This window comes from Pteronotus mesoamericanus, unplaced genomic scaffold (assembly GCF_021234165.1).
Source record: "Pteronotus mesoamericanus isolate MK-2021 breed Mesoamerican mustached bat unplaced genomic scaffold, CSHL_Meso_final contig_50, whole genome shotgun sequence".
NCBI classification, from domain to species: domain Eukaryota; kingdom Metazoa; phylum Chordata; class Mammalia; order Chiroptera; family Mormoopidae; genus Pteronotus; species Pteronotus mesoamericanus.
In genome coordinates, this window is record NW_026555186.1 from 13612108 (window position 1) to 13900465 (window position 288358).

The 288358-nt window shown below is 38.3% G+C and overlaps 1 protein-coding gene across 1 annotated transcript; it reads left to right on the forward strand.

The window, feature by feature from the left end:
- Positions 1-284542: 284542 nt before the first annotated feature.
- On the forward strand, positions 284543-284824 carry LOC129074723 (cytochrome c oxidase subunit 6B1-like). The gene is given in 1 exon segment (XM_054578644.1): positions 284543-284824. A coding segment is annotated over 1 exon segment (282 nt).
- The last annotated feature ends 3534 nt before the right edge of the window (positions 284825-288358 follow it).

A 288358-nucleotide genomic window follows, 5' to 3' on the forward strand; every position in this document is an offset into this window, starting at 1 on the left:
GTCCGTCAGGGACCCTGGCTGAGTCAGGATACCCATGCCAGCTTATTCATAAGGTAGGGGTAAAGAGGAGGACGTTTCACATGTTACTTCCTTTTTTTCTGTCCAAAAGGAGAAACAACAAAAATGAATGGGACAATTTAGTTTTTCTTTATGTTTCCAAATGGCATTTCTATGTGTCTCTGTATTGGGACTAGGCTCAAAAAGGCCTCCCTCTGCTCACATGGGGCCCATGGAGGAAAAAGATGCTCCCGCTCTCACTCCGCACCCATCTACCTTGCTCAGCACTAAGTCAGGCTGACAACATAAGCTTTGACTTTGGGTTTAGGAGCTGAGATATACATTTTATGTTTTTAACAGCCTTTCTATATACACAACCTCCTTTTCAGTGGGAAGGTGGGAAGCACAGTCAGGTCCTGAACAAAAGAGAAACTGAATCCAGCTCTGTCCGACTGCCAGTGACTTCTCCATTCCTCAACTACCCTTTCCTCTGAAATGTAGAAAAAGTCACAACTGCAGCCTCATGCTGAAAGAGGAGATTTTTCATGGGAACACCATGTATAATCCCCTCCTTGGCCTGTGCTCATTTCTCAGGAGGGTCCAACTGCTCCGAGGCAGAAGGTCCTCCAAGCCTGGGTGGGTCAGGCCGCAGAGGCTAGAGCACAGGAGGGAAGTAAGTGATTTTCCCCTTCCTATATCAGAGACTTTGGGGCCTTCACAAATAAAACTCTAAAATTCACTAACACATCATTATAAGGAAATCAGTCAATAACCTAGTTGTGAAGTAGTTACTAAAAAAAAAAAAAATCAGCCTGTGTGGTGAATCTACAGCATCTGGACTGTAGGGGGTGCAAGAGCTCCACTTCCTCTCCCGCTGCATTGAGTGTCTCCCGGTCAGACCCCACATTGAATAGGCCTTTATCACCACAACAGAGCCAGTTTTTCTATGAATCCAGCCCTATGAGAAAGAGGATCAAATCAGCATGCGTTTTTGACAGTGTAAGCTGCAATCTTAAACTCAAAGCTGTGAGTGAGAGCTCCGAAGAGGAGCGAGCTTGTATTCATCCTGCAAATTGTCCACGAGAACCTCCTGTGCCAAATCTGTGGGATCAGTTCAGTTGATTACAAGAAGACTTTCTTACCCTAGACACGAATGCACAAACTGACTGCTTTTGTGGAAACCAGTGTCACAGAAAACACAGAAGAGAGGCCTGTCTTTGCCAAGGAGAAAGATGATCAAAGGGTCCTGAAAAAAGATAAGTGGGTAAATGGATAAATGGATAAGTGGACGGTCCTAATTAGATGTGAGAGAGGAACTGAATTTTCTGGGCTCTTATTTAAAATTGTTATGCTCATTTCAAATGTATAATACAAGTACCATGCGATATGAGGTACCCCCAAATAAAATTCACAGAAGTACTTACATTGATTTTGGAAGTCTGTAGGGTCCATGACTAATTCTCCAATTGAACTCAGCACTGCTTGCACCTCTACTCAGCACAATGCCACTCTGGTTCTAGAGTCCAGTCCTCAACATGATGGGCCAGACTCAGAGTCAATGCACAAAAGAGTCTGGTGAGGCTAGGGAGGAATGGCTGAAGGAAGTCAGAGTCACCCAGCTAATCGTGGTTCCAGGCTAGCAGAGTGTCTTTGTAAACAATTTTACTTTGCATGCTATGGTCTTGTCCATCTACTTGGTGACATGACTGAAAAGTAGTAATTTTGAACATATTTAAGGGTCCCTGCCCCTCCCGAATTAGGGTTATAGGAAATATTTGTGATCAGATTGCTTCAGTGTCTTCTGTGTATGTCACACACAAGCCAGTTTTAGTCATTCTTAAATGGAGCAAAAGATACTTTTATTGTAGGATGGGTTTCTAAAGGCAGATAAAAAACACTTCTTTTTCAGTGTTTTTACAAAAGATAATTATACTCTCTGGGACTAGGGTGTGAAGGTGGGGGGGCAGGCTGGAGATTTATGGGACCCTAGACAAGCAATCCAGAACTCACGGTAACCACTCAAGCCTTGGCCTTTGTGACAAAGATTTTCTGTTCCACTAGAAGGGTGAGGACATTCATCTACTAGACCAGCTGAGATAAAGTTAGAGAATGAGCTCCATAAACTCCATATCTATCACTGCTTGTGTCCCTGTGCCCCTGAGCTTTGCCCCACCTTGGCTAACCCCACAGCCTGCCTCTTCCCTGTGTGCAGACCTCAGGCTGTCAACAATAAGAACCTACTGGAAGGTCCACCCTCAGCCTCTATTCTCTCACACCACCTGGAGCCCTGGAGTGCCATTCCCAGGCTGTGTCCTTGCTTCCCAAGAAGTCTCTAAAAACAAGTGGCCCGAATGGAATAATGGGAAGGAAGAGTCTGAGCCATTGATTTTATCTATACCTCAAATAAAGCTGTGAGGGGCTCCCATCAGTAGCTTCCACCCGAAAGTGATGGTGGGTAGAGATTGCCTGCAGGACAGCGACCTCTGGAGAGAACCTGTTAGTTCCCGCTGGATCCCTCCCTTCAGAGATGGCCACTCAGCACATTTGAAGAGCATAGGCTCATGTAAGTGCTTAAGTCCTCAGAGCACTTAAGGAAATGAAGGAAGGCTTGATCCGCTCTTCAGTCTGAAATAATGAGTCAGAGGGGATTATAGTCAAAAAAGAACAAAAGTGGTAAATTTGTTTGTAGTGACAGAAATAAGACTTAAGCAAAGACACTTATGCATGTATCCGATCCCCAGACTAAATGTGTTGTTTAAAAAAATAGAAAAGAAAGAAAGAAAAGAAAACCATTCAGGAACTGTCTTTCCACATAGAATAATGGGGGGATAGGGTGCCAACAACTGAGGAAGCGGATGTAAATCACTGATTAATGTTCAGGGAGCAGGGAGGTGGCAGCGATATTCTTGACACCAGAGTTGGGGTGCGAGGCTGTTTGGGGAGTGGGGCACTTATCCATGGAAGGCTGTGTCAGGAACCAGGAATTTCTATTCTCACAGATTTTTACAAGTAATATTGATGGCAGACCCATAAAACTATAATTAATCTTGTAACTTGGTTTATAAGGAAAGTAAATAATAAGCATATCTTTACCTACTTTGTCTTACTAGCTCTCTTCCATATGCCCTTGACTATACACTAAAAAAGAGTAAAGGCAGAAATGTTGAAAATGTTGGAAGTTTTCCTTTTTAGGTCATCTAGTTACATATATTTTTTTCTTCCTGTTAGTATAGTAGAATCAATAACTCTAAGCCAGAGTGAATTGAGGGAAGGGCAACCCCTGCCATGCCCTGTGCACAAGCAACCTTGTGGGCAAATACCTGCATTCTTGGGTTCACAGCTGTAGGTTCGAAGGGCTCTCATAGGCAGATAGAGGATTTTCTGCCCTGTGGCCAAGCTCCGTCACAGAAAGTGACCCCTTTCCTGTGTCTAATCGACAAATTGACACTTAGAACAAAATGCCAGCACCTGGGAAACTCTCTATACTTTTCATAATCTACAGAATCATCGATTGTAGGGAGACTCTCTACATCATACTGACATTCTTTTCTCAACCTAATGGTTTGTTTTATTATCTGGGAGGTTCTCAATTGAACGCTGTTCTGTTAACCCTCTGCGACCACTGAGCCCATTGCTGAGTTACAGGCTTTGCTCTGCTCACGGATCACCCAGCAGGATGGGATCTGGGCAACAGAGGCAGTGGCGCTGCTCTGGCACTCGCAGTGCTGGGGTCAAGAACTGGAGCACACTTTGCTCTGGAAAAGAAGAAAACAGCTTGTCTTCCTCCGCCAGGCCATTTTAGTGATTCCAGTCATGTTTCATCCCAGGATTTAAATGTGTTTCTGTCTCTTTCTGAGCACCTAAGCCAGGCTGACTTCCATGACATTGTGTAGAAAGAGCTGCAAGGGGTGATTTTGAAATCAGTTTTATATATTTTAAACATAGACAAGCAATGGAATTCATTTTTATTCCTAGGAAACTTTTGATACCTTAGGAAACCTGAAGATACAAATGGTCCATTAATATTTCAGAATGTATATGTGGACCCTATATGGTGATATAATTGTGCTTTGTTGTCTAAATTTTCTTTTGAATATGAATTACTTTAAAGCTCTATTTGGTATTGTAACCAGTCTCAAAGTAAGAGTGCTATTTATGTCAACAGTAAGGGAACATTTTGGTAAAGCATTAATAGGAAAGAATCTAATTTTATGGAAATTCACATGCTGCTAGACATGACAGGGGAGATAAGATAGTGCATATTTATAACATATTACCAATTATTACATAATCCACTGGACAAGCCAATTAAAAAATTTAAATTTCATAGGGATTCTTAAAGGGTAGGTATAACTATGTTCCTTCAAAAGCAGTTAATACAAATTTGCGAATATTTTGCCACTACATTGCTCATATTTCACAGATTGTTTGCAAAAAGAGTTTGCAAATATTTCAAAATACAAAAGAGGAGGAGGAAAAATATGGATAAAGCAGGAGGCAAAAGAGGAGCAAGATAGTGAATATGACTGGGGCAGAATGGAGATGATGGGAACAAAAAAATGAATGCAACTCAAGAACAGAGTGAAATGGAAGATGGAGGGAAAGCAATGATACATTGCAAACATTCTCCTCCAGACTGTTGTTAACTTGAATATTATAGAATATTGAATATAATGCTATAGTTTTAATGTGAAAAGGGGTAGGCATTTCACCACTTGAAATGAGAAAATACAAACAAACAGAAAACAATGTATTGGCAGAGGTGTGTGCATGATGGAAATAAGCAGAAATTAGTCAGCATGTCATGAGGGGCTGGAGTGGCTAAGACATTAATCTGTGACAATTGGTGGAATTGTTCAGGCATCTCAAATGTGCTGGCCTAGACATTAACAGAGGTGACACGCCTAGATGGTTGCCATCACTAGACCAAGGCAGAGTGGACATGCATCTGTGTACATCAGCCATATCAGATTTTTAACAAGGTCCCACACACTAAATAAACCAATATGGGACTCAGAGGGCAGAGGTCTGAATGCTCACTTTTTCAGGTTTTGTTTCTTTTAATGATGCCCAGGCTACTATTCTGTCCTCGATGAACCACTAGCTTGCTTGGGTCCTGAATTAAAGCCTTGGAATACCGTTAACAAAGGACCACAAATTGGATGGTTTTAAATAAAGGAAATTTATGCTTTCACAGCATGGAAGCCAGAAGCCCCATGTCAGGGTTTCAGTAGAGCCATGATCCCTCTGAAGGCTTTAGGAGAGATTGTTCTATGCATTTCTCTTAGCTTCCGTGGCTGCTATCAATCCTTGATGTTTCTTGGCTTGTAGACACATCATTCCAGTCTCTGCTTTCACATGTTTGTTTTCACATGACATTGTATATCTGTGTCTGTGTATCTTCTTTTCTTATAGGGACACCAGTCATATGGAATTTAGGCCCACCCTCATGACATAATCTTAACTTAATTATGTCTGCAAAGATCCTGTTTGCAAAAACAGTCACATTCACAGTTACAAGGAATTAGCCACTCAGCATGTCTTTTGGGGTGACAAAATTCAACCCAGATGAGCACTCACTGACTTTAGAAGTGAACATGGCTGCTGCATCATGACCTCATCGATCATCTTCAGGTAGCTGTGTAAGGCATTCTCAAGGACAGTACTCTCACCATAGCCCCCCCAGCCTATCCACTAACATGCTCCCTGGCCTGCACTGCAGCTCATAGAAGCATTGGACCAGCCCAAGGAGAGACCCCCAAATCATTAGAAGTTTTAAGTGAAGAAGAAGAGTGATTACTGTGTTTCTGAAAATGTAGACTCAAATTGTTTTGTTTTTTTCCCCCACTGTAGCTTCTAGTGCAAATAAAATTCAACTGAATCCTAAGGCATTTAAAATCTATCATTGAGTCAAATTCTTTATCTAAATGTAACACCCTCTTTTCAATTATCTTGCTAAGAGAAAATAACTGTTTCTACCAAAAAGAAAAAAAATCTAATAATTAGTAACTATTCCTAAAGAGTGTGGGCTTCTAGAAATGTATATTGGCTAAATATGAAATATAAAAAGCAATACATTTTCAAAGTTAATCAAAGATTATTACTTATTACAAAACATTAAACAACACCCATATTCAATATTAAAGGGATGGTAATTTACTTCAATACATTTTTGGAGGGAGGTTTATTCAGCCAGTAAATGACACTCTTAAAATGTATTTTTGCATACAGAAAAAGCTTCACAGTACTGGTTAAAAAGATTTTCAAACACACTTATTCAGAAACTAGCCATTGCTTCAAAAGTAACTGTAAGCATTTTTGATTGTGTGATTATAGTTGATTTTCACTTTCTTCTCTCTCTCTATTTTTCTTGTTCTCTAGGTACTTCATAAAGAAAATACATTGCATTTACATTGAGAACAGAAATAGTCAGGATGAGATGGTGAATGGCAGGAGACCTGCCCACTTCCCAGAGATGGGGAGAAATCAATGAGTGATGTTGAGAACTTGATAGTGAAGGCAATGGAGACCATGCTCTGATGCTACATCTGGAGCAGAGGTGTCCCTGCCAAGTTTTGCAGACTTTGTTTTGCTCTCGATTTTCAGTGAGAAGTGGAGGTAATTTTCCTGCTAGAAGATTTGAAAGAAAAACTTTGGCAAGGTGGAAATAAATGTTTTAACCATAACATTGAATTACAGAGAAGACTAAAACACACAAAAAACTTAAGTGTCATGACTGCAATATAAAAGAATAATTAACAATCAAAGAGGAAACTTCCATCTTAGTCTCTGATGATGCAAAAAGGAACTGAAAGAATTGCTTAACCAACTGTTAAATCAACCCAAATTGTTTTTAATTATAGACCTCATCTCATGACAACTTCCTAACTTTTTATTTTCAGTGTACCATAAGGAGAAGATAAAGATGCTTCTTTCCATCTGTTTTCATGCTATCAAACAACACACTTAATGGAAATTACCTTAAAGATTCCAATTGAATATTCTTCTTTTTGAGTTGAGCTCTGAAATCATCCGTGAATTTCCAAGGAACATTTGAGTTAAATTTAAATAGAAACAGAATAGCCTCACACTGGGAATGAAGGAGAGAAGTGATATAAAACATCTATGTGGCAATAATTCTCTTCGTGAGGCATTTTCAATTCTGCATCCTTAGTCTGACAACCACATGCCCCAATCTCTTTGTGATGATAGGATGGTGCAGAAGCATCAAGACTCATCCATTCACTCAGCACACATTACTCAGTCCCTGTTGGGTGCCAGACACAGCTTTATATGTTGGGGATTTTTCACGATAAAATAGACAGAAGTCCCTGCCCTTAAGAAGAGTAAGTTCTGGTCAAGACCAAGAAAGCAGATATTAATACATTCATTTAAGGGGATGTTTTCCCATTCCTTTACATCACATGTTTAAATATTCCTAGCCTCCATTTTGCACAGCATCCTGTATTATAAACAGTGGGGAACAGAGAGCCCAGAGCTAAGCAAAAGAGTGAAACCAACTGGCCCAGTAAGTAAACATTGATGTTGCCTTCCAGTGGTTGAAGATCATGGAAAAGAATAGAAATTAATAAGATGCAACATCCGAATATTTGACAAAGTTAGCTATGAGGGTGAAAGTAACAGACTATATTATATTTATATAAAGATTTTGAGCAGACACAATGTGCTTTCTCAAAGCAGAAGCCTTAAGCCTCACTACAAACACATAACTTTGACATTTTTTTTTAAGTTAAAAGACATTGTAAAAAAAGGAAGGAAAGAAAGGGTTAGAGAGAGAGAGAGAGGGTAGAAAACTTAAATACATAGCAATGAGAAAGAAATAAAGTCACAGGGTTTCTGGGCTCTAAAAAGAGAAATAAGAAAAGTGATAAACAATTTAATTGTATGAAAAAGAGAGATTTACCATAAACAGCGTCTTTAAAAATCTGAAAATCTCCAGGGCTATGGTTAACATGAATAGATCGTCTGCCAAGGCAAGAAAAATAAGAACACTAGAACTCAGAAACCAGGCCAAGCCATGGGCTGGCTCAAACAAGAAACTTGCGGATCTTTGGGATCTTTGAAGAAAGGGTCTAAAGCTACCAACTTAAGACAGGTTCTGAAATGAGTAAAAAAAAGCCCTTGTTCCTTGTGAATTGTCACAACACATTTCAATACACATAAAAAAAAAATGAAAGGCTAAGAGTATGCACACAAAACAAACAAAACTTGTAAAATGAGAGAAATATATCATAAGAAAATAGAAATGACAGAATAGTCTAGAAATTATATTAATAGACTATGTCTAAATTATTCAAGAAACAAACAAATGAATGGATAAGTAACATCCATAAAATAATAAAAATGACAGGATTGAAAAATAAATTTGATATGAAAAGAAGTCAATTAAAACTCCTAAACATAAGATATAGGAAACAAATTAAAAAATTCAATAAAAACATCTGAAAAGAGCATTAATGAATATAAAGTCAGTGGTAGAAGAAAAAAGGTTAAAAAAGTTTAAAAAATTAAACGAAAGAAATGATGGAGTGACAATATTTTAAGTAATAATAGTCATTCAGTTTTTTTTTCATGGCTCACAGACATTCAGCAGATGTTCATTGTTGATAAGAATAAATAAAATAAGTCCATATTAAACATATTTAAGTAAAATCACATAAAATTAGAAATAGAAAAGGATCAGACATTTAACAGAACAAACTGATAATTATCAATGTAAATAACCACATTAACAGTAAGAATTTCTTCTGCAACAACAAAAGCTGGAAAACATAAAAAATATATGTTTTCAAAGTGCCAGGGAAAAATAATAGTAGACACAGTTTTTAATTGTTAAAAATTATTAAAAATGATTTATTGTTAAAGTGTGAAGGCAAAATAAGGACATTCCCAAGCATGCAAAGAAGTAAGAGTTTACCACTCATGCACTTTTCCCTAAAGAATGAAGAGTTACTGAATCAAGTAATTCATTAAGAAAAGATTTCAAAAGGAAAAAATGGAGTGAAAGTAAATAGGAGTAAACAAAGAAACTGATAAATTACGTTAATGATGGATTTAATTATTGATTATAAAAACATCATTTGTGTTTTATTAAAAATAAGACTAAAAAGTAGCAATAACAATATGCACAATAGAAGAGATGGATTTGGAACCAAATTAAACCATGCCTTATTCTGAATAAGAGCAGAAACAGTTAATAAACTTAGATAATTGACAAATATATTTTGATATTAAAAATGCATTAAATATTTAGATGATAGAGGGATGGAGAGATAAATAGATGGTATATGGAAAATGATGACAACTAGATAGATAGGTAGATAATAGAGAGATAGATAAATGGCACATATATATTTATTTGTGGTAATGCTTAACTAATTAATAAGAAAAAATGTCCACAATGTTCTTGATTTTAAAGTAGGAATATAAACTGTACTAGAAAGGAAAGCAAAGAAAAACAATCTAATCAACATCTCATTTAAGTTTAGTACTACTTTAAGTTTTAAAAAGAATCTGAAGAGAATAAGACAAAATATTGCCACTTGATTATTCTGGGCATTTGCTTTATTATTAGGGCTCTGTGTTTGTTTTGTTTTGTTTTATAATATCGAAATGAAAGATTTTAAGTTCATGAATAACAAAGGTACTTACTAACACTTGTTCAAGGCTAACCTGTGCCAAACACTAGTCTGAGCACCTTACATGTATTGCATTAATCCATTAAGCATCATGACTTTCCCAAGAGGTGGGTGGTATGGTTCCCATAAGACAAGCCTGGAAACTAAATCACCAAAAGTCCAAGTGATTCCCCTGAGGCCACACAGTTAAGTGAGGGTTCAGGGTTTCAAATCACTGGTCCTGGCTTCTGACTCTATATTATTTACTATCTCAGGGTTCCTCAACTCAGCACTATTGTCATTTTGGACAGACTATTCTTTGTTTTGAGGGGTAATTCTGTGCATTGTAAGAAGTTTAACAACTCCCCTGGACTCTACTCAAGAGATGGTCAGTAACAAACACTAATCCCATCATGACAATCAAAAATGTCTCCAGATGTTGCTAATGTTCCCAGGATGTGGGGAGAGAACAAAGTTGCTCTAGGCTTAGATTAACTACATTACACAATGTTGTCCCAGTACTTATCAGCATTGCAAATATACCTTCACTGTACTAAATAATATGAAAAGAAATGTAACTGCTTATTGTAACCTATAGATAAACACCTGATGATTGGTGGATTTCCTTTCAGTCAATTTTTATGCATATAATGTACAAAATAAAATACTGCATGGACATAATTTTCACTCAGTATTCTATAATGGATAATTTCCATACCAATTAAATATTTTTTGAAAACACAATATCTTATTGATTCTTTAGCCTTTCATTTTATGACTATTAATTTAATTAAAACATTACCATTATTGAAATTTAGGTTATCTCCAATGTTCATTATTACATATTACATTGAATTAATAATATATTTATTCGCCTATATTTTTGTCTTTATTTGCTTAGGAAAAAATATCTTAGAAAAATTATTTCTGGCTTAAAAGATATTCTTATTTTTAAATTTAATTTTATATTTTGAAAAATCACATTCCTGGAATTTTATGCCTGATTAATAATCCCAACAGAAATGAAATACATGCCAATTTTACTAAACCTGTGACAATGTGGCCTAATACGTGGTCTGTATATAAATTATCCAGTGTAGTATATAACACAGGGAAGCTTATTTTAGGGCCTAAAAGTATGGTCCCATGGTCATTTTAGATTTTACACACCCAGAGTAAAGAATATTAAAGGGGCTCCTATCATCAACAGCTCTTATTTCAAGAAATGTTCATGGCTCAACCTCAGTCCATAGTTCAATGGAAAGAAGGAAAAATATTTTCCAGCAAGGAGAAAAATAAATAAATATGGAGAGAAGGAGAATTGAATACCATATATTAAATACGCTAACTAAAAACAATAATAATAACAATGGGAAGAATAAGCTGAGTACAAGCAAGGACCTACCTTATAGTTTGGAAAAGTCTGAATGATTTTTTATTCATATATTTGCATGATGTATTGATTTGATTAATTAAAGTACAATATATGAGTATATGTAAGTGTGCGAGTATGAAAGTGCATGCTGTGTTTAGAAATTTTGTATGGCTTGCTGAATTGAATCTTTATTTAAAAAAAAAAAAAACACACCTTGAGTCATACAAAGTCATCTTAGAAAAGATCTACCTTAGCTTTGCCAAGACATTTCTAAAAATGCAGAAATTATTGTCAGTCACCATGAGTGGATTGGGTTGCTTCAGACCCTTGTCTATTGTAGAACAGGAGTCTGGGCACCAACAGTAGACTCTACTCAGGTAAGGAAGTATGCAGCGGATCCCAGGTTGATGCTCTGGCTGCATGCTCACAAAGCAGGTCTGGTTTCTGCAGTGTGTGGTTTAAGGCTGGAATACCCTCTGACACAATCACCTTGATGTGTCAGTTATGCCTTGGGAAGTCTGGGCATCACAAGCTGAAGGAAGTCACCCTTGTGTCCACAGCATAGAGGCCCTCAGAGGCCAGTGCAAGTGACATAACCTTCAATAAGCAAATTAACACCATGATGGGCAAAGATCTGTCAGGTGAGAATAGATGCAAAGATGACTCCAAACTAAAAGTTCTCTGGTCAACTCTTGACATTCTGCTTTCTTTCTCTGCTGTCATTGAAATCAGAAAAGTACAGTCCAACACCAGAGTTCTGAGAAAAGTTGCAGAGCATGGCATTCTCAAGAAGGAGATGCTGAACTTCTTGATAGTTGGCAAGAAGGATTCTAAACTTGATGGAAGAAATTTACACCTGTTTTCAAGAAGGCAGAAGGCATACCTTTTCACCCTCAAGTGTGTATGTGTATAAATGGACATTGGATAGGTAAACTATTGCCATATGGTTAAGAAGCATGGAAGAAAGAGAAATGAAGTAATCCAGTCAGATAAATGCTGACCACAATTTCACTGTGAAATACAGATGAAGTTATCTACTAAGATAACATATCAGCCTTTGGCTGAAACAATATTGCTGTTCTGATCTACTGTTACTGAAGGGGAGAAAGTTATAGACTTATTAAACTGTTGAGTCTCTGCTTGATTAAGAGCCTGGTGCAAAGCTTATTTTCTGCCTCTCTGCATTCACAGTCCATCAACCACCATAGCCAATCACTGGAACAGATTTTGTGCTTCGTTGAGCCACAGTGATCTATGGTGCCTATGGTAGGGAAGCTGTTTCTGAGTTCACAGAAATTCCGAGGTGGATAAGAAAACCATTAGGATTGGACCTGACCACACCGTCACACCTTAAGGTGCAGAGTATGAAGATTTCACTGATTGATCCTAGTTCTTACCTGGGGAGCTTATGCAATCCCTTTCAGTGAGGCAGCCCTTGAAACAGTGAAGGGAATAACTGTGGTCCCCAGACTCTCCTATTTATTGTATTAAACAGAACAAGTTTCTTTACCATATATGTAAAATACATACAGATACATTTATATAGATAAAATAAACTGAGAAAAAACTTAGGGCAAGGAATGTATGTTTACTGTGGGTCTGTATTTCACAATTCCCCTTCTCCCAGTAGCAGTGAGAGGCAGTCATTGTTACCTTCTTGGAGAAGCCCACGCTTGGTGAGGTTCACACAACTAACCTGTGAGCTTCAGGATGAACTCAGAATTGGGTGTTTCATTATCCAAGGGCTGAATAAGTGTGAATCTTTTTTCCACATGCCAGAGTCCACTATACCTTTCTTTAGTAATGTCTCTCAATTAACCTTTTCAAAATGTACTGTTAAAATGATGTGTGTGGTTGTGTTAAAGAAAAGGTGGGGGAACTTTTCCCATGACTTATTGTAGATATTTTTATTGTAGCTTAATGTCCAGGATGGCTGGACCATCGTGGAATTGACACTTTTCTCCTGCCAAATTGACAGTGACTTCAGATTGACTTTTATGTAGGGATCACCCTGTGGCTGTCCCTTGTTGTACAAACCTCCCTGTATATGGTCTTGAGGCTGACTGAACGTTTTCTGCCTGCTTTGGTCTAAATGTCCAATGGTGCTAGACAGATAACATTTATCTGTGTAGCTCTACTGGTTTAAGAAAGAATTCACTGTGAGAGACTGATTGATGCATCAGGATGAACTCTTATGCTTATTAAAAGTTTAAAAAAGTAAGTAAATAATAAAAAAACTTTGACAAGAGAATGATTTTTTTTTTGCTTATTTAACATTTAACACAAAGTTATAACAACATTCCTCCTAAACTGATATTAGAATTGTGTATTTATTTGAGGTGTTTGATTTTATTTTATACACACACACACACATAAAATAGATATATATGTATGTGTATGTGTATATGTGTGTGTGTGTGTGTGTGTGTGTGTGTGTGTATAGCCTGTCTGAAAAAAGTCCAGTCATTGTTAATATAATGAGAATGGTTTGTGCAACATAAATGTAACCTGGCAGCCAAGAAGAGTAGACTGGAATGCACTTGCATGAATAATCATGACTTCATTGTACTAGCTAGTGGGGTAGTAGACACCATTGAGTGAGCATGTGTACTGTGTGACCGTCGCATTTAAATGACCAAGGGAGTAGAGCAACGAATCTGCATCAAATTTTGCATGAAGCTTGAACATTCCTCTGCAGGCACTATTCAGATATTTCAAAAGGCCACAGCTGGCGATTGGCAATTGGCAGCTTCATCACAACAACATACCCACTCATGGATCACGTGTCATGCAGAGTTTTTTATCAAAAAATCAAATCACCCAGGTGACTCAGCCCCCCTGTAGCCCAAATATTACACTTTGTGACTTCTGGTTCTCCCCAAAACTAAACTCACCTTTGAAAGGGAAGAGGTTTCAGTCTGTCTGTGAGATTCAGGAAAATATGATAGGGAGCTGATAGCAATTGGGAGAAGTGTGTGAGGTCTCAAGATTCCTGCTTTGAAGGGGACTGAGACATCATTGTTCTTTGTACATGTTTCTTGTTTCTTGTGACTTCTTCAATGTCTCTTTTTCATAATATATGGCTGGATTCCTTCTGGACAGAACTTGTATATTAATCGTTCTCAGTTTAGGGTGATTCTATCCCCTTGGTAATGTTTGGTGATGACTGGTAACATTTTTTATTATCATGACTGGAATGAGGGATTCTACTAGCAGCACTTATCTAGTGGGTAGAGTCCAGAGATACTGCTAAACTTTCTACAATGCGCAGAACAGCTTTAGCCATAAAGGACTATCCGGCCCAAAATGTCAGTAGTGTCAAAAGCTGAGATAATGAATCTATTTAGGTACTCACATGGACAGTAACTTTGGCTTTTGACATTATCAGAAAACATACCCACTTTGGTTTTCATCTTACATTATGATGACAGACCAGTATAATTGTGAACAAAATGTTAATTTTTTTCTTGTGTGGTAACAAAGAGAAGTTGCTGTTAATTTTACTCTCCTCTGTAGGTTATTACATGTTTCTTGATTGAACTTTAGTAGAAAATAACTGTTTTCCTCTATGAACATTCAAATATTTGAATGTTGTGTGTCATATATGGAAAAATATTTAAATATTGAATTTTTGCGTTGTTTTAATTTGGGACCTTGGACTTACTACACAAAGGTCTGTGAAATTAGAAAACATAAAGGTCAAAGAAATTCACATGGACCAAAAAGTGTGAGAAGTTATCAAATCAGTTGCATTGTTTAAGAATATAATAACATATAGTACAGAACATTCATTATTGCAACCAAGAAAACATCCATGGCAAGAAAAAGACAAATTAGAAGTGCTTAGAAAGATTGAAATTTATGGTAAAAGTGAAATATTTTGGAAATAAAATGCATTTTTCAGCCATTCCAAGAAGCTCAACAGATAACTTTATGTAAAGAGTTGGAACACAGGCTTCCTCTTTCTTCTTACTCAGAGACTTCCACTGATGGGACAGGAACCAAAGTATATTCCACACACATATAGAAAATGGGGAAGGGAAGGAGAGGGAGGGAGAGATAAAAAGAAGAAAAGAAACAAGAGGAAAAGAAGATAAAAGGAGGGAGACGGGGCAGGAAGGAGATTTGGGACACAATAAAATGTTGATGTTAACATTCCAATTCATAACTTTTGTAGGATTATGTTGCTGAAGCAAATTAGCAAATCCTGTCAACAATTTGTCTCATTAGCACATGGGTTAGAATATGACATGAGGAGAAACTGTCAATCAAACAAACCAATAATGAAAAGCTCCATATTTAGCACTGCATTCAAGTGTTTACTGAGCTCTTCTGTGTTCAGGCCCCATGCTAGGAACATCACAAACACAGAGATGACCTCAGACCCTGTCCCTTCATTCAGATTATTTGAAACATGATAGACTTCCACTCACTATTTAACAGATAACTGTCCCATCAATTTTGTTGCATCATAGTTTTATTTCTGAAATAGAAAATTAAAAAAGAATTTTATTAGTTATTCCAAAAAGGGAACCTCAAACATCGATGATACCATTTTAAAGAAATAAACTATATGTTTACAGCTTTCATTTAGAGAACTAAAGCAGACAATTTTGTCTAATTACAACATTTGCTTAAAGTGCTTCAATTATAAGAAACAGAGTGGGTAACATTAAGAGAGTCACTATACATGGGGTCAAAATGATTGTCCTGAAACTAACTTTTTCTCCCAAATGTGGGGCCTTGGGGGTACTGTGCTTTTCGCATTCTCCTCTCTGCAAACCTGACTATGTAGCTGCATGACACCCTGAACAACCCCTGACAATTTGGTGCATGTATTTTTTCTAATTTCTCTCCCAACTACTTGGGCCTCCTCTTAGAAGCCAGAGTTAGCTGTCAGCCCTCCAAATGTTGGTGACAGTAGGGTTCTCTGATGGGATTCTGTCCCAAATCAGGAAACCATCCTAATGCATAGAAATGCCACACAGAACTGACAATTTCTGAAATGTGTTGTCATAATTACCAGAGCATCTGGAAACACGCTGGGTAGTGATTCTGCTTTATTTAAAAGAAAAAAAAAACCCTTTATTTTAGTATTCTTTGGATAATGAGTGTATATCACTGTGGGTCAACCTAGGGGCCTTCGCTATGATGAGCGAGAAGTTTTGGGGAGGTGATTTGAACTATGCAGTTGATTGTGGACTTAACTGCAGGTCATCACAAACAATGTTAGCATAACATAATTATGTTGCTCCACGTAGAAGAGGCCAATGGGAACCCAAAGATGCAGTGTTCTGAGACCCTGGCTATGCCTGGTCCACACTCTGTAGAGCTGCCTCCTGTCTTCACATACCAGAGAACAGACACAGGCCTGAATAGCTTCTTCCTGCTTTAGAGAGAAAGAAATAAAAGAGGCTTTTAAGGCCCCATCCATATGATCCTGGTGATTACAACTTTTTGATCTCTCCACTCCACTTGCTTGGCTTGGTGCAAGCAGTTCAGAAAATCTGAGCCCATCCTCTTTAGGAGAGAGGCTATTAAGATACACCTGAAGTTTTATTTAGACCAGTTTGACTGTAATTTTGTAGAATAATGTTTAAGTCATGATTGTCAGATCCAAGAAATAGTATTATAGTTCAAAAGAGCTCCCCAAATATTTGTATAAAGTAATGTTCAAAGTGTTCCATACATTTTCCTTATGATTTACTATTTCTCTGTTATATAATATCCATTAAAGCAATTTAGTAGTCCATGTCCTCAAGAAATACCTTGAGAGTTTTATCATTTAAAGAATATTTAAACAAAGAACAAATGTAAGTGTTAATGCAACGACCCAGCTTAATGTTTTAATTAAAATAAACTTAGAACCAGTGATTGGATCTATTAAGTTAGACATTGATCGATGGGCACAGCTGAACCTTACAGTTTGGAAAGGTTAATATAATAAAGATCAATGTCTTATCAAGGTTTTAAAAATACCTTTATTTTTTTTTTGGTAATATATACTCCAAAATAATTTTAAACTAAGTAAAATAGTAAAAATAAAAATATTTGGAATAAAGATAAGAAAAACAGAATCTGCTATGAGAATGACTTCATCTAGTAGTGGGAAAGTTTTAGATAACTAAATTCAGCAAAATGTAGCCTAAATCTTAGCAAAGCAAAATGGTAACATATACATATTTTGCCATAAATTAAATACTTATACTAATTTCTTATATTTTTAATGAATTACTGAATTTATGATTCACTTTATCAAAATTAATCTGTCTTCATGCATCCCAGAGCCCAAGGATGAAATTTTAGTACACATCTCAGCAACTTCTCTTTGTTACCACACAAGAAACAAATAGAAAACAGGAACATACGTGAAACCCTAAGTGATCTGACCATGTCAGTCTACTTACGCAGTCTCAGCCTCTCTATAAGGTGGGAAGAAAATTAAAGATGTTCTATTTTTGTTGCTGAAAAATAATGACAAGCCAAATAAGAAGACGTACTTCAGCAACCTAAGAACTTAAAAAAGACCTGTGGTCACTCTGCAATCTTAGAGTCTCATGTAAGAAGGGCTGTCTCTTTTTTAATCCTTAAGATAATTTTTCTTTTTGACAGACCAAAAACTATTTGCCTTGGTTAACTGAAGAACAGGATTAAGCAGAGAGTACTCTATGGTGAGTAAAATTGTCCGAAGACAGAGCTAGAAGTCCAGGAAGAGCAAAGTGGGTCGTTTGCAGGGCAGACTAATGGAGCTGGGAGAGAGAACACCGCCTAGAGAAAGCACTCTGGGATGCGTGGCAGTCTCACCTGAGTGCTCAGCAGAGTTTATCAGTACGTTTGTGCAAGGAAATTAAAGAAGGGAAATAAATGCCCAAAAGGAAATAAGAAAATAGAACCCAGCCTTCACAAGAATCTAGGAACTGTGCTTGATTCTGCCAGAGTGGAAAACTTCATTATTCCTGGGATACTGAGGGAGCACTCAGAAAATGGGGAATCATAAGCCATAAGGGGAAAAAAATGTCTTGGACCCACCAAGTAAAGTGTAATAGCAAGATCCAAAGAGATAAAATGTTTCCAGGCTTTAACTGCATCCCAGAATGAAGCTTAATAATACAGAAGTAATAAATAATCCATCAAGGTCAAGTTCCTAGTGATGGCATATAAAAATATTTATCAAGCATTCAAAGAGTGGGGAAATTTGAACTATAATGAGAACGATTAGTGTGTAGTAACCCAGAACTGACCCTCATGTGGAAATTAGCAAAAACAAACAAACAAAAAAAACCCCAAACCCCCAAAACCCATAACTCTCATTAAAACAATTATTATGATGGTATTTTATATGCCCCAAGTGTTAAGTGGAGGCTCAGAAAACATTGGGGGAAAAAAGCACTGAAATTGAACATTAGGGACAAAACAAAAACTGCAGCGTCTGAGATAAGAAGGATCCTGGATGCAATTAGTGGCACACTAGACATTGCAAAAGAAACTACCCTTGAACTTCAAGATATAATTCTAGGAAATATTTAAAATAAGATACCAGTGCGCCGTGGGGGGTGAAAACAGCATTTTAAAAAGTGACTAGAACATCATTTATCAGTCAAATAAAAAAACATATATATTTAATTGGAATTTTTAAGGGGGGCAGTGCAGGAAAAAATATATGAAGAATATTGGCCATGCACTGTGAAAACATAATAAAAAATATAAACCACAAATGTGTAATTTGATAAAAGCTATAAATCCACAGACGTTTAATGAATCCCAAGTATGAGAAACATATATAAAATCACCTCAAGTCTCTTCCTAATCAAATTGCTCAAAACCTGTATTAGTTACTTAAGCTGTGTAACAATATACACTTAGTGACTTCAACCACTTATTATCATCTCAAATTACTGAGGGTCAAGATGCTAGGTAAGGCTTAGCTGACTTCCCATTCTCTAAGAAGGCTGTAATTGTGGGTGTTGACCAGGACTGCAATAACATCAAAGATGCATTGGAGAAGCATTTGTTTCCAAACTCATTCATGCAGTGGTTGTTGGCAGACTTCAGATCCTTAATAACATCACTGGCTTGTCACTTTGGCTCTTCCTGAGATGGCTCATAATACATAGCTGACTTCCATCAGAGTAAGAAAGAGACACACAAAACAAAAGCCACAGCATTTTTAAATGTAATCTCTGAAATGATATAAGCTAGGGTCTAAACATCCATAATGTATTAGAGTCCTAATGTCCAATGTGTTGCTATTAGGAGGTGGAGTCTTTGGAAGGCCCCTAGATCATAAGGGTAGAGCCTTCGTAAAAGGGATTAATTCTCTTATATTGATAGAAGAGACCTAAAATTGATCTCTTGCCCCTTCCACCATGTAAAGATAAAACAAGAAGACTATAACATTTTGACCAGCCATGTGATTATCTATGGCCCCCACTGCTCAAATACAAGAAACAGAAACAATGCCATCTTAAAAGTCTAATGACCTAAATGTAAACCTGAGCCCAAACGAGGAATGATTGATTGTTTATTCTTGGTTTTATCCAATTACACCTAATATGATTTTCCATGAAGATAAAGAAAAATTTATTTCTCATTATAATCCTCAGCACATGCGGGAATCACTGAGTGGTTCATGGGAAAGAAAATATCAGCGTTGAGGCAATTTACACATATGATAATTTGCTGGGTGCCACAAAACAGTGTGAAATTAACTGTTTGTGGCAATCTCTGTGCCAGCCTTAATTAAAAACAAAGCAAAACATTAATATTATTTTTCAGAAGCAAAGCAACCTTCTGGGTTTGATAAATTGGACACACCAGTTAATAATTTAAACAAAAAGCTGTGATTGCGGTGTTTTCTCAGAGGGGTAAATTTAAATTGCTACAAGCACTGACAAGGGGCCCTACTTTGTGTTTCTCAGGTACTGCCAGGCTTCCTTCCACAGGGTGACAAAAGTGCACAGCCAGGGAGTACAAGTGGGCAGCTTTGCCGTTCTCGAAAAATCTAGAGCACTGGCTTTCACACTCAGCAAGGGCACTATTTTTGTCAGCTCAAGTTGCCATAACAAATACTATGGACTGGGTGGCTTAAACAACAAGTATTTATTTTTTGGTTCTGGAGGCTGGAAGTCTAAGATCAGGGCACCAGAATGGTGGGGTTGTGGTCAGAGCCCTCTTCCTGGCTTGCAGAGGACCAACTTCTCACTTGCATTGTGTGTTGAAGAAAGGGAGATCTCTCTCTAGTCCTCTTCTCATAAAACCACAGCCCTTTCAAGTTAGGGTCCCAACCTTATGACCTTATTTAATTGATTACATCCTAAAGACCCTGTGTCCACATGCAGTCACGGCAGAGGGCTTCAATGTACGAATTTGGGGAGACACATCTGTCTATAGCAGATGCTGTAAGACATATTTGTATCTCTATCCCCAGAACTAAATAATGCTTGCTGAACCAAGTGATGAGAGTGGTTGATTTTTATGTTGTTTAATAGCTCTGCTCAGTTGCCTATCTCTAGCATGTCTTTTCAAACATTTTGGATAAGCATCTCTACCTTGTACCAGTGTTTATGTTAGATAGCTCTAGTTGTTTCATTCATCTTTAAGATTAAAGATTATTTCAAATTAACATGGCATTGAAAATGTTTGAACTTAGTCATATTTTATATTATCTTTAAAAATCTATATTAAATGGATGCATACCTTATTAAAATAAACCAGGCAATTACTTTAAAAGTTGTTGTAAAGGGACATTTTCATTTTGTAAAGCAAAGGAATAATCATTTTCTCATTTTTGAAAAATTTTCAGAGAACGTTGATAAATTTGCATAGAACAAAATACAAATCTACACTTGGATATTGAGATTCGGGCAGTACTTCTCTGCAAATAACCAGAAAATGGTCTGGAACATTCAGAAGTCAATCTGGGTTGAGATTTTATGAAACTCCTAAACTTAATGATTGGCTGAAACTGCTGAAATCCAGGTCGTGCAGAACTCACGGTTTTCAGTGAGTTGATTTCTAAGTTATCTAGCCAACTATAATAAAAATTACAATTATATATTTAAATACTAAAGATAGATCTGAAAACTACAACTCAGTCCTTGGTGTGTAAGGTCTTAAACAAAATCATCAGCCTCAAGCACACCATATTCTTTTACTCTTCTTTGTGTCTTCCCTGGCCCTTTTGGGCGTGCTATCTTCATCTTCTCTGTCATAGAGATTAAGTGATTTCTTTCCAATCTCTGTGACCTGACCAACCAGGCTGAAGCCATGTGGGAGCTCTGACTCAGCTGCTTGCCTTCTCTGCTCAGCTCTGACTACAGATCACCCTTGAGCTCCACCTTGATCCTTGGGACCAGGCTTTGGTGGTGCCTGCCTTTGGGATGCAACCTCCTCAGCTTCCATGCTGCCTGAGAATTCATGCTGGTCATTGGGCAGGTACTCACCAGGGCAGGGGAAACAACGACTCCAAGAGAACAGATAGATATCCTGGGCAATGGAATAAAAAGCAGAGATTGAAATAAATAGTAGCTGAGCACTAGGCCCATGTAAAATGTTCTTCCAGGCAACCTACACAAGGATTCCTGAGACTCAGTGTCTCTATATGTAAAATGGGTCTGATGTGCACTCCACAGGGGGTTTATTTGGTCAAATGTCTTATTATATATGAACTACTAACTATATTGCCAGCACAGTCAGTTGCTCCCTGGGATGTATGACTCAGGTTCTGTGAAGATACATGTTCTGAACTTACGGCCAAAAATATTAAAGATAGGTTTATTTATCACCTGTCAAATACCATTTGAATAGTTAAGGTAAGAGCAATGATAGGAAAAAAATGGTAAGGACCTATAAATATTCTGTAATCACTGGTCATTTAATTCTAATTCCTTTAAAAAACCCAACAGCTTAATCTGATGAGGAATGAAATAATTTCAGGTTTAAACAGATCTTGGGTGATCTCATCAGTGAAGGAAAATGACAGAGGTTTTTGGACATTCTAATCACCTAACATTTATTGAGGATTCCATGACTCAGCAACAATTATTTAGGTATTATAAATGACAATTTAGAGGATACCTGTGGCATAATCTTCCTGGGGCCCTGTCTCCTCCAAGGCCGGGAGCTCCCAGACCTTCACCCCTGAGCTTCACCCCTTGCCTATAAGGAAGTGGCCTAAGTGTGGAACTTACCTGGGCCGCGCCAGTCATAATTCTCAAGCCACTCTGGGAAACTGGAGTCCTCTCTCAGGATTCCCAAATGAGTATTGAGTAAAGCTTAGTCTTCTCCAGGGGAACCAGATGTTGGGTCTGGGCAGATGTGTTTTCAAATGTGTAAGAAGCTGGTCCGCCTGAGAAAGAACCCAGCCGTATGCTGAGGACAGCGGAGGCAAGAGGGCCTTCCCAGAGATGCCCCACAACCTGCTGCCGGTGCCCTGATCCCATCACAAGTGTGACCTCTTTCTCACACTTCAGTCTACTCCTTCTGCCCATGGTAACTGGAGTGGGGCTCTCCATTCAGCACCCACAGTCCCATGTAACGTGCTTACCCGCAAATCCTAAAATGCGGTTATGATATTCTCTGTTATTTGTTGGAAGCATTCTCTGAGGTCTTTGAATACTGTGACTTCTTTGTCTATGAATGGAAAAACATTTGTTTACACTATCTTTATGTCCAAACTTATTTTCAATTATACATCAAGCCAGAGTAAACGTTGTGAAGGGTTCAACATACCGCTGATGGTAGAACACAGCCATGCTTGTTGGGTCCACCTGCAGTGCCATGAAGGCTGAGGTACAAGCAGCAAGGTAGGGCTCTGTCCCTGTGGCCCTCCATATGAGTCCCTGCAGCAAGTTACCTGTGCTTGGTCAGCACCTGACACTGAAGGGCATAGATGGTCCACATTCCTTTGGAAGCTGCAGAGAGAACTCTTTCCAAATATACTTTGCATTGATCAGAAAGAAGGAAGTTTGCATCTGAAAAACATGCAGACACCAATTATAGGATTAAGAATAACCTTGTATCACTGAGAGTCCTTTGAGAACTGTGCCTACTTTCCTAACCAGCCTCAAAGCTAATTCAGGAGTGATAAAGGTATGATTAGTTCTGCTTTTTTGTGTTTTTTCTACATTTTTGTTAGGTATGAAATAAGAAACTTCACATAAAATTAAAGATAGCATAAAATCAACTGAGATTGTGACTGGAAATAACAAAATAAATAATAGACACATTCTGGCAGGGAGAATATTTGCAGTGTCTGACGGATGATTTGATAGTGACAGAAAGAGCCAGGAATGCCTTCACAGTGAAGGGGTCCCCCGGGGCTGAGATGACCCCCAGGAAGGCATGGACTCCAACCTATGACAGGAATGTAGAGTTAGGGCAGCATCCCCAGGAGGACTTAAGTTTGGGATGAAGTAATGGATGTGTATCCATGATGGATGGCAGGTTATACAGAAGTTACGAGGTCATTGACTATTTTCATAGGCAATTTTTTAATCCCAAAAACCACTATTGTCACCCTGGCCAGTGTGGCTCAGTTGGTTGGAGCATCATGCCATAACAAAAAGGTTGCAGGTTCGAGTCCCCATCAGAACACACCTGGGTTAGGGGTTTAATCCCTGGTCAGGGTGTGCAAGATTCCTGGTCTGGGCACATAGAGAGGAAACAAATCGATGCTTCTCTCTTGCATCAATGTTTCTCTCTCTCCCTTCTTCTCTCTCTGAAAACAATGAAAAAGTGGCCTCGAGTGTAGATAAAAATAAATGAATATTGAAAATAAGTAACTAACTAAATAAATAAAGCCAATATTCTCAAGCATCAGAGTAAATAAAAATTATCTAAGAGAGCTAATTAAAAATAGAGACTTCCAACTTCTGGTCCCCAAGGACTCTGATTCAATAGGGTAGGGTGAGGTTAACCAGTTATATTTCAACCAGCACCCCTTTACCCTCCAAGGGGTAGATGCCAGCTGTATAGGAAATGCAAACAAAACTAAGGAAATCGCTGAAACAATGATATCATAGCTTTTATAATGCCTGCATAGTTAGGATAGCATATAAAATATGATTTTAACAATTTATTTACATAGATCTATGTTCAAATATCACTACTTTGCAATAGTTATTGGTATATTTACTTCATAGGAAAAATTACTTTAAAAATGTTTATTACAATAATAAAAGGCACTCATCCATTTAACCATTACCCACATACCAATATTTACGTCTCATATAAATTTCCAAACCACTTTGAGAACCTGTAAATAAATCTCCCCTGTGCCTGCAGAACAGTTTATATATTTGCTGAAATACACAAAGCTATGCCCACAGGACAGCTTTCACATACTGTGGAGGTGACAAAATGTAGATTTGGGAACTTGATTACTGAAAAGATCCTCAAAATCCATCTGGACTGATATAAAAGGAACTGAGTGAAGTGAGAACTGAGTCCTTTTCTGCACTTGAATGCAGATTTCCATGTTTGCTACTTGAGTTTTGTACAAATAAGTTGACACATGAAGCTGGTGTCACTGGGAAACTTCTAAATAAAACTTAAAAATAAAAAGGCCGTTCAAAGTGAGATCTTAGTTGAGATCAATAAGAGTGACATTTTGGGCATCATTCATTCAAGCAGAAGCCCACATAATGTTTTGATTAGGAAACAAAAGCAAGGGATATTTATGTGAAAGGGAAAGGGAACAATGGCATCAATAGAAGAAAGTCATTTCTATTTATGCCGATAACATAACATAGTGACAATAATTCTACATGGTTTTCATTTTTATCCAATAACCACCAATCAGCCCAGTAGTCATATCTGCTTTCTTGTTACCTTTGCAAACAGTTCTTTGGGGCACCAGGTTGCTTAGGCCAAGTCCTAAGGTTATTTTTCCCTGTTTTAACTTTCCAAAGATTTGAGGCATGAGATGTTCAAGGCAACTCCTCTGTGATGGCAGCTCTGGCTTCCTTTTAAAGTGGCTCCATTTATATCATTGTTTATAGTCAGAAGTTCTTAGTGTTTTTGGAGCATTAATTTTGGATCCTCGTCTTTCTTCCATGTCTGTTGATTCAGCCTTTGGGCTAACTTCTCTCTCTCTGCTTTCAGTTCACTTCTCCAGGTTGCGTGCAGTCCCTTAGTCAACCTCCCAGTCTCATCTCTGATCAACTGTCTCTGTGTGTTGAATCTACATCTTCTTCTGGAACCCAAGGCCAACAAACTGAGCTCTTCCCAGTCCCTCCATTTTCCTTCTCTATTTTTTTCTTTTTCATGTTTCTAATCTCATGGTTCTACCATTTCCTAAGTTTCACACTTGAAGCCCCCAAGCCCCTCCTATTGAACTTTCCCTTCTGTGAATCACATCTGGTCCTCTTTCTGATTTGTCTCAATTGGGGCTTTAATCTTGGTGGGCAACCTGCCTTGAGTCGTACAACTTTGAAGCTAACTCTATTGCTGCAGGAGAGTTTTTAATGCAAATGTAAGCATTTATACCCCTGTCAATATCTACCACATTACCCTAATAGGATAGTGTGAAGGCTTTCATGTGTTGCGTCAAAAGACAAGGCTCTTGACGCTTTTACCTCCCTGACAGTTCATCTTACAGTAAACACTCTCTTATGTAGCCATGTGAGTTAGCTAGAGCTGCTATAACAAAGTAGCACAGACTGGGTGGCTTAAACAATAGAAACTTATTCTCTCGCAGTTCTGGAGCCTACAAGTCTGAGATCCAGATGTGGGCAGGGTTGGTTCTTTCTGAGGGTCATTAGGGAAGGAACTCGTCCAGGCCTCTCCTCGGCTTGTATGTGGCCATAGTCTCCTTATGACTCTTCATGTGGTCTTCCCTCTGCATGTGTCCAAATTTTCATTTCTTATGAGGACACCAGTCAAATTGGATGAAGGCCAACCTAATGAGCTCATTTTAACTTAATCATCTCCAAAATTCAGCACATAAATTTTGGGGAGACAGAATTCAGCCCAGAACAGTGTTGTCCCACAGCTGCTGCAGGAGATCACACAGAGTTTTCTCTCCATGAAAAGCCACCTTCCATTGTCTTCTTCTCACCTCTCTCTGTAAGGGAGAGGATACACACATAGCTGCACACACACTCACATACTTACTCACACACACAGTCGCCATAGGACCTATGCCTTGTCATACTCCCGTGCCCCTTGGGCAATAGACCTGTGACTTAGGACCCCAGTATATTTCCTTCTTAAAATTATAATTCTGCAAGCTGTGTGTAAAAATAAAGTTATGAACATTGTAAGAGTGTTCCTAGAGATTTTAGAAGGAAAAAAATGATAGAATAAATTATAAAAATACCTTTCTAGAAAATCTAAGGAATCAATGATGTTAAGAATAATGGAATATTTTGTGATACACACAAAATAAACATTCAGGGAGTTATTCTTAAAGTAGATAACTGGAAATTTACCATGGAATGTAACTTTCTCAAAGAATATATTTTTCTGATTTATTCTGGCAACTCTAGTTATGAAATTTCTATATACAATTTCTGACAGTAGATCGTGTCCTGGTATTAACTTCAAAATCATTCACAGAGGTTTAGCAGTTAAAGAAAATGCTATCTAATTTCTCTGCTCTCAATAATATGGATTTCTAAATGGGAATGTGTGCAGACCCTTTGGTCAGTCAGGACACTGAAAGTGAGCTCTCAGTAGGCTATTCTGTGACAAGCACAGGAAATCACAATTTCTGACATCATTTAATGTTTTCCCTTCCATAATTGAAGACAATAAGCATTTAGCAGATAGCTTTTGGAATATTATTGAGCCTGTTAATTATTTCTAATTTAATAGAGACAATGATCTAAAGTTGCTACATTTACAATTTGTGATAACAAATCGACATTCACAAAATGTAAAATGCAAAGTAACTGGTTGACAAGGACAACAACAAAAATGAAGTGATTTGAACATGTGTGGATGAGCTTTCCCGTGGTCATGGGTGAGCATCTGCTGGTGCCACATCTTGGGGTGAGCCGCCTTCACCCATCCCCTACCCAGCCACCATCCTCTAGCCCCTCTGAGGAGGGCAGGTTGCAATGAGAGGAGGCAATGAGAAGAGGCCTTGATATTTTGGTGCAAGAAGTTTCTATTCTCAGGCCAAACTCCATTTTCAAATAGCTGTCTTGTAGCAACTCAGTGAAGGCAGAAGGCATTTTTCTCAGAATCTTAGTCATCACCAGGCGAAAAAAAGTTCTGGAAGTCAGGGAGGGCTGAAGACATAAGACTAAAATGGAGATGAATGGTTTGAAATTTTAATTCCCCACTGCTGGCTCTTTATACTGTGAATCTGTGAGTCCCCCTCAGGATGCCGTGGGAAGAACATGAACCCTTTTGTTCACGGAAGTGCAAAGGAACCATTTGATAAGTGAGCACTCCCACTGAACCCAGACACCCTGGACTTGAGTCTTGTAAACCTGAGACTCCACTGTTTCTTACTGGGGCCAACTTTCAACTTATCCTTCTAGTGATCTGCATTTGAAAGAGGAACTAATAATAACATCAAGACTGAAAATTGGTCAAAGTCATCAGGCTAATTCTACCAGAGATCTGCAGCATAATTGCACTGCTCTGAAAACTGATGGACACTTGGCAGGGATGGCTCAGTGGATGGAGTGCCAGTCTGCAAACCAAAGGGTTAAGCATTCAATTCCCAACCAAGGCACATGCCTGGGTTTTGGGCCAGGCCCCCAGTGGGGGGATGCAAGGGGGTAAACACACAGTGATGTTTCTCTCCCTGTCTTTCTTCCTCCCTTCCTTTCTCTCTAAAAACAAACAAACAAACAAACAAATAAATAAATAATCTAGAAAAAATCCTGATGGACAAATTAAATGTCGAATGGATGCCCTCATTTTAAATATGACACTTCTGGAAAACATGGGTTTTGCCCAATTTTGTCCTGATCTTCACAAAGTGACTGAGAAACTGAAATCAGACATTTTATACCCATTTTCATGAATCCCTTCCTACTTCATTCCAACTTCATGGACCAACCGTGAGCCCTACATCAAACTCATTCTGGTCTTAGGATCCCACTAATTTTCATTAAAATCAGAGTGTATGGATCAGGGCTTATTTCCTTCTAAAAATTTCAAAAAAATATGACTGGCCACTTCAAAGACAAAAGTGCGTTTTGATTCTTTCTGTAAAGGGGTTTATTGAGCAGGAAGAGGTATCAAAAGGCAGAGAAAAAGGAGACGCAGATTAAACTCTGCCAGTGACCCTTGAACATCCCAGAGGGAGGAGAGGAGCAGATCTGGGCCTGACGTTACCTGCCTCCTCCAGGCTTTGTGACTGACTAGACTCTGTATTCTTTCCTCTTTTTAATTTTTTTTCTTATATCTCCTGAGAAAGCCTTTCTGTCACTGAGCTAAATTCAGCCCACATAAAGGCATTCTGATAATGAATCGCACATAGACATTAGAAAAAAAATTCTCACAGATTTTATTTCTTTAAATCTGTTTTATTATAAAATAAGTAATGAAATTAGATCAAATCTACTTAAGAGCCATTATTCCAGAATGCTAGAACTTATTTGCCACTTACTGATTTTGTGCAGTTTTTGGCAGGTTAAATATTTATATTTCAATGGAGGCAAATCGAACATTATAATGTGCCATCCTATAAAAGTTACTCAAAATAATTAATATGTTATAACTTCTTATCAACCGATTATGCACCCCTTTTCCTGATTGGTCTCTTAAATTGATAAGTGAAATTCTATTTTGATCTTATATGAGACTCAGAGGGTCTGAGTCCAAATTCTCCTCCACTCCTCACTAACTGTGTTAATCTGTACTTCAATTTCCTCATTGCTGACGATTGAATAAGCATTCAGGAAGGAGACTGACATAGTGATATCTTTTGTTATTACCATTGTTTTTTGGTTTTGCCATTATCAGCACCTAACAAATCTTATGTAGTCAGTTCTTCATGTTGCCATGAGGGGTAGACATTGCTACATCCATTTGTTCATTTGACAAATGGCCTCTGAACCTTTGCTGTCTTCCAGGGATGAAGAGATGAGTACACAGCAGTCCTGCCCTGAGTAAGTTCAGGAATGAAGGGCACATGGAAGGTATGTGCCCTCATTGCCAGGACTGTGGGGAACCTGTGACTAGTGCAAAGAAGGCTTGCAGTGGAGGGAACTCCAATGTGGGAGAGACCCAAGACCAATGTGGGAGAGAGAAAGGCCATGAAGACATAAGTTCACTGTATGACTTTTCTCCTCTGCAGAGTAGGTGGCAGGTAACAATGGGAGGGAACCTCTGTACTTCAGGCTTCTGGACAAGGACAGGTTGCCATGGCTGAGTCTAAAGGAACCCCAGATGAATCTACCCAGATAATGTCTCTAATAATCAATTCATTTGGCCCAGAAACAGTTCAACAATGTGAGTATGAGTGGTTCCAGGAGGCTGCAGAGGTCGAATGAGTAACACAACCATGGATGGCTGAGGCCATGTAGGTGGTGAACCTGGAAGGAATATTGGGTATCCCAGGGAAGCACTGGGGTTGATGCAGCTCCTACTGGGGGCGAGGAAAGCACAGGTAGGAGAGATAGACATGAAGGCCATGAAAGGAGGAGCTGACCACCCTGGTGTGGTCATTGCATTGGATACAGAAGACCAGGCCAGCTGGCTGAGTGTGGAGGGGTCTCAATAGGGATATGAAGAAAACTACATGAACTTTACTCTAGGCAATGGGCACATATTGAGTGCTCTCCTGCAGAGTTCTATATGGCCAGATGCATGCTTTTGAAAGAGACATGGTGGGAGTGAGTGAAGGGTGTGTTTTGCTCATCAAGATTTTTCCTTGAAGACTGATTGACTCTTACCTTTATCTGGAATATATGCACAGACTTTCATATTAAAAAGCAAATGTCACACTTTTGCTGAATCCCATTAACTCCAACTCTTTCCACTGTCAAATTTCTCCAAACCAGTTGACCATATTTTCTGGTTTCTGCTCCCATTGCTTTACTAAAAATACTATCTGTAGTTGTTAACATAATAGTAAGCTGAACCAACCACACACTGACAGTACTAGCTGTCTGCAGTTATCAACAGTCTTTTTCATTGAGCTCTCTCATCACAGAATTATTTCAGAACTCATGGAGTTACCATATTCTCACTCATTTGTCTTGTGCCCCTTACCTTGGGTGCATAATCTGTGAAAATTAAACCAGAAAGGAAAGCTTTTAGACACTCTTTGAATTTGGTTTAACATACATCCTATGAGATCAGGAGGTAGTCCTTTCTTATCTCAGTGATGGATGAACATCAAGGAATCCAAGCAAGTGTAACCACTCCAGAAAAAACTGGTTGTGCCTTACATGGTACATGTTTTGTTGTTACTATTGTTATTTTAAAACTCAAGTAGATAGGTGAGATGATGAAAGCATAATTTAGCCATGTATAAATACTAAATGTTTAAGGAATTATATTTGTGGTTAAAAAGGGGATTGGTAAACTATCACCAGATGATTTTAACACACATGCACCCAAACACACATACAACTTTCTACTGGCAGAATACAGTGAAATCCATGCTGACTCCCATCTGCCATTGTTTGTAGTTTCTATGAACCACACGAGGATGGGGCAGGCTATGAAGAACTTAAAGCTCAAATGGTTGATACAACATATTTCATAAGCATGATGAAGTCCCAGCTTTTTACTTTTTGAAGTTTTCTGACCAATTCTTGCACAAAAAGTTTACTCATGTTAGACCTCATGGTTGATGTAGCTATATTCTGGAAGCAATTTTCTATTATTTTTAGAATTGGCACAAAACAGTAAAAAGTATTTGGTCTAATATTGGGATATAGTATTTTTAGGGATCAAGCTTTGGACACTATACATACACATATATATATATATATATATATATGTGTGTGTGTGTGTGTGTGAGCTGCGGAATTTTCATTCCCTCTCTGTGAAAGGGTGGGGCATGCCCCCCAAAGATTTTTAGTTTGCATGCTTGAATAACATTAATTTTATTAATGTACACTTGAAGTATTTGTTGTTCTAGGTGTTATGCAGTTGGATAGCAGTGTTTGTACAAAATAACTCAATGAAGTTTTTCATATTTTTGACCTGGCTATGTTGCATTAATGGGAAGAGAGGAGGTAGAAGATGACCAGAGAGAGGAAGATAATGCTGCAGAAAGGAGTTAAATAAGACAACTATTGCTGACAACCTATTGAGAAACCTATCAAAGGAAGAATTAAAATGTGAGTAGCTTGTGGGATGCTAAAACCATAGGACAGGCTTAGTGGTGATTTTTCAAAAGAAACAGTTCTAATGAGAGCCTATTATCGACATTAATTATGCTGATTAACATGACCCAAGTTTCCAAATAAAATGCCATCTCAGATGTTTAGAACTTAAATAGAAACATCTGGTGTTGGTAAGGGAAACATCTTCCTTGACAGCAGTGACCTCTGGAGTGTAGTCTTTCTGGTTATGATGCTCTCTCAGCAAACAGCCCTGTATGTGTAGAGTCAAGATTTAGAGAACTAACTTTCCCTACAGTTCAGCTTATGGGAACTAACACACATAGTTCACACTCTATACCCAGCCTTATAGAGCAAGTTACTGGGATTATAGGTGGATTCTTCACTGTATGCGAGTATATGCAAGGTATTAATTAAAAATCTGGATTGAGCTGCTGAGTGTAGATTTTAAGAGTGGCATTGAGTTATTAGCGACCTTTCTCTATGTGCAGACTTTATAAGAAAGTTGAAACTCACCCAGCAGTGTTGGCACAATGCCTAGATTCCAGGTCTTAACTATTTTGACCAGAATCTTAAACTAAATGAGAAGCTAATATTATTCCTTTATGTGAGCCACTCCTGACCTCCAAACAAATGTCATAGCAAAGATGATGACGACAGATTACTACTTACTGTGCACTTTAAAATCTCTGGTTAAAATCTGTCTACTTATGTTTATTTTCAGTTTTTCAAACTGAAGTCTGTGCTCACATTAGTGCATATAAATTATTCTAGTCTTGATATATATTTACCAGGAGATCAAATTAAGTCAGCAAATATTCATAGCATACCCAGTAAGTAAAAGGCAGCACTTTCCGTGTGGTATGAGAGTACATAGGTTATTTTCTGGTAATTTGGTCGTGCAGGCACCTAGAGAAATGTGGCTTGAATAATATTCCCATCTACTGACCTGGATAAAACAATAGTGTTTTCCTTAATTGGATACTGGAATTAACTAGCTTGGGTAAGAATTGATTTGGAATTACTAAGATGTTTTACTACACATGTAGGGTTTGAAAACTGTTTGCCGGATATCTGCTGTGAATTATAGAGGAAGTAGGGACCTTTTTACTGTTCACCAAGAACCCAGAACCCAGTTGAGAAATAGGACAGGCAGAAAATACCCAAACACAAAGCAGTTCACAAAACAAAAGTCATAGAGTTGGATACAGTCTTTTTAGGGATCAAGCTTTGGATACTATATGTATGGGTGTTAGCTATGAGATTTTTACTCCTGGTTCATGAAAGTGTGGGACATGCCCCACTCTCCCCGCCCCCTGCCCCAAGGATTTTAGTTCACATTCTTGAATAATACAGACACAGGCACCACTGAAGCAGCCTAGTCAGAAGCACACAATGTCATCACTGCATTGCTTGGGAATGGGCCATGTATTTTCTTTGGGAATGGATATTGAAACACGTGCACAGTGACCAGAGGGGGGAGGGGAAGGGGATAATTGAGGAAAGAAGTAGAAGGGACGAGTTAAAGAGCATGTATGAATGACCCATGGACATGGACAACAGGGTGGGAATTGAGTGTGGGAGTAGTGGTTGGGATGGGCAGAGGAGGGCAAAGTGGGAAAAATTGGGACAACTGTAACAGGATAACAATTTTTAAAATCTTAAAAAAAGAAAACAGAAGACTGTTTGAAATATCATTTTTATTCCTTTGTGAAGGAATTTTGTAACCCCTTTGTTTGAGGGTCATGATCCGTGTGGTTCTGCTGTGATGTCCTCTCAGGTGAAGAAATACTGGTGCCCAGAAGCTGCTGACGAGATACCCCAGACCACTGACAGACTGAAGAGTTTCCTAATTAAAAATAGTTTGCTGTAACATGAAGTGAATAAAAGTCATATTGTCAAACCTGTAAGGATTATAAAAATATATTCTACTGCAGTTAAATATTTAAATTCATGTTTCAAATTATAGAAAATAAGAGTTTCTAAAGTAAACAAAATTAGGTGTTTATAAACAATCAAAAGTTTTATTTTTCAAATATATGACAACTGTATAAAGTCCCATTAAGTTTACTTTCTATTTTGAGATGTTAATTATTCTCTAATCTATTAATATATTTTATCACTTCTTTATTCAAAGATAGAAAAGGTCACTTCCCACTCTTTTTAAAATTTTTGTAGCCAAAATACACTCTGTATCCAATGTGGCACAAGAAAACCATTTAGATTACGTATCTGCCCTAAGCATTCAAATGCTAAGGTAGTGTAAATCAGATTTAGTACCCGGTTCCAAAGCTTTACTACCTTCTCTGAATAATACTTGTCACCTCCTGTTGCTATGTTACCTATTCAGTGTAGAAAGTCAGGTCTACTTTTGTCCTCCTTGACCTAACTAGGTTTCCCAAAGTTCTGTACTCAAGCCCACCTTTTCACACAGCTCTGTTTATTCATCAGATGTCCTTAGATGTGTGAAGGAGGCCTGCCTTGTAAAAAATGGGGCTTCAGAGAGAGTTTGGGGTGAAGATTCTAGGAATGTATCATCTCTGCTTCTTGACATGGTGGAAATTTTTTTGCACCCTCATAAAATATTAGATTTCTTAAAGACATAATAAAAATCATTTAATATAGTTTTTACATCACAACAGGAATTTAAGAAGTTGTGCTTTTTGCCTTATACTAACTACTGATGCACACTCAAGCATGACACTTAGCATCAGATTTCAATTGATCACAGTGAGGGGTGAGATGCTTATGAATCTCTGCCTACCTTGCCCTCTTATGAGATGTGGGGTCATATCCCATTAACTACATGGTCATCTTTCTGTTGATCTGAGGGATACCTGAAATGGGGTCTAACATGTCTGAATCTCTGTATTATAAGCCATAATTATAATTATGTAGTTATAATAATGTTTTGATGTAAGAAAGCAACCAACATTTATTTGAGTACTTACTATATGCATGTTTCTATGATAGATGTTCTGTTCAAGTTATTGAATCTTATAAAAAAGAATTTAGTAATGTATTCTTCATATTGCATATGAATAAAGTCAAGCTCAAAGCACATTCTATAACTGGCTGAAGGCCACATAGCTGGGATATAGGCAGTCTGATTCTTGAGCTTAGACCTGGTTCCAAAATTGTAGTTTTCAACTGTAAGGCACAACTTCCTGAAAACTAACATTAAAATGATAGTTCTCATCCAAATAACATAAAGACTGCATTACATAGTGGTTTTAGGTTTTCAAAACGGTCTTCATTCACTCTGAAACTTACTATTTTTACACCAATCCTCAGATTGTCCTTGTCCATTTTATTAATCCTAGACCCTTTAAAGAAGTCAGTCTTTATAGGCCAGTCAATATTTTTCCCTTAAAGTGTATTAGTTTCTAAACTTCAGGATATGTAGACAAACATAATCTTTAGAAAACCTAAAGAGTTGACATAATTGTTTAAAAATAATAAACATACAGAGTTATGTGAGAAGTTACAATTTTTCTGTCTATATCCATGGATAGAGAAATAACACCATTCTTTAATTGTTGGTCCTTTTACTAAGCAACTGGCTTCATGAAGCGATGATTGTAACTTTGTGAAGAAATGAAAAAATTACATACTCTGCTCTTTATTCCTCACATACATCTCCTCCCTTTAATGCGGAAGAGAATCCTGTGCACTAACTTGTCTTCAACATCACTTTTCTAAATGAGTCACATGTTTAATAGGGGAAATACTCAGAGTAATATTCTCATGTCAATTCAGTCTGAAAGACATAGCAGGACACTATTAGTGACTATATTATTTTCATGTAAAAGAGGGTTAAATTATCTTCTTTAATATAAACACGAGTCGAAAATCATTATACTTTATTGGTAGATATTTTTAGTGAGTTAAAATTTTATAAAAATAGAAACAAGTCTCAATTCAGCTATTAAAATTATCATTTTTTGTTCAGTTTTGTATTTTATAAAAGTGACTCCTTTTGTTACCACTCACATATGAACGCTATTCGTATTTTTGGCCATATGATTCTTCTTGGGAGTTTCTGTCCTGTATGTTGTAAGGTGTTTAGCAGTATCCTTGTCTTCTGTTCACTAGGCATCAGTAGTACTGTCATTCCAGTTGTGACAATCAAAATTGTCTCCAGATATTGCCATGTCCCCTTAAGCTGAAAGTAGTGCCCTCTCTCCAGAGTTAAGAACCACTGTGTTAGGGTCATAATAGCATATAATATTGAACATTCACTCTATGCCAGACAGTATTCTATACAGTTTAAAAAATTAACTCAATAATCAAACAACCTCATGAGATTGGTACTATTGTCACCCCATTTTATAGAGAAGAAAACTGAGGTGCAAAGAGATTTGGAATCACAGCTTATAAATGGCAAAGCAGGGCTCCATCTGTCTGTCTTACTCTAGGGTCCTAACTCTTAAACACGAACTTTTCCACTCTGACATTTACAACATAAAAATCAGAATACAAAAACTGAGTGTAGTCTAGAGATTGAAAACAATTGTAGAAGATAGGGAAATGTAGTATATGCACGTCTTTGCATGAAGAAGCATTGGAATGATAACCAGGAGTGAGACAACAAGGCTGGAATCTGCTGATACGTACTTGGGGTTTCTCTGAGAATTCTCCTTCATACAGCTTTGTTATTTACATCATGCAAATGTATGACCTTAGGCAATTAAAGTAAAAAGAGAAAAAATTAATACCTAAAAGTAAAACACACTAAGACATACAAACCCAATAACTTGTCAGAATGATGTAACCCCCCAGAGAAAAGAAGAGTTACACATGCCATTTGAACACCTTGTCATCTTCAGTGGAACAGATTCTAAGGACAACAAAGGAATTAAAAATATGTTAAACCTCACTCATTGGTTTTATTGAATATATTAACAATGGTATATGGGGTTTCAAATCATTTCATATATTGGATAAAGCAAATATACTAATATTAGAAACCAGTTTGATGGAAAAGAGATGCATACAAATACAAAATTAAAATATTGTCAATTTAAATAAAAGGTTAAAATATTACTATATTTCCATGATTTTATTTGCCTATTTACCATTTTTGTATAATGAAGGGTAGAAGCCACGATACCTAGCAGCCATTGAGCACACTTTGTACCCATATATTTGATTCTAAATACAATCCCCACTAAATGGATCCAATGTTTCTTGCAGAAATGGAAGATTATAGGTGTGAAGTATGTAATATACAAAATGAACCTGTATTTCTTGTTGTGCCAGAAAGACTAATCTCAGCATATCAAAACGACACTAAAACTAGATTGATCTGATGCTCAACAGCAAAATTAGATTGATTTGGCAAGAAAATGTATAATAAATACAAGTAATTGTTGAAAAAAAAGCATTTGAGGCCGTGTTATATAAGGAAAGTGAAAAGAGGTGAGGGACCTCATTTACCCAAATTGGAGTTTAGACCCAAATCTTGTTGTAAATGTCAATGATTAAAGTTAGAGAATTAAGCATGGATCTTGACAGGTTTCTTTTCTTCTTTCTCCTGAAAGGAACAATAGATCATCCCCAGTTACTGAAGGAAAATTCTTTATAAAAGAATGTTATCAAATAAACAAAATAATGGTAGTATTAGAATATCACTATTCGGTAACACCCAGAAAAGCAATTGATGCTGGCAAAGTTTGTCAGTGGATACCAAAACCATTACTTGTGAGTTGCTAATGAAAAAATGCATTTACCATGGAAAGGCCTGTCTGTTATGACCTTCAAGATTGGTGTCACTAATGATGAAACCACCTGGCATTATGTGTCCCATGTAGTTCAATAAGAAGCACACAGCTGGCAAAAAGTTCTTAACAAAAGTATCTAACCTGCCCTAATTAGCCATTGGCCATAGCTTCCAGATTATTTTAGGAAATACAGGTGATGGAGGCACAAGTTAAATGACACTGTGTGGAAACAAACAAGACAGGACACCGGGTGCTCCACAGCTGGTTGATTCATTAGAAATATCAGTGTTATTGAGAGAAAATAAGTAACTATTCTAGATCAAGTGGGATTAAAGGGCAGCATGATGGATTAATCTTGATTGCATCTTTGTTGGAAAAATTAAGTGTCAGAAAATTGAGTAATGATTTAAAAAGTCTGGGGATTGATTGAGAGTAGGCAGTAAGAAGTTATTAGTAATTTACTCAAATGCAATAATGAACACTGGTATAACAAATGCAATAGCTAGTAAAATGTAATAATTATAAAAGTTAATATTTTACTCAAACATGTTTTGTATATGCACACACAGTTAATATTTTTCCACGTTTGCTTTAATAATTAAATATAGGTAGTGTATGGTAGGGGTTAGAGGTGATTGTACTAGTCTTTTAACTTTTATCTATATTAGACTATTTTAATTAAATCTTATAATGTTAAGATAAATTAAACTACTCATCATTTTGGGAAGAGAAGACTCTGATACCCAAATCCTATATTTAATTAGACAATTTTCTTACCTCTGAGAGTCAAGGAAAAGAAGCTTTCTCCTAGTTCCTCAACAAAATGAAGTGACTGTGGATGTCCCTACATTCTTCATTATACAGGCTATCATCTGTCCTGTGCTTTTAGCACCTCTAAGCTAGTCTCTATTCTCTATTTCCTTGACCATTTTTGGGGGACCAAGCTCAAGTCAGAGACTTTTGTACACAATCCAGTAAGTGTATTAGTTCAGCAGAGGAAATAAAGCGATACACTAAAGGTATCTTTGCAATGGTATGTAGCCAAGTCACTCTGGGTATATGATGGGTGAAATGGAGCAGTGGAAAAGGTAACAGAATATTCACCCAGTGGCCATCTTAGAGGAAGGTACCTGTGAATGTTGCCATGCATACAGGACATAAAGAGTAGCACTAAAGAAATTCCATTTTCTTCCATTGTAATAGGACAGGCTTTCTAGACAGTGATTTATATTTTTTTGTCTAATAAATAACAAAGTTAATTTGGGGTAGAAGTTCAACATCCAAGGCATGTAAACTGATGGAATTCAGATTAAGTGATAAGGGGTTTTGCAAATTGGGGATGTTATGGAGGGTTAACATGGTGTGAGAGTAAAAGGGCCTGCTGAGAAGAAAATTAGGAGCAAGTCTGCTTGAATCCTATTCAGAGGAAATGTCATCCAAAGTTGATCCCACAGAAGACAAGCAAAGCTGACATGCCTAGAGAATCCAGGGATACCAGAGAGAGTGTGATGTTTCATCACTGTCCTGGGAGTGTGGACACTTTTTTCTCTCAACCATCATAAAGTAATCAATAAAGTTTTAATTACTCATCCAGGGTTCTAAATGTGCAGATTCTTTCGGGAGCCCAAAACAGAGAACAGAAGTCAGATGACAGATGGTAGGAAAACAACTCACTCTAAGTACATGACTTATGGTTGTGCCTCTCTCTTATGTCCGTGTTGAAAGGAACAGGCTTTAGTGGGTTCTATATCCTCCTTGGCCAGAATAATGCTTGGAGCACATTCAGCTCTAAACAAAGGCTTGATGAGTAAATAGGACATTTTTCTTCATGAAGGTGAAAACTCACGAGACAGATAATGCAAGTGGGGCAGAAGGGAGGAAGAGGGAAGCAGAGAGTGAGCTTCAATGTATTTAACTGCCCTGGATGTCTTCCACAGGCACACTTGACTCTGTTAGCCAAGCTGTACTGGGCAGGGTTTGTCCTATCTGTGGCGAGAGAGAAAAGAGAAGGTGGAAGCAGGGAGATAGGAGGGAGAAAAGGGGATAATAAAGGAAACAGAATGAATGAAAAAGAAGAAAGAGTAGGAAAAAGGGGGTAAAAAGAAAAGAAATGTTTGTGTTTTTAATGAGCCTTAATTTTCATGTGCCATGCCCATAATTCAAATTTAACAATGAGGAAGAGAAAAAATGAAGATCCCAAAAACCCAGAATTCATTTATAAAATTTGTGCATTGGTTTTACATGTTTAAATTTCAGTCACCTTTAAAGTACTCTGCATTTGATGCAGTACACCTATTGAGACTTTTTTTCCACTGCTCAAAATAGTTTTTGAATTTGTTGATTTTTATGCCTTTTAGTACTACTGCCGTATTCTGTTTCACCTCTTCCCCATGAGTAAAACATTTCCCTTTGAGGACTTTTTTCATTGGTGAAACAAACAAAAGTCACATGGAGGGGTGAGATTGTGTGAAGAGGGAGGGTAGGGGACAGAAGTTTCTGGTTACTATTTTTGGTCAAGAACTGCTGAACACTCAGTGAGATGTGGGCAGGTACGCTCATAAATCACCCATCATGAAATGGGCAGATGTGTTGAGTCTTCCAAAAAAGTTCACTGAAGCCGAGCACAGCCTCTCACAACACCACCATCTGGTACCCTGATACAGATGGGCTCCTGGAACACTCACCTACCAGAGGAAACCTGTCGTAAAGGGTCTCACTCCCCAGAAGATAATTCCATTTTTTGTCCCCCCATATAGTTTAAATAACTTTCCTGATTTATGATGACTTTATTTTAGGTAACAAGTATATTAGGCAGAAAAAAAGTTCAAACTAAAATTGCTCTAAAAATAGTCTTAAAAAAAAACCTGTCCTCTCTAATATTTCTAAACTGTACTTCCTTATTAAGAAAATATAGACATTATTTTTCAGCCTAAAATTTAGAAAGCTCACAAAGTAAAAATTTCAAAATCTTTCTGTGTTGTCTATATGAAGAAATTATTTAACAGCTTAAAAAATAATCATTAGAAGTTTTAGTCCCTAATAATTTGACTGAGATAAAGCTATACTGCAGTAAATTAGTATCTTATGTAAAGAAAATAGCCAAGAACTTCGCACATGAGACAATTTTTGTTTGCTTTGTTTTAAACAGTCTCTCTCCATCATCCTCTCCTTTGCCTATACAACTTTCAGAGGTAAAACTGTGGCGTGGATTGACACTAAAAATGTGTAACTGGAAACAGCCCACTCTCTGACTGCATTGCATTGTCTGTAGGACCTATTTCCAAAACCTGTTTTGAGTGTTTAAGATTGCTTTGTAAACATCTGGTTTTGCAAAAACAGTGTTTGAATATAGGAAACACTGCCAAGCCCCACCAGCTGAGAATAACTTGCCCCCCTGGAGATTACATCTTATTTCTAAAAGCCCCCCTTTCTCTCATTCTTCACATGCATTAAGGCATAAAGTTGGAAAGGGGACGGATGTGGGAGTGCTTGGAAGTATATTGAGCTGCACTTGGGCACACGCATGTGTGCACTCACATACATAACTGGAAGCCAAAAGGGCTCTCAGCAAGTGAACAGGGAGCTGAAGTGAAGGACGATTTCCATCCCTACGTTTCCCATTTTGATACGGCCCTGGTTTTATTTCTGCATATTGACTCGGCCTTTGTAAACATGATAGAGCTCCGATTGTGCTCTATCCAATTAGCCCGACCTGGGCCTTGGTCATAAAACTTTATGCAAACTACTGCTCACAGGCTTTGCAGTCTAGGGAAACAATGATAGGCTTATAACTCTTGAAGATTTTTTTGGCAAATTGCTAATAAGAGCTTTTTTTTTTCCACAAGACCTTCAGCTGATGGAAAAGTAACAGAAATAAACAAGGACTGTAGTCTTATACAGGCAGTGATGATGACAGCCCCATTAATAACACGGATCATTAAAATTTATAAAAAGCTATTCTTAATATAGGATATAAATACATTTCTCAGGCAGAGCTATGAAATTTATAACCTTTTTATTGTCACCAGAGGACCTTCCTACCGCTCTAGCCCTGCCACTGTCTGCCCTCTGTCATAAATCACTGTGTGGTTAATAACCTAGATTACAACTACCAGTTGCATTTACAGAATTAAATATTGACTATGTGAAAATGTTATTACATTTTTACTGATCGGAAGACCACAGAACAGCCCTGCAGGACATGTAGCTAGACAAAAATATCTGTGTAATCTTTGTTGGAAATACAGTTATGGGACACTCAGTAACAACTGACACAGTTTGGAACAATGAAGAAGGAAGGGAGAAAGTGTTCACATCTTAATTTTACATCAGAAGGAGGCCATGCTATTGAAATATGACACCTTATTTTCAATTAAGGAGGCTCCAGACCAAATGCATGATATAATTTCAAAACTCAAATGTCTGAAAAGCTATAGTATTCACACAGTAAGCTTATTAAAAATACTGGTAGAATTCATAAAGAGGAGAAAAAAATGAGGCAACTGTAATAGTATAATCAATAAAATATACTTAAAAATACTGGTAGAATTCAAACAAGAATCAGATATTGTACATTAGTAAAGTGGACACATCCCAACTTCTGCTGATTTAAAGAGAACAACTGATTCCCAAAACTCAAAACATTTGAGTTATTTGCCATTCACTTGGGAAACAATCAGAATAAAAACTTTTATCTATAAAGAATTTGTTCCTATAATTAGATATATGAGTGGTTAGACTATCCTAATGATCAGGAGATGACTGGATACCCCATGAATGTTTGGCAAACCCAGATTGAGCAGCTCAGTCTAGTGATGGACATGGTTTTAAGACTGATTATAATTTGGCCAAGTTAATCAAAAGAGTTCAGAACACACACACACACACACACACACACACACACACACCACTGAAAAATGATAAATGGATGAGCAATTAGATATACTTAAGACAAAGAATGGAAATCCCATTGAGTCATCCAAGAATTTGAGTTTTATTTGGCCTCTTTTCTTAAATCCAAGGATGATAATTCACCTACAAAAAATGTAACAGCAAGGCTTAATTGCATTCTCTGGGGACCGTATATGTTATCTAGCATTTTTCTACACTTTTTCAATAACTGTCATTTTATTTTATTGAAAATACTAAGATTAAGTACTCATTCTGAAAAGACCCTTTAAATTGTCACTATGAATAACATACTTCAATAAATATATAGACCTAGAAGGTTTATGTATTAATTTATGAAGTTTTCAAATTTACAACTTTGAAAGGAAGCATTAACACATATTATTAAATTAAAGGAAATCGAATGCACCCTACCAAGAATTAGACAATAACCACCTCATAAAATGTAACATTCCAAGTATTTTATAATTAAATACAAAAGAAATTAATAACCCTCACTATATGACAAGTTGGTTACATAATCACACAGAAAAAAATCATTTCAATTGCCTTAGAGTTGACAAATAAATTGACTTATTTTAATGACAATATTTTAACTACACTTGTTTACTAGAATATTTCATAAGAAGAAGTGGAAGGGAAAATGAAACAGACAACTTAATATATTTATTTTTAGTGGTAATATTGGCATTTCTTGAAAAGTTTGAAGCTGCGTGTGCGTGCATGCTGTGGAGCAGAATAAATAATAATATTAATAATGTAGAAACTTTTTTTAGTAAAGAGAAAAAGAACAGAATTATAAAATCAGAAGTTAAGTCAAATAATAAATTCTGAATTAGAAATGTTCTCATGAACTCACATTTTTTCATTTTAGGAAATATATATCTCTTGGCTCTCTTTCCTAAGAAGACCTAGAATTAACACAAACATGGCAGCCATACAAAGATGTAGCCATGGCTGTGATCTCATAATGCTACCCCCAGTAAATGAGCAAGGAGTCTTGGAAAAATGGCTGATTCCAGGTGTGGGGGAACTACTTTGAAAGACGTAACTGGGATACCCTTTGTGCTGAAAACAAGGAGGCTTTCAAAGACTGTTTGAGTTCTCTCTGAATGAGAGAAGAGTAATAGGAAAGATTTCTTTTTGCTTAAAGATAGGACAATTTAAACTCCTAGAGCGAAGACCTACTCATTTTTTCTCAGTTTTCTAGAAGATTCTCAGAAAGGTTTAGGCCTCTGAAGACATAAATGAACCAAAAACTATATTCGACTTTCGCTTCTTGTTATTTTACCACACAAGCATATTCTTTGTGCATTTGCTGAACACAGATGGCATTTTTAGAGGAAGGTCTACAGGATGTAGAAGCTCAAGGCAATGGAAGGGGTATCTGAGAAATTCTATTTTCCTTATAGTTGAGAGTAAAATTCCAACTCTGCCTGGCAGAAGAGAGAAAAAGGGTAACAACTTATTAATTCTTGAACAGTGGGTGAGGCCTTGTCTTGGTTTCTCACAGGCTCCAGTCATCCTCTTCCTTATTTTCAGCTCTTCCTCCCTGATAGTGAGCTCACATCTAGCCCCAGGAGCCCACAAGGTGCCCGTTGCAGCCAGGGCTATCCTCCTGTTGGCCCCACAGTCTCTCACACCTCACAATGTAGTTGTGTCTTCTAGAGCCTGGCCTAAATGCACTGGGGATAGATTGGGAAGCACTGACTGGGAGTGAAGCCCAGAGTCAAAAGTAGGACTCCCCAACCTCAGCTCCTCTTCTGCCACAATGCTTACAGTTGCAGGGGATGGTTCCCAGAAGTATAGAGCAGGGCCACCAGTAGGGAAGGGACAAAGTGTGCATGTAAACCATACTACTAGAGGAGTCAGCACTGATCATACAGGGCAAATGGAAATATCAAAGCCCGCTCTGCAGATTGCTTCTAAGTTCCTGTTCTAGTCCTGTGTTCTCTGATTGGAAAACAGACTGAGTATCATTTGGACATTAAATTGAGGTCTTTGGAAATTTCATCTCTACAAATTAAGAAACCTCACAAATTTTGGAAACCAAAAAAAAAAAAAAAAAATCACAAACACTCCCAAGATTCGAGGTCTTTTTAACAAGCTGTACCAATGGCGACTCAAAAATGTAATGCCATAGGCAAGAAGGAAGAATTTATGAAAAGTGTTCATTCAATGAGTTAGTTATATTCTGTTTGATTTGCTTCTAACAATTATAACCTCTCACAATAATTTTGATGAATAATTGGGTTTTTATCTTTTTTTAAAATCAGTAAAAGTTAAATTGTTAAATTTAAGTAAAATCCAAAGGAAAAATCTTGAGTGGAGTGACAACGAAGAAAGTAAGCTAATAAATCAGAACCTCTCTGTCTCTCTTTGTTCTCTGTCTTTCCTAAATAAAATGTGTCTACTTTCCATCCACCTCCATTAGTACTAATAAAAAAAAGAGATAACTCCTAACTCCACAGGTCAGTACCACTATTGACTTTAGGAAGCCAACAGTGTGTTGTCCCTCTGGATTGGTTCTCTTTTATTCTGGATCCAACAAGAAAATTAAAGACCAATCTTAAGTGAGGAAAAATGTGTTGTATGTATGTGTATCTGTATATATGTATGTATATCCAAGAACCAGTTATTTTCTTTTGAAATCAAATTACCTACTGTCATGTCAAAAAGTCCATTTTTCAGAAGTGACAACATTCTTACACCTGGATTAGCACAGAAATATTATTTTGATTATTTCAAATGATTTATATAATATTTTGATTATATAGGATATAGTTTTCAATTCAGAAATAATGACTCAATTAATTTCTTTTATAAAAGATTAGAATGTATTTCATACCACAACTCTTTCCATCTCTCACCCTATTCTTTTCCTAATACATACTTCCAATATCACTCTACTGTAAATTTTTATTAAATAATCATTTGGTGATTATCTTTTTATGCATTTTATTACCATCTGAATTTCAGAATATCATATGGTTATATTGACTTTCTTATACAACTTTTGTACTCTCACTTGAATTAACAGGTTTTTAATACTTTATTTGTTATGTATCAGTTTATCAAGATTTGTCAAACTTGTCTCAAAGTGGATTTTTAAAAAAAGATTATCCAACTCTTTTTCTCCTTAGTGACTTCCTTCGGGAACCCTCTGTCTCTTTGTTGCAGTCTAGATGCTTACTCTTTTGTCCCATTCCATGTGTCAACCTGGAACATCGCATTGTCTACACTTCCCTTCCACACGGGACTCCATTTCTAAAGTTGCTTTATCATTTTCTTAATTTTCGTTTTTTTTTTTTTTTTTTTTGTAGAGCATGTCTCCATGTAGCCTTGACTGTGGTCCATGTGGAGACATTTGTTGAGATCTCCATGTGTCAATGTGCCATTAGTTATTCTTTACACCTGATGACTAGTAGAGCTGGGTTTAGAATTCTAGAGAATAAAGAGTTTCACTCAGAGTCTTGCTTGTACTCATTTTTTATCCACTAGGATCATTTGAGACTATTTCTCCTACCCCATGTTATTTTAGAATCTTCTCTTCATTCCTAGAGTTCTGAAGTTTTATAAAATTGAGTGTGCTTAAAAGTGTTATTTTTTTAATCATTTATTATGCTGTGTGGTGGATGGAATCTTCATGTGGAATCTGATCTAGCCCTGTGATTTCTTTAATTTTCTTATTTTCTATATTCTATTTACGTTTGTCTTTTATTTGTCAGATAGTGAAACTCATAGATTAATCCTCTAATTTTATCTTCTTTTTTTCTCCCCTTTTCCATCTCTTTGTCTTTTGGTTTACCACATGAAAGATTTCCTCAGTTATCATTCTCATTTAGTTGTTTACTTCAAACTTACATATGCATATATATATATAAATATTAAATAAAAACACATTTGTAGATTATATATAATTTACATATAAACATATTTATACATAACATATTAATTTCACAGAGTATTTTCTTTTTTCTTAAGTGTTTAGTTTTAGAACATCTGGTTCTTAGTTTATGGATAAAAGTCTTTGAGTTGTCTTCTACTCTCTGCTCTGTCACTATTTACTGTATTCTTTTTACCTGTTTACTCTGGTATTTGGCTTTCTTTAAATGTCTGGTGCTTCTTGGCTCTCTATTCACATATAGGAACTTGGCATGGAAAAGTCTTTCTAGGCTCTGGATGAAGGGTAAAGTCTCTGGCTGGTGGTTTTATTTTGAGGTGATGGAGGATAGATGGGTCTGTTTAGGAATATCCAGATGTCAGAATCTTTATGTCTTTTCTTCAATTTCAACCTGTTACCACAGAGAGGAATCATCAATAACTTCTAGGAAAGAAAAATCTGAATTGGGGGAGCTAATGAAAAGGACACCACGAATTTTCATATTTTGGAATGTAAACTTTCACTTAGTTACCAGTTTGGGTACAGTTAGTACTGTTATTGACCTCTCATCTCCTAGAGAATGATAACCAGTGTCATTCCATTCAGTGATCCCAGAAAGCCTCCTCCTCCATGCACCCTAAGTGGAAAAGAGCAGTCCCTGCTTGCACATGGATGGGCAGGAATCTGGGAGTGCAGATGCTCCTTATAAAGTTTGATCCACTTTTCAGGACCTTGTATACTCAGGCCTATAGCAGCATCTGGCACATTATTGCTTGCACCCAAGATGCTTTGAAGCAAGAACAACTAACATCTTTACAGAATTTTCTCTCTACTCTGAGCAGTTAGTTTTCAGCCTTCTTTGGTGAGCTACATTCGTCACCATTTGTGACAGATGATATTTTTTAAAGATGACCACAACAATATCTCTCATTCCACATGCTTTTCTAGAACTTGACCATTCTTTGATACTAGGTGGATTCTAATTCCACCCCCCACTCCTTGAATCTGAACCTATGAATTACTTCTAGAACATAACAGAAGTGATTTTTGCATGAGCTTTAGGTCTAGGGCAAAAAAGTTAGTATATATTTGATGCATAAAAAGTTATTTGTTCAAGGGAGGAAAGTAGAAAAAATTGCCCACAATGGTCATTAAATTAAAATCTTCAATCCAAAGTATATCTTATATAAAATGATAAAAATTGTTTTTTTTAAAATCAGTGAGTAGTTTACTGAGGTTGAATCCACCCCCTCCTCCTTCATTATTAGTAAAGCTTTTAGGAAAACTTTACAAATTTATCCATGCCTCTGAATTCTATTATCTGACCTAAGATGAGTAGAAACACAAGACAACTGTTCCCTTTAGGTCCCCCAATGGTTGTTCTCAACAGCAAAGAAGCACAGCCAGGATCCCAAGCATGGAACTCCCATGAGCCGCCTTGACTGATGAGGTAGGGTGACTGACTGACGTGGTTGAGCCATCTGTATTAATTGTAAACACTGACAGCAGGGAACGGTATGGACTGCGTTTGCTGTTCTGTGATCTGTTTTACAGAGTATGCACAGACATGACCTTATACCCAAGAATTAACCTACATGCTGGGAGAATGTGGCCCATGTTGAATTCTGTCAAGTGTTTGATTCCAGTAATACATTGTGAGGGATTTACACCCTTTCCAAGAAAGCACGGCAAGCAGCATCTTTTCTCTGTTTCATAAAGTTTCTTCCTAATCTTACATTTAATGAAATAGAAAAAAATAATGCAGGTTTCCAGCAATGCCACATGTATATGATAAACTAAATAAAGATAAATAGGTGAGCATACAAACCAGAGAAGGTTTAAAAAGAAAGTCCATGTATTTAGCATTTTAATTAAATATGATTTGATCTACATGTATAAACTATGTATATAACCATTCTAATAAAGTTTAGAATTCTATCTTTGCGGTACATTTTTTTCTGATAACCTAGATTTTATGTATAAAGTCCTTGTTACGGTTACTTTTACACTTTTAACTTGCAAAATAAATTTGAACTGGTGGGAAAAGAATGTTGTCTTCCCATGTATAATATTAATGCTTTTCTTGCATAACCTAAAACAGATTGTGTTTTTTAATTTTTTTCCTAATTTTTACTTTTGGCAAGGAGAGTACTGAGAATGCTAGTAAATGATCAATGCATTTTCTAAAATAAACTCCTCCATCTTGTTCAAATCCCAAAAGTTAAGTCTTTAAAAATTTGAGCTCAAATAAATCGTATTTCTATATTAAAAAGGAATGTAAATTTGGCTATGAGAATTTGCCAGGAAAATATTTTTGCACATACACTCATTTAACAATGTTTTACTTAATCCTTTCCTTCCCAGAAGCCCTCAGATGTTAGCCTACTTAAAAATACCCCAAGACATAAAATATTGGGCCAGTCATGAATTTATCAGTTTCTGGCTTTAGAGACACTGCTAGTGTGGTTTCATCAAAGAAGTAGGCAAACCAGTGGCAGAATCCAAGCAAAGACCCTTTCAAGCAGGACGCCTTACTACAAATCAAGAAATATATGAACGTTCAGTAGTAGGGCTCCTCATCTCTCCCTTCTCTCCAAATCAAGGGAGTTCCAATTATCTTTGAAGTCTCTTGATGACTGGAGGGAAAAGATGCAAATCTTTCTAGCTTTTAGGAAGAAGCATATTTGCCGACCTAAAAGAGAGAACATAATATGACTTGAAATGAGGCTTTCAAGTCTGACAATTTATGTACAGTCCTAAATCTCCCTGACCACTTGTTCAACCTCTGATGCGGTATTTAAGTCTCCTCGCAGCTGAAAATACAACATGAAAAAATCCCAGAACAGAACACCAGTCCAAGGCTCCCCCATGCTCCTTGGCGATTTCCTTGGCAGTTTATGAAACTGTGAGTTCTAGGAGTATTTCACAGGAGGAACAGAGAGAGTGTGTATGGGAAGAGAGACAAAGTCTTGGGACAAAAGTAACTGAATGTCTTCTCCCATGCAGGGGAACATCTGAGCCCTACAAATAGGGTCGCATTTCCCCTGGGACGTGTTTGTGTGTATTTGGGAAATTTGGTAGTCCGAGAAATGTTTTAGTGTAATGAAAGAACCAAATGAATAAACTTCTGTGTTTTGCTCTATCCTTCTGCGGGAACGGCCCGCTGGAGCCATCTGCCCTCACCAGTGACAACATGCTGTGTATTCAAACGGGGCCGCTGAACACAAAGGTGGCTTTAGTGGGCCCTGCAGCTTGTCTCCTCAGCAGGAGCCCCCACTTTGTTTAAGCTTTTAAACTCTCTCTCAGGGGCAGGAGAGAGTTGATATTTGGAGCACAAAAGGGACACAGTGTAGTCTAATGTATGCGTCTTTCCTTGGAATCCTTAATGGTGCTGTGCTGGGGAGAACTTACACAAACCTTATAGGAATTAAAAAGAGACATTTATTTCATTCAAAGAATGCAGTGACTTCCACTTCTTGTGCTGCTCGGAACCTCGGCTTTGAAAGGGCCTTTCATGGTGCAGGAAGAAAGCGTGGGTCTGGGGCCGAGGGGACATTTCGGGGGCCAGCCGGGCCTGCCTAGCAACTTGGACTGGTGAGTTCCCCGTTTCTCCTGAATAGATAGGGTTAATATAACCCCACATGCCAGTGTTTGTGTGGCCCCCATAATGAGGCTGTTGTGGGCTTCCTCAGCTCTTGTGTCCCCATTTAGGAATGTGTCATTCCCAGCAGTTCAAAGTGTGAGTAAGTGAAAAGATCCACAGTCACTTCATTAATGGTTTGTAAACAGAATCTTCAGAGCTGCCACCACCTGTGACAGCCCTGGGCTGGAGGGGCTTTACTGGCTGTCCTGCCCAGGATCTGGGCACAAGAGATGCTGCAGAGTCAGAAAATGTCTGTGGACACTTTACACTCTTCCTAATGGTTTCACAGCCGGGAACTGGTGTCTTTTACTTTTGAGAGGCATTTCAAGAGGGACATGAGAGAGGAGAGGGTTTTTTTTAATGAAAATAAAAGTCAACCTTATAATCATGCCAAAAGTTCACATTTTGAAAGGCAAGTGGTAAAATGCCGATAAAAGAGTGTATACAGAATGGAGTATGCTGGACATTTCCAAACAGCAGCAGGCACAGCTGCAAGTTTGCTTTGCCATGGCTGCGCCTCATCGACGAGCTCTTTACTCTCCACTCTGTACCCCTCTGTGTCACCATGGCCCCCCAGAGCTGTAGGCTGCTAAGGCCTTGGGCTCACTCTCTTCTGCATGGGAAGAGAGGCCTGTCCTGGTATGAGGAGGATTCTAGAAGATATAAACTGCATGCAAGCATTTTTCTGACCGTGGTTGATGTGCCACTTTTTTTTTTTTTTAAACAATGGTCTTTCAGATGTTGCTTCTATAATTTAATTATCAGATTATAGTTGAACTTTGATTTTCATTTATTGGAGAAATGTGGTCCCATGCATTTGTCATTTCAGGGTCCTGAGGGTGGAGGAGAGTGCAATCCTGGCTGGTTTCTGGCAGCCCTGTATGTTCAAGGGGGAGAATGGCAAAAACACTCTGGGAGCAGGTTGTCCCCACAAAGGAGAACATGCTCACCCACATTTCCTGAGTTGTTGGCTTTGGGTGAAAAGAGGGAGAGGGAAAGACAAAGTAGGAGGCACTGGAGAGAAAGACTGGAGAAGCGGTCAAGATGGTGCTGAGAGGAGGCGATGCAGCAGACAGAGCCTCAAGTGGACAGTGAGATTCCAAAAGAGTGCCAGTGAGTTTGCCCTCTGGTGATGTCCCCATTCCTGCCCAGGTGGCCACATGTGCCCCTAGGGACAGGCCACAGGGAAGGAATCCTCTGTCTCCTTCACTCAATACCTCAGTCATCTTGCATCATGAAGGGCCGACCAGGAGGTATGGCTAATCCTTTCTGTCCTTCCTTCTGTTCCTGCGTGCCCTCCTCAGCCCCAGCTCTGGCACCTGACTGCAGCAGCCAGCCCAGCTGCCCAGGATTTAACCTTGTGAAAGGACCGGGAAGTGCTGTCTGACACGTGAGGTCCGTGTGTGCTCCCTCTGTCCTGCATTATCATGTCCATTCAAGTATCCTGGGTCCCCAGCTGTGGATGGCTGCCCATGGATGAGGATGTCTCTGATGGCTGGAGGCCTGTTGCTTCCTTGCCCAATACACTGCTAGCTCAGGGGATAAGGGACAGGGTCTAGCTGTTCTAGGGTTCTGCTTGCCTGTAGCCTTTTGAAGCATTCAGGACAGACTCTCACCTCAACTTTTGTTATTCTTCCAACAGTTGTCTTTTCTCCAGGACTAGCAATTCCTGGCTGATATCATAAGAAGAGCCTATTTCTTGCCCTGGTTTCTGTGGCTTAGTGGATTGGACACTGGCCTGCGAACCAAAGGGTAGCTGGGTCGATTCCCAGTCAAGGCACGTACCTGGGTTGCAGGCCAAATTCTCCAGTAAGAGGGGTTCAAGAGGTAACCACACATTGCTGTTTCTCTCCCCCTCTTTATCCCTCCCTTCCCCTCTCTAACTAATAAATACAATTTTAGAAAAAATAATAGCCTATTTCTTAAAAGAGGTAGTTGCTGCCATAATTTGTTCTGTGCTGTATGGCCACAGGATACTACACTGAGGCTTATTTTCAAGGCATGTTAATTTGTGCATGATTCATCCATTTGTACTGTTGTATGCACCTGTGTGTGCCTGTCCATGTATGTGTATGTGTGCTTGTATATCTGTGTCTGTGTGTGTAGGGGGTTAACTTCTAATAATGTTGGGGATGTACTTAGAATTGTTTCTTTGGAAGTTATATAAAAACATTATGTGTGCCAATAGTGTGAGTTTAATACAGATATCATCTTAATAAGTTAGATATCTAAAATTAACTCCAAATTACTGTTCTCTCGTTGAATTTTCCTCTCCTGAAGCAACTGAAGATAAATTGTTCAGCATGCACCTGACATTTGGGATCTGCTTTATCATGTGACAAAACATCTGACATTTATTGAACTCTCATCATGCATCAGACACCCTGCTAAGTACCTCCCCATGAGCTCATTCTTCCCAAACCATGAGTGACTATGTGCTGCTTGGCAAGTTAGAGTGAATTCTGAGGTTGAACTCATAGGAAGTCATCCTGGAGAATGCCAGGAATGCCAAGGCAGCCTCTTAGCCATGGAGCAGGATGGAAGTGGTTGTCCTTCATATGGTTCCTGGGTGGACTGTTGTGCAATGTGCCATCACTTTCAGAGACTATACTTTCAACAGTTCGCAGCAGGCTGGGGTGTGAAGGGTCTGCAGCTGCACCCACAAGCCACAAAAGATGTGGGATCCCAAGCTGAGTTACTTCCATGCAGTGAAGGCTAATGGGGAGAGCACAGAAATTAGCAAGTTCTAAAGGGCTCATACAAACTGCATCTCTAGAATATTTCCCATTTGGTCATTCATGCATTGATTTATTCATTTGTTGTTCTACTGGACACAGAGCTCTGAGCCAGGCATCTCAGATGTAAAATCTATTTAGTCAAATATCTACCTTGTGAGGACACACAGTTTGGTCATATGCTGGAGGTGTCTTCTCAAGGTTATGAAGCTGTACTAATCTGGGGATTAAGGGCTTGTTATCTCTTGCGTTTCTGCTGTTGCACTTCTAGGGTTTTGCCAATACATGGCAGGAGGTTTTATGCAGGTGAAGTCAGAAAACACATTTCCTTTGTGACTTGGAAGTAGCCCCAGCTTGACAAACAAGGAGCCAGTGGTGTTACCCATATCATTTGCTGCCATCAAAGAAAGAGCAGAGCAGCCATGAAAATAGCTCTAGAAACAGTTGATCCTTCTGAACTGTGATCTACTCTTGACTGAATTGGACCTAGAAACAAAACAGGGGCCACTTCCCACCACATAAAGCTCCCCAGACTGTTTCCGATCACACAGTGCCACAGCCCTAAAAATTTGAGGGTTTTTCCTTAATAGATCATGACATTAAGCATATGACCTTTTCCCTTATCCTATCAATGACTGTCTTCCAATGTGTGTGCCATAAAACGCAAGTCATCCAGCTCATCCCAGCCATGTGGAAATGGAAACATGATGAGGACACATGCCTTTCACTGACTCTTCGCTTGTCTCACTCAGTAAACACACTTGTCCCCCATCCTCCATCCCTCCTTCTCAGCTCTCCCTCATGTCATCCTCCGTTCCTTTCCTGTCAGGGAGCAGTCTCAGCCATCGTCGAAACACACATCCTACCCCATTGATTGCATGCTTAGAGTGAGCACTTGGGCATAGGTGATGTCTTTTGAAGTGTTAGCAGTAGTTTTCTTCTGTTTTAAGGTTTCTGGAAATGGAACATGATAGTATATGCTTTAAACAGTAATCATTACAGAGTGTGGCTTAGTTGCCTGCGCCTCCGTAGTCACATCCTATAAAAGCAAGCTAGTGAGGCACTGCCACACATAGCTCTTTTGGAGGCTTGTTCCCTCCCACTTCTCCAGTGTCAAGTGTATGTGTGTGTATTTGTATCTGTGTGCATGGTTGAATATTTATATGTGATTGTATGTTCACATGTATGCTTACATGTTTATATGTTGGGACCTGTGTGTTTATGTGTATTTTTATGTGTGTTTGTATGTAAATGTGTATGCATGCTTGTGTATGTGTGTGTGTTTGTGCATATATGTGTGCATGTGCCTGTAGGGGGACTGGATATAAGGGATTGCTCATTGTTTTCTGAAATACTTTTCTAAAGGTTTCCACCTTTAGAAGACTAAATGAAGAGGGAGGGGAAAGAATCTTTGGATAAATGAAATAAGAACACAAAAGACAAATAGACAAAGATGCCTATAGGAAAAACATACAGTATATTCTTATAGTTTTTTAGTGCATTTTATTTGGTCTCAACCTTAGCTCAGCGATCTGATCTACATGTATGGATCTGAATAGCCTGGGACCAGTGCTGGCTGTCTCTGTGCCAGGAAAAACGATGAAATGCATTTTCTGCTCAAACTTTATAAGTGTCTGGGTTCTTAAACCCTATAATTTTGCGGGAAAGCCCAGCTGCCCCTTTTCTTCTTCTGTCTGGAGTAAGAGATGGTGATATTTAGGACAGGAGACAGAGTTGGAGGTCACTGAATCCAGGTCTCAGAAGCAGGGTAGATTTAGGCATGAGGATGAGATAAAAGTTTAGCGTCTTCTCAGTTCATATAATCAGATGTCATTTCATTCAGAATGTGACATTTGACCTGGGAATATATCATAGAATACATGAAACTTTCTAGTTCTGTGAAAATACTAGGACCTCAAGTTCTTTTTTGCTCTAGAATTCTGATTCATTTTGCATTGGTAGTCTGTTGTCTCTTGGGAGGGGAGATGTTCTGGTAGAAAGAGCAATGGGGTCAGACATGAAGGGCTGTCATCCGTGCCTGCCTCCTCCATGGAAACATCATGTGGAGTAGACATCAAGTGTTTGGTTGGTGACCCCATAGGCCTTTCTTGAAGAAGCTGCCCTTCCCTGTCCCCTATGGCTGAATGAGTCTGTCAGTCATGAGGCTCTGCCTCCTTACCTCTTGCAAAGGATGGGTGACATGACCCAGACGTAGACATGACAATGCTCCATTACTCTGGCAATAATGCTTGAGCCAAGTGTTGCAATTGACCCAGCAGGGCCCATCTGAGGCTATCGCTAAGATTGACAGAGGGAGGCTCAAATGTAGAGCTCCCCTCCCCATGAGGTGGGTAAGCAGGGTAGACATTCCTTTCTGGATTCACTGAACAAGCAATTTGTGCTACAAAATGATGAGACCGATACACATAGGTGAGAAATGGAGAAATAAGTGAAAAGAGGAAAAAAAGAGGAGTTCGGATAAGTATCATTTTGGCTTCTGGGTCCAGTCCTAAATTAGTTTCCATCCCCAAATGTGGACCAAATGTGGAAACCAAATGTGTTTCAATCCCCAAATGTGGACCAATACATGTGTTAATAAGACTGAAAAACTCCACACCTTACTTAGCGTCTCGAGGCATGAATTACAGCATCTCTCACTTTTTGAGAGAATAAACTAGAGTACCTCAAATTCTTGTCCAACTCTATACTTTTATAAAATAAATTCTTAGAGGTGAAAATGGTAAAGAAAAAAAATCAAAATGAGATTTAAAAATAACTGGTTCTAATCTTCTATTTAAACATAATAATGGACTGTGAAAGTATGAGATTAAAGTATTATATAATTACTAATTGTACTATTAATGTTTGTATTTATTAAATGTCTCTTCCCTAAGCAAGAAATTAACTTCTGCAATACTGTATTAACAAATTACTTTTGTCAATTACCATAGTCTCTCTTTCTTTATAGCTATTTATGCACATATATAACTTTTCTCCTTGGCAACTTTATGGAGGACAGAAACTACACTCTAATCACCTTTGTATCACCTAGCATTTAGCCTTGTGCAATCCTGCTTCAATTCGACACATCTTCATTGAGTCTCCCTAGCTCCTGGTACGGTACTGGAGGTAACATAGGCTTCTACCCATCAGGAGTCTGTGCTTTCCCCCTCACTGTTGCCAATTTCAATTGCAGAATAGATCCTCGTTTGGATATTATTGGATGAGAAGGCACATACTCATCTAGGACTCCAAAAGCATCTAATATTAGGGCATTTTCCCCAGAATTATTCTTTCTCTCAAGGCAGCTCATGAATTGTTTTAATTGAGTGTGCCATTTCCTTCAGGCTTCTATATTTTGTTACCTTGGATATTGCAGATTTACTTTAAATAGTTTAGTGATATTGAAGGTCCTGGCCATCTGCACCGAAAAATTTTGAAGTTCTCTTCACCACAAGCCTTGAATTTCAGCGAGTCCCTATTAAAATGGCATCACAAGAATTATCTTCGAAGTTAGCGCCTCAAAGATTTGCAAATAGAAGTGGTGCCCTTAGTTTTAATTCATGTTTTAAACCAGACCTTATGTTATACTCCATTATATCTTAAGGACTTATTCGCCAAAGTATTTAGAGCCCAAGGGCTTTCTCTTCTTGAATATAAAGGATTTGATGTCTATAGTTCTTAATAAAGTGGGTAGCAATTATTAATATAGTAATACTTTATTAGTCTAACTGAAACCAGAGATATAAATGTTTCAAGATTTAGACTTATAACATTAAAACCAAATTAAAATAAGTCCAAGAAAAAGTCTGTGAAGTTAATTTGTTGAATTCTACATTTTTAAAGGAGAACTAGTGATTATTGTTACTCCCGGTGGTTAAAAATAAAAAGAACAGTGCTTAAATTTGAATTTCTGGAATTATTAGTCTTTCATTAAATCAGAATACCAAAGCCAGCAAAAATTGTTTTGAGTACAAAATAGAGCTTTGTGCCAGTGTTACATGCCACCACGAGGGCCAACCCCCATGCCTGGACCTTGCCAAGCCGGCAGTTCCCCAGTGGATGACGAGAAACCGTAATTATGGGATTTCAAATTACAGTGAAAGGAAATTGCACGCTCACCCTTCCTTATGTGTAGGCAATTAGCAAACCATATAAATTTTACTTGGAAGTAAAGGACTCTAAGTCTTTGAAAAACAAAACAGCTCTTGACCGTGTAGTCACCGAGCCTAGAAAAAGGGATTGTGCAAGCTGCTTTATCACTTCGTTGGGCCCAGGTGACAATGTTGCAGGGAAAAGTTCCTCCTTACATTCAATTGTTAAGTTCACATATGGATTCTAGGCAGAAATGCCTTAGGAAAAAGTCAACAAAAATTCCTAAAAAATAAATAAATACATAAATAAAACCAATAATAAATGTCTCCATTTTTAACATCCGTCCAAGACGTGAACTAAAATTCTTTGCAGATGGATTAGTATCTAGTACATTATTTGAGGTAAACAGAAAATTACAGATTTTTCCAGCTGAAATGGGCACTGTGGGATTGTTTTTGATGGTTGTGCAAAATCTCCACAAGGTTCTCCACTCAATCAGCACCTTCCTAAGGGCCTTTTAAAATCACAGACACAATCAAGGACGTACCTGGCAAGGTGAGGAGGTGACTGCAATCCCTTCCTGGTCATTCCTTAGCCTTCAGTGCGATGTCTTCTAGTAGATAATGTTTATTCCAATAACTTTATCTATGACCTTCCTCATCTCTGGGAGATGTCTCCTCTCTATTTAAACAAAAGTTTTGCCACTATCGTGAGTTCAGCATCAACCTCTCAGAACGTCTTATAAATCTGGTATTATAATGCATTAAACATTAGAAGACTAAAACCACATTTTGAGTGACCAAGGTAAGATTTTAATATACAAATATATTTGACTTGTGAAAATATCTATATCATAAATATTTTTGATTTCTCAAAATAACTATAGCATGACGTTGTATACATTCAGGAAAAATAATGTGTGTGTGTATATTTGCAGGAACTGAAACACATTTGTCAGAAGGTAGCCTAACTTTGCCTCTCTCTGCTCTCTGACTAACGAAAGATGCTGTTGCTACTAGACTAAGAACTGCCAGACCCAAACAAATGTCTTAGGAACAGAAGAGAGTAACTGCCTGGCCTGTGGTCTGAGCACCCAGCCTCAGTCTCTGAGAGGAGCTTATGCAGCTGAGGCGAAGATGAGTGCCCAGGCAGCTGGGGGAGCTCACTGCACAGATAGCTCACTCCAGAGGCAGGGAAATTGCTAACTTCATGGAAACCACTATGGAATCTCCCAGGAATGTGCCTCAGTGCGCAGAATTGCACCTGGTCTCCTAGACAGTAGCTTCCAGCACACTTCACCGTGGACGTTAACCCTGCACCTTACCGCTCCCTGACTCTCTTCCTCTTCTAGGCCTGGTGGAGGACTGGGGTCCAGCTGGCAGTGACCCATGAGATGAAAAGTTAAGATCTGTCCACATTGGCCTGTAAAATAGGATTAATGATCCCCAGTCCACACACTGTCTTCAGGCTACCAGCCTGGGTCTGGGACGGTGAAGACTAGAGGTGGTTTTCTAGTGAACAGTGGCCTGCACAGGGCCCACGAATACCACGCCTTCAGCTGGATCTTGTTTTTCATCTGCCTGTGCCCAGAACTGGTCCCCTTGCTTTTTATAAACCTTTTCTCACAATTTCTTTACTGGTGTTTCCTCAAGCAACGTGTTTCAGGGTAGTGTTACTCTTTCTTATTTAGTTCTATTTTGGAAATCAACTAAATTCCTTTGGAGAAGGTATTGTGTGAATAAGCCCTGGTTTAGGTGCAGTTATGGTGCCCTGCAGGCCAAATTAACATGTAAACTTCAGTCTAGCTGCATCTGCAAGTGGCCAAGCTCTGAGCAGCTGACTGCAGGAGCAGCATCTCTGAGATCCCCCATGGATCCAAGGTCTCCCCAGATGGATCCAAGGTCTCCCCAGATGGATCCAAGGTCTCTCCCCAGATAGATCCAAGGGACTGACAATGTGACCCGGAGCACGAACGTGCCTCACTCCTGTGTTGCTTCCTCCTTCTCAGAGCTGGTCTCCCCCCTCTCCCAGCTGTGTTCATGTGAATTCTCTCAAATTAATTTTACTCCCATAGATTTGCATTTTGCAGGTCAGTTCTAGGTAGCTGATCTCCTTGTCTGCAATCTTGCTGTCAAAAAGGTTACACAGAAGAGGGTTCCTTCCAAAATCAAACAAACAAACAAACAAACAAACAAGAAAAAGCACAACAATTCTGGAGGCTCACAGAAGAGCTTTAGTGAGACCGTAGCACAGCCCTGGCCATGAGGGTGGATGGCTCCCTGCTAACAACAGGCTACTTCTGTTTTGAAACCGAAAGTTCTCTCTCATGAAAATTTATGGTAAATTTTCCAGCAGTGTAAACGAGCACCCTTAAAAACCCTTCCAGACAGACTAATAAAATGGGAGCTCATTCAAAAAAAGCTCTCTGCTTTCATGAAAAATGATCCACCATTAAAGTTGCTGAGATCCTCTGAAAAAGATGAAGAAAAGAGGCTAATAAATTCTGGGGAAGAACTAGGTGTCAGACATGTTGGAACTGAATGAAATGGACAACTGAACACTGAACACGTGTGCAAAGCAAGAGCTCCCAGGAGGAGAGAGGGGTGTGTGTGTCAGAAGCCACGCCCAGCATGGGGGTGGGGTGATCGCACACAGGCAGCGTATTGATCATTCTCAGTGTAGTAGGAAAAGGAGCTGTACTGAATCGACATTAATAAGGGTTTAATGAGAATTGTCACATAGTGTTTTAAGCTGAATAAAATCAACCTACACACTCTTATCCTAATTAATTACTAAAGAACACATCTTCTATCCCTCTACAGTGAAAAAGGGAAAGGAGGCATAAAACAGTTTAAATAAAAGATCTCTTTCAGGAGAGATGACAGAGACTCATCTGAGGCAAAAATCTAATTAAGCATACAAAATATGTATAAATAGATGTGCATAATATGCCATCATAAACACAACTTTAAACTCATGTACACATTGGACTCACAGGTAACATTTTGTCAGATTGGATACCTATGAGTTATTTGATGTTGTGATAAAACAAATAACAGTGTGACAAATAGCAAAGCAAAACAAATGTAAATTGTAATACTTTGGTATTGGGAGATAGATGAAATAGTCCCTATAACATATAGATTATCATGCCAAATTTGCTACAAGTTTAATGTGTTTTATTTTAACTTAAGGGAAGCAATTTCCCTTTGAAATCCTGCATAGTCTTGAGGAAATTATTTGCAGATGAGAAATGTATATAAAGGGGCAATCGTGTAGCTATTGTTAACTGATCCTCTGGACAGAGATGTTTCTGCTCTGTTTTCTAGTGGGTGGGGCCAGAGATAATGCACAGGTTACAAGTAGTGGACTGCTGGTTAATTAGGAGCAATCAGTAAGTACAGATATATTTTTGTCTGTACCATGTTTATGTCATACTTCAAGTTGATACTCATTGGCATTGGTGACAGTCATTGGCATTCACTCACTGCTGCACTTTCTTGAGGTCATAGGGACATTGCCCTCAGAGCACCACATGTATGCACAATCACCAATAAATACTGGGGCACAGGAATGTTTTGTGCAGCCAGGAATAAAGGTGGTATTTTTATTTAATGCTCAAAGCATTTGTTTTTGTTAATTTTGTGTCCTGCTTAACCGGCTTGGACTACAAGAGTGTTATAAAATGCAGCCTTCTTTTCCTCAATACTTCTCTGCCTGGCCTCTTTCCTCCACAGAGTGGTTTCTCCTGGGGGCATAGGACAAAGTCAACTCACTTATTTTGAGTCTTCTCTCTGCTTCGTGTGCAGCTGCCTGAAGCTCCAGGGGAGAAGAGGCTCTCACAGCAAGGCTCCGGCCCCATCGACTTTAACATGAATAGGGCAGGCACTGCTGCACCCTCTTTCCTCCCTTTTTTCTCTTTCCTCCTCTTCCCTTTTTCCTCCCAGCCCACCGTGCAAGCACAGGTAATGTGTTTCCTTAATTCCATATGTCACAGTCCAGTCAACATCTGGCTACTTGTTCTAGCAAGGCTTTCTACAAAAATAATTTCTACTCAAAACTGGGAAAGGTGAGAAAAGGGGTACCAGATGTGGTCATTGGGGAGGAGGCTACCCACCAAAACTATGGCTCAAGATAGAGTGATACAAACGCAATGTCGTGGAACTGAGACCAATGAGCTGCTTCCACAGGCTCGATATAGGTTTCTAAGAGTCTTGCAGGGTAGTGCAGGACAAAGGTCTTAGCATAATGTTTGAAAGATCTGGTTCCAGCTCCAGGATCTGCTGCTGGCTGGATGACCTTAGCTTACCTAACCATCCTGAGCTCATCCGTAAACTAACGACAACATTTCCTAGTGTAAGTACATTGGTACAGTATCTAGCTGCTGGCTTGACAGTTAAGAGAAGCTCAATACACATAATTTATCATTTTCTTTCCATTGTCAGTTTTTAAAAAACCCATTAGTTTGCAGAATGGCTGAATTTAAAGGATTGCCATTAGCAAATATGGATGATGTGAAGCTACTCTGATCTCTCCTAAAGCTGGTGAAGTTTTGGCTACCGCAATCACCTTGGAAAACTCTTGTATAGCCCCCTACCAAATAAAAAAGATTTTGGAAGCCAGCAATTTCACTCCAAATGATATACCTGTGGTGGATTAAAATATGTTCACAATTCTTCAATACACCTCTTTAATAAGTAGAGGTTCATTTCTAACCCCTTGAGAATGGACTAGACTTAGTGATTCACTTTTAGTTAATGAAGTGTCACTTCTGAGGTTTAAAAACTATGGCTTCCACCTTGCTGTTTCTGTTTCCCTGTGTCTCTGTTTCTTGCTCTCTCAAAGCACTGGCTTTGGAAGAAGTCATAAGGGTACTCAGGCAGCTTAGAGTGAGGTCAATGTGGTCAGAAGCTCAAGTTCTGAGAAAGAGCCTGAAAGACCTGACTGAGGTCTGTGAACAGCCCTGTGCCTGAGATTGAAAAGGGACACTTCCCCAATTCAGATGAGGTTGCAGCCTCAACGGACCATCAAAAGCTTTATGGCAACCTTATGACAGACCTTGTGCCAGAGTCATCCAGCTAAATCTGCCCCAGATTGCTGAACCACAGAAATGGTAAGAGAGTTAATAGTTGTTTTGAGTTGGAAAGTCTAGGGGTATTTTGTTATGCAGCTATGGCTAACTAATACAATGTGTGCAGATGTACACTTTAGGGCCTGTACAAAGATGTTCATTGTATCACCATTTGTAATGTCCCAAACTATAAATGGCCCATGTTCATAAATAGTAGGATAAACAAACAGGCTGGGGTGTACCCATTCATGCATTCCATACACCAGCAAAGATGAGCTGAGTGCAGCTGTGCCCACCATCATGGATAAATCTCACAATGTAAGACTGAGTAAAGGTGTCAGAACAAATAAACCTCTGCTGCCTATGTTATTCATGTAAAGCGCCCTCCCAAAAAGAAAAGTTTACCTGTGCTACCAGAAGGTGAGAATAAAATTAGTTAACAACTCCAGACCTAAACTGTGCAAATTGTGAATACGTAGGTTTGATTTGATCCTACCTAAAGCTTCTTCTGTGAAGGGCTAGAGTGTCATTATTTTAGGTTTTGTTGGGCCTGTGGTATCCGTCACAACTATTCAACTCTGACATCCTTCTAACACAAAAGCAGCCTCAGGAAATACATAATAGATGGGTCTGATTGTGTCCCAGAAAAACTTTGTTTACAAAACAGGTTGCAGACCAGACCTGGCCCAAGGGCCAGAGTTTGCTAACACCTGCACTATGAATAACAATTCTAAGTAGTGTGACTATTTAAAAGTGCAATAACATATTAGAGATTTCAGAGTGATGTCAGAATGAAAATAAAACAATATTTTAGCTTTATATTTTCCATATTTAATAAAATGAGAGAGAGACAAAAAGAGAGATATCTTTCCAAATACTTATGAAGTCTTTCTAACTCAGGTTCATCGAAAGTCAGCTCAGCTGAAAGGCACCCTTGGGCTGCTGCTTACTATTTTTATTTCTGGATCATAGCGCCAGCTTCTCAATCCAAAGTCACCATATAATAGAGCCACAACAAAACTACAAATGTCTTCTTTTCATCTTGAAATAAATCTGAAATTTCAAAAATAGAGTTCATAAAACCTTCACACACTCATATTGTAGAGCAATTATGACAGAGATAATTATCACAGTATCAATGGACAGATAATCTATCACAATTGCAAACGTACATATGACTTGTAAAACTCTAAGGGAAAATAAAACAGGCAAAACAAATTTAAAAAAAATCCTCTGTCTTCATTTCTTAACTAAACAAAATAAAACAAGCAACATCTAGAAAATACTCTGCGCTTAAGCACCTCCTCGCCTCTTCTTCCCATTGGGGAAGGTGTGCAGTGACTGAGCTCATCTGGAAAAGGGCTGGTCAGGCCTTGTCTAGTGGTGGAGGAGCCGAGGGTTGGGGAATTCTCTCTCTGCCAGCGACAGCAGTATACATACGCTCACTTGTTCCATGTTTTCTGAACATAAATTTCATTTGATAAAAATATCCATGCTCTCTGGAGCCACGAAACTGTCTCTGTGTCTACACACCCAGAGATTTTTAATGGTACTGGTTCCTGAATAAAGTCTGCAATAGGCAAATTCCATGAAAACCAAGATTGGGCCATAAGTGTTGCCCAATCGCAGATAAAAGGAACAAGGCATCATAGTCGCCAACACAATCTAAGTGTGATTTACCTTAGTTTGAGAAGAATGGCTGTAAACAGTCATTTGCACATCTGGCAGAATGTGTCCAAAGACAGACTGTCATTGTCACACACCCTGATGGCGGGGCTATGGCTGTGGGTATCTGTCAAAAGAAACAAAAAACCCCACAATTTAACAATCTAGTAACCACGCTGAGTGACATTAACTTTGCAATAATTTGATGTCTGCATCACAATATGAGATTTTAAAATTTAAGATTTAAAATTTAAGATAAATGTAAAATTTAAAGTCCGTGTCCCAAGAAAATGGCCACTTAAAGAAATAAATTAAATACCTGCTAGGCCTTGGGCACTAGGCAAAGAAATAGTAGTGGCTTTGGCCACTGGTCATTGGCTGCTCAAGTGTGAATTGAACTGTACCTCACTGTCTCCTCTGGGGATGTATGTGTACTAGGTAGGATGCTAAAGTAAAGGTTAACTTAATTTTTCTTCCATTGTCACCAAGTGACTTTAGAAAAGTCACAGTATGATTAAGCACAGTACCAAATACTTTGAACACAAAAAGACTGTTTATTTCACAGTAGGTCAAGGAATTAAAGACAGAAGAAATAGCCAGTTTCTTTGGTTAAACCACAGATTGTCCATGGCTTCAAAGCTCTCCGTCTAATTCACGTGCTGTGAAGACTACTAATCAGAAACCAAACATTCCTCTATCTAAGCTTTCAGCTGATTTTCAAAAGAAACTTTCTCTTTAAGTTAGTAATTTAGTTAAAGGGAAATGGGCAAATGAAAAACACAGGCAAAAATTTGGTATTCTTCAACGTGTCTCCAACTCAAACTATTAGGTAATCAGGATGGCAAGTGTAGTTGGGAAAACTTGCTTGATCATGACATGTGATGAACATGAACCACTGGCCTAAAGGGAGTCTGAATTATCATTAGGTTCTGACAGCAATTACGTTTATATGTCAAGTGGGGTTTTGATGCTGAAGAATAACCTGTGTTAATATACTCAGATGTGATGTCCCATTAGCCCAGCGAGGAATTTGTAGGTACTCTCTATGGAAATACCAACTCGGGTGCCTTCCTGGCTCCTGGAAGTTCAGGATCCTGCTTGCCCATATGCCCCATGTTTTATAGGGAAGGCAGTGATTTTACTGAGAGGAAGAATGGAAAAGATCTAGAACATCACTCCTTTTCAAACATATTTTATTTACGTGTGACAACCTTATCAGGATGTATTTCACATAGCAACCTGGGTGCTTCAGATTGGTGGAAAATATATTTAACTTCCGACATTTCCATAGAGTGTCTGCAAGTGCGCACATGTGTATGATGTAACGTTAGGCTATATTAAAAACATTTCTCAGATCATATTTGAAAACTCTCAGCTAGAGGTAATTGAGACAAAAGTATATTTGATTGTCAAATGCAATGTAATGTATAAATTAGTTTACGTGGATTTCAATTTAGTGATCAATAAAAAGAAGAATTGTAAGAGCTAGTTTACTAGTGGATGATAGGGGATCTTATACTCTTCTGGTGAAAAAGGAAATAGAATAATGGTTTTCCTCACCATTTGGTCCTTTTGTTCTCTTTTCTTGTGGTTTTACTGTGAAAATGGAAGGAGTGAAGGCAAATCTTGAAAGAATGTCTTATTAAATCCTCTAAAGGGGAACATATGTTAATCTAATTCAGGAGAGAGGTGTCCAATTGTAGATCTGTGTCTGTGCCTCTTTGAATGTTGCTGTCAAATATGTTTAACATGTAATATTATTTAATTGATATTTGTCCCCTATTTTACAAAGCTCACTTTGGAAGAGAGGGATGGTTAAGTGAAAGTTTAACATGTAACCTTGGAGTTTTCAACAACTATCATTATAATCACATAGTCAAACAATTCCAGCTTTCAAATCAAACTTCTCAACAATAATAGCTACTAAGTTTTACTCACTGAGTAGATCTGATTCAGGAACTCCCTTTCTACAGAGGGGATCTCTTAACCCTCATCTCCCCTGTGTTACAGAGAACCCTGGATTAGCCTCCTCCTCTCAATCCCCACCAGAGGCTCATTCCTGTTTCCTTCACTAGACCTTGAGATCCTGGGGTAGGAATGGTGTTTTTTTATCTCTAGGCCCTATTTCCTGACTGGATTGTGAGAGGTTCTCTATAATGTTTGTTGGGGTAAGTAACGTATGGAATTAATTATTTATTGGAGGAAATTAATTATATTTAGACTTTAAAAGTTCAGACTATCAAATGACAGCTTAACACTAATCTTCCTCACCTAGCACAGGTAATGGAGATGATGAAAAGGGATTCCACTGCGAGGGAAAGGGGAGAAACATGCAGAGAAAGTGAGAATGACTAATGATGATGTCCACATTATGTGGGTGATGATTCAACCCACCAAAAACAGTATAAGTATTCACATGGCTGAGTTTGTACCTCAACATGGCTGAGCTGTGATTAGTCAAATTAGGTAAAATAAAGATAGTCTTGTACGGCTGAATACAGGCTGACAAGAAAAAAAATTCAAGTGAGAAAAATAATAAATTTATCAAATAAAATAAATTAATAAAGAAAAGGAAGGAAGGAGAAAGGGAGAGTGGGAGAGAGGGAGGAAGGAGGAAAAAAAGAAGGAAGGAAAGGGAAAAAATAAAAATACAAAAATGTAAGGAAAGATTGAAAACAAAAGACATGACCATGCTGACTACCTTTTTAACAAAAGTCCTGGGCCACAATGGAGAACACTTCTCAGAGAGGAGTAGAGGGGATGTGGACAGTGGAGCATGTTATCAGGAATGGGATCCATTCTTGTTTCTGGGAAGAATTTTTTCCAGGAGCAGTGGAGCATATTGTCCTGTCATTTCCTTTTCTGCTGCAGAGATTATTCTTGTTGGTATGATATTCTCAGTCTGCTTGCTTCAAAAGGCAGAATTATCTATCAAATTAAATGAAGTAGCAATAGGGCAATGTTAGTTACTGATGCTACTCAGCAGCATCTAGTAGTGTTAGCGCCTGATGAAAGACTACACTGGACCCTAAAAGTATCATAGATGTCTATGGGGTCTCAGGGTGGAGGCTATATGTAGCAGACCTAATCTTGGGAGTCTCAAAGGACCACATGCACTTAGGCAATTTGCCCAAGGATTGCCTACTTAGTACTAATGAATGATGTGGAATAAAATATTTACTTCGTGCAAACTGCCCAGTACCATGTATCACATGTATTACAAAGTGGCTCAGGCATTGCATATCAGTATTGAATCTGTGAATTGTACGATGCCTATCAGCCCAGGAGAGAGACTGGCAGTTGTCTATAAATACAGGGAACAATATTTGACTGTGCAGTTTTGAGTGTAGACACAACTTCTGAGTATGAGGTAAATGCTTTTGTTTCTGACTTTATGTGTGCAGGAATGTTTTGCAGGACAGCTCTGGGCACATACCCAGTGTACTGACACCGTTGCTCTGCCCTTGTTCCCGCCTGGCATCAGGAGCAGCCTTTGAGTCTCATCCCCCATCAACTGCATGGGCACAGGGCAGAATGTATCTGAAGGATAGCACATCAGTTTAAATTCAAGTTGGACTTAAGAGAAGCCTCCACACTGTTTGATCTTGGCACTTGCTTATATAGCAAATGCACAGTCAACTTGTGGGGCTCTGCTATAAGGAAAGGGGTGCAGGAGGGGTGGACGGTGGGGACAAAGCCCTAAAGTCACTGCCTGAGCAGTGTGACACATTTTTTTCAGCAGTTACTTGCATGCTGTGTGAAATATCACCTTACTTTCAAGGATATTGGTGCATTCATAAATATTTAAATGCAAGTCATTGTCATCTTGTTAGACCAATGACCTTTCAAACTCAGCATGATTTATTGACATGTTTAGTGTTTTCATTCTGTTGGTACAACTTATTTCTTAAAAACAAAATAGAACACCATTTCCTTCTCTCCTCTTTCTTCTTCCCACAGAGGCTCCCTTCCAAAAATAAAGAGTCCAAAAATTGGATTTGCAGTGTCAGAGAGATAAATCTAGGAAGTATTTCTTTGTATAAAAGCTTTGTGCTACCTCTGTGGAACCCCAGAGGAGTCACCTGCGGGGGGGCGGGGAGGAACAACACAAAATGCCATTTCTTCATTTAACAAAGACAAAAGGTGTGCCTAAGAAGGTTCACATCAAAAGGCATTGGATTACTAATCAGGCTAAAGATCTGATAGTCAAATCCCTAAATCTGAAGTCACCACGGAGTTCCCACCCTGGACCACTTATTGAAGTCCTTTTGGCCTTTGGCTATTGAAATCAAGCTCTCCACAAGGTACCCACAAGAAATGCCCCAAGAAAGAGGTATTTGTTATTCTATTTTGTTCAAAGACTGTTCCTGAAAAGCTTCCTGGCTTTAGTTACTCCTTTTCTACTTTAAAAAAAAAAAAAAAAAGCTAGGCTGAGTTAAATGGATTAATCACCTTTCAGTATAAAGGGCGGCAACTGGTGAGAAGAAAGTCAGAGTGGGGTCTTTATCCCTCTCCCTGAGTGGTTGGGCTGCAGCTTTTCAGATGCGCATATCTCTTTAATGACTTAATCACCTAATTAGCAGACTTGCAGAAGCAATTGACGAAGGCCTGCTGGGCTGGCCTCTACTTCCACTTACCTTCAAGTAATTAAGCAAGGATTCTAGAGAGAGGAGTGTCCCTTGGACTGTAAGACTGGGGTATAAAACACTGGGGGGAAAAATAAACCCATCGGGCAGGAAATGTGAAGTGACTTTTATTTTAAATCCTCTCTGAAACCTTAAGCTGACAAGGAGGCACATGTGTCCACAGACTGTCTCCCCAGCTATGGACTTTCATTGTTCCACTGCAATCAGTTCTATTTCTTTGATAGTTTGTTTTTATATTAAAGATTTTATATATTTTTTATACTCCCCCAAATAAACCTCTCTCCACACGTGTTATAAAAAGCGAGACTGTCATGGTAAGGGCTGTGAAGTAACAAAATGGTAATTCCTGTGCTGAGGACTTGAAGATTCTAAATATAAAAACTGCCCTAGATGAAACTCTGGATTCCCCATCTTTCCACACTGAGCACTGCAGAGGAAAAATTCACATGAAATTGGGATGAAGAGAACCCCCGAGGTGAAGTCTACCATGCTATCCAGATAGGGACTCTTCTGTAGAAAGTCATCTCCAGAGAGTGATAAAGAGTTAAACCATGAATGGATTGAAAAAGGAGGAATAAAGTAAAGTCCCCCAGAACGTTGTACCCCCAGGCTCCTCTCCGGCACAGACCTACACTCATTGGGTGTCTCCATGCAACTTAGAGATAATCCCTGGCTCCCTCTGTCCTGATCACCATGGAGAGAGAAAGGCAGGGAACTGTGAGAGAGGAAGCTGAGCACAGGTATGTATGGGCCTTCCTTTGTTCATGGCCATGAACAGAGGAAGAGAATACCACATAGATCTAAGTTCCTTTATTATCCCAGTGAATGCCCAAGGGTATTCGGTCCATTGGACAGTAACGGTCATTTTCTACTCACTTAAGACAAGCAGTGTCCCAAACTTCCAAGATTATATAAAAATTGTGTTGTGGCCAGCTTCTGTATTGCTGCTCCCACACTTTGTATTTCAAAAGATCATCCTTATATAGAAACATACAGGGACTCCAAGTCACAGCTATTCAAAAGTCCCAGTGGGGAACGGAGAGAGGCCACAAAGGCCATGATGTCCCCACCCCTTTCCCTTTCAGCTGCTATCAGAAACATGTGCCCTGGGAGTCCAGGCTCAGGAGAATAGGGTCTACAAAGATTCTGAGCTCCAGACACCCTGAAAATGAATCTGATGGTGACACTGGGCTCCGCACAGGCTGGCAGTTGCCTATAGATGCAGAGAAAGACACTAAAAGGAACAGTCATTAAAGAAGAGCAACCCCCTCTACACATGAAAAAGAGACCTCAGTCTCCATCTGGTTACAGGGCCAGTTGGGCAGATAGTTCAATGACTGGATAAACAAACATGTCCACTTACTGGTCAAGAGAACCATTTCAACTATGAAACCAAGCATTCCACAGGGGCCCTACTGGGAAGGGCATACTAAGAATATTCATGTGACTTTAGAAATGTCACTGATTCTTTTACTCAAGTGAGTATTGAAAAGAAAGTCAAAATCATCAAGTCCTGAGCAAAAATTATTAGATCAAACCAATCTTAAAAGCAAAACATAATTGAATGAACTTTCCAAAGTGTTTTGGAATGAACTTTGGTGTTTTCCAAAGACCAGTTATCACCAATAACTCAAATACAGCTGAAGTGCAATTTAGTGGCTATACAGACATATTCTGTGTGCACATATTAATATATCTATAAAACACAGGACCTAAGACATTTGACTATATATCCTCTCAGATGTTTCAACCACAGGTAAGAAATAAAACAATTATTGCAAAAAATAACCCTTTTCTCCCAATTATGTCCTAGAACAATTCTAGCTTGTGAAAGACATATGGAAAATGTGCTATTGCCTATTTCATTTTTCAGGAAGAACAACAGGGAATCATATTTTTTGTTACCAACACATACAAACATCACAACTGTTTTTCTTTTCTGAAATTATTGAGGTTCCCAGGGACATAAGTAAAACCATGGCATCACTTGGCAAAACAGAAAACTCAGCCCCATATTCAGCTGATAGAGTATTGCCAGTCTCACAACTTCCCCAGCCTCTAGATTGGTCTCCACTTCTACAGCCTTCCTTGCTGATGAGCTTGCCTTTAACTGAAAAATAAGCTCCTTTTCTCTTCTTAAATACTCTCCCATAAAGAACAGAAAAATCTGTACAGAAGAATTCCCAATATTTTGTGTAGATGCAGTGGCTACAAGTGGTTGTGCTATAACTCCCACCTTCTGATAGTGGACTCTCCAGAGTGACTTTCTTCCAAAAAGAATAGTAGGGAAAATGGGAGGAGTACTCTACAGTGGAGAAGGCTGACAAACATGACCTCAGCCAGATGATCAAGGTCAACACTGACAGTGAAGTCATGTTGATAGGACAGCCCCTTGATATGATGTGATAAAACTGTCACTTTAACTCTGTAGTCTCCCTGTTAAGAACCCATAACTCCAGTCATGGAAGATCATGAACAAAACAGTAGACAAATGTCAACTGAGAGACACTTTATAGAATACTTGACCAGAAGTCCTCAAAACTGCCAAACCAAGTAGGGTCTGATAAACTGTCATAGCCAAGAGGAACTTTTGAATAACATAGCCAAGAAGAATAACAGTGGTATTCTGGATAGCATTCTGGGATAGAAAAGGACATCATGAAAAACGAAAGAAGTCCAGATAAAGTGTGGGTCTTGGGGATTAATAACACCCATGCCGGTTAATTCATTAGAACAAATGCACCATAGTAATGTTAGCAATAAGAAATACTGGGTGTGGAGCATACAGAACTTCTGTAGTATTCTTGCAACTTTTCTATAAATCTAAAACTATTCTAACTATTTTTAAATAGTAAATGTTTAAAAATCACTCTACTCTGGACAAAATTAAACTCTCATGTCAAAGACTGGAGGCTCTAGTTGCATCTATATACCACCCCTTCACTGGTGCCACAAGACCCTCTGTTTTCACTGGACAATTCCAATTTGCCTGTGCCTCTGCTTCAGTATTGTCACTAAACAATGTATGAGTGTGTGTTGTCTCTGACCAGCACTGCTAATTTCTCAGCACCCCTTCCAAGCACATCTCGCACAGAGCTGTTCCTCTCTCGTGCTCCTAAACACATTCCACTCAGGCTCCACCCACACGGACTTTGTCGAGGTCATGCTGACCAGGCTAAAGGGGAATACATCTCTGTCCATGTGACCATGTAAAGTCCACTATTTCTAAAAAATAAAAAAATAAAGAAAGAGAGAGAAAGGAAAAAAAGAAAAAGAAAGTAAGAAAGCCCAGTATACACTTGTGGGCTGTACTATCTTCCATCAGGACTCTGCATGGACTCCCGCCTGGATTCCCAGCTTCCATGTTTGCCTGGCTCCCCCCAGACACCGCCAAAATTGATTCTTCCCTAAGCAGCTGACAGTTATTTTATATACACAGGTGATAGCACATTTTTTCACCTCCCAATACATTCTTATGTTTCCTGCTGCTGTTAAGCTTAACTCAAGAGTCTCAGACCCTTTGTGACCTATCTCCAAATCCAGGTCCCAGGGGAGACCCTCACTCACCATTCTAGAGGCCCTGGCCACATTAGTATTTAGCCTTTGGCCTTGTGTTTCTTTTTCTTCAGTTGTAAGTGCCCTTTTCCTGTCATTCCCTGCAAGATGAAAACTTATTATTATAGTTCTCAGCTCAAATATCACCCCCTTCTCTGATGTACCCTTGGCCATACCATCTAATGTGACTCACCAGTTACTCTCTGTTTTATCACCTGCTCCTTCCTTCATCTCCTTCTCAGATGATTTAAGTTCCGAGAAAGACAGGTCTATCATGTTCCCAGCTGTATTGCAAGTGTTAGATAGAATATTTGGAAGATATAAAAACTTTTTATATACAATCCTTAAGTGAATGAATGAGTGAACTAATCCTTTTCTTCACTCTGATATTCCTAATGTGTTTAAACAATGTTTAGCTATCACACTCTAGAATCTTAGAATTGTCAATCTATGTCACCTTCATTTACACCTCTTCCATTCACTCTTTAATTCTCAATAATGTCGAGTGGTGCTGCAATTTTTCTCACAAGATTAATGGGAATCTTCTAATTACTAAATCTCACAGCTTCTCTCAGCCCTTCTAACTCAATATGATTTTTTGTAAACCTCAAAACCTCTACAATAATGACTTACACTCTCTTTTAAATCCCAATTTTAAAATTTTAACCACATGCTTGGAAGTCTATGCCCAGAAAGAAAATTATACCTCTGACTTGAAATACCCCAAACACAACTCAACAGGTTTACCTTCCCATACCAGTGTCTGCTGATTCTATTCCTTGCCTTGCGAAGCTCAGGGGCCTAGCAATATATTTGACGACCCTAGAGCCATGACTGCCTTTTTGTCTGGTTAACACTTTCTTCCCACCAATCCCCTCTGCCACCATCATTTATCGGGCTGTCTTATTTGGACTATTGCAATGACCTTCTAATTCAACCCACTCCAGTCCATTCAGAACACTGTTTCCAAATGATCTCATTGACATTGAGCAATAGGAGTAATTTTTTTTTCTTATAAATTTCTCAATTCCTTTACATTCCCTATGTTAGCAAGTGCACATTTCTTAACTACAGGCCTACCTGGCTGACCCTTAGCCATTATTCAATCTTTTTGGAACTCTGTCCACTTGTCTCTCCATTAAGGTACATGAGAACACTCATCATCCCCCACACATGCTTCTATTGTTCTACCACAAGATGTTCCTCCTGGAAACAAGGACAAGATGTCCTTGCTTCTTCAGAACAGAGATATAACCGTACGTCCTTCATGAAGCTTTTCTTGTCTCCAGGCCAATGTGATTCCTCCACCCTTAAGAGCCTAATAATGGACTCTATGACTCTTTCATGACCCTTAATCTATTTTCTGTAAAGAGTTTGCTTTATTCATATTTTACCTTTTCTACTAGATCTCAATAATCTTGAAATCAAGAAGTATACTGCCACAGTCTTCACTGTCCCATGAGGGTCTTTGGGCAGGAGTTCAACTCATCTGTGCTAATATGAATCACATTCATGCCAGTGACTACTTCTTGTTAATATCCAATCTCTGATGCCAAAATAAACATGCAAATCCTGATTTTTGGTTTTTTTGTGTGTTTGTTGTGTGTGTGTTGCTTGTCTCACTCCATTATAGTAATAATTGCCTGCTTCTTCAAAAAATATTTTAACAGATGAGTAGAAGATAGGAGATAATTCTTTTAACTTGCTGATTTTTAGAAATTGAACAGTCTGCATTTTTGAAGCAAGAGGGATTTTGAAAGTGTCCTAGTAGGTGATTATGTTTACTTTTGAAATCATCTTAACATCAGCCTGGACAATGATGAGGACTCCTAAGACTTGCCTCATTTAATGGGTGACCCCCCAAAATCAGAATTATCTTCTGGAGTGTGGGCCCCTTGTAGTACAGGCTTCTGCCGCTAGGTAAGTGTTCCAGGAACCCATATGTAGCAGTGCACCAGCTGGCATTGTTGTGAGAGGCTGCAGTTTGGTTACAGTGAATTTTTCTTGAAGAATCTTTCAGTGTGTTTGTCTGTTTCATGACGGGTGATTTACAAGCACACAGGCCTACACTGTGTTGAGTGTTCAGCAGTTTTTGACCAAAAATGACAAGACCCCCATGCCCCACCCTCCTCATTCACCCATTTTGCCCCACCTCCCACAGTGACTTTTGTTTGTTTGCCTGGATGAAAAAATCCCCAAAAGGAAACATTTGTAGTGAAGCAAAAAATGGCAGAAACATTCTTTAAGGCATCAAAATCGGCGAGTTCAAAAACTGTTTTGAGCAGTGGGAAAATCGTCTCAATAGGTGTATTGCATTGAACGGAGAGTACTTTGAAAGTGACTGAAGTTTAAATATGCAAGAATAAATACAAAATTTTTTATAAATGAATTCTGGGTGCTTTGGGTGTTCCCTTGTAATTCAAACTGAGCGGTAAGTCACCATCAACCCAACTATGTCACTTGGCACCAGATAGAATCTATCTACAGATGTGGTTGTAGTGTTATCTCCTTGTCTAAATGTGGAGAAATTACTGTGTCTTTTGGGTACCATTAGCACCTAGGAGGATGTTTTCATCCTCAAGTTCTATAAGACATCATAAATTGGCTTAAAGCAAGGGTGCAGCTGAATAAGCTTTAAGATGAAAATGTATCTAAAGGGATTAAGATTAACATATCGCTGTTCAGGCGAATAAGAGACCTCAGATTTAAATGGGATCTGTATTTGTAGCTAAAAGGCAAGCCTCTAAAAGCTCTTCCCAGGCCCTGAAGGCCTGGAGGAGGCCTGACTAGACCAGGGTAGCTAAATGAAGTTTTTCTTCTGTGAGGTGCTAAGAGTGACACGAAAGAAACCTGTTCTCCTTTGTTGCCTATTGAAGACCCTCGGAGCGGGCAGGCCTACACTTGTTTGCAAGGGCTAATATCTGATGTGAAACGAGGGGCACGCCTCTTGCGCCTGTCACCAGTGGCTCTATTAGAAACATTCAATGCTTTTCCAGAGCTACATGGTGCGTGATGTAATTCCATTTTCTCCATGACTGCAGGAAAGGGAAATCAGGTAATTAAATGTGAGAAATCAGAGGCCAGGCTGGGGAGCCCTTTCTGCTCAGTTAGCTTTCCCAATGCAGCTGCCCAGCTGTGGCCGCCCGGGGCGGGCCTAGGAGATCAGTGGGGGTCACACAAAGGCTTCAGGCTGCCAGAGTGCACACAGCTGGTCGTCAGGATCCAGCAAGCCAGCCATGTCCTGCTCAAGTGTCACTACTTCCCATCAACTTGAAAAGCTCCAGCGGGTGGGACCTTCCGTCACAGCTACATGCTTTCTGCCCTGAGGCTGCATTGTCTGGGAGCAGATCTAGGGCCCCCAGGGCGTGGTTAGACCCAAAAGTGGACAAGAAAAAGGGCAGGAAGAGGTGGGGGCAGAGCGAGGGCAGAGGAACTCTGCTCAAACAAGTGAGTCCTTTCAAATAAGGAGTTGACGTGCTCCTGTGGATTCACCTTTTTCATAGCATTTTATATAATTTCTGTGGTCTAAAGTATCAGGTCTACATTTTTAGGTGAAAATAGTCTGGAAACTCTGCTGAAGGTGTTAAGAAAAACAGGCCCTGGAATTTAGACCTCCAAAATTACTGTATAAGAAGAAACCACAGAGTGAACTTCAAGAATTATGAGCAACTTGGGGAACTGGACCTGCCCAGTGAGAAACCCACAGTGAAGCTGATGAAAACTAGAGTGGCCCAGAAGAGCAAAATGAGTCTTCCGTTTCAACAGATGGCTTATGAAGGCCCATCACCTGTTTGGTTTGGTTTTGTTGGATTTTAATACACATAACTATGTTTGACATTTCAATTTAGTTTTTACAGCTTTTAATACGTTCTTATGCTGTGCTCTTCTGCAGATAATTTAAGTCCCAGGGTCCTCTTATAATAAGAACTCTGATGGGAAAAAAATATTCTCATTTATGTGTAAATTTTGTTAACCATGAAATTTGCATAATCATATTCTCCCAATGTTTTTGTTTTTAGGTTGAAATTTTTAAATTTTATAAGTGATCAACTACATTTCTTGAAAAAAACCTATTAAACCTGAATGTGATGTCATGTAATTTTTGTTTTGAAATCAAGCGCTTATAGAGATGGTTCAAAATGATGGGAAGGAAATAAGGCCCTTAGTAACACATTAGTTAAGTGTAAACATATTTGCATTAAAAATAGCACAGCACAGTTTTACATGGTTTAGTTTTACAATAATGGAATCATAGTCCACCCCACTCTCTTAAAGAACAACCAAGTAAGGGAAGGCCTGTAATTAGGTGCAGGGTAAGCTGGCAGGTTTTAGGGTGCCAGTGTCACTAGTTAAGCAACAGCAGGTTTACAGAGGCATCCTGGCCTATTCTTTCCTTTAAATATACGCTCACAGCTTTGCTAAACAGCCTCCCCCCCCGCCCCCCCACAGGCCTTTGAGGCATAGTGCAGGCCATTTCTACCTGCAGGGTCCTTGCTGTGCAGCCCTAGGCAGGCAATCCTCTGGTCCCGGTCTTCACATTCCTGTGCTGTCACACTCACCCATGGATCTGCTTGTGCCGCTTTGTCTGTTTGCAAGTCCCTATTTCCCTCCAGAGACTCAATGTGAGGGTTAGAGTAAGACATCTTGTACCCAGGGCCCAGATCTCCAAGGCCTCCAAAATGTCTGCAGACAAAGTTAGCTACTGCTTTCCCTTTGCTAACAGGACTCTGACAGGTATCCTAACACTAAACCCTGAAAACAGTCAGGAAGAGTGAAAACACGGAAATTATTTGGGGATCATCAGTTTCAGCAGTGGCATTTTGAATGTGGACTCTACATTCGTTATTGATTATCCTTCATAGGTTCATTTAGAATTTGTTTCAATAGAGATACAAAAGGTAATTTATTTAGGGTAATGTGTTTAAAGCCCACTTTGCGTTCTTTCACACCATTATTCACGGTGGATGGTCCCGAGGCTGTGGCTCCCCCTGTGGTGACGATCAGGTCTGGGCCCAGGTGGGCTGCCTCCCTCACACCGGCCCACCTGTCCCGCGTGTGAGGGGGGCGCCTCTGCGTGAGGCTGGAATTCGCAGCTACCACAGAGCAACCATTTTTAAAAGACAAGCGGGCTTGCTTTCTGATACTGTTAATACAAAATGTCAGCTGGGAGCTTGATTTTAGGGTTGAATACAATTACTCGTTCCTGTCTGACTTGACACTTCACAGCTGGGAGCCAAATTTGGTGGAGAAAACCAAATTTCGCGTCGTCCTGCTTGACGTGAAGTCAGAGAGGTTTGTTTATGAAATCTGTTGGAAATGTGCAGTTCTTGTTTTCAGTTGTCAGATACCGGAAGCCCAGGTTCACCTGGCGGAGCTCCCAGAACCGAACAACAGAGGAAGCGTAGCCAAGAGCAGGTAGTGGGGTTCCCCCAACCCAAGGATTTCTGAATATTTATAATCCCCACCGACTCTTTCAAAACTGCCAGAAAATGATGTGATTTCATGCTCTTCCATGGAAACATGAAGCACCATGGGTTGTGAATCCATAGGTTTCCATTTAGGACAGCAGCCAAAAACGGTACCCTGCAGCATCTCTCCTTTTTTTTAAAAGTTCCCTGTTTCCCAGTGTAGGAACTCTGTTTTGATAAAGGCTTGTGAGAGGAGTAATCCACCACTTGCTCTTTAGGACACTCTTTTTTTTTTAAATTATTTTTTCTGTTGAAGTGGGAGTGAATTTAGTTGTCCTCAATATAAAGTAATGAAATCGCATTGTGCCCCGGGTGATAAGGGATAGACAGGGCTTTTATTCCACAGATTAAGCAGTGGACTATTTCTTTTAAGCAGGTTTTCTGTCTAGCTACCTATTTGAAAGGAGATTGAAGCCGAAAACCTTATGAAACCCACTGTTGTCTTAGAGTAGTTGGACCAGCACTGGACAAATATTAGCCTGAGTAAGATGCCCTCGCCTGCTGTGAACAGGATGTCACCCCTGCTGTGGCTTGGGATGCTGTACTCACATGTCATTGTCCTTAGCATCAGTGAGGGCAGAAACAAATGGACTACTGGTGGTGGCTGAATGGAGTCAGGCCACCTGGTTTGGAGTCAGGCCACCTGGTTTACATTGGAGGACATGAAGTCATAGTAAGAATTAAAACAAAGGAGGGGGTGATGTGGAACTTACAGGGAATTCTGTTTTCAGTGTCTATGTCAATCTGTCTGTATTCTCATGCTCATAACATTATAAACCACATGGGAAGAAGCATGGAAATCATCCAGTGGTGGCAGGTCTCAGTACTAAGAACATACACACGCGCACGCGCGCGCGCGCGCGCGCACACACACACACACACACACACACACTTTTTCAGTATGCTCTGGGCGGAGACTCCTATAATATCTCTCTGCTCCCCACCCCGTACCGCATATGCATATTTGCAGCATGTTGTGCTGTGATGAGCACAGCTAGACCAGCACTATGAAAGTGAGGGAAGAGTGAGCACACAGTAGGATCCTCGGAGGCTGGCCCATTGGTGATCAGCCCATGCAGTGACAGAAAAATGCTTTGATTTATGACTTCTCAGGCAGTCACCTGTGGTTTTATCACCTATTAAAGAAAGAAAAAAAACAAGAAGCTTAAATGTTGACTCAATCTAGACATTATTACAAGACAGATGTGGAATAGAAATGGGATACTTTAAAGTAGGAATAATTTATGGTTGAAAACCCCAAATCAAATACTTCCTTGGTACTGATCTGCATACTAACAGATATCTTAGTAGTTAATTACAATTTAGACATCCAATATATTCACTTTTTAATTCAAGAACTTTATTGCTTTATAATGAGGTTAGTTATGCCCTGATAAAGCAATGTCATTTGTGAGTATAATGAAAAGTTGGGGAAAAATAAATAAATGTGTCCTAGCAAGAATTTTTAATATAATTTTTGAAAAAAATCACTTAAGTGACTATCTCCATTTATTGCAAGGCAAAATCAAACTTGAAATACCTATTTGTCAAGATCCCACTTCACTGGGGATGATTGGAAGACAATTTACTAAACATGTTCATTTGATGGAGTGAGAAAGAGTTATATTTTCATAGCTAGTAAAAGTAAAGTGCTCACACTGTTTTCTCCCAAAGTCGCTTCAAAACAGGGACACAGGTGAAGTGTTTTCTCTTCACTGTGAGGGCCACACCAGGCACTAGCTGAGTTACTGCCCTTTCACAGGTGGTCAATGGAATCGATCACTACTGAAGAAGAAACTGAGAAGAACTTGCTTCAATTGGCATTTCCTGTACAAATATTTAATTGTGGAATCAATGAAAGTTGAGACTAACTCTAATGTCTGTGCTTGTTTGCACTGGTATTTAAATAAATTTATACTTATTTACATAATTGATAGTATCTATTTGAATCTGCATCTTCATGTCTATCACTTTACTTATTATCCATTTTTTCAAAGCCACTATTTTTCTCTTAGACTAAATACTTGCACCTGACACTTTTCACTTTCTGCCTATATAATTCAACTGTTTAAGGGATTTTTTTAAATCCATACTTTGTAAAATAAAGCTTAGACTATATTGATAAGTTGGCATCCCTTGAAAGCTATACCAGCATTAAAATAATTCTAATTTAAAATCCTGAACAAATGGCATTAAAATTTAGAAATTATGTGGGTATGCATGATGAGAATATTTAGGATGCTTCAACTGATAACCTGTGTTATATTTACTTTCATTAGATTTTCTGATGTAAATTTAATTAAAAGGAAAAATGGAACCTGTTCTCTGGCTTGTTTGTAGGTTTGTTTTTATAAATGGATCCTAACAGGAAGTCTAGAAATATAAACTCCAACCAGGTGGCTTTACTTTGAAACTGACATACACTTGGAGTCTAATACATTAAACTAACTTTAATGGTGATTTTCAATTATTCATGTGAATCTATATGTGTCTATAAAAAAAAGTTCCTCTTTCTTACCCCTCACTTATTATCATTCCTTTTCCTCTTCCATCTTCCACACTTCTGAACTCATCGCCAAAATCTCTCAAAATAAATATCTTTAAATAGTCATTAGAGATAGTTTTCATTGATCCAGACACATTTGGAGAGGAGTAAAAACATATATTGAAATTCTCATCTGTGAGGTTGAGCTGTTGTTTTCTGGAAGGAAAGTCAGTCTTCAAAACTGGACCAGTGCCACTGTTCCTGATTAATCCCAGGTCTGTCTGTGTCATGACTGATGCTTATGGAGAAGCAACCAGCATATCAACAAGGTAGCCTGCATCCATTCCCTCACTTGGCTCAGATTCCTGAATTCATTATCAGCAGTTGTCAGGCTACTTTAGAATCGCAACTCCTATGTTTTGAATAGGTTGCAAAGAATCTAATGGATATTCATCAAAGCAATTCCTATGCCCATATTGTCTTCAACATCAGGGTGTCTAATCAGAAACCAAAGAGACCTCGAAAGTTGGTGTCTGTGTCTAAAAAGCTAGAATTTGTTTACGTTGATTTCCACTCTCCCTCTCCTTTTACAGCGCCCCCTGCACTTAGGAGAGTGGACCATCAGGAAGGGAGAAAGCATGTGCTCATCTTTATACATCAAATACCAGCCAGTCCTGTGGGGCATGGGAGTGAGAGAAGCAAGTGTGAGTTCATGTGACCACTAGGGGACAGAACTGCTGTCCGTGTGAGGGCTCAGACAATCAGTCCTCAGAAGTACATCTTGGTAAAACAATTTGGGCAAAGTATTCTATTTCATTCAAAAACACATGCTGATAGGAAAACTCATTACCCATTGTTGGGAAACTTCTTGTATGGCAACTTCTTAAGAAAAATGAGAAACACTATCTATATTCAGAAATATAAATTGTCAGTCAGTATAATATAACATTTTCAGAAGGAACAAATAACCAGTGTATGTATTAAGTTACATTTAGTGTTAATTTTCAAGCCAGATTCACTTGTGAACATCAAGAAACTCTGGTCTTGATGTGGAAAATCTGATCATAGAGGGATGTTATCCTTGTCCTTTGAGCAGAGAATGGTATGGTCAGCTACTTGCTGCCAGGACACAACTTGCTTTATTCTTGGTCCCCCAAAATGTCCAGACAAACATATAAGCTTTCTGAAGTGAGGGAGAATGCACAGGGTTTGCTGGGTAAGAGAGCCCACTTAATGGTTACCTCATTGTCTACACGTAGCATCTGTTGACATTAGTAATGTAATTGCAGTGATAATAAGCTCATTGACTTAGTGTGTAGGGAATAATCAGTCAGGACATCACATTTGTCTTGCTTTACTTGACGGCCCATCTTCCACATTAAAGAGACAATGTTGGCGCAGGCCATTGTCTCAAAGAAATGAAGCAGCACAAACATTTCTGTCCTTTCCTTTTCTCCCCCAGCCCCATCACCCTCTTCTTTCCTAAGGGCAGAGGGGAGAAATGCTTGCTACACCTCACTGTTGCTGGTCAAAGATCATTTTCAAAAGAAGCATAGACATGGCATCTCCAGGTCCAGCTTGTTCTGTCTTAGAACATCCTTGTGTGCCTGCTGACAGGTTTAACTTCCCCTTTTGATTAAAAAAAAAGACCAGCAAGAAGCAAAGGCTGGAGGAAAATTTCAGTTCTAAGGGGGATGGACTGAAACTGACAGGAGAGGAAGTTTGTTGTGCTGGGTCAGCCACCAGATGCCTTGTATTTTCCCTCAAGAACTCGGCTAGGGGAAAAAATAATGAAAACTCTCTTTACCATGGTGAAGAATCATATTTTATGACAGGCAACCCTGCTTACAGTTGGATCTTCCCTTTGATAAACAAGAGCTGGGTATGGGAAGGTGAAGTTCAAACAAATAATACAGAAAATATTATTTGATGTTTCTTCTTTTTCTTTCCTCTTCTTCAACTTCATCTGAGCTGATTTTTCATCCACTGATGTGGACCGTCAGCCTCCCAACAGCTGGCATTTCAGGCTCCACTGGGGCTACCAGTCCTGGGGACAGGAATACAGGGGTCTGCCTACATCACCTGCCTGCAAGCTTCAGGTTCTAGAATATTTTGTAGTATGTTTTCACATGGTGACTTCAAGAACTATGAAACTAAATCCACTTTTCTTAACACTAATCAGTTCAGACATCAAATTTCTTTCATTGAAGTCTGATCCTCAACAAGTTCATCACTCTGTTCATTGTTTCTTTCTTGCTGTCTCAAAAACACACACAGAATGAGAGAAAACAATGAAGATGAGAAATAAGACCCTCATCTTTACAGTTATTACCCAGGCTGCTTGTCTCCCTACGACAGGAGAAACACTGAAAGACATGTTGCTATTTGTCTATTTGTTTCCAGCCCAGCTGCAGAGTGACGGAGCAGCCGTCTCACAGCTGATCAGAGGCCACACTCTGCCAGCCAGACAGCTGGCCCTTTCTGCCAATTCAAAAACAGGAGAAACTTTTTAATCAGTTCTATTTCCTACTGTCACAACACGTAGACATTTTGGCAACAATCAAAGATAATTAATCCTAATATAGAAATAGCTGCAGCTATTGATACAGATATAGCTTTATATGTGTGTGTGTGTGTGTGTGTGTGTGTTTGTGTGTGTGTACATGTATATTAATGCATATATGTGCAGGAAGATATTGTCAATAATGTCAATACAGTAGGCTTACCCCCCTTATCACTAATGTATCATGAACAGTGCCAGAAATGCTATTAGAGTATGAAATTTTACCCTGACCTCCATAAAATAAAACCTTGAAAGATGTGTGAGAGGGAAGCCTATGTCAGATAGGCCATTTGGGATCTTAGGGATGTGCCCTTAGGAATGAGCAGGAAAAGGCTGAAACAAGTCAGATCATGACCCACACCAATCCCTTGAGGTAGAGACCAGCCTTCTCTGACCCTGGAAAAATGCCTTACTGACATTGTCACTGGCTTTGTCCCACCCCTCACAGTAGGAGGCATCTACCTGCTAAAGTGGGGAAGTCAATCCAGTAGCTTTAAGTGATTTTGGACATACAATTGAAGGCATGAAACGTGCTTCCTCTACCACTAAGGAAAAAACTAGAACAATAACAACCACAAAAGAAGTATATTTTAAATATGCCCCACTTGCCATATTATTACTACTGTAAACAACTCTTAAACATAAATTAAAACTTGAATATTTTCCTAAAAATTTTAAGATTCAAAATTGAGAGTCAATTTTGAAAGTCAAAAACTTGAAGATTGCCATAGAGGTCGGGAAGGAAATTGGAGAGTGTGAATATTTTAAGTTCTTGCAATATTAGTCAAATTTTTGTATATTAACAGTATGGTTTCCCATTCAGATCATTTTCTACCCTAATAAGGAAGAATATCTAAATATGATATTTAATAGTTCAAAATAATTAAGTGTATGTTATATTTTCTTATGGTATTATAAACACAGATTGATCTAGGTCAGATTTTCAGTAATCAATACATGTCTCCCACAATGCAACAACAAATACTGAATGAGAAAAAAAAGAAAGAGCACATATGCTTTATCTACTGATTTAAAATTTGCACAGTCCTCAGAAGAGGGTAGTACTATAATGATAGAGACAATCACAGATGCTACACACAGACAGCAAATGTCAGTTGTTGAGTGTTCAGACAAACCACATAAGGAGCTTACCTTAAGATCTTGAGCAAACTAAAAAATCCCTAAAATAAAGGACTGTATACTAGGTTTAACTAATCCAAACACAAAATAAATATTAAAGCAAATACTGAGAATAATGACAAAAAGAAGCTTATAATTCCCTGTTTAATTTCTTGCCTTTATGTAATGTATCCTTTAACTAAAGTGTTAAATGTATGTGGAGTTATTACAAAGGCAGTACCGTGTACCTGGGATATTGGTAACAGGTGTCTATTATAAGCTTTAACTAACTTTTATATACACACAAATAAGTTAAAGCTGATAAGGTAAACGATCTTTTAACTTAAAAATTTTACCACGTATAAAAAACAGAGAGGCAGTTACAATTTAATTACAACTATTAGCAGTGTTGGATCACTACTGCTATTATTATAGCAAAATAAATTTTCTAAAATCCTTAGGTCTTTAAAGAAATATATAGCTGTAGTCTGATATTTAACCTGGGCACTTATCATTTTTGTTTGTTTGTTTTGCGTTTTTGTTATTGATACAACTATGGATTCCGGAAGAGTGAAGGCAGGGAGAGAACACATTCTTTGTTTTATTTTGTCATTAGATGATATTTCTTTGATGGGATCAAAACCAGGGTAGGGGCCAAAAAGCTGACCTCTCTGAATTTCAGAACCTGAGAACCTGAGAGGAGTGCTTTAAACTGAACTGAAACATAGGCCCTTCGCGAAGCTCTGGGTAGCTCAAGAATGCCTTCAATGATGGGGTTAATGGGTAGGATCCCAGGACACCGGATCTGGATTCTGCCACCACTTAGCAAAAGCAAATAGGCCACTGTTGTTGCCTCTGCCTCTTCCTCTTCCTCCTCCTCCCCTCCTTCTTCTTTTCTTTCTTCTTCTTTTAAAGTCTATTTTGTTATTTGTCATCTTTGCAGTATAGCATTTCCACAAAGGCTTTAACAAACAAAACTCACACAGATACAAACAAACACACAGCTCTAAAATCACTATTCTCCAACAACTAGGAAAAATGAAGATCACATTAGAGCTAGAGGTCAAGCCCATTCCCTTTGTAAAGAGGGAACCAGTAATGGCAACCGAAATGAGCAGCTGAGCTACATGAGAACCTAAAGCACACACGTTGGATTGCTGACCTTCTCCAAGCTATAAACATGGCCTAAAGGAGTATTTTTGCTGGCCTAAGTGGCTCCCAGGTTTATCAGTGCTGTTGGTAATTTAAATTTTGAGGAAGGTGAAACCTGATATAGAGCAAAACAATCCTTGGATTCCAGATACCAACATCTAGAACCATTTCTAATATCTAGTCCCCAGGTACGCGGAACCACAGGTAGTAAGTAGTTTGCTGAATAATGCATCATCAAGAGCACAGAATTCCCAAGGAAATTACAGCATAATCAGTTCCTAAGAAGGAATAAAGGATATGGAAACTCTGATATTAACTTTAGGCTGAACTAGATGCCTTAGACCTGCCTTAATTCAGAAGTGACTTAATTCAAGAAAATCAAAACCTGTTGCTTTCTGAGATTTTACTTCAACAGGTTTTGAAAACACCGATTAATGGGTATAAAGCCCAACATGACTGTGATTTAATATAATTATAACCAAAATTATTCAAAACTGTGCTAATATCAGCACAGACATGGATATTGTCAATATGAGTATTCTCTTTGAAATTGAGCATTAAAATCCAAATTGGACAATCTTGGCTGAAATCCCTACTGGGACCCTTACTACATACATGGCTTTAGGCAGTTTGCTTAGTTCTCTGCATATCACTGTCATCTGCAAAATAATAAAGTAGTAGATATAACACCTACTCCCAAGGTTTCCCATTCATGCATCCACACATATTTCAATTACATTTATTAAATATTTCTCATTGATTGCTTACTATGTTCTAAGAACTTGGCTTGGACTATATAATTTAATATCATACATAAAAATACCTCGCACAGAGCCAGAGCAGGTACAAATAAGCAGTGGATTTTTAATGCTGTTATTGTTTAAGATTCAGTTCTTATCTATCTTTATTTATATTTAATGTCTTGAAAAATGAAACAACTTTGATAAAATGTGGAAATGATACAAATTTCTTTCAAGTAGAATTACACCTTAAAAATCCAAATAAATGGCTATCAATTTTAGTTTTTAATATTTCCTGACCATCTTCAGATAGCTGGCTATGTGGTGTATCAGCCTTTATTAGAAAGAAGTTTAGAATAAAATCTAACCAAAATTTAAATTTCCCCAAAGGAAGTAAAATTATCTGTTAGATTTTGAGTGGAATTGGGGAACATCTGGTTAACCACAGGAGTAAAGATTAAAGACTTTGAAGGAGAAGGCCGTATAAGAAATAATTTCATGAGCAAGAACCTCTCCAGTACCATTTACACTGTAATCATGTTGGCCATTTAATCAAGGTTTTAGAAGTCCAAATTAATAAAAAAAATTACTGAACTCTTTTTGGACTAAATCTAAGACCAGTTGTAGGTGGGATTGTGGGTTTCTGAGGCTTTGAGTTGTTAGATGAAGAGGAAAAATAAGGCCTCCAAACTCAACAAGAGTATCATTCTTTCACCGTCTTTACAAAGAACACCCAAATCCAAGTGAGTTGAATTAATTTCTTTTACTTGAATCAATCATCTATATGTGGTATATTTCCTGCCATTGAGGAGGGTTTCTTTTCAGGTTCTACTTTAGAATAACGGGAGAAGACAAGTACATCCATTGCTACTGCATTTGAATAAATGGGGAGGTAGAGTTGAGGTGCCCATAGCTTTCTGTATTCACACTTAGCACTTGTCTGCAGCAGCTCTCAAGGCCATGAGCATGTTTGCCTGTAGGTCTGACTTCAAGGAAAGGTGACTCAGATGTTGTGTAGCAGATGTTCAGGTGACTATAAACAGAGCAAGACAGATGAGACTGCAGCTCAGGTCCTCCTAAACACTGGCTCTTGAGAGCTTGCTTCCTCTCTCTTGAGCTTTAGCGCCTTTACAAGTAGAATGGTTTTGGTCACTACCCTCCAGGTATGCTGGGCATTAAATAAAATGATGCTAATCCCACTGCAGTGTCCAGTTGACAGTTTGCTTCCTTTCTCTTTTCTGTCTTCTCCAGAGTTCAGCCAGTCTGTTTTTCCATAGCTCAGCCCTAAATATTTTCTTCAAGCAACTTAATGCTATTTTCTATCATTCAATGCCTGGAATTTTATTCAAAAGGAACCTTGAGGATTATTTTGGGTGGTTAGTGAGACTAATAAAATGCTTGGCAGGTGGTTGAATATTGTGGTGAGCTAATGTCTCAAAAGTCTTTCAAGGGGGTAAAATAATCCCCAAGAATATTCAGTGTTTAAAATAGGCACGAGCAATAAGTAGGCCTGTAGAAATTGTATCTGGCCCTCTGATTATACAATCTGATTACAAATTTGGACATCTCAATTATAAAATGTACTTGACATTATTAAAAGTGGATTTTTCCTAAATATCTAAGTTGACTGTTTTTTATTCATTTCTTGGCAATAAAATTTAGGTAATGAGAATGCGCTTGTAAAAAACGGCTGGCTGGAACTATTGGATAGTAAAACTTTATTCAGACTCATTACAAAGTTTTAAAATAAAAGGCATTCAACTTTAACATTTATTGAGTAGACACTTTTTTTTGGAAGGTACAATGGTCTCTTTAGGCAAACAAAGCAAACAAACAGAAAACAAATTTTTCCTTTATGAACCGTGCCTAAAACAATGAAGACAAAAAGATGCTTGGAGCAGAAATCTCATTGTGTTTAGTTATTACTGTTTTTTTGTAGTTTCTTTTAATATGATATCTATATATTTTACTATGTGTTCACCACCCAAAGTCAAGTCTCCTTCCATCACCACTTATCCCCGTTCTGTCCTCTTCTACCTGCCACCACTCCCCTTCCCCTCAGGTAATCACCATATTGTTGTCAGTGTCTAGGAGGTTTTTTGTTGTTGTTTAATTTCTTCAACTTTTGCACCCAATCTCCCAAAAACCCTTCCCTGAAACAGCTGTCAGTCCATTCTCTATATCTATGAGTCTGTCTTTAGCTTGCTTATTAGTTTATTTTGTTTGTTAGGTACCATATATAAATGAAATCATATGGTATTTGTTTATCTCTGACTAGCTTATTTCACTTAGCATAATACTCTACAGGTCCTTTCATACTGTCTTGAAAGGTAAGTTTTTTTTTTTTTTAATGATGGAGTAGTATTCCATTGTGTAAATGTACCAAGCTTTTTTATTCACTTACCTACTGACGGGCACTTGGGCTGTTTCCAAATCTTGGCTGTGGTAAATAATGCTGCAACATAGAGGTGCATATATTCTTTAACATTAATGTTTTGGGTTTCTCCAGATATATTCCTGGAAGTGAAATCACTGAGTCACAACGCAGTTTCATTTTTAATTTTTTGAGGTAACTCCATACTGTTTTTCACAGTGGCTGCACCAGTTTGCATTCCCACCAATAGGGACTGAAGGGTCCCTTTTCCTCCATATCTTGCCAGCACTGGTTGTGTGTTGACTTGTTAATGATAGCAATTCTGACAGGTAAGAGATGATATCTTGTTGTGGTTCTGTTTTAATTTGCATTTCTCTGATGAATAGTGACATTGAGTATTTTTTCATATGGCTATTGACTATTTGTGTGTCCTCTTTGTCCATTTTTTAATTGGATTGTTTGTTATTTTGATGTTGAATTGCTTAAGTTCCTTATAAATTTTGGATATTAATACTTTATTAGATATATCATTGGTGAATATATTCTATTCAGTGGGTTGTTTTTTCATTTTGTTGCTGGTTTCTTTTGTTGTATAAAATCTTTGTAGTCCTATTTGTTTATTTTTTTCTTTTGTTTTCCTTGCCAAAGGAGATGTATCAGAAAAAATACTGCTACAAGAAATGTTTGAGAGTTTACTCCCTATGTTTTCTTCTGGGGGTTTTATGGTTTTGAGTCAGGTTACTACTTGTTAAAGATGGAGTCACAGGGGTCTAGAGAAACCCCAGAGATTACCTACTGAAGTCATATCACTTTCTTTGGAAAGCAATGCAGCCCCAGAGAGTCAGTCACTGACCACAACTCTCAGCCAGTTAGAAGAGTACAGAGGGGAATCATCAGGCAGCGACTTTATTCTCGATCTAGAGGTTTCCCATAAGGTGCATGTCCAGTGTAAGTTTCCATGCAGTAGACCATAGGTAATAGAATCAACTCTATGTACCAACACTCCATGGAAGATAATCTGTGTGAAGTGTTGTGTGGTGGATCATAGAAATGGAAGGGCAGGCATGCTGTCTCTTCTGACACATTCCTCTGTCCTAGTGTTACTGTAGATAGTTATCTAATTAAAAAGGAAAGGGGAGCATAGGGAATTAGACATTAAGTTGAATAAGCTGGCGGACATAAGCCTGCTTGCTTCACCAGAAAGCTACAGCTTCACACCCTACGAGTTTACAGCACTGCTCCACTAAGGAAACAAACACTCCTCCCTTACTCCCTCCAGTACGACCAGATTTTTGGGGGTGAAGAAGGAGGTGCCTGACCATAGAAACATATCCATCTAACTAGGGTGTTTAAACCTATCAAAAACCCTTAGAAAGCTTAGAGAGTTGATTGGTTCTTTTGAGAAAGCCAGGTCCATCCTAAACCCAAGCTAATATAATCCCAGGGGGACAAAGAAGTGTGCTCCCTTTCTCTCTCTCTCTCTCTCTCTCTCTGTGTCTCCTGACTCACACTTGCCCTGTTTGTTTGCACATTCTGTCTTGCCTGGCAATATGCAACCATGTGTATTTAGTAACCACCAGGTCCTGCATCAGATGGCATGGACTCCGAAGGACTGACCCTTAATATGAAGCAGAAACTCTGGGCACTTGCTTTTGCTTTGGCTTTGCTGAGGGCACAGTTGTGTCCTCATGGTAAAATGGATAGAGATGGGACATTGGAAGCTGAGGGGGGCAGCTTGTATTTCCACCCTTAACCATTTTGTCACGCCACAGTCTCCCGCATGTTGGTCCTTGGGATGCTTTCCTCAAGATCCCATGAAAGAGCCTCATTTCCACTGACACCACCTGGACCTGCATGTCTTGGTATCTGTGGTCACTCAGAATCTATAAGGGCAGCTCCTCAGAAACACCTGCTCAAAACTGGTCCTCTTGCCAGTGTGTCACCTTTAGCACTCACCCTGCATGTGTATGAGAGCACCTGGCCCATTGTTTTAATGCCTTGATATTTGATCTGTCTCCCCACAGCTGTCTCCACCTCAGCCCCAAGGATAGCAGGGTCTCACCTGTCTCCTCTGCTCTTTCCTCAGCAGTGCCCAGTGCATGGTGGTTTCTCAATAAAAAATTGGTGAATTTTTCAAGTATTTAAAGATAGGTTGGTTCCTAGATTACGCCACGATACAAGGATTTTTCACATGAGAAAATATTGTCTCCTAAGTGTGACAATGACTGCATTTTAAAGTGCCATTGGTTTTAGAGTTTTGAATAATGTGATTATAAACACATCCGAGAGTACATTTGAAGCTCTGCAAAAATTAGACACTGGTGCTACCAAGGGAACTTTTTTAAAAGCTGGATATCTTCACTCTCACCAGATGTTTTTTTATTACTGGGTTCATCCAGTGATGGGTTCTAATGACATCAAACCTGGTTTTTGTTGTTATTGTTTTTCTCAGTTAAAAAGAAAAGCACACAGTTAAGACAATGTCATTACGCAACCACTTTCTTTTAATAATGACACAACATGCTTTTTCCCTATAATTTCACATCTCAGAAAGTTGCAAGTATTTTGAACTCAGTGTTTAGAATGACTTTAAAGAAGAGTAAAATCCAACAGCAATAATTGCGTTAGTTTTTTAATTAGTTTTGATGATACTCTAAGTAACAGCTGCCTCAACAGATTTACCCAGAGTACCATTTTCCCACTTGGGACCAATGGCATTGAGTTGCTGTTTATGAGATTCAAAGAGTGGAGTTGGTTGGGTTCTCAACAACTTATTGAAAACTCAGCACATTTTTCTACTACATGCCTTACTAAATAAGGGCTTTTGTTGTTATTATTTTAATATTATTTTTGATTCATCAGAATTAAATTCAATAGTAGTGAAACTTATTCAAGCATAGTGGTTGGGATCTTCTTTTCTTTTGTGTTTGCTGTCATGGAAACACCTGCCCGCTCTCAATGGGGCAGCAGGTTACATACTACAATCCTGTTCCAGTGAATGCAACCACATAATGGGGACACTTAGGGAAATGCTCCCACCTCAGGAGAAGGTCATCTCTTTGATATTTCCTGAGAAAATTCACCCAATAATATGCTGATGGAAACATACTTTACATTAAATTTTTACTGGTTTTCAAAGTTTATTTAATATAAAAACATTTTCTTGGAAACAAAAGTGGATTGAAAGTTTGACCTTGGTTGGACAATCCCAATTAAAATCAGAAATTTTCTATCAAGTCAGGACAGTATATTTGGATTTTTTTAAACTTTTATTCTGTTGAGATTTCCAATCCCACCAACACATACACCACACACACACACACACACAAACACGTATACTCACACATACATTTACACAAGCACACACTCACACCCTGTCCCTGCTTCATACTGAAGCAGCAAGTAGGCAAATCTCTGGGGTGAAAAGTAACCATAAAATAAGAAAATGATATTAAAAAGTAAGCTATCACCAAACAAAGATACAAGATTTGAAGGAGCACTTTGCAATTGTGAGTGAGTCTCGTCTCCCCAGGGCTTGTCTGGTAGATGAGGCTTTCCTAGATTGGGGACAGGGAAAAAAAATCAGACTGTTCTGCCCAGTTATTCTCACAGGTCCCATTTGCTGTGTCCTAGACATGTGCCTTCACTCACCCTCCCTGGCCTCTGTCGCTGATTCCCAGGTCAGTGAACAATGCCAGGCATCCCCCAAGCAGGTCAGCATTGAAGAGCATTTGCATAGAAAATGGACCGGCCTTGCTAATTCCATTCTATTATCTTCCTAGCATCATTTTGCATGCTATATTCATCTGGTCTTGCTTGTAAGGTTAGATTCACCTCTCATCTTCCAATCCCACATCAAATGAATATTTCATCTTTCTACCCATAGCCCTCACTCTAAACCTATAAGCCCCACTTCCATTCACAAACCCAGGGTCCTGTCATCCCTGCTCCCACCTTCACCTGTGACCCAGGACTCCACACCATCTTACCTGGACTTGCAGGAAGTGACTTGAAACCCATGGTTCTAGGGGCTGCTGTGTTCTTCTTCCACCCCTGCAGCTAGACTACAATCATCTATTCTGAGATCATTGTCCCTCCCAGTAAGAACCTCTCTTTTCAATTAAATGCTGTGAGCCCAGGCATGCCTCTATTACTGGGATTTGCTTTATAAATGTTCCTTTAATGTTCACATTTGATGCCTCTCTGATATACCTGCATTGATTTTTTTTTTTTGGTTGTTTTAATTCTACCCAATTTCTTTTCTCACTCAACATAATCATATTCAGTGTCTTTTTACAACTAATCCCAAATCCTACATTGTCTTCTTGAACTAGACCTCTATTTCCAATGCCTGCTCGGCACTTGCACCTCTGGATCCTTTCAAAGCCTAACTGAGTCATAATGCACTTATACTGACTGATGTCCTTGCCCCCACCCCGATTTTCTATTTCTGTTAGGATAGATCATCTTTCCATAAACAAATGCTCAAAACTTTGTGGGTATCCGTGACTCTCCTACCCTTCCTCCCCTGGAACCTTCCACGGTGATCTGCCCCTGCATTATTTCTGCCCTATCTCAGTGCAGCCCTGGGGCCTCCCTCCTGGACCAGGGACATTGCTTCCTGCCAAGCTCCCTAACTCAGATCCCTTCCCATCCTACTCCATCCTCTACACATTATGGACAATTAATTTTCTTAAATAAATGATTATGTTATATACAACTCAGAACTAATGTTGGCTGCCTTCTGTTTTCTAATTAATTGTGGTCATATTTCTCTATCTTGAATTGAAAACCCAGGAACCATTTTTGCCCCACACCACCTTCTACTGCTCCAGCTTCTGCCCCTTGGTCCTGAGTAGCACTGAGCTGTTCCAATCTGTGCATTGCCCAAAATAGCTGCTTCCAAATTTCTGCTCACATGGTTCCCCTAATTAAGGGTGGTGTGGGGGCGGGCACCTCCATCCTCTCCCACGGTAGCATGGACAGTTGAGTTAGAAGGCTTCACTCTCGAATTTGTACAATTAGTGCTGTCATTTATCAAATTTACTACCTGTGGACCACATACCAAACACTACCTGTATTATTCCATGTAATTCTAACAACAACCTTACAAAGTAAGCATTATTATTTCCAATTGTCAGATGAGGAAACCAAGCCTTAGGTAGAATGAATATTAAGTAAATGTCACAGAGCCTGTGAAAGGCGCTTAGAGGTTATCATATAAGTTACTTAATAGAAATGCATTTGTATAAAATCTGTACAATATACACAAACTGATGCAATTTGTAATTCATGTTGAGATGATATTGTTCTGGAAAAAGAAACTTCAGATTTTATATTCTTATGAGTAGGTTGTATGATTGGTTTAAGTAAAAGTAAAAGAGGAATTTAAATAAGAAAAAACAATAAGGTGAACTTTCAAGTGACATGTGGACAATATCTGATGTGAAACTGGTGAAGCTTGTATGAGCTCCTCTGCTTCCTCATCCACCAATGTTTGCACCACTCTGGGCCTCCCTGAGGGAGCCTTTCCATGAAACTGTTCTAAGAAAAACAATTATGTCCTGATTTCCAATACAGAAATCAAAGTCTTGTGTATAGTCACCATCTTCCTGATTTCTCCTAAAATGTTGAGCACTCAGCAGGTACTAAACATCTTCCCTTCCTTTTCTTTGTGACCTCCCTGCCTTATATTTATACACACACCTTGCCTCTTTCTGGCCTTCTTCTAATGTTCTCTAACTTCTCTTTATTTCTTTTTCCTGTCACCCCAGGAGACCTCCCCCATCCTAAAGCTCTGAGCCAGCACCTCTCTATGTGCTCCTAACAGAAAGACACCATGTTTGCTCATACCATTCATCTAAGGTCCAGACATATAAGGTCTGTCTGGAGGAAGTCCAGCCATTGTTCATATAACAAGAATGGTTTTTCAACATTGATGTAACCTGGCAGCCAAGGACAGTAGACTGGAATGTGCGTGAATGAACAATGATGACTTCAGACTTCACTGTACGAGTCAATGGGAGCAGTAGACAGTGTTGACTGAGCATGTGTACTGTGGGGTCGTCGCATTCAAAATGACTGAGCAAATAAAGCAATGAATCTGCATCAAAATTTGCATGAAGCTTGAACATTCCTCTGAAAACTATTCGAATAATTCAGAAACCCACAGCTATGGGCAACTGGTGCTTGGCAGCTTCATCACAACAGTATACCTGCTCATGCATCACGTCTGCTGCAGAGTTTTCTGGTGAAGCAGCAAACCACCCAGGTGATTTAGCCCTTCTACAGCCTAGATTTTGTGCCCTGCAACATCTGGCTTTTCCCAGAATTGAAAGCAACTTTGAAAAGGAAGAGATTTCAGACTGTTAATGAGATTCAGGAAAATAGTACAGGGCAACTGAGGGCAATTGGGAGAACTGTGTGAGGTTCCAATGTGCTTAAGGCGTCATTGTCCTGTGTACAATGTTTCTTGTATCTTGTGTCTTCTTCAATAAATGTTTCTATTTTTCATGTTACATGGTTGGATACTTTCTGGACATACCTCATACATTTCCAAATTCCTACTGGGTATTTCCAAGTGGTGACCCTGAGAGTGCCGGACAACCTATATACATCTAGAGCCTGGTCTGCATCTTATAGTTAGGATTTGAGTTAAAAAACACATCTCCCCACCCCCGTGTCTCTCAGGAGATACATTTCAGAACCAAGTCGCTAGCTGGAGTGTATTTTTTAAAATTGCACAAATAGCCTGTATTTCCCAAGACTATGCTTTGAGTGTAGTTGGCACCTTTTGGCATTTTCCCACCCTTTTCCCCCTGTTCCTGCTCAGCCTTGAAGACCACACAGGTCTTTAGAAACCCTCATTGCGTTCTTGGCTCTCAAAACCTTCTGCTCATTTTCCTCCAGAGAATCACTGCAGTTCATTTGAATTTTAGGTTTGCATGTGTGTCTCTGACATAAGACCATGACTGTTTTGAAAGCAGAAGCTTTGTTTTATGCATTTATGTATTCTGATTTCCTCCATAAATTAGTGTCTGGAATAAAAAATAAGTTTAATAAATGCTGGTTGAATTACTTATACTAAGTGCATTAACTGCAATAAATGCAATGGCAAATGAAGACGACACAAGTGAAATTTTGAGAGGGGATTTTCCTCAAATCTTCATCTATTTAGTAAAAATTAACAGAAAAAAAATGAATGAATTTGGGTAAATATATGAAACAAAAATTGAGAGAACTCAGTAGAAAGATTTTTAAAAATTAACAATATTTTCTAGATTGATGACAATAAAATAAATTTGGAGAATGCAAGTGTGCTTAACTTCAAATTATTAGATGACAATTATGATATTTCTGTCCTTCAAAGAGACCACATTAAAAATTGAACATTTGTAATCATTTACATTCTTAAAATTATAATTGAATAAAAGATAAAAAACTGTTTATATGTGAAGTCCGTTTGCAAGAATGATAGTTTAAACATCTTTTATTGTGCTAAGTTACTCAACATTTGTGACCCGAGCTAATTGTATTAAGAATATAGATGTTTTTCAAATTTCAGAAGGGTGAGTACAGTGAAATAAAATAGTTCTTTATTTTATTTTAAAGTAATAACATTACAAGTGGCATTACTGTTTATGATTGTAGAAACAGAAGCTGAATTACACTTGCAACAGAGTGAGTGAACCCAGGAGAGTTGAGTCAGGCCATCCTGTTGCAATCTTGCAGATCAAGTCTTTTTCTTTTTCTTTTTCTTTTGTATCTCCAAGTAGTGTTTTATTTTTTATTAATCATTTTTATTGTTATTCTATTATGGCTGTCCCAGTTTTCCCCCTTTTGCCCTTCTCTACCCATCCGAGCCCCCATTCCCACAGTCAGTCCCCCCAGTGTCTAAGGGCCATTCACACATGTTCTTTGACTAGGCTTTTCCCTAGTCTTTATCAGAGCTTGACCTCTTTAATGGTCTTAGGCAAGTGGAGTATGAAAAGGTAAGAGAGTGAATCTATTGGTACAACAAAACATACACATTTCAGAAGATCCTTTTTTGATAGAACAGACCATGTCTAGGTACATATACAAGATATGCAGCTTTATATATTTTATTATACATGGGTATTAAATTTCAAAATACATCTGGCATCAAGGAGGAGAAAGTTACCTTTTTAAGTGAAAGAACAAAAATGAACACTGAAGTTATACAGGGTGAGAATGCATTCCTCACTTTGTATTATAAGGGGTTTTTGAGAGGTTACAAGGAAGACATCAGAGACTTAATTGCCAGATGTGTGAAGAACAAACCCCTCAGCAGGAGCAGTGTCTAGTCCACAGGAAACTCCCAGTAGTGCTTTCAGGTCCCTTCTGCAGGAAGCGTTTACTGACCAACTATCAGTGCCAGACATTAATTTAAGTACTGTGGGTGGAAATATAATAAAAATTCACCTGGACCCTTAAAGTTCTAGGTTAAAATGAATGAATAAATGAATGATTAATAAATGATAACACCTTCAGAATTATCATGCAGAAGGCTGAAAATTGGGAATAGATTTGAAATTTTAGCCAACTGAAATATAACAATGATCCCTAACACTTACTCAGCATTTGCTACCTGGCAGACACTAAGCTCTGTCCATTCATTTCTCTCACTCACTCATTCACAAGGACCCTGGTCTATAATGTAGGGACTGTGAAATACAGGATATAACTCAACTAGCTCAAGTTCACAGGAAGAGAAATGGAGGATTCCAAGCCAATTTAGGCAGTATGAGTCTTCAAGGGGTAATGTTGATTCATATCCAGCACCTTGCAGAAGATACTTTTCATTTCTGAACCTTGGTTCTCAGATCAGTGAAATGGAAGGAGCATCTCACATCTGACAAATGGCATTTATGTGTAAAACAGAGGTGAAAGCTCCAGCCCTGCACATTTCACCTGAATTCATTTATGTAAATTCCTTCATGTTTCCCATAATCCCAAGCAGATTTTGCAATGGGAGGAAGTCAAAAGAATTACAAAGTTCCAATCATATGGATTAACAGTTTACAAACTAAAAATCATCATCATCAAAATTACATCTAATAGCAAGAAGACTGACCATTTTTCATTTAATTTATGTGATTTATTCTTGTAATTATCATGAGGCAGATGCTATTGTCCCTTCAAGAAAAGAAAATGACAAATTTGAGCAAATAACAAAGGAGCTACTTCCCAGTCTCTGTATCTGTGGGATGTGTGATATGAGGCCCTATACTATCAGGTTTATTCAACATTTTAGAAACTAGCTCCATTGGATACAGTCCTGTAATGCTCTATATGTGAAGGCATTCCACTTCATGAAAGAATCTCTTACCTGGAGATACTTAGGATAACGTAAGCAATCTGGATATTAAGGGACCAGAATGAACTAGGAACAGATGGCCTAGGAGCTGCAGAACTAATCTCCATGCCCACCTATGATTTATACCTCCCACCAATGTATCCTGTGATTAATTGATCGTGTTCCTCTTTTGGTGAATTGCTTCTATTATTAAAATGACATAGATCACTATGGTTTACTTTTATAGCAATATTAAAGTTTTACTTTTAGAGTCTTTTAAATACACACAATTGGAAAGAAGAGAAGACCCATGTGACTAACTGTAATAATCTCTCACAAGCTAATGGTTAAACATTCTGAAAATAAAAAATGCATCACAAAAACCCAGAAACAATAAGTCAAAACTGGTAAAGCTTAGTTTTACAAGTCTCATTTCTGTTGCATGAATATGGCTGGTGGTTGTTTAGGTTGCATTTCCTGTGTGCACAGAGGTGCAGAGCACAGAACCCTCTGTGACGTCTTTTTTCCAGAGGCCAGATTCCTCCTTCACCAGGCAGGACCTATCCACAGTCTTCTAAGGCAATGATGTCCAGTAGAATTTTCTGCAGTGATAGAAATGTTCTATTTTTGTGCAATCCAGTATAGTAGCCACTAGCCACATGTGGCTATTGAGCAAATGATGAACTAATTTCTTAATTGGGTAAAATATACATAATCTAAAAGGTACTTGTTGGGACGTCATTAACTATTTTTATTGTAAAGCTCAGTAGCATTAAGGACACTTGTCATTCTTGTGCAACTGTCACCACCATCCATCTCCTGAAATGTTTCATCTCATAAAATTGCAACTCTTTAAGTACTAAACAATCAATCCAGGTATTTCAGATAAGTGGAATTGTACAATACACACTCTTTTGTGACTGGCTTATTTCTCTCAGCACAATGTCCTCAAGCTTCTTTCATGTTATAGCATGTACCAGAATTCCTTTCCTTTTTAAGGTCAAGTAATATTTCATCACTTGTGCATGTATATATAACCTCTCCTTTATTCATTCATCTGTCCATGGACAAGTGGGTTGCTTCCACCATTTGGCTGCTGTGAATAATTTTGCTATGAACATGAGTGCATACATGTCTTTTTCAGTTTTGAGGAAATAAAATATTTATTTAATTTCAATTAAAATGTATGTAAATAGCCACATGTGTCCAGTAATACCATAATGGACAGCAATCTCAAATGTTTAGCTGCACCACAGAGCTTCTCTGAGTTCTTAGTTGGTCAGCTTTCATCTTAAGCATTACAGAGAGAAATAGAAAGGTGGGGATAGGCTAACATCTTTATTTCAGATCTGGTCTCTCTTTACTTTAGTTAACTTCACTAAAAGTTTGAGAAAGAATAGAAATTATAACCATTGTGGACATGCAAGTGTTGTCACTAGGGTGGGGAAATGCATGTTTGTTTTTAACTGCTGTGCCATCTGAATCCTCAGAAACCTCAGTTCAGGGCCTCTTCTCTTTCAATTGAATGAAATGCCTGCAACTGCTCCACCATTAGGATCAATATCCCGACCATTATGTTGGCAAAGAGGCAGCAAATCACATTTACGTGGATTGTCAGACTCATTATTATAAGCAGATGGCAGCTCATGCACTACAATGCAGGCCCGAAAAGACTGACATTATTTCAAATTAAAATCTATAATGCTAATACACATCCCCAAGTCTTTGTGCGGGCGTGAGTGCATTCATCTTCTAAATCATTTGCTGATGTTCATGCTGCTCTGGCTGTTTTCACATGAGTGGAGCTAAAAGGAGGGCTTTTAACTGAGAATGGTTAACATTTATTCATACAGACTGATAAAAGCTAACATGCAATTTTCTTTACTAGTAGCCCCGTAATAGGAATTAATGGACATTTTAAAGAGAAATTTCAGGTTCCAGGGACCCAGAAAGAAATACTCCAATGAAGGCAAGGCAGTGCCATGCCCTCTGCCTAACACAACCCTGTCAGGTCTTTATATGCATTTAAAGGCTGCAGAAAGTCTTCTTTGGCTACAGGTGGCACGGAAAGTGCCACAAAGTGCAAATATTAGCAGTAGAGCCATGGTTTACAAAAAGGTTTTGTAAAAGATCCTGGAATTTGTGCTTTCAAATTAAAAAAAAAAGATGAAGAAAAGTTCTTATGAAAAGATCGGTTATTGTTTTGTAACTCCTCTGTGAAAAGCAGCATTTTATGCTTTCAAAGACTATTTTTTAAAACATACACCCATGTGTGTTATCTTTTTTCTTGGAAAGTGATACCTTTCTTAGAAAGTGATTTCTGTTCATGAGGCATTTGAGCAGATGAAAGGTTAATGACTGATGCTTTTTGTTGTACTTGATTTGGATTTCCCATTGTTTCTTCAGTGTATTCTAAATACAAGTTAGAGTTTGTACAGCAATAGTATTATGCATAGAAGGTTCAGGTAGGGAAAATGTTCTTATTTTATTTTTTAATAGTAAAATGGGTAACTTAGTGGCTATAAAACACCTCCATTTGAATTCATTTATAATAAAAAACTGGAATATTTCCCTAATGGGCTAAAACTATTTTAGATGTATATAAGAAATTTTCTTTTCTTGGTACAGAAAAGAGTCCTTAAAATGAAAATAAAAGTGAATAAAGCATACATTATTATCTGAGATAATAAGGAAGAAATAGAATTATGGGCTTGATGTAACCTTTGCATCTTAAAAAGATCAAATTAATGTTTTTGATTTTCTCTGTCAAGACAGGTCAGAACCAATGATTCAATCCACTGAGAGAGTTTATTCAATGATTCTCATAAGATAAGATTTTTTGTCTACATTCCTATTAAAAGGGTTAATTATACACCCATCCAATAAAACCAAATGAGATAATGTCTTGTTTATCCCATAATTCAGATCTCTGCAAGCCAGTTACTCAGGGCACATCTACAAACCTCAAAGAGGTAACACTGGCCTCAGAGCTGCAAAGAGACCAACTCCAACCAAGTCCCTGCATGTAATTCTGTAGAAAGAATCAGTCATGGAATTTCAGAAACTTAAGAAGTTTACGAATTATTTACCTCCATCCTCTAGTTTTACAGGTAATAAAATGAGCCCAAGAATGTCGCAGGTATTATTAGACAACACTCATTATGACAGTATGAGTAACAGGGAACAACTCCATATGGCATTTCCAAGGCTTCAGCAGTAACTCTGCACATCTGCTTGGTGTGGAGGGAACAAGAGAACCTGGCTGTAGTCTTGGGAGAATGTGCTGGGAAGAATTCCAAGGTGGTTCCAGGATTTCCTTCCTATGAAGAACATGCTTTGCAAAACCCCTTCCCTTTCAAGATGGGCAGAACTGTGACTATGTTAGGATGTCATATCGTATGAGTCTCCTGGAGCTGCCATAACAAAGCAACAAGACTGAATGCTTTCAACCACAGTAAACTGTCTCCATGAATCTGGAGGAAGGATGTCTAAGACAAGGTGTCATCAGAGTTGGTTCCTTCTGAGGCCTTGAGGAGAATCTGTTTCAGCCCTCTCTCCTGGCTTCTATTGGTTTGTTGGCCATTGTTGGTATTCCTCAACTACTAGAAACATCACTCTGCCTTCACGTTCATATGGCATTCTTCCTAATTGTGTGTTGGGTTTTCAGATTTTCACCTTTTTATAAGGACATTAGTTATATTGGATTAAGGCCCATCCTAATGACCTCATCTTCCATTGAATACATATGCAAAGAGCCTGTATCCAAGTAAGGTCACATTCACAGGTACTTGAACACATCTTTTTTGAGAAACACATTCCAACTCATATCACCCATAATAAGGTTCTGTTATATGGTAAGGGTGAAGGGATTGTGCAGGGGTAATTAAAATGCCCAATTGGTTGAACGTTAGGTATTCAAAAGGCATATCATCATAGTGTACCTGGCCTCTCCAGGTGAGTCCTTTAAAAGAAGGTACGGAGGCAAGAACCTGCAGGCAACAAGTGTGTTGTCCTTTGGCCTTAAGAAAGAGGAGAAAGCTGAATGGCAGGGATGGGATGTAGTTGCTGGGAACTAAGTGGCTCAGTGCTACAGAACAAAAAAATGAGCTCTGCCTTGTCCTAGCCAACCAACACCTTGACTACAATCTGTGTGACACTGGGTTGAGAGTCCAGACTCTTAAACCTCTGAAATTGAGATAATGAAATTGTGTGGTCACAGGCCACTGATTGTGTGGTAATTTATTATATAACAACACATAACTAATACAGAAATTTCCCTCCATCTGTATCACCTTGATGTCCTCATGCATGAGGTTGGGATAACAAAACCAATCTCAAAAAGGTGTTTTTAGAAATAAATTAATATTATCTAAACGTAAGTTCTATCTCAACCCACCATCTTAAATTCTCTCTTTATTTTAGCATATTGCAAGTTTGAATGGCCCTGAATTATTGAGGAAAGATAAACTTTGTGTAGTAAGAAGTTAAAGATATGTGAAGGGTGCATTAGATGGATGCTGCAATGGCTTAATTAAAGAAGAACTTGCTTTAAGAAAAAAATCAGTCTATTGGAAAACATAATTATATGGCAAATTTCTATTTCAGTAATACCAACAATTGCATGAGTTATTTCATTACTAACTTTCAACTACAGAAATGGTACTCTATCTCACAAATCAAATTTTAGAATATCTTTTTTTTCAAAAGCCAAAATAAATCCATAAGCTTGTTGTTGTTTGAAACATCTCTTAGCTTCCATCACTTTGTATATCACATTTCCAGTGTCCTCTTCATCCTTTCTTTCATTCAATAGAATTTATTGAATGTCAACTGTGGTCTCAGTTTTCTGGGGACTGGGAAAAAAATAACATCAACTTTCCCCTTTATGGAGGTTTCATTTGAGCAGAAATAACGTTCATGTCATAAAAGCAATCTTTCCTTTATTCACTTCTCAGGACCTAGCATGAGTCCACATTGAGCCATGAAGCTCTCCAGCTTTCATCAGCCATATTTAAAAAACATAGATGAGCCTTTACTGACATCTTCCTTTTTTATTGACAGTATGGAACAGACCCCTTATTTTACCATCACTCTTACTCTGCCTGCCATGTGGCACATATTTTGAGGAGAAATCTGGCATTTGGGAGCATCTCTGCATCTGGAATAAGAGCCTGGGAGCCAGTGTTGGCCCAGCCACTTGTCAGATGCATCATCTGAGTTTTGGATTATTTGCTGTAAATAAAAGAAAAATAACACCCACATTTCTAGGTTGTTTTGGATACTACATAAGTGATTCATATGAAACAAGCTGAGTTATAAGGCATTGTGAATTGCAGAGCTGTCATTCAACTCCTGCTTAACTATAAAGTCCTTTGTGCATCACATGCAGTAATGACCATCTTTAGAATAAAACCTTCCTCTTAAAGGACAGAGAAAAAAATCCAGACACTAGATACATAACACAGGTACCAGAGTAGCAGACATGTTGCTGAGGCCATCAGAAGCTTTCAGACAACATTCAACTTTCCTATCTTGCCCTGTAAGGCTAAGGCTCTTCCCTCTCTCTTTTTAAACTTCCTTTTCCTATCACACTGTATTATTTCTGACTTTATGAAGCCCGCAGCCTACTCTGAAGACATGTGTGGTGTTCTTCTCATCTCTTTATTTGTGTTTGAACTGCTGGAATCTTGCTAGTCCAGTTGTCTGGAGTAAATGTCCGGGAGAATCTGCAGAGAGCATCAGAGTGTGAAAGAGCATGGACAAGCATCCCAAGAAGCAGGAATAGACCCCAAGTGAACCATGGGTGAAGATTCAGGGCTTGTAGGGCCTCAGATGCATCCTAAGATGCTATCATTTCTCTCATTCTGAAATCACACTCAATCTGCCTATTCTTCTAGCTACAGCTCATGAAGCACCACCCTTGAAAGGAGAGTCTGCTTTCTCAGTCACTGAATTTTCTCTTACAATTCTATCTTGAATCGTATTCTGTAAATCTTTTGTCTCCAACTAACCATTAAAAGTGGTCTTGTTTGGGTCAGCAATGACCTTCACATTGTGAGATTCTATAGTAAGTTCTCGGTCCTCATCCTTTTTGGCCTAGAAGTAGCATTTACTGTGGTTGATGAGACCCTCTTGGGAGCTTTTAATTCACACCATCTTGGGAAACTGCCCTGTCCCAGGTTGCTCCCATCCTAGGAGCTGTTCATTCTAAGGGAAGAATAAGTTTATTTGTTACTTTAAAAGAATTTCCCAACCTCTTAGAGTCAGTGTGTCTTTAGACTCAGTCTTTGAATCCCTTCTCTACTTAGATTTTCCCCTATGGTATTGTCAAGTCTCATGCCTTTCCATATCATCTAAATACCAATGATTCCAAGTTTCTATTTCCAGCCCCATCTGTCTTCTGAGCTTTTCTATTTATGGAGCATTCATGTGGACCAAATCCTTTAATCATGGAAGCTGTTCTTGAGCAAAGCAATGCTACTACCACCTTATTTTGCAGATAAGAAAACTGAGGCACAAGGAAGAAGCAAGCTGAATTTGAAGTCAAATCCAGGTTCCATGATCAGTGTTCTTAACTTCTATGCCAGTCAATCCTGAATGGCCAGTAAATGCCTTAGGAAGGAGAAAGATCCATGTTTTCCAATTTTTGATTAATGATGTTCCTCTTTCCTACATTACCACCCATACATTGACTTTGTTAATTTAATCAATGATTATTACCCTCTTCATATTACACATATTAGATGTGAGTTGCATTTGTATTACACTTTGCAATCTGCAGAATGACGTCAGCATGTTTCCTTATGTGATTTTTCCAACTAGCCAGAACGTAGACAGGATAAGAATTTTTGTTATAACCCTCACTTTCTGTCCAATATCTGAATCAGCTAGATACTTTTACCGATTTCCTCCCTCCAGTTGTAAATGTCCAAGGAGCCCTATGAGACACTCTGTTTCTCCAAGGATGCCTCAAATTTCTCTTCATTCCTTATTCTGAACCACTCCTTTGTCTTGTTCACATCTTGTTTTGCACAATTCACCCAGCCCCCTTAGCAGTCAGCTTTATGGACACTGTCATGCAAGGTTACTCAGCACACTGTCACCTGGGACACAGCCTTCACCAATTTTTCACACAGCTGGGTGTTGGCTCTGTCCTTGGAGGGTGCAGAAAAATAAAACAGAAAATCTGCATGAGAACCTTAGTCCCCTCAATCTAGGTTAGAAGTTTTTTCTGATACTCTTTGCCCTGGTCCCTGAGCCACACTGATGTCAGATACTGCTCTGCTGTACAAATCATAGCTGTAAGTCTTTTTAACTTAGGTAGCTGAATTATTATTCAATTTTTATTTTTAGAGCCATAGCAGACACAATCAATTTAATTTCAATGCTCTGATCATAAACCTCCATGTTAATATTGCCCCTTTAAATCAAGTGTTTATGGGTCCTATAAGCACCACCTGGAAATTTTACCTTAAGGTCCTAAAGTCATTTGGCTACAAATTACTTAATATTCTCTTGCACCAATTTCCATGGTCTGGATTTGATTATTTCTAATTATCATAAATGCCCCTCTGCGTTCCAGACATGCACTGTTACAGTCACTCCATCAACCAAATATTTCATGTTCATGTTCAGAATCAAAGAGAGCCAAGTTCTAAGTCATGCATATTTTCCCAGCCCCAGGGTGAGATATTTAACAACCTTCAAACCTTATTTGTGCAGTAGACAAAGACCACAAGCATTCCATCCCTTTTCTAGTTTTGGACCATCAGATTCAATCTGAATTATTTTTTCCTCCTGAAAAGAGTGTTGACTTCATACAACACAACCAAGAATGAGACATGAGAGGTTTCTTTGCAATTAGCTTGTAGTGTGGCTTTTTGTAAATATCGTGCTCACAAGTGCAATTTGCGTTACCCCTGCCTTTAGAAAAGGTCATGAGAGATGATTCCTGCTGTCATATAATGCTTCCAAGAGGCCCTATTGCCTGGTCCAACTCTGGGCAGCACTCAAGTGGTGAAGCACTTGGGATTGATGCTTCCATCCCAACACTTCTTCTGACACCTTTCCTTCTTCCCATCCTGCTCTTCACTCCAGCTCATCCTGCAGGCCGAGCAGTTGGAGCTGGTACTACTCAGGCTTTTAAAGGTGCAGGATCAGGCAGTCAGGATATAGTGGGAGATGAGACACAGATCATTCCTTCTGAATGAACTCTGACCTTTTCTGCTCTCCAGTCCTCTGCCTTCTTCAAGAGTGAGAGGGCCTGACAGAAGTAAGGTCAAAGCCTCAGGCTTGGAGGCATCCTTTTCACTCTATATTTCCACAAACTAGACACACTTTCCTTCTGTTCCTAATTTCTTTCAAAAATACTGACAGATTTCCCAGTGTAATTTGACAATCACTTCTGCCCAGTTGCTGGCTTTAGGATCAGGACTACAGACCATGAGGAGAGGCTATACTCACCTACCCTTCTCATTCCTAGCATTTAGTGATGCCTGTTATCTGGACAAATCTTACCTCTAAGGATGGGAGGGAGACTAGCAAAATCAAGTGAGGCACTCACTCATCATGAACTTTTCTCCTTAAAATAACAAGGAATAAAAAGAGAATGAAGCAAAGTCTTTCACATACCCTGTGTTTCTAGAAAAGGAAGTGGGTTAATGATCTAGATGTTTTCCCTCTCTAATGTGTTTCAAGATAAAGAGTGATAAACTACAAAAAATTCATATTATAGAAATAACTTGATCCAGGCTTTCAATAACTGAGTCATGAATTAGTGAAATGTAGGATTTTTATTTGATTTTTAATCATTAATTTGATTAGTAATATCAATTTTAATCTGATCATTAATAACCTTTAATAGCTTGCTGTGGTCCAAAGGCACTAGAAAAATCAATATTACTTACTAATCATTTTACCTGTAATTAATGAATCATCAACTTTTATTTAAATTTAAAAAATGCAAACAAAACAATAGGGAAGATGTTGCTTGTGATACTTCATAAACATTTGGATACTTGAAAGGCAGGGTAGTATCCCCAAAAAGCTCCAAAGAGTGGACCTGGGAGAGGTTGGTAGGTCACAGCCCAGCAGCCTCCAAGACTCTGCTCCCTCGAGGGACAACATGCCAACACACATAGTACAAAGAACACAGAATAAGAAGCAGAAGTTCATGAACAATGCACACAAGCTTGTTAGAAAATGCTAATATCATCCATTACTTTTCCCTTTACTCATCCCCCTAGAACCAAGGCTCCAGCCACCCCAGTAACTCACAAAACTGTTTCTATAGCAAACAGGATTCTGTTTAGAACAATTCCCAAGCCCTACAAAGGTAGCATATAAATAAGCCAAGGATTCCTTTCCCCACACCTGCTCCCAGCCAACATACCTCATCATCACCAAGTTGGAATTATTTCTCCACTTAGACTCATAATGGAACCAGCACACTTTCCTCCTTCCCAGCCTCCACACTTATTTCTCAACAGAATAGTCTTGTAACATCATGTCTCCCTGTTATGTCCACTCTCTTTCATTCCTTAGATAAGAGCCACCCTCAATCTTCTTCTTGATCCCAATCTCTACTTCTAACCATCTTTCTTTACTTTGTGTCTGGGGTCCTCTTTATAAAAGGCAATTTTGTTCAAATTCCTCATCTGCTTAAAAGTAGTTTCATTTTTATCAATTTAATGTATTGTTCCATTATCATTTATCCCTTTTATACTTTCTTCAACTTTAAGCAATTGCCCAAATATCTTGAAAATAAAATGTGACCTCTTTCCTTATGAAGCTCAACCTCAGCTGCACCTTAGAATCACATGAACGTTTTTGAAATATTTTAACGCCTAGGCCACATCCGAGACCAATTAAACAAGACTGTGGGAGTGAGGAATCAGGATTTTCCACTTTCCAGGTGATTCTGGGATGCAGCCAAGGTTTTGAAAGTTGATCCTGCTTCAGTCTACCTGACAGGCTGGAGAAATGAGGTTCACAGATGAAAAGTGCATATTGCCCAGCATGAATCTCTTTCATGGTTCCTCTTCCTGCCTCCATCCTTTGGCACCATAAATCCATTGATTTTACTGATTTGTTTGTTTGTTTGTTTATGTATGTATGTATGTATGTATGTATGTTTAACAGATCTCACATGGTTAATATTAAATTATGCATAACTTATGTTCATGGCACACTCTCATTGGCCCATGCTGACTTGTTTTTATTAATATATATGTAGTTGCTTATTTTTAATAATATAACTAGTTCTCATGAACGCATGCTCAGAAAGCAAGTGTGACCTTGAGAATAATTTACATGTAACCATAAGCTTCTCTCTATCTTTTTTTCTCCCTTCTTCTACCCTTATCAACAATTATATTTATCCTATGTTCATTATTCTATGACTTTCTTTTACTTAAAGTTTTATTCATCATATGTATTTCTAAAGTTACTGTATTTTTATTTTTAATTTCTCAAAATTCTCTTAACTCATGAACAACTCATGATTCTGGATTACTGTATTAGACATTCACCAAAAAGAGAAAAAGAGAGAATCAGAGAAAGGGACAAAGAAAGAGAGAAACAGGGAAAGAGAAAGGCAGAAATAGAGAGGGGGGAGAGAAAAATTAATTTTAATAAATTTCCAAGGTATTGTGGGGCTGGCAAGTCTAAAATTTGTAAGGCAGGTGGGCAGACTTACAATTCAGCTAGGACTTGATAATTCAGACTTGAATCTGAATTCTGCAGGCCCACAGGTTGGAAACGCAGGCTATGTTACAGCCTCGAGCTAAAACCCATCTTTCCTCTCAAGGTTGTCAGCTGATTGACTGGAGCCTACCCACTTTATTGAGGCTAATCTTTAGTCAAAGTCTACTTACTTAAATGTTCATAACATCTATAACATGTCTTCAAAGGAACACTTAAACTAGCGTTTGACCAAATAACTGAACACAAGAGTCTAGCCAAGCTGGCACATAAAATTAACCAACAATGAATATTATCAAGCTTCAAATTTACTCACCTTGCTGTGTGACACTGTGTTAAATGGTTTTGACTCCTATCAAATGTTCCATTATGTAAAAACATCCCAGTGTACTTGTCTCTCCAATAAGGAGCATTTGGGTGGTCTGCAGCTCTCTGATATTCTGAGAAGTTTTGTTATTAGCATTATTTTCCATGCCTTTGGATGTACTTCTGGGAGTGGGATGGCTGGTCACTAAGTACGTGAGTGCTCAACCTGAAGAAATTATGCCAAACTCTTTTTCCAAGAGTTTGCCATACTTATTGGCTACATAGAGATTCTCTTGAGCTACTTCTTAGAGACTTCCAATAGATTTCATGGAGACTCCCAAAGTTTCAGCAATATAGTGGGTTTAAAAGTTATTTCATCGAAGCCTTGTTTGTTTTTTTCCCCTGCCATTAATAACATTAAACTTTCTTTGACAAGCTAATTTTCCACTTGCTTTTGTCTTTTTTGCATATATTTTTCATATATTGTTCATATATTTTTCCATTCTTAATTGCATTTTATACTCATCAATTTGTAGACCTTTAGATAGTTTTAATTCTAAAATTTTATTCATTGTATATATTGCAAATATGTCATTAAAGTTGGTAACTTTTTTCATTTTGTGTTAAGGCATGTTTTGATATACAAAAGTTATTAATATATTCAAATTTACTTATTTTTATAGTTAATCTTTTTTGTGGATTATTTTAAAAATATTTAAATAATAATAAATAAACAAACAAATATTTAATAAATAATTATTAAATAATTATTTATTTAATAAATAACTAAATAATAAATAATGAATTTTTATAACTTCCAACATCAAGTTATAAAACATATTTATCTATATTTTTACCAATACTTTTAAACTTTCTTTTTTAATATTGAAGTTCTTAATCTATCTGGAGTTAATTTTTCTATGTTATATGATGTAAGAATGCAAATACATATTTTCTTCATAAAAATTAATTTTTAATCTCTATTTATTGAATAACTCTGTTTTTACTATTTATCTGTCAAACACCATTATAAATTAAAGTCTCATACATTTCTGTTCTAGGAACTTCATTGCATTATTTTGATGAATTTCTATCTGTGTGGTTGCTGCATTAGTTGAAAATATTAAATTACACTGTTGAGTGAGGAGAAAAAATCAATATAACAAAAGGAAAAACTCATAAGATGGGTTAAGTATAAATGGTGAATAAGCTAGTAGTCTGTACCTCATCAAAAATATAGATACATATATATGGAAAATAAATATATGAAAGGTTTCTCCACAGCTTATGTCATCAAGGAAATGCAAATTAAAACAAGTCTGAAATACCAGTTCTACACTGTGAAAATTTGGAGCGCTGACAACACCAAATGATGAAGAGGATATGGAGAAACAGAAACTCTCATTTATTGCTGGTGGGAATGCAAATTGGTACAGCCACGTTGGAAGACATTTTGCTGATTCCTTGAAAAAGTAAACATACTCTTATCACATTTCTTTTTATTTACTCAAAGAAGTTGAAAACCTATGTTCACACAAAAACAGACATGTGGTTGTTCATGGCAGTTTTATTTATAATAGCCAAAATTGGGAAGCAACCAGTATGTCCTTTAGAAGATGAATGAATCAATATGGTGGTTAATAGAAGGAAAGGGGCTGGGGCAGGTAGAGTAGGGTAATGGCGGCAGTGGGTGGCGGGGGGGTTAAATGATAACTGAAGGGGCCTTGACTTTGGGTGGTGAACACAATGTAAGGATGATATTTTATAGAATTGTATGCTTTAAACCTATATAATTTTATTAATCAATGCCACCACAACAAATTCAATAATAAAATTTTAAAAGGGTGGTCAGTCCGGACAATGATGTATTACCCAGTGCTAAAAAGAAATGAGCTATTATGCCATGAAAAAAACATGGAAGAACCTTAAATATATATTACTAAGTGAAAGAGGTCAATGAAAAAGCTATATATCATATGATTCCAACAATATGACGTTTTGGAAAAGGTAAAACTGTGGAGACAGTAAAGTGATCAGCTTCAATTTTTTACTATTAAATATGATGTTAACTATACGTTTCTTTGAAGACATTTTTTAAGTTGAGAAAGTTTACCTGTATTTTAGTTTACTAAGAGTTATTTTTGTCATGATTGAATATCATGATGGATTATATTAATTGATTGTTAAATGTTGAATCAGTTTTGTATATCTGGAATAAATCTCACCTGGTTGTGATATATAATTATTTTTATATATTGTTGAATTCTATGTGCTAATATTTTGTTGAAAAATTTTGCATCTAAGTTCATGAGAGAGATTTTTTTTTTTTGTAATTTTCTTTGCTTGTAACATGTTTGTCCAGGTTTAGTATAAAGTAATGTTAACCTTATAGAATGAGTAAGGAAGTATTCCTTCTGCTTCTATCATCTAAAAGAGGTTATAAGAAACTGGTATAATTTCTTCCTAAAATGTTTGGTAGCATTAACAAGTGAGCCCATATGGATCTGGTGCTTTCTGTTTTGTATGAGTATTTATTATTGATTCAGTTTCTTTAATAGATATAAGCCTAATCATATTGTTTATTTCTTGTTGAATGAGTTTTAGAAAATAGTACTTTTCAATAAATTGATTCATTTCATCTCTTATTTAATTTCTGGGCATGGAGTTGTTCATAGTATGCTTTGTTATCTTTAAAATGTCCATAGGAACTATAATGATGTTCTTTATTTCATTTCTGATGTTAGTAATTTTTGTCCTCTATATTGTCAGCCTCACTATATGCATATTGATTATATTGATCTTTTCAAAGAACAAATTTTACTTCTGTTAATTTTTTTATATTAAATCATATCACATTTTATTCATTTATACTCTAATTTTTATTATTTATTTTTTTCTTCTTACTCTGGATTTAACTGAATTTCTCCCTAGCTTTTTCAAAGGGGAAATTTAGAGTACCAGCTTTAGCTATTTTCTTGTTTTCTAATATATGCATTCAATGCTATGACTCTCCCTCTACTGATAGCCTTTGCTGCATTACACAAATTGTAGTAAGTTGTATTTTCATTTTTATTTAGTTTAAAATACTTTAAAATTGCTTTTGATATTTCTTCTTTGACTCATGTATTATTTAGAAGTATGTTGTTTAGTTTCTATATATTTAATATATTCTAGTTATTGTTTTTTATTGATGTTTAGTTTAATTACATTGTGATCTGAGAAAAGATGTAGTATGATTTTAGTTCTTTTAATTTTGTTGAAGTATTTTTGTGGCCTAGAATGTGGTCTATCTTAGTGAATACTCCATGTGAGCTTGAAAAGAATGTGTGTAATGCTGCTGGTTAATAAAAATCGTTAATAGATGTCCATTATATCCAGTTGATTAATGCTGTTATTGAGTTCAACTATATCATTACCAATTAGATTCCTGTCAGAAAAAAATTTAACTATTCAAATTTGTTTAATAGTTACATTAGGTTTTAAAAACACTCTTTTTGTCAATTTATCATTTTTGAACATGTAAAAGTATTATTATAAATTATAATTTGTTGATATTTATATTTTCTAACAATCTTTTCATTATTAAATATTGAAATTTGTTATCTACAATTTGTACCTTTCCCAAAATAAGCCTTTCAACTTCTCTTTCTCACTCTACATTAATTCACAGCTATCAGTAAATTCTTCATTTTATTTATAAGCTAATATTTAAGACATTTCCATAGTGTAATGAATATAAACTAGATTTGTATTACATCATCCTTCAGTATATGAAAGCCTGTCTATATGATTTTACAAATTTATACATGGATATTATAATCTTTTTGTGAATTTAAATCTAAGAGATATTTTGATTAAAGCCCTGAATTTGAACTAAAATAAATATTCAGTGAGCAAATAACCCAGACTGTATTTGTACTGTAACAGTGCCTTTTTTTTTAGGACATAAGTCAAACCTTGTTTTTTTTTCTTTTTATTGTTGTTCAGTTACAATTGTCCCCATTTCTGCCCCTTACTCTCCATTGCCCTACCCACCCCCCACCTTCCACTCTCAATCCCCCTTCCCCCTGTTATCTTTGTCCATGGGTACATTTTTAAAAAATAATTAATTTTTAATTTTTCAAATACACTTGTCTCCCTTTACATGCCTCCACTTTGCCCTGCTCCACTGACCCCCACCTCTCTTGCTCAATTCCCCACCTTGGCTTTGTCCTTTTGTCCTTTACACCTGTTCCTAGATCTGACCTGTCCTCTTCCCCTACCCGCTATGCCCCTCCTTCTCTCCCGCCTGTCCCTATCAGTTTCTTCTTTCTTTCAATGTTGCTGGTCATATTTTCCTTGCCTGCTTGCTCTGCTGATTAGGTTCCACTTATACAGATAATGAAGAGAACCTTGTCAGTTACAATATTATTTTATTCACTACAAGGATAAAATAGGGCTCTTGATGAACCTCAAATTACCTCACAAACAGTTCATTATTATTTATTTTCTTTTATAATGGAGTGCTCAAGAGATAAATTTTTCACCAAATTATGCTGTCTGATGCCCTTGGTAAATTTAAACTCTATTGAACTCAGCTTCACCTATAGAACCATAATCAATTCTTCCCTGGGGTTTTGTGAAGATTGTATGATACTGTAAGTGGGCAAATTTAATATCTGTTACATTTTGTTTCAGTGTAATACCTGTTTTTTTTATTGAAGAATTTATTTTATCCATTTATATTCTTTAGATTTATTATTTTGGAGACCTTGGACATTTTTGTTATGAGTACTTACATAACATAAGTAATATGTGAGCACCTTGACTCTTAATAACATTATGAAGTATTTAGATATTTTAACAAACTTGTCCAAGACAGTTTCTAAGTTAAAAAATTTCCTTGAGAGTACTAGCCATATATTCACAGATAACCAGGAAATTTTACTTTAAAAATAAACAAACAAGTATTTGCTTGTTTGGGCTCACTGTGAGCGGGAAATAAGTCACTAAAAACTGGATCCATTGGAGCACAGAGAAATTCAGAGAACACAGAAAACTCAAGATGTTGGGGAAGAGAAGATGTTGGGGTCCGTGCTGAAATGCAGAGGGAGTTACAGTGATTACTTAGAAATAATTTAATACATACTGTATTCATGATAATTACATATGGCAAGTTTGTACAGTTAAAATAGGTGAATATCATTAAACACTCTTTTGTTAACAAGAACTTGTTGCATGGATTGTGATTTTTTTCCCCCTAGATATATGCATCATAAGAATGCATTTTATTTCCCTACAATTAGTGCTGAAAAAGCAGGGGCACCTCAGTTCCCCACGGAGATCAGTGTAGCAGATGAGTGTCCCAAAGCAGACTGGTGGTGGACTGGCACACTCATCCTGAACTTCTTTGTGAGGAGCTCCGGTGGAACAATAGGTTAGCAAACAGTACTAATACAAAATTTTCTGAGTTTATTCTTCTCCATCTTTGATTTAGTCAGATGTTCATATATAAGGCCTTCTTTTCATGAGAATCATTGAAAACCCAACATTTGTGTGATCCCATAGAAACAGAGCCAAAATGTGACATAAAATAGAATCACTATGATTAATAAACTGATTAAAACTGGTCTAGCAGATATACAGAGTTACTTAAACTGAGAATGTTAATGAGGTTGAGTATGTGATAGATGCCAGTATTGTCTTTTTGGAGGACAGAATTTTAAAATGGACATTGGCGCATCAAGTTCTCTTATGCCGAATGTTTTTTTTTAAAAAGAAAAACCAACTTATTTTTTAAAACATCTAATTCACTGTTTCCAAATGTACCCCTCCAGTTTTAAAGGAGATTAAAGGTCAATATTGATTCACCAAAATGGCCTCACTCATTTTCTTGCGCGTATTGTCCTGGGTCTCTGTTGCTATCAGAGTCCATTTGAGTTACATGCCATTTCCCTTTAGAAATTAACTCTCCTTGTGGTGGACTCTCTTTGTCATCATGAGGAGAGTCAGACCCAGCCAAACTGTCAAAAAGAATGAAGACAAAGAGACAGGCTCTTCAAATAGGTAGTATTAGGATAACTGTGCCAACTGCGATGTCAAGATCATCACCTTTGCTTTCTGTCTGTCCAAGCCCTAAGTTCCTCCATCCTGAAAAAATACCTTGAATGACATCTACTTCTGCTTCTGCTCCTCCTCCTCCTTCTTCTTTTTATAAATCCCATCCTCAGGGAAAAGTACAGTATAAATCAACTTACAAAAAAAAATACTTTGAATCATTTGAAAATTATCAAGGAAATTGAATTTGGCCTCTCTGCTCCCTTGTGTTTTTTGGCAAAGCAGAAGATATTTGTTGCTAAGTATTTCAAGGAGAATCTCTAAATTTAAATTTAGGTAACTGTTCTCCCTTCTAATCACACCGAGGGCTCATACATTCTCTTAGCCGCAGTGTTAAATTGTTGTGTGTTATTCTAACGTGAGTTGCAACTTACCATTATACATTTTGTGATAGACAAGTTTTATGTAAAACTTTTGCATGTTGAAATAAGTCTGTAGTTTGAATTTCTTGTCTTGCTTTGCCACAGGCAGAAAGCTTTAAGGGGACAAAAACTTTATCTGGAGGTGCTTGGAGCTCAGAGAACATAAAAAAACCTCTGAATTCTGAGGACAGGATGAGGGGAGTTTCCCTTTACCTTCTGTGGCTGCCTCAAGTTGCTCTTAATTGTTTCACATGACATGGTGGCAGCCAAAACTGGCACACCTTTCCAAACGTTTTTCAGAGGCCAGATAATTTCTACCACAATCTCGTGCAAATTTTGAAAAGCACATTTTCACTCCTATGGCTATGGCTGAAATGTGTTCAGCGCTGGCCCTGGGGTCCTGGAGAGGCAGACATTTTCCTTCATTTCATTTCTACCCCCATCGTTATTTTTAGCTACCTCTTTACTGCCCTCTCCTCTCCAGGTGGGCACCAACAGACCAGATGCAAGAATACATGCATATGCTATGCTCTAGTAAATGATCCAATTATCTGTCATGCCCTGCTCCTTATATGTGGGGATTTGAGACTGAGACATTCTCTCATTCCTCTGTCCAAGTGCAATGCGGTGATTCAAAGCTGTTTGAAGATAGCTGCACCCTTCCTGGATTCTATAGTAACACATTGTCATGAAAGCTCCATTCTAATTTTGTGTGACAAGTTCAGGAAAGAACCAAAAGCTCCAAAAGAACCTATACCATGATTAATTTTTGTGTTAATGTCACACTAACCATAGTTAGAGACACGCTCATTGGAGCTAGTCAACTGTCCATGGGAATAATCAGGGGGTGTATGTGCCTTTTAGGAAACTATTAAGCAGTAGGTGACTAGCATCCCAGAGGCAGAGGGCATGGCATGGACACAGCAGACAACATGTCCTCTCCTTGTGGAGTCGTCTCACAAGACAAAGCCTGTTTTTAATTTCACTGTTACAGAAGCCAGGCAAGAAAAGAGGCTCCCTTGCCATCCCACAAACAAGGAATCAAGGCCTGAGGCCCTTTTCTATGAGAGCTGAGGAAATAATGAAAACCAACAAATAAGAATAAGCAAAGGCCATTTGTTTAGAGCTTGCTATGGCAAGGTAGTCAGCTACCATGACTTGGAGTTGCAGAGATTCTGAGGCAGGCAGTAGAGTGGGAAACCTTCATGATGGCGAAAAAGCAAGGGCTTTAGGTGGTCCCCGACTGGAGGTTATTGGTCTGTGGAAGCTCTAAGTGTCTGAATAGAAGTAGGGCATCTTGTATGATTGGTAAGAGGTATCTATTTGTCTTCCTCTGATTGATCCTGAGCCAGAGGAAGGAGAAAAAGAGAGAGAGAGAGAGAGAGAAAGAGAGAGAGAGGAGGCAGACAGACAGATGTTGGTGGTCAATGATCAAGTCCTGAACATTCTGGGCCAATTGCTGCAGAGGCTGTGTTTTAACTTCCAGGCTGGTTGCTATAGAGGTTGTGGGTCAAAGTTTTATTGCTATATGTGGTCTGATCATTGCTCAATTTTATACTGGCTTTTGTAGTTGAAGTCTTCAAAATAATGTGATTTTCTTCTTTAATTAACCAAATTCTGTTATTTGAAAGTATGAACTTCTTATTGGCCTACATGTGTATAAATGAATAAATATTCACTAAGCACTCATTCAATATTGCTATAAGATGAAAGATCTGAGATCTTGCTTGTTGGGCAACATCTCATGCAGATAATGTTCTGGGCTAGTTGTATCCTTGTGAATTAGGGAGGAAATCTCTGATGTCAAGGATGTTGAAATAGAGTAATAATCTATAGGTTTCTGGAATGCCTGTAGAAGGTTTATGAGATGAGAACACAGAGAAGAAAGACAGAGGTACTATTAACAGAACACTAAATAATCTAGTATGGTAAAAATTCATTTTGAATTTGTAGACTCAGAGTTTTCATAAATTTTGAAACATATGAACTTCATAGTCTGAAGATAGAGAATGTTGAATCAATGACTTAAAGATCAAGAAAGCTGTAACTCTGTTTTCTCAGAGATTTGATGATCAGAAAGGAAAAACAGGGTCTCCATAAGAGGGTGCAAAAAAGGAACTCTTATCAACCAGGGAGCTGGAAAATGTGTTAGTGGCAGGAAATAGAAAGAAATCACTATGACTAAGTGGGATAAGTGTCAGAGATCCTACAAGGTTAACAGATGGAAGGAGAGGTGATCAAGATGGTATTAGATGGGATAAGTATGATAGATTGGGTGTTTTCAGCTGGAGACAGACCAACCACACCTATCCATCACAAAGTGAACAGGATCAAAGACGATACTTATGTGGGGTCACAGTTTAGAGTTAAAGGTAAATGGATAACTTTAGAAGCAAACATTTATTTCTTATAAATAAAGAAATTAAGAGAGTAAGGGTAGGCATCATTGGGTTCATAGAACAGCAAAGCATTCAGAGACTGATGCTCTCCAGGTCTTGCTACAAGGAGTATATTCACCAATTTCCTTCTATTATATGAAACAATTTGGAAACCTCTACAGAAATGAACTTGAGTTCAAAAAAAGGTATGGATATGAAAAGACATTTATTTTATAACTGCCACATAATAAAAGCCTCTTTTAAAAAATCCGCTCTCCATCATATACTATTTTTTATTTGAATATTCTTTGTCTAAAGTTGCATAACAATGCACAAATTGTATTCCCTTGTGTTGTGTCTCTTGGCTCTCACAGTGGCAAGGATGGGATAAGTGTCCATGGGAGAAATATAAAATGGTTCTGCAGCAAGTGGCAGAACGGTTTAGGCAAAATTTATACATTTTTACCTTAATGTGTATATTTTATATCATTTCTGATATAAAACATAGGTTGTGAATATTTTCCACATGATAAAGACGATGTCTACGGTAGTATATAGTTCTTTAACTATGCAAACAGTGGAGACTGAGATCAAAGGCAGCAATTTAACTAAGAAATAAAGACTTTTTTGTGTAATTCATTGGTTAATTACTATTCTTGTATTTTTTTCTCTTTAAAGCTTACTTTTAAGGACAATTAAAAAGTATGTTTGTTGTACTCACAACATAGTAAGAGTTTTCAACAATTAAATTATTTGAAGCTCTTTTTTCACATTATATATTATTTCTGGAAGTTAGTATATGAGATGAAATAAAGAGGAAAAAAGAGAAAGTGAACACCAGGAGAAAACAACATAATTAAGAATGATCACAGAGCAAGTATCACAGAGGAAAGCCTATATCACACATGACATTCTCGTTAATACCAAATAACTTCCATTTTGATTCATGTTGTTACAATATGTACAAAACAAATTAATAAATCTTGGGATAGTATTTTAAAGTGTGAACAGAACAATGAATTTTAGTGAATACTAGTTTTGTGGTATTGACAGTACATGTCCTCATCTGCTTATGAAAAATTAGATAATTTTATCCAGCTTGCAAGTGGTTTTACTTCTTTTGCCATGCAGTTGAATTGATCCTGCCACCCTGTTCTCACAGCCCATCCTGTGGGAACCACTGGCTGGAATGTCTAGACATCTTTAAACATTGTATACTTTCCTGATTGGAAAGAACTATGAACATCATTGCATGCTCTTCCTTGTATGGTAATAAGGGTGTTTTTCAGGACCTCCTTTACAACACCATTAACTCAATAAGATTTCCCATTTCATTTTGCATCTTCGTTATCTTTTGTATAGAACTAAGTTTAAGAATGGGTTTCTTTGTTAAATACAAGATAAAAATTCCTTTGTGTATATCATATTGTCATTAACTCTTGCATATCTGAGTGCACTTAATATTCCTAAATAATCAAATAGAAGAACTAAATGACAATGTATAAGTGGTATATCCTCTTGCACATTGCTTGTTTTATCATTAAACAATCATCCATTGAATGCTTGTTATGTGTTAGACACTGTGCTCAGTTCAAGGGACACAGTAGTCCATTAAAATCAGTACTAGATTTTAGCTTTTTTGCTTACAATGTGCAAAGGAATACAGAGTTTTGCTCCTACCGTAAAGAGGAAAAGATGCCAGTTAATCTACAAAGTTATCAATTTAATTTAGGCCACAAGAGAGTTGATGTATTACAGCAACTAAGGAACCAGAATCTGAAAGAGAAACAAACCTTTGAAATGGAAGCAAGATGGATGAGTTACTGTCCTTTAGTAGAGCATGGGAGAAAGAGCTGGCTCCATTTTAAGTGGATATGAAGAAATTAGATACAATTGTTAAAAAATTCTCCTAGGTCAATGCTGACTACTATGTTGGTTTGGAACAGCTGGAAGCTCCCAGAAACAATCAGTGACCCCCTCACTTGCAAGCATTTTTCTATAGGTCTTCACTGCAGGCTCAAGATAATTGAGAGCAGGCAGGAAAGCGGGGAGAATGGGCCAGACATGCAGGTTACTGGAAGACAGACATAAAGCCTGACCAGAAATGCAGAGCAGTTTAACTCCACATCTCTAAAAATGTTTCTTGGTATATTCATGGTCTGAATATTGTTTTCCCATGAGGTTGTGAGGTGAGTAGACCACTTATCACTGTAGCCAGTATGCACGTACATTCATAGACTTCACATCCAGTCAACCACTTAAGTCATAGGCTTCACCCAATATACTCCAAGACCCCAGAGGATTTACAGAGTCCAGAAGAAAGTCTTTCTTATATGCCTGCATTCAAGCAAGATTCTACCTTGTGCCTGTCACATGTGCTTCAGGTGACCAACCTGCATTGTAAGGTTTGGGCTTGTGCCATTTCAAAGGCAGGTAGGTCCACTTCTCAAGAATGTCTTGCTGATCCAGATAGCTGCTCAAGCTGTCCATCTACCTCAAGGTAGAAATGACTCTTGCATCAGTCCTTAGTTGTTGCTCTGCTCTTACCACCTGTTCTTGACCCTACTGATAGCTGGTAATGGGAGAATTCCTGCCATAGGGTAATGGGAATGGATAGACACGCAACACCCAACACTAGGTAGACAAGACTGACAACCATTTATCAGTTATATATATTCACAGTCCGGAAATGGATACCATGCATTATGTAAGTGACATGAAGTTTGCACTTGGGAACCCAGAGAAGCAGCAGGAGCTGTAGGAGGCTGTCTTCATAGTAATAAGTGGGGAGGCCTTGTTAATTTTAGGCCTCACGTCACAAGCTCCCATGGTTTTGGGAGGAGCAAACCACTGCGGGAATACTGGGTCAGGCATAATTCTTGCATTTACCATCTTGCTTACCCAGAATCAAGGTATCCTTTCTGTAACTCCATCTGGCAGTTATAACTTATGCCTTGGGAAGTGTTTTCTATAAAATGTGAAAAAAATCCAAATTCTGATGCTTTCTCTTTCTCAAATCATAAGACCCTGCCCAGAATTTTCAGTAACTCTGGCGGGCCCTCACTCACCCTTTTTGCTAAAGCCACCAAGCTATTCAGTTCAGGTGATTTAAAAAGTTCTCTGATATAGCCAAATTCAAACATTGAATTAAAATAATCTGGGTTCCCAAAGGTATATAAAAAAAATTTAACCACAACAGGTCATTCTATTTTCCATGACTCCCACTTACTAATGAAAAAACAAGATATAAAAGTAGCTGAGATTTACAAACTCATCCCATCATTAAAAGGTAAAATCACTCCAAATTCTGATGTTGTTCTACTACTGTACATGTCAACCAGTAATCATAACTTACAAATGTAGAACCTATACCATATTAAATTTACTTAATGTATCAGCTATTCATTGCTGTGCAACACACCCCCAAAATAAACAAAAAAACAAACAAACAAAAACCTTAGTTGGAAACAACTAAACAACTATTTTATTTGCTTAAAAGTTTCTGGGTTAGTAAATTGGGGTAGAATATGGTGGAGAGTTTGTCTTTTGGTGTCACCTGAGGTCACATCAAGTGTTTTACCTGAGACTAAATGAACCACGATGGCCTCACTCACCTGTGAGGGGTTGGTGCTGGCTGCTGATGGGTCATGTGTCTTCAGAGTAGCCTGGGTTTTCTTTCCATGATGGCTTGACTTCAAGAACAAGAAGCTTCAAGACCCCTTGTTACCTATGCTGCAAAGTCAGATGTCCAGAGTGGCTTCAATGGGAGGAGATGAAACTGTGGGGGTACTCAATTTACTACACTTAATTTCTATGAAACAAAAAATGAAACAAAGTTTTACAACAAGTAGGTAAAGACCTTTTTCATCCAAAAGATATGATAGATGTTGTGATGTTATTTCCTTGGATATCCATAATCTATGAGCTCATTTCATACTCAACAGATTTTTTAAAATTAAATGTTGATCTCTTCAAATATTTAACATAACATCTTAATAAATAAAAGATTACAGTCCTTATTCCACAAAGGGACCTATCACAGTTTTTTAGCTAGTTCTGCTTTTATTTCTATATTGCCCATCTGGCAAGTGTCTGTCTGAGTGCTTTAGAAGCCAGAACAAAGCCAAATTTAAATTGACAGAAGCCCAAACCACAGCTAAATCTTAGAACCAGAAATCTCTTTTCAGCGAGAGGGGGCAGGGCAGCATAGCTTTTAAAACTGTGGATTTTGACACTGACAAATCTAAGCTTTCATGCCATCCTGAAATTCATTAATTGTATGATCTTGAAGCCATTTTATGACCTTCTCGGTCTCTGCATTAAAATGGCCATAATGATGACAATGTGACTGCTTGTCAAGAAGTTTAAATTATTTATGAATTATCTGAAAGTATCAGAACTTTGGATTTCAGGTGTTACAGAATATTGCTTAAGCTCAGAGAATCCTTCTTTCACGAACTTGCTTTTACAACTGAGCATTTAAGTCCCTCACAATTCTCTTGGATTTCACATTAATTCCAGTAAGTTACTTTGTCCCTGAAAGAGGAATTCTAGAGGATGACTGAATTAGGGATAATACCTACTCTCCTTCTACCTTGAGAGGAGAGCACAGGAAGCTTCCCTTCAGCACGGGTGGGAACCTGGGAACCTCGTGGTCCAGGAGCATCGGTCCTGGTGTCCTTTGGGGTCCACTGTGAGGCTGCTCATCTGGAATCCTAAATGTACGTCACATATTTTTTTTTCACTTTCCACTTGAATTAAAGAGTAAAAACTGTAAAATAATTACCCACAATTACATATAAGGTAAAAATTGTAAGTATGTCTGAAAAAAGAAAAGAAATACACTAGAGTTTAACATATATTCTATGCATTGTGTGTGCGTGTTTTTGTTTGTTTTCTAGCCCTTATTGTTGTGTGCATGACAATCAGTGTATTACATATAAAACATCTCAGGCCTTCTTATTCCCGTTTTTCTCCTCCTTACATGTTTTAGGGAAGGACACCGTTTTTCCTTGTTTTTCTAAGTTTTGCTGAGATGTAATTGACCTACATTACTGTGTAAGTTCGTTGCACAGCATGATGACTTGACTTATGTATATTGTGAAATGATGACAACAATAAGTTTAGTTGGCATCCATCATCTCATACAGGTAAAAAAAAAAAAGAGAAATGTTTTTTTTTCTTGTGATAAGAACTTTTAAGATTTACTCTCTTTGCAACTTTCAAACATACCACATAGCAGTGATAACTATAGTCATCATATTGTACAATAAGTTTGTACTTTATTTTATAACTTGAAGTTTGTGCCATTGGACAGAAGGAGATTAACTTAAATGTCTTCCTGTTTCTCTGCCTTCTCCTCAAAGAACCTGCATGTGCTGATTACTTCAGCTTCACAATTTAACCATGTGAGAAAAAAATCAGTTTATTCAATAGACAGGGAAACCGAAACAATAAAAATAAAATAGTAGCCCTGACTGGTGTGGCTTAGTTGGTTGGGCATCCTTCTGCAATGCCAAAGGTCACCAATTGTATTCCCAGCCAGGGGTCAGGACGCATGTCCGGATTGTGGGTTTGGTCCCTGGTCAGGGAATGTGCAGGATGCAGCCAATCAATGTTTCTCTCTCACACATCGATGTTTCTCTCCCTCTCTTTCTCCCTCCCTTCCCTTCTTTCTAAAAATAAATAAAATCTTTACAAGAAACATTAAAAAAAATAAAACCTTATGTCCAAAACCACAAGACATCAGAAAAAGTGTGGGTTTCTCAAATGTAACAAGAACAGAGGCAACCCTGTTTTCCCGGCTCCCCGCCCCTCCACTCTGTACTCATCTCTGTAACAGGAGGTGCCTCTGCCCTTCGAATCTAACTAGCACGGTGTTAAAGGGGGCTCCATCCTGCACTGTACTTTCTGATAACCTCACTTTAGCCTCATCCAGCTCTGCTCCAGCTCATGAGGTTAGGATGTACCCTCTTCTAGATGCTACTCTTAGAACCAAGACCCCAGAATTTTCTGCCACATGACAACATATGGTTCTGAAGTCTGCATAAGATTCTTTCCTGGGTGTATTTCTGCAGACAAAGTCTGTCCCCTAGACAGGAAAGGCAGCCAAGGGGTGATGGGGTGAAGTCAGAATTTGGGCACATGATCTGGGATAACCACATATGTGCATAATGCTCTCCTCATGTCAGTTGCCATCATGGCAGAGAGAGAAGTGAATTGAGTCAGATCTGTCCTCTTCCACCCTGCTCCTCTGAGTCTGAAGTCTGAGATTCTGCACTGGACTTGGCTTTCCTGGTTCTTACAAAGTTATGACAAGAGATTCAAAAAACTAGAATTATCCTCTGGAGGGTGGGGCCCTTGTAGTACAGCCTTCCCCTGCTAGGTGAGTGTTCTGGGAACCCATCTGGATCAGTGTACCAGTTGGCATTGTTGTGAGAGGCTGCATTCAGCTTCTGTGACTTTTGTTGAAGGTTCTTTCAATGTGTTTACCCATTTCATGATTGGTGATTTATGAGCACACCTGCCTACACTGTGCTGAGTATTCAGCTGTTATAGACCAAAAATGGCATGACCCCATGCCCCACCCTCCCCATTCACCCAATCTTGCACCAAATGACTTTTTTTTTTATTTCCTTGGATGAAAAATGTCCTCAAAGGAAAATATTTTGCTGATGTGGAAGACATGACACAAAAAAATGACTGAAGCACTAAAAAGCATCAAAATCAGTGAGTTCAAAAACTGTTTTGAGCAGTGGAAAAAATGTCTTGATAGGTGTATTGCATTAAATAGAGAGTACTTTGAAGGTGACTGAAGTTTAAACATGTAAGAATAAATACACACATTTTTATAAATAAATTTCAGGGGTGTTTTGGGTACCTCCTCATATGTCTGGCAAGATTAAATTATGTAACATAAAGTGGTGGGGGGTAGGCAGAGACAACTGTATTTGAAAAAATAAAAAAATGATGCAACATATATTTTAAAATAATCTGCTAGCTGGATTTATTGACTGAATATTTATAGAGGTGGTACACAAGCTTCCTGTTCAATTCTTCTCACAGGCTCTGAAAATGTAAGGGCTTGGCAAAAGGTGAGTTGCTCCTACATAACCACATCCAAACTGCAAAGGCCTATCTAGGTCCTCTATCTGTATAATACCTCACAAATGTGTGGGGTCTTTTTTTGTTTGTTTTGTTTTGTTTTGTTTTGATATACAACTGGGCCCAAGTCTCTGGCTCTTCTTACCTGGAAAAGCCTTCTAAAAGGATTTCAGCTTCCACTGTCTTTCTCATATGATAGCAAGATCAAATCATGGATTTCCCATTCCCTAAATTTTCCAGTGGTTTTCCATCATCTTTTCTCTAAACAATTTAAAAAAATTTATAAGAGTTTTAGATTTGCAGAAAAGTTGCAAACATTATAGAGTTTCCATATTCCCTGTACCCAGTTCCTCCTATCATTAACATCTTAAATTAATATGATGTAGTTTTCACAACTAATAAAATAAATAAATACATTATTATTAAACAAACTCCGTACTTTCTTTAGATTTCCTGTTTTGTTTTGTTTTTCTAATGTCCTTGTTCTGTCCCAGGATCCCACCCAGGACATTGCATTATAGTTCATTGTTATGCCTCCTTAGTTTCCTCTTGGCTGTGACACTTTCTTAGGCTTTCTGTGCTTTTGATGAGCATAACAGTTCTGATGAGTCCTAGTCAGGTTTTTTATAGAATGCTTCTCAGTTGGGATTTGCCTGGTGTTTTTCTCCTGATTAAGCTGAAACTATATGTTTCAGACTATAGGGATAAAGTGCCTTTCTCATCACATCATATCAGAGGTCCATGCTCTTTGTGTGACTTATCATGGTAAATGTTGACCTTGATCACCTAGCTGAGGTCCTGTGTGTTGGGTTTCTATAAAATCTGCCTTTCTTTCCCTGTTTCCATACTGTACTCTTTGGAAATTAGTCACTAAATTCAGACCACAGTCAGGGAGTGGGGATTTATGCTCTGCTTCTGCAGAGTGGAGCATGAACAGAAAATATTTGGAATTTTGTATATTGGGCAAATATGTCTCTTCCCTCTTTTAGATGAAATGAATATTCTTATTGTAGAAACAAAGCCACAGATGATGTGACTCTGCTCACCTCCTTGACCTAATTTTCTCCCACTCTCCCAGCCCTCGCTACTCTGGGCTACATTGGCCTTTCCATGCCGCATTCCTGCCAAGTTCACTCCCACATCAGGACTCCTGCACTCACTGTTCCCTCTCTCTGTGTGCTCTGCTCTCGCCCTCTGCAAGGCGTTGGCCATGCTAGGTCAGGGGCCCAATGTGCTCCAGCACGTTTCACTCACAGGCAGCCAAACCTCCCATTTGCTTGAAACTCAGAAAAGATACCATATTCAGAAGAACGTTCTCAAATGCTTTGTGTTTGATTTTCTTTGTCATTTCTTTTTTTTCCCCCTTCTTATTGAATGTAGTGTGGTGATACTGGTTAAAAAAAACTATACAGGTTTTAGGTACACAATTTCACAAGACATTCTCTATACACTGTTGCGTGTTCACCCCTCCCAAGTCAAGTCTCTGTTCATCACCATTTATCCCCTCACAACCTCCTCTACCTCCCTCTCCCCACCAGCAATCACCAATTGCTGTTTGTGCTGATGAGTTTTTCTCTATCCTTTTTTTTTTCCCTTTTTTGCTCAGTCCCTCCAGCCACTCCACCCACCCCCACAATGGCTCCCTGGACACCTTTCAGACTGCTCTGGATCTATGCATCTGTCTCCATTGTGCTTGTTAGTTCATTTCTGTTATCGCTAAATTCTGTGTGAAAATCTATTCCTTGCTTCTTCCTAAATGCATACAACTGGATATTTATGAGTTGATCGAAAATCACTCATCCAAAGATATTTTCTGAGACCATACAATACGAAATTTGGGGGAAAAACAAATCTAATCTTCCCAAAATTGGCATTAAAACATCAGTCAATCAACAGATAATGTAAATATTATATTAACCATACCTGCAATTATTATCTTTTGCATGTAATTCTATTTACATATAAAACATTTAATAAAAAATTAAAAATTATACATTACCTCACCCTTGTGTGATAACCATCTATAACAAGATTGCATATGTCGCTCTAGGCACTTTTTTCTATCTACATTTCTGGTACATAGTAGAATAAAGAGTGCAGTCTAGAGCAGCTGTATTTCACTTATAAAGTGCAGCAGACAAGATTGACTTGTCAACCAAATGCCACTTTCCCTTCTGGGGCCACAATTCCAATGGCAGGCCTCCAGAAAACCGTATTTCTGAACCAGGAATTCATCTTTTTAAGGATAATGAATGATTGGAAAATTTATTTTAGTCTGGCATTTGATAAAGCTTTGTTTATTTACTTGTCTGTTACTAAATGTTTTTAATTTTGCTCCTAGAGGAAACAATAAAGCAGTAAGGCTTTACTCAAAGTTTCCAGCAGCAAAATCCTGAAGGATTATCTTCTTTCCCTAGGAATTAAAAAGATCCGATGATCAATATTTACAAACCATGCTTTATATTATACAAAATAAAATTTTCAGGTCAATTTTTACTCTACTAATGTGGACAGATCTAAAATCTCTACCATGTTAAGGAAATTTCTGATTCCTATTATAAAATCACTATTACCAATATAGTAATTGGTTTATATTAAAAATACAATAAAAACAGATCATTTTTATTACCTACCAAGATGATGAAAAATGATAGATAAATTTTTAAATGACCATCTGCACTTGATTTTGGAGGTGCAGACCTGGTGCTCTCTCTCTTCCAGTGCCTGGGTCTCACATGAGCTACAGAGATACACAGATTGAGATTCCCTCATGAGTCGTAAACAAGGCTTTGGACAAAGGTTCTCTTGCAAAGATGAAATAAGCATAAAACAGAGGGAAAAGTTCAAAGCATGATGGATGGGCTGTCCTCACTGAAGGTCACACTGTCACCAACAAACCTAGAAGGACCATGGAGAATCAGACACTTAAAATGTATTAACCAAAGTCATAGCAAATAACAATTCTTTCTCTTTTTGAGCCCTGTTCTCAAGAGCTTCAATGAAGTCTATATGTGTCTAATGAGATGAGAAGACACTGAGTCATTATCAATGGCTTGAAGCTGGGGACTGTGATGATTCATTTGCTGAGAGTGATGTGAGCTCAGGTGGAAGGCTGCTGGACTCCTGCCTCCCCACAGTGTGCTCTTGTCATCACTGTTGTTGGTGCAGATGTTGTCACATCCTGAAGGAAACTAAAATCAGGAAACAGTCAGAGCCCCAAGCTGACTAAGCTAGAGTGATGACAATGAAGTGGTCAGTGCTGGGGGTTTGGAAGTCAAACAGGTCATTCAGGAGCAAAGGTGGATTTTAGATATACTTCTCATTTCTTCTAGCAACATACAAAACTGCTCAGATTCTGCAGTAATTGTCAATTATTCTGCATCTTGTAATGTGGGATAGATGTAGGATTAGGGTAGGACTTCAGGCTGGAGGAAGTGAAGATATCTCCTAGAAGGAGTGTTTCAATTTGACATCCCTGGACCATGATTGGGGAGGATTCAGGGTCTCCAACTGCAGAGTGGAAGGGAGAGCAATGCTGGAGGTTGAGATCTTACAGCCATAGTGTCAATTGTGTATGGAGAATTGGCATTAAAAACATAAAAACAAATCCCTAAAAGTATTGGTTTAATGAAAGGATACTATTATTTATTAACTGTTGTTGGGAAAGTGATTAATGATAACTCTGGTGCAAAGTTAATTGCATTTAATCATTGAAATAACCTCATCCTTATGAAGTAGTGTCTCAATTGTTCCAAAATGTTTGGCCACAACAACTGCTCACATACACACATGCAAGTGAAGGGTCTTATCTGCGGAAAATTCACAGTAAGGGCATCTAATAAGGCATGTTTTCAACTCCATAATAAGTTGGTCTCAATTATTAATGGTAATGGTTTCTATTTTCTGCCATCTTTGTCTGGTTTAGCCAGTGATCTATGAAATATTTCTTAAATTGAACAATCCCAGTGAGGTTAAATGATGCCACTGTGTCTTGGGAAAATTAGATGTGAGGAACAAGAAGCATGCAGAAATAGATGTGGCTGATTGAAAGGGAGGGGTGAGGAAGAAGAAGCAAGGAGGAGAAAACGCAATAGAGAATGTGCTCAAGAGGACCAACAATGCCCCTGGTCTTTGACTCACTGGCATTTTGTTTGTACCTGACAGTAGATATGCAGTATAAGTGGGTAGATAAGTCAGTATATGCTTATTCAATTTCAGCATTGAAATTCTCATCACTAACAGGGAAAACTTTATATGCAATTCAGATAATGATCTGGTTAAAGCATGAGGGCTATATTTATATAGAGAATATTCTACAAAAACTAGAATAATATGAATAACACCACCAAAGTTCCTTGAAAATAATACATAAAAGATTTTTAACTATGTTTACTAATATCTATAAAAATGTTGGTCTATCATAACATTTAAATTATAAATAATTATAATTTGTATTATTTCACATACACTGTAACTTTCTGAAATATTTTGATAATAGGAAATTTATTATAAGAATTTGCAAGTATATTAGACACAAAAAGCCTTATTCAAATTTAGAAACACAATTAAAAGGAAAATGAAGGTAGGCAATGAAGGTGATGAATGAAAAGAAAGACACACTCCTAGGCAAACTGTAAAAGATTATAGTTAATCTAATAATCACCATGGAGAATTGTGGACATAAACACCAACCCTCAAATATAGACTGGGTTGGGGTTGGCCAAGTTTTCTCTTAAAACAATAAAGATGTGTACGCTGACAATGCTTATGCAATCTCTTCATCTATTTCAATCTATACATTGATAGTCAAATAATTGAACCAATTGTCTACTAATATAATTTTTATTTTATTATTTAAAGTGGATTGGAATCTTATTATAAAGGAACTTAGTGAGTTGCTGAAGCATTTTATTGATGCTAACGTAAAGCAAAGGAAAAACATGTACTGTGTGTATCTTGGGCATATGGTCACAACATGGGGACTGGGGAGGCCAAAGGAAGAAAGGATGAAAGACTGAGAACAATTTAAAATACCAAGAGAAATCCTTTTGGCTAAGAATAATGTACCTTCTGTGTCTTTCAAAAATTTCCACAGCAGATGGGCTGCTGGGCCTTGTTCCCCACAGAAATTTAAAAACAGTAGGGCCGATTTCAATTATTCATTGGATTTTAAGGAAATGGAGAAAAACGTGGGCCCTAACATTTTTAGTGTTTAGATGAACCACAAAAGTCAGTAATCAGCTAAGATAAAAGTCAGCTCTCCGCATACAAATGAGAGCATGGTTCACAGAATACTTTCAGAAGCCTTGCTTCTCCTTTGCATGCTTCTCCTGTAGAATACCATAGCTTTATAAGTAGTTAGACATGTATTCTTTTTTTCTCTGCAGGCACCATTGTTTTTCATTTTACAGCATGTACGTGTGGGCCCTCTAAGAAGTGGGAAATGGATGTTTGCACATTAGTCTTGGTGAGAAGGGCGCAACACGTTGTGCCCATTATTTGTAGCTGAGCTGGAGAAGTTTGAGACATCACATTATTTTATTCCTTCTTTCTTGGGGCCATGATGGTCTCAGAGATGAGGCTGATCAAACATCAGCCCACAGAGACCCTAGCCAGTGTGGAACATTTGGTTAGAGCATCATCCTGTTGCCAAAAATGATGTGGGTTCAATTCCCTGTCAGGGAACATGCTTAGGTTGTAGGTTTGATTCCCAGGTCTAGGCATGTATGATGCCTAGTCAGGGCACAAGGAGGCAACCAACTGATGCTTCTCTCTTGTACTGATGTTTCTCTCTCTCCATTCCTTTGTCTCTCTAAAAACAATGAAACAAATATTCTCAGGTGAAGATAAAAAACAATCATCCCACTGAGGTGACAAGAGCATATAATTCGGGCTCAAATTCACAAATCTTTTATTTTCTTTTGCCCTCAAAAATTTCCTGCCCTTCAGCTAAGTCAGCCCCAACCAAGAGTGTCCATAACACATTCTCAGTAGGAGGATCTGTCTTTCCAGTAGGTTATACACGTTTCTTTCTTTTTTAAGCTCCTTTGGAGGAAACGAATATCACAATGGTGAGAGCAGCACATCACAGGTTGCTAGACAGGATAAAGTAGATATCCCTGCCTGATATCTATGTTGCTAAGTGCTTCTGCCACCTTCCAGATTTCAGGCATAATTCTCATCATGTACTCAACTGTCCTTTTCCAGATGTTGGTCTGAAGGTGTTTAGAATGCCACTACAAAACTCTGCTGGAGAATAGGAGAAGGCAAGAAAAAAAATGAGTTTAATTTTTTTCTTATCTTCTCTTTTATTCAGCTAATTCTCTTTAGAATTACTGAACAAGTGCTCTCCTGTGGTCTTTGGCATCAGAGATAGCCAGGAGAGGAAGGCTGAGCTCTGCCCAATGCCACCACCACACTGCATAACTCTCAAAGTCCTCAGTGGCTATTTGCCTGGTTTAAAAGCCACAGAAAAATGATAATGCCCATATTAGGACTAAAGGAGAAAAGGAACTGTAGAAATGTATTCTCATCTATTGTCTGTTTTCTTCTTTTTTTAAAAAATTTCTCCTCATTCTTCTTTACATTTTTTTCCATGAAAAGTGAAGAATAGTTGCTTATAGGTTTCTATCTTTTAATGCATTCTTTTTTTTTATAAGACTTCAGAAAAATATGGCACATTGTTATTAATTCCTAGTGAGGGAAACACTGTGTTTGTTATATCATTCTTTGAACTTTTTCTGTACTTGAAAATATTCTCTGAATAAGAAAGAAAATGAAATAATGCATATGAAGGTGATTTAAAAACCAAAAGCAACCTACAAAGGAAGAACCATTTGGCATAAGAAGAGGTAGAAAAGGAGAGTTTGTCCAAATCTGAGTCTGTTAAAAAGATCTAAGTAGAAATCTTTCAAAAGCACCACTTAAAATAAAATAGGTTTCTTTCACCAGGTCTCAAATTCAAAGTTTAGGAAATATGAATCACTAGGTTAAGGGGCTTAAAACAAGTAAAAAATACTTACACACAAAAGATATATAATTAAGATTTTATACAATTTGGACTCAATTAAGGATATCTAAGTCTTCACATCAAACACACATGTACACATGCTCATACCAATACTATAAATTATAGAACCAGAAGAATTAACTGTGAGAAATGCAGAACACTGACAAATGTTTTCAAAGGAGGTAAATTTAGAAAAATGTTGAGATTAGCTAAACATTTCCAATTTATCTGTACTCATGTCATTACTCAAATTAATTTTTTTTTTATTGTGGAAACTATCATGTATATACCAGGATAAATTCCTAGACAGGGTGATAAAAGAAACATCTCCTAACAGATGGAAAGTCAAGGCCTGACCACCAGATCACAGAACTAGCCTTTAATCTGTTCAAATTAAGGCAATCTGTTGCATACACATCGATAATGGTTAGGTTATATACGTATTTCGATTGTGCCCTGAAATTACAATTTTTGAGGAAATTTGTCTATTCCAAAAATCACATGATCTCAACAATGGGCAAGGGTCTCTCATGGGCAGAAATAAAAAGCTAAAGGTTATCCAATCTTCATCATAAAAGGAAAGACAGAATTGTCTGTTTTAATGGTAAGTCATACAATTGGCATAATTAGTGTAGATTGTGTTTTTTCTTGTCCTATCAAAGATATTAATAAAATATTAGCCAGCAATGCCCTCTACTTTCTGGTTTTAATAAGTGCTTAAAAATTCAGGATGGAAATTCCTGTAACTTTTCATTAATTTTGCCATCCCTTACTGTCCCATCATGAGTGCCTGTGATCAGTCACCTGAAGCTCACGATGTGCCACCTTGATGAACAACATGGGAAGAAAAGGTTTCTATGCTTAAAACTGTTTCCAAAATCATGGAGGGGGAATTTTCTGTGCAAAGGTCTGCCTCTTTTTTTTTTTTTTTTGCTGAGTGTCCCTGAACACATTATTTATCCTCTTTGTTCTCAATCTTCTTCCAAAAAGCAGGTACTGTAGCCAACCTTATTTGGGATACATTCCAAGACCTCCAGTGGATGCCTGAAAGCATAGATAATACCAAATTCTATATGTACATATATTTTCTTATACATACAAACTTATGATAATTTAATTTATAATTTAGGGACAGTAAAAGATTAATAATAATAAAATAGAACAATTATAACAATATTAAATGTTATCTGAATGTGGCCTCTGTCTCTTGGACTATCTTATAACGCTATACTCACCTTTCTTGTGATGACGGGACATGATACAATGTCTACATGATATGATGAAGTGAGGCAAATGACATAGACATTGCAAGAGAGCATTATGCTACTATAATGGTGACCTGAACACAAACACTGTGATACCAAGACAGTAATCTGATGACTGATTTGTCTACTAAAGTGGCTAATTTGCTAGAAGCTTTATACAACGTGGAAACAGTGGATAAAGGGGTGATTCATGTGCTGGGCTGGATAAAGCTGACAACATGAGATTTCATCACTTTCCCCAGATTCAGTTACCTGTAGTTAACCATGGTCCAAAAAATAGTAAGTGGAAAATTCCAGAAATAAACAATCCATAAGCTTTAAATTGTGCACTATTCTGAGTAAATTTTAAACCAATGCATTTGTATTTGGGGATTGTGGCTAAAAATCTGAAATAACTTGTTTTATAAGACAGTCTGTAAAAGAGAAGCTTACCAGGGTAAAGAAGAAGAAAAAGGAAAGGGAGGAAGAAAGAAGAAGAATGATGGTGAGAAGGAGGAAGAAGGGAGGCTTAAAACAACTACTTTGGAAGTTAATTTACACGATCCGATAAAAATGAAAGTGTGCACCCAGTGAGACCATCATCCTGTCTCGATGCAGAGTCCAGGAGCTCTTGCCAGCATGCACCGGGCGGTGGGCTGGGATGTCTGACCATGAGCACCAGACCCTTTCCATCGGCAAGGTTAATGCTTAGGGCAGCTGCTGACTCGGTGACTTTAATAACCTATAATAATTTTATATTAACTGTGGGTGATGACTGCTTTCTCGCTAATACTAAGAAAACAGTTGAATAGTAGTATATGCCTCAAATTCAGAATTGTTTGCTCCCAACCAAAAACATCAGGAACAATGATGACAAACTGGTCATGGTGTCAAGAAAAGTTGTGTCTGGAACTATGTTTTCTATACAGATACCTTGGGAAGATATTATGTCCAACACATAGGTAAATAAATGTGTACTTTATAGGAATAAAATGGTGTGCAATTATTCAGAAATAATGTTTAAACATGTTGTGATTACTAGGTATTAGCTTAATGTGGTGCAATGAGAAAATTAATGGCCAAAAAACCCACAAATACATACCAACCCCATAACATTTTAGACATTTTATGAAGCACAATTTTATGTATAGTCAAACAAAATATAGTCTCTGCCCTCTGGCAGCTGGAAAGTTTCTTGGAGAGACGTACATAAGTACACATGCAATTACACTGTAGAGTATTGAGTATTATGATAAAGATATACACAAAATTTTGCTACAAGAGACAAAACTGTGAACATTTTATTTTGCCTGTAGTGATGAAGAAAAAATTCCCAGAGAACATTGAACATCAACTAGACAACAAATGCTGGGTGTAAAGAGTAAATACAGTCACAAGCTGCATAATGCCATTTGTGTAAAAAACAGGTGGCGTGTACAACGGTGGCACACCACAGACTAAACGTGTGATGGGCTATAGCACCTGGGTTTGTGTAGATGCGATCTGTGATGTTCTCACAACCACAATATCTCCTAAAGGGAAGTTTCTTAGAATGTGTTTCTATTGTCAAGAGGCACTTGGCAGTGATCCCCCTGCCATTTTTTTCTGCTTCTCTTTAGGAATATTGAGCAGCAAAGATTGAAATATGCGTTTATAGCATGAGGGTCTTCGCTGTTGAAGAATCTCTGCAGTAAAAACAAGAGCAAAATATTCATTACATAGATTTTTAAGTTACATCAAGTAAGGAGAATATCTACAGGCAGATTTCAGGAATCAGGGGCTCCTGGTTGGAGAATCCACACATCTTCAGTAGCTTCTTTGCACAGGGGAGAAGAGTGACCTAGGGCAACCTTGGGTGCTGAGAGTCTTCATTTCACTTCAAGCCAGGGGAGTGGCCTCTCAGTCAACTCCATTTCTCTCAGAATAAATGAAATGATTTTGCTAATGGTGTGTTGGTTTCTGTGTGGCAAAGCTTATTAATTTATGTAGAAAAAATGGTCCTTGTCCTGATAAAATAATTTCGTAGATTGCATTCTTATAGCTTACTAAGAATTTACAAAGCTATGACAATATTTATGTTATGCCTGTTGGATCGAGCATGGTTCTACCTTACAAAACAAATAAAGATATGCCCACTGAGGAATAAGTTCTTACCCTGAAGCTTATACCACAAGGAAACATTTTTTGTGTTTGCTCTACACAAACTACCAGAAGTGCATAAAATATAGTACTTCTAGCTAAGTAAACACCTTAAAAGTAATCTCTAGATTCTTTTTTTTCAATTCAGTAACAAGACCCACTACAAAACTGCTATACCCTTCAAAAGGGCAGATGGTAATTAAAAGCTTGACCTCACCCCTCTCTGCAAAGGAATGGCCCGGATGGACTAGTGCTCTCCAGAGGACCCCTTGCTCAGCCAACGCCCCGAGTGCAACCTCCAGGTTTCTCTACCTGCCACTGAAACTTGTTAATCTTCTGAAACTCGTGATAGTGGGAGAAGTGCACTGCTTGTACACAGACTTCGGCATTTTTCAAAAATCTGAGGCCAGACAGGTCGTACCTTTTAGCATTGTGTTGTGAGCTTGCCAGTGCGTTCCCCCTGTGTCATGCTTAGAATCACAGCCGATATGGTGGCTGCGTGGCTGACCTTCCTGCTGGGCCATTGCACTTCCCAGTTTGGATTCTCATCAATTTCATGCCAGTCTCCAGTACAAATAGGACCATGCAGAAGAACAGCATCATTTAGAGGATCACGGACAGGCCAGAGAGCCTTGAAGGACCACATGACAGTGATTCCCTGTTGAGAAATGCTTTGTCCCCGTAGGGGCAGAAAGAGTAACTACACAGACCAAGACTGTTTTAGGACACCACTTTATTTTTTTCTTTCTGCAGGGGAAAGTGTGTTACTTAATGAAAAAGGTACCATTTTATCGAATGTCTTAAAATCCTAAGCACTGAAAAAAAAAACTTGGTTATAGTGCAACCCAGGAATCTTTATTTTCATACAGACAAAAACAAAACCAGAAAACAAAGCTGTCTTCTAGCATTACTCTAGTCTAGAATATTTTCATGCCTATTGGATCAAAAACATTAACAAATAACAAAGATCAAGAATTATGCCCATGAGTCACTTGTATGAACAGTGAAATACACATTGAACTTTTTAAGGTGAAATTGTTTTAAAAATAAAAAGAAAATAAATTTCATATAGTCCATTACACAAAGTGTTAACTGGCCACTTCATTTTATTTCATTCATTTGTAGTCATAGTCTTGGAAAGATTTTAATTATTTTACTAAATGTATTATTACAGGACTTTTGAACTCATTGTCTTCATTATTATAATTCCTTCTCCCTCTGATAATGGCAACAGTGCAGATGGGCACTTTTGAGATGGGCAATAGAGCTGCCCACCTGAAGCTGGCCAGGCCTGAGTCCTTAGCAAAGCCACGTATGGAGGTGCTGCTTGAGAGTTAGGCATTTGCACAGAGAACAGAGATGTGGGTGGGACAGGAAAAGGGCTGGCACCAGGTGACACTGTTGGGACTCCAACATCAAGTTGCCACCATGTCCATTGTAACAATGGATTTTTAAATTCGTTGAGACTATAAATGCACCCATGACTCCACTGATTTTCCTTAAGCTAACTTTAGATTGTTCTGTAACTTATGACCCAAAGAGGTCTGATGCTTAAGATGAGAGAATATTGGGTAAATAAACCAGCATGAAAATGTCCTGGACTAAGAGCAAAAATGACTGTACTCTGATGATAATCATACAAAATAATTTGGGAGAAAGAGAATGATGGATGGATCAAAGCCTTTATTGAACACCTGCTTGCATAGACACACCTTATGATTCTGAGTAATAAAGATTCTGAGTGTAATGATTATTTCTAATGAGATTTAAATGTCCATCAGAAGATCACTAATGAGGTAAGGAGACCATTTAATTTTTAGTTCCCAAGATTTGGCTATTTTTATAGCCAAAGGGACATCCTGGAGGAGGGAGTGGGACAGAAGAGAGAGAAAGGGCAGGCAGAAGGAGAGAGAGAAAGTGGGGGAAAGGTGGGCAGACACATTCTAAGGCAAGGAAACACCTGGTGTACAGAAAATTCCCAGGGGTATATTATTTTAAGTGACCGCATTTTCATAGCTCTTCATCTACATCTGTTAGATTTCTTCATTAGAAGCAACAGCAACTGGCCCTGGGTGGTAACTTAAGTAAAAGCCATTTATTGGATGACTATTGGGAGCTCAGAGAATCTCCTGAGAGCTAGAGAACCTGACTTGGGGTGGGAAGACACCACGGATGTTCCACATAACAGAGAAGCAGAAGTCCCACAACAGAAAGAACCTGTCCTGTCAGTCACTGCTTTGCCAGCACATAATGTCTAATCACTTACTCTGCACCTAACTCACCTGACAGTGTGTCAAAACATAGACAAAAGACAAGACTTTGGTCCCATGCTTTTAGAAAAAAAAATAAAAGAGAATCCAGCTCCTTCAATCACAGCAACTAGAGATAAGTACCCACTTTAGTCATCTACCAACATCTACCAAATTGGAGTAAGGCAATTTCTCCAAAAATATTAGAGCACAACTAGGAAGGGGTGAATGGGAATAAGGTATCAACCAAGGTGTCGCAGTTTACACCAACAAATCTGGAACATTACCAATATTTTGCATGTGAGCTTATGTATAAGTTCTTATTTTAGTAAGTAATTAATGACATTTAATTGTTTAAAATAATTCCCTATGTTTGACTACTTTGATATTATTAAAATCTAGTTCACTTCTTTGGGTTAGTAATGATGTTAATTTTCTGTCTGTATACTTTCTACACTATATTTTATATGAATTTTTTTCATCCTTTAACGGTAATACAAAATTAACAATAGCTCCATGTTTTTGAATAACGAATATGCCTGAGACACCATGCCATGTTCTTCTCTTGACATACAGAAACACATTTAATTTTATACATACTTCATATATCATGTCACATTGGAACTAATTTTATAAGATGTTTTTGTCTCTGAGGGACAAAAGAAATTCAGTCCAGGTGGTAGAAAAATGTATAATCTTGAATTATCTAGAAATGAGATGAATTATAATTTATTAGTATAAAGGGAGAAATATAAATGTATATATTTTTGTGTTTATGTGTGTATGTGTAAACAGTTGACAACTGTGTCACATTTTATAGAAATATAACATCATGTGATTAAAATTTGGGTACTTAGCTTCTTTGAATATCCCAATTGAATCAGACTCTGAATTACTTTTGATCTATTTCAAACTGTTGTATGAAGTCATCAATTTCATATCTTTGTTAAGCTGAAAATTTGACTCCACAGTAGTAAGTTACAATAATTACAATTCTGGAAGCAAACTTTCCAAGTATTTATATTTATATGAAATGTATGCAATTATGGTTTATCTTCTATCAGCTTTTCTAGTACCTCTTGTTTCCTTATAAATATAAGTGAAGTATTACTTATTTTTCTGGAACATTAGCGATGATATTTGTTATGGGACACTCTAATTGCATGTCAACCAAGAAGTTATAGGAAACAAAGTGATGCATGGACTGAGAAATCCTGGGATTGCAATACACAGAATGAAGATTTCAATCAATCAGCAATCAGCATGTTTTCAGTTCAGCTCATGGCAGTGTGCCAGGCATGGTGTATGGGAGGAGCAGCAGACTAGATCAGGCGTGAGGCCCACCTGGAGGAATTACCTTCCAGTGAAGGACACACGCATCCTGCCTCAGTAGAACTTGTTTAAAGCCAAGGCATGGACTGCTAGACCCAGGGGGAGATAGCAGGCTGCCCAGCCCTCTGCAGATTCAGGGGCAGGTCCTTGGGGAACAGGACTCTAGACCTCAGCGGGCATGAACCATGGCCTGTCCAGATCCCTGAAGACCCCTTTACCAGCTCCATGCAGCTCACTGTCTCCACCCTTACCCGCCTCTTCATGCTCTTCTGGTGGTGGATAGCACCTGCCAAATTCTTCAGAGGGAGCCCCTAGGTCCTGGAGCAGGTTGTCCACCCTGAAAACCAGCAGTAACCAGCACTGAGGATTTTCTAAGTCCTGACCCACCCCTGCTGAACTGTTTGTGCCCAGTGACTGGCTGCCACCAAGAAGAATATTGCTGGTTCTGAGATGCAAGTCTCTCCTGAGCTCTCCACAGGACCCACCAGGTCGGGACTCCACCTGAATCACACTAGGCTGTCTTCTTCCTTTCCATGCTCGCCCTGCTCCCTCACTGCCCTTCTGTAGACTAGGGCCTAAGCCTGGCCATGACAACGACGAGTGTCTATAGATGGCTTAGATGGTTAAAAGAAGGCAGATGCAATAAAAGGGGCACATGAAGAGTTTGAGGAGAAGGAGGGAAAGGCAGGAGGTGAGGCTAGGAGCTTTGTTAAGACATGACATGCTGGTCTTTATATTCCCCTCGTTCTTTCAGTAAGTACTTACTCACTATCTACTATGTGCTGGGCACCTTTCTAGTTATTGGCAACAGGCAGCTGTATGAGTTTGTTCGGACTGCCGTAACAAAGCACCATAGACTGGGCTGCTTGAACAACAGAAAGTTATTTTCTCATATCTCTGGAGACAAGAAATATTAGATCAAGATGCCAGCAGGGTTGGTTTCCCCTGAGGCCTCTCTTCTTGATGTCAGACAGCTGTTTTCTTCCGGTATCCTCATATGGTCTTTCTTCTGTGCCCACCAGTGTTCTAATCTCCTCTTCTTATAGGGATACAGCTCTATCAGATTAAGACACACCCAAAAGACATTTTACCTTGGTTACCTCTGTAAAGATCCTACCTCCAAACACAGTTGCATTCTGAGGTATTGGGAGTTAGGGTTTCAACATTTGAATGGGGGCAGGGCATAATAGCTGTGAATAAGACAGACAAAAAATACCTCCTTCCAGGGCACTAAAGTGGGCAAAAGGAAAAAATAATGAAGCAAATAAGTCACCAATATAGTATCCCAGATCCCAAAAAGGGACCAGAGGGGACCCCTAGCAGGGGTTGGGGGCTGGGGGAGGACGGCTGGAGAGCCTGAGTTGGGAGCCCTGGAAAAATCTTCCTCCAGGAGGTGGCATTTGAGTAGATGCCTGCCATCCCCAAGCGGGTCACTTCTGTTCTCTAGACAACAAGGGGACATTCAGGATTTTAGGTAGGAGGGTGACAGGTGAGAATAATGATATCACATATCACTTCTAAACATTTCCCACATATCTCCACTCCTCCTGTACCACCACCATGATCCTCTGCAGGCCTCCTGCCCCTCACTGGATTGCTGCACAAGCCTCCCAGGTGACCTCCTAACGGGAGCTCTGTCCCTTCAAGTTTGCCCACACAGCAGCCAGAGTAATCCATCTAAAACACGAATCCTGCCACATCACACACCTCTGCTTAAAATGCTTCCTCACATGCCTGTCTCCCAAGGAGGCTCCTACAGGACACTCTTGCTGGTCCTGCGAGTCCAGGAGACACATAGGCTCCATGTGCATACGTGAAATCATTTCGCCCTGTATTAAACATATAGCATGAATATTGTATAGAGATGCTTTAGTAGTTAGTTAATTGTCAATTTTAAATTATTATCCAGCTAATGGTGGTCATTTATTGTCATCATTACCCACATTTAACAGATCCTAGAAATAAAACCATCACCTTCAACACCTCAGAGCTATTGATGTTACAAGAGGGGTCTGTCTTTTTTGTCAGCAGTTGGACCCGCTGGCCATGGTGGGATAGTCTCTATAAATAGAGCAGGTAAGGTCTCCACAGGGCTCCTGCCCACCTCTCCGCTTCACTTGCTGGGCCCAGCCCTCAGGCTGTGTGGCAGTGGTGGAGCTCCGCACACCTCACCCCATGTGTGATGAGAGCGTGGCTCTACGCCCTCCTGCTGCCCCTCAGCCGCCCGGCACAGGCCCAACCTCGCTCACCTTTGAGGACACAGCTCAGATTTCAGGCTCTTAGGAAACAGTACCCTCCCTTCCCCCATATAAAGATGTTGATAAATGTCTATGAGTTTCATGATGTGGGTACTGGGCTGGGGGGCCCTCCATGCATGTGCATTTCTCCCAGTGAAGCCCCACAAATGCTCTATTATGACTCCCAATATATAGATGGGGAAACTGAGGAAATGAGAGTAATTTCCTTGGCCAGAGGCACATGGCCAGCAGATAGCAGAGCCTGTATTTTGTGTCAGCCCATTTATCTCTACAGTTTGTGTGCCCAACTCACCTGGTTGAATGTCTCCAGGGTTTGTCTGTATCACTGATTCATCATGTTGTGTCATCATTGCCAATAGATGCCATTGGGAAGTAACAGATTACAGGCACTGGTTCACAGTTGGCACTTAATAAATATCTGTTGAATCGTTGATACATTTGCCTTTTGGTGTGAATTTCACTTTCAAATACTATATTAATACAGTGGATATATCAAGAATGCTTAAGGATTAGAGCAAATTCTTATTCACTTTGTTGAAGAGAAAACCCTAATTTCAGTGTGAAGCCCATGTATCAAAAATCTGCTTCAGAAGAGGAAGTGTTTGGGGTCATTTATTACTCAAGGCTATTTTTAAAGTCTTTCCAAGGAGTGTTTATTGTAGAACATACAAATGACAGTTGAGGAAGTAGCTCACGACCTCTGACATTTCATCACCCTCCAAGAATTGATTTCTCTCCCCTCTCTCCCAATAAAACTCACCATACTGCAGGGTCATGGGAAGAAGGAAACAGAAGGAAGGAGATGTGACTGTGTACTCAGTTGCTTAGCAAGGGAAGTTGGCTGCATTGTTCTTGCAGTCAGTTGTCCACAGGGAACCTGCTCCCTGTGATCCATGGGTAAGGGGGGCTGAACCCACACATACCCACACCACAGTGGGCTCTCCTTTCTGCCATGCATTTGCTGTCATTTTTGCCACACCATCGTGTGCAGATTTGAAAGGACAATTGTTCCCATAAATTAAAAAAATCCGCATGTTATGTGATCTGTTGACTGGTGGGAGGGCCATTATCAAGATTTATTGACTTGGAGGAGTCACATTTTCTTGGGCACTGCAGAGCCTAAACATTAGTATCTAGACTAAACATTTTTGGTCTTGAAAGCTTTCCTTTCTTTTAAATTGGTTTTCATGCCAAAGCTCTTCTTTTCTCATTAGAATACACGTTTCCCTCTCTTGTGTGGGAGGACAATACCATATAAAATTGCATGTGATTTCTTTCAAACTTTGTCAAATAATCATATTAATTGGTTATTTGACAGAGTTGTATTTTTAAGTTCAAGCCAAATCTTTTTTTTAAAATACCATTAATCTTTAACTTTCAACAGACTATTGACTAAGCTATTACAAACATCGCTTATCATGGAATATACTTTTTTACTCACAAAATAATTGTCACAATAAGTAGATTTTTTGGCATCTCAAGAAATTAGGTTGTATATAAAAATACAAAATATGGAAGGAGTTTTTACGTTATCTGACTTGTTTAATCAAGATAAATTTTTTAAGAGGGTCATTCAGACTTTCAAGATTTTTAATGTCTTCTGCCCTTAATTATCCAACAATGAAATCACAGATGCTGTGTGTGTGTATGTGTGTGTGTGTGTGTGTGTGTGTGTGTGTATAATCTCAAATGTTTCTACTGGATATTTGTTTATCGCTAAATTTCTAAATGGTGGGAGAGCCAGCCCACAGACTATGGTAATGTGGCAATGACATGTCTACCTCCACACCTTGAGATGGTTGGTGCCTACAATTACACATCTGGAGTAGATGAGCCATGAATCATGGCATGCAAGCTCCTCTCTGGAGGGCCTCCCAGAAATGACCTCCTAGCTATCCACGCTGTCCATATAGACACAGTTTCCAGCTCAGTAATTCCTATCCCAGTAACTAAGGGAATACATGTGGCATGTCACATGTATGGAAATGAAAGGCTTACACACTGAATAAAAGCAACAGTAGAAAAATAAACTCTGGTGGTAACACTTAAAAAAATTCAAAGACAAACACAGTCATATTTTGCATTTATCAAATTGATTTTGTCTCCGGATTAATCAGCAAAAAAAAAAAAAAAAAAAGCAAAATAACATCACTGTTTCTCAGCTGACAGCTCCTTTGTAGGTATGGAATCATGAAGTGCCTGTCTGGAATAAGGAGCCAAGAACCAGCCCCACTCACCTTTCATTTATCTTGTAGTCTTGGGCACTTCTGTGTCTTTTTCCTCAAAGTGTTTGGGGAGAATTAAGTGAGATACTTTTTATGATGCAGGGTTTGTCTTGTCTTCATGACATTGGTGGTAGCTTTATCTCTCTCCCTAGTGAGCCTTTTCCTGCTGATACATATTCTCTATACATAGTCTGTGTGCTTGTATATATATCCCAATATATTGATGTGTAAATAGTGTTCAACAGAGCACGCTGTGCATCACTTCCCATGTCCTTAGCACATGGCATTTGCAATCTTTTGTTTGTTGATTTGTGTTTACTCCTGAATGGTTCTGAATTCAAGCTGTGCCTTATCAATGTATATATTTATTACGGTAGTAAACATTATTCATCCTAATACACTGTTATTCAACTAATGGAATGACTTAATGATGTTTTAGAGTCAAAGGAGTGTGGTAACAATGCTAATTTTATTATCAATGCTTTATTAATAATACATCTTAAATTTTGTAAAAATTGCTCTAGAGGCTCCTTCACTTTTTATAGACTCTTTGCCTTTGTTAACAGGTATGCACTGTTACCATTTTATCATATTGCTGACTAATTTTCTAATTTTCCCTATAACAACATTGCTTACTTTATTTATTAGTATATAATGCGATGATAGTAATAGTCTCTGTGCTTCATTCTAAAATGTTTATTTCACTAGAATTCATTTCAACTTTTGCCATTCAGTCCTCAAATCTATGTAAGGTTCTAACTAAGTCAGTGTACTATGATGAGATTCAGCTCTGCACAGTGTTCCATTAGGCACCTGTTAGTGCATGAAGTCATTTTATTGTAAATTTATTAAAAATAAATTTAAATCTAGAAGGTATTTTCATAATATATATAGCAACCTCATAAAATCTTATATTTATATACATATTGAATGTAGAAAAAGTCTTGCTAGTTATCTTGCTAGTATTAAATCTCTACAATGTTATCTTCCTTTTACATAAGAAAGGTTATCATATATGCAGAATAAACAAAACATCAACAAAAACAGAATTACTATGAAAAGGGAAATCTTAAGAGAGGTAGGACTTTTCTGGAGAAGAGTCTATAGAAATCAAAATATTGGTTCATGAATTAGAGAGAGCTGTACAAGTTTATTAACCATCACCAGAATTGTTTTAGTAAAAATAAACCAAATTATGACAGTAAATTCCAACTTGAAGTCAGTGAATAGCCAAAAAATTCAAGATGCTACAAATTGAGATTTTAAGTAAAAGGCTTATATATTCATGCATTTATATACTTCTGTTGATGAGTATATTTATTAATATTTTTATTGTTGATGCATCTAGAAATTATAAAAGTTTTTTAAAAACTTAAATAATGGTCTTTTTACAATGATATTTGGGGTAGACAACACATACAATCAATATGTGTTATCAACTAATTCAATACTGTTACAGTGATTTAGAGGAAACACCCCACATGGACCAGAGTAATGAGAAAATTCTTCTTGTGTGTGATGAGGCTTATGGTGGTTTTTAAAGATTGGAAAGTGGAAGGAGAGGCAATTACAACTGAAATCTTAAATTACTGGAGAAAAATATATTTTCCTTCCCCATAATTCTGGTGAAAAGAACAATGGATTAAAATCTAGACATTCTAGGTTTAAAACTTAGTTCTGTCACTACCTAAAGGTGGGTCCTTGGGAAAGTCACTTTATTTCTCTGCATGTCAAATTTCTCATCTATAAACTCAGCTCTTCAAATTGATGCTTCTAAGGATTCGTTTCAAGTGTGGAGCTGAGCTGAAGGGGGAACAACCAGACTGTGCCTCTCCCAGGTGCAGCTTCTGTCACAGGGGAGTAGACATTTGCCTCTAGGTAAGGGGAGCGCATCTGAGTAAATTCTCATGCAGCATCTGTGTAGGCAACAAAGGAGCTCAAAGTACACACAGAAGACAGGTTCCATTGCTTTCCTCTTGGCTTTCCTGATAAAACATAAATTATGTTTTTCACCCTGACAGAGATTATTTGTTCGTTTTTCTCCTGGTAGGTGATCCCAGGGGCCCTGGAGTGTTTCATCAGAAATTCTTGCCACTGATTTGAGATCCCTGAAAGCATTTCCTAAAATACTTTGAACTCCAGCTAGAACACTGAGCTATTTCTTCTAATGAAGCATCTTTACAGTAGGAGGGAAACATGCATTTAACTGTGTAAGTTAGGGTCTTAAGGGTATGACCATGCCTGCATGTGTAGTTTTATGTACACGCATTCATATAATGTATGCATATATGTAAGTATACACATAGATAATTTATCTCTGCAATTTTTCATACTAGGGCAGCTACTTTTCAAAAGGACCTACTTTCACATTTTGCCCAAAGGGTAATAATAATAATAATAATAATAATAAAGTTTGTTCTGAGAAATGATCACAAATGAACATGAAATAATCACAATATAAATAAATGTGGGAAAATAGAATTTTAGTAAGCAAAGGTTTTCACAAAAACTCCAGAGTAAAATTTAATTCTTTGAATTGGCTCAACAGGGAAACTAACTCAGAGGAGTGACAAAGAAAGAGGTGGAGTCAGAGCCAAAGTTCAGGACCATGAAAGTATGTGCACACAGCTGTCCATCCTCAAGGGCCTTATGTGAGCTTCAAAACCAGACACTTTACATAGACTATGGGAACGCTGCATTTTCTTCATTGTTACAGTTACAAAGGTATTTTAGTTACTAAAAGTGAGTTGATGCTTTTCTACTATAAAGCAAGAGAAATGGGTATTTCCACTAAGTTTGTGAATGCACAGTCTCAAATATGTACCATGTGAGCTGTGGAGACACAGAGGCAGTAGAGATCCCCCCTTTGTCTCTCACTCATGACCCTCTGTCGAGACCAGGGAAGACATGGAGATTCAGTCTGGAACCACCTGCCATCCTCTCAAATGCTGAATTAGCCTCCTTCACACCAGGGTGTCATGACCCTGGCACTGTGCACATTTGGGACCATAAACCCTTGGGTGTAGACAGCTGTTTCACATTTAGCAGCATCTCAGAATTCTCCCTCCCCAGCTGGGACAACCAAAATGTCTCCAGACATTCTCAGATAGGCCCTGGTATCAGAGTTGGGGGGTGGTAAGGCGAAGCATGTCACTAGGAACAACTTTTTAATACTCCTCTTGAAGAAAAGGGGCAGCAGTTCAGGACCCCAGCACCTTGCTGTGCCACCCTGAAAACATTCTCAAAACAAAACAGTGGGGTCAGAAGTGGAGTACCCCAGTTTTAAACCTGAGGCAAATTTTGTTAAATGTCCTATTTAATGACATGACAATTTAAAAATTTGCTTCATTTGGTAAGGATATTTACATCTAAGAGGGCATGGTCACAAACGAAGTACCTCAATCATTTGCATAATAAAAATAACTCATTTTTCTTCTGTGTACAATTTTTAAAATTATTTTTGTTAAGCAGAAAACAAATGTAAATATTCTTTTTTAAAGAAGATATGACAGAACACTCAAATATTTCTGAAAAAATAGAATAGACAAACAGCATTTGCCTCAACATAGCCAGTCCACTACCATCCAAATCAGTAATCACTTCACTTAGAGTAAGTTAATCCAGAAGACTTGCACACAGACTTCCCTTCTCAGTTCCCACCATGTGGACAGACCTGAGTCAGCATGTGCTAGGGAAGTGCAAGGGGTTAGAGCTGTGAGGGAAGCAGCCACACTCCTTGCCTCCATAGTTCAAATTCAGGCTGGAACTTGCACTCACGTAAGATGGATTGTAGTCATTGAGCTAAACCTCTGTATTTCATCTTAATCATCATTCTTTACCCGCCATCTCCATGAAACCATCTGTCGGTAGCTATTTTAATAGACATTTCCATTTCTGTGAATTTCAGTTTCAAGGTACCAAGTTAACATCTTTACTGTTTTATTTCCAGGGTATTTTAAAGTTGAAGTCTCCAGATACAACTGCTTCTGCTCTGTGTTTGGCACCTTCCATGTAACTGGCAGAAGGCAGGAGTCCTCTCAGAAAGGGGTGTGGTGGGAGGTGTGGACACCCTGGCAATTCAGGTTATTGCTGCTGGCTGGCAGGGACTGCTCTTTACCCTTGACATCATGCTTTCTTCTGTGTTTTAAACCAACTCAAATTCACACTCATAGTAAGGACCAACAGTATTAGGTTGCTATACTACATGTACCTGTTTAAGCATTCACTTACATCATCTCCGAATCTGCACTCAGTCTCAGAGTTCTCAACCTCCACCATCTCATTTGCAAGAACCAATAACAGAGACTTAGAGCAGTTACCAGAATTCAAATCCAGGACAACACATTGTTAGACCTCTGTTCCACCGCTGTGCATTGCTGCTGCTTCCTTTCTAGCGGCTGATCAGAAAGATGCCACAAATTTATAAAAATGTTGTTTTTGGATTTTCTAATCAAAGTGTTCATTACTACTTGTAATGTTCTAGCAAGTATAGCCTTTATAGAAAGGTTGTAGAGCTACAAGAAGTTAAATAGTAAAATGACAATGATCTACCAACTTGTTGAACCTTATGTTCTGAAAATTTTTATGCTTACTAATTCCCAAGGATATGGATCTTTTGGTGATGGTGGGACAGTCACATGTAAAAATGTAATGAAATGGAAGAAAGTTTCCTATGTTAAAAACTGACAGCTTGTTTTGGATCTTTTGGATCTTCCAATTATCAGGATTGGATTATCAGTCAACCAGAATTTCTTTAAACCTTATGGTGATATTTCTGAGACCTGGTAGCACCTTAGAAACTATTCTAGGTCCTGGTATCAATTCAGGAGACAGACTTATCCACAAATGCTTCTTACTTGTCAATGCTTGACTCTTTCTTCCCCCTTGTGGAGATCCTTTGAGATTGTCATTCTGTTGCTGGCATCCTGGCTCTGACTCTATTTTTTCTTCACGTTCAAAACTGATGGGCTAATGGTCTGTGCCCTTGTATCAGTCAATGAGTATGTGGGCCTTTTTGCAACTGAGGTCGATCTGAAAAACACTTTAAGGATGAGATTGTTCCCCCATGGGATCAAGCCAGCCGTGCATGCCACAACTTATATTACTGCGTCTGCAGCAACATACCACGTGAGACTGTCAGTGCCATCAAGAGAATAAGTGCACCATAATTGCAGCCTCCCTTGGTTTTTATATTTGGCCTTACTTCCCTTGAAATATAACTTATTGGAAAGCAAGGCTATGTATTTCCTATTCTCTAGATACTACTGCTTTTCACACTGCTTAATACATAGTAGACATAGTAAATAATTATTGAATAAACAAATAATGAAATTAATAATAGTTAATTCTATTGTAGAAATAAAATAAAAATAATATTTGTGGCAAAAATATTCTAATTGAAAAGTGTAGGCTGTGAAGAATTAACAAGTAAATCCTTACTAAGGCAATACTGAGTTACAAGCTATCTTTACAAGATAAATGCTAAATTAAACAGTGTACAACACTGGTAAAACGTCCATACTCTATCTGATAATCAAAATTATATTTGAAACTCCACTGTTCCATAATCTTGAAGAGTGATGTCATATGCAAATTTTCAGTTTATTTTATTATAATATATCTAAACAAGAAAGCTTTGTATTAGCAAAGAATTCTTCATGCGACTTTTATAAACTGCTATCCTACACTGAGCTTCATTCCTTTATATAAATATTCCCAAACATCTTATTATAATTTTCAACATAGAGTAAAATTGAAAATTTTCAATGTCAATATGTCCAATACCTATATTCTACCAATAACACTTCACTGTATTTGATTTACACATCTATCCACCCATCCATCGTTCACCAGTCTTCTTTCCTCAATGCATTTCACAGTAAACTGAAGAATTTAGTATTTAGATTTTAATATGTGTTTATAAGTTTTTGTTCAGTTGTAAATTCCCATGCAATGGCCTGGTAGCACCTTAGAAACTATTCTAGGTCCTGGTATCAATTCAGGAGACAGGATATCATTATGCAATGATATGCATAAATCCTAAGTATTTACTTACTGAGTTTTGTCAAACACATATACCTATGTTGCCAAACCCCTGTGACGATAAACAACATTACACAGTATCAGAAAGCTCCCTCAGGTCTTTACTAACCAAAACATCCCCATCACCTCCAGAACAGTTTCTGTTCTTGTGTTGTTATTGTTGATTTGTTTGTTTATTATTGATCAGATTTATATTTACCTGATTTGGAACTTTGTAATTTTACGTAAAGAGAATTACACACTGTATACTCGTGTGTGTGAAGTTTCTTTCATTCATCCTAATGTTTTGGATATTTCCATTGCATGAATCTGAAGCTCATTATTTTTCTTTGCTTAGTAATATTTCATTAGTTAAATATCCCAATATTTATATATTTTCCTGTTGGTAAAAACCTTACCTGTTTCTAGCTTTTCGCTGTTCCAATTAAAGTTGCTATAAACATCCTTGTACATGTATTATGTGAACATGTTTCTTTCTCATGAGTAGATGACTAAGATTAGAATTGCCAAATCTTATGACAAAGTGCATGTTTAGCTATAAGAAACTGCTAAACATTTTATACAACATTTGCACATTTTCCCCAATTTCACAAAAAATAATATACAAGAGTTCCAATGGCTCTATATTCTTAGCAACAATTGGTGTTATCATCTTTTTAATTTTAGCCATGTGGTGGGTAAAGTGATGGTAATTTGTATTTCCTTGATGATTAATGGGGTTGAGCAATTTTTCATTTATATGAGGACCATTTTATATCTTCTTATGTAAAGAGTCCTTTATAATCTTTTGCCCAATTTTATTGTATGTTTTATTGGTGAGTTGCAGAAAGTTAAGTCTCTCAAATATATATTTGAAGGATAATAGTCCCCACAGGTCACTATCACGAAAGAGGTTTGGGGAAATTCTGTTTTCAGGCCATCTTTTCCTAGAAGCGTGTCTAGATCTCTTCTGCTCTTCTGTTTACGATTTAAAACGTTGCCTGAGAAGCTGGTTTTTATCTTTATTAATTTTGGAAGTTGCAGGTCATTCTAAGTATTAGCTTTTCTGACAAAACTTTTCATGTGTAATCTTAATTTTTATTGTTATTTACACCACCAAAATCTTCTTTTAATCTTTTGCACATGTCCTTATGAAATATAATTTTATCAGAGCCCATTATGTATATATGATCACTATCCTCTCTCTCTTTCTCTCTCAAAAGTAACCACATCATATATCAGAATCACACCTTTGAAAACCTTTATACCTGTTCATATTCCTCTGAGGATTTCAGAATTACATTTGGCCTCATCGCCTCTCATTCTGCCAGGGGTGTCTCCTCTCCAGTCATAGTCAACTCCATGATGACATAGCAGCTTTTTCCAAAGATTACTGTCTCTTTCAGTTTAGCCAACAGTCAGTTCCTGTTGCTCACCATTAATTCTGGAGTAACAGTTGTCTTTGATTCTCCCTCTACTTTCTGGGAGATAAAATTGTCAGCAGAGCAAGTTTGATACTTATCAGATACAGTATTTTAGGTGAATGAGACTTCCCGCAGATGCATCAAAATTGAAATCTCCCATCAGAGCTGTGTCGTTTCACTATGTCATTCTTGTGATCTGTGCCACAAATGTGCACAGCTCATTTGTTCTGTTTTGCAAGTGTGGTCTGTTCTATTTCTCAACCACAATGTGGTTTCTCTCTCTCCTTTTATCTTTAGTAAAGCCCTTTAGAGTGTGTCTTCACCATGAGTTTTAGGGAATTTTCATGCAATTATACACTTTTTTTCACATGCAGAGCTCATTGTGCCCATTTCTAAGAGATCTGTTCTTTTTACTCAACAAGTGCATTAGAGTTCTCTTACAAACAGCTCATCTGGGTCCCAGTGATAGTTCATAAATCAGAGTTCCCTCCACATGTTAAGACCTTGGGTCGCCTTTCCACGTGACTCACATTATGAGTGCTTCTGTGACATGTCCCACGGATGCTGGTTTCTCAGGATGACCAGCTCCAATGTCCATCACTTTCTTTCTTGTTCTGTGGAGAACATGATAGCGCTTCTCATTTAGAAAGTGCAAGTTTGCATCTCACAAGAAACATCTCATATATATATATATATATATAGTATGATTCAAAGATCTACCTCTTTTTTTCCCCTTTAATTGCATTTCCATGCACTTCTATCTGGGAAATCACCTGAACTTAAGGACATCAAGGCTAAGTTGCCTGTGGGTCTGCACACAGGCTGGGTGGGTGTGTGTGCATGTTAAACTCTATGCCACATTCCAGTGCCAGACACTGAGTGCCATCATGATGTACAGAGTTGTGGTTGGGACATTCACAACAAGGAGGCTTTCTGAAAGTTGTGAATCTCAATACATAGATACTTTGTAATAATTTTGATTTTTTTAAATTTCATTAAAATATTTATCTTTTCCTTTTTCTTGAATTTATTGGAGTAATGCTGGTTAACACAATTATACAGTTTTCAGACGCACAATTCCACAACACATCATCTGTAAACTGTATTGTGTTCGCCTCCCCAAATCAAGTCTCCTTCCATCACTATTTACCCGCCTTTACCCTCCTCCCTCCTCTTCATGCCCCTCCACCCAGCAAGCACCGCACTGTTGTCTGTGTCCATGAGTTTTTATTTATATTGATTACTGAACTTTTTTTCTGCCCTTAAGTGTGTGCTGCAACCCCATTCCTGCCTTTCCCCTTCTCAGTCTTGATCCAGCAAATATTCTGCATATATTTAATGCTCAAATATTCTACAATAAAAGTAAAAAATGGAAATAACCTGTTTCTCTTTCTTTAAATAACTGGAAATCACAAACCATAGTAATTCCAAGGTTTTCAACCTTTACTCTGCCTTTCTGCGTAAAATTTTTAAGGTTGTCATATTGGTGAGTAAGTCTGAAAACCAATAATCCTTCTGAGAAAGAAAAGTCCTGGAAAAAAAAATGGGAAAACCTGGAGACACACACTGCAACATGTGATTTCTAGGAATTGGGAAGAGAGGGTTGCCTGGCCACAGTGGCAATGGAGCCTCAGGACTCTCCTTTAGGGACACAAAATACATATTTCCCAGCCATCTGCACTTGCTCATTGATCATCGCCTAGGACAGCAGGCTGTGTCCTGCTTTCTGAGGTGGATACCATCATCCATTATGTTCTGATGACATATACCTTACCAAAAGGGTTTTCTACATGATAACATTTTAATGTTGTCACTTTGAGAGAATATTTTGTCTTTAAAGAAGAAAAGGTCAAGCCTGCAAAGTTTTAGATAGCTTTGATAGAAATCAATACAATGAAGGGCACATTTTCTACCAAATATTTTTGAATGTTTTATTTATTGGATGTTCAGCTGTACAAATTAGACACATGGGAACTAAGCAATTGAATCAGGGTTGTGATTTTTAAAGAATGGCTACACCCTCCCTCCAAAGATATTCTAATTATCTAAATAGTATTTACACAAACGAGGAGTTATGCTAAGTAAATAAAAAGTAACTTTGACTAATTCCATATCAAACTGAAACTGTTGGCTTTCGGTCTTCCATTTTTCATAATCCAATTTTGCTGGCTTCTATTACTGGATCACCTGTATTTTAGAAACCATGATTTCATAAAAGTACTAAACAGAACAATGACACCTATGACAGTTTAATTGCTCCTCACACTTATACAAATGTGGTTTTTGTTTTTTGTTTTTTGCTCCCTTTCTCTTTATAGCACATTGATTGAAGATACTTGTTTCTATATTTCTTTATGTGATATAGGTTTTTAGACATTATTTCCTCAATTTCCATTTCTAAAGGGTGGTTGAGCAAATACAGGTTTCTTCAGCCCTGTGGTAAGTGAGAAATGGACAGTGGCACCTCTAAGGCAGGTGAGAGAGCACCTCATTCTTTCAGGGAAGACATCTGCAGAGCCGCTCCCAGTCTCTTCCACTCGGTTTTGTCTCCACTGCTCATGACTCACAGTGACTTCGCCTCTCTCACTTCTTGTCTCTGTGTCAATCAGGTGGATGTTGCCATCTGTATAGAAATTTGTGAGGGTTATTTGAGAGCATTGCATGAAATCCTCTTCTAATTAGCCATTAAGAATCCTTGAACCCACCATACACTCTTTAGAGTTGTAAGTCATAGAAGTTGGAATTGTTATCCAGCAGACTGACTGCAAAAGTCAGGCAGCTGCGGAGTTAGTGAAACTGACGTTTCAGTAACCACAATCTCACATAGATTTTCTTGGTAATTGCTCTACCCACAATGGTGTCTCTAGAATTTACAAGGCCACATGGGTCATGTTGTCTTTCTTATACCAATGTACTTTATCTCTAGGAGTTTGTAACAAAGAAGACCCTGAATATGTGTTAAGAGAAACACAAAGTTATACTTTGTACACTTTACCATAATTGCCACTATTTACTATACAAATGCTGTTGCTAGTTGCTGATGAAAAAAAAAAACACTTTATAGAAAGAGAAAAAGGGGAGATAATATTTAGAAAAATCATCTTTTTCTTAGTAAAGGTAATTTTAGCAAACATTTTACAGAAAAAAATATGTAATCTGAGAAAAGGTATTAAGACTTTAGTTGATATATACTCTTTTAAATTTATTTTCTTTTTAGAACTATTGCAAAAAACCCAGAATATTCTTTATTAAGACAAAATCCTGCAGAAGGGCCAAAGGCATGCAGCTCAGGAAGACGGGAGGAGAGTCTGTAGCTTCATGCAAAGCCATCTTTGACTACACCAAGCTGTAGTCACATCCTTGACTATATCAGGCTTGATAGACTATTTAGAAAGTTAACACAAACACTAATTTGATATGTTTAATACCACTTTGTTTGATTGGTAAATGATGTATAGTTTTGTTCCATAGTGTAAGTTTAATTGTTTCAAAGACTTTTAATTGTCTTTGTGAGTGCCAGAGTTAAATACCCTCTAGTACATGTTGACCAAAAAAAAAAAAAAAAAAAAAAAGGATGGCTGAGCTTAGCTGCCTTCAGTTTCTTATTTAAGACAACATGGTAGTGCCCAGAGATATCATAAATGAAAAATGACCCTTTTGAGAAACTGGATCCTGTCCACCACTTAAGGTAGACATCTGCTCCCAGAGCTTTCTGTTAAAGATGCTTATTGGATTCAACCTGTGCTGGTGATGCCATCCTCTTAGAAATTAGAATTTAGAGGAGAGACCCAAGTCTGTCTTCCTCTAATAGGTGAAGTTAAAGGACATAAAACTCAGGAACCAGAGAGAGTCCTGTTTCAGCCTGGAACTCATGAAGGCAGGCTTGTCATGTTCCCTGTTTTCAAGTACCTGTTTCTCCCTGCCCAAAGGCACAAGACAGACACCATACATGTGCAGCGTTCTAGCAGCATTCTTCCCCAGGACCTCTTACTATCTCCCCCTTACATCTGGAGGTCAAGGTGTATGAGTTCATGACTCCATTTTCTGCCCCTCACACATAAAATCATGGTACAGGATGCATGTTTACACTGAAGAGAGTGGACATAAAATACTCTGTGAGGAGCCTGGCATATTTTAGGTACCGGTTCCATTGCAGCTTTAACTGTTGGTCTTGAGAGAAACCCCAGCGAGAACTGTGTCTTCCCTTTCAGATGAGAGAAGAGTCTTGGGGAATGTCCCATCTTGCCCCTACCGTTATCCAACAGGACACCCTTGAAATTAGTTTTATTTGTCTCTGTCCAAAACTCAACATCACCCTGCTCTGTTCTCCATTGTGCAAAGAAAAATTCACCAGGTTAGAAGGTAGCAAAATGAGAAGAAGGATATTTTTCAAACTGGGTTTTAAGATAAAAATAGCATTCTCTCTGAAATGGAACATACACAATGATATTAGTATTTCAGTGCCTACTATGTGCCCAGCTCCATCAGATAGTTTTTCAACATTATTCCCCTCTTCACAGTCTGCAGTGCAGGCATTACAACATGTCTAAATATGAAAAAACAGGGAATAGGTATTAAATTACGATTCGGTGTCACACAGCTGCAGAGCGGTCATTCTGCACTACAAACTCAATGTAGGCCTGCCTCCCCACGTCCCCATGCTTCCCGCCAGGATGAGACACATTACCCAGGGATCGCTTATCTTTCATCAGCTCACCTGGAAAGAAGAATCATTAAAAATATGTTATAATTGAAAAGAAGTCAGAAATGAAGGGTCATTCTTAAAGTTAAAAGGCTGGTTCCAGAAATCCAAATTCTCTTCGGTCGAGTTATGTGTCTTTCTTGACGATGACCCTCCATTGACTGGTGTTCACTCAACAGCATGATGAGCTTCCCTCACTGCAGCTAAGGCGAAGGGCACAGCTGCACAGGGGAGAGACGTTCCACAGCCCGATGACTGTGTGTGTGTTGGGGGTGGGCGGGAAGAAAGGGAAGGCCCTAAAATTTGTTAAATCCAGACATAAATACATGAAACCCAGGTTTCGGACTGAACCAGTAATTAAATGCCTGCAAATCTGAAATTCTCCTTAAGTAACATAGAAGGTCATTTAAACTTGTTTTACATTTGTGATTGCCATAGAAAAACTCAATGTTTATTCCTGAGAATAGCATGAGCAAAGGGTTAAGATGCTCCAAATTCTGTGTAAATACCTTTTCTTTTTGGGGGAAGAATGAAGTGTGTTGTGTTGTCTGTAGTCATGTAGAAAGCCTTTGGTTAAAAGTACCATTCTCCACTCAGGCACATTGGAGAGTTACCACACAGAAGATGTGTCTGTGAGGAGATTTAAATAAAACATGGAGAGGGTCTCAAAGGCATTCTAGAAGAGGATTAATAATTAACATGAGGCACAAGGTTCCAAAAATTGAATTTCATGCATAATCACAACGTTCATTACTGTCGATAATTACCATCACAAAACATGAAATGTAACATGTGGATCACTTGGAAGCAGAAAGGGTTAATAAAATTGCTCTTGGAATGTGATAGCAGGGGCTGTAGGTAAAAATAACAACGATGTTATAATAAGTTGGAATGTGTGTTCTTGTCCCAAAAGGTTTTTATACACACTTATTTTTAAGCATTTGATAGTTGCAGGGAAAATGTCAGGAAGGCATTTTCAGAATTGCTAAAGGGCAGAGTCCTCAAACAGACAGACCTCTTGTGTTGTTGTTGTGTTTGTTACAGGCAAGAAGGTGTAATTTCCATCACCAAAAAGGAGTGCCGCTACACTAATCTAGCACCCACGCAAAGAATAGATCAGACATAAACCCTCAAGTATCCCATACTATTCTCCTTCAGTTTGCTTTTTAAAGGTGTAAAAGTATTATTAGATATCTTTCCTTGCCAGTATACATGTTGATTCCTTCTAATTGTAACATAGTGGTGATCTAGAGTGAAAATGAATTCTAACTTATTTAATTCTTCTTTTGATCAACAGGGATTTTTTTGTTATTATAAATGATGCAACCATGACCATTCTTGTAATTACATCTTTGTTCATGTGTCAGGATTTATATATGAGAGATTCCAGGGAGGGGAACCTCTGGGCCAAAGGGCATCCTCATATTAAATTTTGATGTTACTGCTAAATTCTGCACATTCCTATCAGGTTTTCAGCAGTACGTGTGCAATGGTGATCATATCCTCCAGGTATGATGACTATTTCAACTTTTGTCAAGATGAAGGGCAATAGCATTTATCTTGTTGCTGTTTTAAGTTTCATATTTTGGGTTACTTGTGAGGCTGTACATCTTTTTGAAAGATTATTACCAATTTATAGGTCTTCTGCCTTTGGCCTATTATGTTTATTAACCATTTTCTTATTTTTGATGATCTGTAATTTTATTTAGTGATCTTAGCCACATTTTTAAAAATACTTTTTCATGGCGAACAGCATACCTTTACTCTTAGTGAGCGGTGCCCCTCATTCCAATTTTCTGGTGTCCTAGAGTTGTGATTGGAGTAGCAGCAGAGTACCTGGGAGAAAGCCTCTCATGCAGAGACCTGTGGTCCTGCAGGGCCAACGAGAAGGGAAGTATGACCAGCAGACGGAATGGAGACACCTCATGTGATCCTGCTGTCCCTAAATGTCCCCCTGCCTTGGGTACAGCAATCTGAATTTCTGTTGTGAGTTACTGTCCAGGGTTCAAGCAAAACTACAGAGGCTCCAGCACTCTGGCCAACTCTAATAAAAGCACAATGTCAGCATTTAGATAACTTTCATTATTTTTTCTTTATGTCAGGAAATTTTCAAGTAAATTTCTGAGGTACAATTTTTGGATGATGTACAAAAATTGTTCAGGCCAATTGTAAGCCATGTTTTACTTGCTAATAGAGACACATTTTAGTAGTTCCATGAAATGTTTTCTAAGTTAATTTGAGCACTAGATGCAGAAGAGGATCACTAGAAATAATACCAAATTTGCATTCTTGGTCTCCATGGGACAAAGTCCATGATGTTTCATTTGTGTGTTATGGACACCCAAGTTCAATCAGTGCTCTGTGTGATATAATTGCCACTGAGGCAACAGGTTCATTCGGCATCTAATAGGCGGTTGGTGACACCGTGCTAGCCGCAGAGATGACTAACTTTCTTTGAGGACTTTATCATCTAAACAGTGATCATTTCAATGTGCCAGGCTTTATAAAGGTCAAGAGTTGTTTTGTTTTTTTCATATGCATTATCATCTTTACGCCCTCAGGGCTAACTCCAAAATTTCCTCCAAAATATATCAAAATAAAATATGGCTTCAGGATCTTAGGAAAGTAAAACCCAGACACTGTTTGGAAGCTCAGAATGTATTTTAGAAGCTCAGGTATGTTAACTAATTCTGTGGGCAAGGTCACAGTGTTGGCAATACATGAAAAATCTGTGATCTTTGTGGTCCACGTTCTCAGGTGCCCTTTGGATACTTCAGAGCAGGTTCAGCCGTGGGCTTATTCTGCTGACACTTCCACTCTGTTCATGAGGAATTAAAGCAGCTGCCCAGACACACAACCTATGTTGGCCACATTTGTAAGGTAGTCAAAAGTGGAGCCGCTGAGGTTGCTTTTAGGCCCAGCCTTATAATCATCCCCTGCAGGCCATGTTCTGCCTCTTCCCACAGGATCAGCATGAGCACTTCACTGTGTGTATGGGTGTTGCAGTGTGTTACTGTGCATATGGGTATATAGGTGTGTATCTGCATGCTAGCATGTGTGTGGGAACTTGAGTGTGTGACGTTTCACGCTATATGATTGTGTGTGAGTATGTGAGGGACTGTGTACAATCATGTATTAGCATGCATGTGCGTATGCACGTCTGTGTGCATGTGTTATTACGAGCAACAGCGTGTTTCTCAGTGTTCATAAATATATCATGCGTGTCGGTGTCAGCATGTGAGTGTGTGTGTGTGTTTCAATGTGTATGAGTGTTTCACTGTTGTCACTGGTCACTGGTGAATGTGTGTGTATGTGTTACATTGTGTTTGAGTGTATGAATGTGTCAGTTTGTGTGTGTGTGTGTGTAGGAGCATGTATATGTCTAAGTAAGTGATGGGGCCTGCGTATGTGTGCATGTATGTTTCTGTGTGTATAACACAGGGCTGTGCTATGGTGCACTCACGCACTCAGGCTGGTGTTCTTGCTTAGGGGACTGTAAACTTTCCTGACCTTGTGGCTGGGCCTGCAGGCTAAGAACTCATTTTTAATATGTTCCAGGATTTGACTACATAACTATAATTTGTTTTAGAAGAGCAATTATTTTCTGCCAGCAATAGTTCAACTGTAGTACTAATTGTTACAAATGCTAAAATGATCTTCATTTCTGTTAAAATTCTTCTGTTTTAAAATTAGAACTTGAGTAGCAATAATGTAAAAGGCTGGCTAGACAAAAATGAATGTCTGTGGTTTAAGCTGCCCAGGCTGTGGAACTTTCATATGACAGCCCAAGCTGATTAGCACAAACGGGACAGTTTTAAAAAGGCAGTACACAGTGTAGTTTATAGTTCCCTTCCTTAAACCACAACGTTCATTTTAAAAATAAACTCTTAAAAATTTAAATATTTTAAATCATTGTATCTCAAAACATATTTCTTCTCCACATTTCAAGGCTCTCATGTTTACTTCCTAATTAATGATAACATGTAAACGCAATACAAAACAAAAAACAATCAGTCGGGCAATCCAAAGTGCGACCGAGCTGTCCCGGCCAAGGTCATCGCCAGTTTTGTCACCCCGAAGGTTAGACTGACAGTGCACTTCCAGTTCCTTGTTTCTGTTTTATTTCCTCCAAAGCTAACTCTGAAAATATGCACCATTCTTTCCTCATGTGGAAAGTATATGGTGAACATATTGTGCAGATCATATCACAGCTCTGGGCAGGCCCATCCACGCATTTTTTCATCAACATCAGAGAGATAGTTCTTCTCTCTCTGTGAACTTTTAGCCTTCCTTTATACTATCGACATTTGTTTAACACAATGATTGTATTTCTTTCATGTTATTTTTTCGTACAGAGCAGCTAAGCTAAATTGCTTGTAGTTAATTTTGAGTGCACAATTTGTTGCTGTTTTATTTATATTTCTTCTAATAAATACCTTGCTTTAATATTTTTCTCATGTGTTAATACTTAACACATTGTAAATACAAACTAGGTCAATGCTATATTTCAAGTACAAAGCGCCACTTATCTTTTTTTTTTTTTTGTCATATTTCCCCCTTGCTTCATAGCGTCCTCCCATCCCTCCAAATCTAACTCTAGAGAGACAGAAAGAAACCCAGAGCTGTTTTTCCCCTTTGTGTCAGAAATGATACTTCCATCTGAGGTTTTTCAAGGAGTTTACAAGTAAATAAGACATGATACTAAAGCAACAAAGATTGCAACAGTTGTCTTGGACACTGAATCTTATGCACAAGTAATTATTTTTCCACTTGTTCTTGCCATTTTGACCTCAGTGAGCGACAGAACAACACGCATAGTTTCATTTGCTGTTTCACAGGACCTTTGATAAGGTGTAAAAGGATACGTATCCACAATTTAATAACATAAAAATTTAATAAAAATAGGGGAAGTGGATATTGTTTTTTCTTTGAATATGTCAACAGGGACCCTACTTCATGATGTTTTAAACTCTGGTCGATATTTTGATAGAAATGCTTAATTTATCTGACACAGGTATCATTTTCAATATTTTCATTCTGTAATGCAATCTACATTCCAAGTTTATACATGCTGGAGATGTACTAACTCAGCCTCATAAAGCGAAAGCCCCTGATTCAAGTTTAAAAGCAAACTCCTTCAGGAATCTCTCTTTCTCCCAGTGCCCTAAACCGCTCAGCATTCATTAGTTCTGTTACGGCCAGGCATGAGACTACATCTGATCATGATGTCCTCTTTAAGCGGAAGAATCTTCCCTTGAAGATGAACAGAACTTAAGGCAAAGGGAAAATTAAATAGCTAATAGGTGCTCCCTATTTAAGTGTAAGGACACCTTTATAGAAAAGGAGAAGGCTTACCTCCTATAGGTTTGATCTCATTGACCCAGGCAGCTTCTGAGGCAAGACTGCAGAGATTCAGAGCAGTGAAGGAATCTCAAATAAATACCTCTGCATCTCTCTATTTTGCAATAAAACTGAGGCCAGGAATGTTTGACTATTTCCCCAGCTCACACGCAACTTAGTCTCTGGGTGCTGCAGGAAGGTTCACACTCCAGGACACACATCCCAGGACTTGCTGCTTTACTCCACCCACCAACCCCCAACTGCTCATCCTTCTTTTCTATAGAGAATCACTTCCTTTTTCTAAACATTTCCCCTTATTATTCACCAAGCACGTGTTTTAATGTTTTTAAACATTTCCCATTGACCTAGGAGATATTTGGAAGCATAATTTTTAATTCTTTTAGTTGCAGATTTTTTTAAAAAGAACCTTAGTTTCCCAACGTTGAAGACTGTGAGTCCAGCTCCTTAGAATTTATTGAGGTTTTAAGAACTCATCTATGGGTGGGCTTTTATAGTTGTTTCATGGATACATTGAACAAAAGATATATTTTTCAGAAATTAAACTGTGCATATGTTTATAATTCAACTTTTTTGTTCAAGTAATTAATTAGTTAATTAATAAACTAGTGCCCTCACTTATTGACTAATTCCTGTCTCAGTATGAGGAAAGTAAGTTAAAATCTACAGGAGAGGTTGAGAATGGATTTCCCATGAGCCACAGCAGTTCAGAGTAATGGCCATCTCTCAGGAAGCAGTCACTTGGTGCTGGATGCTGTGCTAAATTCTCTAGAAATTACTCCTTTCTTTCTCACAACAAGCCTAATAGAAAGCTCCTGGTATGGGCTAAAAGCTGTGTCCATCCGAAGTTAGTATGTTAAAGTCCTGACCCCTAGTAACTCAAAATATGACCTGGTATCTATGATTGCAGAAGTAACCAATAATGATGAAGTCATATGGTTGTAAGGTGGTCCTAATCCGATATCACTGATATCTTATAAAAGAGGGACAATTGGACACAGTCATTCATATGTGGAAACACCATGGGAACATGAAAGGAGAGGTTGGGGTGATGCTTCTACAAGAGAAGGAATACCAAAGATGACCAGAAAACCAGTAAAAGCTGGAAAGAGGCACAAAACAGATTGTCCCTCATAGCCTCAAAAGGAACCAACTCTGCCAACACCTTGATCTTGGACTTTTAGCCTCCAGAACTGTGAGACAATAAATTTCTATTGCTTAACCTGCCCAATCTGTGGTGCTTTGTTACTGCAGTTTTAGAAATTAATACACCATCTTCATTGCCCCCTTTTGACAAATAGAATGAGTCTCCTTTCATTACCTACTTTGTCAGGTGCATGCCTCCACTTGTAAGGGTGGTGTCACACCGTGGTGTCCTAGGGTCATTGAAAGGGTTCCCACAGGTAACCCTTCTCTACACTACCTGCAGGAAAAGATAAGGTAGGGTATGGGTACCTCTGCAGTTTTGGGGGTCCTGTTGGGTGTCTGATGTCCCCTGCTTTGAGGAACATGCCACCACTGTCATCGCACTTGATGAGAGTCACTGTTATGTACTAATAGTTGCTTTTTTATGTCCCTATTTCGCTGTATGTGTCCATATTTTTCATGCATCAAGATGTTATGCAATTTGACAGATAAAGGATCACAGCTAAGTTTGAGGGGTTAGAGAGTACTCTATAGATTCTATAGATTTCAGTTTCCCCTGGAGACTCTTGTTCGAAAGTCATTTGCACATAGCTCTGTCTCAGATGTTCATGTGTGTGTGGATGGGGTGGCCTGGAGTTACCTAGGACAAGTAGATTGTCAATAATCATTTTATATAGTGATAGGTTTACATGTACTTATACATATTTTAATGGGTAGTTGGAAAGTTTTATAGAAGCAGTGGCAAGTATACTATTTAAAAATCTTTTTATCTTTCAAGTTTTAAGGGCACAGATAAGTTAAAATCGGACAAAGATAATGTGAGAGAGTTGGGAGCTGTCAGCTCCCAGTTTTGGAACCTTACCTTGTTAGTGTGTCTTGGAGTTGCTCCAGTGTCTTGAGCCTGTAATGAGTAAGGATCCCACTGCTGTCTGCTGCTGACAAATGCAGGGTTATGTCTGGTTCAGTCCACATCTCCCAACATGCAGAAGGGGTGTGTACTCCATGGAAGATATTTTATCTGCAAGAACCCTCAGAACAACTCGAAATAGCCCTGCCTTTTGGGTCTATTAAGTTTTTTCACCTGTTGATAAGTCTAGAAACATACACAGATCTCCTTGTATTCCCATTTTGGAAGTAGAGTGTCTGGAGATGTTGGGCACCATAAAGAGCAATAATATGTGTCCCCAACTCATGTCTCATTCAGTCATTGTCTGATCTACGAAAGGACTTATTTAGTGTTTCAATTTGTCCTCTCTAAAGTGAAATTCTCCCCTGAGTGATGCTTACACTAACAGCGCTTTCTATCCTTGCTGATACTGAGCATAACCCTTGATGCCCCTGCAGCCTCCGTCTGTCTTGTCAGGGCCCCGCTGAGATGGACCAGGCTGGGCTGGGAGCTCTTTCTGAACCTCCTGGTGACCACACTGCAGTGCTCTTCTTGCTGGTGTCCTAGTGCTGTCCCTCAGGCTGAGCTTCTTTCTCTCTAATCTTGGGTTTTGAAGCACCCTCACCCCATTCTAAACCCAAATTTCAGGAACTTCTCTGTTGTTTTTGTTATCTTGAAGTACATATTGTATAGTAAATGCTTATTTAATAAATGCACAAAATCATGAGTGAATGAGAAATAAAAATGACTATTAGGTAAAAAAAAAAAAAAAAAAAAAAAAGAAAGAAAGAAAGCAGTGGAACTGTCTGTGGAAATGAGATTACAAGGAAAGCATTCCAAGGACCCACACATGGGAGATTGTGATGTGGTGAGGTTTATTTGGGTGGAAATAGAAGCTGCCTCCTGGGTTTCCAATTTCCCATCTCTGTCCATCCTACCATGAAAAAAGTTCAACCGTGTCTTCAGCAAGGCCAAAAACAAAAGCCAGTGTCTAGAGTTTCTGCTTAGTCCTTTGGAGCCCACGTAGTCTGATACAGGCCCCAGTAGCTGATAGATCTGCATGGTTGTGTGCTCCTGGGTGAGAGAGAACACGTGAATGCACAAATGAGTGTGGGTTCCTGAGAGAGAGAGAGATAGGGAGGGAGGGAGGGAGGGGGGAGAGAGAGAGAGAGAGAGAAAGAGAAAGAGAGAGATTCTTTCCCCCCCTGGGATTATATTAGCTTGAGTTAGGGACAGACCAGGTGCTTTTTCAAAATAGCCAATCAACTTCCAAAGTTTTTGCAAGACTTGTAAGTCCACTGACAGGCCTCTATAGTCAGACTTCTATGGTCAAGCACCTCCTCCTGTTCCCCCAACAGTCTGGTACAGGAGAAAAGAGGGTAGCCTGGAAGAGAAATACTGCAATCCCCTGGAGTGTGAAGCTGTAGCTCTCTGGTGAAGCAAATAGGCTCGTGCTTCCCAGTTTATTGAACTCAATGTCTAATTCTCTTTGCTCTCCTTTTTATTAATAATTAGTTAACTACCTACTGTAACAGAATTTAAAAAGCTATGAGGGGAAACATTTCAACAAATAAATGTATCTATTTGTTAAAAATTAAACTGCCTCCTTCCATTTACTCTCAGAGATGCCTGCTATCCCTACACTCCATGTTGCAGTGGCTGTGCTAATGGTAAACTTCATTCCTATTACCACTAGGGGAGCTCTTCCACGAGGAGGCGTCTATCCCATCTCCCAGCTCTGGGGCAGGAGGCTCACTTTCACTAATAGGGGTCTTTCACTAATAGCATGGAGGTGGGCGCGATGCACACTTTGCTTTGTCAGTGCTGGAAGGAGCTTGTGAGCTCCCTCACCTTCTTTTTTTCTCTTGCTGCTATGCCATGTGAAGCCCTGGGAAGTACTTACTATGTTTCCGGGACTGGGGTCAGAAAAGGAGAGCCTGGAGTGGGACCTGCTGACTCTCTCCATGGCACTGAATATCAGGTGTTCCCTCAGAGGTAACCCAGCCCCCTGTTGGGAACATACCCTCCTCCCAGAAATTGTTAGGAACTTGGATCAGGGTATCAATCTTTTCATTTTTACTTTTTCTAATGTTATAACCCAATGGCTTGAACTGTGTAAATGATCAAGAAATATTTGGTCACCACTGGTTGGAAGTCTCCTGGGTTTGTCATATGGAACCTGACATATGGAACACTTAGAGCATCTTTCTGGCCCACCGCATGTCATTTTGGAAGACAAAAATGCAGTGGGTGAGGAAGAATGAAAAAGGTTAACATCTGACATGAAGAAGAAATGACTGGAGTGATTCAGCACCTGTATTTGAAACGTATGAAAACTCCCACGTGAGATGGTGGCCAGCTAGTACTCTTCCTTTTTACTAAAGGCAGAACGAAAGGACATGGGCTTAGATGACAGCATGAAGAATTCAGGTTAGATATGGGGAATGACTCTCTGACATTGAGTTATGACTCATTAGGATAGGTTACCAGGGAAGATAATATTCTTTGAAGATTTTAATATATACATATCCCTTGACACAATGCTTGCATTAAGACCTGGTTGATTTTAAAGTAAAATTCCATATCTCACTCCCCCCTTTCCCACATAAGTCAATTTTACAGTGACAGGTGGAATTGAGTGGGTCACCAGATCACTCCCTCTTCTGAAATGAGACTCAATGGTCAGAGGACTTTGTGGATGGCCCATTGCCTTTTTGCTTCCCTGCCACTTCATTGCAGTGGCGGCCACTTCCCTCTCAGGGACTGAGTGTCCTTGTTCATCCCCACCCGGCTTCTCCTCTGAAAAGTGTCAGGGGGCAGCCCTCGCTATAACAAGCTCAAAGACAGCATCAGTCCATTGAGGCGAAGGGATGGCTGCCTGTGAATACGACAGCACATGTGTAGGAACGCGTTTTGGTGGCTGGATAAAGGGAAGTTCAAATCTCAATGGAATTAGATTACAATAATCCACATAGGAATCAAATATGACCCTGTGCCTTTCTTTCTTTTTTGTTTTTTTAAGTGTCAATAATGGTTTAATATAATGAATGAAGGCAGAGGGAATTGACAGCCTTTGATAACATCTGCTTGTCATTTTATTATTATATCAAACAATGCACATTCCATAGAATAAATACTTGGCAAGTGCATACATGTTAAGCATATGCATAATGACAGTCAAGGAAACCTTAACACCTTTGCCAGTACATTCAATGTAAAGTGGCAATAAGATTTTACACAACAATCTCCAAAAAAAAAAAACTGAACCCAAAGCAACAAGTCAGAAGAAAATCAGGTTAGAAGTGAGGTGGGTGAAGGGCATTATGAGTGTCAGTAAGTCTCTGAAAAAATACACCTAAAATTCATATGCTGTTCAAAGAAGATATATGAAATTACAAATATGGAACCAAATTATTTTCCTAGAAATTTAAATAGCAGGAAATATTCTCAAAACTTCATTTTGCCTCTTTTTCTTGGCATAAATGCCTTTCTTATCCATGTCTCTATGCAGAAGGATTCATGATTGATTTTCAGTATATATGCTAAAGGACACCTTAAAAATTAACTTTAGACTTCAATTATGACTAAATCAAGCAGCCTAAATGCCCATCAGTAGATGATTGGATCAAAAAATTATGGTACATTTACACAATGGAATACTACGTAGCAGAAAGAAAAAAAAAAAAAAACAACTACTATACTTCGCAACAGCATGGATGGAACTAGAGAGCATTATGCTAAGCAAAATAAGCCAGGGGGTGAAAGACAAATACCCTATGATCTCACCTATAAGTGGAACCTAACCAACAAAACAAAGATGCAAGGAAAATAAGACCAGCAACACTGAAAGAAAAAAGAAACCAACAGAGACAAGAGGGAAAGAGGGAAGGGTGGGCAGGGGAAAAGGAAGGGAAGGGGGCAAGTCAAGGAACATATAACAAGGACTCATGGACAAAGCCAAAGTGGGAAAGGATTGAAGGAGGAAGAGGGGGAAGGGGGGCAAGGGAAAGCAGTGGGGGGAAGGCGGAGAAAGATGTATTTGACCCTGTGTCTTTTTAATCTAGAATTACAACTGCTTTTATTACAAGGAGGTGACTTTGGCAGACTATAGTTAATGTGACTTTCTGGTACTGTGTCTTTTAATTTGACTAAAAAAAGACTTTTATGTTTGTTTGTTCTCCTTTAAGAGGTACTTCATTTTTTTTCCTCTCAAAGTTAAGAAACAAATAAGAGGCCAGTTTTAGTCATTTTCAACATGTTTAGGTATTTTCTTCAGACTATTACATTTTAACTAATTTTAATTAGGTGACAGTGGGCTGCTGATATGGCCCCTAGGACATGTTTCTCCTCTTCTGGGTCCCTATTGGGACTCTTGTCACTGTCACCGTCACTGTCACCGGTAAGGAAGAATGAGTTATTTGCCTTGGTCCAAACTTGAAACCCCAGTCAACCAGCCTTTTCGTGGTGCATGTCCTGCAGCAAGTAGCCATTGTCAGCATGTCCCGCCAGCCACACTGAGCACCTGAAAAGGTGCTGATGGAACCTGGCTGAGGTCAGGAGATCCCCTTACCCCTGAGAGTTCTGGGTTTCCCAGACCTGAACCGCCGTGATTGTACAGTGCAGCCACCTCTGGAGGTGGTTTTCAGGGAACAAAGATAATCTCAAATACATTTGGTGCATTCTGTGTGTGTGTTTATTTTTATTTGCTTTACTTTGCAAGGCTAGAAAGAGGAAGCAAAATCATGTCTTATAAATATGGAGAAATATAGGCTTTTGGCCATGAATCAGAAAAATAAAGTGAACGTTCTAACAGATTATGAAAGCAGGCATAGGATTAGATTGAGAATTTCACTCTAAATCCAATCCAAATATGGTCTACTTTTATTTAGAGATCTCTGAATTTAAAAGTGTCTTGGCATTTACCCAATTCACACATCTTGAAGTGAGTCCGGAAGGAAAAAGATAACATGAATATAAATGGTTTGACTTTATCCTGCTGCCATTCAGCTTAAACACATTTGCCTTTTGGTGCAATTTACCAACTATTTTAGACTATTAAAGTTACAAACATGTGAACAATGGATCTCAAGTTGTACTATCCAAACTACTTTTGAATAACTTTAGCATTAAAATCTTTTGCACAAATCAGAAAATGATTAAGACCATAAATAAGAACATTATATATTTTTTTCTTTTCAGGTTAGAGGGTTCCTAAGCACATTATTATGGAATTTGACTAATTTTATAGCTACAGTTTGAGGAATAAAAGAAAGAAACTTAAGTTAGCAGTATTATATCTAACCCGCCCTCCATGTTTTCCAAAATAAACTCTCTAGAAGATAAAATTCTGGGTCTTTATATATCTTTGTTTGCTAAATACTGAATCAGTTCTTGAAACATTTTAAATCAAAAATAGCCAAGTTGTGTGATTCTGTGGGGGACCTCGGAAGCTCTGGTAGACGAGTCGAGTGTTAGGTCTGAGGTCAGAGAGAGCAGGCGCTGCACCAGGGCACTGGCAGCAGGTCGATGGGAGCGGCCGGCAGATGCAGGTTGAGGTCCAGAATTAACACTTTCCAGCTGTGTGGTCTCAGGAAAGTTTCTTAATTTTCCCGAGACAGAATTTATTGGTATGATATAGATATCAACTTCTGTCTTCTAATGTTGTCAGGTTTACAAACAATATCTAGACAGATTTTTAAAGCATTGTTGGTCTTTAACAAATAATGTAACAACTACTGTGCAAATGCTCAGCTTGGTCATTTTCAGGGTACACACAACTGCATCTACACATTAACAAAGATAATCCCAAATATAGTTGGTGTGGTTTTGTTGTTTTGCTTATTTTTATTTGCCCATGGTCTTAGATTCTTATCAGTGTTCCAGAACTCAGCAAAGTGGACATGTCTCAAATTCAGCAGCTTCTCAGGAAATTTCAAGCCCAAATGTGCAGATTGGAGTCTACGGAAGTTTTTAAATAATCCTTTTCAAAATCCACATGTATCAACTGAAGGGTCTGTTGCTATGTTTGCACTTTTATCAAAAGCTTTAGGAGTGAGATATGAGCCTCACAGTGCATGTAGCCTGGGCTTTGGGTGGACAAAGCTCTGATCAAGCTCCATCCCTCCCCTGAATATCTGCATGTGTATAGGTGTGTGTTCGTGTTGTAGGAGGAGGTGTGCATGGGAATAGGTGAGTGTAAGAGTGTGTGGGGAGAATGAGAGCAAGCATGAATGTGTCAGTGTTGGGAGCATGTGGTAGAAGTGCATGCGTTTGAGTATGACTGTGAGTACATAGGACGCAGTGAATATGTGTATATGTGAGCACATATGTATGTGAGAATGTGGATATGTGTATCGGTTTTAGAAGGCATGTGTGGTAGGAGTGGGAGTGGTCGGTGAAGGGGAGATTGCTACACAGTGTGTGATGGGCACATTCTGTCCCCAGCCAACCTGAGCACAGGTTCTAATGGAACCACAGCCTCTCTTTTGTCCAAAGTGAACCAAATCTCAGACCAAAGTGGAGGGTATGGGGATGTGAACTCCACAGTAACTGCTGTATCTTGAAAAAGTCGCCGCGGTGATATTAAAATCCAGTAGTATTCTGCACAATCATTAAAACTCACCAAGCTCATGAGAATCTCTATGAAAATTGTACTAGTTTAACAGTGATTGAATTAGTATGTGAAGAAGTGCATAGGTTAGTCTATGAGGTGTGTTCTGGTGACTTAGCATAGCAATAAGTAAGAAAGGAATCTTTCTGATAGTTGAGACCCTTTTCCTCGAACTTTCTAAAAGTTAACTGGCTAAGATTCATCTGATTTTTGACATTACCTGCTTCATTACCTTGATTACTGTATTAGTCTCCTAGAGCTGTAGTAACAAAATACTACAGACTGGGGGCTTAATCAACAGGCATTTATTTTCTCATAGTTCTGGAAGTCCAAGATCCAGGTACCAGGAGGCTTGTTTTTTCCTGAGGGCTCTGGCCTTGGCTTGCAAATGGCCACCTTCCGCTTATATTCTCACATGTTCTTTCTTCTGTCTGTCTGTGCCCGATCTCCTCTTCCTGTATGGAAGTCAGTCATATTGGATTCTGGCTGCCCTAACAGCCTCATTTTAATGTGATGACCTCTTTAAAGGTCCTATTACAAACACATTGTGAGGTGCAGGCATTAGGAACGCATCCTAGGAACTGGCAGTACACAGTTCAGTTCCCACCACTTCTCTGAAACACTGGGTCTCACATTTTACAGTGGATGCATCTGAGTTGTCCAGAAAGCTTGCTGGACCTCACTTGTCACCAGTTTTGGATTCAACAGGTTTCGGTGGGACAGAACTGCATTTCTGATATGTTCCAGGAGAAGCTGATGCTATGGTCTGAATACTACAGTTTTAGAACCACAGATTTAAAATACCGCATCGCTGAATAGAATTAGTGTCAACACAGATGTCCATGTAACTTGCAAAAGGTTGATCTTGTTCTCACAGAAAATATTCAGGGAAAGTCCTTCTCTTGTTCCTCTTATCTTTGTAGACATGCTTCTAAATTTGAACAAAACATTGATGCTATTTTGTTCCTAATAAGAAAACAAACACATGTAATTAAAAAGGACAATCTAATAAATCATTATATTCTCTCACCCCATAACAGGGACAAAAATAATTAAAAATCAGAAGGAAATCTTCTCAGAAAGCTAGATGGGAGGTAGCACGGAAGAGCCTGGAAGACCAGTGGCCCTTCCTGGAACTATTCTGCTGAAAACTAGCTGTGAAAATCAGCCTGGGGGTGGCAAGTATTAACTACATTTAAAAGTGTTTATTGTTTTCTTTCTCACCTTTCCCTGCTCCTTGCCCATGGAACCTTTCCTTTTTATTGTATTTGTCCTACACTTGTAGAAAGGAAGCACACTTGAGCCCAGTGAGAACCCGGCAGAAAGCTGGCTTTTGAAATCTGCCTGCAGTGGTTCAGGGTAGAGGGGGGTTTTCAAGACCAATGAAATTGGATTAGAGTTGATCATTTCTTTCCCCCTCTGCCAAGTAAATTAAATAAAAATGTGTGGCAATTATTTTATTACAAAGTTATTATATAGTAGATATAAAATATAAAACAAAGTGTTACATAAAATAGCACTGTCTCTCAGGAAAGGATAATGTCTTATCTTATTTCATTATTTTCTAACCACTCTTAAGTTAGGATGCTCACGGACTTGAATCAGTCAGCTATCCGGGTAGAAAGTGGGAGCTGGGAGAAGAAACTGTAAAGCTGGGAGAACACCCCCAGCACACAGGCTTTGGATGTTTCTTTAAATATCCAATTAGAAGGTAAATTTTATCAACACATTGTATGTTATGTTTGGCTTTCCCTAAAAATAAACCAAGAATTTGTATTATGAGATGACCAGAGGTCAGAAACACATCGTGCGCATTGTTTAATTTTATCCCTCCTGAGATATTTAGGCTGATAGGTCAGATCATTCAGAGAAGACCAACCATATGAATGGAAACTTTCAAAATTCAGTCATCCACATGCGCATTCCCTCTATACTGAATGCTGCATAGATAGATACAACTGTCAGTTTTCCTTAGTAAACTCTGTGCAGAAGGGAATACATGGTTCAAATAATAACAATATTAATTTATCTTCTTCAATCCATTGTCTCCACGCCCCTCAGTCCGCCTGCAGCTCTGGGTTCCTGAGTGAAGCCCGCTTATCTGGTGTCAAGTTGCTAACATCTCTAAGACTGGCTGGGCAAGGAAAGCTTACAATAAGGTCAGTCTTTCCTATGATAAACAATCTGTTTTTGTGCTTTTGATTAAAATTTAATAAAAACATATTTCAGCGAGGCGAAGACTTGTTAAAAGCAGGTGAGGAAAGATCAACATTTACTCCACACAGACTAATCCCCCTTCTCTCTCCCTTCTCATATTCCCTATTCATCTGGGCCAGTCGGGTGTCCTAGGAAACAGGGCCTCGCCCCAAACAGGAGGATCCTTTTCACTCCACAGCCAAGCCCTGAAGGAATCTAAAACCTGATCTGGGAACTCCCACCTCCACAGCCCACCTTCTGAAACCAGAGTCTTTTTTCCAGCAGCTGCAAAGAGACAAAATTCCATTGGTAGGGGGAGGGTTTCTTAGCATCTTCTGTGCAGAAATCTATCCTATGCAATTCAAGGAAGCATAATTCAAGAACGATGAGGCAGAGCCAAAGTAAACCAAGGCATCTAACTAGGGAAATCCCAGGGTGAGTGCGGAGTTCAGGCCAGGCAGGCGGCTGGGGCCTGAGGAACCCATGGTCTTTGCCATGAGGATGGTGCACTGCTGGGACTATCGCACAGGCCTGCTGGGGACACTCGTGAGAGTGAAGGTGTGCCAGCCACGCACTGCCCCTAACCGCCCCAAATGTGGAGGGCTTGTAAGAGCAGAGGTCTTGATGGCCTGACAATAACTCGTGATTGGGAACAACAGCGTTCAGAGAAAAGAGAGTTTTCCAAAGACTGACTTAAGTTTAACTCATTTATTTCTCTACTATGAAAAACTAAGTTTATTAAATAATATATATAACATGTACTTTGCTTATATGTGCACTTCATATAGGCTTGTATGTGTGGATTTTTTTTTCCTTCTGAATTTGGCAAAATAGGCCATGATTGGACACATGGTAAAGGAAAGCCAGGAAGATACAATGTGAGAATAATGGAAAGAACAAAAAATAATCCTGACAGGGAAGAGAAGAAGAGAGATCACGGATGCCCTTCTAATAAACTCAGCGCTTATCTTTCTAAAATTAATGAATAAACTTTAAGAAATGGGAGAGAAAGAAAAATCATTTAAATTACAGAAGCTGTGATCAGAGTGATGCGTTTCTGAGAGTGTATCATAAAAGGAAAGGCAAGGACCAGCTCTCGGAAATGGATCACACAGATGCGTTATGTATGTAATTAACCTTGTCAAAATTAGCCTTGGCTAGTGGGTGTGACCTCTGTTGTTCTAAATGCTGAGTGTGCAACCTTACAGAGCAGGACTAAGTTAAGCTCTAGCACACGTCACTCATCACATAAAAATGGCTTTCCTTCTCTGCTACTTACCTCTAGCTATGGGAGGGCATACTTTTCCGGGTGCATGCACCCCCCCCTGAGTGAGGGCTTTCTAGGGCCACTGGCCCTTCTGAGGCTTCTGGCTTCTGCTGTAGTATAACCCCCCTCTTTAATGGTTTTGGGGCAGCCTCTGTCTCAGTGGCATTTGCTCTGGCAACCAAGATCTGGCAACCATGGGTAGATATACTTATCCTGCCCCAGCACTCCTAGGCCTTCTGGTGACCCTCCAAGAGACTTGAAAACTGTCAGCATCAATCCAGCCTGCCAAAAAGGCCAAGGTGGGCAGGGAACTGAGGATGTACACCTTTGCTCTCTCAGCCTCCTCAACACCAGCTCTCTGGCTCCATGTTCGTGATGGACATTCTGAGGGGGTCATATTTTTGGTGGCTGCTCTCCTACAGTCAAGGCATAAGGACCTGCTTTCCTTTGGATATGCTCACTTTTCTGTGTTGCTCTGTTTGTTGTTGTTGTTTATTTGTTTGCTTGTTTTCCTTGGGTATCTGGTGCAGTATGGAAAGGCCAGAGGCAAAAACCTAGGGCTGTTTCTCACTCTCATTTCAATTTCTCTGAGCCCTGATCTTTAATCGGAGAGGGTGTTTCTCCTCTTTGGAGAGTCATGTTGTATCTCTTCCCACCCTGCATCACCTTGTGTAACCTCTAGGTCCATAGAGTTCAATGAGCTTCTCATGCTAGAAACCAAAAACCTCCCTTTCCAGTGTACTTGACTCCATCCATCCCAAAAGTCAGTTGACATCTTTATTCCAGGTTGTATCCATGATTCTTATAAGGCAAAGATTGTCTCTAACTCTCTGGGTGGAGATGAGATGTCTCAGAAAGTATGTGAACAAGGAAATGCCTATGATCTCTCAGTGCCCACACTACCTTATTGTCTATTTGCATCTTTGTCCTAGTGTCTTAAGAATTCTATTTAAAATTTATTCTATTTGGAAGATGTCTCTCCCAATTTTCTTTTTAATTTTCTATCCTTATTCCTTCCCAGTCACTGAGATCACTGTATTGAGCACAAGATAAGCAGACTCACCATCATTCTAGATCAACTCCTTACTACTTCAAGTCTAAAGAAAATGAGAGTATAATAGCCTCTCTCTCAATCTCTCTCTCTCTCTCTCTCTCTCTCTCTATATATATATATTTAACCCATTATATTGCCTACTAAATGAACAGGGTTGAGAGGACAATTTGGTGCTGATCTCTTACAGATTTTAAATATTAACACGTGTGTCTAGAGAAAAAGGAAAATAATAATGTTAGAGGAAAAGAATGTAAAATCGGAAAAGAACTGTTCCCTATTTAACTGTGGCAGTGGTTACATGACTGTATGCATGTGTCAGACTTCATAGTGTTATACACCAAAAGAACATATTTTAGTCTTGTAAATAAAAAGTGAAAAACAAAGGAAGCACATGAAAAAGAAAAAGGGGTAGAAAAAAAAACACCATTTAGAATTGAGATAGATGTCCATGGATGGGTAAACTTCTGGACTAGATCCTCAACTCTGAGTTGAGAGGAGTACCCAAACCTTAACAAAGTTGGACAGAACTTATTTTTAAAGACCTTGAGGAAAGGAGATTCCATCCCTTTCCATGGTAACCCATTCCAGCCTCAGGAAGTTCTTTATAACTCAAATTATTACCTTATGATGCAGTTTAAGCTCATTTCCGCTCATGTCTCCCTTTGCCCACTGAAGACAGAGAGCAGCTGGTCACCATCCTTGGAGGAACGCTAACTCCCATTCTTAAACGTCATTCTCAGGTCAGCTGTCAACCATCTCATCATTAAACTAAATATGTATAGTTCCTCTAACCTTCTAGAGTTCTTGCCAACTCATTAATCATTGCTTATGTTCTGGTGCATAAAGCTGAGCACAGGGTGTTAGGAACGGCCTGAGTCCCATCACAAAGGGAGGCCGTTGTGCTTACGTGATTTTACCTGGCTTTCCATGCAAGTGGTACCAGAGTTTAATATATCACAACAATGCCATGCAGTTAAATGACTCTAACATCTAGCTCCTCTAGAATATATATATTTTAAGAGGTCATTGGCCTTTATAGTAGTAACATCTGTACTTTAGTGTATCATAATTACCTAAAACCATAACCTGTAATTTGAAAAGCAGATGACAATAACTAAGGTACAAGATTAACACAATATTAAATGAGATCATATAAGAAGCAGAGCACATGCATAGAGGCCTTTAGCCACCAAGTGACTATATCATCTAGATCTCCAATTTGAGGAGTTGCGAAGTGCTGAGGAGGTATCCTTTTAGAAAGCTAAAAGCCTACTGCTTAAGCCTTTGATTTCAGTAATTGCATTATTTAATTATTTGTAAATATATTGTGTGAGTGTGTTCGTGTGAACACATGCGGTGTTTGTGTGAGTGTGAAAAAGTGTGTGTTTATTTGTAAGTGAGAGCATATGCATATTCACACATGGGCATGATGCATTGGGAGGAGAAATTCTCTTCACATACCTAATTGTCAGGAGTTTCAAACCAAATAGAAATTTGAGTTCTACTTAATCCAGGTACTTCTTCAAATAAGTTTCAAATTGCACTTAATTGAGAAGTACTTTATGGTCAGAATATATGGGAGGTGTTAATGGTGCAGTTGTTCATGTTGATGGCTTTTGTTTTCTCATTTTTGGATGTGGACACCAGCCATGTCTGACTTCCTCAAGGACCCTTGATCTTCCTTTGAGACTTACTCCTCCCTTGATAAAGAACTTTCTACCCAGACACATTTCTGGACAGCATAAAACCTATGTTTGCATTTCTTCTAGTTCTCACCCTCATACTTCTCAATCTCAACCTTACAGCTACTAGCATTCTTGTGTTTGTCTACTCAACAAACGCCTCCAGACTACTTTCTCTGAAAGGCTCAGAAATCAAGTCATAAGCAACATACAAGCCCTGTCTTTAAGGACTTGTTGTCTAATGGGGTCAGAATAAGAGGAGTTATCACCTGATGAGTTGTTAGGAACTGGGTTGCACGTGAGTACATTGAGCTCGTAAGAAAAGACATCAACCAGAGGAGATGGGAACTAAATCTCTGACATGACAAGGAGATGGCCAACTGCATGCATAGGGGAGGAGAGGGAAGTCCTCGGCAAAGGGGTCCACTGGGAGAGAGAGCTCAGAATTAAGGTGGGAAAGCGACTTTAGTTTACATAACAAAAAGCCCAATAGCCCAACTGAGTGCAAAAAGTGCAAATACTTTGCATTTTACCTTGAAGGTCAAGAAGATGCAGGAAAGGTTAGTAGCAGGGTAGGAATATGAATGCAGTTAAGAAATATCACCATTGATGCAGTGGGGGGAAGGCAGGAGTGCAAGGCTGGAGTCAGGGAGACTACAGAGGTTGGTACCATGAATGACATGAAAGGGTAGTAGGAACCCAAACTTGGGCATTGAAAAGGACAGGTAGAAAGAAGGAGATGCACAGGACCAGCTTTTGGCAGCTGGATCAGGAGTCTTGATGATGAATTAATTAAGGGCCTATGAAAGAAGATAGGGAGTAAGGATCATGTGTTAATCTTGGTCACACTGAATCCAAAGTGCCTGTATGTCATCAAAATGGAGATAAATGGCCACTGGACTGCTCAGATGGGTTTGTGCCTGAAAAGATCTTCTCTACATATTTGCCATACCATGACCCACTGGTGACCCTGCTTGTCCTACCCAAAGCTCTTATGTTCCTCACTGGCTGCACTTCACTTCTACAAGTAGAAGTGAACCCATTAGTTATTTGCACATTTGATGATGCAAATCTGGTACTTACCCAAATCAAAATTTAATCCAGTAAGTATGTACATTCTTTTGGTACACTGTCTTTTATTTCTGGTGTTTATTACTTACTCGTATTTTTAACATAGTTTATATTTTAGTTCTGAAACATGACCACCAACCTATCTGGTGAGCTGTTCATCTTTTTTTAATGAAAATACTTGAAGAAATTTTTAAATTAATTTATATAAAAGACAGACATGGTAAAATAGCTGAGCTTGGAGCACACTGACTAATGAACTTCCATCATCCCTGGGAAAGATACATTGCAGGGTGCTACAGATCCTGGCTTTTCAGAGCACAAGGGAAAAGGTATCTACTCTACGTTGTCTGGCGCCAGAATTGCACCTGTTGCCCACTCCATACAGGTATTTGAGTTGGAGACTCAAGTAGGTTTTTAAACACAGAACTGTATGCTAATAATACAAAGTAGATTTTAGAATGAGTAATCATCTACAGAATGGATAAGAACACAGCTTATTAAAGAGTTGACTCAAACCAAACTCAGAAGAGTGGCATTTGCCCTCAAGAGTACACATACTGATACACAGGACCTTGGTGGTTCAGTGAAGCAGTTACATATACACTATAAGAAACTGGCAAAAACCTTTGCCAACCATTATCCAAGTGAAACAAAAAAAGTTTCTGCTTTACCTCCATCTGCACTCTTTTTTCAGTACTTTGTTCTGTGTTAGTTGAGCATCAACTGTTTCACAGGCCATCCTTCATCCACATCAGTGCTCTTGTTCATGCTAAAGGTGATAGGCCAATTGTTAACATTCATCAGTCTCTCAGGATCCCAAATCACCCAATGTTTATTTTTGAAGAACAAAATATTCTTCAAGTGTAGCTCTGGTTACAGCTACATGTGATTTTTCTCCTGTAGGTATCTGTTGCATAGTTGCCCAGGAACTTACAGTGAAGACAGGAGCGTCTTCCCTTTTCCATGAAACCTCGAATGGGGTCTACCTATTACTTTAGGCCAGAAATGGCTTCCTTTCTTTACACTGAATTGCTTTTTTGTACTTCTGGATTTTGCATAGCTTTTCCTTCTAAGTGAGGTTTTAAAACTACCCTAGAAGTTAGAAGGGAGATAAAATGTTTCCAGATTCAGAACTGGAGAGATATGACTGTCTTGCTGAACAGAAATCTTGGACCACATAAAGATTCCTTTTCATTCATCGTCAAATACCTCTCCTGTCCCTGATCCCACATTTGCTTCCCTAAGAGCCATGGTCTTAGTACTTACCAAAGGTCTCTGGTTGTTTTTCCATAACATTTCAATGGATAGTTTAAATTAACACATAGAAAGCAGGTTTATCAAATAGGTAGGTGGCATGCAGAAGAGGAGTGTCACTCTGAACTGAAGTCAAAAATGGATCTCAGATTTAATTCTAAGAGTGGGGAGGGGCCCTGAGCTGAGCTGGTACTTCCCCTGGGCCCTTAATTTTCTGATCTTTCTAATTAACCAAATAAAACAATAAGGTGTCCACCTTGTCCATCTAGAAACCCTACCCACCAAATATGGTTATGTGTTCTATCACAGATTCAACATTGACCATGGACCAGTCTTTATATGTCCAGTCATGTGCTAAGCACCAGTGTCTCCAGAAGTTCCTCATCAAAGAGAGCTTTGCTGTCATCCTGGGCTGCAGAGTCACACTTTCTGATCCATCCCAGAGTCAATCAGAGGCATGGTGTGCCTATAAGGAGGAGAACAAGACTGGGAGATGTATCTCTTTCTAGAAAACTTTATGAGCCTCAGGAGCCTCATTTTACCCTAATTAAGAAAGTATAAGATGCTCTCAGGAGGGAATCAAACTGGATTCAGGGTCACCCTGGGGAATGCAGCTTGGGTCGGATTTAACTGGGTTAAGAAAACTAACAAATTATGCTTTTTAAAATTCATTCCACTTTTCCACCTTATTCTCAGAGAGCTTTCTCTGAGTCAGGCATTGCATTAAGCAATTTTCATAGGCCATTTTGTTATCTTAAAAGTAACCCTATCAAATTATTGTTATTGATATTATTATATTGTTTTCATCCACTTTTTCAGAGCTGAGGTTTGAAGTCAGGATTCTGAATCCCTAGCCTATGAGGAAAAGATTTAACACAAGAACTTGTTAAGCTTATATGCAAATTCTTCTGAAATGCCAGCATGTTGATTTTGCCAGCAACAGATTTTAGAGAACATTTGTATTTTCTGAGTCCATTGAAAATAGGGAAATAGTGATTCTATTTTGATCCTAACAGGAAACTGGTACTTCAGCAGGAGTAAAATGAAACCCAGAGATAATGTAGAACTCACAACTACCGATAAGAGCTCCATTTATTCTCTGGTACCTGACTTCATGCCCACGTGCAGGATGAGTTGACATGCCAAGCTGCTGTTCACAGACTGCCTGGAGGAACCCTGAGACAACTGGTGTTTGCATGCCAATGCGATAAGAAAGAAATGTAATGCAATGTGAAAGGATACACATTATTCATAGAGGAAATTTTCAGAGAAGAAATTTTTAAAGATATCTACCACATGATCAATTAAAGCACAATCATTCATTTAAAAAAAAAGAAAAAAAGAAAGTTAGTTAGGAGTGACTGGGACTCTTCTAATTTCACTTACTCCATATTTTACTAATTTCTCAAGCTGGAGCCAGACATCTTTCTTTATAGAAAAAAACACACACACCCAAAGTAGAAGACAGCAGAAACAAGGTGCTTCACAAAGATGTAGGCTTGAAAATACACCAGCCATTAAATAAGAATTTATGATGAACCATCATGATCCGGCCCCATGTTTACACAGAGGTGAGGTCTGTAAATGTCCAGGTTGTCACAAGTTGGTCACTAAATTTAAAGGTAAAACTCTTGATTTACAACAAGATATGGAGCTTCCGGTTTTCTGTCTGCATATCTATCTGTCTTTCTAATGGCACATGCACATCCAGAATAAGGAAATAAGAAAGAAGATACCACACATTCAGCGGACAGAGGTCAAAGACTTCTTAGCTCCACAGATAACTCATCAGCTTATCTTCTATATGTTCTCCAGCAAAATGGCACCAAGACCTTTGCTGCTTATAGTTCTGTCACCTAAAACATGGCCACATCACATTGCATATTTTTTGAAGATTAAGGAATAATTAGAGTTCTGTTTATTTTTTGAAGATTAAGGAATAATTAGAGCTCTGCATTTGTAACCCAGTTAAGCCACCTTGTTGGCACTCCATAAGTCAAGTTCTCCAGGAGGTCTTCACAGGGGATTGTTCTGTCTCTTTGATTCAAAAGAAGTCAAGACCTGAATCCTTTATCAGTTTCCCACTGAGCTGGTGGGAAAGACTAAGAATCAAACCAGCAAAGTGGAATTGGCATAAATGTGATGTTACCTCTTTTTTGCCATCGTAAAAGGTATTGACTTTCTGAAATATCTTAACAATTATTTCAATTGACTGTATATTTGCTAATTTACTTATTCTCAAGGGCTGATCTTTTCAATATTCCCAATTTCTATAATCATAGATATACTCAAATGTTCAAATGACAGACTTCTCACAGGCATTTCCTATCTCTAGTCACTCAGCCTAGAACAGTAGCTCAAACGCAGTACCTAGACCACATCCCTGATGGTCACTTGCCTAAGTTAGGACATTGCATTGTGTCCCACAGCATTGCACGGAGGTCATAAACTAGTACAACCATTTATGTGTTGTCTTGTGTTCCATATATGTGTTGTCTTGAGTAGAAGTGAAATAAAGATAGAGAGGCATGCTCAGCTCCAAATCAAATGGGGAAAGTGTATGTTCCTACCCTCCTTCAAGATTTTTTTCTATGTACCAGAAAAGAAAGAAAAGAACAGAAAAAAAGAGAGGAAAAAACCCCATATAATGTAGAAATTATCATGGTGATCAAAATGGCAGCTACCATTTGTATGCAAGTGAAAGTATAAATTTATTATTCCATTTGAAGTTTCTATAATGAACTTGGGACACACCATTATTAACACAAATTTAAGGATCAACAAGACAAAGAAATAAGCAATGTAATGACTTGCCTAATATCACAGGATACAGTGAACACTGGAAAGAGAATTCAAACCAAGTACCCATCCCTACTATGTCTTCTGCCTGCTACAAGAAACAAGAGATTCCATTGCATGTTCACAACCAACATTGCCAGAATGTGTTGATTCAAATTTATCTGGGGCTATTAAATAATTTTTAAAATAGTCTTCCAAGTAGTATGAAGTCAGCCTTTGAAAAGATGTACAATAACAGAAGCAGTTGCTGTGTAGTATAAATAAATGAAAATACTCAAAGTAAGGCCAGGTTTTCCCATTCACTAAAAATTCAACAATAGAGACAATGTTAAAGCACAAGAATGTGGTGATACTTCTCATGTGTTTAAATGGCAATAATAGACTCAGTGAACAAATTTATATTTACTCACCTTGGTTTGAAAGAAATGCGCCTGGATATGTGTTCTTTACTCTCAGTTCTTGGTTTGATTCTTATTCCATTTGCTGCTTGAAGTCAAGTTTCCACTCATTTTAACTGTGTGTCTCCTGAATTTAGTGGGCACAATGTTTGAGATATTTTAGGAGCTCAACAAATCTATGGATAAATAAAGAGTAGTCAGTTAGTAAACAAATGTGCAGTTGCAAAAGTCTACACACCTGGCCTTACCTTGGATGTAATCCTGGGTAAGAGGCTGGCCTAGAACATACTCTCTTCCTGGTTGCCAGGTGTGGTCTTAGTGGCAGGCCCATGCTATGGTCTTTGTTTCTCTAGGCTGATCAGTCCTTGGAGGTTAAAATATATACATATATATTTGAGGCCTGGAAAAAGTCCAGCCAGTATTAATATAACAAGAAGAGTTTGCATGAAATTGATGTAACCTGGCAGCTGATGAGAGTGGACTGGAATGTGCATATATGAACAGTGGCAACTTCACTATACTAGGTAGTAGGTGTGGTAGCTATCTACTGTGTGAGCATGTGTACTGTGTGACCATCACATTCGAAATGACTGAGCAGGTAGAGCAATGAATCTGCATCAAAATTTACATTAAGCTTGAACTTTGCTCTTCAGAAACTATTCAGATGACTTAGAAGGTTTTCAGGGACTATGCAATGAGTGTAGCACAGATAAAAGTGTGGCACAAACACTTCAAAGATAGTCGAGAATCTGTTGAAAATGATCCACATTCTGGAAGGCCTGTGACAAGCACAACACCTGAGAATATTGAATGTGTATGGGATGTAATCAACAAAGATCAGTGACTGACAGTGAGAAAACTAGAAGCTGATTAAGGATTCCAAAAACTACTGTGTCCAAGGTTTTGATGCAGGATCTTGGCATGAAACGTGCGGTGGCAAAATTTATTTCACAGTTTCTGCTACCAAAGCAGATGAAACATCATGCTGCAATTGCTAATAACTTGATTCAAACTACCTACCAGTTAACTAGATTCCCTCAAGAAGATCATAATGGAGGATGAATCATGGGTCTATGGTTATGATCTAGAAAAGAAGGGCCAGTCTTCCCAATGGAAGTTGCCCGATTCTCTACACCTGAGGAAGGCACGGCAAAGTTGTAACAAGATCAAGTCCACGGTAACTGTGTTTTTTTGATTGGGAAAGTATTGTCCATCACGAGTATGCCCCGTTAGGCCAAATAATTAATAAGGAGTACTCTCTCAATGTTATTCATTGGTTGAGAGATGAATATATGTATGTACATATACATACATAGATATATACACACATATTCAGATACCAATATACACATATAAATATATGAATACATATATATACATATATACAAAAATATATACATATATACAAAATAAAAACAGAGTCTTTTTTTCTTTTTCTTTGCTTTTTGTAAACTACAATTTATGAGAAAACATTAATTCTAAAAGAGAAGATTAAATTTATTTTATGACTTATACACGGGCAATACAATTTTTTTAAAAATTATTTATTGATTATATATCTCATTCTCTGCCCAGAATGTTTGTATTTTTATTTAAACTAAGCTAATACATCTGGCCTTGGCTTCAACAGAAAGTCTAAGCATTATTTAAGGAAACCAATATATTCTGCTCTGGTTAGAGTCCCAGAAGAGGGAAAGTGGAGATTGATTGGTGGTGGGCTAGGGGGAGGCAGAAAATGAGGGAAGAAAGTAAACTGATTAAATAGGAGGCACAATTAGAAAGAAAAGAAAAAAGAGGCAAAATGTCAAAAGAGGAATAGGTGTGGTTTGTAGGAGGGGCAGAATTTCATAAGAACTCTTGACCCCCTTTGTAATTGGGTATTAGGTGTCCCCCATGATATAGTCATTGTGTCACAAAACAAATGAGATATTTGGGTGCCCATAAAAATGGCCAAAGTGCATTAATAAACTAGGTTTTACAAACATCTGTTTTGATCCAATTGTTGCCTAAGATCTTTCAGCATTTGTTTTTTAGAATCCCGATTGTCAGGGATGAGATATATATAATCTTTAATAGCATTAAGAAATATTTATAAATTAGAAAATATGAAAAATAATGCTAGAAGCTTAAAATATTGTTAATTTTCCCAAAGAAATCAAGAAAGAAGAGGATCATGGATTTCAGTCTTAGCTTTAGCAAATCATATCATGTTTCTGGGTCCCATTTTCCTGCATTGGTTGATGTGCCTAGGAGCCTTAATACTCAACCAAGTGCATTGATCATTTACTCATTGCAAGCAAAATAAAAAAAGCAAGACAAAAGCAAATAGAAAATATTGTTATTTTTATGTGCCCTTCATGAAAAAAAAATGGTTTAGTTGAATTAATACACTAAAATAATTCAACTTTCACTAGGGAAGGCTCCAAACTTTATTTGTGCTATTTTAACAAGTGATAAAGTTACAATTACCTCCTCCTGAATCATGACCCTTAGACACTCAGCAATCACGCTTTACAGGAAAATATGAAGAAGTCCAAATCTTGCTGCCCATGGAGGCAGGAGAACATGAAAAACCACAGAATCCAGAATCTTTTGATCTTTTATCCCAAGAGAAGCACAGTGAGTTGATGGCATTGACTGATCTTCATAAGGAAATAATAAAGTCCTCTCTATCTTAACTCTAGAAAGTGTTCCATTTTGTGATTAAAAAAAAAAGCCAAATAACCTCATTAATGATAGCCCTTTAAAAGATAAATGTGTCTGCACTAAAACATAGGATGTCCTTCATCTGAAGTGGTCTGACCTTGGAGCAGGAGACACGTGCTCACAAGCAGGAAGAGCAGACCGCTCCCCATACCAGTGACCTGATCTGTATTATAGTCGTGCATTCATGAAAGCCATGTGTTTGTAAGAAACATGTCAAAATCAAAGCGTGGATGTGCCAGGCTTGTGTAAAATGGAATTGCTGGGCTTTCATTTCCTATTAGGAGTGATAAAATATATATATTAAACGGGTGTTAGATTCATAAGACTAATTTGTTAAATAAATGCAGGTATGTGATTGGGCAAAACGATCAATTAAAAATACTCTGTCAAATCGCCCACTCATGTGAAGCTCTGCCTACTTACAGGGTTCAAAAAGCTCACATCTACCTCACAGGCATGTGAGTTACCTTGGTCACCTGTGTGCTTTGCATAGAGGGTTCAGAGCACATCAAAAAGGACATCCGTCAGAAAATGCAAACTGGAAAATGGGAGACATATGGTGCTTAGACCACTTTATTCAAAAGCAAGCAGGAACAATTGAAGGAGTGTTATATGAAACATGATTCCCATTATGAACTCAAAAACCACCAGGACAGGTTGACTATGCAGTGCAAAGAGGCGGCCTGAGAATCTCACCAGTCATTCAGAAAGAAAGGTTGAAACTGGATGCTCTTGTGCCACTCCATGGGATAAAGGCAAGTTCATGTGCAGACGAGTGGAGGATGCTCTCTACCTAGGAGCCATGTCCTATTCCAAAATGAATGAAGGTCTGGGGATTTACTTCACATAAAGGGACAGCTTTCTCAACATATTTTTGGAAGAGAGAATGTGTCCAGAATAGGAACATTTGCATGCAGGGCATATTCTCCCCTACTTTCCTGCTGGCCCCACCTCATGGGCTTCTACTGGAGTCTGACTCACACCTTGCAGGTTTTCAGGACCCTGAAAAGGGCCTCATGGGGCCCCACACTCAGTCTTCATATCAAAACCACTTAGTGCTCATCATGTCTTCTGTAGGGAGAGCATGAGCAGAGAGGATAGAGTGTCATCCAGCTTGGGCCAAGGGTTGTTCAAGAACTCCACCCACCTCTCCACCCACCAATCCAGTTCAGTAGTGTGTCCCTGTTAAAAACTCAGATCCACATGGCATTCCCCTAAGGGCTAGCGGCCCTTCCTGCGATGCCACCCCAGTCTGCACCCTCACAGCCTACTGGTAGGCCTCTGAAACACTGAACCACAACAGCAGGGATGTAGGGCTTCAGTCTCTGTCTTCCCATGGAGCTCCTTGCTCCCCTGCAACACCGACTCCCTCCTTGCAAGCAGCATTTGAGCTCTGCATTCCAGGGACTGTTAAGAAGGGAAGCTGATGGTGCCTCCACAGAAGCTCTGTCACCTTTGACCTGCAGCAGGGCTGGTGGCTCTGAAGTAAGAGAAGCTTTAAAACAGCTCTTCCCCAAACAAAGAAGCTCACTTTGCAAATGGAAAATGTATTCTTTTTTTTTTAAGTCATAAGTAATAAGAATAGTAAGTGCTGTCAAGCTAGACACTTGATTTTGTGTGTTGCGTTTGTATATGCATGTGGTCAACTATGTATCATCTGGAAATTGTAGTTCTATAGCCATGAGGAAGTTCTGAGGTTACTAATATTTCTATTTTCATAAGAGAAAATACAATTGTCTTAAAGATAAAATTTCTATCATTTTTTAGCTTGTGATTTTAACTGAAAGCTGACCAATTATACTGACCAATTACCTTCACCATGGTATCCTGTGAAAATACTTTCTCTTGAGGATTAATTGTTTATTCCAAGCATTAAATGCCAGTTGCTCTGCTGGTACAAGGATATAAGAGAGTGCATTGGAGTTGCTTTTTGTCTTTAATAGAAGAACACAGCAGGAGATAAAAGTATATGTTGTGTCATAAAATGTGGAGGCCTCGGAAATATTATTGTGGTTCTAAAATGTGACCAATTTGGTTGCACTAGTTAAGAAAAGGGGTTCTGCAGCCAGCATTAAATATACAGATAACACTACACGAAATGACAACACATGACTTATACAATGCATTTTGTAAACCCTCTTTCAAAAGTTCTCAAGGAGAGAGCTGAGAATAGACAGAGAGAAAATCCAAAATAAAGGGCTGTCTTTCCTTCAGCTTCCTGCTTCCATATTTCTTCCCACTCTGAAGGAATCAGATATACTGTTAGAAAAAGAGAAGAGACTTCTGTGATCTAGAGACCATCTTCTAGGATAATTCATGAGAAACTTTAGTTGTCAGTGAGACATAGATTATTAAGAGGTCAAACGTATTGTACTTTGTAGTCTTTTTATATCTCATAATAAAAATTTATGATAAGAAAAGTATATTGTTTCCTATGTGAATTTCTGCCTCTGGTTTTTGTTATAAAGACAGGGTCTGGGGCTTTGAAGTGAACCAATGTGATCATTTCAACCAACCAAGCTTGTGTTAAGCAATTTGAATCAATGCATGTATCTCTCATCCATTCTCAGCTGCCATGAACAAAAATTAAATCTCAGCACACTAACCTCTTTCATTTTAACCTTCTCAATCTCTTTATTTTTAACTTCTTCAGTTTCAAATTTAACTCTAGATTTTTTTGATATTTTTTAAGAAAATCAGTGACTTTATACATCTGCACTTTTTCTATTGTTTAAGTGTACTTGTTCTCTTTCTCTTTCTCTTTCTCTTTAGCTAATGGTTCCAATAAAGCTGACAGGTTACTTGTATTCTAGAAATGAAATGTTCACATCACGAACTCAGATAATGCTTAAATATTTTTAATTTTAAATAAGTAGTTCAATCAAGGTCATTTCTTTTAGTAAGATAACTATTTTTTTTTCAGGAACAAAGAGGAATATGAGGTGAGATGAGCAAATAGTGTCTCACCTGCAGAATGCTTTGGTTGTTATAGGGGGAGTCTTTGTGTGCAGGTGTGGTCATACATATGTGTATGTATGTGTAGTATGTACATGTGTATTGTGCACCCATGTGTGTGGTATGTGCATGTGTGTGAGGGAAGGGGAGATGTAGAATGGCCTTTTCATGATATAAAAGAAAATTAAACCTCAGTGAGAGTGAAGTGGACTTTCTTAGCAATAAAATAGTTTAATTCACCTTGAAGATCTGATTATTATGGCTGGGTCTGGATTTATTTACAGAATGTGTTGCCATTTATCAGGTTAAACTGTGACACTTTTCAGTGACAGAATGGCCTAGGACAAAAGGGCAAGAATTTTCCATGTAATAACGACTTAGAAATGCTAATCTTCTCTAAACCTGCAATAAATATCGGTACCCAGGACAGGGAGAAGTAGGGGAATGAGGGAGAAAGCAGAAGTTACATATGAGGCCGCTCTTCCCTTCTAATTGCTGATGTAATGATGTACAATGATGTAATTTCCATCAGAGAGAATCACCCGCCTATTTTGTGTTTCCAACAGATCCTCAGAAGCAGGTTAATTGAATAGAGAGTTGCTGTCTTCAGTGCATATCATTCATTCATTTGGCTAGTATTTGCTGAGATCTAGTCTTTGTCAGGCATTTCTCTGAAGTTTGGGGTGTCATCAGTGAGAACAAATTGAATTCAACATAAAGTATTAGCACATCAATAAACCGGAACATTATGTATTAGTCACATGATAAGAGTTATGGAAAATAATAAAGCATGGAAGGCAGGTAGTGAGCTTGGAAACAAAAGGAATCTTCCCTTTTAAACAGATGGTCAGGGAAACCTCATTAAGAATATAGCATGTTAGCAAGGCTTATAAGAAGTAAATGCATATCTGTGGAGAATTATTCTAAGCAGATGGAACAATAAACCCAAGACTTGGAGATGGGAACATGGAGACCAGCAAGTGACCAAGAAAGTAGAGAAGACTGAAGAAAATGAGGTCAAAAACTCACAGAGGGACCAGAAGCCCTACTAGACCATGGAGCTGTTGGGAGATTTTGGCGATTGTTCTAAGTAAATGAAGCCTTTATTATTGGGAGGTTTTGAGTAAGCAGAGAAATGAGATAATACAATTTATATTTAAAATAATCTTTCTGTTTTCTACACTGAAAATATTTATAGGACTGTAGTAAAAAGAGAGAGAGAGAGAGAGACCCGAACCTACCTAAAGCTACACCATATTCGTCAGTGGGAAGTCTCAACATCATAAATGTTGGTACTCCCCAAGTTAGTTTGAACATTTAATGTAATTTCAACTATAATATCATCATTTTCTTTTTTTTTTTACAACTAAGCAAGTTGATTTTAAATTTCTTGTGGAAGAAGAAACAAAGAATATCCAGGAGAACACTAATAAAGATGGGAGGTAGTATTCAAATACAGAGTCATTTACGGTAGAACCTCTACGTATGAAAACACAGTGGTGGCTGCTCACATCAGTGAAACTGAATAAAATACTCGCAATGGATACAACTGCCTGTGAAAACCTATTACATCATAAAGGTGACATCTAAATCAGTAGGAAAAAGTCCAGCTTTTTAATAAGTGGTATTAGAGTAATGGAACAGCTCATCAGACAAAAAAGGTCAGGTTGGATCAACTTTATCTCATCATACACCAGGATAAATTCTAAACTTGTCAGAGGTTTATGATGAAAAATGAAACCATATGAGTAGTAAAAGAAAACATGAGTGAATTCTTGTAGAACTTGAAAGTGGATGATTGATATATTTGATGACATAAAAAAACCTCTTGCAAAAATATTTTTTTTAATTATAAGAGGGCTAAAAAAGATAAATAAAAACTAGAAAAATATTTTCAGTCATGACAAAAACTTCACATCTTTAATAAATAAAGATTTTAAAATACAGAAAAATCTTATGGACAATGGACTAGACATACAACTAGACAGATTATAGTAAAAAGTGCAGGTAGTGCTTAATCATATGAAAAGACATTAACTTCTCTCGTAATTAGCTAAACATAAATGAAAACTATGATGGAAATCTTTTCTCACCTCTTCTATCAGATTGGCAAATATTCAAAAGTTTGAAAACAAACTGAGCTGAAGAAGCAGGCACTTTCATTTATTTCCAGTGAAAGGCCAATAATATGGCTCCTGTAAGAGAGACTTGGGTGTCATCTAGCTACACTCCATCAACATTTGATCCTGAATCCTGTGTCTCAGTCTCTTCACTATGGCTGGCTGTAGCTCCAATGTGTGAGTTTTGGTCAAGGTTCCACAGTGCTTCAACTTGAAGCTTTCTTTGAGTTATTGTTTTCATCTTCCCCTACACAAGGCTTATAGGTTGGCATTCATCCACGCACTCAAGAAGACCCCTTGTCAACTTCTAGGGCTCTGTCTCTAGGCTGCTTTTTTAAATATGTTCTGCTTTCCAGTCCCAACCACCCAGCCTTCCTAGACTCTAGTTTCTCTCACTTCATCTCAGTGAGATGGCTGTGTACAATTTGTGTGCCCATTTTACATCAAGCACGTGTAATAGGTCTTCTAAAAGAAAAGCCCACCGGTTTGTTTCCATTTTCTCAGGAATTGCCATCTCTAGTGTATGTTGTCTAATCTCTAACAATACTGTTTCATTAACAGATGATAGATACATAGATAATTACATAGATACATAGATGATAGAAAGATAGATAGATGGTAGATAGATGGTGGATAGATAGATGATGGATGGGTGGATGGATAGATAAGTTAATAGATAATGGATGGTGGATGGAAAATGAGTACACGTACATTAGTTTGATATTAGGGAAAACTGACATACATGAAGGGAGGGGAGAGGGCAAATGAGAGAAATAAAAAAAAACACATTTTCCCATGGAGGCACTGTAAGAAATTTTTAATATGCATGCAGCTTTAAAATAAAATTGGCAAAGAATTTACCAGTTTGAAACCCTAACTGGGCTCCTGCAAGAGATAATCAAGTGACAGGTGCTTATAACTACTAATTAACACTGTATGTTTTTATTCATTAAAAAAGAAAACATCAAGCACAATTACTTAAATATTCTCAAAATGGGAAAGCATGACAGCCTGACTCTTAGATGCTTCCATGCTTGTGTATTTACACATGCACTGTCTTACATGGAATCCACATGCACTACTTTCATCTGCAGTGGTGCTGTGGCCAGGACTATTCCAGGGAAGGCTTTGCATCCTTTAGGACGTGAGATTTTTGTTTGTGTATGCTTATTGTTTGCTTCTCTAAGAAACAAACAGCCAGAGTTCCAGATCGATGCAAGGTGTGGCTAGGAAGTAGTATACAGGCTACATAATGGCAGGTGTGATGGAAGAAGCCTACATGAATGACAAACACGTCACACAGCACATTTTAGAACAGAAATTAGACAATGCCAAAACAACCAGCTGAACTTCATTGGGATGCCTTCCCTCCTCTGCTAGAATCCTCGGAATTGACCAGGTGTTCCCGCATCATGGAGATAATCTAGGAAGATATATTGGATGGGACAAATAACAGATAGGGGAGGAGAGAGAAACTGCAGCAAGCAGAGTGAGCTTGGCGGCAAGCTGGCAGGACCCCGGGCCCCTGGAGGTGATCCATTACCCCACAACCATTATCATTTGTTATCAAGGTTTCACCTAACAGCTGGGGAAGGAGAAATGTTTTCAGTGTAGTTTTTCAGGCATCCTTAGGTCATGTCAGATTAAATTTGCTTTAATGTAGTGTTTGAGTTCATGAACATTTTCAAAATATGAGAGGTGATCAACCCCACACGGTGCATTTTAAGAAAATTGAATTTAGCTATTTTGATTAGGTAACTGCTAAAGCAATCAATGAGGCCAATTTTTCATCTAAACTGCCCTGTTAGTGGGTCTCTTTAGCTGCTTCTACAGTAGCATGACAAGCACAGTACTTGCAAACTGTTAGAGACTCGTAATCTGCTTTCATAGATGATTTTTTAAATAAAATATTGACTGCTCTTACACAGAAAACACTGGGATGTATTTATCTTAGTTCTGCCTGCCCCCATCTCTACACTTACAACCTTATCAGAATTAGGACCCTCGTTGCCAGTTCCAGGTCACAAAGGAATCCCTGACGTTTCTGTCAATGAACACCCTTGTGTCCCACTTACCACAATATTACATGCATGGTCCTGGATCAGGAAAGTGCACACTAAGGGCTTTATATCTGGATACTCAGTCTCCTATGTATAAGTCTGAAAAAATACACTTTGAAACATGGCTTTACAATCAGGTAATCCTCAGTTATAAATGAGGTGGAATTTCTAGTTTGCCTATCATTTGCCTCTGTGACAAATTCCCGGGGCAGGAGGAATGTGTGTAGCCTGCACCTTAAGGAAAAAAACAGCATACGAAACACGATGCGATGTAGGTTGTTAAACTGGCCAAGAGTCCCAGTTATGTACATATACTGCAGTGCGTGTTTTAAAGCTCAACTATGCATCAGCGATGACTGAAACACAATGAACTTTAATAAACTACATACTACATTTGGCAAGTTTAAGTTATCATTCTATTTAGAATTTAACAGCAGGAATTGAGTTTCTTATGAGGCTGTCACAGGTATTTCATTCATCCTTACTGGATACCTTTTATGTGCCACCCCTTGCTGTTGGAGGTAAAAGGTGGCAAGGGCTTTAGGAATTTTTTCCAGATAAGAAGAAATGTGGTGAAAGTTTGTGTCCTATATAGAGTTTCTGGGGAAATTAGTGATTTTCTTAACATTCCCTGGGATTGAGTTCTAAGCCAGCGATTACATTTTCATGTCTCACCCTCCCCTGTCCATGCCACAGTCAGAAGCCCAACCAGTCAATGTACCCCATAGTCACTTCTCACAGGAATGAGTTTTCAATGCTGAAAGGTGAATTTCTTTATAAACTGTGTATTAGTTTGCTAGAGCTGCTTAACAAAGTACCACAAACTGACTGAGTTCTCATCACAAACTACATCTTCTCCCTTTCCTGGTTTGGAACAAGATGTTGCCAGTAAAAGCGGGGTTCTTGCCGTATTGCAAAGAAAGAATCCCAGGAGACCCACAAGTTAGGATGAGGTCAGATGATAAGATTTACTTATGGTGCCAGATGCAAAACCAAAGGAGTTCCCCTGGGTTTTCATCCCATCATGGGAAAAAAAAAAACAATCTTGCCTTCATCAGGCTCGGAAATAGAGCCAGCATCCAAAAGTTCTGTGCCACATTAAAGCTTTGTCTTCAGAGCCCACTCCATCTGCCATGGGCCCCAGGTGGCTGCTAGACCCACATGGTTGCTACAGAGGGAACATATGAACAAATGGGATGAGTGTGTGTTAATGAGCAAGAGAGAGAAGGGCTTTGTTAGCTGAGATTGTGTTATCTTGGGCTTGGGAAGGACAAGGCACTTTTTTAAAGTAACCAATCAACTTTCCAAGTTTCATGGGCATAGCAGGGTCCACTGCCCAACAAATCTCTCCTTTCCAGAATGGATTGATAGGCCTCTGTGGTCACCATTTTGGCACCTGCTGTGTGTATGTTTACCTCCCTCTATAACGGAACAAGGAGATTGAAAAACCAGTCCTTCCTCCATATGTGGAAGAGAGAGGCATGTTACTCCCCCTTTGTAGAACAATGCTTCAATCCCCTGGAGTGTGTGAAGGTGTAGCTTCCTGACGAAGCAAGCAGGCTTCTCAGTATCTAATTCCTTTTACTCACCTTCTTTATTAACAACTAGCTAACCACTTATGCCAATACTAGGAAGTCTCTAGGGGAAGATCTGTTCCAGCCTCCCTCCTACATTCTTTTCATTTGCCGACAATCTTTGGCATCTCTTGGCTTGTGATAGTATAACTCCAGTTTTCACATTGCATTCTCCTTGTCTAAATTTCCCAATTTTTATAAGGATACTAGATATATTGGATTAGGGGCCCACCATAATGACCTCATTTTAACTTGATCATCTGTAAAGGCTATTTCCAAATAAGGTTATATTTACAGGTACTGGAAGATAGGAAGCCAACATACCTTTGGGAGAAACAATTCATCCCATAACAGTGGGCCATGGTCCAAGCCACAGCACTGGTCAGAAATGCCTTTGAGAGAACAACCTAAAGGTTTAAAGAAAGAATGGGAACAGGAAACAACCAGGATACTCTGTCTGAAGGACACTGTGACACTCCTGTTGACAGGTTTCTTCCCAATACACACCTGAGAGGCAAGGAACTAGGAACTTGACTCCCATGTGATGATCACACTGGGGTAGGTCAGGTGAAAGGAAAGGCTCAGGGAAATTGAAAACCTGACTCTGTCTCCCAGCTTTCTCTCCATAGTAAATCTTTACCTAACAATCAGTTTGTGCTTCATTCATGGCTGAAACGGATTTTAAAGAAATTCCTGTGTTCATCTGTTACAAATTCTACTTTTTCATCCCAGGCTGGACTCAAATGGGCCTTCCCATCTCACGGGGTTCCTCACAGATTCTCCTGATCATAGTTGCTCTGCTCTCAAACACTGACAGTATAAGTGTGGGTGGTGAATTTAAGGAACCAGGAGGAAATGGTTTTAAAAATGCTGAATTCCATCAACATAAACAAGTATGCTGCCTCCCCTGGCTGCTGATGGAGGAAACACAGCCACAGACACTGGTAGGAATGGGGTTGCAAATACTTTGTTTTTAAAAACATCATGACGGATGACTTTTTTACTTTATTTTTCAATTATAGGGTCTTGGGGAAATGTTTGGCATCTTAAAGGGTTTTGTGCAGATGTGGTATTTTTCATAATATTTTTTCAATCAGTTTTCAATCTCAGCTTCACATGTTATCACAGCGATCTTGTGTGATATTCAAGGAAAATATAACTTAAAGCTGTCCCTGCGCATTTTCATTTTTGCTAGCTCAGGCAATCAAAAAAAAAGATCATAAGAAAGCAAATGGTGAAGGTCAGAAAATAGAAATATAGATCATCAATATTCACAGTTATTATACAACATGACTTAGGAAGATATGGTAGCTTCAACCGGTATTTGGCAACATTCTAAAACTGATCATTTTTTTTAATTGAACTATTCAAAAAATAATAAATTCCTTCCTTGTTTTATATCTCATGAGCTTTCAATATGATTTTATTCCTTGTGATTGGTTCTCTACCATTGCAGGCTGTGTTGTTTCTTAAATCACCTCCCCAACAGGGGCTGACCTGTTAAAACCCTATTTGCCCGCAGAGCTCTTAGGTTTCCTTAGCTTTTACTGGCTAAAAAGCCAACTCATTCATTTTTCTCCCAGTGTCCTCAAGAATGACAACAGATCTTCTCACCCCTCAGTGTCTCCCACATACTTGACTTTGTTCCAGGATCGTGGTCATGAGAAGGACCCAGTGGTCTGCTGAGGAAATGCATTAATTTAACAAGCTGATTTACATGTGAACACATTCTCCTGAAGAAAACAAGGAACAAGTTCAGAAAATCTATTAGTTAAGGTTTATAAGTTGTCAACATAATTGTTCTTTCCCTTATTTTGGAAGTAATTGAGTATATGGGGCAATTAGTAAATAATAATGAATGTGAAAGCTACAATTAACAACATTTGTTTTATATTATAAGCCTAATAAATAGTTACCCATTGATAAAAATTTATCATGTTTCCAGAAGCAAGATACTAAAATTAAAAAATATGTATATATGTTTTGCTAAAAAAGGTGACCCAAAAGGAATTCAGTGTTATGCATAATCAATTTTTCAAAATTATCACAAGTTTGTTCAGTGTCTACTACATGCCAGCTGGCTAGTATGCTTGGTGTTTTTTAACAATAGCTTGTAGAAAGCAGAGTGATATACATAGACAAAACAGATATTTTAGTGCATTCAGTTCTTATTTATTTGTGAATGCTGAATATTTTCACCCTCCTCATTCTATAATCAATTACACCTTTTTATTATCATGAAATATAGGTCAATAACATATATTTTACAAAGATTACATCTAGTGTCATCAGACTGTCACTTTTCTCTTCCCATTGGGTATTTCCTAGAAGGCAGCCCAAGAGTAATGTGTCATTAAATTGGAAAAGTCTTTGTATAATAGGTTAAATGATGAGCATATTCATAGGTCAAATGTTTTGAAGCTGAAATCATTTTAAGGAAGCATACTGATTCTTGACAGGTCCCCAGGTCAGGCAAAAGTACCTTAATCATACAAGTAACAGGGGATTTAAAAAAAAAAAAACAAAAAACAGCAGCACTATGATGAAATCCAGCGAATGTGTCCACTCTCCCAAATTCTCATTGAGATTTATGTCCCAGGAAGGGAACTGCTTTATGTTATCTTGGCCATGTCAGGGTCCCTATCCCACTTCTGATAGCAAATGCCTCAGACTAGGAGAGGAGACTGGATGTGAAGGATCTTGAACTTGTCAAAACAACTTTTCTTGTCAGAAGCTGTGCTGGTGCATCAAATGCTAGGCGTGGGCCCCACTGCAGTAATGACTCTTGCAAAGAGTTTTCCTCACTGGACTCACTCACATCTTGAACAGAAACATTCCGCTGCACCCCCAAATGATTCTAAATCTCCACCAGGATAGCCATGCTGTCTACAAGTAAATCAGCAGCCATCGAAAGAACCTGTCCAGGCCCACCAGGAATACATTCTTCAGCTCATTGCTTAGTGTTCTTCTGACAGCAGGTCTCTTGCTTGTTCAGAGCTCAGGGCATAGGGCTGGCCTTTCTGGTACTTTCAGCAGCCCTCTTCTTTTCATACTCACAGTTTAATTTGGTTTATTTCTTCAAGCACAATATAAACCCACTAGAGAAATGAACCGATTTCACATAGATCTTGAAGCCCTTTCACAGTCTCTAACTGCTTGCTCCCTCCCATGTCTGTTTTCTCGGCCTGGTTTTGGATTACGTGTGTTTCCATACAATTGCACTGTGGTTCTCTACAAACATTCTTCTTGCCAGAGATGGGCCGCATCTCTCTCACACATGTTATTTTTTTAATGTCATGTGAAAGATGTAGCCCATCACTAAATTCTTTTAAAAATTCTGACTACCATCATTATAAAAGAAATCAGGAAGTTATCCAGAATGCCCTTTTAACTTTATTTTGTTCCTTCTGACATAGGTCCATCACAATGGACCCTATTGATACACAAGGACTCAAGGACTCCGGTCTTATCTTCTACATGGAGTAGAGACTTCTCCTCATTTTATGAAATTAGCTTACTCTCTTTAGACTGTTCCATTTTCCAATAAGGCAGCCAAGCCCACAATAGAGAAAATTCAAGATCATAGTGTGAAAAATCCAGATGCAGAATAATACTCTTGCCTCCCCACTCCACTGTTTTGGGTTCAGTGTTGCCACTTGCTGATTTCTCTCCAGGAGAAGAAAGAAAATGCAAGCACCTTACTTTCACCACCCTCTTTGCTCTGATACACCATGGGGAGAACTAAGGTATCCTACATCTGTGTCTATCATTACTTACTTTAATTTCTTCATTTAAACAACTGGACAATAATTATATGTGAAAGAGTAAATAAAAATATTACAATAGAGATAAACAATGTGTCTTATAACTATTACCCTTTGTATATGTATTCTAAAACTGTATGAAACAAACTCTAAAATCTCAACAGTTTGAAGTGGGTGTGACACCTGCAGGAACTCCAGTTTCAGAGCCACAGCAATGGATGAGGATGAATTAAATGACAGGGACCATATGTTGGATGTTCAATGCAAATTCTGCTAGCTGAATCTGGTCCCAAATGGTCCTAAATGATAATAGTTACCTAGGTGTCAAATGATTTGTTGTTGGTGCCAACTCAACAAGAGGAAATCCCAATTTGAAGTGTAGTGAAGAAGAAAACTGTATTTAGTGCAAACAGCTCAACAATAATACAACATAGTTCTGAAAACAGCATGGCCACAGAACAGTTAGATAGTGCTGTGAAAATTACAAGGCTATGAGACTTCCTCAATGCTCACCTGGGTACAGGCCCCCCTTCAGCTAGGCAGCTCTACTCTGTCTTGCTTTGCACAGATGGGGGGATGGCTTATACAGACAGAAGTCCCACCCGCAAGTCCTTGATCGATCATAGTGAAGCTGCTTTGATTGGTCAGAGCTGTGCAGTTCTGATTGGATGGGGAAATCCTCAGTATTATTGGTTGAAACATGATTCTAGGAAGTGCTGTATAAAGGCTGGCTCAGATGACAAAAGTACAGTGCAGACAGGCAGTCAGTCTAGTACAGAGGCTTCCCCACAAAGGGCAGTTTTGTTGAGAGGCCCTTGTGCAGAGAGGGCTGCTAAGTTTTGTTGTTTAAAACTTGAGCCCTATTAGTCAGTCGCCAGAGGCCCTTCTTAACAGGTGTCTTTTTTTTTAATCTCAGGGTTCACACAGGCAATGTGCCTACATCAGTTTTTAAGAACTTCAAGCCATGGTGCCTCTGTTATGTACAGTGCTGATGCCACACTATGCATTGTCACAGGGTTTGGCCACAGGTTATTGAGTTTTCTCTCTATTTACAAGTTCAACTTCTGTATGTACCTGACTTGAATTTCTAAGTCATTGCCGAATGTAAAACAATAGCACATGTTTATGAAGCCAGTTAAACATATTTTATACAATTAGACTTCTCTCCACAATCTAGCTAAGAATTCGATAGCTGCAAAACTATGGCAACTAAAAGTCCATTCTCATAGATCAGGCACTTGGATGACCACGGTGATATTACTTAAGTAATGAACACCGAGGATCCCTCAGGACAAAAACCACATGGGGCTACCTAGAGAAATTACGATTATCACTTCAATTAGGTAAGTATTATAGTAGAAAAGCAAAGCTGTCTTGAATTTTTGCTCACTCCTTGCTAAGGAGGATTATAATGGTAACTTCCTTCTCTAGCATAGATTTGGATACATCTTGTAAAGTTCCAATTGCTGTATGGGAGTTGGGTTGTGCATGGGTAAAGCACTGCCAGAGCCTCCTTTCCTAGGGACTCAACAGTGTGCGTTTCAGTGTGTGGCCAGACCCAATCATTGCTGCCATTGTTTTTGCATTTTTGTTGACTGCATGTGACGATAGATTGCTGCTTATAGAGCAAGGATTTGAATGTTTTTGCAGAAGGTATTTTCCATCCCGAGGGGACACAATGTTTGCAGAGAGATCACGATTTAACTGAATAAAGGCAAAGGCAGTGCTTCTTCTATTAACATGTGCCTGTCCTTGGCATTGTGGGAGGCGCTGACTACCCATGGATCATTTTATCTGGATTCGTATGTGCTTTCCATGGAATTACACTTTCATCTACTTACAGGCCTAAAAACTGCTCCTGTGAAAAATTTCTGAACACCACCTAACTCTTTCTTTGTATTTAATGAGGTGCTGGATAGTTTGGGTAACTGTAACCCAAACTGTTTATCACCTGCAACATGTGGGCCTCTGTATTCGTCAGTGTGCAATGTTGCTTTCACTGTATGTGTCTTGAATTTTCTAAGCAATTTGAATAATTCTGATGTAAAATATAGTTGTGATTTGTTTTTACTTCTTTCTGAAGGACCAAAAAGCAAAACTATGCAACTGTCAACTCATCAAATGCTTCCCACCCATAAATCACCTTCTTTTCCTTTCTCCTCCTCCTTCCCCCTCCTCCTCTTTTTCTTCTTTTTTCTTCGTCTTTGTCTCTTACGACTTCTCCTCCTCCTCCTTCTCTCTTATTCTCCCTCTCATCAAAAGCAATAGATAAAAATCTACTCATCAAATAAAAATAGTATGAAAATTAAAGAAGCCATAAAAACTTCCTATGTTATCAGTCAGAGTTTCACCTAAATTAAGTCATAGAGACATGTTCACATTTTATATATGAATTCTCAGAAATGGTGCCCCACTTAGTTTTCAACTTTTTTTTCATTGCTAATAATAGACACTACAGAAAAAATTCTAAAAAAGTTATTTGTATGTATGGAAAAATTAATAAACATTACAAATGTTTATTAAAAAATAATATTCATAAACATAGTTGGGGATAAATTGTTTTGAATATTTTTGTTCCTACAAAATAAAATACCTCTAAGTACATAAATAAATACAATAAATTTTAGCTGTGGAAATTAAACAAAATTTCAACATTAACGAGTAGGATTTTGAAAGGTAGCTACTCATTTATTGAGGTAGTCCAAGAAAGAAAATTGCATTTAAAGACACAAAATTACTTTTGTTTTTGGCATTGTTCCATAGTTAATCATATCTTTTGTGTAAACAACAACATCAAACACATGTAATTCAGTAGAGCAGGGTGTTCTTCATGGCTGTGCAAGTATTATTAGAAATGTCTCTGGGACTGAGTGGGTCAATTTGGTATTAAAACTGTTTGATCAAAGCTTCTTTCTGTAATAATAGCCTGGAGGAGAGAGGTGAACTTCAGTTCAGGTAGAGGGAGGAGCTAATGTTTTAGGAGGTCTGGGTTCCATCCTTAATCTCACTGGGAAGAATACAGGCTAGTCATTACTCAGAAGAAGTAATGGGTTGAAAGCTGGCCCTAATTATGGCACATAGTAAATCAGTTCTCTTTTCTCTTCTCTGAACATTCTAGTTTAAAGTACAGGTTATATTCTGTTTTTCAAAAGTTCAGGTTATACTACTTGGCTTTTGAGAGAGACATATCTTAGTACCTGTTTTTGCTAACCCAAAGAAATCTGAAGAGGATGTTCACTTTAAGGAACAAAAGTAAAAAGCACAAATACAGTGTTTAGCGTTTGTTTTTGCAGTGAGCATTTACAGAGGCAGTGCACTGAGCCAACAGAGTGGCACCACTTTTACTATAGGTTAGTGTAATTCAGATTTTATGTGTTATTTGGTATGATTTGGTAGGTTATTCGGGGGGTCTGGGAATGCTAAAAATGTTTCCATATAAATTCATGGTAATTACTTCTTCGTTTTATACCATTTTTGCTTATGAAAGTGTTCACAGGAATGCTACATTTTTGAATGGGGGGGGGGGGAACCAGTGTCATGGAATTGCAGAGAAATCCTAGACATCTCAAGTATTTTCTAGTCTGTGAGAGATTTTAAATGGGCCTTGTAGGTGGCACCCCTCCATCTTCTAACCGACTGGCCAAGTTTGCTTTTGCAGGTTAACAAGCAGCACTTCCTGAAGCAGGGCCAGCTTACTTCTGTGATCTGAAAGTCACTAACATTACATAGCACACTGGAATAAAACACACGATTAACATGGTCTTTATAAAGAGACAGATAAATCATCCCCATGGTATAAGCCACAAAACTGCATTATTACATTTGCCTTAGTAGTTAACAGAATGAAAGATGCATATTTATATCAAGATGAGCTTGAAGTCACTTCATTTTAAAATGTGACTGAATATAGTAAATATGCATATCTGTGCATTAAAAAACAGAAATACAGACATGACCATATACATGTAACATTTATTTACATCCCCTTCCCTTCTCTGCATTTGAACATTTGTTTCTTAAAGTGATCCTCTGAGAATTTCCAGTTCATTGCTCTCTTCAGCATAGGGTGTTACAGTCTGGAGTGACAGGTGGGTAATAAGCTAATAAAACACATTCCCCAACCCACAAGTTTAAAAGCTTTATACAAAATGAAGTAACTGTTTTTATTTCATATTATGGCATTTGTTTGGAAGGGACAGTTTAGACCTCCCTATCACCAGAGACCTGGACTAAGGCAACATAATTTAAGTGACACAAATGGCAAGGACTCAAGGATCTGGACACGCATGGGGACTTACTGCCATGGTCAGAAGCTCTTTTCTCCAAGACTCACCTCATCTTGCAAGGGAAGAAATACTTTGTGTGGGTCACAAGAGAATCACTGTGGAAGGAGGGAAGATCACGTGTGAAAATGTTGCAAACTCCCAAATGTTAAGGGGTTGAATAATGTCTCATTTGCTCTTAATTAAACCCTTCTCTCAAATTCAGGTTCCAGAGTTTTCTGTGTTGTTCAAATGATTGACTGGGACATTAATGATGAGTGTTTGGGATATGCCCTGGAGAAGTCTCCTCAATAAAGTTGTGCTCATAGTATCTTTTCAGTGGTGTCTGAAGCCATTTCCCTTATCTCATAAGCCGTACTTATTCCTCTTTATGGGAGTGGGCCAGTCAGAATCAATGATGTATTGTGTAAAATGAGAATAAATTAAATGGTAGTGGTGAACATTTATGCACTTTTAATGTTTATTCCTTTCAACTGCCATAATTCAGGTCGCAACGAGAAGGTGCGAGGAAACTAAGGATCATTAAGTGGAAGGACAGAATAGGTGGAAACCTAATACCAAGGCAGAGCGGGCGGAGCTTGGTCTCCCCTGGGACACCAGAAGATGGAGGGACTCTCGGTGATACTTCTCCACAGAGCCCCGCTGCCCTGATGGCAGCCTGGCTACCGGAATATTCCTGCCTCTGTCCTGACATCATGTCAGCTACTGTGATACACAGTGTCACCTTTCTTCTAGTCTCAACTCCAGTGTCCCTTTAGACATGTGAGGAGTGAATTCTATGTCACTGACTTTACCCAGAAAGTTATGAGTTGCTAAGATGTGAAAAAATTAAACTAATATGGACACAAGATGATTTTTTCATTACACAGCTCCTCTCACTTTAAAATGTGCATATATTCTAATTACATTTAGATGCAGTGCTTTTAAAACCCCACTTGGATTTTTTTTTTTTTTTTGGATTTACGCCTTTGCTTAATCACAGATGTCCCCTAAGATGCCCAGGAACTGTATACTGCACCTTTCCCTTCAATCTCCTGAAGTGACCGTTGCAAAGCTTATTATTGAAGATATTTTATTATCAGAGAGTAAAGATCCAGTCCTGAAAGTAAGTAAATTGTTGTAAGGATAAATGTTGGACATAAGGACATATGTTGCAGGAAAGTTATGACATCTCACTTGCAAATTTTAAGAAATATACATAAGTTTCAGTTTGTGTGTGTGTGTGTGTGTGTGTATGCATGTGTTTATTTACTGAGAAAACTCCCAAGGTAGTCTCATTTCTAGAGTGCATTGGTTCATAAAATAGGGTCAGTGGCTGTCCCATTGATTGGCAGTATTACACACACACACACACACAAAATGCCACTTATTTTGCAAAGCTATCCTGAGAAGTCTTATTGCCAGGCTGTGCAATGTTGAACTATTTTTAGAAATAAAAATAGTGGCAGAGTGACTCAGTCAATATGTATCATCACCTGGCATTAAGGGAGACTTAAGGCCAGGCACCCTGACAGCAAGCAAGGCCATGACATATTTGGCATATGCTAATTTCCTAGGTATATAGGTCACAAACGCAATCCACATCCTTACAAACCCTTCATTATTTTACCATGATTATAGCCTTTAACAAAACCAGTTGATAGAACCTATTGTAACAGCAGATATCGGTGGTTTTTGATACATTAGGATTAAAAACAAAGTCTACAACTGGTTTTCAAATGCCAGTGATATTTACATTTGAAAACAGGATGTCCTCTTGCTGCTTCCCACAACAATTACTAATGGTAAATGAATTCCAGGCCATTCAGAGATCCTTGATTGACAGAGTAAAGGCTTCTCAGCCATTAGAATGTCAAAAAAAGACAGTCTTTCCTCCCCTCTCTACACACAGTTTAGGGCTTTGTCAGATTTCCCATAATTAATCCTGATATTTGACGTTTAATATCCTGGCCATTCTCAATCATGTTGGGTTACCAGTATTTGCCAGGCAAGTGTTCAGGATGTATGTAAATTTTTCAAAGATACTGCCAGAAACATTTCAAAAATTAGAATGAAGTGGCAAAAAACAATGCTTAGATTAATACTAACATATTTTTTTCTTTTTTCTCTTCTGAGTTACTTTTTGAGTTAAAAGGGGTCTAATGTGCTTTGTCACCAACCTGATATAACATCACTATCTTCAATTCTTCACTATCAGATGGCCAAATATTTCAAGAAACCAAAATTATTAACTAAAACAATAGTAATAATTTTCTAAAATCTGGAAAAAATGCAATTCAGAAGGTGTTACAATGACAGAAATTTTCAGTTGTAAAAAGTTCTACAGGGGTAGCTCTCAGGGGAGAGACAGGCAAACCCATAGAAAAACGCCATTTATTTTGTTCATCTATTATCCAACCATTAGCAAGTATGGACTGTGTAGGATGGATAAAACCTGAAGAATCATGTGTGGGTGGTCCCGTTTTGCAAGGTGCAGCTTTAATAAATGTCAGCACATTACATCAGAGACACTACTGCATTGTGTTATTTAACACCACTGAACTTCACCATTGCTCTTGATCATATGTCAGGTACAAGGGTAGCACAGTGTCTCATAATAACCACCACCATTTACTGAGTGCTTTTTCCTGTTATCTTAGGTGGAGTCTGCAGGCTTTCTGTGTATTGTATTATACACCTTACAGTTAACCCTTGACGCACCCCGTTGTCTAGATGACTCTATTGAGATTTTGGCAAGCTAAGTTGCTCACCTGATCCAGGCATACCCCTGTGGCCCGTAATTAAATTTATGCTGCCTTCTCTTACATTATCATGCTATAGCAGATGGATCAGCTTGCAGTTATTTTGCAAGGGGACTAACATATGATTAAGACATTCGATTAAATGTATTTGGAGAACTGCATAGTAATTAGCCATATTTTATAATACTCTTCTTTGTTTTATGATCTCACAGTTTATGGAAGAGCAAAATCATTTTATAAATTCTACAATATTAATAAAACAGGGTTGGTGGAAAATATGATGAAATGTCCTCAGTCCCATAGATATTATAATTATCAATAACATCAAAGTGATTTAGCGCTAATGCAATCAGAACTCACTAGGCTGGTAGGTTCCATTCCTATTAAGGCTAACTGATTAGAAATAAAACAATATATCAATGGCAACCAAAGAGCTTGTTATACGCAGGGGAAAATCATGCCCGATGGCTGGCCTCACGATAGAGCTTTTCTAGAGGGTGAGCTGATATCAGTGCTGGCTGCTGCAGGCCAGGGGCTCCTATGGACACTTTGGAATTTCCTGGTTAAGAATTCTATTGGCGATAATTCTTCATTCACCCCAGGCAGACAAGATAATACTTTTATCTATGGTCTAAATGCCTCTTTTTCTGCTTTAATCTTTTATTTCTCATCAGTCATTTCAGCTCACCTTCCACTGGCAGGTCCAAGTGAACTTCAAATTCATTCTAGTTCTTAATGGGTGAGGGAATTCCATTAACCACTGTACACTTCTAGATTTTAAGCACAGTTCTTCTCAGTTTTTGCAATTATGTAAATTGTCTCCTCAGGGCTGCAAACAGTCAGGTGAAGGATGGCCTTTGGAATAAGGCAAGTTCTCCTCATTGGGCCACAGGCAGCTGTGGATGCAAAACAGTACTGACCTTGCAGTGTGATGACAGTGATACTGATCAATAGTGACCCTAGAGTACGAGGCAGATGATGCTAACAAATGCCGACCCTGCAACACACAGAAAACATTTACCAATGCTGAGCCTTCAGTGTATCATAGGTGATATTAAGCAATACTGGACCTTCAATGTAACACAGGTGAATCAAATGAGTCACAGAACGGGGTCAATGGACCCAGATTCCTAAGGTTTACCTACTGAGACAAAAGAGGAGCACCCTAAATGTGTGTCGGGCTAGTAAAAGAACATGAAGAAGTCCCTGGAAAACACTAATGCAGCTGTGGTAGGCATGCCATGAGTTCTCTTCAGACCTCAACCCTTTGTAGGACCTGAACACGCTTGAAGAATCTTCTGCACAAGCAGTTTCTCCTGCTTAGCCTGTTGCTCCTGCCATCCTTCCATCTGTTAGTGTTTGTTAGGCTCCTGTTATATATAAGGCAGGATTCTAGGCAGTGCTTAGGACCCCAGGATGGGGCTCCAGACCCACATGGAGAGACTTCTGTGGGAAACTGGGTGTGACAAATGTTTTAGAATCAAAGCACACCCTGGTGGGACAGATGAGGCTGGGGGAAGGTTGATGTTCAATTCCAGGAGGTTAATGTTCTTGACTGACAGCAGTTAAGATCTGAACTTGATAGACTGTGGGGGGAAGAGCTATCTGTGAGATACCCTGGGCACAATGCTCAAATTCAATGAATTTAAAAACATTAACTGATTGCAGTGTACAAGACTAAGCAGAAGACATAAAAAATGGACCACAAAAGCTTTCAGGCTGTGGGTTGAGCAACCAAGTGTAAGGCCTCGAGTCCACTCGTCTGGCTGCTAGCCCAGTATGCACCATTACCAGCTGACCCAGGAAAGCACGGGAGGGCTAAAGGAAATCTGCCCTGGGGCACCAGCCCAGTAGCTGGGAGGTTGCTGGTCCTTTCAAGCAAAGTGGGAATACCAGAGACAGGATTTTTTTTTTTTTTAAGTAGAGAATTATAGATGACATAACACAGTTTAGACATTTTAAATCTTAAGAGTAACTGGGATTTCCTAGGAAAACATTCATGAAAGTGAGGAAAGTAATGGATTGACAACGGACAAGAGCTCCAAGGTACAGCTGAGCTTCCAGAGTTAATATCTGAGGCCAGAAAAGAAGATGAAGTTGGTTAGAAGAACCAGCAGAAAGAGAAGAAAAAGGTCAGGGACACACCACGACTTACAGACTGAGTTGTCTGGGAGGAGGAGAACTGAGAGAAGGCAGCCCCAGAAAGGAGAAGGAATGGAATATCCACCATTTCATTAATTGTTTAAAACAATATCTAGTCAGTGTTATTTTTCGAGTTTTTAAATAACTTAATTAAGAAAAAGCTGCAGGATATTAAGTCACCTGCCGAAGATGTGACACGCACTGCTGGTGAAGGAAGACCAGAAAGGTCCGTGTCCATGCACATTCAAACCTCCAGAGAACAGCATGTTTTCAAAGGAATAGAAGGTGGTTTATGTCAGTGACATCAAGCTGTGCTGGTTACACAAGTGACTCTATGGATTTCTGCAGCAGAGTGAGGGGAAGTGATGGAAGAGAAAAAGTGGAATCAGAACTGTACTCTGACTATGGTTTGAATCTCTCACCCTCAGAATTCACTGTCTCACTAACTCTGCCCAGCCAGTCTCAGCAGCCTCAGTAGCCCCACTGCTCCTGGGGCAGGTGAGGCTCAGAGTAGTGAAACCATAGCTGGCCAAGTCCAGCTGGATGGGATTCATGCCCTGGATCGGGATTTTAGGCCTCCTTTACCAGAAGTCTCTCCCTCCTTCTTCAGTGGAAGTGCCCTCCTTCTTCAGCAGAAGTCTCCTCCTTCATTAATAGAAGTCTTTTCCTACTTCTTTACCCAAGTCTCTTGCCTTTGTTACCTGAAGTACCCTCTCTTTAAGTACTGGAAGTATCTGACTTCTTTACTGGAAGTCTCCTCCTTCTTTACAGGAAGAAGCCTCTCCTTCTTTATCAGAGCCTCTGCCTTCATTACCGGAAATCCCCGTTCCTTGGGAACCAGAAGTATCCTTCTTCTTTACTGGAAGTTGCAGCCTTTCTTACCGGAAGTCCCCCCTCCTTTGTTCCCAGAAGGCCTCTCCTTATTTACCTAAAGTCTTCTTCTCCACCAGAACACTCCTGGAGACATGGGCTTGGGAGGTGGGAAGAGGTAGCTTGGTTCAGAAATGAGAGGAGCCCATTTTGAAAAACAGAAGTCAATGAATGTATTTAATTCAATTTATGGGGTACTATTCATAGCTTCTAGTGTCCCAGGTCTTCCCTAAGAGCATGACTTTAATGGCCTGAAACTTCAGATTTAAAAAAAATTAAAAAAAAAAGAAAGAAAGAAAGAAAGAAAAGAAAAGTAAGAAAGAACTATTATTTTATTTCTCTGTTTATGGATGGTGAGTTTCATTGTTTTGTACCTCAATCCCTTCACCCAAAAATGGAGCCCAGGTTTTGCATTCCTTCAGCATGCATCCTTCTACCTCTCCCTTCTTCTCCCCTTGCAGAGCCCTCCCAACTCCAAACACATTCCCAGTCCCCTGTCCAACTGCTGCCTGGAGTGAGCTGACCCTGCTCAATGTCAGTCATCAGGAGACCTAACTCCTGTCAGCGGTTAGCAGGAGCCTGTGGTTGGGAGTGATGGAATGCCGTCCACATACAGCAGTGGTTTGGCTGCCTTTGGAGTTTTGCAAGTTGTAAAGTGAAGGTGATCTCAGGGTAATATATAGACCCTCTGTATGGGGAGTAGTGCTGACATTTGGTGGGCTGTGGAGAACAACTGATCAGAGGGGCACCGCGACCACTGAGAAACAGGTTCCCTTATCGGAACACATTTAGCAAAACATTTTTATTTTTTTCTTAACCTTCTGGATTTTTATCAAATCTGCTTTGTGAAAGTTAAATAAGTAAATATAAGACCAGCCATTTGTAGCAAGCAGGTCATGTTAACTGTCAATGTTTGCCTTATTATTCATTGCAGTGTGTTTGTCATTTCCTTTGTGTGTTAGGGTTGCAGCCTGCAATTTCCACCAATCATGTTCATTATTTAAATGAGACAAATGGGGTGTTGTCAAGGAGCATGATCTGAAGGACATTATTATTCTGGCCTAGTGTAAATGGCATGACCTGTCTTGGGTTTCTAATTGCAACAGGAAAGTGGCAGGCCGTCAAGGTGACTGCAGGCTCTCCATAAATCAGGCGTTTAAGACGTTATGATAACTTTTATTAAATAACAAATGGATTTCTTGACATTAGGCTTTTATACATACCAGCCAGTAAATGTAAATGGAGCCTCTTTCCCCTAAAGAGATAAAACGGATTCGGCTAATGCGCGTACAGAAGTGAAAAGTGGCTCAATTCACTGAACATAGTCAAATTCTGTTATGCATGTACAATGATTTGAAAAGTCACAAACAACAAATGTGTAGGTAATGTACTAGCAATTTATTCCTACAAGGGACTATGTAACTAGTAATTACTGACATACTGACTATGTCAGTCATCAGTACAAAATTTTTACATAATATATCATTTTAATTTAAATTGTTATTGGAATATTTCCTATTATAAATATGTTATAACAATTAGGTGACAAAGATGTGATCAATTTTACTGCTTCTATTCTGTTTCAAATAATGCCCTCTTTGTCCATAGGCTTGCCAAATTTCTATTAGCCAGGTGTTGTGTACTAGGTTTTTTATTATTTTTTTCTTCATCTATGCTATATGATTTTTTTAATCATCATATTCATTTGGATATATGAAATAAAACATGTCTAAAAGTAATTTGTCATTTAAAAAACCTGTAAGGCTCTGTTTGCATTTTGGAATGTTGAACCATAAACTCTGGAGGAATCAAGCAATACATAAATGGCGGTTGATGTAGTTCCTAAGAAACTAAAATTTCTATACCAAATTAATATTTCATGTAAAAAATGTAATTTTCAGAAGTTATACAATATTTACAAAGAATGAAAATTAGCAAAATGTTGTAATTATAGAAAGAAACATATTTAAATTATTAAATTATAATTTTATAAGTAGTCAAACACATTTTTTGGATCATGAATGAGATACCATTCCACACATATATTTCTCTAAGCCATAGTAAACATTATGGTTTTAGTTTTAATTGACACAAAATTGAGACAAAGTATGAAAGACTGATCCTCAATTATGTTTTACAATTGAAGTACTAAGAGAGAAAATGTATATATAAAAAAAATGTGGAAAGAGGTAGAAGGTATGTCTTCTTGTCTGGGGCAGGGAACTATCTTCTTGAGAGTCCAGAGTTGAAAACCTGCCTGCCTGAGGGCATCTTCGGTGATGACTGGAGGAAACCCAATGTCAGGAAACACAATTACAGCCTCTCTTGTGTTGAGAAGCTGTAATGGCTGACTGAAAATTGTGGCAAATTGATTGAGGTTTGAGAAGACAGAAAGTCATTCAGTTCGCAAGAACCTTGGGCATGTGGAGCTCTAAGTCCAAATCTTATACGTGAGAACACAGATTTGAAGAAGTTAAAGGGATTGTCCTAGTGTACAGCCAGGGAGTGACAAGAAGAAGCTAATTCAGCTTTCCAATGCCTAGGCTTGCGGAATTTCTGTTTGATTTATCTTTGTGGCTAGATAACCTTGTCTGTCAGTCACTCACATATTCTCTATACTCATGCAGAGCAGCCTGTTCTCTAGAAGAAGGCATCTGGAATGTTTGTAAAGAGTGAAGAAACAGTTGGGAATTTTGGACACATGGAAGTTTTGCATGGAAGGGATCTCTCTTGATTGAGCTTTGGGAATACATTTTCCCAAGAATGAATCCAAAATATTCTGGTCCACCAGTGCAACTGAAATACTTCTTAGAACAGGTTGGCCTCATCAAAGCCAAGACAATCAACATTTCCTAGATAGTGGATTTTTGTCATGAGATTTATCTCTTTCTACACAACTGGTTGTTTCCCTTTTTTGCAGTACTTTCTACCTGGGAAAGTAGCAGTTTGTTGGGGTCTTTTCATACCATTTGCAGAGCTCCCTATAACGTGTCACAGACCCTGGCATGTAAAGGCACTGAATAAAATGGGAAAATTATAAATGTGCTTAAATAAGATGACACTTGGGGCTAACATGCAGATTTTTGAGATACCTGAGTATGTATTTCCGCAATACCATTTTATTAAATTGCACATATAAATTTTTTTTATATTCTACCTTCACAGGTGTACCTTCTGCTTTTATCTTTGAAAGAAAAAGTTTGAGGGCCCATTTTAGTATTTTCTTATCAGAACTGGCGAGATGGTGCTGATGTTGGGATAAAGAAGGGTGCCACCTTTCACCTGTTGCAAATAGTCTTACATTCTTCTTCCCGGACAAATTATTCTTGACTCTGAGGAAAACTTCAGCTATTATTTGTTGTCAAATTGAAGTAGTAGTTTCCAACATGAATATAGCTGGTAAAGGAAATGGATGAGGAAAGAAGAGTTAATTAAAGATGCTATCACTGATTCATGGGTTTCATTATTTTAATTCTTTGACCTTTATCGCTCAGAATGAGTGAGTATGTGAGTGTGTGTATGTGTAAGAGGTGTAAGAGAGAGTGTGAGTATGTGTTTGTATGCCTTGAAAGAGATGCCTCCACCCCATCCTTCCATGTGTACATTCTCTACTCCCCTTTTTTCCTCTTGATTCTCTTACTTTTCCCCTTTTATTGTCCAAGACCCCAACACACACTCTTTTAACTCTACGCAGAAGTAATTAATCTTCACCTTCAGAATCTGGTCTTTCCTCTTGCACAATTTCAGCTCCATGTCTCCACTGAACATCAGTTACCACAGTGACTAAAGGCCCTCCATTCATCTGTGTTGGAGAGGGGACCCACAGTGGAGAGGTGATGGGGAAGGAGAAAATGGGGCAAAGGATCAGGTTTCCTGAGAATGGGGGGGACCCTTTGACTCTTAGACCAGTTTACTTCAAAATGTTCGAAATTAAGTACATCTTTTTTTGCTGTATGAGTGAGTTTCTTTCCAAAGATCTACATCTGTTTTTCATGAAAAACTTTATGAAACTAACACAAATGTTAATGATCTTGACCCTGTCCTTTGTGAACTAATAAACCTGTACTTGATAAGAGAATTTGACTCCTCACCCTGGGCCATAATAAGACATTTCCACACATGTCCTTCTGTCCTTTCTTACGGTACTGACATTGGAGAGTACTGAAGCCCAACACTGTTTGCTAAGCCTGAGGTTTTCTTGCTTGAATCCAGATAATGAGAGGAAAAACCCCTACCCACCTGACTCACCCCTCCTTGTATCTCTGTTATTTCAGTTTCTCATGTGTTACATAGAATTTATATATCTTGTCCCAGAGAAGTTTAGAAGTTAGGGCCTCAGTTGTAGGCTACCTTGATGTTTCTTTAGCAATGAAGAAGTATTCTTCCTTAGAGATAGGGCTAAGCAAAGGGAGAAAGAAAATACATATTGTGAAGAGAAAGAAAGAGAGTAACTTTCCTGATCCACTGCCTGAAAACTCCATTCCAATACCTCAACACAGTCACTCAGGCCCTAGCCAACTGTATCTGCCCCAACTCTGGCTCCGGCTTTCTTTCTTCCATTTAGACCCCAGACTCCATACCAACCTGAGGTGCAAGAGCTTTTCCTGGCCTTCAGGAAATTGCTAACTGAAATATCATCCCTTGCAAACCTCTATCCCTAGACCTTGTTTAGTTTTCCTACAGCGCATGTAATTTTTTGCCTGACATTATAATTTATATTTATATACTTATATGTTAAATGGCTTCCCCCCAAGAATGTTATTTCTCTGATCACCCTGTTCCCCACTGTCCGGAAGAATGTTCTGCACAAAATAGACTCTGCGTGTCTGTTGAATGAATAAATTATTAAATTCTGAGTTGTCAAGCATTAATTTTTAGATCCACATGAAGCATTTTATTTCTTGCCAGCATAGTTTATGTTTCTTAGCTAAGATTCTCCCTCTGCTTACACATTCTGTACACTATTTTCCTGTGAATGCCTGAACATAGGAATGATAGTTATCCAAGCATCTGTGTTGACTAATTCCATTATTTTTGTCTTCTCTGGCTATTCCAATGAATTTTTTCCCTTCTGATAAGACATCATATTTTCCTGAGTTCTTCCATACCTAGTAATTTTTATATTTTATATTCTCTATGATGTAAATAGTTTGGACTCAGTAAACTTTTCTAGATTTTGTTGAATTTACTCATACAATTACATTTCTGGCAAGTAATCTTGATCCCATGGAGTATGAGTTTTAAGGAATCCATAGATACTGAAACAACGAACATAACTGGAATTGTGTGTGTCATCATTTAAAGACAAAAAAAAAAGTTCACTTACTTTTTAAGAGTAATTTCCCTGTATTACTTCCAAAAGTAAATTTTTCAAAAAGAATTGGATTCATTTTCTGTTTATAACTAAAACAGACCCTTTGGATGGCCTGCCCATTAACCCTCTGCACAAACTGGCCTACTAATGAAGCTTGGCCACTGTCTGCTGAGGGCTTCCACTGCCTGCAGGGGAGTTGAATGTGCTGTAGAATTAGCAAACCAGGAGACAGGAATAGCTCTCATCCAGAGATGGGAGGGATTTAGAGGGTACAGCCCAGCTTCTCTTCCCTGGGTGACGACCCTGGAATGTGTGCTCTCCACTCCCCTGGAATAGAGTCACAGTGCTGCAATGGTATCCAATTTATTAGTATCCTTTTCTTTATTATTTTAACACTTCCAAATTTGTTCATTCTGGGACCACCTCCCAAACTTTTGCCTCTCTGATTCTGCTGCTATGGGAGCCAACCTAAGAAGATAGTCAACAATGATTGTCTTTGTTTACTCCATTCCTCAGGCCATCATGTCTGTGTCTAAATCATTCACATCCATCAAGGTTTAACTCAATTCCCTGGAATTTACTTAAGAATCCTAACAAGCTCAACTTGGGCTTATCAAAATCATCTTAACACTTCATCTTTAACTCTCTTACTTAGACTTATCTTTACACATCTTCTTCTCCTCTATTCAATACAGCACTAAATAAAATAAAGGACCACAGCGCTATCTCATGAGATGTCATAGGATCTGAGATTTTTACCTTTTTAGGAACTTTTAATGGAGCATATAATTAACATACAATGCATTGTTATATATTAATGAAACTAACTTTAATGGAAAACTATTTGCCATTGTTAATTGTAAAATTTTCAACTATATTTTCTTCACTGAACTGTCATATGATATATTATTTTCATTGTGATTTTGATACAATTTTTGTATAATAACATTTTTAGAATAATTATTTTCTCTTATTATTGGACATAGAAAAGTTAATAAGGAACGATTCTACAATTAATAAGAATAAATTGATGTGAGTTAATTGTCAGTATAATGGTAGAAGATCTTATATTTTATAAGTTTATAGCAAAGTAACTTCTATCTCCACATGCTAGAGTTTCTCAAACCTATTGACTATTTAATCAAGTTGAATGAGGATAAGTAAATGTCTAATCTTGTTTTATACTTTTTGTTTCAAAAACAGCTTATTATTTAGGTGCTTAGGCATCATTAAGTCAACTCTAGTTGAAGCTTAATCAATTCATCTGGATATTTTCTTTGTCACTGCTTTCTAATGGATGATAAGATTGGCAAATTTGTTGAATTATGTAATTTTTTTGTTTTCATTTTAATTTTATATATTTATTTATTTTAGAATGAGAAGAAGAGGAGAGAAAGAGAAATCAATTTGTTCCACTTATTCATGAATTCATTTGTTGGTTCTTACATGTGCCCTGACGGGGGATCAAACCTGCAATCTTGGCATATCACGAGGATGCTCTAACCAACTGAGCTCCCCTACCAGGGTCTATTAATTCTTATAAATTCAAGAATTCATTGATTAGAGATCTCACAGAAGCCTACTCTATGGTGCCCATAGGGCTTTGTGCCAGACATAGTAGAGGAGACCCAGCTTCTATCTTTGTGGAGCTCTACTTGGACCCTCCACTTTTGAAACTGTCCATAAACTTGTCATTTTTCTCTTGGACTTTTATAAACAAGAAGCTTTGGTAAAATTTTGGTAGTGGAAGAATTCAAAACAAATGGAAGAATTTTAAAATAATTATCAACAAACATAAATGTTCAGGTGTGCACATTCCTTTATTTATTATTCCAAAAAAAAATTGCCAATAAATCTGAATCAGAGTACTGATAATTACCCATGCTAGTCCCTGTCTATGTACCCATTTGTTGGTAGAAACAAGAGAAAAAGAATCCATCTTAAATTGCACTATAAGGATTGACAAGAGAATCTTAGAAAAGAGGAGTAATATTCTTAGTAGAGATGGATAAGATTGCTGGGTGCCTTTTTCATACATTTGAAATGTTCGAGTATAGGCAGGACCTATGAATGGCACTATAATTCACTCATGAAGCCTAATCCAGGTCAAGGGTGACACTCCATGCTGAGAGATCTTGGTGTTAATTTTTTTAGGTGGGGTGCTTTGCTTTTCTTTTAAATTCTTAACCTCTGAATAGCAATGCAATATTCTGGAAACATAGTGCTCAAGGGAAAAGGTTTTGTGTGTGTGACAGCTGTAAATTCAGGGAGACTTGCTGTGATACATTTTTCATTCTAGAAATTTTTTTAGACTCAATTAAGAGATACACAAGGCTACTGCCATTTAATATACAGATTATGAGAAAAGAAAGGAATATGTTGAGGACAATAAAAGAAAATGGAGAAGAGAGAGCAACAGAGAGAAAGAATTTGCTGGAGCAAGAGAGAGAAGAGACAATCAAGAGTTAGGAGAAAAAAGAAGAGAAAATTCTGCATTATAAATAATCAGGACTTGAGTAGGTATGGATTAGGTTTGACTGAGCATAATAGAGAACCATTATGTAAGGTTGGAACAACAGATTTTTAAATAAAAATTATATATATTTAAGGTGTACAACACATTTTGATATGTGTATACATTATGAAATGATTACTATAGTCAAGCTAATCTCCTCACATAGCTACTGTGTGTAAAAAGAACACCTGAGAATTGCTCTCATAGAAAATTTCAAGTGCACAGAACAGTATTACTAGCTATAGTTATCATGCTGTACATTAGACCCCTAGAACTTATTTATCTTACATAATAGGAGCTTTATACTTTTTGATCACCATCTTCTCTTCCCTCACCTTCCCCTAATCCCTGGTAACTATTATTCTGCTCTCTGGTTCTATGAATTCCACTTTTATAGATTCTACATATAAGTGAGGCCATGTGATATTTTTTATTCTGTACTTGCTATTCCACGTCTGGGTCCATATCCAAATGAAATGAAATCAATAGCTTGAGGAGATAGATACCTGTATTCCCGTGTTTACTGCAGCATTATTTCCAACAAGCAACTTAAGTGTCTAGCTGCATGGATAAAGAAACTGTGAGATCTACCTCTCAGTCTCTGCCTCTGCCTCTATCTCTGTGTCTATGCACATCCATATCCACATTTATATTTTATATAAAATGGAATATTTTTCAGCTTTAAAAAGGAGATCCTGTCATTTTTGACAATGTGAATAAACTTGGGGAACACTATACTAAGTAAGGAGATTTGTTATTTGACAGAGATTAGTCTATAGAGATTTTTATTTCTTATGTACAGAGTAAGCAAACTATGGCCTATGGGGCAAATCTAGCCTCTTGTCTAGGTTTGCAAGTCAAGTACAGTATTATTGGAACACAGCTAAACCCATTACTTAACAGACTATGACTGCTTTTACACTACAGCAGTATAGTTAAATGGATATGACAGAGATTTCATGGCATACAAAGCCAAAATGTCCTCTCCCTGGCTCTTTACAGATAGAGTTTGTCCACCTAGCTCTATCTGTGACGCAGATAGAGTTACATCACAGTTTGGATGGTGTCAATCCAGAACAGGTATCAGGGCCATTCTATACTTCTGTGTCCTGGGAGTGGGCCCACCATGTGTTCCAGGAAGTGTGGTAGTCATCAAATCACATTTCAAGAGGGAAGCTGGAGGTAAGAGGTAATAAGATGCCAAGAGCATATGCCACCTCTCATATAGAACATTCTCCCCAAAACTGCCACACAACGCTTGCATTACTCACTAAAGCATAGTCACATGGTCATATTCAAATGCAAGTAACTGGGACCTCCCCTTACTCCAGGTGACCTGACCCTGGCTAAAGCTAAGGATGCTTAGAAAGAAACAATGATAGGAGGCATGGATGTGATTTAAGCTAACAAATCAAAGTTATCTTGAACAAAAAATTGAAGAATGTTGTCTGATATTATCTATTAAGACACCAATACCTGTCTATATAAATAAAAAGATTCTAGGTGTAGTAGAATAAACCGCCAAATAAATATCTTACCATTTCCTACCCCAAGTACTTTGAGAGTAATGTTCTAGTCATGCCTTTAATACAGTTATAACAGATTATTCCTTTGCACATTTCCCTCTGATTTTTCTTGGAGAAAAATCTGTCACAGAAATACTGAACATTAGAGGAAATTTCAGACTATAATTTACAGAACACTGCATACCATTTAGCTAGCAGATCATAGCTGTTCTTTTATAAATGTCATAGGAACCTTCCATTATATACTGCAAATGTGTAGGAAGAAAATTTTAAAACATAAATTACGAGGACCCTTAAAATGTTAATACTTTATAGAGAGTAATGCTTTACTAGGCTGTCATGATCTTTCATGTAAATATGAACCTAATGTCTTTTTAAAGTGTTGTTTTGTCTTCCCAGCTGACTGCGGTATCTCTAAAGAAAGTAGATGCTTTAAAATTTTATTTAGAAAACTATGAAAATAAATTTGAGTCAATAGACTTCTGAGAATGATTTTGGGCTGTTCTCTTTGGGATTGGCAGTTTGTGTGAGTAGATTTGTTCACATTCATCCTACAAATCCCTTACTGTTGATACTCAGATGTCCAAGATAACACTACAAAGTCCTGCAGCCTGGGTTGGGGGTAGGGGGGAGTTGCTGTATCCACATAATAAACATCCTATCACTCCTTGCTTTCTTCCACTTGCTTTTTTCCCAGGAAGACCAGGCTCTTGGTATCCACGTGGACTTGGATGATTTGAATTGGTAATCTACATTACCACCAGCATTTGTGTTTGTTTTCCATAAGGTAGCCGAGCTCTCTGAGAAGTTATCTCCAGCCCCAAGGTGCTTTGCTCTCTGTGTTTACTCCTATGTTAAGGTGATGACTGACCAAACCCCCCCCCCCCCCCCAAAAAAAACGTAGAAGGAAATTCCTGGGATTCCCTCATTAAAAAGCCTGCACTTGGTGACTATGAATGAATGATGCCCTTCTGGTTATCTAACTCAGAAATCAGGATAACTAAGAAGACAGAGATTCTTACTATGGTAGCCCTGACATTTGATTGAGGCCGTCTAAGTTCCAAGCAGATGGTAGTAAGTCAGCCTGTGCTCTCTGTCTTCCCAGTAACTCCAAATTCATAGGCAGCGTCAGTCAGGCTCAGTCTGTCCCATGAACTGTCCTAAAAATGTGACTTCAGCTCTGTATTTCATTGTGTGCCCTGGAGAGGACCAGGAAAGCAGGAACCAGGTGATTTGGAGCCTTATTTTGGGCACTGCAATCAGCATGAAACGATTTTCCTTTCACGTGGAAGGCTTTCTTGGAGCCTCTTTTGAAGACCAAACAATGAGAGCTAATGTGTAACTGAGAGAGGCATCTCTCCAGGAGGCTGGCTCACTTCTGCCCAACCAACAATAGAGCAGACACTTGTGCCCTCAGGGGCCACGCCTGGGCACCACGAGGTTAAGGACCAAATGAAGATGACTTTAGACAAACTTCCTTTTTTCCTGAGATCTTGGATTCTGCACTGGCTTTCTGTTCTCAATTAAAATAGCAAACTGTCAAATTGTGTATAAACTTCCCCAGAGGGAGGGCAGAGGGCTTCTGAATGCCTTTATTTACCACCATGTCCCTGTGAAGGAAAATCTCCATTAATTTTCCAGTCATGAGAGGCGTTGGGGAGGGGTCGGGCTGCCTTCATTCTCCCATCCCAGTTCACATCCTCTCAGCAGCATCTTCATCAAAGGCACTTGTGTCCCACCACTTGTGTTTCTTAATTGATGTTGAATTTGTCTTCACACTTCTCTTGAAGGTGGGGGAGGTTAATGCTTAAAGTCCCTGCAGATAACCTCAAATTTTCCCGCTGCCTTGAAGGGAGCGTCAGGCTTCTTCCACATCTCTCCTCATCCCTTCTTCTGTATTTCAGAATGAACTCTCCTTCTTTCCAGCTCATGGAAGTATATTCATTAACCTTATTTCAGATAACTAGGAAAGCTATTTATTTTAAAAACATTTTGTGAGACTTTAAGTTATGAAGCAGAAGCCTTCATCCATGCATCTGTCTATAATTTATGAAGAATGCTTCTGAGGATGCAAATACAAATCTGTGAAGAAAATAGAAGTATCACCAAGGAAGCAAAATAAAAAAGGTGGAAAATGAACCTTAGCTGCTTCAGACCTCAATTCTAAAAGCACAGCTTGCAATGCCAGCCCTTTGCAGGAAGTGGGACATGGTGAGTTCTGAAGCCTGCTCCGTAAGCATAACAATAAAACGAGAGTTAAGTTTTTAATAAATCTCTACTCCTTCCCAAACACTCCACCCAGTAATGAGAGTAAATCAAAGTGTCCTGGACGCTTTGGAATCCCAAGAGATGAGTAACAGAGCCATGGTTTTGAGCCAAGAGGGGTCTTGAGTCATTGAGAAGAGCCAGGATTGCCAGGGCCAGTGCCCTGCTGCTGGCCAGCCCACCACCACCCTGGCCAGCACAGCAATGGGGCAGCTTCTGCTCCAGGAAATCGTTTCTGAGTTTTGCAATGCTTTTTCAGAGCTGAAGCCGGCGTGATAAAGTGCTGCTCTTTCACCAGAAAGAATGTTTGCTTACTATTTCATCATCCCCTAGAGGCGCAGAGAAAGAAAATAAGCACATCAGTTGTCATTATGACAGGATAAAAATGGAGCCATCATATTTCAATAACACAATGCGATGAGCAGCCCATCGAGTGATGAGTTATGGACTCGCTGGCTCGCACTCGACTCTAAGTTAATATTATCTCCCCAGGATAATTAGAGTGAAGTTCAATTACTGACCCTGAAATGCCATGTGGGCCACACCATGGGTTTTGACACAGCTTTTTACACATTTATCTTTTCACCTAACGCGCTAAATCTGCATCGCTGTGGTGATTAATCTTGTGGCGCCCGTCTAGCTTGTACTATTCTTCTCGCATGGATTGGCTGGTCCCCGGAGTCCCCTTGAGCACAGTGTGAGAGGGTCTATTACACTGTTTTTCTGCCAATTTACGTTCCTCTTTGTGTTAGGTTATTGTGGTCACTTCTGAAGTTGGGTTAAATGAGCACTTCCTCAAAGGTCACTTGCTGCCAAATGTGGCCATGCCCACCTACCCTTGGACACACCAAGGGCTGGATCTTTTCTGTGCCTTCACCTTTGTGAGCCATACCCACAAAACTTCCATTGAAAGCCAGGGGCCCCGTTATTTCCATGGGGAGTGTCGAGTGAGACGAAGCTCGTTAATCTTTACTGCACTTCCAGAACTGCCCCTAAGCCTCCTTGAATGCTCATTGTCTTACTTCTTTACTCTCGCTGAAGCAAAAAGAACCCCACCACCTCAGCCTGGTGCTATTCAGGCATCCTCACTTGGGGGATAGAGGGAGAGGAGCTGGGGATGATAATTAACAGGGTATTGTGTCAGCAAAGCCACAGAAACAGAAGGTTATTAAGTCAAATAGACTTCCATTTGAACGCCATGTGTGTACCACAACTTGGGACTTGCAGAAGCTGAAAAAATGAAAACTTCGAGCCCCATTATTTTAAACCATTTTTTTTATGTTACAAAATGCAAAAAAAAAAATCAAGGCTTGGTTTGTGGTTTTGGGGGATACCCAGGCTCCCTGCACTGGGTGTGGGAGGGAGAGAACTGAGGCCTGAGTCTGACAAAGGCAGCAGGAGCCCCAGAGGCACAGGAATCCCGGGAGGCAAGGTGCTCTAGGAGGGCAGGGGCTACTCTTAACGACGCTGCTGCCACAGCAGCGCAGCCTCTTAGGGGACTTTCCACTCACTCTTTACTTCATTGCACACATCCCGTATGCATTTTCTAGAGGTGATTTTTAAAGGGGAATGCAGTGGATCACAGCTAGAGATAAAGCTAACCTAATGCTGAAATTTTATTAGCCTTTCATTTGTAAGACTGACTTACATGGTAAATTCCAGTGTAGCTTTCATTCTGGACCCAGATGGGTCTGGGTTTGAATCTTGGATGCTAAGCTTCACTTTCCTCATCCACAGACACATCTGTAGCACCTTCTAGCCATGGACAATTCAATGGGATGCTGTACCGGCCTGCCGCACATAATAAATACATGTGGTTGTCTTTGCATTCACATGGAGCCATTTATTTATTCTGGGATCCTTTTTACCTCACTGCAGACTAGCTCTTCACATCCTTCAGGTTTTTTGAATGGCTTAGGTTATTTAGGTATCTTAGCACTAATGCATCTGAGCACCAATGTACAAGATACTTCTTTTAATTCCAGAATTGGTAAGACTAGACTTGATTTGGTAAAATGTTATTTTAATAATCACAACTGATATTTCATGTGATTATTTTTGTGGTCACTTTTTATATTATAATATAGAACATTAAGCAGATGACCCCCCAGAGCTCCCAGGATGACCGTGGATCCCTTGAAATTGTGTTCTGGGTCCCAGATGCCGGCCTGGCTGTAAGTCAGACATAGGGTAGAGAACCATGCTAGTGCTGTTGGAGTTGTGGGTTAATATGATATAGGAGATTAGTAGGTCTTTCCTCTCCACAGTGATAGTGGTTAATCTTAGGGTGGGCATTTGCAAGGGCTGCAGGGGAGAGATTATAAAGAACAATCTTTTCACAGCGAAGAAAGACCTGAGTTCTTCAGCTACTCCCTCTTCGATATGAACGGAAAGACTAGGACAAATGCCTGGTTTCTTTCTTTTTTGCTGACCTTGTTTATTTTGTAGAGAGCAGGCATGCCTGTACCAGCAAAAAGAAAGAAAAAAAAAAGCAGCAGCTACCCTAACCCCAAGCCTGGCTTTGCAGGTAAACAATGGACATGCCTTACCCAGACCGAATAGGGACTCTCCTAAAATCTGCCAACTTGGCTCCTATGTGTCGAGCCATGGCTCTAGTACGAATTTTATATGCTAATGGGAAGCAAATATGCACAGGAAATTTTGTCATTGACCAAGAGACTCCAAGATTGCTTAAATCTGGTGACCATCTGGTCAATACAGCCTTAGCGTCTGGTAGCCAAGTGGTGATTCTCAAATTCATCTCCTAAGTGTTCCATTGTATCATGTTCAGATAGCAGAAGTGATCCTTTCACTTGAGAAGCAAATGAGCTAAGTGGAAGTGTTTGCATCTAACTCTTTCTGGAAGCAGGGTTAAACACAGAGCCATCTCCTAAAGCTCTCCCCCGGGATCCTTTTCTTTGCAAAATTACACTTGGTATCAAACTATTTTGACGTGAAAAGGATAAAAGACCTGAGTAAGCACATTGCAAGTTGCAGGTGAAATACTCTAAGTACTGATGACAGCAGTGACAGATGAGTGAAGGCAAAGAATCTTTCAAACTTATGAAAAAAATTGCCTGGTTGACTTGACATAAGCACGGGAGAGTTTAAATATGCAAGAAAGGAGAGGCAGGATGTGTGTTTTAGCCTACAGGAACCGCATGCCTAGAAATGAAATGGATGTCCCAGCTGCTTCTCCAATGGCTCTCTCATTTCCATTTGTCTTCCAATCATCAGACAAAATGAGAGCTGCATGTGCACTTTCTTTCTCTCAGAGCCGGGCAAAGCTCCACGTGGATCCTGTTACTTTGCACAATGGGAGCTACCTTTTTCCTCTCTCTGCACTGTTCTCAAGAATAGACACAATTGTACATTTTCATTTTGAAATCCTTTGTCCAGGTGTTAGCCTGCTGCTGCTTTAACTAAAAATGCAAACTTTCCTTTTTCCTTAGTGCAGAACAACATCTGTTTTCATTCTAAAACTGTTCTTATATCCCATCCCATAAGCCATCCCCAGGGTTCACTTCAGTGCACTTTGAGTTCCCGCTCAGCACATTTCCTTTCTGAATCAATAATATAATATTTGTATTTTTTAACATGAAACAGAAAACTTTTCTTTTTTTCACTCATGTGTTGCTGTGGTTGATGCTGGCAGCCAGACGAGTTGAGTGGCAGAGCTGACTTCTGGGAATCAAATTTTTTTGGATGTAAAAGGGCCTCTTCACATGGGGACCCCGCCGAGCAATCTCAGTCTGTAGCTGACCACAGTCCCAGGTGTCATTCATATTTATACAACTGTGACTGTATGGGTTTGGCCTTTGCTGTGAACTTTGGACCAAGAGCTCATGTGGCTCTAGGGCACCCAGTGTCCTACAGTGGGGTGATATCTAGGGAGGTAATAGCTATGTTTTGTGACATTTCCTGTGGAATTTAACTTAAAACAGACAAAGAAAGTGTCACAGGGGGCTTACTTTGTCCGTATATTATCTGTGGACCTTATTGAACCTGAAGAGTTAAAGAGGAAAAAGGAGAGCAAAAAGAAAAAAAAATAAGGAAGATGGAAATCAAGGCACCCAATAGGGAGGAAGAAACAAGTGAAAATGTTAGGAACTGCAAACAGAGGGCTATTCTGGAGAAATGTATACCTTCTCAGTTATTGTGTAAAACACGAATATTCTTTGAGGACCAAAGGCCCTGATTGCGTACTTTTCATCCTCAGTTCCATTTTAAAGTTGGTTTTCTTCTTACGTGGGAGGAGTTCTCTGTCCCAGTCATTTTCCTAGAGCTCTGGGCTGTGGGGTGAAGGATGGAATGGTGGCAGGTGAAGTGAATGTGCATACACCCTCCTTACTGCTCCCCAAACTCTACTCCCTTTCCTCCAGGCACCAGATAGACTGCAGGACACCCACCTCTAACCTCCACATCCACCCAGGCCAATAAGAGGTTAGCTGTGACCCAGTCCTGGGTATTGACCCTCCACATGTGGAAAAAGGCAACACAATCTCCTTCCAGAGTCAGCCCCAATTCTCCTATTCAATTGTTCCAGCTTGCTCTCCCTTCTGCCTGCTGGGTGCCCACAGCCAAGGTCATCTGGGAAGTCCCATGATAGAAATAGCAAATGCTACTAGCTTGGTCCCAATGGCTATATGGATAACATACCCACTAACACCCAGCCATCAGATGGTAGAAGTAAAAGCGTTACAGAAATAAGCCTCAGATCTGTGATTGCAGTTAACATTGCATTAATTAAAAAAGGATGTCAGTACACTCTGCTGCCCAACATCCTTCCTTTTAAAAGGGCCTTTCTCCACTGTGGAGGTCTTGATCCTCAAAAAAGCAGATATTTTGAAAACTTCTATTAAGAATCAATTTTAAGTTCATTGTGTCTCTGATACCAAGGAAGTACTTGAGTAGAAATAAAACAAAAACTAAAATAATTATTGGCACAATAAGCAGAAATTATACCTCAACTCTCCACTAGATTTTGCTAAAATCTTGGTTTTCTTTTTTCTCTCTCTCTTATTAAAAAAAGAACAATAAATGTGCTTATTAAATCTTTGCAAAACTGGAGAAATAGATTGTGTGTTAATTTTAAAACACACAAACTATTATATATAGATATATATACAAACATTAGCAGATGATTTCAACAACATTTTTGACAAAGATAAAAAGTAACTTCAACATGGTCCTCTTTAGAGAGAGACAGGGAGCCCTGGACAGGAGGCAGGTACTGACTTTATTGTTGTTATAAATCTTTATGTTCAGCAGCATTATTCACAATAGCCAACATGTGGAAAAAACCCAAGCATCCACTGACAGATGAATTGGTCCAAGAATGTGCAGTATCTGTGCAGTGAAATATTATTCAGCCTTGAAAAAGGGAATTAAAATCTCAGACATGCACCAACATGAATACACCTTGAAAACATTATACTAACTGAAAGAAACCAGACAGAAAAGAACAGCTACTGTATGATTTTACCCACATGAGGTCCCCAGAGTAGTCAAATTCATGGAGATTGAAAGTAGAATTATAGTTGCCCACAGCCATGGGAAAAGAACACTGGGAGTTAGTGTCATGGGGATAGAGTTTCAGTTTTGCAAAATGAAAAGAATTCTGGAGAAGGGATGGTGGTAATGGTTATAGAACAATGTGACTGCACTCAATGTCACCCAACTTTGCACTAAAAATGATTTAAAAAGTTAAGTTTTATGTTGTATATGACTACAATACAAAGGGGCATCTAAAGCAAATAAAGTTATTACCATCTATGGTATCTAGGTGGCCATAAATGCCATATTATCTTCTCTACCTTTTAGTGTGTTTGGGAGAATAAACACAATCCACAAGTGATTAGAAGGCAGGGGAAATTTTCTATCCTTATAGACTAGACTAGTGGATAATCTCTAACCAGATTCTCTTCCCTTTCTCAGCTGGGGCACATGCTGCCCTAAAGATATTTGCAGGACCTTGGAGATCCCTGTGACTCTCTTGCATTTATTTATCTCTCTTCTATTTATTCTTTAAGAACAGAGGTGTTAATTATTGCCCTATAGTTCCTGTTATCACCCTAGCCTGGTGACCTGTAGATGGAAGAAGAAGCTCTCATGAAATGTTTATGACTGACTGAAGAAATATATAAACAATTTCTTTTATGTTACCTAAACTGTAATTCCACACTCTCAAAATTTATAGATACTCCTTCTTAAACACAGACAGATGAGTTAGTGTTTTTGTATGTGCATTGTATTTTTTTTTCAAATCCAAAATGTCCAGGAAGATATTAAACTACTTCCCGGATGCATTATCATCCTAATGTCAGTTGGTTCAGGGAATACTGAGGCAAAGCTTTGTCTTCCCCTTGTACATGTGCATTCCTTGGGTGTCTTTTCCTAAGATGCTCCTGCTTCATCTACATTGAGACATCCTGATTTCCCCAGGGTTATAGGCATTCCCCAAGATAACTTGTGAATCTGTACTCTCCACCCAGTTTGTTGCTGGCCAAAATTCACCAATCCTTGAGTTTGTGGTTTGTCAAGCGCCAGTGGTTGACAAATTCCCTGCAGTCCCTCCGCTCCAAAATCCCCAGGAGGCTAGTCTCCCTGAAACTGACTTGAAGCTTACTGGTACCTCTCAGTGTTGCCTGCCTCTCCCACACCTGGAGTTCCTCTAGAGTTTTCCTCTCTTGCTGATTCCCATGGATTGCACAGCCCGACATACTTCACATGTTGTAGTACCAAGCCTAGTCTTCAGAATGTGTTCCAGTGATTTATTGCTGCCTTGTGCAACATGTTTGTTTTCTTGCTACTTCCAACGAGGCAAACTATCTTCATTGGTGCTTGTACAGCTTCACATTTTCAACATTCTTACGTCTTTGGACACAATTAAGTCAACAAAGACTTAAGAACACTTCAAAATTAAGCACAGCTATGGCAAATAAGCATGAACTTGGCTGCCATTGGAAGTGACTGACATGCAGGGTACTTCCTCAGTATTCCTTCCGACATGACAAAGTGAACTTCCCAGGGGAACCGGGAAAGCTTAATAGAATTGCTTATCTCCAGAACTGGAAAAAGACTACAGAAGATGAAGAAACACTTTGCAAAAACAACAATCTGAATGTTAAAATTTCTATCTATCTATTCATGACCTTCCTTATTGTGAAGAACCAGGTCATGTTGGGACATATTCTTTTTTTAATGCTTTGAGACTGAAAGTACACAAACCCCAGGAAAAGACCCTCACTAAATTTGTTAAAAAGGGATGCCTAATTTGAATACATTTAGAACTTCCTTGAAACTTTTATCTGAAATTTAGACATAAGCTCTTACTGGCTCATTATTTTTCTTTTCCAGAATTGCCTGTGCTCTTTCTTGTGGTCTGGATTAGATGCTCAATTACCGAAGGATTTAGATGGAGGCTGCTCCAGAAGCCGGAAGTATTAGGAATCTTACCAAAAAAAAAAAAAAAAAAAAAAAAAAAATCCCCTTTGGTGCAATTCCCAGAAAGATTTTAGAGCCTGGAGAGGTTTATATAGCTGGCTGAGTTTGGAATAAACATCTCCAAAATGTTGGGCATGTTTCCAAACTGAAATGAAATTTGAGGTCCACCCATTTCACTAGTTATTAAGATAAAGAGAAATCCCCTGTTGAAATCGGATTACACAATCGGTAGTTCTTGCTATTGTTGAAACAGATCTACCCACAAATTTCATGCCTGTCTTCTTTTCTAAGTCCAGCTGTTAGAGGGGAAAAAAAAACTTCCTCCTTCCCTTGACAATTTGTATAGTGCTGTCACTACTGAGACTGCCGATGTTTGATAATATCAATATGGAAAAATCTGATACTTGTTTGTAGTGGGCACAGGGCTCAGGTAAAAGCCCTGGGCTTATCTTGTTAGAGTCTTTCTTGCAAGACCTAGAAATGGGACAGGGCATGCACAGTGTGCACATGGCCGTATTTCTTAATTTTAAACTCAAATGTATGATAATCATGTGTGTTAACAGAAAAATAAATAAATAAAATGAGACATTGCAATGAGTTATGGATGTTCTTTTCCTAAAATAGGGAAGCACATAAAGTTCCCCTGCCCTCAGTATTCACCTTCAAAGGCCAGGTTCACACCTGTGTGGCTTCTAACCTCTTCTGACCTCAGGCTAAAAGAGCAGTACCAAATCACCAACATTAGCTAAACCATGGGATGAGCAACATTTGCAGTTCATATTTACTATTACTATGGATTCTAAAAGTTAACAGAACATTAGTGGTCTTTCTATCCCAACTCACTTACCTATGGACCAATTCCTCTGGCACCTGTAGATGAGGGAGCTCCAGAGTGGACTTGATATCCTATTAGTGTACCCAATAGCCATGTGCTTATATGAGAAAGGTATTATATCAGCTCACATCAGTGCATGATGCTGAAAGTTCAAATCTTTGTTGTCACATTAAATATAGTGAATTTTTTTGAGATAACTTGGCCTTTGTGTGAATAAAATAGTCTGAAGGGAATAATCAGCTTTCTTGACACTAGAGTCTTCCTTCTTCTCTGTCTCTGTCTCTTGTTTTCCCTTTTTCTTTACACCAGAGGTACAGAGTGGAACTTCTTATGCTTTTCACATTATGGACATGATCTACAGCAGACTATATAATGCCTATTTTATTTTATTTTATCTTTTTATTTATTTTATTTTATTTTATTTTATTTCTTTAGCAACAAAATGTTTTAACCCAAGATTTAGTTTTATTCTGGAAGTGAATACTTTCAGGTAGCACAATTTAAGAACACTGAAAAAAAAATAATTGAATTGGTAAAGACCATGCAGTTACCATAAAATTCCACACTGGAAGATTTCAAATATAGAACACACAAAACTCTGATTCAGGTAAAAGACACAGGGCATGTTTACTGATATTTTCATTTACTTCTTTGTTTTACTTAAAAAAATACAATACCTGCCCTGGCTGGCGTGGCTCAGTGGATTGAGTGCTGGACTGCGCAGTAAAGGGTCTCTGGTTCGATTCCCAGTCAGGACGCATACCTGGATTGCCAGCCAGGTCCCCAGAAAGGGGTGTGTGAGAGGCAACCACACATCAGTGTTTCTCTCCCTCTCTTTCTCTCTCTCTTCCCCTCTATTTAAAAATAAATAAAGAAAATCTTCAAAAAAACACAAGATTTGATATAAAGATTGAAAAAGTAAAAAATAGCCACTGTTCTGAAGTAAATCACCTCAAAAACATTTGTGACAAAACCCCCTAAATTAAATATTAACTGTTATTATCTCACCAGGTGGTCAATATTAATAAAAAGGTTCACAAAACTCAGCTCTCAAAAATTGGCCAGATAAAATTCAACTTTTTTTTTTAAAGAAAAGGCACAGCTATTAGAAGAACTAAGAATTATAACTAAATACTCGAGAGTCTGATTGGGTAAAGCAGGTGATCGGGATAGCACAGAACAAATCAGGTAGACACCTATTAATGCTATACCTGAGTACATGGTCTGGTAAAAAAATAAATAAGTAAATAAATTACCAATAATTAAGTCAATCAATTTCACAAGATGAGATATTTTTTCTTTCTTTTTCTGTATTCATTTATCAGTGCTCTGAGTTGATTTAAATCAGCTGTTGTTGATTATGACCTATAGGCTAAAATCTAGGCTCCCTGGTCTTTTCGTCCATACTGTACCTATAGGAAGTATGGATGCTAAAGCACTGGCCTCTAGTTATTTTCTTCATGGCCCTGAAGATGGGGACCTCTTCACATATTGGGCATCTTCAACAACATATAGCTCAGTACCCAGGACTCTGAAGGGGCTCCACCAAGGACCCACAGTGTTCTGTCAGAGGCTGAGAACACATGGAGAAACCATTCCCACCAACAGATAATGATGACAGCCCACCACTTACTCACTTACCTGGAATGTAACAGTGTTTGGTGCCACTCACAAATCAGAGAATTGCCACAGGGTAATTCTCTTCCCCATGTGTCAAAGGATATCTTTCAAATTCCAGTTCATTTGTGTATGTTCTTTCCCCTAAAAAGCTAAGAAATGGGAAGGAGTAAGATTCCAAAAATAGGATTTGCACTAATGGCCATGTGTCAAAGGTCACCTATAGTGAATTAAGTTAGTTAGGTACGTTATTTGCTGCTGCATAGGACACCGTACACCATAGGACACTTGGAGTGTCTTGGATGAGGTGTTTAAGGAAAGGTTACATAAAAGCCTTATAAGGTTTAAAGAAGTGAAGTTGCTTGTCGGGTATCTTGGCAGGACACCTAGGTGTTGCTGGCAAAATCACAGGTGTAACTTTAGAAGACATAAGTGCACACAAAGTTAGCTGTAGATCAGTTTTTGGTCTCATCCTGTATCACTGGGGCTAACACACTGGTGTTAGGAAGTTTAGCTAGGATGATCTATGGTGGGAGTTGTATTGTTTTGCTAGAGATTGTCTGCTTTGAAACTCATGCTCAGCCTATTTGGGAAAGTTGTGTTTTCTGTTTCAGTTTCCAGTTCCTTCATGACAAACTTTTAGGAGTAGGTAATTTTTCACTTTCTCACATCAGAGTGTTGTTTCTCAGTCTAAATTTGAGTTTTTCATATGTTGGAGTTCCCTCTCTAGGGGGCTGCCACAAAAGCCTTACTAAATCCAACTCTCCTGTGACTCCCTTACTTCCCAGCCCTTGCTTTCTCTCTAAGGCATATCAAACTGACCATGCTAGCTGCTCCTCCGGCAGGATGAATTGTTCCTGTGAGCACATGTTTCTGTCCTTTCATGGTTCTGTCCTTTGCAATGATAGCGAGAATTGTTCTATAATGATTACACTTCCAAAATGCTAACTATCATTTTGAATATCTTATGGAAGAATTGTTTTTCTGTTGACCACCGCCATTACATCTCTCTTACAGTGACTTGAGAAAAATGATTGTCTCAATTTGCCCTGAAAGTTCAACATTTTACTTTATGTACTTTACTCTAAAATTATGACTTAGAAACATTGAGGCATGTTATCTATGCCAGTTCAGAATCTAACATCAAATTTTCTAAACTCTAAACATATCATATCCACATTGGCCTTAGCTATGTTAATCATACTATACAATATAAGTTTGTCTATCAATTAAACCCATCTGAGTTATAATTTATACCCTGGTTAGAAGTATATCATTACGAAATCAGAGTCTGCTGATACAAGTTAACAAAATATATTGTTATTTTTCTCAAAATTTTCTTTATCTCAGCAAAAAAAAAAATTGGCAAAAGAGACTCAGGTCCAAGAAGAAGAGTCCAACTCCTTTCCCTCTCTACAAAGGCAGTAGACTGGGCTTTACCAGGTCTCCAACTTCATCTTTAAAGCAAATCAGTGATATAGTGATCTCCCTTGTGGAATCAACACCCATGTTATTCCAGGGATACATTTTTTTTAAAGCAACGTTTATTCTATGGGTTTTTTCAACCCCTTATAACCAAGAACCATCCATGGTGTCCTTGCCGAAAGTTGTTGAGTCTGCAACACAATGTAATTTTTAAGAATGATCAGCACAGAGGAAGGATGCCCAGGTTCAGGGAAAGAAAAGGCTAGAGATGTGAAATGAAATGTGCCCTACCAGCCAGCCTTTCATTTATTAACTGATTCTTTGACAAAACAATGCGGTTTTGCTCATATCCACCCAAGACCCTCAACTTTTTAGGTGGTTTAGTTTGTTCTGAGTAATCAATGCCTCTGTGTTACAAGTGTCTGCAATCAAAACATGCACGGAGCCTTTTCTAACAGGAGAGTCGGAAAAGATGTGAAATGTTCAGGGAAAAGAGACTTCTTTCCTTTGGAAATACCAGGAATGAGCACCATGAGCGGCCATCAATTATGAAGACTTGCAGGATTGATCTCAATCAATTATCAAGCCATCTCTTGATTTTACACTTCACCAAGTGACTGGTATTGTCATATTTCAGAAAATTGAATTCAGCTTTATGAAACATATGTTTAAAAGCTGTACACTTTCAATAATTATGCTATAACATCCCTGTTTTTATGCAAAGCTAACTAGATATTGTCATATTAAAATAGCAAATCCAATTCATTTCTTATGAAACACATGTTTAAAAAAAATAAAAGGAACACTTTAATTATTTCAGGAGTGTTCAGGCCAGCTCGCCAGCCGACTGGATATTGCATTTGTTTAAAACTCAATCATGCAAAATGAAGACTCGATTTGAAAAATTTTAATAAAGATAACCAGCCTATCATGATATCATTTGAATGCTAATCGGCACCCCCATTCAGCAGAGAGAGAGCAGTGTCAACTTCGCTGGAGGCTCTTTATTCCGCAATAAAAACATTTACATTCTAATGATTTTATTAAAGCACTGGAGCTGTCAGCAGCCCCAGATGACTCCCTGGCAAACTGTATCAGTTATCAACTCATATTGCCTTTATCAAAACCACCCAGTGGTGAGCCCAACGCCACAATGAGATGTCTGCTGCTCACAGAGCTGGTATTTAATCATTTCTTCTCCCGTATTGTTCTGCTTACAGAGCATAAATAAGAGCTTCAAATAACCCCAGAGTGATCCTGACAATGAAACAAAGTAGGAGCCCTATTTATCTTTCTCACATTTTTCAGGAACCATTTTCTCCCACACCAGCCCCCTCCTTTTTATTTTGTTGTTGTCTCTGGCACTTATTATTATTATTTTTTAATTCACTGCCCCTATCATCATTCAACAGCTCTGAATTTCTTCTTCATCCTGAACAGTAGGGCTCAGGAGACAGCCAGGCATTGAGATGGCCCTGTTGGTGGTGGGAAGTGATAGGATGACCCGCGGGGACCTCAAGAGTGGTGCCGCTGCGGGGCTGAGGGGGTAGGCACCTTTGTAGCAAGGGGGCTATTCTTTTTGTCTGTGTCACACAGCAATGACCTTCGGGTGGGAGAGAGGAAGAGGAGTAAAGGACACTGAGTTCCTCATCTGTGATCTCTCACAAAAAAAAGAAAAAGAAAAAGAGAAAACAAACTACTGAAAAGCATATGCTTGTCTCAGAGGACTTTCTTTTTTTTTTTTTTCCTCTGTTTAGTTGGCAGCATTCAATTTTAACTATGAATCAATAGTGAAATAATGTTTTGATTCATTAGAAAGTATCCTCCTCTCCCTTCCAAATTTTAAAAATAAAGGGGGAAGGTATTCTGAATAAAAGCAAGAAGCCCTTCCCAGGAAAATGTGAAAATGGAGATATTTGTAAGAGTTTCGCAGAAACATCTCCTTGATGTGTCATATTTTGGAAATAAATCATTTCATTCCAATGGAAGTTTATCCTCATTGTGTAACTTTTTTTTTTTCAACGGCTAAGCATTTGGATAGAAATCTGCCTAAAATATTTCATGTGCTTCGCTCCCAACAACCAATTCTGGAGAACAGAGTGAGTGGGTCGTTCTGGGTCGTCCATGACCAAGCATCTAGCAGACAAACAACAATGTTTGTTTAAAAAAAAATGTATGCTGCTTGGATTTGAACTTTAATTTAAACTTGCCTGATAGTTTTGATTTATCATCTGGGAATTGCCTGTGTAACTCCATGATAGGGTAAAACCCAGATGGGATTGCACTGATTTTCCTAGGGATGTTTTCTCATACTCAAGTAGTCTTTTTTCTTCCTAATGAGCTGCTTTTTATTTGTTAATAGCTGAAAACCCCCTTACTGCCACCGTCTAGAAGTGCACAAAATGGAGCCAAAATGTGTGCATGGCCCAGCTCAGAACCTCCAGCAGGTAAAAGTATTTCCACCTGGACTCTATAGAAGCCCGCCTTTCTGCCCCCAGTCTCTTGCAGCCTTGCTCCTCCTTGCTGTACCAGGTGTGCTTTGGTAACCACGTAGTTCTAACCCAGACCTTGTGTGTGGATGTGTCTGTTCTTTCCTCTAGGTGACTGACGTCTCCACCAGTCAGGGCTAGACCCAACGGTGTGTCAGTGAAGGTCCTTGGGTCCCAGCTCAGCCTGGGTGTTGGCCAAAGCCTGGGACTAGAGGTCACACCAACTTACAGCTTTTGTGGATTCTGAATGGAGGAAGAAACCACCAAGACAGAACCACTGTGGCTTTTAGCAACAATAGGGCACACCCAGGAGACAGACTTGAGAGCCTAATTCCTTCCTTTATAAGCCAAACATCCGGTTATTAGGGAATGTAGAGGAGTGTACAAGTAGTACTCAAAAACACATTTCTATACACAGTTACATCAGTAAATTACACTATGCAGGGAATTAAAAACACCACAATGTATTGGGTTGGCCAAAAAGTCCATTTAATTTTTTTTTTTTTTGTAAAATAAAAGACATATTTTTCATTTTCACCAATAACTATTCATTTGGATATTTTGCATATGTCGGCTATCTCCCATGTGATAGAATGTTGATTATTCTCAATAAGTGTCTTGACATGATTGCTATCAATTTCAATTTGTCTACCCAACTGTGGAGCATCATTCAGCGAGAAACTTCCAGCACAAAACTTCCTAACCACTTTTCATACATTTGATCAGTCACAGCACCTTCTCCACACACTGTACAAATCTTTTCTTGTGTTTCAGTTTCATTCTTACCTTTCTTGATATAACAAAGCATGATATTCCAAAAATTTTACATGTTTTCTTCCATTTCCAGCATTAAAACAGCTACACAAATCACCAATTTTGATAGGTTTTTTGAAATGCATGCCGATATGACAGCTGTCACAATACAATCCAACAAAACTGTTTCAAATGAAGTTAAAGACAACTAAGCAAAACTAGAGCCATTTTATGGGAAAAAAAACAAATGAATTTTTGGCCAACCCAATCTATAAGAGGGCCCATTGTACCAGTAATTAATATTTTCCTATAAGACATTAGTAATGGCATTTGATCTTAAAATATTTACAAAGATTTTGTAGGTACTTCTGCCTGTGATTTAATCTCTGTATTAGAATTGTTGGATAAGATGAAAGAAAAAGGAAGGAAGGAAGGAAGGAAGGAACGAAGGAAGGAAGGAAGGAGAAAGAAAAGAAGGAAGGAAGGAAGAAAGGAAAGAAGGAAGGAAGGAAGGAAGGAAGGAAGGAAGGAAGGAAGGAAGGAAGGAAGGAAGGAAGGAAGAAGACCATGAAAAGCAGTTCCCTGGCAGAACCATGGAGAACACTTAAAACAATTGCTTTAATATATGGTCTTTACCAAGATATTTAAAATCAGCACAGACTTCTCAAGGTTGTCAATGCAGAGATGAATTTGTCATGGGAAGCCCTGTCTGGTGTGAAGATGCTTCTAGGAGTCAGCATGCAGATGGTGGCAGCTGGCTGTCACCCTGAGCACCCCTCGTGGAGGCATATTGGACAACCATTCCTTGCTTTGTCTGTCTAGGCTCCCTGGACTTTGAAGTACAGATGATAAATCTGAGGGAATGCTGCACCCAAGCAAGTTAACAGTAAGAGATATAAAGGATCTTTGAGGACTCAAGTCTTAATAGAAAATAAAAAGGAATTATTTTTTGCCAGAACACACCCCACTGAACCCTGCTGGCACCCAGGTCTCAACCTGTTCTGTATGTCTAGGGACACATCCTTTTTCTCTCTCTCTCTTTCTGCATAAGCTTGACCCCCAGTCTCTGCCAGTGAGGAAATGGTGAGGGTGTGGGACGGCCACAGATTCCTGCCAGGCTCCAATCTCTCTTCAATCGCCGTGCAGGCTGATGGAAAGTCTGCCAGGGACCAAGAGGCCCTATGATTAAGGAATTTCAGTCTGGTGCCATCTGGGTAGGGCTGCACACAGACCTGCTCCCTTGGCTTCCCCAGGCCATTGAATGAAAGATCTGTCAGCCTCTGACATGGGAAGCCACCTAATTGTTTAGGGTTTCTCCTGTGGGGGCCTCCCCAAAGCCCAGACCTGTGGGGTTCAAAGCCCAGCCTGAGGGAATGCTGTCAGCACCTCAGTGAATGAAGGATCACTCACTCATTCAGGGGTGGGGCTGAAATTTTACCTGAGTGCTTCCTCGTTTTGTTTTGTTTTTTTTTCCCTGCAGGTAAAACAGTAGGACTCCATCCTCCCCTGAGAGACACTGAGGTAGAATACAGCTTTGTGCACACAGAGAAACACCTCTGTTTGATGGGGCTGATTTGCAATTTGAGAGCATTCAAGCCCCAGTTTAAACTTTTGGTCAATTATAACAGATGAATGACCATGATTGCTAAACGAACATAAACCACTGGACCTCAGGCAATGACTCACAAAAAATGTCTGGTGGTCTCTCAAAGCAAGCCCTCCTAGTGTTTGGAAAACATAGTTTATTCTTTTATAGTCACCAACTATTTTGGCAACTTTTCTCAAATGTCACATCTTTATAGTTTAACTTTCAGTCTGGCCTTTTATTACTTTAAAAAATATTGCTTTGCATATGTCAAGACAAATGATAAATATCTATGCCTAGTCAATTTGTTATTTATATATTTCTTTCAAGAAGTCAAATATCAGATCACACTGAAAATAGATTTGCAAGCTTGTGCTGAAAAATATTTGAATATTATAGCATTATGCATTTGTGTGTCTTTGTTCAAAGGTTTAAAGAAAGTACAGTGTGAAGCTGATTCTTCCTTGGGGATGGAAGAAGGCAGGAAGGCTGTTTCTGGCTTCTGACATCTTTAATACTAGAGGTCATAATGATTTTGTAATCAAATCAAATGTGCATCACCATATCAAATTATTTTTTCAAAGAACTGTATCTTGTAATTTAAAAAATAGTAAAAATGATTCTAGATGCATATTAGAGTGATCTCCCTAGTGACAGAAAAAAGTACTGGAGATTGGTGTTGGATCTGTAGTCAACCTGGTACTACTCTATTATCTATCTCTGATCTGTATATCTATTTATCTATCTTCTTGCCTATATGTTCATTCATTCGTCATCTACCTAGCTAACTAATTCTTTGTATGTTCATTAATTGACTTATATCAAAATATACATTTCACCCCATTAAGTGATGAAAACAAACAGATAGTTCCCTTCAGGGCTAAGATGCAGTCTGGAATTGTAGATGGGAGGGCTAAAGACAGGAGACGTTTTCAAGTCAAGAATAGGGAGTTGTCTCACCGCAGTGGGGTAAACAATGAACACTTACCAACATGTTACTCTTCTATGATACCTAACTCATGTAAATATCAAGTAGTTGAAAATCAAAGGGCTATTTTAAGATTCAATGACTATTAAGTAATCAACCTGTTGTCTGTGGTTAAAGTTTAGATGTTGCTGACAGATGGGAGTGGAGGTCAGGAGGCGGAGTTGGAGAAGAGGGAGTATGTGTTAATGAAATGGATGTCCCTCTCCCTGCCTGACATTTACAGCGCCAATTCTTATCCAGGAAGGCCCCAGTGCCAGGCAGTGCCAGATACTACTTTCTTAAATCCTCATCCATCCTTTTGAGGTCAGCTCTATAACTACCCCCTTTTAGGATTAGGAAGCTGAGGAACAGGGCATGACAGCCACCCAGACAGCACCTGGGAGTACATGGAGTGTATGTTGAAGAGCAGGAGACATCATGGTGCTCTGAGTGTAGATAGGCACTTTCCTGGCACTTCATAGTCAAGAGATGGGAGATCCTTATAGGCCTGGGTTGGATGGAGTGTCCCCATCAGGACCCAGCCATAGAAAGTCTACTGGAGAGGAGACTGGCAGGAGGGAGCACATGATCACAACCTGCACAGACCCAGGTATTTCTTCCTGAACACCATCCTAGGAAGACAGAAAATTGAGAATAAAAAAAACCTCTGACTCTTTGGTCTATGTAACCCCATCTCCTAAACAGACACAAAGCAGGGGTGATGCCATCTGACATACATTTCTGTTTCTACTAACCCAGGAAAAAAAGGACTCAAGACAGAGATTAGGGTAGTTTATGGCAAAAGTTCTCTTTTGTTCACACCTGAGTCCATGAATTGAGATTTATCCTCATTCTACATACAAAAGCACACAAGATAGTGTTGGAGATTTCATCTGTAATCAGGTGTCAGAAGATGGCAGGTGATGAATTTTTGGTAAGAAAGACAGATGTTTGTTCAGATGGAGGCATGGAAGGGCTATATGATCCCCAACAAAGCTCCATCAGCTAATCCAACATAAGCCTCATTCTGAACCTGGAGCACACAGGAGCTTGTCTGGAGGATCCAGACCTCTTCTCACAAGTGATTCCCATACCTCCCATCCTCCCCTTCCCATGCCTCTCCTTTTCCCAGAAGGACCCACTGATTTTCACCACTCTGCTGCCCCAGGTCAGCATTCTCTGTACTCTGAGTACATCCTTACTCCTTAAAGTTAGAACTATTTTCAGAACATCACAAAGAAAAACAGAAGTGAGGAACAGATATTGTCTCCTCTGGTTCTGTTTTGCCTGCTACCTTCTTCCCAGTTCATGTTTCATTGTTGAAGTCATTGATTCTCCCAATCTAATATTAATGACAACAGGTTGTCTTTGATCTTTAAAGTAAGTATAACACAAGTCAACAACAACAAACCACATTTGCCATCACTCATTGGGAAAGGAAGGTATTCACCTTCTGTCTGTTCCCTCAGTTCTGTCTGACCTGTCACCTCACTTGGTGGCTGCAGGCCTGCCTGACCTCTCTTTTCTATTCGTGTTGGTGAGCAAAGAACCTGACAGGGCTGCATGTGGTCCATTCCTTCCTACCTGCTATTCAAATGAAGACATTGGCTCAGAGGAACACATTTTTATAATGTGAAGTAAATGTCAAAATGAAAAAAATTTTATGCACATGAATAATAGAGAGGAAGCTTCAAAACCAGCATAAATCATTATTTTGGCAGGTAATTTTTTATATCTTTGTGTGGTATCTTTTTTCTATTGATAAATTTATCAGTATAAAATATAGACTATTTTTATGAAATGAATACTTATGAATTTAAAACAAGGTACAATTATGGACCCACAGCATTACAGAAGCAATTCCAGAAGTGAGTTTGAGATGGCATCCCTTCTTTTGATTTACACGAGTTTATTACTTTGGCAAAAAAAATTACTTTAAGACTTATATATTCTGAATACCTTAAGCTGGATGATAATTTCATGTGGACAAAAATGACAAAAAAGAAATCAATTGCAGTTGTTTTGAAGCAGAGACTTGGTGTTTCCCGGGTTGGTGAGTCATCCACAAAAATGAGCTTTTGCTCCCAGAATGAAGGAAAACAAGCCATAAGGAGAGCCTGGGAGCAACCCAGTTAGGACAGTATGCACCACCCATTTCCGTTCCTTTATTTCTTAAGATACTTGTTTTTGCACATCTGCCAGGAAATAAATTCTGAATCCTCCTCTACTTGAAAAGCACAGCAACTCTGATCATCTTGGGGTGATTCTGATAATTTTCTTTCTGCATTATCTTGACCAGCCCATGTGCATGTGTATGCACATGCATGTACTGTGTGCACATGTGAGTAGTGCACACACACATGAATCACTGTGTGTAGCATGTAAATTCATGTACATGTGGATATGTACATGCATGTAGCTGTGTGTGCACACAGAGTGAGCACATACATGCTATGTGTGTGAGTGCCCAGCCTCTACGCAAACTGTGCTCCTCTACAGAGCTCACAGAAAAGTCTTTCTAAAAAGCAAAAATGTTAAGCTCAATTTGAACATCTTCAGGGATCCCCCATCACCACCAGCCTGAGTCCACACTCACTGTCCTTGCAAACATGGCCATCTGGCACTGCTCACCCTTTATCAGCAGCTATCACCACTGCTAACACAGAGCAGCTCAAAGCCAGTGGACCTGGAAGTTAAAAACATGAAAGCTTCAGAGCTCCTCCCATGGGTTTTTCAGGGCAGAATATATGTTTGTCCTAAAGACTCTATGAGCATCATGTCTCACAAAGCCTGCATCCAGAATCCAGCCTCAGTCAATTACTTTATTTCCAACTCTGCCCTGTTCTTTCTCCTGGTTTTGCACGACTTGCTACTCCAGAGATGTCCTTTTACCTGATGCTCTGAGTGAGCTTTCTTCAGCCATGCAGGGGACACACCTTCCCTGGAGACCGTCCTGCAACAATGCACATCGCATTAGTTCATACCATATCATGCCACAGATTGGGTGGGGATTATTGGTAATGACATAGTTTTTTTTTTTTCCATTCTGTATTCTCAACTGATACACCATTGTCAATTAAGACCTGATAATTGGATGGATCAATACCAAATGAAAAGGCATTTTGATGTGAGCTGCTCCGATTAAAATCACAGTGTTGGGGCATGAATCAAGTTATAGGTGATGAGATAAATAACACCAATGCATCAGCTGACTTGCTGGGTGGATGTCCACAAGGACCAGAGTTGCTGCCATTTCAAGGTGCACCTCATCTGGCTTCTCTTCTGGAAGCAGATCTATGTGAACTGATGTTTCAGCAAAGCCTCTGGAGCCAGCTGCCAGACAGAGCTTTGTCAACCCTTATTGCAAGTGTGCCTGATCTCTTATAGCCTCAGTGTTATCATCTGTAAAATCTACACTTACCATAGCACCTTGCCTCATAAAGGATAATAAGCCGTCAGCTTAAGACAGTGTCACATGCCTGAAGCAGAGACTGGACCAGATGAGTATTTAAAAAGGGGTTTAAACTTATAAGATCTTTCAACCTCTGCCTTTGGAAAGCCATGAGAGGTGCAGCCACAGAAAGGCACAAATAGAGGTGAAAATGACAATATCCTGGATGAAATCAAACGTAGAGGCTGTAGGAGGGAACAAGAGGAAGACCGAGTGCGGCAGGTTGCAGGGGACATCTTAATATCAGTGCTTTCTCCCTTTTTTTTTTTCCATATCTATCTTTTGCCCACCTCACTCACATGTAATGAGAACAAATGTATTCCTGACTGATCTGAAATGTCATAATTGGACATTTATGGGTTTGCACTTTTATTTGAAATGTCCAATATTTGGAACTTGCCTCTGTCTCTAGGTCTGTGGTAGACTCAGAGAAAAGGAAATGGGTGCTTAATTCAGTTAGAGCCAAATACCACGTGGGCCGTCACACAAAGCTCTCTGCGGCTGAACTGACATAAACGCAGCAAAGGCACAGTGAGCAGGGCATCCAGCTCCATGGACGGGAGAAAGGGCAGCCCTCACCCCTGGGTGATTTACAGTGCAAGGACCTGGGCTGTGCACCCAGTAAAGGGTGGGGACCCAGAGCAGAAAATGCCAAGCGAGGCCGGCTGGTCATGCAGCTCTAAGTAGAACAATAGAAGGCTAATTCATTTAACAGATCGGATACCCAGGGACTGCACATGACAGCTTAAAAGACCGAGAAATGCCTGGTTGTCCAGTGGGAAAATGAGTCTGCAGGAGAAATCGGCCTGCCCTCCCCGGCTGGGGGAAGGTGATTTGCATTCCTGGGAAGGCAAGCGAGAACAAATTAGCTAATGGAACAGGGGAAAGCAAATCTTGTGGAATTGACTAAAATAAAAAAGACCCTTGATCAACACTTTTGTGAAACTCCCGGTGAATATATCTAGGCCACCAAAACCCTCCACAGTGTTCACCTCTTTCTGGTGATACTTAAACTATGGAATGTGTTTAATTGGCCACAAAGCATTTCTTTAGGTATTTTTCACTTGTTCAGCAACTGTTGCCTAGTGTCTAGTGCCTTTATCATGACTAAAGCTAGTAAAGTGATGGTAGTTTTTAAGGTCAGTAGGCATGAGTTTCTAGGACACGGAATATATAGAAAACTTGAGACAACCATTACTTCATGTATTAAATTCTCTCATTATCTACCTTTGTCCATATATTTGCTTTTGTTTTCCTAATTTGCTGCCACCTATTTCTTGAAAAATATTTGACATGACAACTACAAACCAAATTTATTTTACCAATATTTTGAACACTAAATAGATGATTAGTGTGTTATTTGTCACTCTTAGTAGTGCATTATTTAATGATAAACTGTCGCATCAGATTCCCCAGCCTCCATCCTCTGATCGCAATACTTTGCCCTCCCAGCAGACCCAGTAAGGGTGCCCAAGATCAAGCTGACTGCTGGAAGATCTCCACTCTTTGGGACCTACCCCCTCTTCCTTCATTCCCTCCCTCACTTCATTTTCCTCCTTCACAACCTGATTCCAGGGCACCTTCATGAAAGCACCCTCTTGCTGCTTTTTCTTCTCTCTCTATTTGTGACACCTGTGTGGCAGCCCCAATCCTGACAGAACCCAAGCAGGCATGTCTTTATAGCCCCATATTTCCAGTGAGCAGCGATGGAGGGAGGAAGGATGCACGTGCCCAGGCAGGTGGCTGGACCAATAAGTGGTCAGTCCTTCCTTGTGCCTTCAGGACATTACTGTTCGGGGACATCTCACACTCTTTTATTCAAAAGGTTAATGCTATTTTATTTTATTTTTTTATTCCAAGAAACTTGATGTTTCATTGTCTTGTGTTTTACAAAAATTTATTGATAAAGCTAAATTTGGGTGGTGGGTTACTGACTATAACAGACACCTCTTTCTGAGGGCTCACGGAGGTTCAGTTTCAAAAGCATCATTCTGATCAGGTGCAAGTTTTCAGTTAGTCTTGGCTTCTAATTGAATAGCACAGCACTAATTCAAATATTTAGATAACAAAAGACTTAACATGAGATCAGTCTTCTTAACAAATTTTAAGTATATAATAAAGTAGTATTACCTCCTGGCTTTCTGTTTAGAGTAGATCTCCAGTGGAACTTACCGCTCCTATTTAATTGAAACATAGTACCCAGTGAACTTCATCTCCCATTTCCCCCTCCCCCAGCCCCTTGCAGCCACGTTCTCATCTCTGCTTCTGATTTGACTATTTTAGATATCTCAAATAAGGGGAATTACGCAGAATTTTCCCCCTGTAATTGGCTTATCTCACTTAGCATAATGTCCTCTAGGTTTATCCATGTTGTTACAGGACTGCTTTCTTATTTAAGATTGAATAATATTTCACTGTATATACATACCACATTTTCTCCATCAATTTATTCATTGATGGACATTTTGGTTGTTCTGATATTATGGAGCACTGTGAATAGTGTTGCAATGAACATGGAAGTGCAGCTATCTCTTTAAGAACCTGATTTTAATTACTTTGGGTAAATATCCAGAAGTGGGGCATGGTTTATATCCCACTGATATGCTGGATCATATAGTAATTCTATCCTTAATATTTGTGGGAACCTCAGTACCATTTTTCAAAGTGACTACACCATTTTATATTCCCACCAGCAGTGCACAAAGGATCCCTTTTCTCCACATCCATGCCAACTCTTGTTTTCTTTTTTTGTTTTTGCAATAATAACCATTCTAACAGAAAAGAAATGATATCTCATTGGGTTTTGACTTGTATTTCCTGGGTCATTACTACTGCTGAGCACCTTTCCCTGTCTTTTTGACCATTTGTATATATTCTTTAGAGCAATGTCTATTCAATTCCTCTGCCCAGTTTTTAGTTGACTTACTTTTTTTCTATTGAGCTATAAGTATTTCCTACACAAGGTGGGGCAAAAGTAGGTTTGTAGTTGTTCATATGGAAAATAATACAATAATTTATAAATAATAATACAAGGGTTAGACTCTGTGTTTTGCATACTCACAGCTGTAAACCTGCTTTTGCCCTGCCCTTTGTGTTGTGGGTATTGACCCAAGGCAAGTCTTCGAGTACAGAATGATTATGAGGTGGGATTTCTCTTTTTGGGGGGACTCCCGGAGTCCTGGTCGCTGTGTCTGTAGTCTCAAACTAGACTGACTAATGAAGTTTTGTTAATTACCTCTGTTCAACAATGACTAAAAGACACTGAATCAAGATATGGGCAGCCAGTGGAACATTTAGACAAAACATTGTGCTACTTAAACATAATTAATTAAAGTTTACACACCTGAGGAAAAGTGTCTACATGTCTAAAGAAGGTAAAGCTGCTGAGGAAAGTGCACGTTCCAGGAGGATCCTATATTTTTTTTGACTCCTGGGCAATGTTAGTAAATCAGAAGAAACTAGGAAAATCCTGTCATAACATTAAAATATTAAACCAAGATTCTCTCTTCATTTAATTCGAGACTCTAGAACCACTTAGAAGGCTCATTCTGCCATCGTAGAAATGGCCAGACATTGTAATGCATTCTCGGGTATTATTTGAATAAAGTATAAATTTTAAATATACTGTTGGCACAACACACATCATCTTCTCAGCATACTATATATCGAGCACGGAAAGAGAATGATTTTGGTCTATTTCTGTGATTTAGCATTATACTTCTAAAGACATTAAAACAGTCTTAATTTTGTGAAAAATGCTAACTTGTTGAAATAGTAATATGTGAATAATTCCCTGAGCTATTTTACTGGTTTTTCCTGCCCATTGAACTTGACCCCACCATCCATAGGAAGCATTATAAATTTTTAAAATTTCCTATGAGTTGGACATTTTAATGAACCAGGCACAGCAGTGTCCTGTCAGTGGCTGGTGTGCAGGAGCCAGCCAGGGGAAATTTATCTCGCTGGCACAATATGCAGCCTTGCTTTTCACCAGGGCCTGGACTAATTTCACTCTGCAGTTCCCTGAGTTAGCAGGGCTTGCCTTCCAACCTTCTGGCTTGGAGGCCCTCTGCTCCAGCCTTACTTGATGGCTGGCCCCTGCTCCTGCCCAGGATGCTGGGATTGAATCCACCTGCAGCTTTGGTGACCAAGTTCTGCCTCCTGATCCTTGAAATGGATGTCTCATCTTTAATGTGGTTGTCAGTATCACACCCCTTCTCCCAATGGTCAGCACATCCCTCCTTCCCCATTTTTTGAAGATAGAATAAACATTTGACAAGTGCATTCTTTGATATCCAAGCTATAACTCAATTGCAGTCAGAAAGGACAGTGATTCTATCGGTCAAGACCTAAATATTAATAGGTCATTATTGGCTGCTACTTAGGCCAAGCCATGGATATCACCCTCCTATTGGAATATGACACACATCTTTAGTCATTAAGTAGGCCCTGGTAGAATTTCTCCGCCAAAGCTCAGAATGAAAAGAAGTATAATGCTTCAGCTGTGTCATATAATTACTCCTGGATCCCACTGAGGTTGGCACTTATCTCTCTGGGTATACAGTTCTTTAAGGAAAGCTGGGGAATGGAAGAGAAACAAAGAACAGAAAGAAGCAAAAGGAAAAGAGATGGGAGAAGAACAATTTACATACTGAGCATTAGTGTGGAAATCGGTCTTCCATCATGTGGCCCAGTCCTTGCTCTCTGTTCATATGCTTCTTATCAGATCTTGCATTTCATACCCCTCCCCCATGGACACCACACAATGCTGCTGATAAAAGAGAAGCAAATTTCTTCTATTAGTGACTGACGGCACTTTGAGTGAAATGAAGTTGTACCATGATATTGTTATATATACAAGGTGCAAATAACCTAGTTTGAATAATCACAGCCTGTGTCCTTTTAAATGATTTTTCTCCCCATTTAAGGAAAGCCTTTGATGTGATAATATTAATTCCCTCCGTGCTGGAAGGAAGAGGGAAAAAAGCTCAGAGAAGCGGAAATTAAATGAGTAATGCAATGTCAGTCAATCTTTTAAGCCAAGGCCTTATTAACTGCTAATCATTTTGTCATTTTGTCGCTCAAAGTAATAAATTTGATAGGAAAGAACGGGGATGTCTTATGTTTACTTTTATTAGCTTTAAACAGAAACAGTTGTGGAGATACTACATTATCGAGATGTGTGGCATTTAAGCAGTTTCTCTTAAGCATATCACCATTTTTCTTCTTCACCAACGTCTGATGGCCATAATTTTGAATAATTTGGCTTTCTGAAAACAATTAGAAATAAAATTCTATCCAGACCTTGCCTAGAGTTCTCTCCCTGGTGTTTTATCAGGATTTTACCAGGCATTTGATTGCATCCAATTGGTCAGAGGCGGCTGTGTATTTTGAGGGAGGTAGCGGTGATGTCTGTAAGTGGCACTCAGGGCTTGCTCAGGCCATCACTTGAAAAGTCATCAACTGTGAAAATCTCGAGTTTGTCATTGGCCTTTCCCATGTTGGAACTCAGGGTGGCAGCTTCGTGGAAGTTACCCCAGAGCATTTCCTTTCATGAGAATTGTCCACAAAAGCATTAAATGCCGCTTACTCTGGACATGCAAGTGACAGAATGTGTTGCTATCCCTGCACACAGCCCGCACACACTGAGTGTGCTGGTGGGTGCTGCTCAATATCCCTGGTGCTTCAAACCTGCAGGCAACCTTAGATCACTCTGATCACTTATATCACTAGGTCATTGCTGACAAGGTTAGAATCTGACAGGTCCAGAGCAAACCTACAGACTTCATCCAAGCACATATCTTGGCAAAGCAGCAGGGCCACATCCCTCCTGAACTGCGATTCTAACGAGCCTGACAAAATCAAACAGTGAATTGAAATTCAAGAGGCCCCACCCTGCTTTTACACAGTGTCCTCAAGTGAACCAGGAGTCAGAAAGAGCAGCTGAGGGCTAATTAGAAACACTGTCTCAATTCAAGCCCATAGGTGCTTCTCTGTTATTCTCTACATCCAGGCAACATTCACAATCTCACTGAGCATTATTGCTGGAGTTTGCAGTATAGAAATGCTGTCACTGGACACAGCAGCCTGGGTGACCTGGTTCTAACATGCAGTTGGTCAAATTCACTACTTTCTGAAGGAAGGCCATCTGGACAGGTTCCAGGTAAGCAATGATGCTACAGCTTCTTTTCCTCTGCTGGTTTCATCTTGAGCCCACCTCACCTGTGTTCCCAGAAACACTGAAGGACTTTTTCTGTTTATAAGAGTCTAGAGCTGTTTCCATCTCTCATTGTTGAATGAGACTTCTGTGGGCATTATTTCCTGAGGAGGTTTTCATTGGCTTTTGTGAATGAAACAAGTCTGGGTTTAGTATTTGAGTTGGCAGAATGTTACTAGTTTCTGATAAGAAATGGGATAGATTGGACTTTTTTTTTTTTTGTCTTTCACTCTCTAGAGAGTTAATTCAAAGGTGCAAAAATGCCTAGGTTTGCAGATCTTTTAAAATATCTTTAGCTTCAACCCATCTGCTTATAACCACTAGAAAAATGTGAACAGATTTTGACTGGTGAGAAATGTTAAATGGTGTGTAAGTAAAACCTGCAAAAATATATCACACGCAATTCTAAAGCCAGGTCACCATGAACCCACCTTTTTTAGAGATATATATGTGGGGGGGATCTCTTCATTTTTTCCTTAATTTTTTCAGTCACTCATTTAATAATCATTCTGAGGGTATTTCACTGCAGGCATCAGATGGACGAAACCCAGAGGAGCCCTGGCTGCAAGGGGATTACAGTCTTTGGAGGAAACATACATTTTAAACACTTCTGGACAATTGTGGATCATAGACACTTATTCTAGATGTTTTATTTTATAGGACGTTCATTCAAGACAGATGCATCATTTTTTAACTTGTCATGTTCTATCATCCTTTTATTATATGAGTTTGCATTCATTCATTTAAAAATACTTAAGGACACAATTTCAATCACAATATGAACAATTTTTTTCCACTTCTCAGTCTGAAGGTTACAGTAAGAAACACAACATTCTCTCTCTCTTGAAATCACTTGTAGAATGGACAAGTTGGACCGCAAAATGCATGAGAAAGTGCCTGGATGTGTCACATTTTTCACTTTAACTCTAATGATCTGTACTTTCTCTTTAATTGTGTCCAACTTTGTCCAAAACATGTCCAACTGTCAAGTGCATGCCAAAAAGTATATTTATTTTATTAAGTGAAACAATCATACCTGTAGTTAAGATCATTTATTATTTATTGATGTAATCATTTTTATTAGGCATCCCCCCTCCCTCCTATATACTAGGTATAGAAAGTAGTCTGAAGAAAAAGATATCAGAAAAGTGGTTATGAAATATGAGGGACTTGTGGGTGCCGTACACAGAAAAGTTCTCAACATGTTGAACTGGTAAAACTGTCAAATGGCCCTTAACTCTAGGACACTGCTGGAGAGACAGGCTGCATCTCCTGTGAAGTGTCTCCAAAACTGTGCTGCTGTTTCCCCAGCCAGTCACGTTCAAGGCTTCATGCAGGGACCACCAGGAGCTGCCCGTGGCTGTGGTTTTTCTTAGTGATTAAAAAAAAGAAAGGTAAGAAAGAGATAGAATTAAAACAAGTATCAGAATGAAAGAATAGAATAGAGTAGAATAGAATAGAATAGAATAGAATAGAATAGAATGAGAAAGGATAAGAAAGGGGTGAGTAGAATATGATTATACATGCACCTAAACCTTTCTTGGCATCTAACCCAGTGGCAGCTGAAACAACAGTCAGGAATATGACTATGAAGTATGCTTTCCTTACTGAAGCATAGGAACCTCCCCTTCATAGTCACCTGGGCACTCCCTGTCACCTGCGGGGTGTCCTTAGAAGAAAAAACAGACTGTGTATAAGTAGAGCCATTTATTCAAATGTTGCTGACTTGGCTGACACAAAAAGGTGGGACAATGAGACACCTGGCCGTCTGTCTCCAAATCAGATCATAGACACCCAGTTTCCCATCTTTCTCTCTGATGTTGCCCACACCCTGCCAGTCAAACTCTGTGGAATCCACCTGGCAAAAATGAACCAAAGTTTAAACAGTGGTGACCAAAAGTCTGAAGTACAGCCTCCCACTCAGGGAGCCTAGGGGCACAGCATGTCACTTTTAGATAGAGGCTGGATAAACCTCACACAGAATGAAAAGAAGAGCAGTGTTCTCATGAAACGTGTTTTATTTTGTATTTAAATAAAACTCCAACCATGTTCATGTGGCTGGCTGCATAACCAGAGCCTGATCCATGTTGAAGAAGTTGTGTCCTCCTGGTTCAAAGTGTGTGTTGGCTTTGGAGTTCAGGCTACGTTGCTTCTGAGTTGGTACTTGAAACTTGCTGCCTCGGAAAGCTCTCAGTCCTCACACCACATAAAAATGTCCAAAGCTTGTATTCCTGTCTCATGTCCAGGAGGCCAAGATCCAGGCCCACTTGCTTACTGTTGTGTGGACCCTTAGGTATTGGGGTTGGAGCTCCCATGCACGGGATGATCGCTGCAATAAATGGGTGCGTGGGAGGCCATGGCTCTCACGGATGGCATGGGGCGCCCTGAGGGCATCTCGGAGTCTCTGAGGTACGTGTGAGTCATTGGAGGACAATCCGTTGGATCTCTAGAGATGCTGACACTCCCCCGAAAAATGAATTTGTCCCCGAGAACTCTTCCCAGGGGGATGGTCTTATGGAAAGAAGAATAAGGTTACAAAATACATGTCATTGCACAGAGGAACATGATGATGGCCTTGCCTCTTATCTATGAATTCAGAGAGGACCATGGCCTGTCAAGCTGTCATTGAGAGAAAAATGATTAATAAGAACCAATTCTGTCACTCACCTACTTACGTGTTCAGTGGGGTTTTTATAAGAGTTAAGCTACCCTGAAAATACAGCGACTTTAGCATGAAGTGCTAAAAGCTGCTGAGTTGGCTGATGCAAAAAAGATGGGACAATGGGACACCTGGCCATCTGTCTCCAAATCAGATCACAGACTTACCCAGCTTCCCATATTTCTCTCTGATGTTGCTCATACCCTGCCAGTCAAACGCTGTGGAACCCACCTGGCAAAAATGAACCAAGGCTTAAACAGTGGTGACCAAAAGTCTGAACCATGGCGCCCCCCTCAGGGAGCCTAGTAGTCAAGCTAGTTATATGGCTTTACATAAATGAAGTTAATGATAAGTTCCTCCTGTGTTTCTTTGTTTATTAATTGGCGATTGATTGATTGATTGATCCTGGCATGTGTTTCTGCCCTGCAGTAAATGGAGACAGATTCAGACTGCCAAACTAGAATTTTCTCCAGATTGAACACAAAACCACAGAGAAGTCACCTCAGCAGGATAACCTCAAAAAGTCGAGTTTTGGAAAATACGTTCATTACTTTTTCTAACAAACAGCTTTGCTGGCATAGGAGCTAAATTACAGGCAGCTCTCACACACTTTCACTGCCTCACTATGTCATCCCTGTTTCTTCCAGAACCTGCAGCTGGTCTTTGAACAACATTTTTAGGATCCAATTGGTCTGAAATAACTTATCATTCAATTAACCCGACCCAAATTACAGTTTGCATATCATAACAGAAATCATAAGGAAAAGAATCACCCAACGGAAACACAAATTATATACACACCTTAATTATGGCAAGTTACAAAATGCATAAGGAAGATATATCAATTATTCTTATGACTGCCATTATTCTGTTTCAAATTATTTACAAAACTGTAATCGCAATTTGCATTTAAATGATATGTTTCTTATGAAGAGCTTGACCTGATATGTGTGTTTACACATATACATATACACACATAAATTAGAACTATTAATTCTGCACTAATGTAAGAGTAAATACATTTTCTTTATGGAACATGCTGATAGCGATTATTACCATTATTTGCATTTTACATGGTGGAATTCCTGGGTTCTGAGGAATTAAATGATTTGCTCAAATCCACATTCCACATCTATGGCAGAACCGAAAATAAGAACAGGGTTTGTGTTTCACTGTCCAGGGACTCAGCTGCTGCTTTGGACTCTAGAAACCTCCTTAATCAGCTATGTTTAGCTGACTGGTCCACAATGTAGCAGTTAAGCTTGCCCCACAACTGTTGAAGATTTGACAAAAATTTAAATATCTGTATCTTCCCATGTTCTCCTGAACCATCCAGGACTCGTAGAGCCCTCATATGGGAGATCATCCCACCCCCCACCCCCCATCCTCACAGGCTGAAACACTCAGAGATGACTTGTTATTTAGGACCAATGAACATTTCTTTCTTCTGCTAATGTTCCTTTTTTTCAGATGCTGTGAAAACTGAATTTTGAAAGCAATGGAAACAATGTTATATATGGAGAGCCACCTCCTCTACCTGGCAACATGGACCCACGATGTGTCTCTTCTAAACTTAAAGTCTGGACATGAGTTTGAGGTATGATTAGAGAGATTGGCACTTTTAAGCAGTTTAACCCCCAAATATGTTGTGGTCTTTGCAGCCTCCTCCATCTGGGTAGGGGGTGTCCATGGTCAATGGGTTAATAAAGAGGTGTGTCCGCATTCATCACCAAGCCTGTGTGGAGCATGTCCATTCTGGGTCAAGGAATTTAATTAACTTCTAAGGTCTCTGCGGGCTGGGTTGAGGAAGAAGAGCTGTGAAGAAGGAAAGTGAGTGTTCAGATGTTTGACCTTCAAGCTCTACAACTTATCGTAGTAATATCATTTAGGGAACTATCATGGAGACGTAACATTTATCAAACTCACCTTCCTGATTTACTTCTGAAATGAACAGTTCTGAATTTATATACTCACGTTAGAACTTAGTATATGCACTCGAATGCCATTTTGAAGAAATTTTTCATAACGGGAAGTGATGGAGTAATAAAGGGACAGGAGTTGACTGTATGGGTCCCAAACCTTCATTTTCAACTCTTCCTGCCAATAGATTTCAGGTAAGATAATATTTAAGTCCACGTGCCAAGTTCAGGCACATGGAACTGTCAGCTGGCAATGGCTTCAGACTGAATTTTCATGTGTTGGTTTATATCATTTCATAGATTGCAAACAGCTGGCCCTTCTTGCTGAGTTGGGTGCTGATAAGCTTCATACATGACTTGGATCTAAATTTTGGTACTCAAAAGAAGAGACCCACTGAGAATATCATAATGTATATTAGATATGTGTGTTAAAAGTATTTTTTCCCCCTTAGGAACATAATCTTCTCCTTTCAGCATATCAGGCAAGTAGAGTTTAACCTCCAGTTCTAAGTCTACATGGAGACGTGCTCTGGTGTGGAGATAGATTTTCAAACAGAAATCAGCAAGTGTCTACACTCAGTTTCTCATTTTCAGTATAAATTAACAGCATACAATGGAATGAGAAAGATATGGAGAGAATCTCCAGTGGTTCTTCTATTTTGTTATCAAATAAAAAATAAACTTTAGTCCACATTTGCATTAACAGCAAAATATGTAAGAAAATTATTATTCTAAACTCAGATTCATTTACCTTTAATTTCTCAAGGAAGAAGAGAAAGTAAAAGATGAGTACAGTGTCATGTCCTTATTCCTTTCTTACCAGTCTGTGAATGGACATGGAGGCAGATCAGGCTCTTATAATATTTTTACAATAGAGGCCACTTAGGCATTCAGGAATAACCAATGATGAGGTATTTGATTACATACATTTAATACAGCCTACTGTCACACAAGTAAATCATAAATGTCTGCTATGTCCCACCTCTAAGGTTATAAGATTTAATTAATAATCAGAACTGTATCCTCATTAGCATCTTGGAAATTACTATGACTTTGCTATAAACTATTTTAAAAAATATTTGGAGAGTTTCTAACATCCTTGCCTGAACAGTAGTCATACTTCACAGTAGCCGAAGAAGTCCCAGCTCTCCTCCTTACACAGCTCTAGGTGACAAAGTCACCTGGGTGGTGATGCTCCTGACTTTGTCAACACCTTGACATGGATATAGATAGAAGAAATGGCATGGCTACCATGGAGCTGCACTGGTGATTTCTCTGCAGCTTCCTTGGAAAGAACATCTTTCCCCATAATTAAAGGTCCAAGGGGAAGAGAAATACCTTTTCCACTGTAGCATCTGTGTCTTTCTAAGTGTGGGTTAGCAATGGGTTATTTACCATCAGCTGCTCCTTCTGGCCTGCAGAAGCTGTTGGAGGACAGAGTAGGTTTTCAGACATTGCAATGGGTAAGTTTGCATATTGATCTTTGAGGGTCCATTAGCTAGACGCTGGAAACTGCTGACATCAACAGATGGATGTCTCCTTAAACCACGTCTCAGAGTACACCACCTGGGAACCCTGGCCAGGGACTTGAGATGGCTGAGAGCACTGCGAGAGCACAGAGGGCTTTCTGCTCCCTCTCACCTCTCTTCCATCCCTTCTCTCATTTCCTGTTCTGTGCTCCGAATCTCTCCCATTCCCCCCATTCCTCACTCCTTTTTAATTTTTTATACTCTGTCAAATGTTAAATCTTCTTTTCTGCAAGATGCATGTGACTATTCTCCCTTGGATGTGCTGGTGCAGCTTTAAGCAGGCTCTCGTGTATATAGCAAAGGTCGATGAAGCTTCTTAATGACACATTTGCTTGGCTTATTAGTAGAACCATTATCACATAATAATAACAGAAATAAAATGATATTGTGCAAGTCATATTGTAGATTTATTTTATTATTTATTTTCATAGATTGGAAAGTCTAAAGAAATATCTAAGTTTTAAAAAGACATGAAAGAGGGGAGTAATGGGGAAAAGAAGAGGAAGGGTCAAGTCAAGGGACATGTATAAAGGACCCATGATCAAAGCCAAAGTGGGGAAGGCTTGAAGGTGGGACAGGGGAAAGTGGTGGTGGGGGAAGGGAGACAAATATATTTGAACAATAAAAAACATTAAAAAATTAAAAAATGGAAAAATCAAACATAAGAAAAGAAGAAAAGGAGATGAGAGAGAATTCTAGTCAATGACCAATACTTGAAAGGGTAAAAAATGGGGGCAAAATCATGCGTGCATTTGACAGGTGTGTCTGAGCTCACCCTGATCAGTTTGGATTCCCTTATCTGTTTGAGAACAAACACCAGGAAAGCTTGGAGGGACTCAGATCCTGATGGAGTTGACTGTCCACCGATTCCTGCCCATCTCTATCCACCAGCACGCCCATCACTATCACTCTACCTGAAACATAATTTGTATCAGTAGTGGCTTCTTTAATTAAGATCTCTTCCAAATCTTTCTCATTGATTCATGCCATTTACGTATTGACCAGACTGCTTGTGCTGAGAAGGTACATTTTGTTCAAAGGCCACATGTGACTGCACATTTCTGGATTACAGGAAACAGCCTTCAGAATACCAGTGAGAGAGGTGCTTTGAAGACAAGTAGTAATTAATATATTTTAATTTAGGGGCACATTCTTTGTAAGTGCATTGGAACCTCAAGGAAACAACCTAACATGTTGATTTTCAAATGATTATGGAGGCTTTCAATGAATAACAGTTTATGAAACCCCATTTGGAACCAAAGCATAGAGCATAGTACAGAAGCAGTTATATCTTGAAAAGAATGTTGCTGACCCTTTCTCTTGAGTGAGATGTCAAAAAATATGGCACTAATTGTTGGATTTTTAATTTTATTTTAAATCTTGGTCTCTTATGAAAACCAAGGAAATTTCAGTTAAATTATAAAAGTACATGTAAAAATTAAATCACACAAGCTAGTGGACCGGGTCAAATAATTATCTGATGTCTTAAAAAGAAAATATTCTCTAAAGAAGAAAACCAGTAATATGTATCAGAAAATGAAAAAAACTACATTTGAAACACTTACATAATAATAAAATTAAAAGAGAAAATCTAACTATGGAGACATCTGGCAAGAAGACACATCCTTAACATACTAGAACTTTTAGGTATCCATATGATTATCACTAATGCCCTGAATATAAAATGGGGAAATAAAATGAATTTAAATTTCATAAAAGAGAATGTGAAATTGGAAATAACCATAAAAAATAATTTAATATCACTATTAATATAGCTGGCAAAATAAAAAAATAAAATATCTTTCAACATTCCATGTTAATAAAGCATAAACATTATAATGATACTGGAAAGCTTTGGCAGTTTAGCCTCTTTTTGAAATTGTTGGTGAGTAAAATTGGTACACTATTTCATAAAAACAATTCAGCATAATATATCCAAAAATTTACACATACTATAAATGTAGAGCTATTAAGTAGAATCAGTAAATCCACTAAAAATAAGGAAATAATTGCATCAACATGGTACATTTGAAATAGTGGACATTACCTTAATATTTTCCAAGAAATTTTAATAACTAGGAAAAAACAGGAGTTTTTCAATAGAAAAAAAAACTAAGTGCCAGGTTTAAAAACTATTTCCCACAATAAAAACATATTTTTAAGGATGAACAACTTTTTAATCTTTTAAAGGAACATTCAACATTAAAAATACAGCTTTTGATTAAATTTAAGAAAAAAACCATTGCCTACTGAAATCCTTTTTTTATGTTTTGCTTTGTTTTTGCAAATATGACCACAGCTGATTCCCTTATTTGTAAGCTATGTTACAGACAATAATTTTATTAGAGTATTTGGAGATAAGAAAATGACACAGGCAAGGTAAAGAGAATAGTAAGAGTTACGGTTATTGAGGGAAGGGGGTTGATGCTAGGAACTGTACTACATTCTTAAATAATATGATCTAAGTTAATTTTCCCAATAACTTTTTGAGGTGTTATCATTTATAGCTCAAATGCCCCAGTGTGAAGTTCAAGGCAGCCAGCAGATCAACCCTAATCCTTCGTTCACTTGGACTCCCCATCCCACATCTGCCTCCTAAGTGTTTTCACTGTCACCTGTCATTTCATTTTTATAGGATCCTCAGAATGAAGAATTTTTAAAATTCATTTATGTTCACCAATGAGACAAATTAAAATCCAAATAAAAAAAAAAAGCAAAGAGACAAACAAAAACAGAGCCCCCATGGGCAAAAGAACCAATATAAGGACAAAAGTTTTGTCCAGGGCCTCACTGGTTCTCCTGGGAAAGATGTGAGTCAGGGTGAAATGACCAAGAGCACCACTGCTCCAAGTCCATGCTTCTATTACAATCAATGCCATGCAGAAGCCCTGGGGGAGACTGTTAGTTTTCACAAGGCGGTGGGGAGAGAACACCCACAAGAGGGAGAGGGAGAAAACATGAAAGGGAGAGGGAGAAGGAGGTAGGAAAAGAGACAGGCAGAGAGAGGGCAAGAGAGAGAAAGATTGAAACACTCAGCAGAGTAGAATCAAATGTTTTGAATTAGATACACCTCCTCCTCTTTGCCAAAGCATAATTATGTCTCTAATATCAGCATCTACCTGAGTGCCTCTAAAACAGGAACCTTGTTTTACTCAATAGCTTACATGTTTTATTCAGTGAGGCAGAGAATGTACTCAAAAGTACATGGACTATGTAGATAGAAGGTTTCACCTGTGTAGAAGTACTAGGATAGAGAGGAGACCCATGCTAGATACGGTTATGATTTCGTGGAAACTTGTGTGACAGCACATTAATGGAATCTATTACTTGCAGTTCCTTGCAAACTGGACACTCTAAAAGAACTATAACTTTCTCTTTCTGTAAGTATGACAGCCTATATAGAGCCAGAAACATATTCCATATAGAAAAAAACGTAAGAGCAAGGAACCACCACCTCAATGTGAAGCCATAGCTGTCCCATGGAAGGAGGAGGCATGTCTCCATTGACCAAAAGGGGCAATTTTTTCATTGTTGTTCAGTGAGGCAAGTGCAATGGTAAAGATCACCTGCCTTGAGCACCAAATACTTCCTCAAATTCATCTTCTCGGTCATCTAAATGACACGTGCTGATCTTTCATACTGCAGCTTGCGTTCACGCCTTTCAGCATCTGAAATGTGCTTCCAAGGTGAATCTGTGTGCTGGTGTCATCTTCCCATGTTTTGGTTTTAAATTAACATTTACATCCAAATTCAGTGTTCCCCAATATATTTTCCCTTTTTAAAAATATTGTTTAACTAATGTTCTTGATATACATGACCTTAACTAATGAATTATGAACATCTCTAGACTTTACATAACTTAAACTACTATACTTTGTCAAGAAATCTTGATTTTATTTCTACAGTTCCTCTCTCTGTCTCCACCTTTTCTCTGTTCTCTTTGCCTCCTGCAGGGCCCCACATAGATAAAGCCTGCCTCCCACTCAGCCTGTCCATTAGGGAGGGCTAGTTGACAGTTCTTATACAGGATGCCCCTGTGTATCAGTTTGGTACCATAAAATGCAACTACTTGAAAAGGAGTTCTTTCTTTCACATTTAGCAGTAAGGCTGCTTATCTCCTTTCAGTTTGCTGCACGTTGGCATTGAGACGGTTTTGCATCAGTAGCTCACATGAAGGGCCTCCTGTCTGTGACTCATGCACCACGAAATTCCCATTTGTGCTTATTTTAAATGAGTGAAGTCAGATAGCAGCTTCCCAAACAATTGCTAACAAATATTATTCTCCCTTCGCAGAAAAAGAAAGCAAGCCAGTTATATAAAAAAAAAAAAAGAAGCAAAATAACTTAAAGAAAAAGGAAAAAAATAAAAGCAAATTTCAAGAACAACACCAGTGAAAATAGGGGTGAAGTGACACCAACAGAAAACACTGACCTTTAAAAAATGTGTAAACAATTTAGAAAACCAGGCATCTATATGTGAGTGGAAAATGAGCCTGGAGAGATCTGAGTAGCTCAATCTTTCTTCGAAGCATGTGGCTTTTTCTAACACGAAGCTCCAGAGGTCAGCTTCATTATCCATTCAGTCACCTAAGATCTTTAAACAAAGAATCAGTTATGTCACAATTAGAACCCAGTCCATCTTTACATTCAGGTTTACAAAATAAACTTTAATCATTTCAACTTTAAGATAGAACACTCTTTTTTTACTATTAGAAAAAGAATTTTTGGAGTTTTAAGATGTTAATTAAGAATTGCCCAGACAAGAGCTTTCTAAAATCAATGTGTTTGATATCTATATCTTTATATCTATAGCCATCTCAAATCACCATGTTGTGTATCTTAAACACATACAATTTTTACTTAAATTTGTAAGTAAATAAAAAAATCAAGTCAGTGCATTTAGATAGGATATATTAAAAAGTGAAACACAGATGAATGATTTTAAAATGATTATATAACTCATAGATTTGCTGAAACATAGCAGTGTTTTTAATAAAGTTACAAGTTACACATGTCCAAACTTAAAAACAATCCAAATATATAATATTTTGTATTAGAGACATTCAAATAACTTCTTCTAGAACTTTTTATATCCATCAGCTTGAAGGAAAGTCAAAAAACAGATCATGAGATAGCTTATTAATAATAGCCAACATTTGCTGACTTCTAGAAAAAGTGGTCCTAACACTTGCCCATGTGGTCATTAGCTTTAATTCTCAGAGCACGCTTGGATAAGACAGGCATTATTACTCACATTTTTATATGAGATAACAGAGTTAGAGACATTGTTAAGTTGACTCAGATCCCAAATACTCAGCACAAGTCTCTATGAATTCATGCCTTACATCCTTAAACACTAAGACACACAGGCCTTTTTATGGGATCTTCTTCTTCACCTCCTCTGAAGGGATAATTCTGAGGTGACTTACAGTGGAGATAATTGATAGATATACATGATTTTTTGTGTACTTGCTTATTTCACATGCTACTTGCAACTCTTTCTCAAAATTAATCTACTTCTATAGAAATGATTTAATGGGTCTCCAAAAAATTATGAGCAAATTTTGATGAACTACTGATAGTAAGAAAGCTTTAATTGTAGACTGTCTTGACCAGGAGGAACAAGGAAACTTGGAAATTGCTGTAGAATTGCTAAATATAAGCAAAACTGAATGAAAAATGGAAAACCAAATGCAATATCCTCATATCAAATCTTTTGGAAAATATTTAAACTATTAAAATAGTACTAAATGCCATAAACGGCATAGTTTTATTTAGAAGATATTAGCAATGGATTATAAAACACCACTCCACTTTATGGCATTAATTCAGTATCCAATAATAGTAAGTTCAATGAAGACAAAATCTCTTCAATATTTTAGTATTTTATAGGTAAAATAGTTAGTTAATTATAGAGTGACTTGCTCTCATGGTTTTCCTCATACTTTACTGGGATTATCACTGAAGGCCTCATATTTGAGCCAGGAAGATGAAAGGTCACATTATTTGATTATGAGAGGAATTTGAAAGGAAAGACGAGTGATATGTTCTTATAATAAAGAGAGGGCGTGTTGTGTGTGTGTGTTGAGGCTGTCAGAGACTTTGGATGATATGGTCTTTGATCTGAATATTGAAGGAAAATTAGGTAAAAAGAAGATGAGCAAAGCATTTAAGGTAGATGGAGAAGCAAAAACAGAGAACAGGCATGTGCTAATGGAACACAGCCAAGGAATTTGGGGAAGAGTGCGATGTTCAGGTCATGGAGGGGTTTGTATCCCCAGTCCTGAATTAATCCAATAAGAGTAGTTATAAAAATATGTATTCTAAAAAGTAGGCTCAAAAGGATTTAGTAAATTTTTGTAGAACATAATGAAGAAGCAGGATAGGGTTTCTTCATTGGTTGGATGTTACTAATCAAGACAGAAAACCAGGATGAGTATGATTTTACAACAAAAATCATACATTATATTTCAGAAGGATTGAAAGTTTGAGGTTTTCTGTTTACCTAGGCAGAGGTATTTAGAAGGAAAACAATCAAGGAAGAAATTTAAACCAAGGATATGAATTTCAGATAACTGCAAATAATTGATCAAGAGGTTAAATCAGACAGCATGGGAAGAAAAAAAAAAACAACCCAAAACTCTATAGAGAATAAAAAAGTCCCAGAAAGTTGAGGAATGTATATGTTGAAGAGGTAAAAGGGAACCATCCCAGGACTTTGAGAGCTAGTTATCAGACTTGGAGCACAGTGAACAGGAGAAAGGTGACTTATGTATAGCTCTCAATAAATAACTATAGATTTGGAAAAAAGAATGACATTATTAACTCTGGAAATATAGTAATTAATGTTCAATAATCTGATCTGAAGATTATACATTATGCTAAGTTAAATAAATCACTAAAAATGTGCCAATCTTCCATTGACATCAAGAACACCACCCCAAGCTTCATTCATTCATTAAACAACACTAAGTTCTGCTCTCATGATGCATAATAAATAAGCATTGGCTCTGTCATTGGTTGAAACGGATGGACTACAAAGATGAGAAAGAAATTCTCCTCATTATTGAGGGGCCTATGTTCTCTTTTAGGAGGTATGCATTGAGGAGAGACCTATGTACTGATAATTTTAGTACAAACTATCAGTGCTCTGATGGAGGCATGCAGATGAGCCTATCACGGGAGCACACAAAACAAGCGTAATAAAGGATTCTCTGAAAGGAAGCTTGACTAACACATGTAGTTTACCGAGGTAGTAAGGAAGCTTATTTCTGGAAGGAAATGTGCGGAGGTAGAAGAGTAGTGAGATGGGAACAGATATTTCCTCATAGATGCTCTCAATTTTCTTAACTAAGAAACAAAGAGTTTTGAATCAGAAATATTGCTGAGAAGGAGAAAGTGATACAGAATATGTAAGTACACTCTAAAATTAAGGATCAGCACTCAGGGGCCTGAGTTAGCCACAGCAATTGTGCAGACGGAGCACTGTTCTTGGTTGAAGGACAATTAGACAAATTCTGTCAACAACAGAAACAACAACAAAAAATTCAAAGTGTAGTATGTGTTCAGCATAGATTACAGCCATGGTCTGAGTGACCTCCTTATGGCTGGCTGAGTAAAAAGAAGTGAAAATAATGGTTCTTAGAATGAGGAGATCAAGGAAAACAGAGAAAAAGATAATGACTAAGGAAAGTGCCACACAGAAACCTAAGTCTTCCATGAACACGGAGAATTATAAAAATGACTGCAAGAGAACCAGCCAAGTTCACACCTTGCATCAAAGACAGTTTTTTTTTTTTTGGTCTCGTTAGGTTACATTAACTACAGTTGTTTGAGAGTAATATGATTTCTTTCTAGCTCATTACATGACGCCTCTGAAGGACGTATTCCTTAGCATGATGTTTTCCCAACAGGATTCTGTGTGTTTCCCAGAAATGTGTAGAGATTGAAAAATAAAATAACCCAAATAATGTAAGGCATCCATGTTAACTACTTGCTTAGTAAGTACTAGATAATTTTTTGCTCCAACTTATCGAAAGTTTCTAAGATAGTTTGATTATATATTGATGTTTGTTTAGAAAGCAAAAATCAGTGGAAAAACTTAACATACTTACCCATCTTTGATTTACTATGCCCCTTTAATATCAAGTAATCTAGAAACACTTTGTAATAGTACTTACTTTTAAGCCAAAAGCAAATTAGTAGAACCTAAGTTTGGGCCAAATAAATTATTGTTTAGTTTTTGCTAAATAGGGTAATCAGGGATATGAGCTGATTTTTTATAAATAGCATCAACCTGGCAAGTGCTAGACTTCAACATTTGAAACACCATTTAAGGAATTTATAACTGGGTGCAACTGGGCTTTCCATGATATATGGTTGTAGGGTAGTTCCCTTAATGCATCAGTGTCATTAGGGCAACTACGTTGGATGGTTTGCATAGATTAGTACCTAGTATAGTATACAATTATGAAATCTAGAATCCAGCTTTTAAAGCCTTAAAATGGGAATGACCACAAATACTCAATTTTTTTAGAATGTATCAAAACATTTTGAAATTTAAGATTTATGGAAAACCCAGCCATGAGAGATGCTAATTGGTTTGCTCTTAGCAAATAGAGATATACTTTTTTGAGATAAATGCTTTAAATGGCTGGTAAATCAAATACTTAAGGCTCCATGAACTTCTAAGGAGATCTTATAAATAAACATTTTAGTGAGCTATTCTTAAATGGATTAAAAACACATGGCCAAATTGTTTTTAAAACTCACTGAACTTTTTTTGAGAAAAATGGATTCAGCAAAATGCATTTTAAATTTGACAGATGCCTCCTAATACAAAGTATAGAATTGTGAACAATTCAAACGATAACTAATTTTTCATACTCAATACCCAAAGCTTCAAAAGTGTATTTATGAATCTGTAATAAGCATAAGATGACATGAGACAATTTTCTAAAAGAATACTCTTTAACACCTCTTGTATCAATTGACACAGAGTGGGTGTTTGTATATAGCATGTCTATTTCTCAAAATCTCAGGGACAGTTTGTAAGAGAGGACAGTAGTGGAAATTATTTGTCTCTGATATAGAATTTTTAAAAATAATAATTTAATAGATGATGGAATATATCATCCTAAAATATTAAATAATCTGTAACATTAGTCTTTTCAGGATAATCACCAAGTGTTCAATATTGCAAAACACTAGATAAGCCATTATGAAACTATAAATTTAAAAAATATCTTCCCTGGGAGTTTAAAACTAAATGGTAGGGATCTACATACTCCTAGAAAAAATACCAAAACTCTTATCCACAGAAAGCATTTTAGCTAATATACAGTACATCTTTCCTTTATATCTGTCACTTGTCTCCTATTCTCAGCATGGTTTTAACAGACTGTGCACATCCTAAGCATCATTTACTGACATGGTTTAACTCCTCACCAGCACAGGGAGAGAGGGGAAAGGCCAGCATAGTTATGAATTTTTAATGATATTACTGCAAAGCAAATTTCAATTATCACACCCAGCTCTAATGTTCTCTTAGCATATTTAAGTTTTATTGGTTTGCTCTCCCTCTCTCAACCTTCTTAATTCCAATAATTTGACATAATGTGAAAGGTTTCATATGCCTTTATTAATGTTATATACTTAGTAATTTATTTGATTTATAAACAAGAACACATTAAGTATATTAGCTCCTTTAGCAAACATGTAATTTATGAGTAATTCCTTTTCCAGAAAACCCAGAACCACCTCTCCTCCTCGCTTCTATCTCAGCAGAGAAAAGAAAGGGGCACAAAAACCAGGACACAGTTAGCCAGGTTTCTTCTCTGTACAAAAAGTACAAGAAAACCATACTATATTCTGGTGTAAGCAACCACCCAACCACTAGAACATCCAGATGGAATAAAAACAAACAGCATTAAGACTGCCTAAAAAAACTGTTTTTGACTCCCAAGAAGCCATTAACCCAAGCAAGCAGAGGAAATACTCATTCTCAAATTAATCTTTGAAATACCATAAATTTGGGGGATATTTCTGTCACTACTAATTTTTATGTGCAATATTCCACCTCTCCTCTCTTATATGAATGACCTATGTAAGGTCTTACTAGATTTTTATATTGACATAAGATGTTTTTCCAGAAGTGCAGATAGCAGTCATAGTTGGAGATTGTACAGTAAACACAGGGTGTTAGTTGTAGGATTGCTGTGTGTCTGGGAGTGCGTGCACAATTGAGAGGAGATTACATGGGGCACAACACCCTCTTGCTCTGTGTTTTCATTTGGCTACACAGTATATAGATAGCTTAATTTCAGCACAACAATTTTTTTTTGCCAACAGGTGATTTCTGCAAGTGCATTTTCTCTTAAAATTCAACAAGCATACAATTTAAATTGCTTAACTACTATTCAAGTTATCTAATAAGAAATACATTTAATGCCTTACATGTTTAATCTGTGGGATTGACAGCATCCATATTATCAACTTAATGACTCTTTATATGCAGATAGGTTGGGAGAGACAAGCTTAGATTCCAAGTTCTCCAACAACAGAAGTGTATTCTATTCAAAGTATAATCCACAGGCACTAAATAAAGGCTTGCAAAGAATAATAAAAATATAAAAATAATATGCTGTTAAAAATAGTGCAGTCTAATATTAAATCAATGACAAGTGAAGAGGAGAGGAGATGGGAATCAACAGAGGAGAGTGTTTGCAGTAGATAATACTTTCTTCATGTTGATGGTAAATAAATAAATAAAGTAACCCGTAGACATACTTTAGTTTAACAGTTAAGATTTTACCTTTGAAACCACTAGCAGTCAAACAGCAGAGAAAGTATAGTCTAAAAAATAAACCCTAAAAGAAGGTAATAATTCAAATTATCAGTTATGCAAAAGAATGCTAAAGAATTAAAGAACCACATTATAAATTAATATCAACCAAAACCAGTTCACAAGAGAAAAGCTTAAAACTAAATACTAAGAGTTAATAGATATATTAACAAACAGAGCAGCAATATCAATGCCAGATAAAGTAGAATTCAAATTTTAAAAATCTAAATAAAACAAAAATAATATAAGTTGTATTGATTAAATGTTTATGTAAACAATGATCAATTTTTCACCAAATTTGCAGGTAAATAACATTAAAAATGCACAAAGAAAAATAGCTTGAAGAACAATAAAACTACAATTTCATGTATCAATTATTTTATATACATAAAAATAGATGATGTGACATATCTGTTACGTCCACAGATAATGTCCACATCTCTAGCTTACAGAAAAAATAAAAAAGTAATTAAATTATCTTATTTACTGAGGTTAAATTCGCATGGAGTAAAATAAAATATTTGAAGGTGTATAATTAAATGTTTTACAAATGCATGTGTCTGTGTAACCCTTGTCCTAGTCAAGAGACCACTTCCATAACCTCAAAAATTGCTCTAATGCTTGCCACAAATCCATATAGAAAATACTTTTCAGATTTCTGTCAACACGCATTTGCTTTGTGCTTTCTTAAACTTTATATGAATGGAATCATATAGTATTTACTCTTTTATATCTGGCCTCCATTACACAAAATTAAGTTTATGAGATTTATTCAAATTGACATATGTATTGGAAATGTATTATTTTTATTATTAAGTAGTCTAAGTATTCCATAAATATAGGTAATTCATTATCTATTCTCTTCTTGATGGCCATTTGACTTGTTTCCTGTTGTAAGATAAGGACAGAGCTATATTTTTATGTATATATTTATTCATTTTTTGTGTTTGTTCTACCAGAGAATTTAGAGATTGAGATTACACATTTATATAATCCTCAAGACATTTTGAGGAAAGGTTTTGTGGACGTGTTAGGTAAAAAAAAGCTGTTTGTGTCTGTGTGTTTGTGCGTGTTTATAGAATACACAGTTCTCCAGCATCATTTGTTGAAAAGGTAATTCTTTATTCATTGAAATATCTTGGCTCATGTGCCAAACCCAATTTTACTATATTTATTTACTTACTTACTTACTTATTTATTTTGGGGCTATTTTTTCTGTGTCTTTAACTTAAGAATCTAAACATACAGCAATAAAACTTGATTAGCATAGTTTTATACTTAGTCATAAAATTAAGTAATCTAAGTCCTCCAATTGTAGTTTTCATTTTTAAAAGTTTTGGTTATTATTATTGATTTTTAAAGGTTACATATGTGTGTGTATTATGTGTATGTGTGTATGTATGTGTATATATATATATATGGGCAGAAAGAGGAAAGCAACTGGTCACGTAAAAGGAAAACCCCATGAAACTACTAGATGATTTCTCGGCAAAAATTTTAGAGTCCAGAAGTGAGGGATGTGGTATATTGAAAGTGCTAAAAGGAAGGAACGTACAACTCAGAATATTCTACCTAACAAGGTTATTATCCAGAATAAAAGAAGAGATATTTTTCCAGGTAAAAACAAAAAAGGATTCATCATCACTAAACTGGCTTTACTAGAAATGTTTAGGGGTTTTATTTAAGTTAGGCAAAAAGACCACACACAGAATTTTTAAAATATATATGAAAGAAAAGATCACATAGATAAAGGCAAATATATAGTAAAGACTGTGAATGAGCCACTTAAAAAACTAGTAACAAGGTCAAAAGGTAAAAGCAAAATCTAATACAAATAAATAAATAAATAAGGGATACACTAAGAAAGGTGGTCTAAAACATTACATTAAAAACATAAAGTGTGGAGGAGAGACAAAATATAGCATTTTAGAATGCATTTAAACTCAAATCCTTATTGGCATTTAATAACAAACCGAGAACCTACAAAAGATACACAAAAAATAGAGAAAGAAATCCAAATATAATGCTAAAATGTCCAGCAAACCATAATGAAAGAAACCAATAGAAATGAAAAGAAACTGGAGAGAACTACAAAAAATTTATCAAAATGTCATTAAGTACCTATTGATAGGTACATACCTATCAATAATTACTTTAAATATAAATGAGCCAAATGATCCAGAAAAAAAAAAAAAAGATGGGCTTAATTTAAAAAGAAGACCTATCAAGACTTGCTTCAGGTTGAAAAACATAGAGACTAAAAGTAAAAAAAAAGAAAAAAAGAAAAAATTATATCCATGCAAACAGAAATAAAAAGAAAGCTGGTGTCACAATACTCAAATCAGCCAAAATAGATTTTAAAACACGAGTTTAAGGAAAAGACAAAGGGGAGCAGTACAAAATGGTAAAGAGGTCAATCCAAGAAGTGGCTATAACATTTACAGATATTTACACACCTAAAATAGGAACAACTAAATATATTAACTTAATATTGACAAGTATAAAAGGAGAATTTGACAGAAATATATGAATAGTAAGAAACCTTAATCCCCAATTTACATCAATGGATAGATCATCCAGACAGAAAATCAATAAGGAAATACTGGCCTTAAACAATATATTATAAAATAGACTTAATAGATATATACAGAACATTTCTTCAAAAATTGTAGATTACACATTCTTTTCAAGTGCACATGGAATATTCTTCAAGATAAATTACATATTAGGCCACAAAAACAAGAGTCAATAAATACACGAAGATTAATATCTCATCAGGTATATTTTCCAGTTGTAATGGGATGAAACTATCAATCAATTCCAAGGTAAAACTGGAAAAACAATACAAGTATGTGACAGCTGGACAACAAGTTACTGAACAAACAATGGGTAAAAGTGGAAATTATATAGAAAATGATAAATATTTTGAAGCAAATGAAAATAAAAATAGTTCTCCAAAATCTATGAGATTCAGCAAAAGCAATTCTAACAGGGAAGTTCATAGAGATACAGGACTAACTCAAGAAGCAAAAAAAAAAAAAAAAAAAAAAAATCCCAAACAAACAACTATACTTTACATATAAGATCTAAAAAAAAAAAAACAACAACAAACAGGACCATCATCAATAGAAGTAAAAATAATAATAAATATTGGAGTGAAAATAAACAAAATAGAGACTTATAAAAACAATGAAAAAAGTCAATGACACTAAGAGCTGATTCTTTAATAAAATAAATAGGAAAGATAAACCTTGAGCCACACTCTCAAAAAAAAAATAGGAGAAAAAACAGAAAACACACACAAAAAAGAGAGGGCCCAAATTAATAAAATCAAAAGTTAAAAGAAGTTGCAATTGATGTCACAAATAAAGATTATAAAAATACCATGAACAATTATACACCAAAAAATTAGACAATCCAAAAGAAATAGATAAATTCCTAGAAATATACCACTTTCCAAGTCTGAGCCAGGAAGAAATAGAAAATATGAGCAAACTTATTACTAGTAAAGAAATTAAATCAATAATTTAAAGCACCCAACAAACAAAACTCGGATATCAAAAGACTTCACAAGTGAATTCTACCATACATTTAAAGAACAATTAATACCTATCTTTCTCAAATTATTCCAAAAAGTTCAAGAGGATGGAATGCTTCCAAACTTGTTCTCTAAACCCAGAACCAGATAAAGACACTATAATAAAATGAAAAAAAGAGGCCAATATCCTTGATGAATACAGGTGCAAAAATTCTGAATTAAATATTGCCAAATCAAATTCAATAATACATCAAAATGATCACACACCATGATCAAGTGAGACTTATTTCAGGAATGCAGGGATGGTTCAATATCTGTAAATCAAACAATGTGATATAACACATTAAAATAAGCAAAGCTAAAAATCATATAATTATCTCAGTGGTTGCAGAAAAAGAATCTGACAAAATCCAAAACCCATGTAAGATTAAAACAACCATGTGATTACAGAAGGAACATAAGTCAACCTAATAAAGGAAATATATGACAAACATACCTAACATGATACGGAACTGTGAAAAGCTGAAATCTTTTCCTCTAAAAATCATAAAAAAACAATTATGCCCACTCTAACTGTTATTATTATACACAATATTGGAAATTCTAACCACAGACAAGAAAAAAATATTATCTAAAAGGGAAAGGAAGAAGTAAAACTGTCATTATTTTAAATGACATGGTGCTATTTATAGAAAACTCTAACAATATCAATGGAAAAGAAGACGTTTAGGATTAATAAATTCAATAGAGTTGCAGGATAGAAAGCTAACATTCATAAATCTATTGAATTTCTATACATTATTAATGAACAATTAAGAGAAGAAATTAAGAAAACAATTTCATCAAAAATAATAAAATACCCAGTAATAAATTTAACCAAGGAAGCAAAAGGCCTGTACTCTGAAAATTATATGACATTGATAGAAGAAATTAAAGACAATGCAAATAAATGAAAGGACATACCATGTTTCTGAACTGGAAGAATTCATATTGTTAAAATGTCCATATCACCCAAATCAATTTACAGATTTAATGCAATTCATATCAAAATACCTATGATATTTTTAATAAAACTGGAACAAACAACCCTAAAATTTATATGAAAGCACAAAAAACCCCAAATTGCCAAAGTAAACTTGAGAAAGAACAAAGTTGGAAGTATTACACTCTCTTGTTTTAAACAGTACTACTAAGCTATATAAATCAAAACAGTATGGTGCTATCACAGTAGACACATACATCAATGGAATAGAATAGTTCCCTGATATAAACCTATGTTTATGTGGTCAACAAATACATAAATAGAGGCAATAATATGTAATTGGAAAATGGTATTTTCTTCAAAAAATAATGTTGAAAAACCTGAATGTATACATGCAAAACGTTTAATCTGGACTCATCATACACAGAAATAAACTAAAAATGGGTTTAATACTTAAATGGAAAACCTGAAACCATAAAACTACTAGGAGAAAATGTAGACAATAAACTCTTTGATATACGTCTTAGCAATATAATTTTTTGATCTGTCCCCCTGAATAAGAGCAACAAAATTATAAATAAGCAAATGGGATTATATCAAACTCAAAAGCTTTTGTAGAGTGAAGGAAACAATTAACAAATGAAAAGATAACATACTGAATAGGAGAAGATATTTGCCAACAATATATCTGATAAAGAGTTGATATCCAACAAACATTAAAAAAACCCATACGACTCAACATCAAAGAAAAAATTGATTCAAAATAGAACAATGACCCAAATAGACATTTCCCAAGGAAGACATATAAATGGCCAACAGACTTATGAAAAGGTGCTCAATATTCCTTATCAATAGGGAAACGCATATCAAAACCACAATGAGATGTCATCTCATACCTGTCAGATGTTTGGCTATTATCAAAAAGTAAACAAATAACACGTGTTGAGGAGCATGTGGAAAAATGGGAACACTCATGTACTATTCAGGGAAGTGGGGGTTCCTCAAAATATTAAAAATAGGACTACCACATGGCCCAGCAATTCTACTTCTGGGCAGTTTATCCAAAGAAAACAAAACCACTAATTTAAAAAATATATATGCACTCCCTTGTCCATTGAGGCATTATTTACAGTAGCCAATATATAAAAGCAACCTAGGTATTCAGCAATAGGTGAATGAATAAAGAAGATGTTACATATATACATATACAGGAATATTATTATGCAATAAAAGTCAGAAAATCTTGCTGCTTGCAACAACATGGATGAAATCAAAGAAATTAGAGGGTGTTACACTAAATAAAATAACTCAAAGACAAAAACTGTATGATTTCACTTATATGTGGAACCTAAACAAACAAACAAAAAAAGACAAATGAACAGACAAAATGAAACAGAAATAGACTCATAAATATAGAAAACAAACTGATGAATTGCCAAGGGATGGAGAGGTGAGAAACGGGTGAAAAGGTGAATGGGAATAAGAGACACAAACCTCCAATTATAAAATAAGTAAGTCACAGGGATGTAATGTACAACACAGGGAATATAGTCAATAATGATAACTTTGTTCTGTGACAGATGGTTACTAGACATATCCTGATGATCACATTGTAAGGTGTATACATGTAGAATCATTATGTTGTACACCTGAAACTAATATAACACTGTATGTCAACTACACTTTAATAAAAAAATTGTCTTCAAATATTTTTAAAAGCTAGTCTTTTATGTTCACTCATAAAATGATCATTTATGGTGCTCTATTCCATCTGTTTTCATTCTCCTTTAGCATGAAGCATTTCCGTTGGCAATTTTTAGAGTGATCTGTTGGTGACATAATCTCTCAGCTATTGCTTATGTGAAAATCTTTTCTTTTCCCTCTACTTATGAATGAGATTTTGACTGGATTTGTTTTTTTCAGTACTTTAAATATTTATTGTATAATTCTGATGTCAACTGCTTTTGATGACAAGTCAGCCATTATTAATTTTATTGTTCCCCTGAAGAGAATCTATTTTCTTTCCTCTGGCTCAGCTTTAACTGATCATTTTATCTTTGGTACACAGTTGTAGTTTGAATATTTTGTGCCTCAGTTCAGTTTCACTTGTATTTATCCATCTTGGGGTACATATATTTCTTGGTTGCTCATGTTGATATTTTATTCCAAATTTGGAAAATTTTTGATTATTAATTTTTTATTTGTTTTGTTGCAATTTCTGTTTTCTTCCCTCTGTATAAAAAATTACTCATATTATAATCATTTGCAGGGTTATCAGCTGGGAAGGGTAAGGGTGAGGATGAGGGAAAGGTACAGGGATTTAGAAGCATAATTGGGTAGATACAGAATAGACAGGGGGGTTAAGAAGAGTATAGGTAGTGGAGAAGCCAAAGAACTTACATGCACAACCCAAGGACATGAATCAAGGGGGAGGGATCACAGGAGGGAAGGGAGAAATTAGGTGGAGGGTGGCAAAGGGGGAAAAACTGGGACAACTGTAATAACATAATCAATAAAGTATATTTTAAAAATTACTCATAAAAATAAATTTTCCATAGGTCGCTCAAGATCTGTTTATTTATTTTCAATACCTTACTCTAGTCTTCATATTAGGAAAATTTTTATGAACCTATATTCAAATTTATGACCATATCTCATGGAGACTCTAATGTTCTGTTAAGCCCATCCAGTGACTTATTATGTATTTGAGAAAACTAGTAGTAACATAAATAACTAGTGGTAACGTATAGCTAAAGAGAGTCCATTCAAATATTAGAATAATACATATAAATAAATTTAAATAAAATAATATAAAATAAATATATTTAAAATAGCCTGCATATAACATTAAGCTTAAAATTCAAGGTCAAAGTCTGTTCACATAGTATAAGAATGTCAATAAGTATGTAGAAACATACATTCCTATGGTAGTTTATCAATATTACCTGCCTCAGAGAATCACTGTGAATATTAAATGAGATAATATAAGGAAAGAATTTAATACACAAGGTGTTCTGAACACTCTTTAACATTAGCTCTTTTTATTATTAAAGAAACAAATTGAAAAATGCATAAAATATCACAGACTAACCTGTAAAATTGGTCTTTTTCACATTTATATCAAAACTAGTCATTTTATAATCAATTTAGAAATTAGTTTTAAGGTAAAATTATAAACAAGATTATGCCTATTAACATAAAAAGAATATAAACTGTTCCTATTATATTCATTAGCAAAAACAGTTACCAGGAAGGTTTTTCAGGAAATTGTTTTTTTAACAGTTTACTTAGAAATTTGGATAGCAAATTATTCAAATGAAAAATATATTTCTCTGAATGCACAACATTTGCTTCTTTATTTTCTAAATTCTGGGATCACTGAGAAGTGATTTAGGGATCATCCTAAATCATTTATTTGAATGTCTTCGAAGCTTGGTTATAAACTGAATCTACTGTTGTTTTAATGTTCTGAATAGCAGCTTCTTCATTTTGTTCTATTATTGAGAAAATAACACAGAGCAGGTTTACATTTCCATCTTTACTATGATAAGAGTTAAAATATAAGCATAGGTATTAGACTAGCTCATTAGAGAAAATTTGACCAAACTTAATAAGTCTTTTCTTTGCCATTTACCTTTTTTAAAAGATCACTTTGAACTTAAATCACTTTATGTTATAATTTGTATTGTGCATAAAAATCTAACATGTAAAAAATGTTTTTAAAATTTCAAAGCTGGTGCAGGAAATTTCTCAACTCTAAGATTCTAATCACCTTAAGCACCTCACACAGCTGACTGTGTTGTGCACTGAAGCCTGTGCTGTGGAGCAATGCATGAACATCGATGAGAATGAAGGCTCAAGGAAAGTTTGCTCACAGAAGGTGGACATCAAACTAATATAAATTGTATTCAGTGTTCCAAAACACTTGGTCCTTAAGTATGTGGATAATTCAGGGGTCATGACCAATTTTCTTTAAGGCTTGTTGCCATTTCCAGCCTGGTGCCTCCAGGGACCAGCAAAGAGATTCACATCACAAAATGATGAATAAAAAACTGGATGTCACAACACCCCAAAAACAATGTGCCTCTTCTACTGCCTCACATCCGGCCTCCCCTTTACTTAGAGAACACACCATTTCTCTTTTCAGAAATACCCTATTTTACAGTCTCTGAGTTGCTTAAGAAAAAGAAGGGGGAAGCAGTGATTGGGACTCTTGAAGACAGTCCCGGTATGTATTCGTTTCACCTCAAGACAGAAGGTTAGCCCCTGACACCAGCTTACTGGATGCCACTGAACATCTCCCCATCTACCTTTGGTGCCTGAAGATAAGTAAGGGCCAAAATCTCCCTGCACCACAGGATCCTTTCTGTTGGGGACACAGAATAACACAGTTTTTCTCTGAGCCACCCTGTATGCATACTTACAGTTAAGTACTGGACATTGAATTAGAATGCTTTGTCCCCTGCTCTCTTTATTTTGTCTAAGGGTTTAAGTGAGTGCTTCTCAACTGGGGACCATTTTACCCCACTGGGAACACCTGGCAATGTCTGGAGATATCTTTGATTGTCAACACTGAGGTTGGGTATAGAGTAGAGACCAAGGATGCTGCTAAACATCTTGCAATGCGCAAGACAGACTCCACAAAAAAGTGCTTGTCCAGAGTGTCAGGTGTGCTGAGACTGAGAAACCTAGCCTTGTACAAGCGCAAACACACTAAAAGAACCATTTTGTCTTGACAAACCAATAGCATGTAAATATTTCTCACACGACCCTTCAAACCTTCAGTTCTAAGTAAAGACAGCTACAGAGAAAGAGCAATTAGTATGTGTCCCACGAAGCTTTCTTTAATACACATACAGTCCATCATTAATAATGGTAGTCAATATAATTCTGTACAATGGGTTGTTTAAAGCAGTTGTTCAAAAGGCAATATATTTTACATATTATTATAACTTAAAATTTATTTTTACTTATTTTATTTTATATTTTGCAAAAGAACTTGGCATATTTTTGTATTATTTAAACATTGTTATTTGCATATATGTTCTTTTTTTTTCTTTCCCCTAGCTCTGCAGCTTTTCCCTAGGTTCGCAAATATGACAATTTATTATTATTTATTTTTTAGTTCTCTGTCAAGGCAATATTTTAAAAAACTGTTTCACAGTATGACATTTTCCAAAGTTTCTCTAGGTTAGTTTGGCAACTACCAGATATACAACATTTGCCTTTTTACCAAGTACTAATGATTTACTTTTAAACGATTTTTTATTCAAAGCTCATCTGTACATTATAAGACAATGTTTGTGATTAGTAAATTAAAATCATTCCCTCCAAATTTAATGTAATATTGAATATATATTATTTGGATATATTATGAAAATCATTATAGTTTTATCTACAAGTCAAATTTTCCTGGGAGGAGAATCACTTTCCTTTAAATTAGATTCTAGTTCTTTTAAGACAAACCAGCAGCTTTCCAAATAAAAATCATAATAATCTCTAAGATCTTGTCCCGAAAACTTCAAAATATATTTGTTACTTTTTTGATTTCTCAGTTTTATTTGTCAGGCATCCACTTCCTCATTTCTCTTTTGCAAATTTTCCTGTGAATTTTAGAAAGTTGTTCAGTTTTCTGTGGTTTTTTCCTGTCTCATAGAAAACACAATAACAACAGGGTAAAACTGATTCTCAAGAAGCAAGCAGTGGCCCCAATTCAGGTTTATCCTTTCTACCTGCACAGGTGTGTCATTGTTGTGTGGTTTACATGGCTAAAGCATTCATGTTTCTCAATAGCATCCCTCATCTTTGTCTCTCTCTGAAGGAGAGTTGCCTCTTAGCTTTGTGATAGATCCCCTTTCATTCCAATAGTGCCTTCAAACCTTGTAACACAGCATCACTCTCATTTCCGTCCATCATTTGCTTATACAGACTGGAGTGACTATTTTTGAGATGAATTTTTAGCTTCCTTGGTCCTTCTTCAAGGTTCTCCATCAGAAAATTTCCATTCTTATTTCTTCCTGCAGCTTAGCTAACTTGTTCAGTGCATGATTTCTCCCTTAAAGCCCTGTTTTTCTAGCCCTTGCACATATTTGCATTTTTTTCTAAGTAGCCTGTTTTAGATCGATCTATCCTGTGGTAAAAGCTAGATGACCAGGAAATGGGTGTTTTCCACCTGATACATGTCACACCTTCCCTAAGCTTATGTAAGATTGAGCTGTCGAGACAGTACCTAGGTCAGGGACATGGCAGGTAGGAAGTGTTTTACCTTGGTTCTCCATGACACTGAAAGCAGGTACCTGTAACATTTCAAGGAGAGATTGTGCCCTACAGATTACCACTATTCCATGCCTGGCACGGCCCTTCATCATTAAGGGTAATGCAGACACATATATCTTATTGAAAATAAATGTAACTATTATTGGTATAATAAGTACAATGAGAACCAGGCATCAGGCAATTTTCCCTGCCTCAGTTATCAAAATAAATACTTGTCCTTCAGAATGCAAAACAGGCAAGCTCTCCAAGAAACAGAGAGAGATTGAGCACGTCCCTTGGTCTGGTCTTTGGGTGATTGTGGTGATGCGGGCTTTTGGAAGCAATGAGAGGATGGTCTGTGTCTTAACGATCCCATTTGTATCAAAACAAACAAACAAACAAAAAACAAACAAAAAAACCCTGTGTGAGACACACATTTCTTCAAGGGGTGTAGGGCTTTGGTTTCCACCTCTGTACCTCTTTGATTATTCAGTCTTCTAGGAAGAGTTTCTAACCTACCATCCATCAATCCATCAGATTTCTCCACTCATAAAGTTCCAGAAGTGTTACACCCTCTCGCTACAAGAATTATACTGGATAGACGAGGAGAAAAAAAGAAAACAACAGTATTGTGATTGGAAAGAGGTCAGGATTCTTTAAAATTAGTGGTGCACTGGGATGAAGGGGTGAGGTTGAGGGTTTAAGTCCCCCAGGGGTCTGGAATCAGGCCTGCTCTGGTCAGATTGGGATGGCTCACAGATCCAGGGGCTGGTAATCTGATCATCGTCTTTCTCGTTTTCATGCTGTGTTTTCTTCAGAGCCCTTTCTCCTAGTTCCAGCCTGTGACAGTGTGATAAGACACTAGAAATTTAGTCATCATGGCTGCAGCAAAGGAGTTCAGCAAAGGGATTATGCTATGCCATAACCCTTACATTAGCCACGGGCCCGGGTGGCCCTGCTGTGATTACAGAACTCAACACCACTATGGTTTTCCCCTCCTTTGCCTGCTGGCTGATTTTGTTTGCCTATTTTATTTATATATTCACTTTGTTAAAAGAAAGCTTTGAAAGATAACCCATAAATAGTCATGCTCACAATCAGCCCCCTCAGTCTCGGGGCACAACACTCTAAAACTGTGCACACAGACGTGGGTCCACTTCTCACCAACACAGTATAGACAAATATCAGGGGTGTTATTAAGAGAGCCCATCCGAGATCTGTCTTTATTAGGGAATGCTGGCAGGGTAGGCTGAATGAATCAACATGGAGCACTGAGAAGGCTCCAAAGGCAGCAGAATTTAGGAAAGAACAGAATGAATTCTCCAGATGCAAAGAAGATATGGTTGTTTCCTATTACCTGTGGACACAGGCTTTATTTTTTAAATTTTTTTTTTCAAAGAGGCCATTTCTAACCTTTGACAGCATGTTTTGTGTGGGACAGTTCAGAAAAGTAAGCTGGACAAACCATGTAAATGCTTCTAACAAGGCATCTCTTTAAGGAATATTTCCTTTGCAAATCTTTCAGCTGAAATATTTTACTCACCAAGCTCCCATTTTTAATTCTATTAGTTGAAAGCAAATACAAATAAAATATCATTAATTCTAATTTTAAAGCAAATATATTTTATTGTATTTCCTTGGGACAATTTAAAAATAGGTAGAAAAAACTAGAATCTTTTTTATATAAAGGAAATGTAATATAACATATATATAACATACAGGGAAAGTAAAAGATGAAATATATATGTCATTACATTTGCCAAAAGGATGCTGTAATTTTTAAGTAGTTGCAAATAGAAGGAAGAATCTAAAATAAATAAGCAAATCATAGTCTTGAAAATCAATTTTAAAACAATAGAAACCTACATTGACTGAAAATCTCAATTCAGGGTCATGTGTAAGTACAGCCTAAATGACAGATCTTCTGTTTAACGACTTCAACCTTGGACACTACATGCCATTTGTAAAAAGATAATTATGTATTTTTCAGAAGGTTATGATGAGGGTTTTATTAAGTGGCATAACACAAGTCAAGCATTGGTAACAGAGTAGGTGCCCCTCCATGCCAGGATAACCAAAATGCCATCATGACTACTCAGTTATGGTGAAGTAGACAGGATCCAGGAGAGTAACGGAGTTCTGTCCCAAGTCCATTGGATACTAGGGAAGGAGAGCAGAGTGGGTACCTGGACCTATTGGACCCACTCAATGGGTTTAATGTAGGGTTGACATGGGCCTTCTGCTCACCAGCACTCTCTCTCTCTCTCACTCTCTCTCTCTCTCATACAAATCAGATAATACACTGGTTGGCTGTTCATATTTTTCGCCACCGGAAATCCTCTATTCTCCTGTATTTTATTAGCATCTTTCCTTACACTTCTAGGTCAAGGCATCTTGCTTGCCACCATGCCTTGCTGTCTATTTCAGAATGATGTCTACCTTGTCAGTGATGGTTAAGCTCTGTTGTTGGAGAATTTTATCATTCTCATGGGTACATGAGAATGTACTATTCTGTGTCAGCATCTCCTATAGGCAACCCAGAACTATGCATAAAAGCTACCTCAGAGCTTCTCAAACACAGGCACTGTCTAAAAGGAGCCCTCAAGCTTGTGTCCTATGTTTGCTCTCATATAGTAATCCCCTCTCCCAGTCATATATCCCTGAACGTTCTGTCCCTTGCCTCAATAGTCTGGCATGGCAACTTCAGCTTTTCTGTTTCATTCATTTCAACTCATTTATGTGCCCAGGCTTTAAGAAGATAGATATATGTGGACAGCAGGTATATTAAGATTCTTCTCAGTATGTTAGTCAAGATTTTTAAACCCCAAGTAACAAGGGCTGTGTCTATATCAGTAAACCCTACCCCACCTAGATTTACATTCTGACCACTCTATCTAACACTGTCAAGACCCATCTTTGCAGGGCCTCCCATATCTGGCTCAAACACATTAGAGAAATTCTTTTGGTTAGTAATCTATCTCCTTCCACAGAACGACCCATAATTTCCTGCTCACCTGTGCTGGGCCATGAATGTGCTTTTTGGTCAAGAAGAAATGAAAATGAATGTCCAAGGTTAGACTCTAGGGAAACAATTTCTGAGACTGAAATGTGAATTCAGGCTGTGTTCTTGAGAGTGCTCTCAAGAACAAGTGTGTTGGGTGAAGGAAGCAGAATTGAGTGGAAAAGTGAAAATACAAAACAAATTTAGTAGAGGCCTTAATGGATTTTAGGGGAGTGCTGACCCTGAGATGGTTCTTCAGAGTTGTTCCAGTTCAGGCAGAGCCAAGACTTTGTATTCCATCATGACCTGTCATTGTTTGTACACTGTCCCAGGGAGGAATACAAATTTTGTTCTCAGTGGCATCTCCTGGGCGAGCACAGTTCCTGGAGAGGGAATCAGCCAAGTCATCACCAAGCAACAGCAATCTTAAGGGAATGGAAGTTTTGACCCTGTTGAGAATTTTGGGTATTAGACCCTGGCATCCACTATAGTCTGCTCTTTGCACTACTTGTGTCCATTTGCTTTTATAATGAGTTCATCCCATTGGAAACGGTAACTGCATGATTCTGGCTGGTCATGCATCTTGGAGGAAGTTATAAGAGGAAGGTTAGTCAGGGGGACTACAGCCTCTGCTGCTGCAGCTGGCCTCAAGGCTGTAGGTTGTCCTCATCACTGCCCCTGAACTATTTATTCTAAATTCCTCTCACCTCAAACAATTCCTCTGCTAGTCACCTGATTTTCTTAGGCCATGGTTTCTGTACTTGTCCACTAACAATAAAACAGCCAGAGAGCACCAACAGATGTAACAGTGGGTCATGTTTGTGCCAAGCCTGTTTCTCAGCCCTTGTTATAAAAGAGTATCTCTTCTGCCTGTCAGAGTGGTGGACATTCTTTTTTCTGCTGGCTTATCAACATGGGGAATCTGAAGTGATGGAAAAGGCAGCTATTGCCTAAGGTCCCATGGAACTCTTTCTGTGTACCTGGTGAGAAGTGTTCACCTTTTGGAACTATGGTCTCTAGACTTATAGAACTCCAAGGTATGGGGGACAAGGAAGAGAAGAACCAACTTTGAGGTGAGTCCCCAAGAGTGACAGTAAGTGAGGCCATTCTGACTTTAGTTTTTGATTCCCCAGACCCACAGACTCAATGTTTTGTTCCTCTTCATGAGAACCTGGCCTTTTCCTCAGTCAATGGATTAGAGCTGTGAAGCTGGCTTATTTCTGAAGGCAGATCTAGGTATCATTGACTCTCTGCTGCAGTGTCATGGCTCCTTAGTCTTCCACCTTCATTTCTTTTGGTTAGAGAGAGTGAGCATTATCTTTGTTGGCTGCCCGTCTTCTTTGCTGCTGAAATTTCTATTCTACTAACCATCTCCGTTGCACTCTATGGGTTAAACTTCTCTGATGCAGGTCCAAGATTGGAACTTACTACAGTAAATATACTCTCCTTGCTTTGGTCAATCAGATGTTGCTGTCTGATTTGTCATTTCAAGATCCTCCCAACCACACCACAGCAGGAGGCCCAGTTCTATGACAACACCTTCTATGGTTGGACCTAGCCTTCAGTCAACAGATACCACTGAACACTGTAACATTACTAGTGCCTTTCTCATAGTCTTATTCCTTCACTTTTCAGTAACAGAATTTCCTGCATACTCTCCATGGCACACAGTTCTAGCTAGCCCACTTCTCAAAGCTTTGTTCTTTCTCCCTACCACTGCAACATACTCCATGGCAACTCTAGCATTTCTACTTTGCTAACATGAGCCACTGCTTCCTCCCAAGAATCAATATAACATTGTCCTCAGGGCCTTTGCAAGAATTTTAAGTCTTGTGTAATAAAGTGATTCTTACATATAAAAAAATGTACATTTTATTTTCTATGACCCAAGACCCTGAGAACACAGTGCCATACTTGCCTGGCTGGCTCCTGCTGATACAGTCTCTGTATCCTGCAGCTTCTTTGTAGGCCAAGCAGTTCCCAGACCAGGATGTGTTGACTCAGTCCTTATTATTGCTCTGGAAAGAAGAAGAAAGGAGAATGTAGATCTTGAGGGAGCTGGGTATTTTTTGTATGGTAATAGCCTCTGCATTACTTTCAAGTACAGAGAAAGTGTAAACATACAAGGTTTGCATATTCAGTAATAGATACTATGATGTGGACCTCTAACAGGGAGGGTTTAGCTGCTTCTTCAGCTCCTCGGACCCAAGTCAAAGTTTGCTCCAGCACAAACTGTGTCTGACCTGGGCACATGTTCAGGGTCCCATTATTGCTACCTTGAAATTCTTAATATTTTTAACAAGGTGCCATGTATTTTTATATGGGGCTCTGCAAGTTTTAACTGATCCTGGGCACAAGGATAGGTGCAAAAATTTGAAAATATTTTGCTAATGAAATCAATGTCTACCTTGCTGATCATTATATATCTAGATATACAACTCAGAATCCACAGAGAGTAGATGGGGCTACAAACATATACTGGCAAATCAGGAGTCTGTATGTGATGAGAGGAACCATGAATATGTGTTGTGGAGAGTGTGCAAAAGGGAAGGCAGAAGGTGAGAGGACATGTGTGGATGGAAAGCAGGAAGCCCACAGGTACCAGACACACAGTGTGCAGAGGGGTCAGAATTGTAGGCACATGGAGGCGGTGGGGGTTGAGCAGTTCAGAAACAAGAGGATGAAAAAAAAGCATGAAATAGGAGTGGGGTGGTTAGTAAGGTAAGAACCAAGTGAGACATTTAAGTTTGAGAAAGAGAAGGCAATATCCTCTGGTTGAGCCATTCCAGTTGAGCGGTAGCCTTGGTGGAGTTCAGGAATGAACTGAGCTGTGGAAGGGGAGACAGGGACCCTGAATTCACCCATGGAAAGGCTTAAATAAGGAGAGGTGACAAGCGAACAATTGGCCAGTAGGTAACATTTGAGAAAATAGGTATATTTTTAGAGTGGAGAACATTTTAGTGTGCTCTGAGACTGAGAGAAAGAAGCCAATTGTGTGTGTGTGTGTGTGTGTGTGTGTGTGTGTGTGTACGTGTGTGTATAAGAGATCCAGTCTCATAGGTAATTATGATTTTTTTTTTTTACATTTCAAGTGCTCTAAATTGACCACCCTTTTCTGCCCAGAACATTTTCATTTGAACAAACTTCTGACTTTTCTCAGACATTTTCCTCCTTTCATAAACATTGGTAGTTTTTTTTCCTTCCTTAAGGCAAAAACTCAAATGACAAAGCAAAACATAAGCCTTCCAAATGCAGTGAATGGCTAAATTTATCAATGTACACTCAGTTTATGTGAAGTATTAAGTTGAACCTTAATTGGTGTGTTTGGTTTATTTTTCTTGGTTTATTTGCCTCTATCCAAGGGAAATTTATCACAGAACAAAGAATGATATCTCTAAAGCTTTATGCAGTGGAATATATTTCTTAGTGAAAACCACAAGCTGATCAAATTGGGAATTGACTCTGTTTAGGGTCTAAATTTAAATATGAGAACTTAAATTAAAGTCTTCTTTCTGATTTTGTGTTTTGTTTTGAAGCGAATGATACATTTTTTTTAAATCCTGAACTTTGAAGTTGTCACAGTAAGGATGTTAGAAAGAATATAGAAGTAGGCCAGGAAAAAACAGTTTCCCTCCTAGTATCAGGAAAGATGGGAAAGCTATCACGGCATTGTTGGGTAGGTTCTAGGTCATGGTCACCCTACCAAGAAAGAGTAAGAATGGGTTCCAACTTACTCTCTGTTAGTGTATTATAGGCAAGGGTAAGTGCAAGGACTGCATGGTTTACCAATTAAAGTTAATAATAAATATATGACTGTTATCCAAGGGCACTGACTTTAGGCATGCCTATTTTAATTCCATGTGATATACAAAGAGTGGATTCTGAGGTCTAAATTAAATCTTTGATATTTATCAGCATTGTGATGAACTTTTTAATCCCAGTATTAAGGTTTTCAGAAAGAGCTTTTCATTTCTGAAGGACTAAGATGTTTAGTCTGGGCCTAGTGAAATATTGATAAGGTTCTGATTTGCAATGATTTTCTGTCTTTGCTGATTTTCTCAGTCTGTAGTCAGTTCACATTTCCCTGTTATTTGCACACATCCAAAGTCAGATGAAATTAGGCCAGAGCTATTTCACTGGGGCCCACAGTGACAGTGATGTCCCCAGATATAGGAATTTGCCATTACATTGCTTCTTCATTTGGTCCACCATAAATATTTCATTCAGCTCTAAACAAGGCAGCAATTCCATGATGATGCAGATACGGTGGGTTTGTTTACAGTCCATTCAGATCATACTAACTTTTAAACTCTCTGTAAAATATGAATTTTGGACATTTAGATAATCAAACTTTTTAAAAGCTGTATCTGTGATTCATTTTATAAATTAAATATAGGTTAACTTACATGAAATTATCATTATTTGACCATTGTTGACATAAAGGCAATTTTTATAGTCCAACATAAATAGTATTCCTTATAATTCATGTAAGGAGAAAAGTGATGAGCAAGAATTTGTAACAGAACTTGTAGTTTTAATGGAAGAAATAAGAATATGTAACTTACTGGAATTATTTTAATTTTTTTGTTATAATGACATTTTATGGAGTTGATGTGGAAACTGTACCTTTTTGATAGAAAGGGACCGTAGAGGGATAGTGACCCAAAAGAAAGCATTATATCCACTCTTAAAAATTATGAGACCAAGAATTTATATGACTCCCAATTTAAAAATAAGCTGAAATTCTGCCTAAAATGTGTATTTCATTAAATAGAATGTGGTTTTTTAATTTTTATTGACTTCATTGTGGTGACATTGGTTAATAAAATTATACAGATTTCAAGTGCACAACTCTATAATATATCATCTTTATATTACATTGTGAATTCACCACCCAAAGTCAAGCCCCCATCACCATTTATCCCCCCTTTACCCTCTTCTACCTCCACGAGCCCCTCTTGCCCCCTGGTAAGCACCAGACTATTGTCTGTGTCTATTTTTCTCTTAATCCCTTCACCCTTTTCACCCAGCTTCCCTACCCCCTCTCCTCTGACAGCTGTCAGTCTATTCTCTGTACCTATGAGGCTGTTTCTATTTTGATCATTAGATTCTACATATAAGTGAAATCATGTGATATTTGTCTATGAATACATAAGTTTTTCATTGTTTAGTGTTTTGTTTTGAAAATTTCACAAAATACTAATATAAATATTTACACTTTTAATAATCACATCTAACAGTTTTCAAGCACAAAATAGGATGGGTGCCAATGCCATGTCTTCATTTGTTATGCAGCACAGGCAATGTAGCGAATGCTATTTTTATTACCATTTTATGGCTTTAAAAATCATGGCATGTCAAAGTTAAGAAACTTGCTAAAATTACACAGCTGTTAGTGTTCTGTTATGGCAAACTTTGGGGATTAAACTGTGTATATGTGTGTTTGTGTGCATGTGCAAGCATGTGTTTGTGTGTGCATTTAGATATTTTTAAATAGTGTTTATTTTGTTACAATGAGTGCAGAGGGTTCTAACTTGCATCACATTTGTAAGTTTCCAAGGTTATCTTCACATATGGAAACATTAATTGGCCTAAAAAATATATCATAAAGTGGTAGAAAAGAAAGGAAGACCTTGAAATAAATCTTCCTGTGTGTACCATTATGCATAAAACAGAGACAGAAGGAAGCAAAATTCACTGCGGTGGTTATCTAACATCTTGTGTTCCTCAAGTTGTGAAAGGGGGTCAGTCAGGCCAAACACAGATCTCAGGGCTGACACTGGCTGTCTGGGAGACTTAGTGGCTCCTGAACGACTCTGACCCCCTCCCATAAATGCAATCTGTACTGAGATAATCACATGCTATTACATCATGCAGCAGTGGGGTCTTGGTTCAGCAGAGAAAAGCAAAGAACATGAATTGACGGGAGAAGAAAGAAGCCAGTGGGGCGAAGGACTGGTCTAGCCACCCAACACCCCAGGAAGAAGCGCGTGAATGGAGAACTAGTCCAGCTGGTCAACACATCACCAAGGCCCCCGTGGTGTCTCCCCTGCAGCAGAGACAAGCATCTTGATTTTTAATAAGCGCGTGTCAGTTCTCTTATGTCTTTGTGGCAATTTGGCTATAGTCTTAAGCAAAGACCATTGATGACTGCATTTGCATGTTTTCTATAACTCAGACATAACACCAGAGAGAAAATTGGGCTCTGATAGTCTGTCAGGCAGGCACATGGACTCCACATGACAGGATAGGAAGATAATCATGACTACCTGGTTGCACTTGTATCATGTCACTTCATCCTGATGAGAATAATTTCTCTTGGGAAGGATTCAGGAAGCTACCCATGTCTCAGAGTCGGGACCTGAAAACAGCTATACCCATCATGGCCAACAGCAGAAACTACATTGATGTTGCCAGGCTGTATTTCTGACCTTGTGCTGCTCTATACAAGGAACCTGAGGTTGGAGTTAGTTTTTTTCTTTCTGGTTCTAATAATCTGCTGCTGTCACTTGGAGAGAATGCATTCCCAGAGCTATAGCCAGCTTGCCATCAGTTTCTTTCCTCTCTTCGTTCCTGTCTTCCATCAAATCCTGCTACTCTTCCCAGCATGGAATCATATTGCAGCTCACTGGGCCTGCACAGCACCTTCCACCATGACAGAGGGAGGGAAGGGGCAGGGAGTCACTAATCCCAGAATGAGATGCATTGTCTGGCATCCCTTTGGTCAAAGCCAAGAGCAGGCTAAAATCCAGGTCAATCTCAGAAGCATGAGAAACCACACAAAAGAAACACTGACCCAGGAGGTACCACACTTTTCAGGACAAGCTCGGAAGCAGAAGAGAGATCACAAATTGTGTCTCATCCAAACAGCGATGGGGATTTCTTTCCACACACTGCGGGTGAACAGATGGCTGGGAGGGCGGTGGGGAGGCTGCTTCTTCAGAGAAGAAGAGTCAGGATTTTTTAAATACTCAGGTATTCCTAAATTATTATTGTACCAAATTTAATTTAATTATATTTTGTTTCCTATCTTTTTCAGATTACAGTCATGTAATTTACTGTTTCATTGATTTTACTTGTTTTTTGTTTTTAATTTTTATTCATTATATATTTTATTTGTTTTATATTTTTATTTTATTTATATTGTTTTATTTTAAAAATTGTCATGTGTTACACTATGACACTTTAAAGTATGCATAAAGACACATCCCGTCCTAGAGTACATGCCCCTTGAAGACAGCTCATTCACCTTGATTTTCATCTCTGAACTTTAAAGTTCCATAGGCGAATTAATGTGAATTTCAAGTGCGGTAAAGTGTAAAACTATAACAATTTTGCCAAGATGACAAACAAAGTTATCAGTCACATGTTGAACTAATAGAAGGGGGGGATCAAATTTCAAAAATTACAATTCTGGTTTTTATCATTTGTTTAATGATCTAGAAGATGTGAAGGACAGTGACCAATAATTTCCTTTGTGTCTGTTTGTTTGGCATTTGAGTCATATGGTGTAAAAGCAAATGAAATACTAACAAACCCTGGACTGTATATCTCCTGCACAAAATCTGCTCTAAGTTTGTAGCCATCAGTACAGGTAACAGGATCTGATTTTTCATATAAGGCCCATGAATTTCCATAATAGCTCCTCGGTGCCTGGTGCTTACCTGCTTTGTTTTCCATTGCCATTTTATAATAGCATGCCTAAGTCCCATCAATATTCAGGTTAGCCCTCTAAAATGAAACTATAAATTTCAATTTGGACAAAATAAGCCCTCATTTGGGTTCATAAGTTTTAAATAACACATTACCATTGGCTACATCAAGTTTGCATTTCTAATGTTATTTTATGCATTTGACAATAGATGTTCCACTCTGCTCAGGAGAGGAAAGCAAGTGCATGTGAAATGTAAGTCTGCTTAAAATGGAGGAATTGATTAGAGCTGTCAGTCAGCACTGACAAGAGAGGTAAATTATTTCTAAAGATATTTGAGACCTCTGTGTACGCTCTATTGTCTGCAGGTTCTGAAGTTTCAGAATCCGATCTCCAAAACCTCGTCAAAATATTGTCTCCACATTTTAAGGGCCTGAAAAACAAAGCACAATTTTAAATGTGTGGTGAGAATAGTTCAGTGCCAGGCTCCAAGCTGACGGAGAGCTATTGAGAGAAGCACTAAATACCCAGAGCAGAGCCTCCGCCAGACACTCCACCGTGATTCCAGCAGCATCTGCATCATCCACACAGTTTCTTCCCATGGAGCTTGTTAAATTACATCCATACCACTGCAAAGGCAGGACCATTGGTCCTGAACACTCATCTTTTACTTTGTATCAGGATTGATTGTGGGTTTTTTTCCAATAATTATTTGATCCTTTACAGAACTGGAAAATGCAGAAAATTTAATAAAAAGATATCATATATACCCTTGAAGAAACTGCCACTCAGACTAAAATCATGGTAAATACTCTTCCTCTCTAAATAGCTATTCGGAAAAACAGAAAAGTAATAATATAGTATTTAAAAAGTAAATCAGTACATTTGTATGTATGTGCAGTTTGTGATAAAGTGATTTTTATGGGAAGATCTCCATGTTTTGTCTGACATGTTTTTTAATATCATCAACTTCTGCTTGGAAGCCATTGTAAAACATCAGTTGATGCTATTATTGTATACATGCATCCATTCAAAAGTGAGAGACATCCCAAGTTTTAGGCTGACAACAAGCTGCACATTCAAAATTCTAGAAACATTCTTTCATAAACACTAGACAAAGGCATTTATTTATCAGCAAGTGAAATTTCAGGAGAGTTGAGCATTATGATCAATGACTGGGGTGCACTGATTTAAAAATGGCTCCATTCTCACCCATTCAGTGCTCATCACCTTTGCCATATGACTTGGTTGCCCTCACATTAGAAGGTGGTATCTATTTCCTTTCCCTTTTAATCAAACTGACTTGATTTGGCCAATACAAAATGGGTGATGTATTGCTGTGGTAGTTCTGAGTTTCAGACAGCTATGAGCACTTTATCTCTTGCTTGGAGCTGAAGAGCACTGATATAAGAGCAAGCCCAGACTAACTTGCTGGAGACAAGAGGCACCTGGGGAGAAGCCCTCCATTCCAGCACTCCAAATAAAACCACTTGGACTGGCCAACCCCTAGACAACTCATAGTTGATCACAGAGGCATGAGTCAGGCCAGTAGGGCCACAGGCATCTGAAAAATAATAGACGTTTATGTTTAATGTCCCTGAGTGTAGGGATGTTTGTTACACCCTAGGTAACCAGTTCCTTATCTCTAGTATCATGATAATTTATTAATAATGTATAAGGTACTGGATGTTTTTACATACATTCGTAGTTTTAGTTAATTCCTATTAAAAACCCTTGAAGAAATATGACACCATCCTCATTTTAAAAAGAAGAGATTGAGGTTAAGACATTTGGTCAATATTTGAACCAATGTTTACATTATTTCAAAGCTTTAACAATCCAGTGTCCTCTTTTTACAATGTAGCTCTGAACCAAAATATCACGTGACACTACAACTCTGAACAAAAGGCTCTGTTTGGCATCTCACCTGTCCACAAGAGTGAGAAGTGGTCTTCAGTATCATTTCTCTTCTTGGCTCCAGATATCTCTTTCCTTCTTTCTCTTCCTAGTTGGAGCAGGCAGATCCAGATGTCAAGCTAGCAGCTAAAAAAATGTACTGTCTCAAAGGTAGATAAGGGTAAAGAGCAGATAAATGGTGCTAAAAGGAGACTTGACCTGGGGTAGTGAACATACTATGCAATGTAAAGATAATGTGTTATGGAGTTGTCCACCTGAACACCTAAAGCCTATATAATTTTATTAACCAATGTCACCCCAATAAATTCAATAAATACATTTTTAAAAAGGTACTGTCTTTTCTCCCATCTCTTCAAAGTCCTCCAGGAAACTGACTGCCCAATGGGATTCAGGTTGTGCCAATTGATCCTAAACTTCTCCTGTAACATGGAATCATTAACCTTTCCATAGTCTCTGTTAGGGACCATCATGCTATATGTTAGGACAATAAGTAAGGAGAAATGACATAATTTCATGACTTCCTATAGCAAATAAGTCACTGCTCTGCAATGGCAACCTACTTTGATGGGTGCCCAAGCACGCCATTTTCTTCCCATCACATTGCGGACTTTCCTGAAGAAAATGTGGAGTAGGTGCTTCTTTGGATGTTTCTCCCATACAAGTACTAACCTTGGATGTTTCTCAAAGAGCAAGTAGTAGGTCTCTACATTTGATCTTGGTGCAGGCTGTTAGACATAACTGTGATACTAAACACACACGCAAACATACACAAGCACACACAGGGGACACAAACTGGGCAAAATTGTCTCCTGCTTAATTCTTAGGTAAAATCATCTACTTAGACCTGTATGCATCCCTGTGGCTAAACTGTCCTTGGAAATTTCAAGTCAAGATAAAACCTGTTTAGGTGTTTGCTAAGGGTCACATTGAACTGCAAGCATCTTTAGGCATGTCTTTAGAAGTCAGAAAGGTGGCAGAAGACATCAAGACCAAAATCAAGAGCTACCTGACTGCCCCATTTGCTAGCCACTTCCCCATCCAGAACCAGACCAGGAACTGTTGGCAAAACTACCTGAACTTCCACTGCTGTGACAAGCCAATGACTGCTAAGGGTGGTGATGTATCCATGTGTGAATTGTCCTGGCATATGTTCAAGTCCTTTTGCCCCATATCCTGAGTGTTGGCCTAGGATGACCACTGGGCAGAAGGCACATTTCCTGGGAAGATCTGAACTCACTGCACCTCATCTGTCCTCTGTCCTCCATCCTTCTCCCAGGGAGGTGAAGAGAGACCTGGGTATATCCTACACTGTGATCCTGAGTCATGGATTAACTAATAATAAATATTTGTTGGAAAAGTGAAAAAAAAAGATAAAACTTGTTTAAAAAAATAAGGTTTTCAAAAAACACAAATATGTCTTAAAACAGAAAATAATTCCCATTCTCAGAAAACTCCATGGCAGAATATGGCAGTTTCATCTTTAAATCTCTGTAACTTGGAATAATCATATGATTCTCTTGTTTTCAGCTTGTTCTTCATATGTCTGCTTCTTCATACCAAGGAAGGAATGATATGAATGCTGGAGCCCTTGTTTTATCACTTTTTAAAGTAAAAAACTCTTGCACAGAAAAACACGAATATGAATACAAGGCATCTGGTATGAAAATAAAGCACTGTTTTCTACAATTCATGTCTCAATGTTCAGTAGGAGAATATTTTCTCTAGGAGAAACCTCAATTATCATATTCTCTCAAGAGCAGCTCTAATGGTCTGAATCCAGAATTTATTTTCAAGAAGAGGAACAAATTGGCTTAATATGCAACCATTTGTTGCCAAATGAATTGACAAAATATTTAAGCATGCAAGGGTCACACATTTGTTGAGGGGAAAAAACATAATTATTTTAAAAACTGCTGCTTTGCACCTGTGAGACTAGGAAGAACTAGGAAGCTCTAACGGTAGGCAACGTTTCTTCCTTGTAATACACTGCAGTGGGAGGAAAAGGTGGGATTTGCTCCTCTCTACTCCCCAGTCCCACTCTCATCACTCTCCTTTGTCAGGAGATAGGGCCCTTATGCCCATGTGTTCCACCCCCACTCTCACCTTCATGCTGGTCTTTATTACACTTAATAGATTGCTCATTTTTGCTAAGATGCCACAATCTTACCCCAGGGATATTTGCATTTTGAGAGCTGTCAGAATTTTAAGCAAAGACGTGCTGTTCCGATGACAGGCCAAAGCTGAGTGTGGAGGAGGGAATGTTCTGATCCCTGGGCACCCTGGTGTCTCCAGGCGCTGCAGTTTTCTCCGCAGATGGGTGAGCCCGGCAGATGGGTACACCTGCCAAAAGTGATGCTCATTTTGGTTTTATAGCTTTTGCCACCAACATTAAGTAGATTTCTTAAATCAGAATATCTACATAAATTCTTTTGCCATTAAGTTTCCTGATTTTCAGTTCTTTCTTCTTTGCTCAAACGTCATTGAATTTTAAATTATGCTAAAGGTGTACATAGCACAGAGGAGGATTTACCCCAAACCCTTCACTTACAGATAAGAACACACAGATGTCAGGGGACTTGCCTAAGCTCATGGGGCTGAGGGATGATGCAGAGCAGCTTGAGGACCCAGGCCTCCGTGGGCAATGAAGTCTCCTCTTGTGGGCCCTGGCTCCAGCACTCCTGCTGTCCAGGCACAATGCTGAGAATATTCTGAACCTTGTGGCCCTCATCAGTGCCTTTGTTCTGCAAAAACAGAGACAATGTTACTGGGTTGCTCAGAAGGAGGCAAATGCAAAGCTTGGAAAATTTGACCAGAACATATAAAAAACATGCAAAATACATTTATGTCTAATAAAGAACAAAGATGATGGTGGGAAGAGTGCTTGATGTTTGGCTCCTTTATTAGAGTTCCTCTAAGTTCCGATAACTTCATGCCTATGACCTCACACAGGAAGAAACTGCAGCTCAAGTAGGAAGAACTTAAACTCAGAGGAAACTCTAGCTCTGACTCATGTTTTTCCAAGTTGTCTCATGAAGACACAGATAAACACACAAACAGCAACACAAGTTTCATGCAGATATACTTAAAAATATGAGTTTTTATAATCCATATCCCCATGTGTTCTTCAAAAATGTGATGATATCTATAAAAAAAGAGTGAGAAATGCATAGTAAGTTGTTTAAGTGAAGATTAAAAATTATTTTAAAATACAGAAAGAGAAAATTATTATTAAAATATATGTTGTAATTTAGCTACAATAATTCAATTCTACATTTCCTGGCAACACTGGCAAAAAAGGAAATATACTATGATTCCTCATTGTCTGAGAGAAGGGAACACATATCTCTCCATCAGGAGAGATATTTAAAATTTTAATTCTTAAATAAAATTATCATTTGATTCCTTAGATTAAGGCCCTAAGCCACAAAATGGCCAATGTCTACATCTATGGATTTCCAGACTTTTCACCCATTCTCTCTCTACATGGGGACTTGTCTCAAACAGCAAGAGCAGGTCCTCCCTTCTCCCTTTCAGAACTTTACAAAGAACTCTCTGGTAGGGCTTTGTATGTGCAGGAGTGGAGGACCTTTCCATAAGCAACAAGTCCTTGCATGATCTCTCTTACACCTCGCTTTGCCCACTGGATAGTGGATTTAATGTATCACCTTGACTAGGCTATACATACCCAGGTATTAGTAAATCTGTGTTCAGAGTATCTCTGTGACAGTACTTTGAGATGAGATTAACATTGGAATTGATAGATGAAATCAAGCAGATTGTTCTCCCTGATGATGTGGGTGGACCCCATCCAATCTGTTGAAAGCCTGAATAAAACAAAAAGACCAACCATCTCTGCCTGGAGTGAGAAGGGACTCTGCCTTCCTGGTGGCTGAGCAGAGACATCAGTTTTTTCCTGCCTTCATACTGGACCCACAACTTTAGCTCTCCTGGCTATCCAGCTGGCTGACTCTCCCTGCAGATCTTGAGACTTTCCACCTCTCAACTCTGCAATCACTTGAGTCAGTTCCTCATCATAAATTTCTTTCTATGTGCAGATATACTTTCTATGGGTTCCATTCTCTGCAGAACCCAAAGGCAGCCCCCTCAGATGGTCTCCTGGAGAGGACACCAAGGAGGTTCACCTCAACATCCACCCATCTGTTTTTCTCCCAGAGACCAGAACAGAAGTGGAAGCTTGTCTCTGCAGAAAAAGGAAAAGGGCCAGAGCCAACATGAAGAAGATTACAAAGGTCATGGAGTCTCCTTGTGGGTGTGGGGGAGGCTTCCCTGTTCTTTTATGCCTTGTAGGACTGACTCCTACCTCTTCATCCCTCTTTGCTTCCTGGTATTTCCTTCCCACCTTTTAAACGGACGTTTAAATAAAGCTTCTACTTTCATTACAGGGTGTGTGTTTTCCTTTCTATAGACATTATTAACTTTTGGTCATAGCTATCACAGAGCTCCCACACAATTCTGGGTTGGGCTATCCTATAAGGAGCAATATAAATTTGAATTTAGGTCCTTCACACAGCATTTTGTAAAAAGAGTTTCTCTACAAGACATGATGGGCTCTGTGACTCTCAGTAAGCCAGCTGGAGGGAAGGGCACATCGAAGGACAACCCAACAACAACCAAAACCCAATTACAACCAGAGAACTCACATTAATGCATAAAGGCCATCCTAAGAGCATCAAGTTCAGGACAGCAAGGAGATTGCACCACTGAGTCCCACAGATCTCCTACCACAGAAGAGCACACCATGAAG